Here is a 288,358-nt window from a genome sequence, read left to right as displayed (position 1 = left end):
GGGGCTTTCTAGATTCACCCTTGGTTTGTAAGGGATTTGATCAGCATAAGTTGAATGATTTGGCATGAGGTTTGGGACTATCCAGAAAGAACTTCTAGCATCAAGACTGCATGAGAAAAACTTGGAGAAAGCTATAATTATAAGCGTAAATGTATACCTTAATATGTATGTTTGGTAGCAGAACTTTACTACTTGTACACAATTTGATTTACAGTAACAATATATAGCCGTTGTGTGACTAAAATAATTCTAAATAAAGACTATATTTTGGGGGGGGGGGTTCTTTATATTCCTTTGTATGTACATTTTTGGGACAAAAGGAGGATATGCTGTATCTTTAAAAGTTAGTGTGATAGAAGAAAAACTGGAGTCATTTTTGAATTCAGATGCCAAAAGTTAGTCGAAAACAAGTGTCAGATCTAACCTAATGAAAATTGTGTAGCGTCTTCTCCTAATTATGTTTTGAACAGCTATCACACTACAAAGATGTTAAAGAGTTCAAGGTGTCAAAAGTTGTTGGAATCGTATCCTACTCCACTTGACAAATTTCTATCTTGAACTCAAATAAGTTTTGTGAATACATTTATAACCATGGCACATAACTGCATAGGCAGGCTTTCAATCATTTCAGATTTTTTCAAATAGTATTGACTATATAAATTGAACCACCAAATGACTGTTTACCTGGAAATGTTTAGATTTCCCAAACTTAGGCAACACCTTGTGAAACTACCACTCCCATGATTTTTGTGTCATTGCCCAGGGCAGGGAAAGTGGGCTCAAATTGATTCCTGAGACTTGTAGTTTGGTGAGACACCAGCAAACTTTAGCAGAAAAGGCTAAAGACCTTTTCTGCTAAAAGGTCTTTAGCCTTTTAGCCGAGGATTCCATAGTACTGAGCCATAGTAATTAAAGTGGTGTCAAATTGTAAATCGAATTAAAATCCCAAATGATGTTTTGTTTTCAATGAGATTTACTCCTGAATAACTCTGCCTCCAGCCTCCCAGTGCAATTACACTTTGGAATTCATGAAATTTGACATTCCTTTAATTGCCATGGCTCAGTGCTATGGAATTTTTCACAAAGTCTTGACCCTTCTCTACCTAAGATTGCTGATTCAGCCCCAAACTACAACTTCCAGGATTCCATTGCATTGAGCCATGGTAAGGGTAAAGGTTTCCCCCTGACATTAAGTCCAGTTGTGTCTGACTCTGGGGGTTCAAAGCCAAAGAGCTGGCGTTGTCCAGAGACACCTCCAAGGTCATGTGGTCAGCATGACTGCATGGAGCGCCGTTACCTTCCAGCCAGAATGGTACCTATCGATCTACTCACATTTGCATGTTTTTGAACTTACAGGTTGGCAGAAGCTGAGGCTAACAGCGGGAGCTCATGCCGCTCCCCAGATTCGAACCTGCGACCTTTCGATCAGCAAGTTCAGCAGCTCAGCACTTCAACCCACTGAGCCACTGGCAGTGCCAAGTGGTATCAAATCTCAGCTATTCTACAGTGTAGATGCACCACAAGAGAAAGTCTGGGCAAATGCATTATTATTCTATTTAGGATATTTTTGTATTGCCCCTCAAGGAGATGAATAAATAATGCCTTCAGGAGGTTGTAGAAACATCTTGCATTAGGATGCTACCTGACTTCAGTTGGGACATCATTCAACATTGTGGGTTCCATAAAAGAGAAGGCCCTCCTCAGCCAGTGAGTAACTATAAGTCACTTGGCCCCTAACCAGCACCCTTTCTTCTTCCAACTCTACTTCAGACGTTCTGAGATCTGCCAGGCACATCTAAATTGTGAAAGTGAAGACGAAGAAGTTCATGAAAGGAGGGAAAGCTTCACATGCTTATTTGCACTGTATCAGGTTCCTGTTCAAGACACAAGTACAGACTTTGAGGCATGAAAAAGCACTGGGATTTGGTCTACCTCTTGATCCACATATGAACTCTTCCTCTGTTACAAACCAAAGTAATACAGTCTTGACTATGCTATTCTCTAATTAGACTGTCAACAGAGCTGTCAGCCATTCTGTGGCCATTTAATCTCAGAAAACTGCTCTGTGTGACCACAGCGCCTTCCTTTCATCAAACAAATCTCAGCTGATGTCATTCTGACACGAACTGGTGTGAGTCAGCCGCCAGCAAACTGCTTAAAAGGCAGAAAACCTGTATAGCTGGTTGTTGCGCTCGCCCTCTTCAGCACTAAGGTTATTACAGACTGAAAAGTGAAGCACTGTGCCTTGTGAAATGGTGCAAATGCCACACATACACACATCGAGATATTCAACCATTTTAGCAAAATGCAAATCTTTTGATTCAGATTACATCTCTATATCTGGCTCCTGCACTTTACCACCTTTTCCTGTCCTATAGATATAGTGTCTTAATTGACATTGGCCTTCTAGCCCTAACTTAGCATCTGTCTCCTGCATTTTTTCCATCTGCCTTGCTCTTGAAACTGTATTGCACAGGCCCTGCCCGCCCAAGTTTAGTATTTGGCTACTATGTCAAGCCATTGTTTGTTTGTTGATGTTATTTTATGTTGCTTTACATTACTGCTTTTATAAATTTTACTGTGCGATATTTCAACCTATGTTTGACCGGGTTTGTCCCCATTTAAGCTGCCCCGAGTCCTTTCAGGGAGATGATGGCAGGATACAAAAATAAAGTTGTTGTTGTTGTTGTTGTTGTTATATAATAACTTCATTTTTGTATCCCGTTTTGGAGCCTTTTTATCTGAGTAGCAGAATATAAATGCCTAAAACAATGGATATTTGCTCCATATTTCATTGCACAGGCGGCATGGCATTGTCTTGTTCATTTGTTTATTTATTTCCAACACTTACATTGAAACTTCAATAACTTTAAAATGGTTGATGAAGACCTTGCAACAATTAAAATATTATCTATGCCTTGGCTCAGTCATTAGTCAAAATGGAAGGTATAATTTAAAAAATCAGAAAAAGGCAAGGACTTTGGAGGGCAGCAATGAAAGAATTAGGCAATATTATGAAATGTGTGTGTGTATATGTGTGTGTGTGTGTGTGTATATATATATATATATATATATATATATATATATATATATATATATATATGAATACCAAAGTCAGAATCATATATACCATAGTATTTCTGATTTGATGTATGGTTCTAAAAATTGGACAGTGAGGAAAACTGACAGCATAAAGATGAACTCAGGGCCCTTCCACACAGCCAAAAACCCAGGGTATCAAACAGAAGAACACACACTTTCAAGCCAGGAACAGAACTTTGTCATTATTGACACTTTTTAGAGCCTGGCTGCTTGGCCATCTGTCCAGACAGATATTGTTGTGTAGGTTTAGTACAGCTGGGCTGGAGGTTTAGCACAGTTGGTAAATCACCAGCAACTATAAGATCTGTCAACTGAAAAGTTGCAAGTTCGAAGCCCCGAGTCAGCATGAGCTGCCGACTGTCAGTCTTGCTCATTGTTTACCTAAGCAGTTGAAAACAGCTTTAGCTGTAATTAGAGAAATTAGGTACTGTTAAAAGCGAGGGAGGTGTTTTACGATGCCATAAAGAAAGAAGATCAGAAAATGCTGGACAACCAAAAGGAAGGAGGAAGCCCTGATGGCTCTTCATCATAGGGAATGGAGCAACAGCACCCCCTGTGGCTGGATTCACCTTCCTTGGCACCAAAACCAGCTGGACACCGAGTCGAAACAACACACTTCCTTTCTGTTCTGTTTGTTTGTGTATTGTTTATACAAAGCGGCATTGAATGTTTGCTGTTTATGTGTGCTGTGATCCACTCTGAGTCCCCTTCGGGTTGAGAAGGGCAGAATATAAATCTATTATTATTATTATTATTATTATTATTATTATTATTATTATTATTATTATTTGTGGCATCAAACAACGGGGCGCTTTTCCTGGGTTTATACATGGCTGTTCCTGATTGCTCTTCTTGGGGAAAAATATACAACATTGACTAAGGGACCACTTTGTCCTGACTAGAGAAAATGTGCCCTCCACATGTTTTATAAAGTTTTCTGGGACACAAACAAAGTTTTCGTGTTCTACTCAAGTGTCACCTTCTTTTTGAAAACTGATCCGTCGTGAATCAACATCTAAAACCCGGGAACAACCGGAACCTAGATAAAAAAAAATCCTGTGATTTCCTCTTACATAGACATATAGACATTCGAAGATGCGGATATTTGGCTCCTGTTTGTCGCAGAACCACCTGGGATAAAGGTACTGTCTGGACAGGCCCTGAATCCACACTGTCATATATCCCAGTTCAAAGTAGATAATGTGGGATTTTATTCAGGTGTGTGGAAGGGGCCCCATTTGAAATGTGGTTCTAGAAGTGAGTTTGCAAATACTATAGACTGCCAAGAAGACGAATGAATCGGTCCTAGAAAAATCAGACTTGAGGTCTCATTAGAACCTAAGAAAACACTGAAGTTATCATATTTTGAATGCATCATGAAACACTGGAAAAGGAAATAATGCTTGATAAAATGGGAGGCAGTAGAGAAGGAGGGAGACTACATCAGATCGATTTATTAAAAGAAGCTGCAGCCTTAGATTTGCAAGATCTAAGCAGAGCTATTGATGACTAGGACTCATGGATGTCTCATTTATAGGACCATCATAAGTCAATGCTGATTTGGCAGCAAATAAAAGCATTTGTAAACCACTTTTGAGTTCGCAAATGAGCAACTGGTAAATTTAACAGGAAAATCTCTGTATAAACAAAGTTGACATTTTAGTTTTTTTAAAAGTCCCCAAAACCTGAGTCAGCTTAACCAAGGGGTCAATGTTAATTGGTCTTATGAAATGTAATGCTTCTGAGTGTAAGTATACCTTCTTTAGAAAGGAACCATCTTCTCTGGGTAGGTTGATGAAAGACAAGAGATTAGTCCATCCAGGGAGAACCTAAAAATAGATTTCTCATCTCTTGGTGCTTCTTTGGGGGAAAGTGCCAAAGAGCTGCCAGTGCCATTTTCTTACCCACATATTTCTAAAGAGAGAGCAGAGAAGGTATGTGCTTATTTTTAGATTCTCCCAGGAAGGACTAAACAAATGCCTTTCAGCACTCTATTCAGAGAAGAGGGTGGTTGCTTTTGGGGCAAGAGCTTTTGCTTTACCTTTACCTTTTATCAAAAAAAGGAACCATCCCTTTCTCCAAGAAGAGTGATGGAAAGCCTTTTTGAGATAATGTTGGAGTTGATGGGTAGGATGACCGTCCCCTAAAACAGCACTGGCACTTTCCCCTCTCCTCAGAATGGCACTCGACTATCCGCAGATCATATCAAAATCCATAATACTGACAGTAAAATCCATTAAGCAGGCTGGCTGCTGCATTCTTCACTAGTCCAGGCAGCCAAAACCAAGAGAAGACCCAAATACGGTTGGATCTGCATTGCCTTATATCCCAGGAACTGATCCCAGATTATCTGTTTTTATGTGGATTATATGAGTCAACACAGCCAGATAATCTGGGATAAACAGATAATCTAGGGTCAGATCGTGGGACATTAGGCATTGTAGATCCTACCTTGGGACCTCACCACAAAAGCCCATGGACTTGCCATGCATTGTGACAAATCTATGGGGTCACGGAGGAGGGCATGGAGAACCTGTCACTCCATGTCCCACATGGCCTGGCTTACCCTGACCCGCATCCCATGGGGGAAGCACCACTCTCAAGCTTCTTCCACTGCACATAAAGCAACACAAGAAGTTTCCAACAGAATGTGATACATAACAAACATGGCAATGTCGCATGTGTTTTGGAGATGATTTGATACGATAAAATATTTCTTGTATTGTATTGTATTGTATTGTATTGTATTGTATTGTATTGTATTGTATTGTATTATATCATATCTGAATCGGAAAATAACATCTTTTGAATGATTTTCACATTGTTGTATCCTTGCGATGCCACTTTTACAGTTGGTGATTAGAATTAAACATATTTATTTTATCTGCAGCTGATTTCCTGAGCTTCCACAAGAAAATAATTGGGAATTGATTTTGCTATTGGCTAAAATGGTATTAAGTGGTTGGTTGTACTATTGAAGTATCTTGGATTTGAAGATTTTATTAAGTATGAAACAGGAATTATTAGCTGAAGTCGGCAATGGACTAGGAAATGAATGTTTTATCGTTACATATGGGTATGTGCTTCTAATCTGATGGTTTTTAGAATCATCTATCTTCCAGCGAAAAGAAACAATTGTATTGATGACTTTCATTTGGCTAAATCCACATGGTTGCAAAATGCACACAGTATCTTCTCCACCCCATTCCTTAATCACCTACCCAGATGTAAATGTTGTTGGAAAATATTTGACTAGTAGCTATTCTGTAATAAATACAACACCCTGAACATAATAATATCATTCAATGTCTTTACTTTTTTAAAAAGACATTATTGTGACTGTTTCAATACTGCCTGCTTTGAAAGCTAATACAGGGTGCATGGTTGTAAAGCAAATGTGTGTGGCACAGAACAAATAGAGAAAAATTGGAGTAATGTGTAAGGTGAATTGAAAAAGGCTTGGTGAATAGCTTGGAGAAAAAGTACACCAAGGTCTCAGTATTTATTTGTAGAATATTGGTGTGTGCATTAATTTCTGTTGCAGAACTGTTCATTGCACGGTGTAGCCAGTGAATTGTTATTTCCATGGTGTGGCATTATTATTATTATTAATAATAATAATAATAATAATATACCGTCCTATCTCCCCAGAAGGACTCAGGGTGGATTCCAAACATAAAAGGCAAACATTCAATGCCCGAATACAACAACAATACATCCATAGTAACAAAATTTTGCAACCCAGCATATAAACACAAATTATAACTTAACAACTAAAATTAAATAAAAATGCAACCTGTTATAATAATAATAAATAATAAAGCTTTATTTATACCCTACTCCATCTCCCTCAAGGGGACTTGGTATGGCTTACATGAGGCCATGCCCATCAATACAATACAAGCAATAACACAAACACAATAAAACAAGCAAAATACATAAAATGCCAAATCAAAATAATAAACAACACAACAATATAAAATCAAGCATTAAAAACACAGGAAAAGCATTAAAAACACAAGTCGCACTTGCAATGTGGGTGGGAGCAAAAGAAGGGCCTCTCTGGAAGATCGAAGGGATCGTGTGGGTTCGTAGATGGAAATACGGTTGCGCAGGTAGAAGGGTCCCAAACCGTTCAGGGTCCCAAACCATTATATCAGACATAAGACAAAACATCAAACAGAAGCATCAATTTCCCAGTTCCTTAGCAGCAAATAAATTGACATCTATTGAGCTGGTGGGGCAAACAGGGCACAGATATGGAAGGTAGCTATTAATCAATGGTATAATGGAAGTATTACAAACTACTACTATTCCTCGTAAGCCAGTGAGCAACGGTACGTCTTCAGCTGTTTCTTGAAACCGGGAAGGTAGGGGGCCATCTTTAATTCCTTAGGAAAGGAGTTCCAGAAGTGGGGGGTGGCCACAGAGTAGGCCCTTTCTCTTGTTCCCACCAGCCATGCTTGGGACAGGAGTGGGATCGAGAGGAGAGCCTCCTCCAATGACCGCAGCATCCAAGTTGGTCAATAGTGGGAGATACAGTTTGTCAAATAGTCTGGACCCGAGCCATTTAGGGCTTTAAAAGTAAGAACCAGCACTTTGTATTTAGCCTGGAAGCAGACCAGTATCCAGTGGAGCTGACGCTGCATGGAAGTGGTTATCTCCCTGAACAGCGCTCCAGTTAGTAACTTGGCTGCCGATCTCTAGACCATTTGAAGCTTCTGAACTATCTTCAAAGGCAGACCCACATAGAGAGTGTTGCAGTAGTCCAAACAGGATGTGACTAAGGTGTGGACTACCACAGCCAAGTCAGGTGTCTCAAGGTATGGACACAGTTTGCGCACAAGTTTGGCATGGCATGCAGAATTTACAAAGATGCCCCACACTGAATCAGATCAGTGGTCCATCCAGCTCAGCAATGTCCACCCAGACTTTCCCAATGTGAGCCCCTCCATATATTTGGCCTACAACTCCCATCAACAAGGATTTGAAGCTATTAGTCATTGAAGGCCAAAACACCTAGAGGGACCTATACTGACTGGTATTAGCTGGCCAAGATTTCAGGAAACATCCTTTCCAGAAGCTACCCAGGAAAGAAAAATCTTACACTTTCTGGAGACAAAACATATCCCTATTAACATTTTATAAATGACAACCATGACACATGTGTACAGACAATATCAGAGTGTGGCCAAGAGGGCAAAAGATATTAATTATGAAGAACAGACAAGATAAGAATGACTGCAACAGTTTGCTTTTGCCTGAGTCTGTTGGAAAGTCAAGATTCCACCAATTTCTCCTTTTCCACAATGGAGTTAATTGGATGTAAACTATTTTGAACTCAGTGTGCAGCAATTGAAGTTAGCTAAGAACAAAGTCAGAAAGTGGGAGGAGTAGAGAGAAATGGATACGTTTTTAAAGCAACTTGAATAAGTGGGAGGACAGGATTTGTCAGGACTTTCCTTGCTAAATGGACAGTTCAAAGAGATGAAAACCTGTGGAGTATCATTGTGTTTAGGATCTCTCCTTCCTGAATTGTGGACAGCTGTATGGGAGCTTAATGGGAGCTCTTGCTACAGTTGGTTCCTCTTTGATTTGGGCTATTTTTACACCTTTTTCTGCAAAGTGTTAGTAACTGGTCTGAACTCAAGAAATTCATGCTTGCAACAATCAATTTCTAGGATGCCTTTAAAAGCATCAAGTGAGTTGTTTTACTGAGACAGAGTGTCCATCCAGAAATCTGCCATGAAGATAAATTGAGGTATATACATCATTAATTTTGTCATTGTTTATATGGAGAACTCTTCAGGAAAAGCACTCATTTTGAATAAATTATTATAAATTGATTACAGGCCTGTTGTTTTGATTTCCATAGATTTCTATGGTACCTGTGAGTTCCAGAAGTTAAATAATTATAAAACTCATTTTCAGGGGAGGAACAGGTAAAGTTCTACACTGTTAATATGGGCAACAGAACAATGTACAATTTTTCATGCTGAATTAAACAGAAGTTTTTGCATTTTCCTCTAATTATAGATGTCATCTCCTGGGAACAAGAAGGATATACATAGTCTTTGTTCTATGAAACTTGTTGAGCTCCACAGATTAATAAGCTTTTCAATCATTTCTGTCATATGTGTAGCTCGAGGGTTAAACTAAAAGCTAGTTATTAGATGAAGTTTTTCAACTAGGGATCCATGAGCTATCATGATGAAAAAATAATAAACTTTTTAAATCTGTAGATACAATCATTCTTATGCAGGAGTTCTCTGAGACCTGAAAACAATTTCAAGGATACTTTCAGGTTGAAAACATTGGAAAAGGCTATACTAGACATTACAACAAGAAAATTGATGATCTATGGCAGCAGTTCTTAAAGTGTGCTCAGTAGAGCCCTTGGGGCTCCACAAAGCATACAAAGGGACTGTGCACTTCCTTCCTCCTCCTCCTCCAACCTTTCCATCCTCTTTCCTGCTCCTCCCCTCCCTCACCACCAAGCCAAACGTTTTTTCCTCTCCCTCTCCTTTCTGCCATTTTTTCCTCACCTCCCTTAGTGCCAAAACCCCCTTTCCCTCATTTTCCAGAACCTTTCCCCCTTGCCTTCCTTGCTTCCAAAACCCTATTTCTCTCCCACTGCTCAGGGGCTGCTTTGATTGTGCTTTTCCTGCATTGCAGAAGGGAGGGGTTGGATTGGATGGCCACAGTGGTTGCTCCTATTATTATTATTATTATTATTATTATTATTATTATTATTATTATTATTATCACTATTTATATCCCACCTTTCTCTACCCCAAAGGGGACTCAAGGCGGCTTTACATATAGGCAACTATTCAATGCCTTTTGACAACATACAGTTAAAATACATTTAAGTTAAAATGTAAAATTAAAATTAATGAACATTAAAACATGTAAAAAACTTTGCATCTACTATAACAATCGTAATCCAGGGCCGTTCCAACAATCATTGCACATATTCCGTCGTTGTTATTGCACTATAGTTAATCTCCAAAGGCTTGATCTCAAAGCCAGTTTTTTACTCTCCTTCTGAAGGCCAGGAATGAGGAAGCTGCTCTAATATCACTGGGGAGGTAGTTCCACAGCCAAGGGGCCACCACTGAGAAGGCCCTGGCCCACATCCCCACCAGTCGCACCTGCAAAGGTGGCAGGACCAAGAGCAGTAGTAGTAGCAGTAATAATAATAATACAAACAGGGTCATCTGTTGGAGGTGCCTTGTTTACTTGTGTTATATTCATTATTTGGTTTATTCATTATGTACTTTTCGCATCAAATAGCTGCCATTTTTGTTGTGAGCCGTCCCGAGTCCCCAGAAGGGAATTGAGATGGGATAGAAATAAAGTTATCATTATTATTCAAATGCTTGTTCAGCCTTAAAAACCCACTACATGTCCTTCGGCAAATCACACACTCTCAGCCTCAGAGAAAGGCAAAGCCATATTTGAAAAAAATATTGTCAAGAAAACCCCATGATAAGTTTACCTTGTTGCTGTTGCTATTGCTGTTGTTGTTGTTGTTGTTGTTGTTGTTGTTGTTGTTGTTGTGTGCCTTGAAGTAATTATGGTGACCCTTAGGACATCCTATCATGTTCAGAGCAGAGTTGGCCTTTGTCTTCCTTTGAGGTAAAGAAGATATGACTTGCCTGAGATCATCCAGTGGGTTTTCAGGGCCAAACAGAGATTTGAATCCTGGTCGAACACTGGAACCTCATGCATAATAATAATAATAATAATAATAATAATACTTTATTTATATTCTGCCCTTTTCACCCCAAAGGGCACTCAGGGCGTATCACAGTACACACACACGGCAAACATTCAATGCCGTTTGTATAGACAGTACACAGACAGACAGAACAGAAGGAGGTGTGTTGTTTCAATGCCATGGACGGTTGGGCTCGAGTCCACAGGGGGTGATGTCGCTCCATCCTCTATGACAAAGAGCTATCAGGACTTCCTCATTCCAGCATTTTCTGATCTTTTTTTCTTTATGGCATTGTAAAACACCTCCCCCCCCCCCCCACTTTTAGAGGTACCTAATTTCTCTAATTACAGCTAAAGCTGTTTTCAAACTGCTTAGGTAAACAGTGAGCAGGGCAGACGGTCGGCTACTCACGCCAACCTGGCACTTTGAACTTGCAACCTTTCAGTTGATAGATCTTATAGTTGTGGATGATTTACCAGCTGTGCTAAACCTCCGGCCCCACAAACAACACAACTTTATAATCTTAATACATTTTGGCGTGTCATCTATATATATAATAAAGAAGAGTGTTTGTATCGGACAGAGGAATTGTGGAGGGCGGAGGGCGGACGGCGGACGGTGTATGTGCCAGCGTTCTGATTGGCCAGCCAGAAAGTTCCAACATTCCGATTGGCTGGGCAGCGGTGCTATTTGCATATGGTCTCTGATTGGCCAGCTTCAAGAGGAGCCCCTGGTGGAGAAAAGAGTTCATGACAGAAACGGAGTCATGAGAAGGAAATTTGCATATGGTCTCTGATTGGCCAGCCTCAATTCCAACATTCCGAGATGAGAAAGAGAGGAAAGGAAAGGCCGGGGGCTGGGTCAGAACACTCCCAATACAGACCGAAATAGGCACACAGAGCCCCCATCACCCACTCTACATCCTACTGCAGTTTGGAGGACTATGAACCATGGATGATGGGACTTGCAGTACCACCACTCACATTCTGAGACCGCTGTTAACCTTATCCAATGACTGATCAGGACCAAATTTCACACAGAGACCTCTCATGACCCACTTTACGTCCTGGTGTGGTTTGGCCGAGATGGACCGTGGATTATGGGACTTGCAGTACCACTGCTCAATTCTTCAGACCACTGCAACCCTCATCCAATTACCGATAAATACCAAACTTGGCACACTGAGTCTCCATGACGCACTCTACATCCAGGTGCAGTTTGAGGGAGGATGCACCATGGATGATGGAACTTGCATTACCTGCACTCCCTTCCTAAGACCATTACAACTGCCAACGATGATGGATCAGCACCACAATTTACACAGAGAGCCTGCATAACTCACTCTACATCCTGGTGCGGTTTGGAAGAATTTGACAATGGATGATGGGACTTGCAGTCACTTCACTCACTTCCTGAGACCACTGAGACCCTCGCCAATGACTCATCAAGACTAAACTTGGCACATGGAGCTTCAATGACCCACTCTACATCCTGGTGCAGTTTGGAGGATGACAGACCATGGATGATGGGACTTCAAGTACCTCCACTATCCAAGACTACTGCAAAACTCATCTAATGACCAATCAAGACCAAAGTTGGCACACAGAGCCCCCATGACCCACTCTACATCCTGCTGCAGTTTTGGAGAAGGGTGGACCATGGATGATGGAACTTCCAGTACCTTCACTCACATTCTGAGACCTCTGCAAACCTCATCCAATGACGGATCAACACCAAACTTGGCACATAGACCTTTCATGACCCACTTTACGTCCTGGTGTTAATTGGAAAACTTTGGAGATGGATGATGGGACTTGCAGTACCGTTGCTCACCTCCTGAGACCACTGAGACCCTCGCCAATGACTAATCAAGACTAAACTTGCCACATGGAGCTCCAATGACCCACTCTACATCCTGGTGCAGTTTGGAGGAGGACAGACCATGGATGATGGGACTTCAAGTACCTCCACTCCCTTCCAAAGATTGCTGCAACCCCCTTCTAATGACCAATCAAGACCACACTTGGCACACAGAGCCCCCATGATCCACTCTACATCCTGCTGCAATTTGAAAGGGGATGGACTTTGGATGATGGGACTTGCAATACCTTCACTCACTTACTGACACCACTGCCACCCTCATCTAATGACTGATAAAGTCCAAACTTGGCACACAAAGCCCCCATGACCCACTCTATATCCTGCTGCTGTTTGTAGGAGGATGGCCCATGGATGATGGGACTTCAAGTACCTTCACTCACTTCCTGAAAATAATGCTGCCATTATCCAAAGACCAATAAAGACCAAACTTGGCATACAGAACCGCCATTACCCACTTTCTCTAATAACCCGGGCAACGCCGGGTCCCCAAGCTAGTTAGAAATAAATCTGACTGTATTTTGCTGTACACTATAAGTGAAGTGTAGGATAAAGGAAAGTAATTTTTGAAGCACCAAATACTACGAGTCTCAAGAGAAATGAGGAAAGTTCCTTCCATCTGCATTCTCTAAGAATATTTCATTTGAAGGATCCTATTGCTTGCATTAATATCTTTAGCAGTAGATAGGTACAACCAATCACATCACCCTCCATACTCTTATGCCATTCAGACCACTAGTATTTTATTAAATAAAAGATTCTTGTACAGATACATTTGCATCCGAATAATGAAGGCGTTTCAGCTCAAAGCTCTTTAAGTTGGATAATGGCTTCTTATTGACAGAAGTGTTCATGTAGTTGCTGATTCTCCTTGGAAAGCAAATGACATTCAGGCTTGTTTTACACAAATCTAAATGAATGCCTAACATTTTCTGTTCGAAATGATGCCACCCTCACTTGCTGGAGAAACAAACAACTGAATCTCAGTTGAGTTTCATGGAACTTGGCAAACATGAAATGTGACTGGCAAGTTCAATAAAGGCATACAACCCGGTGTCTTTAGAATTTGAAATGAAACTTTTGCGCACGAGGAGCATTTGATTGCAAAATTGTATAAATTGTTATCAGAGATAGAAATGGAAGATAAATAAATGAGGGGTTGTATTTATTTATTTGTTTGTTTGTTTGTTTAGTATATTAATATACCACTTTTCTCACCCCTGGGGGCACTCAAGGCGGTTTACAACATATTAATGGCAAAAATTCAATGCCAACATTCGTATGATAAAATAAAATCACAATCACAAAACACTGACATAGAAATATAAATTAAAACCACTAAAACCATTAAACATAGGCATATGCAACATGTAAACTAAGACAAAGCATTACTGGCCAAAAGCCTGGCCCCACAACCACATCTTTGTTTTCTTCCTGAATGCCAGGAGGGAAGGCGCTGATCTAATCTTACTGGGGGAAGAGTTCCAGAGCTGAGGAGCCACCACTGAGAAGGCCCTATCTCTTCTAACAAAGTCATGCCTTTTCTATAAGTAGTGGTTTTCCCAAAAGGTTATGAATCCCATTTCCCAAATTGTTATGGAGATTCAGGTTTTCCAAAAGTTTGTTTTAAAAGTAGGAATAAGTAGATGAGTTTTTGTATCTTGCAAATAAGTGTTATTGACAAAAATACAGAGAATTATTTCCTGCATATAGAGAATTACTTCCTTGGGAACAAGCTTAAGACATTACAAACCAAGTGGCATTAATCTCTTTGCCCAAGAAATCCCAAAACAAAGAATTCAAACACATCTAGTAAAATGTCCTACTCAATTCATAATTTTGCAAGTCCTTTCTGGAGTGAGGCTGACACTAAAGGCAGCCATGCCTAGCTTTTCCTTCTCACATACAGTCAGCAGACAAAGGAAATAAATTCCATTTGTTGTAACATTTCCTCTGAAACCTTGCCTTTCCCATTACTGTTCCTTCTTTAGGACTCACCTCTGCCCTCTTAATTCCTTAAAGGCATTAAGACTTTGACTGGCTAGCCAGGTACACAAGCTCATTTCCGACTGTTATTCCATTGTAGCATTTTAACAACATTTCATACTAATATCTCAATGAGTAAGCATTTGGCCAGTTACTTCTTTGAGATAGCCATTAGTTATTATTGATTATTTGTAACTTCTCACAATGTTCTTGATAGGTGAATTCAGGCACACATTTCATTACGCCGTGGCATGGTGGTCTAATCATTTTTTAACCTTTGTTTTCAAAAAGAAAAGCAAGGAAGGGATCTTATTCCAGTCTTCTGAGACCTTGCTTGTCCTTCGTGTCATCTAAATGTTAAATAGCAGTAGTTCTGAGGTTTTCTCTGCTAGTTCCTTCAGCACCCCAGGGAGCAATCCGTCAGCTCCTGCTGACTTAAGTTCAGCCAAATGCAGTATACTAAATATTCCTCATGTGCTCTTTTCTTACTCTCACCTGCATTTTCTTCTTCATGTGATTTGTGCTGATCTAGTAACAGATTGCTTGGGGTGTTGGTGGAAGGAGTGATGCAAGTATTAAGCAAAACAAACCTCCCTTATCTGAGCCTTTATTTGACAGATGAAATAATATTGTTAGATAGTTTGTCTCGGACTCGTGTTCCTAGGATGCTTGGGAACCATTTATTTTGTTTTAATTTTCACCTTTTTCTTATATGTTACATAAAACTTAAGAGTCAAGCACTTCTGTAATGCTTTTGCCATCTTCATTTGCATATACATTTCATCTTTGGTTTTTGGCACATTTAAAAGTACCGCATGCAGTTTAAGGACAGATCCAGGCAGGCCTTTATCCGAGGAGAATCCACATTTAAAAACACGGATTTTCCTGGGGGCCTGTCCACACCCACCACAGAAAGTGCGCACTTTCTGGGGTAAGTGTCCAGATTTTCTCCTGGGACTAGCCCTGGAGAACATTTGGAGCCCCTGCCCCCCTCCCCCGGAGCCCCCAGACCCTTTGAAAAGTAATGAAAACTCACCCAGCCTCCATTACAGGCTTTGAGCAGCTCTCCCAGAATGTAGAAATGATACATCAGGAGAGTGGGGGGAGGAAAATTATTTTCCTCCCTCCTCTCCCCCCTCCCCTGTTCTCCTGGCATGTCATTTCTACACACCGGGAGAGCTGCTCGAAGCCTATAATGGAGGCTGGGTAAATTTTCATTACTTTTCAAAGTGGTCTGGGGGCTTCGGGGGAGGGGTGGGTATTCCCACAGTTTACTAGGCTTATTTAGCTCGGTGAACTGTGAGAATGGTGTCTTTCAGGAAGGCATGGAATAAACCCACTTTCAAATTAATTCGCTACAAACCAGGGTTTTCCTGGTTTTTAGCAAATTAATTCGGGACTGTCCACAACATTATCTGGACAGTCCCTCCTTTATTGCAGTAGATATTGCAATAAAAGTACTATCTGGACGAGCCCTTAGAATACTGTTGTGTGTGTGTGTATATTCCATATACCCTCCTGACAGCCTAGTTCAGCATATTTGTAAGGATGTTGAAATGCCTTCAATTCCCTTCCAACTTATGGCCACCCTATAGTGCAATTTTCTTGACAAGATTTCCTTTTATTAGTCATTGCCTTCCTCTGAGGCTGAAACAGTGTGACTTTCTCAAGGTCACCCAGTGAGTTTCCATAGCTGAGCAGAGATTCGATTGTAGTCTCCAGACTAGAGATTCCTACAGAGAACATGATTCTGAAGTCAATTTCCAATTAAAGTTAACTACAGAGATCATCTGAAAGAATTACTGGAATTACTTGGAGAGATATTCTCTCAGGTTTAAAAAACAGCAGGGGTTTTTTTTCAATTCATGTTCTTTCCATTTTTGTGGAGGTCCTGCCCCCTAATCCCCGTGAAAGTGGATGGCCTATTGTGGTACAGTTTTGCCTCCCAACCAGAAATATCACAAGGATTTCTATTTGCAAGGTGTTCCACAATCAGAGTCCTGCTACAGACAAAATCCTGTCACATTATTCACAAACCTAGCAGCTTGGCAACGTGGCCATGCAACAGGGCTTCCACTAAATATTTTAAATTCCAGGCAAGCTGACATAAGTGGAGGTGGATGTTCTGGTGCCAATCTTTGAAGGGCTTTATAGCTCAAACCAGCACCTTGAACTGAGATCAGAAACAAACTAGATGCCAGTGTAGTTGGTTCAGGAGCAATGACATATGGTCTCTAAAGTGCATGCCAGACAATAGTTTGGCAAATATTTCATAAGCGGTAGTTCTTCAAAAACTGTAATTCTTGCACACCTGTTCAAGGACCGTGCATAGAAGACTTTTAGCAGCATAATAGTTGAATAGTTGAATCTTCTTTTCCTATAAAATATCCAGTGGGGAAAGTGGCCATTATACAATTGAGTTATATCATTCATCCCATGGCTTGGAAGCTTGATCATAGCTTTAAAGGGAATTGGACCAATGCAGTGAGCATTTGTTAGCTGTAACTACGCACAACCTCCAATAAGAGAAAAACTCTACCTGGATACTGTTCAAGTATAGAGAGGTGCATGATGGATCTTTTGCTCATATGCCCTACTTTTGAGCTTTTTGTAGTTTTCTGGTTGGCCACAATGATAAACAGAACAATGGACTTCATAAGCTTTTTAGACTGGTCCAGAACTTGCAACAGTTACTTTTAAAGTTGTGACTCCGATAATCCTTGATAAGCATGGCCAGTGGTCATCTCCCTCTACGTCCTGCCTCGGAGGCCCTGCTCTTGGTCCCGCCTTCTTCGCAAACATGTTTGACGGGGACGAGAGACAGGGCCTTCTCGGTGGTGGCCCCCCACCACTGGAACACCCTCCCCAGTGAGATTAGATCAGCTCCATCCATCCTCCCCTTCAGGAAGAAGCTTAGATCATGGTTCTGGTGACAGGCATTTGGGGAGCAGGCTTGATAGCAATTGCAATGTTTATGTGAACTGACGATGGACAGGCTCTGACAAAGATGCTGAATTGGATTGGATACGGCAACATGATTATTAATAATGTTTTTAAATGTATTTTAACTTAATGGTTTTATTTAATGTGTAATGTTATGATATATTGCGTATGTATTCTGTATGTGTTGGCATCGAATTGTTGCCGATGTAAGCCGCCCTGAGTCCCCCTTCAGGGATTGAGAAGAATGGGGTACAAATGTTGGGAATAATAAATAAATAAATAAATAAATATGCTGGTTAAAAGAATCTGAGAACTGTTGTCCAAAGAAGTAACTTTTCCAAACTCTAATCAGATCCAGCACAACCTGTTCATAAATTCTTACTGTAAACTTCTGGCCAACATTTTGAAGGGTGGGGCTCCTGATATAGATTAGGGTGTCAAACTAGTTTTCACCAAGGGCCACATTAGCCCTATGGTTGCCTTCAAAGGGCCATTTGTAACTTAAGACTATAAATGCAATTAAGTTGCCTTGGCACTGAAAGCCTCACAGACCACATAAAATGTTGTGGTGGGGCAGATTTGTCCTGTGGGCTTGTGTTTCACATATATTATTATTATTATTATTTATTTATTTATTTATTTATTTACTTTGCTTATATACCGCTGTATCTCAAGCCCGAAGGCGACTGACAGAGGTTCACAAACAGTAAAAACAGTAGAAACAGCAGTGGTTCCATACAACATATAACAATTGACTTAACACATTATCCATAAATTACCAATAAGCAATTACAATGCACAATTATTACAAAAAACAACCGTACCCAATCTTCTCACCATCCAAGCGTAGTCCAGGTTCGTCGTCCATTGTTCCATTCCTATGTTCCATTACCAGATTGCACTAAATTACTCAAACGCCTGCACAAACATCCAGGTCTTCACCTTTTTGCGGAATACCATTAGAGATGGTGCTAGTCTAATGTCCGTAGGAAGGGCGTTCCACAGCCGAGGAGCCACCACCGAGAAGGCCCTATCTCTCGTCCCCGCCAGCCGAGCTTGAGAAGCAGGCGGGATCGAGAGCAGGGTCTCCCCAGAAGATCTCAAAGTCCTGGTGGGTTCATAGGCAGAGATGCAGTCGGATAGGCAGCTTGGGCCGGAACCGTTTAGGGCTTTAAAGGCCAACGCCAGCACTTTGAATTCAGCCCGGTAGCAGATCGGTAGCCAGTGGAGTTGGCGCAACAGGGGGGTTGTATGCTCCCTGCGCTCCGCTCCTGTTAAAATCATGGCTGCCGAGCGTTGGACTAGTTGGAGCTTCCGAGCTGTCTTCAAAGGCAATCCCACATAGAGAGCGTTGCAGTAGTCTAAACGGGATGTAACCAGAGCGTGGACTACCGTGGCCAAGTCAGACTTCCCAAGGTACGGGCGCAGCTGGCGCACAAGCTTTAGCTGTGCAAATGCTCCCCTGGTCACCGCCGAAACCTGGGATTCCAGGCTCAGCGATGAGTCCAGGGTCACACCCAAGCTGCGAACCTGCGTCTTCAGGGGGAGTGCGGCCCCATCCAACACAGGCTGTAACCCTATGCCCTGTTCGGCCTTGCGACTGACCAGGAGTACCTCTGTCTTGTCTGGATTCAATTTCAATTTGTTCGCCCTCATCCAGACCGTCACAGCGGCCAAGCACCGGTTCAGGACCTGGACGGCCTCCTTAGTAGCAGGTGGAAAGGAGTGACAGAGTTGGACATCATCCGCGTACAGATGACACCGTACCCCGAAACTCCGGATGATCTCCCCCAGCGGCTTCATGTAGATGTTAAACAACATGGGAGACAATATTGAGCCCTGAAGAACCCCACAAGACAATGGTTGTGGGGTTGAACAGGTGTCCCCCAACAACACCTTCTGAGATCGACCCTCCAGGAATGACCGGAGCCACTGCAAAACAGTACCTCCAAGACCCATCCCCGCGAGGCGTCCCAGAAGGATACCGTGGTCGACAGTATCGAAGGCCGCTGAGAGGTCCAACAGCACCAACAGGGAGACACTCCCCCTGTCGAGCTCCCGGCGCATATCATCCACTAAGGCGACCAAGGCTGTCTCGGTACCATGTCCCGGCCTAAAGTCAGACTGTGCCGGGTCTAGATAATCCGTGTCTACCAAGAATACCTGGAGTTGTGAGGCCACCACACGTTCCAAGACTTTGCCCAAGAAGGGGAGATTGGAAACTGGCCAATAGTTGTCGAATTTAGTGGGGTCCAGTGATGGTAGAAGATGGATGGTTTGTCAGACGTTGTAGAAGATGGATGGTTTGTCAGACATTGTGTGCACATGTTTACACTGGACAATAACAACAAAAGCACAACACTTCCACTAGCTGCTACTATTTTCATCTTTAATCTGTGTAATCTGTTGCACACCAGGGCTGGGGTAGGCACCTTTGAACTCGTAAACACACCAATGTTTTTTTAACAAGCAAAGCAATTTATTGGAGATTAATATAGCAGTAGTCAAAAAGGTAAAAAGCATTCAAATGAAGAAAAAGTAATGTCCACAAAATCATCAAATGAGCAATGTAAGGAAATCCTATCCAAATCCAAGTCAAGAGACAAATCAGTCCCAAAATCCAATAAACAAATCCATAGGAAGAAAGTCTTTCTTTTCCAAAGGTGGCAAAGGCAAAGGTCCCTTGAAGAAACAGAAGCAAACTTGAATCAAATAATCCAGTAGCTTGAAATCAGGAAAACCAGTTTACAAAAATCTCAGCTTGAACATGAATACAAGGCAAGAATATACATGATTTCTCAGCATGAACAAGATAGCATGAAGCAGGCATGAAAACCAAATGTTGGACTCACTGAAGAGTATAGATTCACAGGCTCTATATTTATTCAGAAAGCCATGGCAAAAGTATTCCATTTCCCTCGGGAAACCTCTCCCTGATCCCTTTTTTCTCTTAATCTTTCAGACTGTCTTCTACCCCCTTCCAGGTGGCGATGTTGATTGATTTGACATCTCCTATCAAAGAGTGTCTGGTCCTCCTTCGGCTTGCCAATTAGTACATTCCTTTTACTATCATTATCTGGCCTTGGCCGTTCAACCATTTCCTCTGCCTCTTTTTCTGTTATCATCGAAGCATCTTTGCCTTGGGAACCAACGATCCCAGAATCCTCTGGTTCACTCTGGCTAACTGTACACTCTTGACCATCATTTCTAAATACAAACCCCTGAGAGTCAGCAGAAACCTGGTCATTTAACTCAGACATTGGAACCTCTGCAGACTCTTGATTATTCTCCTTTGAATCCTGTGACAAAGAGACAATCACAGGCCAAACACCTATATAATCCAAGGAATACAATGGGGCCCTTGGTATTTGCTGGGACCCCAAATGGATACTACAATTTGTGGATGCTCAAATCCCATTGTATACAGTGACATAGCAAAATGATGTGTCTTATACAAAATAGAACTATCCTCCTTCGTTCACTACTACCTTTCCCTGTCTTCTGGGACGGCCTTCCACGTGGTTTCCTGTCCTTTCCCCATCCTTTCCCCACTTCCTCTTCCTCTTCTTCAGTGAGGACTTAGCTAACACCCAACTCCGCCAAAGTCACTTTGGGCTCCATTTCTGCCAAAATAGAGCCCAATGGAGTCCTGCCAGAAGTTGGCCTGCATTTTGTAATGGGCTCTGTGGACTTGGTTCCAGCAACATGGAGAAATGAGTGGAAGACAGAAGAGACTGTGTCTGATAAGGTTCTTAGTTACCAACTCGAACATGATAGGCACCCGATATTTACTTTTTTTTACAGAGGCATCTTTTACTGTGATTGTTTCTAAAACAGGTCAGCATGAGTTCTTTACATGTTATGCATTCCCACTCTTGTGGAAATAACTGAAATGTGGAGTCACATCAACACCATTGAGAGACACATGATTTCATTGAAAAATCAAATTAGTTGTTGAAAGAGAAACTCATCATATCTCAATATCCAAAGTAAAGCGACCCATTCCACTTGGCCGAAATCCAGATGTGATACTTTGACAAGAAGTCTCTTCCTTGTCTAGAAATGCATTACAGTGGGAAAAATCACCTAGCAGCCAAGCAGTAGTCAGTATTCTCTTGGGCACACATTATTATCCAGCCAAGCTTCAGTTCCTCTTCAGTAATTCCCACATTAGTGATTCAGTATCATGTTGTGCTTGTGTAAAATTTCACATCAGTCTTAACAGGATATCTCAAACGTCTCAGCTTCCCCTTACAGTTAAAGTCTTCCAAGTGCTTCAAAACTTTATAAATTGACAGAAAATTCAAATTGATAGCTTAATTATTTTTTTCTAATTCTTTTAGAATTAGATCTGAATTAGAGTAGATATGAGCAACAGTCAGGGGTATTTTGTGCATTGCCTGCATGGCAGGGATTGGACTAGATGGCTCATGTGGTCTCTTCCAACTCTATTATTCTACTTGCCATCCCCTGCCACACAAAACACACAATATCTTCCCATTCCATGCCCAGAACTGATCATATCATCAACTGAGCAGCACTGTTTTGATGCTATATTTTGCAAAATTGAAACCCTTGAAGTCCAAATAGTAAATTAAAAAAGTACAAGCAGTCCTCAAGTTACAAACATCCAACTTACAAATGATATAGTTAAGAATAGGGTTGAGACAACAGGAAGTATGAGACGTCTACCCAGGGGCGGCTCAACCCATTACGCGAAGTAAGCATTACAGTATAGTTGATTTTGCCCAGGGGCACTCTTGAGGCGCTCTTGGGGGAAAACAGACCTTGACATATGCGAATTGTAGTTACTGGGATGTATAGTTCACCTACAATCAAAGAGCATTCTGAACTCCACCACTGATGGAATTAAACCAAATATGGCACTCAGAACTCCCACAACAAACAGAAAATATATTATCAGTGATTGGTTGGGGGGGGGGGGCAATATACTGTTTGCTTACCGTTGAAAATTACCTAGGGCCGCCTCTGCGTCCACCCTAAGGAAGGTAAATTCACTCCTGAAAAACTTGTCAAGGGGAAAACGTGTCTCTGCTGAAGCTTTACCACCAATCTTGTTTCCATAATAAGGCAAATTTTTCAAAATCCAGTTATCATAGGAACAGAAGGTAAGGTGAAATTTTTTGTCTGCACATTTGCATATCAGCATCAGCACACAATAAGAAAAATTAAAAGAAAATTTCCGGCAGATGTCCCGTGTACACCTTGTGGATATCTATAATCTGCTACAAACAAGCCTTTCAGGTCGCCAGGAGACTATTTACCAACACTGAGTGCTTTGTGTTTGGACTTGCTTTCAAGTACCACAGTTTTTTAAACACACTTCTTTGTCCCGCATTATGAGGCTGTCTGGAAGGCCACTCCGATAGGGCATTAAAGCATATAAACATGGATAATATTAATTTTCATTTTATGTTACATCTTTTTATTTACCACTGCTATATAACCAAGTGTGGATTGTTAGAAAGATATATTTATGCTTATTTATTATGTTTCCATTATCTGAAATTGAGTTTTTCAACAGTGATTTTTTTTTTAGGAGTGGCATTTCCAGTGTGACAAATAATATATTTCCAAGCTACATCTCTGTTTTCCTCTGTTATGGTTTCAATTGTAAACTTTTTTTTATTAAAGTACTTATTCCTACAGTAAAACATCCCATATTATTTAAGTGCATGATATAGTCACCACACTCAGCCTTAGTATTTGGCATCTTCTGCTATAACGGCAAAAATTGATCTGGTCTCCTTTTAAAACATCTCAAGAGATAATCAAGTGAGGATGTACTCTGCAGGTTTCTTTCACAGTTCGTACGTAAAGAAGTATTTTGTGTTTCATTGTATTTCTGTTATTGTTGTTGTTCCACTGTTGCTGAAACGAGTCTACACTCAGAAAAACAACGCACACAGCTACAGTTAATATGGAATAAAATTGAAAGGAAAACATAAAAGGTAGACAATACAGTAGGTACTGAACATCATTCTACACTGAATCTGCTCACATATAATGCCAAATCATACAGTATTCTGACAACAAAGAGGCTATTTTTCATTCTTTCTTCCCCTTATGGACTATTTATTATGCATTATGTTTTTATTCTCGCTTGGTTTTATATTTATTTGTTGTAAGCCACCCGAGTCTTTTTGGAGAGGGGGCAGGATATAAATAAAGTTTATTATTGTAATATTATTGAGTTATTGTCGATTTTTCTGGCTATATGGCCATGTTCTAGAAGCATTCTCTCCTAACGTTTCGCCTGCATCGATGACAGGCATCCTCAGAGGTTGTGAGGTGTTCGACAATACATTGTAATATTATTATGTGATTGTTGTTGTTGTTCATTCGTTCAGTCATCTCCGACTCTTCGTGACCTCATGGACCAGCCCACGCCAGAGCTCCCTGTCGGCCGTCACCACCCCCAGCTCCTTCAAGGTCAGTCCAGTCACTTCAAGGATGCCATCCATCCATCTTGCCCTTGGTCGGCCCCTCTTCCTTTTACCTTCCACTTTATTTATTATTATTATTATTATTAATTATTATTATTTATTTATTTATTATTTGATTAGTTAACCATATTTTGCTGCACCATCTACATTTACACAGCATGGTTTGCACATACTATACAAACCAGGTTCAAATCCTCGTTTTTTCATCATTTAGGGGGCATTCTCAAACCAGATTTGGACAGAAAACTATATAGTGGGGTAGATCAAGAATCCTGTCCCTTTTCAAGAATAGCCACGTGCATCTGTACTGATGCAGACTTAACAGACAGCCAACACAGTCATTAGGAGCTTCCCACAGTATGCCCTTGAACATAATCTCAAAAGACAAGGGCTGATCAAAATAAATTCATCACAATTACTCCAGTAATGTTTTTCTATGACTCATACAAAATTACTGATTACAGTCACATACAATAAATGACTTTATGACTATATGCTAACATAGCTAACTTATATAAAATGTGTCCATTTACAGAATTAAAAATCTCCTCCAAGATTTGGACACTCCCCTTATTTTTAAGACATCAGCCCTCTAAAGAAAATTCAGCCCACACACATGATTGATAAGAGTGGGGAAGGTCCTGAAACAGAGCTTCTCCCAACTGTTTCCTTTATGTGGCAACTGAAGACTGGGGTAAAGGCAAGCTAATGCTCCTTTGAGCTCTTCCTTATCCATACAGACTTAATGGGTAGAGGTGAGGATGTTAGTAAGGTAAAGGTTTTCCCCTGACATTAAGTCTAGTCATGTCCAACTTTGGAAGTTGGTACTCATCTCCATTTCTAAGCCAAAGAGCAGGCATTGTCCGTAGACACCTCCAAGGCCATGTGGCCAGCATGACTGCATGGAGTGACGTTACCTTCCCGCTGGAGTGGTACCTATTGATCTACTCACATTTACATGTTTTCAAACTGCAAGGTTGGCAGAAGCTGGGCCTAACAGCAGGAGCTTACGCCACTCCACACATTCGAACCTGTGACCTTTCGGTCAACAAGTTCAGCAGCTCAGTGGTTTAACCCACTTCACCACCGAGGGCTCCAAACACTTCTTTGCGCTCTTCCTTATCAATACAGACTGAATGGGTGGGGGTGGGGATGTTAAGGTGGGCATTTTTGTGTATGCTCATTGTCCAGGTCATTTCTTGCCCTCACATGAGTAGGCATAATGTAAAATATCTATATAAATAAAAATGTAATGTTCGTTTGTGGGATTAACAGAACTCAAAAACCAGTGGGCCAATTGACACCAAATTTGGACAGCATACACCTAACAACCCAATGTATGTCCTTCACTCAAAAAATTGATTTTGTCATTTGGGAGTTATAGTTGCTGGGATTTATAGTTCACCTACAATCAAAGAGCATTCTGAAACCCACCAACGATGGAATTGAACCAAACTTGGCAGACAGAACTCCCACGACCAACAGAAAATACTGGAAGGGTTTGGTGGGCAGTGTCCTTTGGTTTTGGAGTTGTAGTTCACCTACATCCAGAGAGCACTGTGGACTCAAACAATGATGGATCTGGACCAAACTTGGCACAAGCACTCAATATCCCCAAATATGAACACAGATGGAGTTTGGGGGAAATAGACTTTGACATTTGGGAGTTGTAGTTACTGGGATTTATAGTTCACCTACAATTCCAAACCTCACCAACGATGGAATTGGGGCAAACATCCCACACAGAACCCCCATGACCAACAGAAAATACTGTGTTTTCTGTCGGTCTTTGGTGACCCTTCTGAAATCCCCCTGGTGACCCCCCCCCCGTGTCTTGACTTCCCAGGTTGAGAAATGCTGTCTTAAGGCCATCCAGTCCAACTCCCTTCACCAGGGCAAGAAAACGTAATCAAAGACCTCCTGACAAAGGGCCATGCAGCCATTCACACACATACACATATATGTACATGACATATGCAGTATCAAAGATTTGAAAGGGACCACTAAAGAAGGGCAGTTATATGTTGCATGTTCCAGAGTAGACAAATCAGACAATCTCCATATCAACACTGGCAAAGAAACAGCAAGAAATACTGTTTACTCACAAGCATAAAGACATTACATATATTAGAAACCAACACTTTTTCATTACTTTATTTTCCAGATCACCAGACTGGGCCACAGCAACATGTGGCAGGGTACTGCTAGTAATATCATAGATTTGAAAGGGGCCCTTAAAGAAGGACAATGATATGTTGCATGTTCCAGGGTTGGCAAACCAGACACTCTCCACATCAAAACTGACAAAGAAACAGCAAGAAATGCTGTATACCCACAAGCATAAAGAAATTACATACATTAGAAACCAACACTTTCTCATTACTTTGTTTTCCAGATCAACATACTGGGCCACAGCAACGCGTGGCAAGGAACAGCTAGTTCTTTATATTTTTCTCTTGCTTTCTCTATGATTGCATATTAAATCTACACAATCTTCTTTTAATCGTTTAAATGTTTTCATAGTATTGCCCTTCTCAAAGATTTTCATTACTTTTCTTTGTTCTTTTTCATCCCTTCATTTATCAAATACTAATCTTATTAAATGTCTGCTCCCTTTGTGCTAATTGTCACCTCTGTGCCTTCTCTCTCTTGTGTGCATTGTATCACCTCTAAATATTTGTCCAGTCTTGCATTTACCTAATTAAAACAAGTATTAAAATGCATCTTTCTGTCTATATATTTATTGCTATTGTGTGACTTTTTTTGAATAAAATGTATTTTTTTTACATTTAAAATAATTGATTATTTCAGTCTTTTACTCACATACTCTTCCAAGTTTTCACTCATTTTTTTCTTCTTTCACACTCTGTTCACAACACCACAATGCATTGCTCCCTGCAGCCCTTTCCTTTTTTTATTACATCTCTTTATATATTCACTAGTGTTGGTGTCATCTAGGTGCAGTAAGTCATGGTTTCATCCTATGTACTTTCTCCTATACAATACCATACCAAAATATTGTAGTTAAAATACCAGAAAATTTGACAGCCAGAGGCTATAAAAAAATTAAGCAGCAATAAAAATAGCAGCAAAGATGGGGCCAAATCTCCATCACTGATTTTTTGGACTAGAAGTGTGTTACTTTGTGAGACAAGGATGTACCAGTGGTTTCTTTTCACTAAATGGGTGCAGAAAACTGAGAGAATATAACCTCCAGACTGAGAATTAGACAGCATAGATTGTTTATAGTTTATAGTTATTGGGGTTCTTTTATGTTTAGAATGTAATAATATTATTATAGAAAAAGTATTTTAACCTTTTGTTATTAATGATACTGTTTTGTTTTTTGTATCTTTTATATAGGTTTTGTTTTAATATGCCTTACTAAAAATAATCATAAACAAAGAAAACAGCGGGACATGCTTGCAGCATAGGCAGGCAAAACCACATGTTTCCAAGCATCAATGCAACTGGGTAATAATGACATCTCAGACTGGAGTGTATAAACATTAGAAGGTTTGAATGCCGCATTATCAAAGTGTTTTTAGCCTTGTAGGTCTATTGCTACAGTACATATAAGCTAAAGCTAGACGTATGAAAAATATTTTCGTAGTTACATCTAAACTACAAGAATATTTTAATAAAAATAATAATTTTCTGCTAAAACATTTTTTAAAGTTTTAGACAATCATTCTGGTGATGCCACAGCTTTATTCTATTTGTGTACATTGGCTCAAGCATCTTAAAAAGAATCACAGAATAGCAAGGGGTCCGACAAGTCCAATTCCCAGCTCGATACAGGAGATCCAACTAGAATACTCTTAGCAAGTAGCTCATCTAGTTCCCTCTGAAGATGTCCAGAGAAGAAAACCACTTCTCTAGTTAACTGCTTGACAAACTACTTGTGCTTCCAAGAAGTTATTTCTAATTTGAATCTAAATCTACCCTCCTGTAACTTAAGACTTGTTCTACTCTCTGGGGTAGCAAAGAACAAGCCCTACAAAGATTTATAGTGCCATTGTGTCACTCTTCTGTCTTCTCTTCACCTGGCTGAACATGCTTAACTCACCCAAATTTTTCCCTTATGTTTTATTCTTTATTCTTTATGCTGTTATCAAAACCTGGGACAATAAAGGGTCCCACAGGTTGACCACCAAAGGCGATCTTTCCCCTAGAAACACAGTTGTGTTGGATCATGTAAAATCAATTGGTGAGTGTGTTAACTGAAAAATGCAAAACGCAAAGCTGATTGATTGGGCTATGCCCAGGAGCTAGCTGAGCCTGGGAGTTTTGGCCACAGTTACATTGTTGTGGCTCAGCTGGAGCCTCAGGACGAGCAGGAAGAGGGTTATGGGTTTCAGATTCCTGAACATATTCCTATTGTTGATACAAACGATGTTGATGCTGAAGACAAGGAGTTCCAGTTTCCCATGGGAAGGGATGTTATCTTAGAAGATGTTTCTGATCTTAGTAAAACTTCACAGGCGCAGGTGGAGGAGGCGAGCGAGCCTGTGAGCTCTCTGCCTGCTGATTCTCAGGCTGCTGATTCCCAGCTCCAAGATAATGAGGTATTCGACCATGAAGGCTCTGCAGATCTAGGAAGGGAGGATCGCTTGCAATTCAGGGTTTGCTGTAGTACAAGGCTTGCAAACAAGAGAGAAGTTAGAGGTCAAAGGAATGCTTTCATGCTGGGAAAGTATATTTAGTGAGCTGATTGAAGGCAACCTTTTGTCAGTGCAACTTCAGCGAACACCCTGGTAACTTCTTGGGATTGCCTGGGCTTTTGGGCAAGGTTTTCAGCTTCTTGGGACTTTGATTTGGATCTTGGCTTCTTGGGACTCTGTCATGCTGCCATGGAATCTTGTTTGATCAATATGTATGGATTATGCTTCATGTTATTTGCCTTTGGACTTTGGAAACTGTGCCTTTGCATTTAAGACTCTGTTTGGCTATTGAACTTTTGCAACTTTACTTTTGTGTTTAAGACTTTGCCTTTTCTTTAATAAACTACAAAACCTACAGCCTTGGTGTGTGTGGTGTTCTGAGCAAGGTGAATCTATCCTGAGGTGTGACATAAATGTTTAAGTTAGGAACTTGCCAAGATAGTTTTGTATTTTTGCTTTTGGGTGCTGGAAAAAGATCCTTCACGTGGACACCTAAGGACCATTTGAATCTCTCTCAAAGGACATTGTGTGAGTCAATGCAACTGTTCTCATGACTGTATATATGTTTCTCTGCATAACAAAGAGTAAACACTTTATTCTTTACTGATCACCTGTGTGGCATATCTTTTCTCTAGCAAGACAGTGTGTGGATTGGTAAAGACGTGAACTACACATGATTTTCATTCCATCACAAGCTGCACAAGCACTCCTGGGGGAGGGCACAGGGAAAATTGTATTATTACTCTAGGTGGCTGGCAAAATTACCCAATACCCATCTTTACTGACCAACAATGAACCTTCAACCTACAAAGAATTAATCCCTGGCCAGCCTGAAAGGTCACCGAGTCATGCAGCTCCCTACCATCGTTTTTCCTTGGGAACCCATCAAGGTGTTTCGGCACTCATCGTTTCCCCAGTTGGGACACATTGTAAAATCATAGCTGAGAGACTTTAATCATTAAAGCCCATCAGCCCTGTACCTTGCCCACATTCCTTTCTTTAATCACCCAAAGAAGGTGGATACAGAAAACAGCCAAAGCTTTAAACTCAGTAATGACAGTTTATTAAATGTCCTGCCAGACCTGAGAACCAATCAGCTGCAGCAGCAGGAGGTGCACCTCTACCCATCAGTACATGGATTGTAACTTGCACCAATCAGCACTCAGAGTGGCAAAAGTTCATTATTTGAATTGCTGTCAAATATCTATAAATGTCTCTGTATGAATCCACCGCCTTATGCCTGATTTGGGAGCACTTTCTCCTTGACATCCATTTTTAGCTTAAGTGAATAAACCTATGATCCTTGCCTTCATCCTGTTAATATCTGATTTGAAATTCGAAGCCTAGGCACACCAGAAATTCAAACCTATGGTTTAGCAGAGCTATTAATATCTTTGTTGCTCTTCTCTTGAACATGCTCCAATTTTCCTATATCCTTCACATGAAGCACCCATAAATAAAGTCAGAACTCCTCATAATGATCGCATATACCTGTAACAAGCAACAGGAAATGTTTTTGTTCAGGACTGAAGATATTAATTTTTCTTTCCATAATTTTCTGGATTTTCCTGATCACATTATATTACACCATATGTATAGCATACCTCTGTCTATCACTCTACCTACAAAAGTGAGAAAGGTTTGTGTGACTCAGTTTAAAATATTATTATATCTTAATCTAATGATATAATTATAAGGAATGACAACTTGATTAAACAAAAGACAAATACACAAACAAAATTCCCGCTGCCTTATCAACATTTGTTGACCCTGAATTGATTCAAGAGTCAATATCCCTGTGTGAAAAATCTATGTAAATCTTTAGGTTCAGCTCCTGGTCACATATCCCTGAGCAGCATCGACTTCACATTTTTCTTTATTATTTTGGTCAGTCTCTCACATTGGTTTTGAGGGGCCAGTGGCACTTGGGGGCTTGCTGCATGAAAAGGTCACTTAAGCTCTTACCACAATATTTCAATGAGGCTTAGGCATTGACTTTGGTTAGGTCTTTCTAAAACATCAAATTTCTTCTTCAATAGATCTTCTTATTTGTTCAGGATCATTGTTGTGTTGTTGCATGACACACTTACAGTTCAGGTTCAGGTAACAGATGGCCTGATTCTGTCCTCTATAATCTTCTGATATGGTGCAGGATTCATGATTACGTCAATGATATCCAACTGTCCAGTAATACAGGATAAAACCATTATACTGTATTGCCATCTCCATGCTTGACAGTTGGGATCAGGTTCTTCCATTCAAATTCACTGTTCTTTCTTTTTCCTTTTTGCTACATGTACCATTTCTCACTCAGACAAAAAGATGATCTTTTACTCAACTATCCAGAGAACATTGTTCCAGACATTTTGAAGATCATCTATATGAGTTTGAGGTGTGAAGCGATATTTTTTCAAAAGCAGTATTCTCCTAGCTAGTTCCCCACCCCAATATTTCCCAAATCAAATCATTAACACACATATTAGCTGAGATAAGAGTGGGTTGTAGATATTGTTACTGTTACTTTAAGTTTCTTTGTGACTTCTTGAGTAATGTGGCCATTTGTTCTAGGACAGATTTGGTAAAACAACAGCTTGTAGGTATAGTGACTGTGGTCTTGAACTTTTCCAATTATTAGACATATTGATGACCGATTAATGTAACCTCGACTCCTTAGAAATGGTTTTGTAACCCCTTCTAGGTTGATAACCACAATTAACTGCATTTCTGAGATCCTTTGAGATTATCATGATATGCAAATTATCCACACAATGATATGATACAGAGCAAACCCATAAAAATGTTTTATAGGATGTGACCACCATTCCGACCTACCTAATTTCTTAAGCCTTTGGTTCTAATAATACCCTTTAACTGAACTTTACATTCAGGGGTTCATTTACATTTATACCTGTCCTGATTCTTAGGTATCGTATATACTCGAGTATAAGCTGATTTATTCAGCCCCTTTTTTTAAGGTTAAAAAGGCCCCCTAAGCTTATACTCGAGTGAGGATACTGGTAGGAAGGAGTGGGGCTGAAAAGTACCCTTCTTTAAGCCCTACACCTTCCAGCCAAGACCCTTATCTCTTCACACATGAACTCAGCTCCAAAATAAGGAGTTAAGAGGAAACAAGAGGATAGAATAGAAAAAAAATATTCACTTTTATCCAGTCTGTGAGAAAAAAAATCTCTGAGCACCGAAGAAATGACGAAGAAAATCCATGACAGGGCTGCAATTTTCTTTCCGTCATTTACATTGGAATGACTGAGGAGGGAGAGAGGCATGTGCAGACTCCCTGATTGTTTCACCCCACATGCACGCGCATGCATCTCCCTCTCCATCTTGCTGCACAGACTCCCTCCTTGTGGAAGCACGTGCGTACAGTGAGACAAGCAGGGAGGCATGCATTTGGTGAAAGGAAGAGGCCTCCCTCTTCATCTCGCTGAGCAACCTCCTTGTCTCGCCACATGCATGCACACACCACAAGGGAGTTCGTGCAGCGTAACGAAAAGAGAGGTACATATATACGGTACTCGTTATTAGCCTAATTTAACCATCCTTTTCGTTCACATGACACAGAAGTTATTATTAACCCTATCAAATATTTTTCAAAGAACTGTTTTGACTCATAAAGGCTATCATGATAGAACTATGGAATTTCTATAATGTTTGTTAGGGTTGACAAACTTTTTCTCACTACTCTAACTTACAGAACAGAAAGATTTTAAAAACTGTGAGGCTGAGTAGTCTACTGCTTAACCTTTAAAAGCAAACAGTTCAGAAAACACACATTACATTCCTTCGCATGCCAGTGTTACAAATACCAAAGATCAACCATTGAAGTTCAAGTAGCATTACATGTGGGCACATATTTCCTAGCGAAATGCCAGTACAAAAAAAGAAGAAGAAGAAAAAAAGGGAGGGGGTTCCACATGTATTTTCTTGGATAGTGAGAAACATATATAGTAGTGGGCAATTCAATGCCAGTGTGTGTGTTTGACAGACTGGCAATACATTGGCATGTTCCACGGTGATGCAAATACTGACAGTTGGCATTTCCACAAATAAGGTTGGACAGTTTTTTGGTTACTGGTAGAGCTGGAAATTCCCCAAAAATCAGGTTGAACACTGTGACAATTTTCATCAAGGCAGGGTTTTTCCAAGTGTAAGTTTAACCCAAGGTCCCATCCCGCTTCTACTGCAACTACTAAAAAATTCCACTAACTGCAACTGACTGAGTTACTTCAGTGCTGGTTCATTAGCAGCAGCCTTAAGTTGTCACTACCTTTGCTTCTGAGGCAAGTTGCTCATGTACAGGGTGTTTTTGGATATATGCAGAAAGATGGAGTAACAACTAGAACTGTAACAACTGAGAATGAACAAAGAAGCTGCAACTAGATTGAGTCTTGGAGTTGTTTACTTGGAGACAGTCCTCTTTTTTTCTCCACTCACTGACACATTCTCCTTAATTTCAGTTGCAATGAGTATGTTACACAAAGTTTTATGGAGTACGAGCCTAGTCCTCTGACTAGGATTGGAGTGAGACCTAAGCAATGTGGCCTGGTAACACTAACAAGTGCAATTGATCTAGTGAGGTGGCCGCATCTCACCTCCTGTTTCACTACTGCCATTGTTCACTTCTAACTGGCCACAGAGCTCTGTGTTAGCTGCTGGCCATCACAGATACCTCTGCTGACATCAGAATGGCAGGCCATCATGACCAGAATGAATAAGGAGGTGATCCCAAATCCTTCCTGGCCATGTGGGTGTCTTATTCTGATATCAGCAAAGTTGCCTGCATAATCAGGAGGAAGGAGAGCAGATTGCCTCCTCCTTCATGCTTTTTGCTTTTTGCGCGGGAAGTAGCCGTGTGTCACAGGGATAGCCAGACTTCTACATGGGGTCCCATCTACACTGAAAACTGAAAACTGTAATGTGGCTTCAAGATGACTCAAAATGAGGGGAGTCACAAAACACACACTATCAATACATACTGCAGTGTCCATTTAAGGGTATACAGTAAAATGTAAAAGTAAAAGAATCCTCGACATGCGAGTGTGGAGAAGAGCAAACCACTGACCACCTGCTGCAATGCAACCTGAGCCCTGCCACATGCACAATGGAGGACCTTCTTGTAGCAACACCGGAAGCACTCCAAGTGGCCAGATACTGGTCAAAGGACATTTAACCAGCTACCAAACTCACAAGTTGTGTATTTTTCTGTTTGTTTGCTTTGTTCTGTTAGAAATGTAATATAATGGACTGGCTGCTCTGACACGGCAAAAAATAAGTAAAAGGTTGCAGGAAAGTCTGAGTTCATCCAAATGATGTGCTGTGGAAGATGCCAGTGAACCCCAGATCCAGAGCAAAATTGGCTCCACAAAATGCTGAGCGCATTGCAGACACCCACCCCTGCTGAAGTGCATTATAGACTCCAGGAAAGCACCCGAAGTGCATGGCTCTGGGTAGCAGGGGGCTAATTGACCTCCTGGGAAGGGTAATTGATTACTTCACCTTTCCCCACTTTTTTATTTGGGATACCTCCAAAGTGCTTATTTGCATTGACAAGTTGGAAAGTGTCCAGAGGAGGGCGACTAAAATGATAAAGGGTCTGGAGAACAAGCCCTATGAGGAGCAGCTTAAAGAGCTGGGCATGTTTGTCATGAATGACTTCTCAATGATTTTAAAGCATAGCTTATTTTTATTGCAATTTCCAGTGTGAGAAGGTATATCAGATTACAGAAAACATTTAGACAAAGAATGACATTGGACATACAGACATACAGATTCTATGCGACTACACTGGATTTACAATTACATTGGTTAACAAACAAACAAAGGGGAGTTACATTTTCACTTAACATTCACACACATGTACACGCATTCATCCACATGCATCCAAATATTACCATATCCTTTTCTCCCTCCTTGGAGAAGCACCTCTTAAGCCAGACCCTGCTTTCCTGCAGCCTACCAATGCACAGTTCCATAACGCCAAAACTTCAAAACGCTGAAATGCCAAAACTTCTTTCCCTAAGAACAGTGCCAAGGACCAGATCTCTGTTTTCCATACAGCAGAACCTGACTCCCTGCACAAAATCTAAGACTCCAAAAGCACACTTCTTCCTCTTCCCTTGAGAAAGAAGCTGCAAAGTGACCAGACTGCTCCTGTGCAGATCTGCCACTCTCCGAATACACCATCTCTCTCCTTCCCATGGAGCAGAGCAAGGCGGGTGGAACAGACTCCTCGGTCTGCCATGATTTGAGCATTATTAGAATGAGTCTTTTATAGGAATATTCTGTTGATGTAGTCCCAAAGTTGTAAATTAATGATAGACGTCTTCTATCCTGGATTCATCTCACTGTTGATCTTCTTGATTGGTGTTAACAAACACAAGGCTTGTGTTGACTTCCTTCTTAACATAAGGAAGATTGCAAACATTTTCTTTATCACTGTCCCAGTTCTTATCAGGGTTTCTCATTAGCAAGTCCAGCAAGCAGGCCTGGGTCTTTTACTGGTGTTTCCAAATTTATTCCATCCTTCCTTCCATTCCTACACATCATTATTAAATTCATATTTGTCAAATCTGCACATTGAATTTCTTGTGACATGTTTAGCCTGCAGAAGAGAAGGCTGAGAGGAGACATGATAGCTATGCATAAATATGTGAGAGGAAGTCACAGGGAGGAGGGAGCAAGCTTGTTTTCTGCTGCCCTGGAGACTAGGGCATGGAACAATGGCTTCAAACTACAAGAAAGGAGATTCCATCTGAACATTAGGAAGAACTTCCTGACTGTGAGAGCCATTCTGCAGTCAGGAGTGTGTTGGAGGCTCCTTCTTTCATCTTTGAGAATAAAAATGAAGAAGCACAGAATGGGATCCACTTGTGAGAGATAGAATGAAAGGAAGTCTCCACTGGCATACTGTTGAGTTCAAAGGGTCCCTAGAGGTTTTGGAATTATGAAAGAACAACACATGTTTAAAGAAAACGAAGAGTTAATGAACAAACTGTGTGCTATTCTCAACAAGTGTTCACAAGATGTCATGACCCTGACAATAGAAACTTCATCCAAGGCAAATCTTCAGTTAAAATAACCTGTACACAACAGGTAGGCATATTGAAAAATCAAAACAGTAGGCACTTGAATGGGCAACTTGCTTCCTTAGAGACCTTTTGAAAAATCATGATAAAATAAAGTCTTTCAAATATTTTTTAAAAAATCAACTATGCTGCAAATAGAGTGACTAGTCCAGCAGAGTTGATGGTAGAGGAGCGTTGCTTCAGTGCTGGTGGTCTTTGCTTCTTCCAGCAAGCTGACATTTGTCCGCTTGTCTTCTCAAGAGATTTGCAGGATTTTTCAGAGGCAACACTGATGGAATTGTTCCAGGAGTTGAGTGTGACGTCTGTAGACAATCCACATTTCTCAAGCGTATAGCAGGGTTGGGAAGACCATAACTTTATAAACAAGCACCTTGGTATCCCTACAGATGTCCCAGTCCTCAGATGCATTTTTTCCCTCTGGATTCTGTTAGATGCTTTCCAGTGCTGCCTCCTTTTGCTCCATAATAATAATAATAATAATCATCATCATCATCATCGATCATGTCAAATTTCTTTGGGACTTCCGAATTTAGACTGACAGAGTTTTGGAGCACAAAAACAAATCCAACAACCACATCAAAATGATACCAAAGATATTACTACAAATTAGAATGTACTAATATATATTAATGTGCTGTTCGTTTGATTTTTAATTTGACATTTATATTTGTTTTTATGTGTTTAAATATATACATTAGCCAACATTTATGGATCTTTTTCCAAAAAATAAAATAAAATGCAGAACAACTATTGAGCCCTTGAAAACTATGCCTCCCTGTGGATTTTCCCCCTGTGGATTCTGTTGGGTGATTTCTAATATCTGCCTCTTCCAGAGATCCAAGGGCCAGCATAGTGTATTGGTTTGAGTGTTGGACTAAAATGCTGTGAGACCAGGGTTTGAATCTTTACTCGGGGTCACCAACTCACTCTGTGATCTTGGGTAAGTTAAAGACTCTCTCAGTCTCAAGGACAAACCTTATCTGAACAAAGTCTGTGAACAAAAGCCTGTGACAGGTTTGCCTCAAGGTCACCATAAATTGGAAATGTCTTGAAGGCTAACCACAAGTGATTCAAGATTAAGCAGTAAGGATGTTACATCACATAGTCCAATAATGTATTCATTGACCTACAACCAAATGAACAAAAGATGGCAGCGATTTTTTTTACAAAAAGAAAAAAGAAAAGAAAGAAAGTTGGGTGGAGAAACAATAGTATAGATTAAAGTATGATGGTGGCACATTTAAATAGAGATAAGGATGAAACAGCACAAAGATCCATGACATGCTGCACAACCAAAACAAAGGGCATGATTGTTATCAACGATTATTGTTCCAAGCACGGCAGAAACACTGTGTCCATCCATCACTGCTCAAAACATGGAGAGGAGAGGCTCTTAGCTACCCTTTGCTGACCCATTTAGTAGCATTGTGCCACATCATCTGTAATTTCAAATTTATATCCATTAAAATGGCTTTATTTTGAGGAAAAATTCATCTGTTTTTTGTGAAAAGACAGACAGAACTTGATAATTTGCCACTGAATTTCATGTAAAAATAGTCTTATGGGTTTCATGCGGCAGCTGTGTTAAGGGATACTGGAATCTCAAACTGTTCCATAATTTTAAATTGAAGTTTCTTATTCTCATTTCCAATTCACCTATGTCTGGTACCTTGTTGCATTCTTCGAGGAAGAAATCTCCAGTGTATAATTCAGTAAAGAATGTGTAGATGCAGACTTGATTACTCAGGCTGCATCTACACCATCCTTTAATCTAGCATTCACATTAGCCAGATTAGGTACATCCATACAACACACAGAGACCAATGTGCTTTAACCTGGGGCAAGCCAATTAATCCAGCTTGACTCCAGGTTTGTTTGTTTTTTTAAAAAAAACATTAGAAAAGTCTGAATCTTTCAGGAAGATCAGGACTTTTACTGGTATTGAGGCAGTGGGGAGGCTCCTTCCTTGGAAACTTTTAAACAGGGGTGCTTTGATTGTGCTTTTTCTGCATGGCAAAGTGTTGGACTAGATGGCCCATGTGGTCTCTCCCAACTCTTATGATTCTATGACTGCCATCTTGAATTACCATGCACAATCTGAGATCATGTCTGTACAGCCATCTGGCACTCCCTGGGATCAGACTCCCTGGGATCAGACAAGGAGGTGGGATAGTTGTGTCTTCCTGCTTCCCAGTACCCCCCCCCCCCCCCGTAAAAAAAATAAATCTACATCAGTGTAAATTGGCATCATGCCATTAATATTTATTGAATTACTCGGGATTTATGCTTGTAATACTTGGAATATGGTTTACTGATTTGTGTTTATAGTATAATAAGATATGTAAAATGTTATGTTTTTGATGAGGATGTTTTGTGATAATGATGAATTGTGGATTATTTTACACTATGTCTTGTATTTTGCACCTGTTTTTCTATGTTGTACACAACAATGAGTCGCCCCTGGGCTGAGAATTGTGGTATATAAGCGAAGTAAATAATAAATAAAAAATAAAATTAAAAAGACCATGCTTTGTACTTCCTGATTTAGTGTTGTTCTGGTAGCGACAACCCTTGGAAAAGGAAAAGGGTGCTTGCTGCTCCCAGGCTCCATCGCTTCCAGAATGACACTGAATCAGAAAGTGAAGACCCTGCAACAACAGTAAGGCACACTTTTATCTATCTATCTATCTATCTATCTATCTATCTATCTATCTATCTGGAATGGGGGTGCAGAGAGGGCAGGATAGCCAGCCGATGCCCAGTCCAGCTGAACGGCTTTGATGTGGCTGAGCTGTCTAGCTGATCTCCCACTGTGGAGGCAGCTTAGAGGAGCCTGGTGTGAACGCCATGAAGCTTGGAACCAGAATTCTTTATGCCAATTCCTGTCACATTTTGATCAGTAAACTTGATTATTTCATAGCTAACCCACTATCATGGTTATATGCATGAATCTGACTCTAACTCATGGTATCATGGATAAGATCTTTTCAGCAGACATTTACTATTGCCTTTGTCTGAGACTGAAAGTGTGTACCTTACCAAAGGACATTGCGCGGGTTTCACTAACTGAAGAATCTTGCTTTCCAAGGTTCTTATTCAGATCACCACAGTATTTTGGCTCATGAGCAAGACACAAGTACAGAGTAATTCCTGCAAATGACACAGTAATAATAATAATAATAATAATAATAATAATAACAACAACAATAATAACAATAATAATAATCTTTATTTATACCCTGCCACCATCTCCCCCAACGGGGACTCGGGGCGGCTTACATGAGGCCAAGCCCGAACAACAAAATACAATATAATAAGATACAAATTACAATAAAATAAACAACATAGCATTAAAATATAAAACATATAAGCATATAAACAATATACACAAAACATAAAGAGAAGGGAAAAAAACTGTAAACCAAACATAATGACAATGAGCATGTACATAAAATGATTTAAAAACTCAGCGTGAGATAAAGGAGCAGGATTATTTCTAAGGGAGAAATCATAGAGAGACAGGGAAATAATCGGACCTTTGTATAAGGGGGGGGGGGGGGGTTGAGTCCTAGGACAAAAATGTTACAGAGTAATACTAGATTTTAAAAATCATACAACTGTCTGCAGCTCATGGCAAGTCACCTTCTGTTGAGAAGTGTTTTTCAGGGTATAGCATGAAATACAAAAGCACACAAAATGTGTAAATCAAAAGGCAACTTTAAGATACACATGTATATGTGTCTCTTTTCTGCTCTTTTCGGTTATAATCATCTCCAAGACATCTTCCCAACATCAATTCCACATGCCCTGCCTTTATGGGAGGCAATGGTGTCATTATATGCCAAGTGATGGTAAAGTATTTCAACATTTTTCAGTATCTGAAATGATCAAAATATTTCCTTCTAAGCCGGTATACAGGTTGAGTATCCCTTATCCAAAATGCTCGGGTCCAGAAGTGTTTTTGTATTTTGGAAGATGATAATTCGATTTCAGAATATCTGTATATAATGAGATGTCTTGGAAATGAGACCAAAGTCTAGACATAATAATCATTTGTGTGTTTCATATGTACCGTCTACACATAACTAAAAGGAATTGTATCCAAGTATTTTAATAATGTTGTGTATGAAAACATTGTGTGCATTGAACTATCAGAAACCAAAGCTGTCACTATTTCAGCCACCCATGTCTGAGTATTGTAGATTTCAGAATTCCAGATAAGAAATACTCAATCTGCACTGGTCAGGGGAAATAAAACTCAAGGATTAATAATATTTCATCATTGACTTGACCCTACATTTCTTTGATTAGTTCAGCTACAAATGCAATGAGCCTCAGGCAGTTAATACTGTTAAGGTTGCAAGATCTGAACTATCCCTTGTTCTGAGATTTCAAGGCCAAAACCTGCAATCCAGGGACAAGGTGATGTGATATCATGGGGTTGGGTTCTGCTGATATTTCACTATTGATATTATTAGAGGCAGCTCATGATGATAATACATAGCATTCATAATTTTAAAAACCAAGTCTGAAAAATAAAGCAAAATATTTGTACGCACAGTTTTCAATGTTCCGATTCAATATCATTTTGGTGGCATCATTCAGTGCTATGATTCCTCACCCTCACTCCGAGCAGTGGACTAGAGTAGAAAGGCCTTGAGACTCAGGCCCCTTCCACACTGCCATATAATCCAGATTATCAAAGCATATAATCCAGATTATCTGCATTGAACTGGATTATATGAGTCTACACTGATTTTATTGATTTACGATATTTATATTCTACTTTTCTCACCTGCGGGACAGGGGTTGGGATGGACTCAAGGTAGTTTACAAAATACTAATGGCAAGAATTCAATGCTAACATACATGTAGACAGAAAAAATCATAATAACTAAACACTAGCATAAAACTATAAATTAAAATAATTAAAACAATTAAACATGAGACATAAGCAACACAGACATACACTGCCATATAATCAAGTTCAAAGTAGATAATCCAGATTTTATATGGGAGTGTAGAAGGGGCCTCAGAGCCAGCTCCTGAGATCTGAACACTAGATACTATTTAATCTATTATCATTGCTGTTTTATCTTCGCAGTTAGGAGAAGAAGCATTTGTGGGTATTTCTATATCATCTACAGTGGGTCCTTGATTTCTGCTGGGGTTTGGTTCCAGGTCCCCCCATGGATACTAAAATTCATGGATGATCAAATCCCATCATATACAATGCTGTAATAAAATTGTGTCCCTTACACAAATAGCAACTGTATGTAGCTTGACTGGAATGAGAAAGGTGGGACATTTGCTGCCCCACCTCGAGCACAAAATGCCCTGGGCTGGAACTGATACATACATACTCCATTAATTCTTTTCCTTCTCCTTCCCATTCCATGATCTCTTAAGTAGAATAATCAAATCATTAGGATAGAAAACAAAGAGCAACCAATTCCATACCTTTCGTCCACATAGCAAATTATAAGACAAAAGAAGCATGTTTAGACTTCTTTGTAAAACAAATAAAAGTAGATTACTTACAAATTTCTCCATAGTCAAATATATCATCTAACAAAAGAGAAGGATGTATGTGTGTACAAAATCACCGCAGGGTAGAATGGTCCAAGAAAAGAAGGGATATGATAAAACAACAAGTTATCATAAATATATACTGCAATGGTTCTCAACTTGTAGGTCCCCAGATGTTTTGGCCTTCAACTTCCAAAAATCCAAACAGCTGGTAAACTGGCTGGGATTTCTGGGAGTTGTAGGCCAAAACACCTGGGGACCCACAAGTTGAGAACCACTGACCTAAAGCCATTAGAGGGTATATGCAGATGGAGATTACTAACTCTAACATCACACACACACAACTTAGTTGTTAGTCTTCCTGGAAGTTGGGGTTATTGATCTATCATATAATAATAATAAATATAATAAAACTTCATTTATAACTGGCCATCTCTCTCCGGGGGAATTCAGGGCAATTTCCAGAAATAACAACATGGTAAACATTCGATGCTGAAACCCAAATAGGTGATCAAAGCAAAACATAAAATAAAATAAACTTATATCCAGTAGAGATAGCAAGAAATGCCCACTAGATCACCTTGCCAATATTCACCTTTTCTCACTTCTTTCAGGCCCTTGCCAATTTGAAATTCAAACCGATTCAAACAATAAACAATTGTTTATAAATACACCCCCTTATTGATAAGATGGCAGTGTCCTTTTGCAATTACCTTATTTACAGACATCCTAGGGAGAAAACGCAGTTGGTGAGTGCATTTCAAAGCAATTAATTCCTTCCACACCATAGCATAAAAATAGTTATTAGCAAAGCTGGGATGAGACAACTAGCCAAAACCACAAGCAGCTAATAGTATTAGATGCATCTGACAGATTCAAACCCTGCTTGGATTCCTAGTCACCAATGGCTTACTCTGTCTATGATTTCAACATACAAACAAGTCCAGTTTTTGGGGGTGTAGAGATGGTGGAATTGCTTTAAACCCTGCTAAAATCAGAAATACTTTGGGTTTGATATAGACTAAATTAGACAGATTTTGGTCCCACATTAGTATGATATGTTAGACAACTAACTTGTCCAATTGATTTCACTTGGAAACAATATAGAACACATTCTAAGAAAAAATAAAATTCTAAATCCAAATTATGTATGTCGAAGGCTTTCATGGCCAGAATCATTAGGCTGCTGTGAGTTTTTCGGGCTGTATGGCCATGTCTGTTTAAGGACCCTTGTCTGTTTAAGGAAATGTGAATGTTGTAATTAGCAAGCTTGAATTCGCATTTGAGTAGCCATGAAGGTAGCCTGGCCTTTGTTGAATATTATTTGAGAACCACTCTGGCCCACTCTGACAACCATTATTCCAGACTACACAGAGAAGCCATTGAAATCCACAAGCACAAGGACAATCTCAACAGAAAGGAGGAAACAATGAAAATGATCAAAATCTGGTTATCAGCATTTTAAAACACCAGACGGTAAATAATAAATATTACTTAGAAACAGAAGAACTCCAGACAACAAGCAATCAAGGGCCAGTTAACACCTCCCAAACAGAGGATACCTCTAGGCAACAAATACCTGGCTACTTCTAAGCAGATACCTTCACTGATTGACTTTGCAAACTTCATGGTTACTCAAATGCTAATTCAAGCTTGCTGATTACAACATTAACATTTCCTTAAGCAGGCAAGGGTTCTTTCTCCCACCCTGGACATTCCACAGGTATAGATACACTTCACTTGTCTCACTGCCAACAGAACCTCGGAAGATGCCAGCCACAGATGAAGGTGAAACGTTAGAAGAGAATGCCATACAGCCTGAAAAACACACAGCAATCCAATGATTCTGGCCATGAAAGCCTTCAATGGTTTATATTCCATTAAAGAACTGGTGTAGACTTTTCTCAAGTAATAGGACTTTTCAAGTAATTTTACTGTTTCATTAATTTGCCGGGTAACTTTCTTAGGAACATGAGATATGATATAGTAGAGTGATTGGAGATGACTTTGAAGGCACACATCTTGTGATTGTTCTTTGCCTGATATGATCCACGCCTTTCTATATTCCATCTAGAACCGTTTGCAACTTTTTTGAAACTTCTTGTTTACAATAACAGCAAATCCCCAATTATTTGTATCTGCTCTGTCTTGAGTATTATGTGTTAGATAAGTCATCTGTGTTATAAACAGGTTTACAGTATGTAAAAACGTTATATCTGTGTGCTTGATCCCCTCTCCAGGCTGGACCACAGTTCCAACTCCTAGGCTAGGGTCACTCACCTTGACTGTTTTCTCTTTAAGATCCTTACCTTGATCTGGAGCACTTGGACTTCCATATTATCCCTATAGGGACCATTGGATATGTTGATCTGTGGGTTTGTTTTGGCAAGCATGACCAGACTATCAAAACTGTACAGCCAGATACAATTGTAGAAAAGAATAAATGAGTGGACATTTATAAATGCACATTTAAATCACATATTAACCTTGAACTATTTAAGTATTCATAGCTCCACAAAACCCTGTTCAGTTCTTCCATGAGCTGACTGTTCCATCTCTATTGCATCTTACCCCTTATTAGAAACAAGCCTCAGTTTAATATCATTTCTACCCAATAGACAGCATTTATTGAGCTGCAATTGGCTGGCACCAAGCTTGCCCTTCACACTTTGCATATATTTATACATTTTGGTAGGTATTATCCTAAAGAGAATCATGGTTTGTTTGTTTTTCAATCATGTCAGAGGTGAATTGAGAATACTGCAAGTTGCTTCTAGCATGAGAGAATTGGCCATCTGCAAGAATGTTGCCCAGGGGATGCCCGGATGTGTTACCATCCTGTGGGAGGCTTCCCTCATGTCCCTGCATGGGAAGCTGAGGCTGACAAATGGAAGCTCACCCCATCTCGCAGATTTGAACTGCCAACCTTCAGGTCAGCAGTTCAGCCGGCACAAGGGTTTAACCCATTGCACCACTGCAGCTCCCAGAATCATGGTGAAGGCACTGTAATCTGAAAAGCGGATTACAGGAAGAGAGGTGTAACCAGCCATACATGGCCAGAAATGTATTTGCACAACACAGCATGATATCCTAATTCTTGATTGCCACATTCCATGGAGGAAAAATCCCAGGATTTGATAGAACAGAACCATGGCAGTTATGATGCTGTTTTAATTGTTGTGAATGCAGCCTAAAGAATCTCAGGATTAGCATTCACTTTTAAGGAGCTCTAGTGCTGGAGTCCAGGGATCAAATCCCTGCTTGGTTATGGAAGCCCACCTTGGGCAACTCAAACTCCTTCATCCTCATAGGAAGTCATTGGCAAATCTTTTTGGGACAGATCTTTCCAAGAAAACTCTATGATAGGTTTGCCTTGGGCTCTCCATAGGTCAGAAATAACTTGAAGGTACGCCAAAGAACAAAATAGTAAAAGAGATTGAAGCAGAGATCTTCAGCAGAGAATCCAAACCACCTCACCAAACTACAAATTCCAGGATTCCACTGGAGAGATAGTTCAAATGGTACCAAATAGCTATAACTGATAAGTATATCCTAGATCCACTCCCTCATCTCTGCAACCAGTTTTAAAGTCACCTGACACAAAATCCATAGTATCTGTCTGACTTAAATAAAGAGCAACACCCAGACAAGAATCTATCAGGGCCACCTAACACCTCCCAATAAAGGATCCCCCAGGCATCAACCAGCCAGGCTTTGAAGCTGCAAGTCCATTAAATGCTAATCAAGGTGACCAATTGCAATATTCACACTTGCCTCAAGCAGACAAGAGTTCTTTCTCCTGAACTGGAAATTCCACAGATATGTAAACCTCATTTAGCTAGTTTCCAACAGACCTCACAACCTCTGAGGATGCCTGCCATAGATGTGAGTGAAACATCGGGAGATAATGCTTCTGCAACATGGCTATACAGCCCGGAAAACTCACAGCAACCCAGTGATTCTGGCCATGAAAGCCTTCGACAACACATTGACTTTTTTTCTTTTCTGTTTATTTTTTTTGTTGCAGTAAATAAATTAAAGGGAATTTAAAACTGGTAGTGTTAGTAATAACACCAAACTCCAATGGTCCAAATTTTATTGCAAGTGAGATGCAGATGGCAAAAACATTGTGTTCAAAAGCCACATCACATGCCTTGAGGTCTATTAAAAGCATCTTTTAATAGTGTTATATGCTGCAGGAATTTTTAATTTAAAATTAAGCACATCTTTGTGAAAAATCTGCTATAAAGATAGCGTAATAACTCATTTAGAAAGACTTGATGGAATTATATAAAAACATCATGATTCTCCATTATGCTAGGAAATCTCTCTTCCAACCATCCAGGAAAATTTACTTGCTCATAAATAGCTCAGAAAGTAAAAAAAAAAAACTTGTAGGAAGCCAGTATTTCATTGATTCTCAGGCTCACAATTGCATGGCTTGAAGCCAGCATAGTGCCAACAATTTCCTGTTTCTGGACAAGTCTCCTCTTTGTCGAATGCAATGCTTTTATGATTATTTCCCCAATGGACTCACACAAAGAGCTTCCACAGAGAATTATACATTATTATATCCTTTTTCTCAAATCCAATTCTTTTTTGGAGTAAAGGTATATTGCTCCACTTCTGTATCAGTGGGGCAAACTTCAGAACGTGGTGGGCAGACATTGTATCTTCCCCATCTAGGGAATAACTGATTCAAGTCTGCTTAAGAAGTTTACGAAGATGGTTGTTGCATCAGGTACCTAAAGTATATTTGATTTTGAAGAATATTCAGAGACTGGTGGATTTGCCCTAAAATATTGCAATGGTTGCCTGCTTTTGTTCAAAGTTTCAGCCAAACTATTTTTTGCATTTCTCATGTCTTTCCCCAATTATTGACTTATATTACCCAACAGGTAATATTCCATGAATTCCCCCTAAATCTGCTAAATGGCATGGATGGTGCCATTTCTGGTTATATAAAGATACACATTGAAGTAGTGAATTTCTGAAATATATGCTACATTTACCTCTATACATTGATATATCCTTTTTCTCAAATCCAATTCTTTTTTTCTTTTTTTGGAGTAGAGGTATATGGTTTTACCTCTGTCTAATGGTATTATCACATTATGCTGTTGTACCATCATAGTGATATATTAGTATCGCTTTTGCTTCTGTTGTACTCTAGCACTGAAGCATCTTTTCACCCAGCACCACACCAGAGTCCAATAATACTATCTAGAAATGTTTATTAAGAAAAGCAGATACAAAGTGGGGAGGGAAGCATTTCCAAAAGGGTCAGTAGAATAGAAAATGCAAAATAGCAGCAATCCAAAAATAGGAAATGCAAAATAGCAGTAATCCAAAAATGGCAAAGTACATAAAGTCAAGAGAAACAGACTCCACAGCAGATTATTGAAACATAAACCAGATTATCCTTAAACTAGAAAACAGGTGCTTTTTCCTAGCAAACCCTTACATGGACAACGACATGAACCAGAACAGGAAACTTAAATCATGAACTTGAGAGCAACGACAGAAATACCATCCTTTTGCAATGTTGTCTCCTCTGAGAGGCTTGAATCCAAATTACTTAATTTAAGCCTGTCTAGGCACCCATGACATCATGCTGAACACACCTGGACTTCAAGGCCTTCCCATGATTCCTGTGAAAATGTCTACTTTGTCTATGTTTCACTCCCTCCGTTCTCAGGCCTAATCCAAGGTCTCAGGAAAACTCATCATCAGCCCAAGGACTTTCACTTTCCCCTATCGCCTGGGAACCAACATTAGAATTCAAAACATCATGACCTTAACAGCCTGCAATTCTCTCTGATCTGATGTTTGCAATTCTCTTCGATCACATAGAGACTCCTCATTTTGAAACCCATCATCTTCATCCTCTGACAAATCCTTGGATGCTTGCTGTGTTACATTGTTGCTTTCCAAGCATTGTTGTGTTGTAGGGGTCACTTAATATATGTTTTTTCCCCATACTGGATATAACCCCCTTTTCTTACCATAATTCAGGAATCAGTTTGAGTGTGGATGTCTCATAGCACCTTCTTCCATGAACAATCAATTAGTGGATGCAATGAGATCACGTTATCCCTCCCTCAATGATTCCCAAGTAAATCTCTGGCAGGGAAGCTTCCAGCGGTCAGGTGGGACAGATGCCTTTTCTAGTATGTTTAGACTCTTCTTAACATCCACTTCTTATTTCTGCAGGGTGTTTGCTATTATATTTTCATAACCTAATAGCACCTCCTACTGTCATACCGTATTGCTGCCTACAGCTATTACATACAGCTACATTAAAAAAATAGATGAACCATGCATAATTTGAGGAGTAGGGTGCAAGGGTCTGTAATGATGTCATTAATACAGACCAAAATTGCACAAAAAAACCTGTAAATGACAGTCTTAGGGTCCTTCCAGACAGCCATATAATCCAGAATATCAAGGCAGAATAACCTGCAATATCTGCTTTGATCTGGTTTATCTGAGTACACACTGCCATATATTCCAGTTAAAAGCAGAAAACATGGGATTTTATTCAGCTGTGTGAAAGGGGCCTTAGATCACAAACATTATTAGGCTATGATAGAGAGTGTCAACAATCAGCCATCTTCTGAGACGGACTGGAGGGAATTTCAAATGGAATAATACAGCATAACGGAGTGCTGTGATAATTCCATAAGCTCCATATCTACTTACATACCACCTGCCTACCTAACACAAAAATATCTAATTTCATCTTGGTTTTTGAGCTGTTCCTCAATAAGAGCTATATGCTTATATCTTTAAAAGTGTCAATTTTGGAGGAGAATGGGTGCGGAAAGTCTTCAAACAAACATTCTTCAGAAATTTCAGACTGATCTCAAGCACAAAAAATATCCAGCTCAAAGAACCATTTTTGCAATGATAATAGGCTGTGAAAATGGAATGATAATGAAAGTAGTCTGGTACCCGAGGACATGGCATTTGTTACATGGCAAGTGCTCTTATTACATAAATACATTACATAAACACATGTATAATACATGAGAGAATAGTCTGGCTGAGATGGGATGATGTCACCTCAAAGAAAGACGAGGATTTCAGGTATTCTACAAAGTGGCAGAAGCACGGATCTCAAATTTTAACATTACCGTCGCTTTTGGCAGCCTGCTCTCACAGCCATTAGATGAAGCAAAGCTGTTGTGGAAAGTAAAAAAGAAAATGCCAAGGTCTTTCAGCAGCCACTTGGATTACAACAGAATTTTGGAGAGAGAGAGAGAGAGAGCATCAGGAGCGGAAAAGAGGAAAAATGAGAGCAGTGAAAAGGGAATCCATTAAGAGAGTGAAAGTGTGGGCAATTTCTCTATTCTTAAAAAAGGGGAGGGGGTTAGAAGTCAATTTTAATGATTTTATCCAGAATAGCATTGCAAACACACACTGTAGAATGTTAACAATCTCAGCCCCTGTTACCATCAAGGTTGGTGAACTCATTAAAAAGGAGATCTTTAATAAGCTGAGGGCAATGAGTGCATATAAGTGTCTATAAATAGAACTTTGCCAGGGATTACCCCATAAGCCAATGATGACAATCATGTAGCAAAAAATATCATCAGTTATTTCCCACAAACCTAGTTACAGATATCTAGAAAATGAATACTTACAAGCAGTCCATTATTTGGGTTGCTGTGAGTTTTCCGGACTGTATGGCCATGTTCCAGAAGCATTCTCTCCTGATGCTTTGCTCACATCTATGGCAGGCATCTTCAGAGGTTGAGGGGTCTTTTGGAAACTTAGTAAGTGAGGTTTATATATCTGTGGAACATCCAGAGTGGGAGAAAGAACTCTTGTCTGCTAGAGGCACGTGTGAATGTTGCCATTTTCCCCACCATGGACATTCCACAGATATATAAACCTCAGTTACTTAGTTTCCAACAGACCCCTCAGCCTGTGAGGATGCCTGCCAAAGATGTGGGTGAAACATCAGGAGATAATGCTTCTGGAACATGGCCATACAGCCCGGAAAACTCACAGCAACCCAGTGATTCCAGCTATGAAAGTCTTCGACAACTCCATCAATTATCTGCAATAAACTTTTTGTATTGTCAAAGGCTTTCATGGCTGGAATCACTGGGTTGTTGTAGTTTTTTTCGGGCTATATGGCCATTTTCTAGAGGAGAAAATGCCTCTAGAACAGGGGTCCTCAAACTAAGGCCTGGGGGCCAGATACGGCCCTCCAAGGTCATTTACCTGGCCCTCGCTCAAGGTCAACCTAAGTCTGAAACTACTTGAAAGCACACAACAACAATAACAACAATCCAATCTCATCAGTCAAAAGCAGGCCCACACTTCCCACTGAAATATTAATAAGTTTATGTTTGTTAAAATTGTTCTTCATTTTAATTATTGTATTCTAAAGTGTTTTTGCACTACAAATAAGATATGTGCAGTGTGCATAGGAATTCATTCATGCTTCTTTCAAATTATAATCCGACCCTCCAACAGTTTGAGGGACTGTGACCTGGCCCTCTGTTTACAAAGTTTGAGGACCCCTGATCTAGAACATGGCCATATAGCCCGAAAAAACCTACAACAACCCAATAAACCTTTTCTGAAATATATATTCAGAGATTGGTGTGTTGGCCATACAGCAAAAACAAACACACACACATACAAAGTTCACAATACTTCATTAAGCAAACCCAACAATGCATAATATGTTATACAACCATTACATCAGGAAAAGTTACTTAAAAAGAAACAAGAGAATAGAACTGACAGCAAGGACCACCATCATTTTTAGATCATCTTAAGTAAGCATTTTGGTCTTGAAGAATGGCAGTAAAGGTTTTCATAGAACTATAGAGAGTTGGAAGAGACCACATGGGCCATCTAGTCTAACTCCCTGCCATGCAGAAAAAGTACAATCAAACCCCCCCCCCCCTGACAGATGGCCCCCCAGCCTCTGTTTAAAAGCCTTCAAGGAAGGAGCTTTCACCACACCCTGTAGTATAGAGTTCCACTGTTGAACACCTCTCACAGTCAGGAAGGTCTCCTAATGTTCCAGTGGAATCTCTTTTCCTGTAATTTGATTCTGTGGGTAATGAAGAAAGATGCAGTAAAAGCCAGTAAATGGAATTTTCATCTCCATTACGAGCACCAAGTAACTCCCTTTGAGGTCTAGATCCAGCCAAGCCCTCTTTATTCCCCTGCTTCGTTTTTTCTGTGCAGTTTCTTTCTTGGTTTTCTTTTCAGTATTATATGTCAATGTAGTTTGGAGGTTATTTGCATTAATACCTATATTTGTTCTATAAAGTAAAAATTGTGTGTGTGTTTAATATTTTTTAAAATAAAGAGACCGACCTCTCTGATTTTTGTTATAAGCACTTGTAAGCTCTCTATAAACCTCTGTATAGTAGTGATTTGGAAACATGAGCAGAAGGATGCTGTTACCTTCATGTCCTAGCTGCGAGCTTTCCAGAGATATCTAGTTGGCAATTGAGGAAAGACAAAACGGCACTAGATGTACCTTCTAGTCTGACTCAGCACTATTCTTCTTATCAGATCCTGGGAGAGATGACTCATCCGTCTCTCCTTCTCCCTCTCTCCCCCTTTTCCTCTCTTTCCTTGCCTCTAATTCTGAGTTTCTGTACTTCCTCTTTGGGCCCTTCCACACAGCCATATAACACAGAATATCAAGTCAGATAATCCACAACATCTGCTTTGAGCTGGATTATCTGAGTCCACACTGAAATATAATTCAGTTCAGTGTGGATTTTCTACAGCTGTGTGGAAGTGGCCTTTCTTGTAGACATGCAAAATTTCAGGCACATGTGCAAAACTCAAGGCCCACAGGCTAAAGCTGGCTGGCCGGGTCATTTTATGTGGACCTCCAGATGTTGGACTACAACTCTTGTGTTCCTCATCGTTAGACTCCGCGACTACGGCTGATGGGAGTTGTGACACAATAACATCTGGAGGGCTGAAGTTTGTTCTGTTCCGTGCAGTTTGAATTTAGATACAAGGCTAGCAACTATGATGTCTGACTTTAAAGTGTCCTTTAACATTTCCTAAACCTCAGGGCTACAAGTGCTGTTGGGTTGCAATTCCCCTTATCCACACTCCACAGTCCACACTGATCTTAACTGATTAAATGGGCCAAAACTAACAAAATGAAGTTCAACACTGACAAATGCAAGATACTCCACTTAGGCAGAAAAAAATGAAATGCAAAGAATGGGGGACGCCTGGCTCGAGGGCAGTACATGTGAAAAAGATCTTGGGGTCCTTGTGGACAACAAGTTAAACATGAGCCAACAATGTGATGCAGCAGCAAAAAAAGCCAATGGGATTTTGGCCTGCATCAATAGGAGTCTAGTGCCTAGATCCAGGGCACTACCCCTCTATTTTGCTTTGGTTAGACCACAGCTGGAATATTGTGTCCTATTCTAGGCGCCACAATTGAAGAGAGTTATTGACAAGCTGGAATGTGTCCAGAGGAGGGTGACTAAAATGATCAAGAGTCTGGAGAACAAGCCCTATGAGGAGCAGCTTAAAGAGCTGGGCATGTTTAGCCTGAAGAAGAGAAAGCTGAAAGGAGACATGATTGCCATGTATAAATATGTGTGGGGAAGTCACAGGGAGGAGGGAGCAAGCTTGTTTTCTGCTTCCCTGGAGACTAGGACACGGAACAATGGCTTCAAAGTACAAGAAAGGAGATTCCATCTGAACATTAGGAAAAACTTCCTGACTGTGAGAGCTGTTCAGCAGTGGAACTCTCTGCCCTGGAGTGTGGTGGAGGCTCCTTCTTTGGAAGCTTTTAAACAGAGGCTGGATGGCCATCTGTCCGGGGTGCCGTGAATGCAATTTTCCTGCTTCTTGGCAGGGGGTTGGACTAGATGGCCCATGAGGTCTCTTCTAACTCTATTATTCTGTGATTCTATGATAATCAACAGTGATGGGAGTTAACATTCAATAACATCTGGGGACCTGAAATTAAAAGCTAAAAAGCACCACTATTTTTAAAAAAATGTAGTTGGCCTTCTGTATCCACAGATTTTCCATCCATAGATTCAATGCCCTGTTGAAGGCAAGCATAAGGCTGATGTGGCCCACAGTAAAAATAAGTTTGACACCCCTGCTCTAGGGATAGACTGTTCTAACTACTTGAGCAGCAATAACTCACAGGAGGATGCAACCTTGCATAACTTATTATATGTTCAACATTTTTTTTCATATCAGGAGCAACTTGAGAAACTGCAAGTCGCTTCTGGTGTGAGAGCATTGGCTATCTGCAAGGACGTTGCCCAGGGGACACCTGGATGTTTTGATATTTTACCATCCTTATGGAAGGCTTCTCTCATGTTTCTGCATGGGGAGCTGGAGCTGACAGAGGGATCTCATCCACGCTCTCCCCGGATTCAAACCTCTGACCTGTCAGTCCTCAGTCCTGCTGGCACAAGGTTTTAACTCATTTTGCCACCGGGAGCTCCTATTGATATCGAGCTCTTTTTGGGGGTTCTCCCTGCGAGGGGAGTCCCTAAGGACCGCGAATGGGGTCCTGACCTTGGCGAGCGGCCAGCGGATGCCAATTCAAAAAGACGCACAAACGTTGAAAATCAATCTCGCCAGAGGCTGAAGGGGAAATCTGCGACCGAGGCGTTTATTTAGCGATTCAGCTGAAAAGGATGCATTAAAGGGATGAGTCCACAATAAGCATGCAGTACAGTGAATTTCAGGCATATTTATACAGAAGAAACAAAGAAATCCCGGTTTGAATCTCCCGCCCGCCTCCTGTCAGTTCCCTCTGTCCTGATTGGCCGGCTCCAGAACAGCTGGGAGGGGGCTTGGCCGCTGGTCCCGCCTTCCCTCCAATCGCCGGCCGCTGTCGCCTCCAGGGGGCCAATCAGAGCCCTCGGAGCGCCTCCGGAGATCGTCCAATCAGCGGCCAGGAGGCGGGACGTATCTTGACAGCGCAGAGGGGCGGATTTGCCTGGAGGTGTCCGCCAGCTGATTGAACACCCTTTGTTCTTCGCACGGCAGGGAGGCGGAAGGGGAGACAAGGGATTTCCTGGGTTCCGATAAAAGATGTGTATAGGAAAATAAGGGTGGCTATGGGTGGTGTCTGGATCTTAACCCTGTGGCGAAGGGAGTCCTTTGTCACAGGGGAGCGTACACAAAACACCATGATTGATTTAATCAGTCTGTTTTTCCGGGCCTTTTGGCTGACAGATTTCTGGCTTTTGTTCGTCTGACTCTGAAAACAAAGCCATAGATCTGCCAGTATTTGTCCATGCAATGTAAATATGAATGGAGTCTCTTCCAAGGAAATTGGATTTCCTTAACTGTAATCCCAGGTCACATACTCTTTTATAGGGTAAAGTTCAAGAGGGGAATGGCAAAGAAAGGGGGTTGAGGGTACATCTCATTTCATTTCATTACATATTATATACTTCATGCACATATTCTTTATAGATTCTTATAACTCATAGATTTCATATAAAAGATCCCCGTCCCATCCCCATATAGTTTATTAGAAAAACACAGCAATTTGATAAGGGCAACCAGCAGAGTTCTTGAGGTTTGATCCTTGCAACAAGAGCATGCACACACAGGCGGGGAGCTCCTTCTCCCCAAGCGGCTTGGTTTTGAGTTCATGGGGGAAGCCCGTGATGCCAGGGCACCAAGTCAATCAGAGAGGGCAGAAAGGTCCGCAAAAGAATCTGCAAATAGTGGAGAGTGGGGCAATGTCCTTTGGGGAACTGCATTTCCCTGATCAGGGGCCAGGGTCCAGTGCACAAGCCAGAGAATTCACAGAGAGGAAACAGGAACCCAGTTATGTCCCATCTGGGTCAGGAAGCAGCAGAATCCATTGTCCGGCCCTTGGTGAACTACAAATACTTGGGGGGGGGGGGAAAGATGCTCTGCATCACTATGCTCAACAACAATGGAAGAGAAACCAAGTCTTGGAGCCCCAGTCTAAACACCAACAGAAGGGAGCTCATGAGGGAACTCCCTTCCTTATCTGACTGCAGCAAACAATGATGGAAGATGCTTCTAGACGAGTTGTGCTACCAAGGAAAAGATGCTTAGATATCCAGCTTTCCTTTCCTTAACTGATTTTCTGTGGTGGGGAAGCACAGACGGCTAACCAATAGAAGATTACAAACATTTCCAGATGGAGGCCTCCCTCATGCCAGCAATTAGGACGCACTATGCAATCTACCCTTTTCATTTTTAGTACATTTTCTGTGATAAGTAAAAAGAACATGCAATGGAAAGATAAGGGGAAGTTAAGAGCAGATAATGACATTATCCAAATTACCCCCAAAGTCAATGAATGAGGCAGGTAGATTGTGTGACGAAGGGGTATTCTGATACCACTTTCCATGTGGACCCCAAGGAAAATTAGGTAAACAGGACAGGGAAGGAACAAAACAACCACCACAATAAAAAGCCATTTGGCAGCGAATCTGGCCAAGCTTTGCTATGGAACAAGAGGCGATGATAAGGCAGTAGAATAGCCACATGTCCTGCTTTAGAGAAAACAATCCTTTGTTTACAAGAGTCATCTGTTTGAAAGCTTCCTGGTGCAGGATTAGTTTAAAGACAAAGAATGTGACCAATTCTGGGCAACTAAAATGATCTGGAGACTAGGCATAGATAGAGCCGCGTTGGATAACTCGTTGCTCATAATAATTTTGTTAAAATTACCTTTTTGAAGAGATTTTGAAACATTTTTAAAAATCGGAAGTCCCTTTGCCCTTCCGAAGCTTTTTCCACCATTTTTGTTACGACTCAGAAAGTGAGTCGGAAATGATTCAGCATATTTTCAGCCCTCTAGCCTGCTGGGAGGCTGGGAGGCTCCTTGCCTCCCAACCAATCAGGGGAGAAGTTTTGGGGAGGGGAGGGGTTTCAGCACTAGCAGCCATTACTGTATATAAAGACAAGCACATGGTTCAGAGGCTCATTCGGAGCCGGGAATGGAAGGGAGAAGGGAAAGAGAAAGACAAAGGGGAGGGAGGTTGTGTTGAAGGGAGGTTGGAAGAAGAGGACGGTGAGCAAACAAGCAAGCAGGGAAGAAGGGCTGGGAGAAGGGCTGTTGCCTGCCGTGCCTGGCTGGCTAGCTGGCTAGCTGGGCAGCCTGCCTTGCCGTTTGTGTGTTGTTGCTGTTGGCTTTGCAACAGGTTGGGGATATCGCAAGGGTAGTGTGTGGGTGAGTGGTGTGTGTGGAAGGAGCAACACGGAGGAACCAAAGCACTCACTTTAACATTTTTAAAAGCCAACATTGTAACTGATCTCTCTGGCCTCAGTGTTTTTTTAGGTTGTGTTGCACATTGCCTCAAAAGAACTAAATCTCTCATCAATTCAGGCCACTCTTCGAACACAAACTCTTCTTCCTAAAGTAGTGAAATCAGCTATTGTTATAGGAGCCCCCGGTGGCGCAGTGGGTTAAAGCACTGTGCCGACAGGACTGAAGACCGGCAGGTTGCAGGTTGCAGGTTTGAATCCGGGGAGAGGCAGATGAGCTCCTTCTATTAGCTCCAGCTCCTCATGCAGGGACATGAGAGAAGCCTCCCACAAGGATGATAAAACATCAAAAATCATCCAGGCGTCCCCTGGGCAACGTCCTTGCAGACGGCCAATTCTCTCACAACAGGAGCGGTTGTTCGTGACACGACAAAAAAAAAAGAAAAAGCTATTGTTATTTTCTTTGTTTGCTGTGAGTTGCCTAAGAAGTCACTACAAATCCCATACTTTCAAGCCCATATTTCCCTAATTTGTGAAATCAGTTTAGAAGGCCCCAAAAGCTCCCAGGGCTGGGCTTACTGTGAGTTGCCTAAGAAGACACTACAAATCCCATACTTTCAAGAGATTCGGAAATTTTGGAAATTTCAGAAAGTTCTGAATTTTTTCATAAAAATTAAGAATGCAATTCCGAATTGAACCACCAGCGCCCCTTACATCCAAACAAGTTTTGAACCATTTTTTAAATCAACCAACCTACTGGAGACCATGCCCTATAAGGAGCAGCTTAAAGAGATGGATATGTTTAGCCTACAGAAGAGAAGGCTGAAAGGAGACATAAGAACCATGTTTATTTGAAAGGATTTCATAAGGTGTTTTTTTTTTTCCTGCAGCCCTGGAAACTAGGATTCAGAGCAATGGGCTCAAATTACAAGAAAGGAAATTCCACCTGAACATTAAGAAGAACCTCCTGATTGTAATAGCTGTTCAACCGTGGAACTCTCTGCCCTGGAGTGTTGAGGAGGCTCCTTCTTTGGGGGGTTTTAAACAGAAGCTGGATGTCCATATGTTGGGAGTGCTTTGATTGTGCTTTTGCTGCAAGGCAGGAATCTAGACTGGATGGCCCGTGTGGTTTCTTCCCACTCAATGATTCTAATAATGAGAAGGGAGAATGAGGCCCCTGTAGGTATTCCTTGGCATTTAGTATCTGGATTATGAGAGACGCATGCAGACAGACAGGACAAACTGGTCGCTCTTCCCCATGGTAGAAGGATACAGTGCATTTCTCTTCAATTACAATGACTAGTTTTTATTAGCATTCAAGTTAGCATATGCAAATATTATGCAACTGTGTCATGTAGGGGGCAAAGCTGTTTTAAATTATTGAAATGTCATTCAATTGTTAAATGTCTCATGGATTATTTAAATTATTTTTACATTTTGAATTATTTATATTGATTTAAGAAATGTTTTGATATCGGGCATGATAGAAATATTTTAATTTATTAACTAATTTAATATTTTTAGTTTAATTAAATTAATGAATTAAGTCAGGTTAGTTCTGTATGAACAAATCGGGCTTTAGCAAAGAACCATAAACAATTCAAAGTAATCCCATATTCAGGTATAATTAAAATGAAATCATTACATTGGTAATAGAAAGGTACATTGTCTAAGATTTTATCTTGTCACTAGACAGGTTATAAGTTTCTCTTTTTTTCCAGGGCTAACTTAATATGCATGACCTTTCAATGATAAAAGTGTTAGCTTTTGAGGAAATAACAATTTGAATTTGAACAATAAGAATTTTGAATTCTGAAATCTTAAGTACAAGTGGCAAAACTCCTTCATCTCTCTAGACACCACCTATCTATGTTGGATAAGGATTATAAAACCCTTTGATGGTCATTTGTTGTCTCTGAAGTCTTAGGACTTTTCTGTCACACTAGCCTGTTATCTCACAGCAATAGTGTTTTTTAAGCAAATGAACACATACTGAGATCACTTTCACACCTTCTGTTCAATAGAGCTATGGTGCTCCTCAGTGAAGCACATTTCCTTCCATTGATCTTCAATGCTGCCTCCCTTGACTCTGCCTTCCTACCATTGTCTGTTCTACATACATAGTGTGTTCCTGCCATTATTTTATTCTTCTTATGCTGCAGTTTCAATGCTTCTTGCAAGTGAAGCACACAGAAGGATTTCAGAATGCTGCCCCCATGGAAAACACTATTGTGTAATTATGGTGAGATATATATATATAATTGAATGTCTTCCTCTCCTATTTTAAAGTTATGCAAACATAATCTGGTCACTGCTTTTGTTTTCTAGCTATCCAGTGCCAACCCTACTTTTGTACTTTCTCCCATAATTTTCATCAGTCATCCAAGCCTTTGCTATTTTCTGTTAATAGTATGATATCATCAGCATATCTGAAATTACTAATCTTTTTTCCTCTAGTATTCATGTCTTCTAACCTCAGGGCCTCATCTTCCAACACTGTTTTAACTTCATTCCAGATGAATTCATCCAATTTCATTGAAACCCTATGGTTTCATGGCTTACTAATGCCACCTTCTTTCGAGTTATAACAAGGGTTAAAGTGCCATTGCTCTTGTCTTTAGGAGGTCTTCCACCAGTGCCACATCCCACTACTACTGCCATTCAATACTTTCCTTTCTGGGCCTTCTCCACTGCCTTCACCATTGAAACTCTGGAGCCCCAGGTGGCGCAGTGGGTTAAACCCCTGTGCCAGCAGGACTGAAGACCGACAGGTCACAGGTTCAAATCCGGGGAGAGCGTGGATGAGCTCCCTCTATCAGCTCCAGCTCCTCATGTGGGAACATGAGAGAAGCCTCCCACAAGGATGGTAGCACATCAAAACATCCGGGCGTCCCCTGGGCAACGTCCTTGCAGACGGCCAATTCTCTCACACCAAGAGTAACTTGCAGTTTCTCAAGTTGCTCCTGACACGACAAAAAAAACCAATTGAAATGATCACTTCCTGTCTGCAGTTGCCGACATTAATCATCAAAGAAGATGGGTTTTTGTTTGCATGGTGTTTCTACTTACAACATTATATTTTATGTGACCCTGCAAAGAGTTTATCCCCCTGACAGAGTGTACTATACTGACAATTTTAATCTTAATTTCTCTAGCAACACAAGTATTCAGTCAAGTCTTAGGGCACAAGAATATTCATTGGAACTAAGGGCGCTTCCAGACAACATCATAATCTGTGTCAAAGAAGAGGGACAAAACAACCCAGGACCTGACAGCAAGTCCAAACACAGAGATGGCAGTACTGGTAAGTGGTCACCTTCCTTTGCAGCAGATTTTAGAAATCCACAAGAGAGATGAGAGACATCCAGTAGAAATTTATTTATTTAAAATTGGCACTCCAAGATGTACTGGACCTCATATGCACTGATTCAGATATCTAAATGTACCCACAAGCAGATTTATCTCTTCCCATCCTACTGTAAATTCTAGCTTTGTTTGCTTTCATAAGCATCAGAACAAATGAATGGTTGCAGGGAGTCCTCATTGTAATTGCTTTCCAATTGTGCTTCTATTTAGCCACTGGTGTGCCCTTGCTCCATTTGTTTACTGCCCTCATCAGCTGTTTTGGGATTTTAAAATGTGGATGTGTGCTGGAGCAATCCACACCAGCATATAGGAATGGTCACATGTTTTTCTTGACTGCAGAGATATACAGTCATGTGAATATGCACATTTTGGCCAAAATTGGGTTTTAAGCTCACCCTTTTAACATGTATTTTTCAGATGCTAATCCAAATCAGCACACATTTTTGTTAAACATCATTTAGCCACCACCCTTTTATTCCAGTTTCTTCTGCATTTTAGGGCCTATGTAGAAGAGCCCTGAATCCCTTTGGAGAGATGGAGGTGAGGTGTTAAAATAAAGTTGTTGTTGTTGTTTCGCATAGGTGAAATGTCAGGAGAGAATGCTTCTAAGAACATGGCCATATAGCCTAAAAAACCTACAACAACCCAGTGATTCCAGCCATGAAAACCTTCGACAATAAAGTGATAATTGTATTGCACCAAAATCACTATAAAATTATTTCCCCCTCTCAGCTTTAGCAAACATGCAATCGACTGACACTTTTAGGCAGTTAGGGAATCTCAAAATAGCTTGAGGGAGATCAATCATACTGGAGTCATAATTTAGCTGTAAAAGAAAATCACATCATGCATGCCGTACCAGGCAAGCCGCTTTAGAAAGACAACATGAGATTAGAGACACTATTCCAAAGGAGAAGCTGCCACCCGATAAATTGTCATTTTAATTTATGGCTACAATAGCACAGGCTGCATGAACTCTATATGATTCAATAACATTCGATTGTTTCTGGTAGATGTACAGAGCAAACCTGCATCCGCATCCCAGTGTTAAATGCATCTAAATATGGCAATCATTTATTTTCCTCCGATTTCAAATGTCATCTTTTTAGACTGTGCTTAACAATATCCCTGTCACTACTGTCACAGTAAACCACTGTTATTAATTTGGGATTATATGGTTTTTGAAAGCAGATAATCTTGAAGCATGGGTATAAAACATGGTTTTGGTTCCCTTAAGAATTCCTGGGAATTGATCTTCTATTTTTATCAACTGTTCTATGATTAAGTTAGCTGAGCTAGAGAATTTGTTTCATGGGGAGAAGGATGAATGATGGTGTAACCAACTGGCCAATGTTAACATCCACATTTGCCAGCCGGAAGGGGTTAGGATGGGGTAGGCACTAGGGCTGGTCAATTCGTTTCGTTAATTCGTAATTCGTTAAAAAATTCGTTAATTTTTGAATTACGAAACGATTACAAAACTTATTTTTAAACCTGGAAGTGTTTTTAAATATCGAAACGGCAGGCGCCAAAAATTTTTGTATTTCCGTCCATTTCGGAAATACGTAAGATGGCCGCCTGGCTTGCTGGGAGCTCTCCTCTCTCGGCGCCGGCTGAGCAAGCGAGAGGGCGAGCGAGCGAGAGGGCGAGCGGCGAGCGAGAGGGCGAGGGCGAGCGGCGAGCGAGAGGGCGAGCGGCGAGCGAGAGGGCGAGGGTGAGCGGCGAGCGAGAGGGCGAGTGAGAGGGCGAGCGGCGAGCGAGAGGGCGAGGGTGAGCGGCGAGCGAGAGGGCGAGGGTGAGCGGCGAGCGAGAGGGCGAGTGAGAGGGCGAGCGGCGAGCGAGAGGGCGAGTGAGAGGGTGAGCGGCGAGCGATCGGGCGAGCGGCGAGCGAGCGGCGAGCGAGAGGGCCCGCCAGAGTGAGTGCCTGCCTTCCCTCAATAATAATTTCTCCTCCCTATTCTACTAAATTAATAATTAAATTTAAAAAATATTTTAAAAATATTGAAAAAAAAAGGGCGCCATCTTTACAAAATGTTTTGTAAATATTTACAAAATTTCGTAAATACCGAACTTTTTTTTGGAAAATTTTGTAATTATTTTAAATATCGAAACAAAAAAACCCCAATTACAAATCGATTTTAGAAACAAATTTTTGCGTTGTTACCCAGGCCTAGTAGGCACATATCTCTGCTATTTAAAAAGGAGCCCCATCAATGGAGGCACACATGTAAACTACAGGACTGGTGTACCTGTTGAAAGCTCTGAAGCTGCAGATCTTTCACCAGGAACATTTCTGCTGGTGGAAGACCCAGAAATAGGAGGTTCTAGTATTGAGTTGAAGACAGCCCTTGAGTTTTCTTAATAGGAGTCTAGTGGCTAGATTCAGGGAAGTCATGCTATCCTTCTGTTCTGCCTTGGTCAGACCACACCTGAAATACTGTGTCCGATTCTGGGCACTGTAATTGAAAGGAGATGTTGACAAGCTGCAATGTGTCCAGAGTAGGGCGACTGAAATGATCAAGGGTCTGGAGAACAAGCCCTATGAGGAGCAGCTTAAACAACAACAATAATAATAATTTAGTAAAAATACAATGCAGAGCAGAAGAGAAAACTGGCAAAAGAAGGCTCTCGATAGACAGTTCCTGGGAAAAACTGAGAGCAAAATAGACAAAGAAAAAACATGGATGTGGCTCACAAATGTAACTTTGAAAAAGGAAACGGAGGGCTTGATTCTGACAGAACAAGAACAAGCCATTGAAACAAATGCCATCAAAGCCAAAACTGAAAAGTCAACGACAGATCCCAAGTGTAGATTTTGCAAGGAAGCAGGTGAAATGATAGATCACATCCTCAGCTGCTGCAAAAAGATCACACAGACAGACTACAAACTGAGGTATAACACCATTGTTCAGATTATTCATTGGAACTTGTGCCACAAATACCATCTGCCTGCGACAAAGAACTGGTGGGATCACAAGCTTGAAAAAGTTATAGAAAATGAACATGTCAAACTACTCTGGGACTTCCAAATTCAGACTGACAGAGTTTTGGAGCACAATACTCCTGACCTCATGATCGTGTTAAAAAAACCAAGTGGATTGTTGATATTGCAATCCCAGGCGACAGCAGGATTGAAGAGAAACAAGTGGAAAAACTGAGGATTTAAAGATGAAACTGCAAAGACTCTGGCAAGCCAGTAAAGGTGGTCCCAGTGGTGATTGCCACACTGGGTGCATTGCCTAAAGACCTTGGCCTGCACTTAAACATAATCGGTGCTGACAAAATTACCATCTGTCAGGTGCAAAAGGCCACCCTACTGGGATCTGCCTGCATTATTCGTCCTAGACACTTGGGAAGTATACGATGTGTGATCCAATAAAACAACTGGCATAGTGATCTTGTTTTCTGTGTATTAATCTTTTTTTGTATCGAATAACTACAACAACAACAACAACAACAGCTTTATTTTTACACCCCGCCTCCATCTCTCCAAAGAGGCTCAGGGCAGCTTACATGGGGAAAAGCCCAAACATCATAATAAAATAAAATAGCACATTAAAATATATAACGGCAGCATAAAACAAAATAAAACAACAACGTTATAACACAGTATAAAAGCAAAAAATCAACCAACAATTTGCGAGTTCTATGATAACCATCAGTTTCTGGGTAAGGGTGGGAGAAGTGGTGCAAGGACAATTGTGACAATGGGGCTGATGGATAAAGTGCATCGATCATATGACAACCATGGAAATAGAGAGCAGTATGAGAAGAGAGCTTTATGAATTTAAGTGCAGAACAATAATAAAGTGCATGGACAAGATTTTGGATCCTAGTTGGGGCCAAGCTATCTAGGGGGTTGTCTAGTCAAAGGCACAATGGAACAACCATGTCTTTAAAGCTTTGTGGAAGATGGACAGGGTGGATGCTAGCCAATCTCCTTGGGGAGGGAATTCCAGAACCAGGGGTCCACTACCGAGAAGGCCCTCTCATCCCCACCAACCATGCCTGAGATGGGGTTGGAAGCGAGAAAAGAGCCTCTCCAGGTGATCTTAGAGATCGTGTTGGTACATACGGGAAGATGTGGTCATGAAGATAGGCAGGTCCTGCACCGTTTAGGGCTTTATAGGTAATAATCTATAAAGAATTGGGCATGTTTCACCTGCAGAAGAGAAGGCTAAGAGAAGACATGATGACCATGTATAAATATGTGAGGGGAAGTCATAGGAAGGAGGGAGCAAGCTTGTTTTCTGCTGCCCTGGAAACTAGGACGTGGAACAGTGGCTTCAAACTACAAGAAAGGAGATTCCACCTGAACATGAGGAAGAACTTCCTAACTGTGAGAGCTGTTCAGCAGTGGAACTCTGTGCCCCGGAGTGTGGTGGAGGCTCCTTCTTTGGAGGTTTTTAAACAGAGGCTGGATGTCTATCTGTTGTGGGTGCTTAGAATGTGATTTCCTTGCTTCTTGACAGGGGGTTGGACTGGATGTCCCACAAGATCTCTTCCAACTCTATGATTCTATGATTCTAGATCTAAGCTTGACAAATTCCAGAATTACGGCTTTTTGGGGAAAGTTACTTTTAAGATTATTGTATATAATCACACTATGGAAACCCACATAACTGAATGGCAGTTGGATGATGCTCTGGAACCCACAGCATTATCCCACAACTACTTATTAAAGGATGATGGCAACATTTCATGTTATTCAATCATGTTGAAAGTAATTCACCAATTTCTTCTCTTGTCTGTGGATGGATGTACGCTGTAGAATTAATGCAGTTTAAGTGTCATGGTTCAATGCCATGGAATCATGGGAGCTGTAGTTTTACAAGGTCTTTCGTCTTCTCTGCCAAAGAGTGCTGTTGCCTCACCAAACTACAACTTAATGATTACATAGCACAGAGCCATGGCAGTTAAAGTGGTGTCAAATGTCAAATGGCATTGATTCTAGGGTAGATGCACCCTATGTCAGCTTGGAGCTAGCATGAGCATATTTTTTTCCCAGTGAAATTAAAATACAGATTTTCCTGGCTCATTCTTACCCACCTCAATTAGAATTGTTCTGTCCAATCTGTTTTCCTAAGGCTGCCGTTTCCTCTAATAAACTTCTTACAGTCATTAAAAACTATTACATAAAACTTATCCTATGAAAGAAAATTGGAGGAGACCTTTGTACCTCTGCCAGCCTTATGACTGATTGGGAGAAAGCAATGTAATTGCCTTTCTAAATTGTAGGTTTGTCTCAGAAATCAAGGCATGTTTTATTTTCTTGTCTTATTGGCAGGAGCAATCCCGTCTGAGGCACTTGCTCAAAGGTCAATGGCCAAATTAGTTCTTTATCAGTAGTCCAGACAGACTAAATCACAAATGTTTCTCACATCATCGAGTGGTCTTCAACATTTTTCCTGGCACGTTCAGATTCGTAAGCTATCTTTCCAAAGAGTTCCTATGAGGTTGCAATTTTAAGAATCTAGCTGCTTGAGAATTTTAGGAAGAAAATATACAAAACCTTTTTGCTACATTGAAAATATAGGGGGAAATTACCACATTTTCCTCCTCAGAAATCTCTCTGTGAATCAGCCTTAAGTAAAGTGAAGCTTGTCCTACAAATAAATTGTAGTGATAGAAATATTTTTAGTAAAATTAACTGTGTAGGTGTGTTTGTGCATCACTGCATCCTAGCATCAAACCACAATATAAGCAGCATGTGATGGTACATTCAGCCCATATACTGTACATACAATAACATAAAAAAATCAAACACAGAGAAGAAGACAGAGAAATCTATAAGAAATTAATTCAGGAATACTTAAACTTTAATGATACGGAAGAAATGAACCCACAAATTGTGTGGGATGCACTGAAAGCAGTATTAAGAGGCCACTTGATTCAGCAAGGGGCAAAGAAAAACAAGGAGAGAAATAAAAAAATGAGAGACATTGTGGAAAAAATAGAGACAAAGGAAACTGAATTGAAGAAAAAACCGGATAAGAAAACTTTGATTAAAGAATTAAAAAGGTTAAAGCAAGAAAGAGACGAGTTAGATCTTGAATACCAAGCTAGACAATTAAAATTTTTGAAACAACAGTCATTTGAGAACGCTAACAGATCAGGGAAATGGCTCGCAAGGCAAGTAAGGAAGAAGAAACAAAATAAACAAATTACAAAAATAAAGATTGGAGACAAGGTGTTAACGACGGATAAGGAAATAATTGAGGAGTTTAAGAAATTCTATGGACAGCTTTATGCTAAGGAAAATATTGACAAAGAAGAGATTATGAAATATATAGGTAAAAGGAAATTTCAAAAGGTTACAGATGAAATTAGAGAGAAGTTGAATAAAGAAATTACGGTCGAAGAGATTGAACAGGCAATAAGTAAAATGGATGCCGATAAGGCACCAGGACCAGATGGATACTCAGCAGGTTTTTATAAGGTATTTAAGCAATCTTTAATACCTATTATGAAAAAAGTCTTAAATGAGGCAATGTCTTTTCAAAAAATCCCAGATACATGGAATGAGGCGGAAGTGGTTTTGATTCATAAAGAAGGCACTCCGGAGACAGAGATTAAAAATTATAGGCCTATCTCCCTGTTGAATGTGGATTACAAGATTTTTGCAAATATTTTGGCAACAAGGCTTAAAGAATTTCTAAATGATTGGATTGGGGAGGAACAAGCAGGATTCCTCCCGAAGAGATCGATGAAAGATAACGTTCATACAGTTATAGACTTATTGGAGTACTACGAATCGAATCATCAAAAAGAACTTGCTATGTTATTCATTGATGCAGAAAAAGCTTTCGACAATTTAAACTGGGACTTCTTCAAAATACTGATCCAAGAATTGGACATGGGAACAAATTTTAACAATGCAATTAATGCAATATACAACTCACAAAAAGGAAAGCTAAGGATCAATGGACAATTGACGGAAGAATTTTTTATAACTAAAGGTACCAGACAAGGATGCCCCCTATCTCCGCTTATTTTCATAATGGCTTTAGAACCATTGATGAGAGAAATAAAGGAGGACGAAAAAATCAAGGGAGCAAAAGTCGGAAAATATGAATATAAAATAAGAGCTTTCGCTGATGACTTGTTAGGCATTGTAGAAGATCCTGTCAAGAATGCCCAATATTGGTTAAAAAAACTCAATGAATACGGAAAGGTAGCAGGTCTCAAACTGAATAAAGGAAAATCAAAAATTATAACAAAGAATGTGAGGGAGCTGAAACAACTAAAAATACAAGAAGCTACAGGTTTGGAGATAGTAAAGAAGATAAAATACCTGGGAATTTGGATTACTGCAAAAAATAACCAATTGTTGAAGAATAACTACAAAATGATTTGGATGAAGATCCAAAAGGATCTCCAAAAATGGAGATATGTAAAGCTTTCCCTACTGGGTAGAATCTCCCTGATTAAAATGAATATATTGCCTAGAATGCTATTTTTATTTCAGAATATACCGATTGTTAGAAATCAATCTCTTTTCAAAAAATGGAATAAAGAACTGTCAAAATTTGTATGGGCCGGGAAAAGACCAAGAATAAAATATTTGAACTTAATAGACAGTAAGACAAGAGGAGGCCTGGACTTCCCGGACTTAAAAACTTACCACGAAGCTTGTGCTCTTCTTTGGATTAAGGAATGGATGTTACTTGATAAAGAACAATGTCTTAATTTAGAGGGCTTTGACTTGCGAGTTGGATGGCACGCATATGTCTGGTATAACAGAGAATCTAAAGAAAAGAACTTTGGTAATCATTTTGTAAGATCATCTTTACTGCGTGTATGGCAGAAATACAAAGATTATTTCTATAAAAAAACACCCTTGTGGGTATCCCCAATGGAAGCTCATCAAAGGAGACTTCTGGGTTGGAGAGAATGGCCTACTTACAGAGATATATTAACTAAGGGAACACAGGAGATCAAATCTTTTGAACAATTAAAACAAAAGTATAAAAGCCTCACTTGGCTACACTATCTTCAACTGAAAGACTATCATAAACAAGATAAAAAAACAGACTTTGAACTAGAAGAAACTTTTTGGGATAAAATATTAAATATGAAAAAGAAAATAATAACAGCTTTGTATAGAAAATTATTGTCCTGGGCAACAGAAACGGAGCAAGTTAAGAATTGTATGATTAGGTGGGCGGAGAATATAAGAAGACCTATCCACCTTAGAGAGTGGGAACAAATGTGGAACAGGAAATTAAAATATACATATGCGATAGATTTGAAAGAAAACTGGATAAAGATGTTCCACAGATGGTATACCACACCTGAAAAATTGGCCCATATTATGGAAATATGTCAAATAAGTGTTGGAAGGGATGCCAGCAAATAGGCTCCTTCTACCACATGTGGTGGACTTGCAAGGAATCTACGAAATACTGGTCTCAAATACATGGGGAGGTACAAAAAATATTGAAGAAATCTTTTAAAAAGAAACCTGAATACTACCTATTAGGTTTTACTGACCAAGAGCTACAGCTTAATGACAATGAAGATAGGCTGTTTACTTATATAACAACTGCAGCAAGAATAACTTTTGCTAGTGTCTGGAAACAGGAAATAATCCCAGAAACTGACTCATGGTTGGAGAAGGTAAGAGAAATAAGAGATATGGACACTTTGACTTTTTATCTGAAAAAGAATACGGGCAAGATGATAAAGAGGACCGATTGGGCCCTCTTCTGTGAATATGATAAAAGAAGAAGAGAACAAGAGGAACTGGAGATTGTAAAAGAGAAATAATGGACTAAAAAACCGAAGTGTGAAATGGAAGTCAATTTTAATTAGTAGGATTTGTTTAGTTTAGGGTTTTGTTGTGTGTTTTTCTATTGTTAGGGTTTTTTCTTCTTCTTCTTTCTCTCTCTCTTTTCCTATTTTTCTGAACTTTTCTTTAAAATATTGTTCCCACTCTTTCGATGTATATGTTAGAAAACTAATAAAATATTTTATAAAAAAAAATCAAACATTTCAGCAGTTTGATGTGAAATCAAAATTTGGGATTCAGGTTTTTTGTGATCAATCAAACCATGATGACAACATATCTTTAAACCAAGATGTATTGCTCTTTGAACGAAGCAGGTAGAAGTGGGCTGCAAGCACTAATACAGGGGGCATTCAGTAAAGATTTCCCCTGACCCACTTCCTGTGAACTGAGAGCAATGAAACTTGGCATGGTTATTAGTCCTTCTCTACATAGGTGGCACCTAAGGACACACACTTCTCCCATCTTTTTAAGCAATTGTAAACACCTCGCTTGTAGAAGTCGACAGGTTGCTCCAAAAGCCATATTGTGACTTTGAAAATCAGAGTCTCATCATCTGAAAAATGCTTGCTTTTCAAAAAATAACTTCATTGTTGGAAAGAAGGGGAAGTCCAATGGTGCGAAGTTGGGTGAATTTCAAAGCAACAGGAGCATGCTTCCATTTGGGTAAAATGAAAGCTGTGAACTGGTGCATTGTCTTGCAGACGGCATACACCTTTGGTAAGCATGGCATGTCTCTGGGTTTTGATGGTGCCCGCAATTTCCGCAGCAATGAAGCATAGTATGCGCCAGTGATCATGGCACCCTTTGCTGGAAATCCATCTACTACTAAGTGCTGGTCCTAAAATGCTATGAGCATGACCTTTCCTGCCAAGAGTTCGGCACGTGCCTTGTTTGGGGGTGGTGAGTCATGATGCTTCCATTGCATCAACTGGACTTTGGTCTCAGGATCATAGTGATGGATCCAGCTTTCATCCTGTGTGATCAGTCTGTTTAAAAAGTTCTCCTGGTTTCCATGGCACATTGTCAATAGAGCCTGAAAGCATTCAACTCATTCCTGCTTCTGGAAAGGTGTGAGCAGCCGGGTGACCCAGAGAGTGGATACCTTAAGCATGTGAAGATGGTCTTGGGTGATATTTTCCACAGACTCCGCACTAATCTTGACATTTTGGGCTAGGTGGCAAATGGTTACACAAAGATTTTCCAAAATGGCGACCTCTGCTTGCTGGATGGTGTGTTTATCAATAGTAGAGTAGGGTTGCCCTGGAATTGCAGCTGTTTCCACTGAATTTTGACCACATTTGAATTGACGATGCCAGTTCCTGACTACATCATATGATGGGGATCATCACCATAAATCTCTTCAATCTCATTAAATGTCTCCTTTGGTGTGCAGCCTTTCAAGTAAAGGAACTTGATGACTGCTCTGTGTTCCACTGGGTCCATTATCAAACCTCACACCATTTCAGCACCTGTAAAATCAAGACCGTTATCAGTTCCGAGTTGTAAATTGGCACCTAACCTATAGAGACTTATATCACAGGGCTCAGTTTCAGCATCCTATGGTAAATAGAAGTGGAACAAACGCAAATTCACTACAAGTCGTAGTACATAAATCACAAAGGTAAATGTTTTTTTGCAGCTTATATTATACAATATTAAACTGATAACCAACTTATATAATGCAGCATTGAGTGATATAGAAAGAACAAAAAACTGTTATTTATACAGTGATTTTACATCAGTCACAAAAGTAGAGTCTTTCTTGCTGTAAAGCAGACTTCTCTTAAGGGCATAAGATCCCTTACTTTCTCTAAAGATACTACTGAGTGGAGCTTCCAGTCCCTTGTAAGAGGATATCCACGTAGAGAATTTCCAGACCGGTTTCGACTGTCTAACATCTTCCTTGGGTGGAGAAATGTGAAAAGAACAATAAAGTGGACATCAAGTTCTCCAAAATAACAATTCTTCCTCAGGTGGATAAGGATACAATGAAGAAGTGGTTCTAAAGGGAATATATACAGGTGGCTAGCATATGTCCCAAAAGGGATAAATATTTCCATATATTGCTAACATGTAAGGCATACAAAACAAAATAGGCATCAATGGCTACATCAGGTTCTCCTAAACAGTGCTCTGCAATGGTTTGATTCTGTAGCAAGCACATGGCAAGCAGGTAGAAACTAGTATATAAAATGAAGCAATTAAAGGGGCCCAGAACAGATAGAGGTGGGGATAAAAGTTTTAAAGAGCTATACACTATGGTTTACAGGAAAAATTGGTATGAAATGGGGTCATTTAGACCGTTGGGATGTACAGTTTTAAGGGTAAAAATCCAAAAGAATTCACGCTGTAATAATTTAGTACTCAAATCCAAACTAGAGGGGGATGTGACAACCTCTAAAACCAGCACCCAGTGGGATTCTGCATTATGATTTAAATCAGCAAAATGTTTATAAAAAATGGAATCAGCGAAGTGATTTCTAATTTTGCTCTTGTGCTTGATGATCCATTGTTTGACTTGTCTGCTTGTTTGGCTGATATACAGAAGAGAACACAGGCAAAAAATAATATAGACCACGCCTTTGGTAGTACAAGTGGCAAAATGTTGTAACTGGTAAAGAGCTTTGGTGTCAGGATTCTGAAATACCTTTGTCTGGATGAATTGTGGACGTATCAAAAAGTGAAGGCATGCAAAATTTCCTACTAAGTTTGGTTTGACTTTAGTGGTTTGAGAATGGTAGTCTATGTCTGAATGTACCAGCATGTCTCTGATGTTCTGTGTTCTTTTATGTGTGATCATAGGGGGTCTCTCGCACCCAGGTATGTCACTTATGAGTTGCCAATATTTTTTCACGGTTTTAATAACATACTTGGACAAATTAGTTAGTGCTAGGGGCCATACGAATCTGTTATCACTAAAGGTTGGTTTATCTTCTAATAAAGTGGTTCGAGAGACTCTGAATGCCTTGGTACCAGCTGTCGGGACCCAGACGCCTTTAAAGAGCCAGACACAGGGATAAAACCCAAACAAAGTTTATTAAGGCAACAAAAAGGACTTAGGGACACTTACTTCAGTGTCCCTGGTCAAAACTGAAAGTCTCTAGCAAATTGCAGTGTAAAAACTTAACTTGGCAAATAACCCGGATTAAACCAGCATATAATCTGGGATAAACAAAAGATTGGGCAAAATGCCCCAAAATCACAGAGTTCAAAGAATGCAAGCAAACAAAGTGTAGAAAAGCAAAGCCGTAATCCAAAAACAGTCCAAAGTCGAAGGAAGTCCAGTAGAAGTTGTTAGAGTCCAAAAAGCAGCGGTGGCGTCCAAGCAATCCGAAGTCAAGAGAAGGGAAGTCAGCACTTACGATATTCCAAGCCAGTCGATACACAGAGGATACAGCAACCTGTAGTTCCAGGACCCAACAAGAGAAACGGCAGCGACAAAGACCCAGGCACGAATCCAACACTTTGCCTTCTGCAAAGTTCAATTACTCCAGTGCCCACATTTATTTTACAACTCATTATCTGTTGATGAACTGTCCCCGCCCTCTCCTCATCACTGTCAGCTGCTTTAGCCTCTACACTGAGCGCCAACACCCATCCTGCCAACTTTTCCATCTCTTATCAAGACTTAGGTCTCCCCATGTATCACCAGTTTGCCAATCCCCAGAAAACCCCTTAAAAGTATCACTGGACATAGGTTGCATACACACATCTCTGACTTCTTGCACACGAGTCCAATCCAACCCATCCTCCTCCTCGTCACTACTCCCAGACCCATTACTTCCTGTAAAGCCCATTAAATCCTCTTCAGTAGGAGCAGTATGTCACAGATCCGTTTCCTCTGTTACTCCTCGTCTGACTCTTGCTTGCGAGTAGTCCTTTTTACACCTCTACTCCCATTCTCTTTCTTTGTTGCTCCTCATCCAAACACTGGGCACCTCTCTTCCCTCCTCTGCTACTCCCACCATCAGTTATAACGTTACCAGGATACTCTACTGCAACACTAGCCTTGTTAGGAAGATGTTCTGGATAAATAGAAGTGGGCCAGGGGAAATCTTTAATGAACACCCCTTGTACATAACCCATTTCTGTTGCTGTTAAAACCAAGATTTGGGCGGCTTAATGTAGGGGTGGAAATTTTGCAGAGAGCACAGCCAAAAGTGAGTAAATTCATTCAACAACACGTGAAAAACCTATGAGCCCACACCTGTCATAAACCAACACATAAATCCCATGTGCTATAAGCTGCATTTCAGTGACCCCCCTCCCCTCTGCTTTGTCCACTTTTTTCAATGGAAAAATAGGATTTTTCATGTTAAATGATGTGGAGGTGGACTGCAACCTATTAAACTATTTCTGGAAAGTTGAGTCATTTTTGTTCCTTTGGCCTGAAGAAGGTGGTCTGGGCTCTAGAGAGGTCAAAACAGACCTGAAGGCCTCAAGTATCTCCTAGACCTACTTTCCCCACCACTGCCTTAGGACAGATTCATTTGTAATTTATTTTAAACTAAAAGCGAGATTGGCTGCCAATGCTACAAGGTCAGCATGACAAAGATACTCTTGCTCTCCTCTGAACTTGAAATTAATTAATTGGCGATTGCTTCACTCTTTTTCAAGGACGTATCTGATAGCAAGGGAAGAAGTGCTGGGAATGAGTGAATGACTGAGAATCTGAACATATGGTTGACTGCTCAGTCTGTGTTCCTCTTCCCATTGCTGAAATTCTGTTATGCTTTCTGCCCTTGAAGGTCATGATTCAATTGTTAATTCTCAGTACACTGTGGTTGTTAATAAAATGAAATGAAATTAAAATTAGCTCTTAGTTTGGGAGAATCTCTCACAAGATTGCGGGCAAAGTTTGCACTGGACAAAAACAGAGAAACCCAATTGGTGAAAATATAGTAAACAACAAAAATGTAACAGCACAAGGGAAGCCAATCTTTTGGCAAGACAGATCTAACATATGATTTTAATAAATTCTAGAAAGTAGTCATGTAAGTCAGTTGCAAGAAGAACAAAATATCACCTTGTAGATTACAGTTCAGTTTCAGCCAACTATTCTTCGGTGAATTGCACTACAGATATCCACGCCATAACTCATGACTAAGAAATAACCAGCAGCTTATTATAATTATTATAATTACATATAAAAACATAGGAAAGCACTCTGGGCCAAACCAGAGAACACATAATTTGGCATATAGGAAAATAGCACCCCTATCATACTGAACTCCTCCTGGTCAAAATCACAATTAGTATCATTATCATTGCATTCATTTATATCTCATTTTTTCCACAACTCATTTTTCAGAGTGGCTTACAACAGTTAAAACAGAATAAGAAAAAATTCACAACAAACAACATTTAAAAATGTAATTAAACTATCAAGAATCAAACCTGTTAGAAATAAACCTTTTAAAGGAAAATAACAACTACAGTAGAGTCTCACTTATCCAACATAAACTGGCCAGCAGAACGTTGGATAAGCAAAAATGTTGGATAATAAGGAGGGATTAAGGAAAAGCCTATTAAACGTCAAATTACGTTATGATTTTAAAATTAAGCACCAAAACATCATGTTTTATAACAAATTGACAGAAAAAGCAGTTCAATGTATGGTAACGTTATGTAGTAATTACTGTATTTATGAATTTAGCACCAAAACATCTAAATGTTTTGAAACAGCTTTGGATCAGGCAGGAAGCAGACTGTGTTGGATAATACAGAACGTTGGATGAGTGAAGGTTGGATAAGTGAGACTCTACTGTAACATAATACAAAGCTGCTGTTCTCCCTGAGGGAAGCTGCCATCAGCACCAATACATGAATTTTGCAAAATCCTCCTTTTTTTCCATCTCAGTTCCCCAAATACTATTTATCACAGAAAAGAGAAGAACACATGCAGTTTCTCGCTACATGCTTAACATATTATTTGACAAATCCTACTACTCAGTGTCAAACTAGATTACACATTTATTATGTGTTTAGAAGAGACACACCCTTAGTGGTAAACTGTGTTTCCAGTAGCATGTCATTGGTATTAACTGTGTATCGGAATCATAGAATCAGAGTTGGAAGGGATCCCAAAGGCCATCCAGTCCAACCTCCTGCCACGCAGGAACACACAACCAAAGCACCCCTGACAAATGGCCACCCAACTCTGCTTTAAAACCTCCAGAGAAGAAGACTCCACCACGTTCAAAAGCAGCATATTTCATTGCCAAACAGCTCCTACTGTCAGGAAGGTCAGGAAGGTTTCAGTGGAATCTCTTTTCCTGAAATTTGAATCCACTGCTCTGTGTCCTGGTCTCCAGAGTAGCAGAAAACAAACTTGACCCCTCATCAATGTGACATCCTTTCAGATATTTAAACATAGCTATCATGTCCCTTCTCAGGCTTCTTTTATCCATGCAAAACTCACCTTCTCAGGATATGTTCCTACCTGTCAATACCTTTTTGAATTGTGTTGTCCAGAACTGGACACTGTATTCCAGTTGAGGTCTGGCCAAGGCGGAATAGAATGGGATCATTACTTCCCTTGATCTAATAGACACTATGCTCCTATTGACGCAGCCTAATTTCGCATTGGATTATTTAGCTGCCGCATCACACTGTCAACTCATGTTTAGCTTGTAATCTATTAAGACTCCTAAATACCTTTCACACACATTGTTCTCAAGCCAGGTGTCATCAATCCTGTATCTGTGCATTTCATTTTTATTGCCTCAGTTTTGTACTGTAAATTTCTCTTTGTTGAAATTCATTTTCTTAGTTTTGTCCCAGCTCTCTAATCCGCTAAGGCCATTTTAGATTCTGATCCTGTCCTATAGGGTATTAGCTATCCCTCCCAATTTGGTGTCAGCTGCAAATCTGATAAGCACGCCTTCCATTGTTCAAATCATTGGTATAGATGTTGAGTAGCACTGGGAGCAGGACTGAATCCCTTGGTAACCCACTTGTCACTTCTCTTGACGATTCTTTTTTTGTCATGTCAGGAGCAACTTGAGAAACTGCAAGTCGCTTCTGGTGTGAGAGAATTGGCCGTCTGCAAGGACGTTGCCCAGGGTGACACCCAGATGATTTGATGTTTTTATCATCCTTGTGGGAGGCTTCTCTCATGTCCCCGCATGAGGAGCTGGAGTTGATAGAGGGAGCTCATCTGCCTCTCCCCGGATTTGAACCTGCGACCTGTCGGTCTTCAGTCCTGCCGGCACAGGGGTTTAACCCACTGCGCCACTGGGGGCTCCCTCTTGAGGATGAAGAGGAACCTTTGGGTTTGGCCAGTTAAGGTAAAAGTAAAGGTTTTCCTCTGACGTTAAGTCCAGTTGTGTCCACCTCTGAGGATTGGTGCTCATCTCCATTTCTAAACCAAAGAGCCAGCATTGTCCATAGTCAGCCAGCTAACCAATTCCCAATCTACCTAACATTTCCATTTTCTAGTCTATATTTTACTAGCTTCTTTGTGAGAATATCATGGGGTGCCTTGCCAAAGCCTTACTGAAATCAAGTTATACTATATCCACAGCATTCCCTTCATCTACCAAGCTTGTATATCTATAAAAAAAAGAGAGAGAAGGTTCATTTGGCATGATTTGTACTTGAAAAACCCATGTTGATCTTTTGTATGGCATTCCATTCTAAGCACTTACAGATTGTCTCTTTAATGATCTTCTCCAGAATGTTTCCTGGTATAGATGTCAGGCCACCCCCACCCTCACACACTTTTTTTATATGGGACAACATTTGCCTTCTTCCAGTCTGTTGGAATGTCTCCTGTTCTTCAAGAACTCTCAAAGATGATTGCCAGTAGTTCTGAAATTACTTCTGCCAGTTCCCTTAATAATGTTAGGTGTAGTTCATCTGGCCCTGGAGACTTGAATTCATTTAGATTAGCCAAATATTCCTGAATTGTCTCTTTACCTATTCTGTGCTTCATTTGCCCTACTGCATCCTCTGCTCCATCCTCCCCAAGTTGAGCACTGTTAAACTTTTGGGAGAAGACTGAGGGCCTTTCCAGATAGGCCAAAAACCTGATAGAAATCCTCCCAATTTGATCCCAGCTGCCACCTTCCCCCCCCCCCCCCAATTTATCTTTAAAAACTTACCAAAAAGGCCTGCAAATGGAGGCAGTCCTCTTCTACAAAGGGACATGACAGAAGCTTTGGAGAGGGGAGAAGGGATTGAGTCATTCTGCCTTTACTCCATCCCCTGCTAGCTAGGTGAGGAGGATATTCCTCCTCCTCTCTCCAAAACTCCCATCACATCATATAGAATGACCGTAGATTGTCTGCAAGGCATAGAGTCATATCAAGGGATTGCTGGAGATACATTAATTAAATCACCAATCAATCAAATGCAAAAATTAAATCACAAATGTGGAGATCTGACTATACATCAAGGGCTGAACAACAAGGGCCCCAAATTCACCAAAAACAATGTTCAAGAAAACAAAGAGACTGCCTTGAAGAAAATACTAGAAGCTAACCAAGAGAACTGAGGAAAAGCTTTTCAACGTACTAGACTGGATGGGTGCCTATATAGTGAGGCTTTGGCTTTCTCCATGTTTTTCTTTGTTCTGAAGTAGCCAATTAGCCAACATTCAAGGCCAGTCTAGCAGGAACTGGGTGGAGTCATTCAGAAGCTGAGCTCTAGGCAAAGCAAAATCCTGCCTTGGCATAAACCAGTGCAATTTTTCATACGACTAAGGATAAGAGCTGGCACCTTCATCCAGACACCCTGGTATTTCTTGTTCAAATGACAGGTGTCTGTGCTCAGTACTTTTCTCTTCCTCCAATTTGGAAAATAGTTGGCAACAAAAAATGAGGGCATATTTGAATAAAGTCAAAGCCAATTCACTTTATAATGTCTATCTTTCTTTTCAAAATCCTTTAAAGAAGAAAGATGGTCTGGTTGAGGATATAGGGTGCACCTACACTGCAAAATCAATGCAGTTTAATACCACCTTAACAACAATATTATGCTATGGAATCCTGAATTTTGTACTCTGGTGAAGTTAAAGACCTAGTAAAACTATAGTTCCTATGATGCCATAGCATGTGTCATGGCAGTTAAACTGCTTTAATTCTAAAGTGCAGATACACTCATAGCCTGCTTTGGTTGCTTGTTTACAGGGGGAGCATGTTCATGTTAGTTCAACCAAAACACCTTGGGCATTTTTAATATTTATGACTGTAGTACAGGCAGTCCCCGAGTTATAAACATCCAACTCCTAGTTAAGAACAGGGGTGAGACAACAGGAAGTGAGAGAAATCTATCCCCAGAAAGGAAACAAAGAGTTAGCATGGGAAAAGGTGTCTCTACTGAAGCTTTCTCACCAATCCTTGTTTCCATTACAAGCCATATTTTTCAAAATCCAGTTATCACAGGGACAGAAAGTGAGGTGACAGCAAAACAAACACCACAGGGATGTTAACTCTTCCCTATGCTATCCAAAACCTGTGTGTATATGTGTCTGTGTGTGATATATATATAGTTCTAGTTACACTTCAAAATGTACCTGTTCAACTTTCATACAAATTCAACTTAAGAGCAAACCTACAGAATCTATCTTGTTCGTAACTTGGAGACTGCCTGTACACTTTGAATATGTGAAACAACAGCATAGTTCAAATGTATCCAATGTTTACTTGTTATAACCTGTAGAAACTTGACTTTTGATAAATTGAACAATTGTCCTTAAACTGAACAATTGTCCTTTAGTTACTATTATAGTCATGTAGGGGTTGGCTTGTCTGGGACTGAATACATGATGATAATAATGCCCACTGGGCTTGTGCCCACATTCATTTTATTGTGCATTGGAAACATTTAGATCCTGCTCATCAGCCAAAAAGCCTCCCTGAACATCTTACAAATAATATGACACTTGCTCGTCTTAAACTTACAATCTAAGCAAGACATGTCACACAAGGGAAAAGGAATGGCAGGGAAGATGAAATCTAGCCGTTCCTGGCATAATTGAAGTACGCTCTTCTTTTCCCCCAGGAGCCAGAGCAATGGTTATTGTTCATCTGTTCATCCCGCAAGGCCTGCTAGCTCGGATGTCTTCTGGTTTTTCCTTGTAAAGTGGAACCCACAAAAGTGTGCTTGTTCAGACTAGCTGGTCTGTAGGGAAATATTGATTTGATTTTACAAGAAAGGACAGATTCCAGGAGGCTTAACTATGAAATTAGTCTTTTTGACCAATTGGCTTGTGACAGGAATAGAAATCATTGAGACTTCTAGCTATTATAGGACTACCATTCCCAGTTTGGGCCACCCTTAATTCTTCCCTCAGCTCCAATGTGAAGCTGCCACAAATAATACTTCTCTATCTGGTGGGAATGTTGAAGAGAGCCGTTTCAGTTGCAGCACAAAGTGGAAGGCCAATCTATCTCCTTCTCAAAAATTTCCAAAATAGAGAAGCCTGTCCCCATAACCAAAATATTTGTTGCCTGGTTTGTTTCTTCTCTTCTGCAGGTTTTTAAAATAACTATTACTGCTCAATTGGTTAATTGAATTCATTTGGTTTTATTGTGTTTTAATGTGCTTGTATGTCCCATGGATGCCATTTTGACTGAAAAGTAACACATGCCTGAATATCTCTCTAGCTGAGATCACTACCATTTGTATTCTGCAGACAACTACCTCTCGGAGAAATACTCTTTAAATTTAAGGTTAGTCGCACGATTGGACTGGCTTAGTTCTTTATTTGATTTTTCCTTATCACATGATATCATGATTCTCTCATTGTTGCCTTGCATTTTCTTTGTTATTGAATCACATCTTTTCATTGATTGCAAAGCCTGTTAATGACTAATATTACTGATGTTCAATTATTGTTTCTTGTGAAATGTTTTCACTCTGCTGTAGCTCAGGACATTTTCCCACCAGTGTTATAGAATGGAGATCAATCGTCCAACCTTGTTGTAGTTCAGCCAGCTGATGATGTGGATGAGGGATTTGGGGATGCAGGGTCTGCAGGGCCTGATGACATATTCAGACTGATGGGATGTTGATTGTGATTCCCCAATTGGGAGAACGGAGGGGTATTTGGAATTAGATGTTGGCTCTCTGTGTTAAAAGGAAACTGCTTTTGAGGCTGACAGGCAGAGAAGGGAGGAGGACATGAGCGCACCCGAAGCAGAGGGGTTGGACAGAGAATCAAGGCTCCTCCTGCGGGGGAAGAATTCCAGGTGCAAGCCATGCCATGGGAAAGGGAAGCCGGGGAAAGAGAGCCAGAGACAGGCTTCTCAAGGCCAATGGAATGCCTTCATGCATTGCTGTCCTTGATTAGGGATAGGAAGGTTTCAGATCAAGCAACGTCGCAAATGGAGTAAGACGCTCCTGCCTTGTTCCTGATCATGTCTTAACTTCAAGCCAATTTCCTAGTCAAGTTTTGCTACCAATCTTGGGGATTTTACCATGTACACAAGCTCATGTTTTGTTCCTTGTTTCTTGGACTAATCAAGCTCATGTTTTGTCCCTGATCTCTTGGATTGGGTTGTGTTTCGTGTAACAGATTAGTGTTTCAGTAATATATTATACTGTTACTTTAGTCTAATGTAGTATAGTTTAGATTAGTTTTAGATATAAAATACCAGTCTCATCTTATCAACATATTTGATATCCAAGGCTTCACTTAGCCATGCTTATTTATTTATTTATTTATCATGTCAGTAGCAACCAGACGATTGTATTACATTTTAAACATTTTTTTAACAAACAGACAGAACAGAGTTTGCAAGCTTGGTAGTTGATGAAATGTCCTTTGACCAGTAGCTGGCCACTTGGAGTGCCTCTGGTGTTGCGGCAAGAAGGTCCTCCATTGTGCATGTGGCGGGGCTCAGGTTGCATTGCAGCAGGTGGTCAGTGGTTTGCTCTTCTCCACACTCGCATGTCTTGGATTCAACTTTGTAGCCCCATTTCTTGAGGTTGGCTCTGCATCTCGTGGTACCAGAGCTCAGTCTGTTCAGCGCCTTCCAAGTCGCCCAGTTTTCTGTGTGCCCAGGGGGGAGTCTCTCATTTGGTATCAGCCATTGATTGAGGTTCTGGATTTGAGCCTGCCACTTTTGGACTCTCGCTTCCTGAGGTGTTCCAGCGAGTGTCTCTGTAGATCTTAGAAAACTATTTCTTGATTGAAGTCATTGACGTGCTGGCTGATACCCAAACAGGGGATGAGCTGGAGATGTCTCTGCCTTGGTCCTTTCACTATTGGCTGCTACTTCCCAGCAAATGTCAGGTGGTGCAATACCAGCTAAGCAGTGTAATTTCTCCAGTGGTGTAGGGAGCAGACACCCCGTGATAATGCGGCATGTCTCATTAAGAGCCACATCCACTGTTTTAGCATGGTGAGATGTGTTCCACACTGGACATGCATACTCAGCAGCAGAGTAGCATAGCGCAAGGGCAGATGTCTTCACTGTATCTGGTTGTGACCCCCAGGTTGTGCCAGTCAGCTTTCGTATGATATTATTTCTAACACCCACTTTTTGCTTGATGTTCAGGCAGTGCTTCTTGTAGGTAAGAACATGGTCCAGACTGACTTCCAGGTATTTGGGTGCACTGCAATGCTCCAGTGGGATTCCTTCCCAGGTGATCCTCGGGATGCTTGTCTGTTCTTGAGATGAAAGGCACATGTCTGTGTTTTAGATGGCTTAGGGATCAGCTGGTTTTCCCTGTAATAGGCAGTAAGAACTTTGGAGAGCTTCTGTTCAACCATCTCAAAGCTCACTGCTTGAGCAGTAATGGCACGATCATCAGCATAGATGAAACTCTCCGTCCCTTCTGGCAATGGCTGGTCATTTGTGTAAATGTTGAACATTGATGGAGCGAGCATGCTCCCCTGAGGCAGGCTGTTCTTCTGTTTCTGCCATCTGCTTCTCTGGCCCTGGAACTCAACAAAAAAAGCTCCTGTTTTGTAGCAGATTTCCTATGAGGCGGGTGAGGTGGTAGTCCTTTTGATATTATACATTTTTCTCAGGAGGAGGCAATGGTTCACAGTATCATAAGCTGCTGACAGGTCTATGAAGACAGCTCCTGTGATCTGCTGCCTTTCAAAGCCATCTTCTATGTGCTGAGTCAGGTTCAGCACTTGCAATGTGCAGCTTTTGCCTTTCTTGAAGCCAGATTGCTGTGGGATCAGACATGGGTCTATTTTTTCTGTACTTCTATGCAAAATAAGTCTCTCCAGAACTTTGTAGAGGTGGCACAACAGGGAGATTGGTCTATAGCTTTTTTGGTCGTTACAGTCTTTGCCTGGCTTCAAGATGGCGATGACTCTTGCTTTCCTCCAGATTTTGGGGATCTGACAGGATGCAGTGCAGTTGTTCATGAGACATGAGAGAAGCCTCCTTGCAGGATTGCAAGACATCCGGGCGTCCCCTGGGCAACATCTTCGTAGACGGCTGATTCTCTCACTCCAGAAGCAACCAGAAGTGAACAACTGCACTTAGCAATGCTGAAATATAGTCACTTCCAGAAGTGTTTGTGAGTCTCTCTAGGTTCTCCAGTATGATTCCATGTTATTCTTCTTGTCAAAGTATAGTCAAAATATAGATTTCCATTATCAATGGAGTAGGTATCCACAGGTGTTATTGGAATGTATCTCCCATGGATATGGGGTTCATACTGCAGATACATGTTACGCATGTATAGTTGGTTCTTTTCTCTTTTTCTTTTCTTGTGCATTTGTTTGCATGTGTCAACATTAATAAATACCAACTTTAAAAAAGATGTTCAGTTCCAATTGCCATTTGCCCTTGGAAGGCGAAGAAGTGTGTTGACACCTAGAGCAGAGCTTTCCAAACATTTCATGTTGCTAATATTTTTTTTAGACATGCATCATTTCACAACACAATAATTCAGTTTACCAGCAAATCGGAGATTTAACCAACCCTTTATAAGAGATACATAAATTGTGGTGGCACAGTGGGTTTAACAGCTGAGCTGCTGAACTTACTGACCGAAAGGTCACCGGTTCAAATCTGGGGAGCGGGGTAAGCTTCCTCTGTTAGCCCCAGCTTCTGCCAACCTAGCAGTTCGAAAACATGCAAATGTGAGTAGATCAATAGATACCACTCCGGTGGGAAGGTAATAGCACTCCATGCAATCATGCCGGTTACATGACCTTGGAGGTATCTATAGACAATGCCGGCTCTTTGGCTTAGAAATGGAGATGAGCACCAACCCCCAGAGTCAGACACAAGTAGACTTAATGTCAGAGGAAAACCTTTACCTTTTACCTTATAAGAGATACATAAATTGTTGTAACAATATATATGAGGATACAACATATCTAATGAAAACCTCTCATTGATATTTTTTTTAAATTCATGATTTGTAAAATAATAACATGCATTTCCAAGATTTTTCTAATTTCCCATTAAGTTCACACAACACGTTTATACACTGCAGCCAACACACTAATGTATTGCAACACACAGTTTGGAAAGCTCTGATCTAAAATATCACAGGTTCCTAATTCTCATCTTAATGTCCAACAGCTTCTCAGTTGTATTTCATGAAAAAAGACCTAGGCTTTTGCAAAGATTTATTTGTTCCCCTAATTCTGAGTGGTATAAACAAGAAAAAAAATCTCTTAATACTTCATTTGAAAATAAGTATAGCAAGATAGAATTGAAAAAAAGCAAACTAAGAACAGGATTTTTTTTATCTTGATAGAAACTTGCCTCAGAGTGACAATTTTACTATTCACATTTCCTTCTGAACAACATTTTTTTTCTCGGTAAAGCAGCTATCATATAATTAAATGGCAAGATAACATGAAGTCTTGAATATCATTTTAAATATGCTCCATATTCAAACAACAACTAACTTGGAAGCTCATACACCTCAGTAATGTGATGAGAACTGTATTGTGTCTGCTCTTTGAACCTGAAATGAAATAAGCACAGCTCTGAAAGTAGAAGATGACATTTGTGTTACAGCTGAGAAAAACACACATAACCCTAGCAGATACTTCGGATAAATCCAATTAGGTGGTCGGTGAAGAAGGAAAGATCTAAATCCAGACTCTCACTCCTCATCCTGAACAAATGAATGGTGTTGTTAAAAGTACATAACTGGAATTACATGGACCGTGCTGGTAGATGCACATGGACTTAGAACTGGACGCTCAGCATGCATTTATGTTTAACTAGGCAGCCCACTTATCCTCTCACTGTTGATTAATGACTATTCTCACCACCCTTTCCATCGCTAGGTTTAGACCAGGCCTGGGCAAACTTCGTCCCTCCAGGTGTTCTGGATTTCAGCTCCCACAATTCCTAACAGTTTGCCCAGGCCTGGTTTAGACTGATGGGAACTGAAGTAGGGTCAATTAAATATAAATGGATTCTAGCCAGACATGAATAACTTTGTAAAGCAGGGGTGGGGATTGTACTGCTTTAGAGCGGCCCTCTGTTGTATCCTTCCCCTTAAGATCTAAGCCAGTGGTTCTCAACCTGTGGATCCCGATGTTTTTGCCTCCAACTCCCAGAAATCCTAACAGCTGGTAAACTGACTAGGATTTCTAGGAGTTGTAGGCCAAAATATCTGGGGACCCACAGGTTGAGAACCACCGATCTAAGCCCTAATGTATGTATTTATTTCTTTTTTAAAATCTGCTGAATACATTATTTTGACTGTTCTCTTGAATGGGATGTCATCACATTAAGCTGGGAAGTGTTTGAAAGAGGAGAGAAGAGGTGTGTCTGACTCCATTTAGTAAAAACAAAAACAAAACCCTGATGTTTTTCCTACCTTTCATCACATTGGTTTACTTTTCCAGTTAACTCTGCTTTTTTGGGAGGCACTAGGCCCCGCCCACCATCCCTCAGTGTTTTTTTTTTTTTCTAAAGAAACCTCAGTTTCTCCCTTTGGGATGCTGCTGAGCAGAGAGGAGGGAGAGAGGAAAACAGAGGGATTAGGTATTTCAGTGCCATTGCTGGAAGGTGGGTAGGAGGACAAATTTACTTGTATGTGTTCTGGGAACAAAGGTGCATATACACTGTATAATACTTTCATAATCATATACAAACAAATTACTAGGGGATACTTACATCATTGCATAATGGCAGTGTGGCTTTGAAGCTGCAAGGCTATTCAAGGCTAATGAAGGTCACCAATTGCATTATTCCCACTTGCCTCTGGTAAGTGGGGGCCCCATCTACACTGCCATATATTCCAGCTTCTGAATCCCAAAGGTTTGGAGACTTGCATTATTGCATAATGATGCATCAGCAATTGAATTGTGCCCGGAAGACAATCGTCAGCTCCACTGGCTGCACAATTCGAAGTGCTGGTTTTAACCTTTAAAGCCCTGAATGGTTCTGGCCCAGATTACTTGTCCAAACGTATCTCCTGCTATGAACCATCACGAAGCTTAAGATCGTCAGGAGAGGCCCTGCTCTCAATCTTGCCACTCTCACAAACATGGTTGGTGAGGACGAGAGACAGGGCCTTCTCAGCAGTGGCCCCCCATCTGTGGAACTCCCTCCCTAAGGACATCAGGTTGGCCCCCTTCCTCCTGTCCTTTAGAAGACAACTGAAGACCTGGCTCTGTAGCCAGGTGTTTGATTAGATGATAATGACAATTGGAAAGGATTTGGGGTTGCATCACTAGATTTCCCAGTTTGATTTTTCTTTTATTAGCATTTTAATATTATCTAGTAAATGAATGTATTGGCTGATGTGTTTGATGTTTTAAGATGATTTTACTGTTTTACTGTTTTATTGTAGTCTTTGATGCATATGTTGTAAGCATCGTTGATGCCTATGTGAGGCCGCTCTGAGTCCCCTTGTGGGGAACAGGGCGGGATAGAAATGTATGAAATAAATAAATAAATAAGGTCTGGAGACTTGCATCATTGCATAATGGCAGCCAGGCTTTGAAGCTGCAAGGCTATTCAATGCTAATCATGATCACCAATTGCTGCATTCTCACTTCCCACAGAGGATTCCTGGCACTGATGGCACTGATGTGGGTGAAGCGTCAGGGGATAATGCTTCAGACATCCCTGAATGGCGCTAAAGTTTAACTGAACTCTGTGGGATTTATAGAAAAAGAAATTGTTTTGGCAAAGACCTAGGAAATGGCAGTGAGGGAACTCTTCCTAACTGAGATGGGTGTTTTAGCTGCTCCCACAACTTCCCCTCGCACATTTTCAACTGGGAGCAACAAATGCTACTTTATTAGAAATCTGGCAAAAAAACAAAAAACAGAGAAATGAGAAAACTCCATTTCTTCACCTCTTCCTGGTGCATTGAAAGACTGAATTGCCCCCTTTAAAGACTGAACCCAAACTAATGTAGACTTGGACCCAAAAACTTGGACCCAAACTAACGTAGTAACCCCAGTGGAGTCCCAAATTTTAAGTGTAGAATTCAGTAGAATTTAACTAACTTGGTGAAGTGGAAAGAGGATAAACACACTCTTGCTCTGCCTGCAAAACAAAATAAAATGAACCGGGTTGGGGGGGGGGGGAAGGCTCTCACATTAGAATGTAACTAGAAATTACATAAGAAATATTAGCTGCCTTGTATCTCATTAGAGAGAAAGCTGAGATATTAATTCAATAAATAAAAAAACCCAAACTCTGGTCGCCAGAAATCTCCCTTCTAGTTGCTACTGAAACTATGGGGTGGGAGAAACCGAAGATGGTCCCTTGGTCATTGATGTATGCCCAATCCTAGCAAAAAACTAAGATTATGTCATGTTAGACAGGGATGCTTTCTTATCTTCTGTAGCAAAATAATGTGCGTCTTGTGTTTCACATGGGTAAAGATAAAGTTTAATCTGAACTTGTTCTAAACGTTTTCAGTGTTAAACTCGTGTCTACTACATTAAAGTATAAATGAATATCACTCATTTTAAGAAACATTGTGAGCCAGGGGAAAAGGATCAGGCAAGGCAGGAAATGCAGGCAGGATTCAAACTGTAGAATATAAGAGGAGAAGCAGGAAGATTTAGATTTGTTTTGTCTAGCCAAGATTATTTTTGTTGCATGCCCTTGAGTCATTTCTGACTTGTAGAGACCCCAAGGTAGAAACAGTATGCTTTCAGCAATCAGTAGAAACAGTACAGTTTAGAAGTCAGTACATTTGGGTTTTTAGGACAAAATTGTTCAGAGCAGAGTTTCCATTGTCTCTGAGGCTGAGAGTGTGTGATTTGCCCAAGACCACCCAGTGGGATTCCATGACCAAAAGGGAATTTGAACCCTGGTCTCCAAAAATCTTAATCCAACACACAAGCTACTATACAAATACAACCAGTGGGCCTTATGAAGTCAATGGACAATTTACTTATCAAAATTTCTGAATCATTCTGTCTGAAAAGTTACTATTAAAAAGGTTATTTTATTGGAAATAGCAACCTTCTTCAAGCCTCAGCTAGTTATTTGTTATGTATATAATTTAGATTACTTACTGTATTTATTTTATTTTATTTATTTATTTGACTTGTATACCGCTACTCCCAATTTGGCTCGGAGCGGTTTACAGCAGTAGATTAAAACAATACAATTAACTTTAAAATACAATAAAAACATTGTGTATGTGTGTATTGAGATGCGGTTTTCCTTAACTCTATGTTGTGGGAGGGGCTGCAGACCATGTGATCAGGGAGTATTCAGGACTCAGACTCTATTTAAAACTTTCATGCAATACAGTATGCTATCAGCAGTGATTGTACTTACAGTGTAGAAAGAGTATGCTTTCAGAAGTCAATACAGTAAAGTCTCACTTATCTGACATAAATGGGCAGTGGAACAGTCAGATAAACAAAATTGTTGGATAATACGGAGGGATTATCTCTTTTTTTAGGGACTGAAAAAAGGGCCTCATTCCCAACCCATCTTTGTCCTCCCTCTTCTCCCCTTTTCCCTTCCTTCCTGGCCTGTCGGACTGGCTCACCACTGGTGGAGGCTTCACACCATCCCTGAAGGGCACCCTTCCTCCTTTCCTCCTCTGCCTCCCTTCCTGGACTGTCCAGTCCAGGTTTTCCTTACAACACGGATGGAGAGCCCCACCAAGAAGATGGATGCCAAAGCGGGCCCTACCCCGGGCCAGGAGCCCCTTCCCCTGGATCCTCGGGAAGCCCTTGGCAGAGATCCTGGTGACCTGATCCCCTTCTGGATCCCTCCTACTTCTTTCTTCCATCCAGGAGTTGTGAGCCATCCTTTTACCAAAGGCGCCCCAAGAAAAAGTATGTGGGGCTCTGTCTCTCTCTTTGGAGAGGGGTTTGCAAGCTTTTGGAAGGGGGTCAACAATTGGGGAGGGGGACAAGAAGAAAAGGAGGGCCCTCCCTCCCAGAACCACCTACTTCATTCCCTTTCCCCTGCACCGTGTTGTCAGCTAAGGGCTACATGCCCTGGTCGGCACAAAGTGAAGGGGACAGGAGAGGCCTGTAAGTATGTACTGATGGAGTTTCAAGGGGTTAAGCTGGCATTATGTGAGTTGTAGTTCACCCATAACCTTATGCATTTTATGTCATTAAATTTTTTGACTTTTTCAGGTAAGGCCTTCCGTGTTCTTTCTTCGAATAAGACGGAATGTTGGATAAGCAAAGGTCGGTTAAATGAGACTACTATAGAAACAGTACAGTTTAGAAGTCTGTAGGAACAGAATTCATCAGAGACTCTATTAGATCTCAGAACAGAGAGGTGCTTTAGACTTTGGACCGTTAAGATTCTAAGAAAGATGCCCTGTGTTATCTACACAGAGAAACTGCTTCAATTCCTATCTGTAACTGGATTGATATGCAAAGCACCTGTATGCTGAATACATGAAGTTTGTGAGTAAACCAACTATTTATTTATTTATTTATTTAGTGTTTTTGTATACTGCCTTTCTCAGCCCGCAGACGACTCAAGGCGGTGTACAGGGCAACAATTCGATGATCACAATACCTAACTATGTTATTTTTAAAGAAGTCTAGTTATTTTGGTCCCTTGAGAGCATGATTTAAACCAAGCTGTTTTAAGGGAGAGTAGATTTTTTTAAATAATACAACACTTTATTTATATTCTGCTTTATCTCCCTGGAGGAACTCAGAGCGCATTACAGTTTACATATATAAGTCAAACATTCAATGCCTTTTAACACAGTGTTCCACAACATACAATACTGAAAGAACACTTCTGAAACTCTGCTATATGTATGTGTGTGTTTGCGCACTGGTATATCTTTGTCCCTAACAGTTCAAAGCAATATCTAGATTTAACAGCTGAGAAACCTCATTGCCTTGCATGAATGCTAGTGAATGTTTCCCACTAAGGAGACGGTTGACTCAAGTGAGTTTTTAACTTTTTTCAGGGAGATTCCAGATTTTCCCTAAATGGTTATAAATGCCATTTTCCAAAAGGTTATGAAGATTTCCATTTCCCAAAAGGTTAGGATTTCTAACAAGGTTATGATTTCTAACAAGGCCTTTCCAAAGACCATAATTTCTCCAAAAGGTTATGGTATCATTTTTCCAAAATATTTTAGTTATATTTCAGGGACCTCCAATGTAGTTAGCAAAAGTTCTAATTATATTTTTGAAGTGACTTTTAATTTTAATGATTGTTTATGTACCATTTAATTATGATTTATGCTGAATTGTGGTTTGTATTATTGTAGCTGTTATGGATTGGCATCGTGTTGGTGCTCAATGTAAGGCATTGAATTTTGCCAGCTATGTGTAAACCGCTTTGAGTCCTTCTAGGGGTGAGAAAAGTGGTATATAAATACTGTAAATAAATGAATAAATAAATTTTACATTTCTTAAAAATTATGTATAGTACTGTAGTTGCTGTAATCCATCTGAAAGCTGTAAGCTGCAACCCTGTTGTACAAAATACTCTTTCACTCACTTCTTTATCATCTCAACTTGTCCTATATTTCCAAGAGAGGCCAAGGTAGCATCATGAGAGACAATATAGTTTGTGAAACATTGTGATATTCCCCCTTTAATGAGGCCACAGCTGCTCACGGTAGAAGTAACCAAGGTATTTAGTTCCAACATAGTAAGACCTGAACCAGCTCCCTTTAAATCACCATCACAATGGAACACAGTTATGCTTTTGTTATAGGAGGGGAAAATACACAATTATATAAGCACATAAAAATTTGTTGTATAGGAGGAGAAACCACACAATTATATTGTTTTTAACCAGTTACTTCCAAATGTTTATCTCTTCATTGCCAATTGCCAGCGGCAATTGCTTTCGTTTAGAAAACCTATTTTCTAGTGATAACATCTAGCATTTAGAAAAGGAAGTGTTAAAATAGTGTTTAAAGATCATTCATTTAACTGACACCCCAGTTCTCAAGGCCAAATGGGCACTGCACAGGAAATACGTTAATAACTACTTCCATCTTTATTTTTTTGCTGAAAAGCAGATGCAGAATTTTCAGCCAACCCAAATGACTCCTTTAGCCCAAGAATGTACCTTAGCAAGGCCCATTTTAAATCAACAATTCATGCATTATGGTTTAAGCAGTCTTTGCTATTCCTCTACCGAACCTGTCAACCTCTAATACTGCTTGTTTTTTGAAAAGAGAAAGAGAGCTCATTCATATATTCCACATATCAGCTAGTTTGGTCTTAGAAGGCACAATGGCATGCCTATTGTTTCACTCAGACAGTCTGGGTTAGATTTAGACTACATTGAAATGTCAAAACTTGCACCCACTGCTGTTATATACTCAGAGAGTTGGCAGATTATAATGACTATGGCTGCGATACTATGCCTGAAATCTTATGTAGGAGTAAATCTAATTTAAGTTGTATTGAATGTATATTTTTTTTGAACTGATGTTTTAACTGGATTATGTGTTTTAGATGATTGTATATGTTGTGTTTTATTATATTGTTCCTTTCTCTACCTTGGAATAATAGAATCAGAGTTGGAAAACACCTCGTGGGCCATCCAGTCCAACCCCCTGCGAAGAAGCAGGAAAATCTCATTCAAAGCACCTCCAACAGATGGCCATCCAGCCTCTGTTTAAAAGCTTCCAAAGAAGGAGCCTCACCACACTCCGGGGCAGCGGGTTCCACTGCTCAACAGCTCTCACAGTCAGGAAGTTCTTCCTAATATTCAGATGGAATCTCCTTTCCTGCAGTTTGAAGCCATTATTCTGCGTCCTAGTCTCCAGGGCAGCAGATTGGAAGATATCCACAGGGAGAGATGAGATGATGATAATAACAATAACAATAACATCAGCAATAGCAATGACAACAATATCTTTCAACCAGTGGTGACCACCATGTTAGTAAGACAGTGTATCCACTATGGAATATATTCCAAACTCTCATTCAATGGGACCATATTGGCAAGCGTCATCCAGGGAACATACTACCCCTCTGTTATGTCAGCTCCACTGGCTGCCGATTATTATTATTATTATTATTATTATTATTATTAACTTTATTTGTACCCCGCTAGCATCTCCCGTAGGACTCGATGCGGCTCACACAGGCCGAAGCCCCAAAACACAATACAACAGAACATAATACAACAGCAATACCAGAAGCAAATCAAAACAGTTAAGCAAAATAAACAATAACAGTAACAATACATCAGGACACTTTAAAACTGGGCCGGCCAGAGCAATGGGTACAGGAATTAAAAGTGCTGAAGTGGCAGGAGGAATGTAGGATTATAAAATAAGTGCGGTGTGCAGCGATCTTAATTCTACTAAAGTGCTTCTAGGACTTGGTAATGGGGATTCCTAATCTGAAAAGGCACATCGGAACAGCCAGGTTTTTAAATTCTTTCTGAAAACTGCCAAAGTAGGGGCCTGTCTGAGATCTTTTGGGAGGGTGTTCCAAAGTCGGGAGGCCGCCACAGAAAAGGCCCTGTCTCGCGTCCCCACCAAGCGCGCTTGCGACGCGGGTGGGATCACGAGCAGGGCCTCTCCTGATGACCGGAGTGAGCGTGTGGGTTCGTAGACGGAGATGCGGTCACGCAGGTAGGGTGGTCCCAAACCGTTCAGGGCTTTGTAGGTGAGCACCTGCACCTTAAATTGGACTCGGAAAATAAATGGCAGCCAGTGGAGCTCCTTAAACAGAGGGGTAGACCTCTCTCTATAATGAGCCCCGGTTAGCATCCTAGCTGCTGCCCGCTGGACCAATTGGAGTTTCCGAGCCATTTTCAAGGGCAGCCCTACATAGAGCACATTGCAGTAATCCAATCTGGAGGTGACCAAGGCATGGACCACCCCGGCCAGATCTGCCTTCGCGAGGTACGGTCGCAGCTGGCGCACAAGTCTCAGTTGTGCAAAGGCCCTCCCGGACACCGCCGACACCTGAGCCTCAAGTGTGAGCGATGAATCCAAGAGGACTCCCAAGCTGCGGACCTGTGGCTTCAGGGGGAGTGTAACCCCGTCCAACACAGGTAGCCAACCTATACCCCGATCCGGTTTGCGATCGACCAGGAGGACCTCTGTCTTGTCAGGATTGATCTTCAGCTTGTTCCTCCTCATCCAGATAGACACAGCGGCCAGGCACTCGTCCAGCACCCGAGAGGCCTCCTTGGAATTAGATGGAAAGGAGTAGTAGAGTTGTGCGTCATCTGCGTAGAGATGGCACCCAACTCCAAAACTCCGGATGACCTCTCCCAGCGGTTTCATGTAGATGTTAAAGAGCATGGGAGATAAAATAGAGCCTTGCGGGACCCCACAGGTCAAAGACCAGGGGTCCGAGCAGGCGTCTCCCAGCTTCACCATCTGGGTTCGTCCCTCCAGGAAGGACTGGAGCCACGACAGAACCGTGCCCCCAAGGCCCATCCCAGAGAGACGACCCAGAAGGATACCATGATCGATGGTATCGAAAGCCGCTGAAATGTCCAAGAGAACCAACAGTCACACTCCCCCTGTCCAGCGCTATGCGGAGGTCATCCACCAAGGCGACCAAGGCTGTCTCGGTGCCGTGACCAGGCCTGAAACCAGACTGTGACTGATCTAGGTAGTTGATATCATCCAAAAAGCCCTGGAGCTGGGAGGCGACCACCCGCTCCAGCACCTTACCCAAAAAAGGGAGGTTGGAGATTGGTCTGTAATTGCTCAGCACCGTGGAGTCAAGGGAAGCCTTTTTGAGGAGTGGGCGAACCACAGCCTGTTTCAGATTAGATGGAAAAATTTCTTGCTCCAACGATGCGTTAACGATCAACACAAACCAATCAACCAGCCCCTCCTTGGCCGATTTAATGAGCCAGGATGGGCACGGGTCTAGAGACGAGGTGGTCGCCCTCACAGCCCCAAGAACCTCTTCCACGGTTTCAGGAAGAACAAGCCTAAAAGAATCCCACAAAATTGGACAAGCAGATACCTCCGTCACCTCTTCTGGCACTGCGATGAAATTGGAGTCGAGCTCAAGGCGTATCTGAGCAACTTTGCCTGCAAAATGGTGTGCGAAATCGCGACACCGAGCTGCTGGGTCGTCAGAGACCTCCTCCGCCACAGGTGGGTGAAGGAGTTCTCCCACAACCCGGAACAGCTCCGATGATCTATTTGCTGCAGACGCTATACGGGTGGTCGTGAATGATTTCCTGGCCACCCGTATAGCCACGGAGTACGCCCTAAGAGAGGCTTTAGCCCGTGCTTGATCAGATACGTCCCGAGATTTCCTCCATTTGCGCTCTAGCCCCCTTCTCGTATGCTTCATCACAGCCAGCTCCCCGGTGAACCAGGGAGATGGCCTGTCACGACGCAACGAGATGGGGAGTTCGGGAGCGATCGTATCTATCACCCTGGACATCTCCCTATTATAGAGAGTCACCAAGGCGTCGATAGAATCGCCAGGCTCCAAGGCAGGAAGAACCCCAAGATTCCTCAGGAATCCATCCGGATCCATCAGTCTCCTAGGGCGGATCATTTTAATCTGTCCTCCACCCCTGCGGAGGTTAAGGGTCGCAGTGAGTCTAAAACTGATCAGATAATGGTCAGACCATGACACCGGAAGGATGTTTTGTTCTTCCACTCTAATCATTTCGCTGTCCGCCACGAAAACGAGGTCAAGTGTGTGTCCAGCCTGATGGGTGGGTCCAGATATTATTTGTGACAGTCCTATGGTCGTCATGAAGGCCATAAAGTCCTGAGCTGCGCCAGACAGGGTGGTTTCAGCGTGGATGTTAAAATCTCCCAGCACCACCAGGCGCTGGGAAACCAAGGCCGAATTAGAGACCACCTCCGCTAACTCAGACAGGGAAGCTGCTGTGTCGCGGGGTGGGCGGTACACCAGCAGGAACCCCACACTGTCACGGCTCCCCACCCTCAGGTGGACACACTCAAAACCAGAAGCTTGCGGAACAGCGCATCTGATCATGGCGATGGATTGCCGAAAGACTATTGCGACCCCTCCTCCCCGCCCCCCCTGTCTGGCCTGCTGATGCACTCCGAAACCTGGTGGACACAGCTGAGTGAGATTTACTCCCCCCAGCTCATCCAACCAGGTCTCAGTAATTCACGCCAGATCCGCCCTCTCATCCAGAATCAGGTCCTGGATGTCCGCGGTCTTACCATTAACGGATCTAGCATTGATCAGCAGGATCCAGTTCTGAGCAGAATTCAAAGTGCTGGTTTTGACCTACAAAACCCTATATGGCTCCGGCCCAGCGTACCTGTCCAAACGCATCTCCTTCTACGTCCCACCTCGGAGTTTAAGTTCTTCTGGGGAGGCCCTGCTCTCAGCCCCACCTCTATCACAAGTGAGATTGGTGGGGACGAGGAGCAGGGCCTTCTCGGTGGTGGCCCCTCGCCTGTGGAATTCGCTTCCCGGGGAAATCGACATCCCTCCTCTCTTTTAGAAGGAAACTAAAAACATGGATATGGGACCAGGCCTTTGGGTAATCCAGCAGACAGACAAAGGACAATGACGACTAGAATTGGATAGGATTTGACAACGCGGAATGAACTTACGGATTCTGAGCTTGGCGAACATTGATCGTTAGATTGGTTTTTATTAATTGTGATGTATAACTGGATTGTTTTAATTGTTTTATAACTGTTGTTGATATATGTTTTATCTTATTATCTGTTTTGCTGGCATCGAATTTTGCCTTTTGTAAGCCGCCCTGAGTCCCCACTTGGGGGTTGAGAAGGGCGGGGTAGAAATGTGCGAAATAAATAAATAAATAAATAAATAAATAAATAAATAAATAATGGGTTCAGTACCTTGGATAGCTCCTTTAAAATTTGGAGCAAACTTCACATGGGATTCCCTGCCCCATTAATGGGGGAGCTGCCAGCTGCCCTATGATATGTAAAGTGCCACAAGCAGTCTAAAGTATGATACAAATGTTAGGCATCAACATGTAATATTAAAGAAAATGCAAAGTAATTTGTCATCAGTTTGTCAAGGGAACCATTTCCCCATTGCCATGGATACAGTGTTCTATTTGTGATCCTCATGTTTTGCCCAACAGGTGAGAGAATTCAACAGCCAAATAAAAAACTGAGAACATTTAATTCTCAGCTTTCCTCTAATTTGAAAATAGTTTCCTCTTGTTACTCTGCTTGTATGCCAACTTCTTTGACTGCCAGTTTCTTTCTAAGTACAATTCAAATGGCTGGTGTCAGCTTCAGAGCTGACTGTTACTGTTGTTATTTTCTCCATCTCTGGGCGCATCCAGATAGCCCTTTAAACCGGGAACATTATTAGAAGACAATTTCCCCCCTGCCCCCCCCCCCCCTTGTGGAATGGGGCCACATATTATAAACATGATCACAACACTACATGGCCTGAATTCTACCTTATAGGACTGGTGTCATCCCCTGCATCTTTGGGCAGCTACTGGGGACATATCAAGGTATACTGCTGGCATCTGTCCTGGTCTTCTCTTTTAGAAAAACAACAACAAACACAGTAGTCCAAGAAATCTCAGATAATTTGGCTTCTTTTTAAATGCCCCATAGTATTGTTCTGTTGGAAAGTCATATTGGTCATATTTGGGAAGCTGCCGCCTGCAGCAAGAATAACCAAGGGATATTTAGTTTGCCAACAAAATGACCTCTTAGGCTGAGAGAGTATAACTTGTCCAAGGTCACCAAATGAGTTTCTGTGGATTTGAACGCTAGAGTCCAGGCATCTTTGCCCAACATTCAAACCACTATACATAGTGGCTCCCTGTGTAACTCAAATGTAAATGTATGTAGTACGCATTTTACTTTTAAGTCACTTCTTCCCCAGAGATGACACAGTCATCCCTACTTCGTTGCTCCTTAGAAATTTTAGATAACAGTTTTCATATACTTAAGGCAGGTATTCTATGAGTTATGGTCTAGGATACCCTTAGGGCAAACAGCTGGGCAATGCTAAAATGTTTATGGGATTGGGGGTGGGGATTTCCATGCATCGTGTAACTGTTTTAATGTTTTCTAACCTTGTTTTTAACTTTTAATTGAAATGTTTATTTAATTGTATATTGTTTTTACAAGGAAACCACTACATGTAAACTTAGAAAGAAATGCACATGCACAGAAACAATTTAAACTAAAAAAAACTGTCCCCCTCATTAATACTCAATCATAAAAATAAAAATCTAATACACATGATTAATAGATATATTTTAAAGGAAACAATAACCAATTGGAACAATTCTATTCTAAGTAAAAAAAAAATTGGGGAGAACATTTATTTCTCAATATCTGTTATTTCCCTGTGGGGCTATCACTTTCCTGCCGTTCAGCTCCAATTCTCTTTCCTGCTTTTACTCCAAGGACTTTCACAATCTCATTCGATGTACTCTAAAAGACAAAACTGGGAGGTGGGTGTTCTAAAATGGGGAAAAGCCATATTGACAACACATTCAAAAGAACAACGACTCTTATTTATTATATGAAAACAGAAACAATCTAGCCCTTCTGAACAAGGCTGATCTTAAAATATTGTTAAAAATGGCTGAGAAACATAACTTCTGTGCAAATGGCTATTTGTATTGGGAGGCAAAAGAACTGGACTTTACCAGCAATTATGTCTCTTTCTTGGTTTTAATTATTATAGTCATGGTACACTTGCTCCAGAATACCATACTCTTCGACACAAGGATGAACAATGTTGGCTGTTTTGGTCTTGATAAAGAAAAAAAAGGGGGGGGGGATAGTAGTAGTAATAGTAGTAGTAGTAGTAGTAGTAGGGCTGATTCTTGAAGCCCAAGAACAGGCAATTAGAGCAAATGCCATCAGAATTGAAAAGTTGATGACAGATCCCAAGTGTAGACTCTGCAAGCAAGGAGACAAAACGATAGATCACATCCTCAACTGCTACAAGAAGATTGCACAGACAGACTACAAGCAGAGGCATAATACCGTTGCTCAGATGACCCATTGGAACTTGTGCCACAAATGCCATCCGCCTGTGACAAAGAACTGGTGGGATCACAAGCCTGAAATATTTACAGTAAATGAACACATCAAACTACTCTGGGACTTCCAAATTAAGACTGACAGAGTTTTGGAGCATAATACTCCTGACCAAAGTATGGATTGTTGATATTGCAATCCCAGGCGACAGCAGGATTGAAGAGAAACAACTGGAAAAGCTGACAAGATTGAACTGTAAAGACTCTGGCACAAGCCAGTAAAGGTGGTCCCAGTGGTGATTGCCACACTGGGTGCAGTGCCTAAAGACCTTGGCCTGCACTTAAACACAATGGGCTTTTCCCCATGTAAGCTGCCCCGAGTCCCTTTGGAAAGATGGAGGCGTGGTGTAAAAATAAAGTTGTTGTTGTTGTTCAAAACAAAAAAGATTAGTACACAGCAAACAAGATCACTATGCCGGTTGTTTTATTGGATCACACATAGTACACTTCCCAAGTGTCTAGGACGAATAATGCATGCAGATCCCAGTAGGGTGGCCTTTTGCAGCTGACAGATGGTAATTTTTTCCGCACCGATTGTGTTTAAGTGCAGGCCAAGGTCTTTAGGCACTGCACCCAGTAGCAATAGAAATTCTTGGAAGAAAATAGATAAAAGTTAGTTTTTTTATTGAGAGAAATTTATTTCTATACAACAACAATCCTACTCTAATCATGTAGAAAAAAAGTTTGCATTAGATCCATTTTCATTATATTCATGTGTACTTATTTAGATATCTCTTGTTAAAATACTATGGGATACATTTACATGTCTGTACAATTTCTTAATAGTACAGTTAATAGTATTTTTAATTGTCATTTGTATGTACTGGAGTATATTTGGAAAAGTTAAAACTGCACTCAGTTTCCTTCACAAAAATACCATCAATTTAATAGCAATCAAAGCAGTTCCATTTCTAAGAACCCCCCCCCCCCCCCGCCATATCAACAGGATATGTTCCCGAATTTACCAAAATTAACAGGAAACTGTGGGTAATCAAAATCTTTTTAAATAAATAGCTTCCTCTGGAAGTTATACCGTCTCTAGTGAGATCTTCCTAAGAACTCTATAGTATCTTTTGGCAGAAGCAAACTGAGAATCACCTGGAGAATCTAGAAAATATCTGGAGAGGACATATTTTGTTTGATGCAGGTAGTTGAAACCACAAGTTGTGCTATATAGACTAGAATCCTTTATGGCCACTATGTAATATGTGGCACTGTTACTATTGTGCACAGTGCCACATATTACATAGTGGATTCTGACCAGACTCCCCGCACCCGCACAACTCTACTTAACAGTAAGCAGCTACTGAGATCAATAAAATCTATCCCTATTGATCAAGAAGTAACTGCGTAATGTTTCCCTTCCTGAACAATCTCTGTTGACTGTATCTATCAGGAACTATAGAAAGCATTTTAATATGTATTATTCTACATTCTTGCAAAAATTATGGCTGGAATCCTGTTGGGGATTTGTGCCTTCATGAATGGACTGACCTGTACAGGAATTATAATTGGGGCATTCCACAACGTCCATATCCAATAAAGGGCTTCTGCTACATTCCTACATAATGGAGTCAGAAAAGTGAGCGATGTGTAATGGGACTGACACACAATGGCTAGGCAGTACCAATGTGCATCAAGAAATTCCAGTGTTTATGGAAACATTCTTGTGCATCAGAACATTCTTGTACTCTTTCCCATTTCATATATTTGCAGTCCACCAATCGGGTTTCTGAGAGCCCTTCCACACTGCCCCTTCATCCCAGGATATGATCCCAAATTATCTGTTTATCCCAGGTTATCTGGCAGTATGGCCTCATATATTCCAGTTTAAAGCAGATAATCTGGGATCAGATGGTGGGATAAAGTGCAGTGTCAAAGGGCCCTAAATGACTGTGCTATATAATAAAGTACGGTATTGTATACTTTAAGTTATATATGGTTTTTATATGGATTTTTATCATGTCATGTTAAATGTTTTAATGGTATTTGTGACTGTTGTGGCATCAAATTGATGCCAATTTGTAAGCTACCTTGAGTTGCCTTCGGGCTGAGAAAGGTGGGATAGAAATACTATAAATAATATATTTATTTATTTATTTACTGTGTTTGTATACCGCCTTTCTCAGTCTATCGGCGACTCAAGGCGTTTTCCAACAAAACAGTATACACAATATCATAAAACAATTTAAAAACATTACAATTACATAAACCACAACAGCAATAAAAACAACATCATTGGCGTTACCTTATTGTCAAGCATTGTCCAATTCCATCGTCAATCGTCCATTTCCTACATCATTTATCCATATCCATTACTCCGTGTTTGCGAACGCTTGCTCAAACAGCCATGGTTTGACTTGCTTCCGAAATGTTAGGAGGGAAGGAGCAGATCTCTAGGGAGGGTGTTCCACAGCCGGGGGGCCACTGCTGAGAAGGCCCTGTCTCTCGTCCCCGCCAAACGTACCTGAGACGAAGGCGGGACTGAGAGCAGAGCCTCTCCGGACAATCTCAAGGTTCTAGATGGTTCATAAGGGGAGATACGTTCGGACAGGTAAGTTGGGCCAGAACCGTTTAGGGCTTTAAAGGTTAATGTAATATAATACAATACAATACAATACAATACAATACAATACAATACAATATAGACTGTGACAGAGGATTCTGACTGCCTTTTCTAAAATATTGAAAATTGATTAGATTGCCAACAAAATAACCTCTTAGGCTGAGAGAGTATGACTTGTCCAACATCACCAAATGAGTTTTTGTGGATTTGAACCCTAGAGACCAGGCATCTTAGCCCAACATTCAAACCACTATATATAAGGGTTCCCTGTAAAACTTACTCAAATGTAAATGTATGTCGTATGCATTTTACTTTTAAGTCACTTCTTCCACAGAGATGGCATACTATCCTCTAGTTTGTTGCTCCTTAGATATTTTAGATAACATTCGATAACATTAGATAATATTTTAGATATCACGGCAAACAGTTAGGCAATGCTAAATCCCTTTGGTGCTTAACACTAATGCCTAAACTAATAAATTGACAAATTAGCAGAGTGACCTTTAATAGCTTGATGCATAATAGTTTGTCCCATCTGTATGAGTACTGTCAAATAAATTACCTAACCTTTCTAGATAACTGAGAATGTATATTTGAGGCTTCTTGAAAAGTGGCATTGGTACCAGATCCCATCTGATATTAAAAGCTAAGAAGAGTCAGCCCTGGTTGGGAAACCACCACAAATAATTGTTACTGTAGGTTCATTTCAAAGGAAGATGCTGGCAAAACCACCTTTAAATATCCATTGCCTAAGGAAATGCAATGAAATTCTTGGGGCGAACGTAATAATAAGTGACTGGTGTGGGCTGGTCTATGAAGTCATGAAGAGTCGGAAATGACTGAACAAATAAACAACAACAAAGGCACATATACATATACATCCAGCCTTATCTGAGAACACTGCAAAGAAGACGGGACCAGCTGACTTTCCTACTTATGGTCATAGTGTAATAATGTAGTCTTACCCTAAATTAAATTTTCTTTGAAGAAATATAATTCTCATTAATGACAAAAGTCCTGGAGCATAAGTCCCTAAATATTTGTGAACAAAATGAGGGCACTAAGAAAATCCAACAAATGCTACGTTCAACAAAGGACAAGAGGGATCCTCTCACTTCTGCAGGAGTCTACCGTATACCATGCAGCTGTGGACAAGGCTACATAGGGACCACCAAACGCAGCATTGCCCAAACACGAATCAAGGAACATGACAGGCACTGCAGACTACTTCAGCCAGAGAAGGCTGCCATAGCAGAGCACCTGATGAACCAACCTGGACACAGCATATTATTTGAGAACACAGAAATGCTGGGCCACTCTAACAACTACCATGTCAGGCTACACATGGAATTCTTTGAAATCCACAAGCATGTGGACAATTTCAACAGAAAGGAAAAACAATGAAAATGAACAAAATCTGGCTACCAGTATTAGAAAACTCTAAAATTATATCAGCCAATAAAGAACAAAACTCAAACACAGGGGAACTTCAGACAAGAAACAATCAGGAACAGATAATTGCCTCTCAACAAAGGATTCCCCCAGGCAGTAACAAGTTAACCTAAAAACTGTCAGGCCATCAAGTGCTAATCAAGGTGGCCAATTGAAACATTCACACCTAGTCCAACCCTAGACTTTCCACAGATATATAAACCCAATTTTCCTAGTTTCCAACAGACCTCACAACCTCTGAGGATGCCCACCACAGATGCAGGAGAAACGTCAGGAGAGAATGCTTCTAGAACATGGCCATACAGCCCGAAAAATCTACAACAACCCAAAATGAGGGCAGAAAACACCAAGATGAAACAGATACCTTCCACAGTATAAAAGAGCACTCACCCTGTGGGAAATGTCAGAAGGCTGGTAGGGGCTGTTTTCATATATACCTAGTTTCAGTTGGTAGTTCTAGAAGGATAATTATTATGATATTTAAACAGTAATGTAGATGGAAAGCCACCAGATCCCATCTGATCTTGGAAGCTAAGTAGGAGCAAGCCTGGTTAGTACTTGGATGTTGTGCAGGAACATACAGTCAAGGCACTTCTGACAGATGGCCATCCAGCCTCTGTTTAGAAACCTCCAAAGAAGGAGACTCCAACACACTTCAAATTAGTAGAGTTCACTGTCAAAAAGCTCTTACTATCAGAAAGTTCTTCCTAATATTCTGGTGGAATCTAAATTTGCTGTTCTACATTGTCTTCATTTGTTTGTGTCCATGGCTAAGTGGGGATTTGAAACCTGGTCTCCAGAGTTGTAATCCAACACTCAAACCACTACACCACACTTTCAGAAGAAGGATCTGACAAAATCACTTCTGGGTATTCTTTGCCTAACAAAACCCTCTGAAATCTGTGGGTTGCCAGAAGTTGACAAGCAAGTTAAAGGCAGATACACACACTGTAGAGAAGCATATACATTTAGATTCAGAACAGTTGCCTTCAGATGCAATGTATAGGCTTTTCCCTGCTTTTGAAAAGTGTTTCTAAAAATTTCCATAGTGACAGCATGTGTTGAACACAGTGTTCCACTGTACTAGCCTGTTCTTGTCTAAGATTAAAAACTACCATTATTTAATTTGTCAATGTCATGAAGATGGCAACCAGGTAGAAACATTGCATTGTCCTCCATTTTAGCAAATTGATAATTTTAAATCTGATCCATCTGAAGTGAAAATATTTCTATGTAGAATCAGTGATAGATATTATTCCCTCCTTTATAATATTCTTCTTATATAGATTTCAAACAACATGTGTTTATGTATGCATTTTTATCACCTCTACAGCTTACTGTGAATAGTTTGCCTGGGATTTTGTAGACAAAATCTCCTGGATAACAGACTTGAATGCTATCAATGTGTAAAGCTTTTGTCCCTTTTTGTTCTGTGATAGGAGATAATTCTCAATTTGTCCTTGGTGTCCTTGATCATTTATTATTTTTGTAAAAAAGTAAAGAAGGACTTCCTGAATGTGTAGATGAGAGTTCCACCATATCCAAAGGAAGCAGTTGTAGGAGGAAGGTTAATTCACAGTACACATATTAAACACTATATAAATGACATGACACCACTCTAAGGAATCCTGGGGGTTGTAATTTGGTAAGTGATTAGAGCTCTCTGGCTGAGAATACTAAATGAGACCTTCAGTCCTAGGATTCCAAGGGATGTTGCCATGGAAATTAAGGTGGGATACAGAACTATAATTGGGGTGTACGAATGGGTCTCCAATTTCTAGTATACCATTTCTGAGCAAGATAATCCCATGTGATGGTCTTCCAGTTATAGGGGATCCTGGATTAAATGAATTATCAGAATCTATTTCAAGGTTATTTCAAGTACGACTATGTGACAGACAGCTTTGTCTTGATTAATAACTTGCACTGGTAACGAGACAGGGGAACTGTGACCCTGTTGCTTCTGCTGGACCTATTGTAGTTTTCAATATTGGCCATGATATCCTTTTGGGCTGCCTAGTTGGGATTGGATTCATAATCACCATTTCTTCCACTGCCAAGGGACTTCTGTTTGATCCCTTCACTGTCAACTTGTTGGATTCCTCAGGGCTGAGTTCTTTTGCCCATGCTATTTAATCAAGATTTGAAGTCATTAGAAGCAAATGTCCTCATATTGTTAGCATACAGTTGACATCCCACTTTGTCACACTATTCCACTTCAGTCCCAGGAACCAATGAGGATGAACAAACTGGTCGCATCTTCCCCTATGAATCTGCACGGGCTTTAAGATCTGCTGGGGAGGCCTTTCTCTTGCTCCTGCCTCCATCACAAGCACAGTTGGTGGGGATGAGGAAGAGGACCTTCTTGGTGGTGTCCCCCCCGGCTCTGGAACTCTCTACTTAGGGATATTAAATTAGTGCCCACCCTGTCCACCTTCCATAAAGACAAGAAAACTGGGGTGTTTCAACATGCCTTTGATTAATCAGTTCATCTATTGACTGCCGCCCGCCCCCCCCCCCCGCCAGCCCTAACTCATTGTCTGATCTTGTAGCACTTTATTACCCGCCCTGCCCTTACAGCTGTATTACACTAGCCCTTGCCCCACCCTCCTAGATCTGAACATGCCCACTGTTCTTGACTACTGATTGATGGATATTGTTGTTCTTATGTTTTTATGATGTCTGTTGTTCAGTTTTATTGTTTTAATTATTGAAATGCAATGTATTTTAATTGTGCTATATTTTATTCTGGTTTATTCTCTACGTGGGGCTGCCCTTGAAGATGGCCCGGAAGCTTCAGCTAGTCCAGCGCGCGGCAGCCATGTTACTAACTGGAGCGGGACGCAGGGAGCACACAACGCCCTTGTTGTTCCAGCTCCACTGGCTGCTGATCTGCTACCGGGCCCAATTTAAGGTGCTGGTGTTATCCTACAAAGCCCTAAACGGTTCCGGCCCAAAATACCTTTCGGACCGCATCTCGGCCTATGAGCCCACGAGGACCTTGAGATCGTCTGGGGAGGCCCTTCTCTCGATCCCGCCTGCTTCACAGGCACGTCTGGCGGGGACAAGAGAGAGGGCCTTCTCGGTGGTGGCCCCCCAGCTGTGGAACACCCTCCCTGTTGACATCAGACAGGCGCCCTCCCTTATGTCCTTCCGTAAGAGCCTGAAGACATGGCTATTCGAGAAGGCATTTAACTGAGTGCTACAGTAACTGGAATGACAACTGGAACGGTATATGGACTACGAGATTGGTTATGATTCCACGATAAGGCGGAGCGGATTATTTTTAGTATAATTAGATGATTGTGCATTAGTGATATGTTGGTTTTTTGTCGTCTTGGCTTTATTGTAAATTGTCTTTTATATGTTGTACACTGCCGTGAGTCGCCCTAGGGCTGAGAACGGCGGTTAATAAATGCAGCAAATAAATAAATAAATAAATTTTGTTGGGCTTGGTCCCCATGTAAGCCTCCCCAAGTCCCTGTGGGGAGATGGTGGCAGGATATAAGAATAAAGTTATTAGTATTAGTATTTTTATTAAACCGAAACTTAATCCAGACAAAGTTGTGTTATTAGACTGCCAAAACACCCTATTATCTCATACAAAACTAATGTTTTGAGATCTTCTGGAGAGGCCAACAACCTTGCAAGTATTTCTGGTGGGAACACAGTCAAGGACCTTCATGGTGGCTGCTACATGCGCTGGAACTGCCTTCCCAAAGAGGTTAGACTTGCATCCTCTTTACTATCTTTCCCAACATTTTTTTATTCCAGTGATAATTGAATTTTAGGAAGAAATGGGCCTTGTATTGTAAAATTCCCATTCCTACAGTGTAACGCACGATTTTTCTTTGGTTTGGTTTGTTCTTTTAATTTTTTACTTTTAATATTTTATGGTTTTCCATTGTATTTAATTACTTTTCAACTTTTTATGTCATTATTTTTTTATCTATGTTTGGTTTTAATTGTTGTAAACCACCTTGAGTTTCAAGGTGGGGAAAGCTTATATCCTTCTGGAACTAACAATTGAAATTAGGTATATATAAAAATATGGATCCTGCCCTACCACCCTCCTGACATTTGGCCACAGGGTAAGTGCTCTTTAATACCATGGAAGGTATCTGTTTCATCCTAGTATTTCCTGCCCTCATTTTGCTCACAGACATATCCATTTGTTAGCTTTGATCTACTGAACTGCACATATTCAAAACTGCTTTATCATGGGTGATAAAACACGTAACCCAGCTCTTGTATTCAAATTGTTAATTTATTCTACATTGCTCTAGACTCTAAGGGAGGTCATATAAAATTGGCATCTCTGTTCCTCCTACCATCCTCCCCTTTAAGGTACAGTGCAAGCTTTGTGTCTCGAAAAATGATCTCATTTGCCTGCTGTATAATGACAACCACCACCACACTTCTTTCTTAGTCAGGCTGGGCAGAGATAAATGATTCCTTCAGGCATCACCCAGCAATGAAACCAGTTACTCTTAGACTAAACAGAAAGCCACTGAACACAAAACAGTGGCCATTTTAAACAACTGTTGATTTTCTTGGTTTCTTCCTTTCCACTGAAATTGTCCATGTGCTTCTGGATTTCAATGGCTTCTCTGTGTAGTCTGACATAGTGGTTGTCAAAGTGGTCCAGAATTTCTGTGCTCTCAAATAATATTCTGTGTCCCAGTTGGTTTATTATGTGTTCTGCTCTTGCTGATTTTTTGAGCTGAATTAGTCTGCAGTGCCTTTTGTGTTCTTTGATTCTAGAGCAGTGTTTCTCAACCTTCCTAATGCCACAACCCCTAAATACAGTTCCTCATGTTGTGGTGACCTCCAACCATAACATTATTTTCATTGCTACTTCATAACTATAATTTTGCTACTGTTATGAATTCTAATGTAAATATCTGATATGCAGGATGTATTTTCATGCGCTGGACCAAATTTGGCACAAATACCCAATACACCCAAATCTGAATATTGGTGGGGTTGGGGGGAGATTGATTTTATCATTTAGGAGTTGTAGTTGCTGGGATATATTAGAGTTCACCTATAATCAAAGAGCATTCTGAACTCTGCCAACGATGGAATTGAACCCAACGTGGCACACAGAACTCCCATGACCAACAGAAAATACTGGAAGGGTTTGGTGGGCATTGACCTTGAGTTTTGGAGTTGTAGTTCACCCACATCCAGACATTGTGGACTCAAACAATGATGGATCTGGATCAAACTTAGCATGAATACTCAGTATGCCCAGATGTGAACACTGGTGGAGATTGGGGGAAATAGACTTTGACATTTGGGAGTTGTAGTTGCTGGAATTTATAGTTCACCTACAATCAAAGAGCAATCTGAACCCCACCAACAATAGAATTGGCCAAACTTTCCACACAGAACTTCCATGACCAACAGAAAATATTGTGTTTTCTGATGGCCTTTGGCGACCCCTCTGACACCCCCTCACCACCACCCCAGGGATCCTGACCCCCAGGTTGAGAACCACTGTTCTAGAGAAAGAAACTGGGAAATCATATAAAAGGGTGAAATAGTAAGATGTTCCTGCCAATATTGAAGACTATGGCCCACTGAACAATCTCTTGCCTAAGAATGCCCTGTGAAATTTGTCAACAGGCAACTTGGAGGCACATACATACAAGCCGATTGCTTCATGACCAATGAAAGTCAGTTAATGCTTCTAGAACCTGGCGAGCAGGTTTACAGTGTGAAAAAGTAGTCATGATGGCCATGTGTAGTAATGATGGCCATGACTACAACTCCCAGAATCCATCAGTTAATATGGTTAGTGTCTGTGTAGGCTCCAGAACTGTGATGGTTATAGTCTGAACATTTACTTTTCCAAACTCTGGGCAAGTTATATCCTCTTGTAGAGGCCACAAAACATAGCGACAAGAAGGATGAGAAGACAGTCTGGATGGATTTTTTTTTTGGTGAAATACACAGACATAATTTCTTGGGGGCCCATCAGGACAACATTGCTTCCATTGCAAAATGATAGTTGAATGATGCCCAAGGACCTCCAGCCATTGCATCAAAACTGAGATTGTAAATGGGGATGCAGCCTGAAAGAAACAAACCAAGTGAGTAATTTGCAGCACCACTATTGGGCAGAATCTTGACCAGTGTGCTGCATTTTTTAAAATAGTCACCCATAGTTGAGGCCTGTCAGGGCAACATTGCTTCCATTGCAAAATAGTAGTTGGATGATGCCCAAGGACCTGGGCAGCCTGGAATACAGCCTGAAAGAAACAAACCAGGTGAGTCATTTGCGATGCCACTATTGGGCAGAATCTTGACCAGTGTGCTGCATTTTTTAAAATAGTCACCCATAGTTGAGAAATTATCAAGTTTTTTCAGAATTGGCTGGCCAAAGGCTGCTTGTAAGGGAGTTGTTGCATTATTTTTGAAGGACCGGTATTTAAAAGGAATGTGCTTGTTTGCTTTTTTACTAGGCAACTGAGTCTTTAAGACAAAATGTCCTACTGTTCCACAAGTAGGGGAGCATAAAATAAGAGGAAGTTAACAATAACTGTTGAGCAGTTGAGCTCAGCATTTTATAACCACATGTATTTTCCCTCTTCCAACAGTATTTTGCAAATCCATTTGGGAAAACTATTGTAATGAAGTCTTCAGGCAGCAGATGAACAGGAGAGAAATATAATCAAGGCAAAGCCATTCTTTCTCTCCTGAAGAAATATAAGTATTACATAAAGTGAATCACACTGATACCGAGTATATAATTTGAATACTGGAGTATAGGAAAGGGATTATAAATGGCATCCCATGGTTAATACAGCAGTCATATTCTACCATTTAATAATATAATTGAGGGCTAATAGGAAGCCACCTTTTACTTATTTCTGTTAATCATCTTCCAAATAACCTACTTGGAGTATTGATTATGTAGCCACTTTATTTTATTTATCATAGGGTTGGTTGAAGTTCATTACATGAAATACATAGTAGATTTAAATGAAGCTTCCTTTCATTTCAAAACCTCCCAAGAAACTAGCCAATGGAGACTAATGGAAGAGCTCCGACAGCTAGATCAGATGTTGGGATTTAAAACATATTTGAAGATATAACTCTTCCGGCAGGCCTACCCAGCCAGTATTGATCACAATTTTAAAACTTGCATCTTATTTTAATCTTTGTTCTGTGTATTTTAATATGTATTTTGTTGAGACATGTTCTAATATGTGTATTTTACAACCATGAGAAGAAGTGGTTAAGAAAAATTATTATTATTATTATTATTATTATTATTTTGCCCACTGAGGCAGGTGGGATGGAGGCGGAGGTCACTACAACCAAAGCCAAGATGTTAGCAGAGGCAGTGCCAGCTACATTGAACTTGTTTATATACATGGCCATCATGTCTCCTCTCAGAAGAGAAGGCTGAAAGGAGGCATGATAGCCATGTATAAATATGTGACGGGAAGTCATACGGAGGAGGGAGCAAACTTGTTTTCTGCTGCCTTGGAGACTAGAACGCAGAACAATCGTTTCAAACAACAGGAAAGGAGATTCCACCTGAACATTCCTGACTGTGAGAGCTGTTCAGCAGTGGAACTCTCTGCCCCGGAGTGTGGTGACACCTCCTTCTTTGGAGGCTTTTAAACAGAGGCTGGATGACCATCTGTTGGGGATGCTTTGAATGCAATTTTCCTGCTTCTTGGGAGGGGGTTGGACTGGATGATCTGCCCACTTCTGAGTCTGTTCAGGGATTTCCAAGTTTCCCATTCTTGGTTTGCCCCTGAAGGCAGATCCTCGTGGGGGGCCATCTAGTTGGGGGTTTCTGGTTTAGCTGCCCAGAGGGATGCCCTTGCTGTTGCTGGGGGAACATTAAGAGTAGTGGTGGTTCTCATGAAGCTTTTCCTTGATTTGAGTCTACTGGGAGGAGGCTGATAGCCATGTAGTGGATGGCTTTCACAGTGTTCAACCTTATTTGTCTCACAGCTGACAGCAACTTCCCATTGCACATTGGGCGGGGGCAATGCCAGCTAGCTTATAGAGACTATTCTACAGAGACACTCACTGGAACACCCCAGCAAGCGAGAGTCCAAAAGTGGCAGGCTCAAACCCAGAACCTCAATCAATGGCTGATACCAAATGAGAGACTCCCCCCTGGGCACACAGAAAACTGGGCGACTTGGAAGGCGCTGAACAGACTGCGCTCTGGCACCACGAGATGCAGAGCAAATCTTAAGAAATAGGGCTACAAAGTGGAATCCACGACATGCGAGTGTGGAGAAGAGCAAACCACTGACCACCTGCTGCAATGCAACCTTAGCCCTGCTACATGCACAATGGAGGACCTCCTTGCGGCAACACCAGAGGCACTCCAAGTGGCCAGATACTGGTCAAAGGACATTTAATCAACTACCAAGCTTGCAAACTTTGTGTTTTGTCTGTCTGTTTGTTTTGTTGAAAATGTAATACAAATGTCTGGTTGCTCCTGACATGATAAATAATATCGAGTCTATCAACAAGTGTAGGTTTGAGACATCCTGTGATTATTCTACATGTTTCGTTCAGTGCTATATTCACCTGCTTCATGTGAGCAGACTTGTGCCAAACATGGCAGGCATACTCAGCAGTTGAGTAAGACAAGGCCAGGACTGATGTTCTTATTAATTTTGCATCTGCACCCCATGCGCTACCAGTAAGTTTCTACAGGGTGTCATTGTATGCAGTAGCTGGAGAGATCTTTCAAGGCATTAGTAAGTTGATTTTCGACTGTTTCAAAAGTCTTTGTTGTTAGGCCAAAGTCATCAGCATATATAAAGCTCTTTGTGAGTGGTGGCTGTGGCTGATCGTTAGTAAAGATGTTAAACAAGGTCAGTGCAAGAATACTGCTTTGAGGTAAACCATTATTTTGCCTCCTCTATCTACTTTTCCTGCCTTGAAACTCCACATAGAAGCAGGGGTTTTCTAGGAATATCTGTCCCGATTAATATGGTAGACTTTATGCAGCATTTTTTTATGTTGCGCCATGTCGTAGGCTGCCATAAGGTCCACAAAAGCTGTTCCTGCAATACAATCTTTCTCATAGCCTTCCTCAATATACTCAGTCAGATTAAGAATTTGAGCTGTGAAACTTGCTTTTTGTGCAATAAGCTGGAGTTCGATAACAAGTCCTAACTGATTTAAAAGCACCCTCTCATATACTTTATTTAGATGACATAAGAGAGAGCTTGGTCAGCATTGACATTGGAGGCATCTGTACCAGGTTTTAAAATGGCAATGAATTTAGTTTTCCTCCATAGTCTGGGAATATGTTTGTGTGCCAAGCACTGATCATAAAATTTCAAAAGCCAGTTTTCAGCTTTGGGCCCCAAGTGTTTGATTTTCTCCATCATTAAGTCATCTAGGCCCGGCGATTTACAGTTTTACATCACTTAATAGCTTCTCTGAGTTCTTTCAGGTTTAGGGGAGATGACAACTGGTGGGTTTCAAGTTCTGGTGCCTTGTAAAAATGGGAGTGATGGACTAGATCATCATTGGGATCCCTTTCAATTCTGTGATTTTAAGATTCTGTGAATCTGGTGGCACCTCAAGGATGAACATACATACCTACATATGTTTTGTTGATTAGCCCATTGGCTGCATCAAAACATTTAAGAAACATTTAACACATTTAACGTACAGCATACAACCCGCATTACAATCAAAGTTAAAATAAGCAAGCTGTCAACAAGTGGTAAAGATACTGATCCAGATCAAATATCAGCATCATCCCTACAATTTACACCAATTGATTCCAAATATGCAGTTCTCGAATGAGTTGCTTTAAATAGAAAAAAAGGCCTTTTTGTATGTTATTTTAGCATTCTCTTCAAGGATGAACACATTTTACAGTGAATAACCTTTGCTGGGCTCATCAGACACATGGAGTGTAAACAAAAGCCATTCATGAAGTGGGCTGTGTCAATCTTTTTGATGTCACTACACTGCTGTTTTTGCCCCAATAGGCTGACAAAGTGACTTCCACCCCTATCTCCCCACACAACTTCCCCTGGAAAGTATGCCAACTATTCCAGTCACATGAGAAGGGGGTGTGAAGGCTGTCCTGCTTGAAGGCTTCCCAGAACCAATTGGTTAGCCACTGTCAAAACAAGGCGCTTGACTAACTAGGACATTGATATGATCCAACCCAGCTATTATGCTTCTATTAATCTTTTAAAATCTGTAAGATTGTATTCGGCCTGGAGCTGAAAATATATAAAGGTCTAAAGAATAGTTGCACCAATAAATCTTTTAAGTGGAGTAATGTGGAGTCACTGATAACTTTCGTGAAGTTGCCATAAGTCCATAGACAACTTGAAGCCATACATTAACTGAAGTATTAATAGTAACTGAAAAGTCAAGTTGACATTAAGACAATGTAATAAACACCCTAGCCAGTGTAGTGTAGTGGTGAGAAAGTTGGGAGATGAGGGTTCAAATTCCTGCTCAGTCATGTAAACCCACTGAGTAACTGAGGGCCAGTTACAGAAACTCAGCTTCAGAGACCCCCTCTGAACAAATCTTGCCAAGAAACCCCTATAATAATGTTAAATGAATTCAGCTCCTCAAGAACTGTAAGTTTGGAAGCCCAATATGTCAAGCTCGCCAAAGGACTGAATAAGACACAGGCAGAATGAAGGCAAAGAAGAGAAGCTTTATCTTCCTTTGGTGAAAAGAGGGTGTCTGTGTTCCAAAGACTGATATATATGTAATTGTGAACATACAGATTTATTTTTGGCAATTTGACAGCTATTCAAAACAAATGACTTTGCCATGTTGACTGTTGATTAGTCCAAAGTGGTGGTAGCTAGGATTCATTTTCTGATAGGTCCAGGATCTCTGTCCATCATCACCACTGAATGGCTTCATTGTGGTGGAAAATATAATATACTGTCATCACAGTTTCTTTGAAGGCTTGTATTTGTTTATTGATCTGCCGAGAAGAATGGTGTGAGTGGACAGGAATGCAACTGGGCAAGAGATAATGGGTTGAAATGGTTCTGTTTCTACCAGGACAATTGGTGCCAGCTAGACATACAAAGAAGTGCCCAGGGTTTTGGGATGTACAACTGAGACCCCAGGGACGGGGTCTGATCCAGTAATTGGAATGAGGAAACATTTCCATGAATAAAATCAGATAATGATAAGAAACACCCCGTAGTGTTTCCTAAACCTATAATGTGTCCTGTGTGTATCTCAAGGCATTGTGAAAGGATTGTGGTAACTAAATGTTTGGGCCTTCCCTGAAGTGTGGCAACATTTAGGTGAGTTCATTGAAGAGTTGCCTGATACTAAGGAAAAGATCATTGCAGTCTCCCTCATTGGGATCCAGTTTTGGGCTCAGGTTTTCTACAATAATAAGCTCACCTTAAAGTCATCGTAAGTCAGAAATGGGTTGAAAGCCCACAACAATTAAAACCTCTGAATAAACCTTTGAGTGGTATTTTTTAGGGTAGTCATCAAAATGTTGTCCTTGTTTTTAACTACCATGGAAAATGTGGAGGTAGTCTATTGAATACCTTGGAATTTTTTTGAATATCCTGGAAAAGACACAGCTAGTAAACTATAGCTTTGAGCAGAAATAATCCTTGCAGTTCCATTTCGGTTGTTGGCCTTGCTTGTATATAAATATGTGCTGCTATATTAAGCTCACCAGTCTTGATCTGTACAAATTACTCTATCAGTAGTATCTTTATCAATAGTACTAATACTTAAAAAGAATTTCACGTAATGCTGAACTCAAATAATTTATAGCTCTGTTCTTACCATGCTTGATTTGAAGCTTTATTATTTCATGAACCTTCCTCTAGAATGCATGTACATTTGGAGCGGATAGGTTTCCAATCTGATGTGTCAATAGAGTTGTATTTATCATCCAGTCCTGCAGACTCCTGAAAAGAAAGAAAGCTAAATTAAATTTGTCAGAGCCTCATTTCCATAAAACTGTTCTCTACATAGCAGCACTTTATATAAAGATGAAATGAATGTGCACATTGAATCTCAAAATCAAAACACAAACCAATAGAAAGTTTCCCTCTCTCAGTCTGGATGCTAGTGTTCTGCGAGGAAATGTTAAACTAAGCACAAAGAAGCAACCTCTGCATTTGTTCTCAAAACCAGCACAATTAGGTTTGGATAGGTTAGCTAGGATGTGGTGTTTTTGCCTTCCAAAGGGACTTCCGCCACGTTTCCGTGAGGCTGTAGTCCCCTATAGTTTCGACTCGCCTTGCACGTCTGATTTCAGGGATACAGAAGTGAGTCGGAACTATAATGAAGTGTTTTTAATGCAACTAAGCCTGCTGGGAGGCAAAGCCTAAGCTGGTTGCCTTCCTGCCAATCAGGGGTTGCATTTGGGGGGGGGGGGGCAGGGGTTTACAGCATTAGGCAGCCATTGCTGTATACACCCAAGCACATGGCTGGAAGGCTCATTGGCAGCCAGGGAAAGGAGAGGGGAGGTTGGACCGTTGTTGCTGCTGCTGCTTGTTGCTGTTGGATGTGGGGTGGAAGAAAGGCTTTGGAGCCAGAGGAAAGGAGTTTTGGAAAATGGAAGAAGGCAAGGGAGAAGGGAAGATTTTGAGAGAGGAAGGGTTTGGAGCCAGAGAAAAGAGCGAAAGAAGGAAAAGTTTGTTTGGGAGGCAGGGAGAGGGTGGAATTAATAAAGTTATTTCTGGAAACTTCTTTTTTGCTCACCACTAAAGCTTTGCTATTTTTTATCAGGGTCTCTCTCTTTTTTCTGGGGTCTATATTCTGAACATGCCCTAACAGTCCTGTTCCAAAGAAGAAGGAAAAGAATAGGGAGGGAGGGGGTGAAATTAATAAAGTCATTTCTGGAAACTTCTTTTTTGCTCACATATCCTAACATGTTGAAATTTGGTCTGCTAACAGAGGAGGGGGTGTTTTAACTGTCATATGTTCTGCAGTTGGTGGTGGTGATGGAAGGGTTAATGTGTATATTCTAGAGGGTTTGGTAATCTAAGTGGGAGTTCATGGGTGAAAGCAATTGGGGGTAGAGGTGTGCAGATGTGTTGCAGCTGGGTGTTACTGGATTTAAGGAGCTAACCTTGAGACTGATCTTTGGGAGAAAAGTATTTGTTGTATTTTGGTGGTGGATGCTGTTGGTTTTTTCCCCCAGGTTTCTGTAGTTGCTGAGGAAGCATCTTGCAATGTACACAACCAAATACACAGCCAAATCTGTCTGGACAGATGGTCAGGCATCCAGGCTGTAAAAAGTGTCAATAATGACAAAGTTCTGTTCCTGGCTTGAAAGTATATGTTCCTGTTTGATTATGCAGTACTGACTTGGGCCGAAGTAGTCCTACCCCATAAACTTTGTTTGTGTGGCAGATACTTCATGAAATGTGTGGAGGGCACAGTTTCTCTGGCCAGGACAAAGAACTGAACTTTTACAGTGATTTGTTGCAGTGATTCTCTGCATATCCTCATCTTGAGGTTTTCTTAAAAAACCGCTGAAGTTTCCAGCAGAAGTCCCATGGCGGCTATCTTGGGGACCTCTAAATCTCACAACAAAGCATCAAGTCTGGACAACGGTGCGAAATCCCAGGACCAATAGGTCTGTATGTTGACCTCTTCTGAAGTCCTGGGATTTTTTTGCCCCTGCTTAAAACCTGTGATTTAGTGCTGTCTGAAAGCACCCTTAGAGGATTGCATTTTTAATTGGCTACTGTTGTAGTCTTTACATTATTTTAATTGGTATGTTTTCTTATCTTAAAATTACATCATCCTATTGGAACTTAACACTTGCATATTACATTTCTGTATTATGGAACCTCTTCAATTTCAGGATTTGAGTTCTGTTAGACAACTGTTCTAAAATCTTATGACATTAGATTATCCCAGCCTGCTCATTTAATATATTCATTTTAAGTTATAAGTTGTTGTAGAAACCATTGTATCATATCATGGTACTTTATTTATTTTAACTAAACATAATTCAATTTGTCTCCTGTTGCAGAAAATAAATGGTGAATAATGGTTTCATTTCTATTTTTAAAAAACAAAAACAAAACCCTAAACAGATAATTTCCCTTTGTCTTTCTAGGCAAAGATTTCAGTGGCACATTTAGTTTTGCCTTTGTTCTGTTCTCTATATTTTATAGCAGGCACTTATTCCCATCACGTTTTATGTGACATCAGAATAACAAAATTTGTTTCATTACTAGATTTATTTTACTCATATAATACTTCATTGCCATTTTCATGAGCCTGTTTATTTTTATATGAATCAGGAATAATTTCAAAATCAGAATATATCTCATATTGTTTTCCTATATTAATGTATGGAAGAATGTACTAATGCCTCTGCCATAGCTCCTAAAGTATGCAGTACCAATGTGTTACTTCAGAAAATCATACTATCTTTTAGTCATTCATTAATTTCTTGAACATATTTGTGTACACTTTTAACTTCTTAAAACATAAAGTCTTTAAAACTAAAACAAGAAATGAAAGGCCATATTACATTATGAGGTGCTTTTAAAGAAATACTATTCCACAGCAATTAAGAGAGTCTGTTGAATTTACCATGAAAAACTATAATCCCACACATGGCCAGCTATAGTTAGATGGATACCAGTTTTGAATCTCTTCCAGACAATGTGTTCAAGAGCTGGGAATGAAATGGAGCCAAGGAGGTGCCTACATAATACAATAATTACTGAAACTATGGGTTTACCCACATTACATAGTAATAGTAGTCTGAATGAACTTTAACAGACATGGTTCCTTTCTATTGAATTCTGAGATTCGTCGTTTGGAGAGTGAGTTAAGAGTTTTCTGCTCTAAATTGTAGCTAAAGGAGAGTGTGATAGGGAACTCTAAGGGTACTTCCAAACAGCAATTTAATGTGGGTGAAAATGGGTTAAAGTAAGCAGAGAGGCCTCATGGCAGCCCAGTAAGTTTTTTTTTAAAAAAATTAAGGGCTTGGGGGGTGCCTTTCTTGGTCCTCCAGCTTTTGGAAGCCCAAAGAATCAAGATGGGCTATGGGCACTGATCCCGGGACTGTGAAAGCAATCCCATAGGTCAGTCCCCACAGAGCTCATACCATTAGACCCGGGCCTTTCAGGAAATCCTAAGACTAATGGTGTATCTAATTAATTTGGGACAAAGAAGAGTTTGCTTTCTTTCTCTTGAATTAATTCTCTTTTACTGGAGGCATTGTTTGGATGCCTCTGGTAAAAGTCCGACAGGGCCCGCATTTTGGGCCCTGTCTGGAAGTGCCCTAAGGCTCCATCTACAGTGCCATTGTAATGTAGATTGAACTGGATTATATGGCAGTGTAGACTTATATAATCTAGTTCCACATAGTTTAATCTATGAGTTTACACTTAACATATAATGCAGCTCAACACTATGCAGCTACACAGTGTAGAGAGCTATGCAGTGTAGATGCACCCTATGCTTTATCCACTATTCTCTTTTTAGCAGTTCTATGCAAAGGAAATGAATATGACATTTATTCAGCCACATTTTAATTGGTGGATTTTGGCACCCGTAGTCTAAAAAAGTAACATTTCCACATTATGGATCTGGTACACATCTTAAAATTCTCGAGTATATAAAAGGGACTAAGAAAGATAAAAGCTCTAATAAGTAACTGAATGAGAGAAAGTAGAAGAAATCGTGCATAAAGAGAAAAAGCGAACAGAAGGGCAGCGAGAAGAAATAAAGAGATATGGACACATATACGAAGAGCATAGACGAGAAATGAAAAGGGAAAAGAACTGGGAAAATCCCAAAGCTATTAAGGACAAATGGAAAAAAGAATATACCAGAAATGTTAACTAAAAAGTAATTCTAAATACCATGTTAGAGAGAGGGGGAGGTCTATTATAGTGACTTGCACTATTGTAAATGTATTTGTTTGTCTGTTTGATGGTTCGTTTGTCTATTTGGTTCGTGATTTTATCTTTGTATTTATAAAACTAATAAAAACTATTTTAAAACAAAATTCACAAGTACTGAAATCTGGTCTAGAGCTGATGTCATCCTTTCTAATACTTTTCGTAAATACAGCTTGACTTGATATAACAATGGAGGTGTAGAAGTTTTTGGACTGAAACGGTTATCTGCTCTCACCGCTGGCTAAGCTAGCTGTACAAATATATGTAGAGGGCCTCAGAATGTCATCTCCTAACTTATATCTTCACATGCTGGACCAATTCAAATACACAAACTATATTGAAACTCTATTTTCTATTAAAATTATAAAAGTAAATTCTGGGATGATAAAAAAATCAAGTTTTAATTCCCTGTGTAACAGGATTTAAATTGCAACAAGAATTGAAAACTGGATGCTACACAAGTATGGAAATGGTGGATGAGTCAGTTCTAAAACTAAACCAAATCCAGGCTGAACCACAGCATTATAAGTCAGTTCTCATCAGGGCCGTAGCCAGAAAAAAATTTCGGGGAGGGTTGAACATTTGGGGGGGGGGGGGGAGTTTTGAAAATTTTGGGGGGGGGGTTAAAATTTCGGGGGGGGGGGGAGTTGAAACCTGCCTCTTAGGTCACGCTGAAGCAAAGAGCACAGCGGGGGGGGGGGGCAGAACAGCCTTCAATAGCCTGCAGCTCCACCCCTGTCAACCACCTCCACCAAGTCTGTCCTCCTTAGTGAGAGCATTCAACACCCCCCCCCCAACATGGTTGCTTTGCTACATCGGCTATTGCTGCAAGTAATGACAGTGTGAATAAATTGTCAATATTTGCTTGAGATAGTGCTTGCAGGGAGGGACTCTTAATTTTTTGCGTCTCATAGACTTAGCATGGGGATAAGCCAATGCCAGAAGGGACAGAAAGTTTCATCTATGCTGATGATCGTGCCATTACTGCTCAAGCAGGGAGCTTTGAGATGGTTAAACACAAGCTCTCCGAAGCTCTAGGTGCTCTAACTGCCTATTACAGGGAAAACCAACTGATCCCCAACCCATCCAAAACACAGACATGTGCCTTCCATGTCAAAAAACAGACAAGCATCCCGAGCTCTGAGGATCACCTGGGAAGGAATCCCACTGGAGCATTGCAGCACACCCAAGTACATGGGAGTCACTCTGGACCGTGCTCTTACCTACAAGAAGCACTGCCTGAACATCAAGCAAAAAGTGGGTGCTAGAAACAACATCATACGAAAGCTGACTGGCACAACCTGGCGATCACAACCAGATATAGTGAAGACATCTGCCCTTGCACTGTGCTACTCTGCTGCTGAGTACGCATGCCCAGTGTGGAACACATCTCACCACACTAAAACAGTGGATGTGGCCCTTAATGAGACATGCCCCATTATCATGGGGTGTCTGCACCCTAAACCACTGGAGAAATTACACTGCTTAGCCGGTATTGCACCACCTGACATCCGCTGGGAAGTAGCAGCCAATAGTGAAAGGACCAAGGCAGAGACATCTCCAGCTCATCCCTTGTTTGGGTGTCAGCCAGCACGTCAACGACTTAAATCTAGAAATAGTTTTCTAAGATCTACAGAGACACTCGCTGGAACACCTCAGCAAGCGAGAGTCCAAACCTGGCAGGCCCAAACCCAGCACCTCAATTCATGGGTGATACCAGATGAGAGACTCCCCCCTGGGCACACAGAAAACTGGGTGACTTGGAAGGCGCTGAATAGACTGCGCTCTGGCACCACGAGATGCAGAGCCAACCTTCAGAAATGGGGCTACAAAGTGGAGTCCACGACATGCGAGTGCGGAGAAGAGCAAACCACTGCCCACCTGCTGCAATGCAACCTGAGCCCTGCCACATGCACAATGGAGGACCTCCTTGTGGCAACACCAGAGGCACTCCAAGTGGCCAGCTACTGGTCAAAGGACATTTAATCAACTACCAAGCTTGCAAACTCTGTCTTTTGTATGTATGTATGTTTGTTTGTTTGTTCTGTAAAAAATGTAACACAACTGTTCGGTTCCCTGGCACGATAAATAAATAACGCTATGGAATTCTGGTAAGTTGTAGTGTGGTGCATGCTGAACATCTTGCAAAACTACAACTCCCATAATGCTCAGTTTAAAGGGATGTCAAGCTGCAGCAATTCTATAAGTCTATGGGCACCCTTAGAAAGGCATATATAAAGGGAACGCTCGTGATTCAATATATATATATATTGAATCACGAGCGTTCCCTTTATATATGCCTTTCTAAGGGTGCCCCTAGACAATAAATATATTGAATCACGAGCGTTCCCTTTAAGAGACAGGCTCTCCTTGGCCGGCTCTGCCTTCTTCGCCTGCTCCTGTCAATCAGGCTGGGAAGGGGCGCAAGGCCGAAGGCGATTGGCTAGCTGGAGGAACGCCCCTCCCCGCGCTGCTTCAGAGAAAAGAGAGAGGGGAAAAGAGAGGCGGAGATGGCAGCAGCAGCAGAGGCGCACCGGGTGCTGGTCTATGGAGGGCGGGGAAGTTAACCAGTTAACCAAATTCATTAGTAAACCAGTTAAAATTAATGAGTAAACCAGGTTTATTTTTTTTAACCTGAAAAATTTCGGGGGGGGGTTTAAACCCCTAACCCCCCCCCCTCGCTACGGGCCTGGTTCTCATTCTATATATGACTGTCAGTAGGGGCCACACATCTTTCAATAGCATAGCCTCCTCTTTAGGGAAAATCGTGACAGTCCCATTATAAGGAAGAAGCAAGACTGTTGAAGCCACTGACACAATCATCTTTTTTATTCCCCACCCAGTCCCTAACTCTCCAATCACCCTGACCTCCCATAAATTCATGTTCTGAGTGGAAATTGCCTCAAAATATAGCCGTTTCCTTGTTATTGAACTCCTAATCCCCAAGTCACATCAAATACTCCAAAGCATTAAAAAAAGCAGGACTTCTGTTCATTTCTAGGAGCTTTTCTCAGCCTATTTTCAGGTGAAAATGTAGCAGTGAGGGCTGCTGAAAGGACTCCTGACTTGCCATTTGCACCTTTATAGACAACGCAATGGAAACTTGTTGAGTGTTATACAGATTACATGTCATATTTGCTACTGTGAAACCAAATGTTCACAGGAGAACTTTAATATTATTGTATCATTTACTCCATGCTTTAAAAACAGAGCTCTTGCATGTAGAGCTATTACATATATTTCATATAGTGGTATCTATCTATTGTCTACCTTGTTTATTTTCCTACAAAATTCTCTATCTAACTTTGAAACGCTCAAGACAAACGTAACCAATAGGATTTTCCTAGATCACATTTCTCCGAGTTGTGTTTTTTATGTTAATGTGTTTTCTGTAAGATTGTTATTAATATCCTCAAGTAAAATACGACTTAAGTTTTTATCATTCCTATTATTTCTTATGATACTTCTTTTTTATACACAACATAAATGTTGGCTATATTCTAATATCCTGAGTTTCTTCTTCCAAGAGACATAGCATATGTTGAACAGTGCCAGTTAGTTTCATTATGACCAATGTGATGCAGTTGACTTGAATGTGGAGAAACTAAATTTAAATTCTTCCTTGGCTATTACATTCATTTTATGATCTTGGATATGTACCTCTTAAGATTTAACCCCTCATAGAATTGCTATGGGGATAAAATGTTGCTTTTATATCACCGGGGAAAGGTTTACATGCAGAACTAGGTTAGAGGTGTGAAGACATCTGCAAATGATCCTGAACAGCATCCACTTGACCATGAGGACCTTCCTATTTTTAGTTTCTCTCTCTGCACTGAATGCCTACTCTTAAACTCACCGACTTTCAGGAGCAGGCTTTCAGAGAGAACTAGGAGCTTCCATGCAAAGAGGTATGTAGACTAAGGCCAAGTATTACCCTTTGCATATCTCATGTCAAATTTATCTCACTCTTTCTTCAAAGACTTTAAGATGATTCACATACCATCATCCTTCCTGTTTACCACATTATTGTCAATAAGCAACTTGCAATGTTTTCACAGTGTGCAAAGAATATTCAAGTGCAAGCCTCCATTTTCTAACAAAGTCTTAATTATTTCCTCCTCTAATGCCGTTGGACAGCTAGACCATTTGGATGTAGCCTACATTTTTTCTTCTCCAGTCTTTTATAAATAGTGTTTTTCCCCTTCCATGATTTTGCTATTATTAATCTTGCAGTTACAAAACTGGATTGGCAAATTTTTATGTATTCTTTATTGATTTTTGCCCCAAATAAACCTAAAAGGTACATTTCAGGGTTTTTCTTAACCTTTTTAGTAATTATTTTGTTTGTTTCCTTGATTACCGTTTCCTAGAAAGGTTGTACCAGCCTCTACAGGTCCACCAAGCATGGAAGAATTTTACATCTCCAGCATTCCCCTCAATGGGATTTCTCTATTTTGCTTATTCCCTTGGGAGTTAATATAACATCTAGAGAACATTTGATACATGATTTCTCTAATGGACCTAGCTATCGAAAATTTAAAACCTTTTAAATAAATAGCAATCAATTTTTCCAAATCAATATTTTTTCCTAACTTTTTAGCCCAAGAAATAATAGCTATTTTTATTCGATTGTCTTCCGAGTTGTATTTGAAAATGTATTTGTATAATCTGGAAATTAATCCTTTATTCCTCTTCTCCAAAATGTTCTCCAGTTCTGTTTTTCTTTGGGGAAATCATACCTTATTATATTTCATAAATATGTCATGTAGTTGGAAGTAATGAAACCAGCCATTTATCCCTAATTCTTATCTCCCTTTTAGTTTCCATTGCCCTTATTCTTTGCTTAGGTCCTACTTATAGCTTCTCTTTTCCTCATTAAATGCTGGATTTAGCACTGCTTCCAGAGATTGAAGCTATAGAGGTATTTGCTGCTCCATCCCCGCCTTGTATCTCTTCCAAATTGTAAGAAGCCTGCCTCTTATAATGTGTTTATTAAAATATTTACTGACTTTTTCTTTTTTCATACCATAAGTACACATGCCATCCAAATCTTAAGTTGTATCCTTCTAAGTTAAGTAAAGCACTGTTTTGCAGTGTTATTCATGCCTGTCAGCTTGCTCTGATCAGTGAATTTAAAAATGTTCTCTTTACTTCTCAGGTTACTAAATATGTGTATTCATTCATTATTTTGTTGAAATAAATATTTTGAGGCAATATAGTAAAGTAAAGCACATTTTTCTATTCTGATCTATTCCTTTATTCAGCTAAAGCCTATCACTTCATAGTAATACATAAGATCTTGGAGCGTTAAGCCTCTCTGTTTTTAGCATCTATTAAGTTCCTTCATGCAAAGATTTTCACTCACTTCATTACTTGTAGATTTTGAAATAATCTAGTGGTGCAGTGGATTAAATCACTGAGATGTTGAACTTGCTGATCAAAAGGTTGGTGGTTCGAATCTGGGGAGCGGGGTGAGTTCCTGCTGTTAGGTCCTGCTTCTGCCAACCTAGCAGTTCGAAAACATGCAAATGTGAGTAGATCAATAGGTACCACATTGGTGGGAAGGTAACTGTTCTCCATGTAGTTATACAGGCCACAAGACCTTGGAGGAATCTACAGACAATGCCGGCTCTTTGGCTTAGAAATGGAGATGAGCACCAACCCCCAGAGTTGGACACAATTAGACTTAATGTCAAGGGAAACTTTTACCTTTACCTTTAAAATAACATTTTTCGTAAGATCATAATTTTTATCACAGCTATCTTCATGTAATTTTTTTTCTAGGATTGATTTTAATCTTATTGCCAAAAATTTTGGAAATAATTTGTGATCACAATTTAGTAGCGAAATTATCCTAAAGTTTTTTACCTGCTTCATGTCTCTGTTTAAGGATGAGAACTATGGTAACCTCTGACCACGAATCTGGGTTTCTCCTTTCTGAAACACTTGGTTCATTACTGAAGAAGAGTTGAAGCCAGTTATTCTTTATATGTTTTATAATATATAGCAGACAACCTGTCTGGGCCAGGAGTTTTATTTATTTTAGCCTTATCAATTGCTCTACCTAACTCTGGCTTCATTTCCTCTAAAAGTTTTGTGAGGTTCAATTCCTCCAAAAATTGAACTGTCTTCTCAGAGTTTGTCTGAGTATCTTTCTATAAATTTCTATAATATTCCTCAAATATCTTATACACTACATCTCTGTAATGGTTTCTCCTTTATCTTTTTTTTATCATTAGTTGCTGCTTCTTACACTCCTTCAGTTGCAAAATTAACAGTTTCCCTTGTTTATTTGGAATTTGAAAAAAAATGTGTCTGTTGTACATCATTTTCCTTTCCAGCTCATTTGAAATTATCGATTCATATTGTTGTTTTAAATTGGCCAACTCTTTGTCTTCTTTTTATTATCTAATTTGTTGTTCTCTAATTCTTTTTCTTTGTCTCTTAGTTAGGATCTCTAATTGTATTTTGTTTTTAATTTTGAACCAAATATAATTGTGTTGAATCAATAGGCCTCTTATAACCACTTTCCCTGCATCCCAAACAATCCTTTTGTCTATGTCATCCTATAGGTTTTCTTTTAAATAATGTTGTATTCCCATGTGAGGTACCATACACTTTTAATGTTTCTAGAATAAAAATCTACAGATAATAATATTTTTCCACCACCATTGTACATAATCTCCTCATGGAATCCACGGCACCCTTCATGAAAACATGGGCTTTCAGGGAACCCAGTTTGAGAATTGCTGTTCTGGACTAACATGGCTAAGTCTTTGGATAATTGTACAGTAATCCTTTGAAAAGGGCAAGACCAGAGATTGGAATGTTCTATTTAACTGTCTTTGGGAGAGCCGTAAGATACCCTTTGGACTGAATGGCCTATGTGGTCTCTTCCAACTCTGTGATTCTATGAGTAAGTTGGTATATTCTTGTGGAACTATATGGTAATAACATTTGCATTTACAACATTGTTCTCTTTCTTAGCACCTTCCCAGTTTTTCTTTCAGAAGCAAGCAATGGGTGGAGTTGTATTGGTAAATGGGGTGGCCAACAAGAAATAGGGACAAGAAGAGGATGCCTGCAGTGCACTCATCTGGATATGGTTGACAGGGGGTAAAGACTGAACTGGTGCCACTGTAATTTATAATGCATCCTTCCTGTTTTGTATTTCTTTTTTGAACGTTACTCATTCTTTTCCATTACTGTGTAGGTGAGTAAAAAATAGGGTTTTCCCCAATTTATGACGTTTTCCTCCCTCTCAAGTACAAAACAGGATAAATGGGTAGGAAACATGGATATGATTTTTTTGCCAGCATTTTGTTAATATTTTTACTGCAATTAAGTAACATAAATGTAAATGCCAAGTTAGAACTGGCAGAACAAACATAAGTGTTCCCTTTTTAATGTACATATAATTGATGTAAGTGGTTTCTTCAAATGTAAATCTAAGAAAGTGGCATTTCCCCACTAGTTTTCATATCTGTCGAGTAGGTTGATAGAGTGTGATGGGGTCAAACTCACCTCTTAAGCTTTATAGCTAAATAGGAAATCAACTTGGATCTCTTCCCATTTGTAGTTCATAGTTTAAAATGTGTTTTTTTTCCCTTAAGCGTTTTCAATAACTATTCAGTAGAAGTAAGACATAGAAGAAAGAAAGGAGAAAAAAAGAATTCTGTAATTTTGTGCGTGCACATATATCAGCTACCTTCTCTTGTGTTGAAATGTATATACAAGTTATAGTATACTTATCTGGAATTCTGAAATTGTCCACATGAGTAGCTGAAATTGAGACAGACACGTTTGCTTCTGATGGTTCAATGGACACAGATTTTGATTCATGCACACTAGTATTAAATATATTTTATTAAGAACTACTGTTGTCAAGCCATGATCTCTCTCTCTCTCACACACACACACACACAGAGAGAGAGAGAGAGAGAGAGAGAGAGAGAGAAGGTTCATAGTTCACCAAGGGTTTCATAATAAATATGATTTTTCCCCTTTTTAAACCCTTTCTGAACTTTTGCAAGTTCAAGGCATCGGAGGAGCGGACCAGCAGCAGCCTTACCCTGTTTCCAAGATTTTATTGTTCAAATCTTTTAATAAAGTGTATTTATTTTTACAACTTTCTGTATCACTTTTACTGTATCTTTCAATTGTGCACCTATTTCCTATATATAAAATGTATAAAATGCAGCAAGATATAGCTCAAAGACAGCCAACTCTCTGTGACTCCACCAAGATAATCTTTCAGAACAGGAAGGTTGAACAAATCTTTCTGGCAGTTTTCCAAGCCAGATAATCATTGGATCCATTGTTTATATATATGCCAAGATAGTTGACTATCCGTGCCAGTCCAGATTAGCCCAAGACTGTTTGCATAAGTATATGTTTCACCCGAGGCTGAGACATTGCTACCTGCAGAAACAGAGGTTTACAGTATGTATATTAATTAACTTGTTTATTGACAGCCAAGCCCTTGGTTGCTCAAAATCATCACCTTTCTTCCTGGAACCTTACACCTTTGTTTCGTGAAACTCTCATTTTTGTTCAACATAGAACTGGACAGTTTTCAGGCTCATTAACATTTCATTGACATTGTATCTCCAGATTGCACCTCCTCTTGGGGAGGTGTCACACCACTTGCTTGGTTCTCCACATGACCAATTCTCAGCCATCTTTTCCTTGCCAAAAGGAATCCCCGCCTAGAGGCAGAAATGCCAGCAGAGCTCCCAGCTAATCAGGGTGCGGATCCTGACCATCCCTTCTTTGAGCCAATCAGATGCAGGAGCAAAAAGTTTGACTAGCTGTCAAGCTGTATGAAATGTCAGGCTTTTCTCTGTATGTTTATGCTTGTACATTTTGAAGTATCCTGCTTGTACTTGATCCCTTTTGGTCAAATTGAATTAAACCTCTGCGGCTTGTCTTCAACCAGGTGGGTTCTTGTTTTGTCATGACCCATTTAGTTTAGCACATGCTCGCCGGGCATGGATCCTCTTATCAACAGTCCTAGCTATCCACTACACTACCTTCAACTATCATTTCGCTGGGCACTCAGTGGGAGAGAGACAGTTAACTAGATACAGCAATATTATGTTTTTTGCAATATCCATGTAACAATTATTAATTACATACATGATTACATACAAAGAAGTCTGAAGGGAAATTAAAATTTTGTAAGCCACTCTGAGTGTTTTTGTAGTTGAGGAGTGAGATAAAAATTTTCTATTTTTTAAAAAATAAAATAACCTTCAGGCTATGAATTACATGTTTAGACCTGTGTCCATAAATTCATAAATTCATAATGTTAAAATACTGTACTAAAATTATTCAATATGCTAATATTGTAAGGTTTGTTTGTTTGTTTGTTTTTGGAATATAGCCCTTCTGCAAAAAAAGTCCAATGTCATTGAAACGCAGAAATAATTCCTTAGATGGGATGGCTTGTTAGAACACCAAGACTTCAGCTTCTGTAAAGCTGATTGGGCACATAAATCATACCTGTTTGATGAAAAAGAAGAGAGGCATTCATTAGTTTTGCTTGCTCAGGATTACATAATATTCTCTCTGCCACATCATCTAGAAACCCATGCTCTCTGACTCCCACACAACTATTCTGAGTCTCATATAATCACTCTTTCTCTACAAAGACACATGAGACACACCTTGCAGATGTACAGACACATAATTTTCTCTTCAATGATGGCACAACACAGTGTATTTGTTATTATTGTTGTTCTTAAACACAGGGTGCATCTACACTGTAGGATTAATGCAGTTTGACACCAGTTTAACTGTGATTGCTCAGTGTTTTGGAATCCTGTAATTTGTAATTTGAGGGGAGGACATTAGGGCTCTTTGGCAGAGAAAATAAAATCTACCCCTCCCTGAATTCCATAGCATTGAGCCATGGCAGTTAGTGCTATCAGACTCCATTAATTCTACAATGTAGATGCACCCGTAGAGACAGGGAAAGATGCCATCTCACCAGAGCTAGGTTTATTGATTTTCTCCCCATGAAAGACGCAAGACCAATGTGTAGAACTAATGAAAGCAAATAAATAAAAACTAAAAATAACTGTATTTGGTGGTATGATATTCATGGATGTGAGAATTAATTTGGTACTTGAACTTTTCTTTTTTTCGTTCAGATGAAAAGTAGAGAAAACTTTTTGCGTGTTGTGTCCTTTGAATATGATCAACACCATTTCACAGAAGAATTAGCTACACCTGAAAAAAAACCTTACCTACTTCTATTCTGGTACTGTAAGCACACACAATATACAATCATTTTACCAGTAGATCAGGACTCTCACTATTGGAAATGAAAGATAAAGTGTTTCTCTCTGGGAAAGCAGGATCACCACTATTTCCTTCTCTGCTAAGCACCTTCCTGGTAGAGCCCACTTGCAAGGCTGCTTGCTCTGTAGTCAAAATCCACAGAGACTTGAGTTAACATGAAGCAAAAGAGTCCTCAAGCAGGATATTGTTCAAAAATTATATCTATAAACATGAAAACAGGAACACAAGAAAGGCAAAACCTCCAAGACAATGAAATCAAAAATAGGAATCAAACCAAGAATCTTTTTTTTAATTTAGATTTTTATTAAGGTTTCATTTACAATACATAAATTCGGATAGTTATTTTATATAACTACAACCCCCACATATATGTCTATTTCTTCCCCCTATTTTCCTAATGCATTTTACCTCCCCCCCCCCAACTAAGAATCTTGAAATACAGGAACCAGGAACTAGAAATGGGGAGCTGTTTCCCCTTTTTATAATGTTGTTCCCATTAAAGGCCTGAGAGCTCAGAAACCACTTAAAAGTTCTCAATCCCACCCATGACATCACTTCACAAACACCTGCTTTTTCTCTCCTTATCTCTAAGCCTCTGAGAAAAAATCATTTTTGTGGAAATAAACCACTCTTAGCAAACATTTCTTCAAGGTTTTTGTGTTGTTTCAAAAACCCATCAAAGCTATTTAACCAGAGATGGCAAAGAACTGTGCATGTTACACTTCAGGGGAAATAACATTTTCCAAACTTGAAAGATTATTCACATTCTCTAGACTAAGATAACAGTGCAAGATGTCTCAGTCTGCACTCCTATGAATACTATGCTGGGAGTAAATGTGAGCAAACACAGTAGGACCCTACTTTCATGTGAACGTTCATAGAACTGGGCTGCCAGGACTGTTATATTTATGTTTTAAAATATTCAGTTTGAAACAAATAGAAATGCTGCTTTAAAAAATAGAGGCATTTGGCAATGTGGATCTGGTTGTATGGAAAAGTACACAAAAGTGTTGAGCATGCAAGGTTTTAAAACCTTTTGTTTTTGAATTATTGATTCCAAGTCACTTTATAATAGGCCCTGACGGGAGATAATGTTTCAAAAATAAGATACATTGCGAATCCATTCTCATGAAGCTGAGCAGCAATAATGGACAAGTGCTTTTGTACAAGTGCAAGGAATGTAGAACACATTTAAGAAGAAAGAGCAGTTGTTGGAAACAATTAATGATGATTAAAAAGAAACTAAAATCCTTTCAAACAGTCAAAATGGCAAGACATGATTCTTCTGCATGGCATATGGGCTCCTGGAATCTTTGGACAGCTGGCAGGATTCCAATACATCTGCAGGGCTTAAGTGCTAATGTTTGTCCTAAGTCTTCCATTTCACTCTCCACGATATCCTGATCTACAATTGCTCTGGGGCACTATAAGAAGTGAAAGGCGTGGCTAAAATCCAGCAAAGCTCAATCAGGTAGCTCTTGGAATGTATTTCTTCTAGACAGGCAATATGTTGGGAGGTTCTGGTATTTATTACTATAGGTCTTGGTTTGTTTTGTTTTAAAATATCCAATCAACAGTTCTGTTGCCCAATTTGTTAGCAATCCCCAACACCAGATTCATTTTATTCCCATCCTCAAGTGCATTTGTTTTTTATCCTGAAATGTATCAGATTATTTTTCCTTCCCATTTCCTAATTTCTTTTTTTTTTTAGAGTAAAGGGTTATTTAGTCCAACCCTCTGATGCTATGGCATTACTGAGAAGTACTCATCCAATCCTAGGTTAAAAACCTCCAATGAAGTATAGCCTAGCTTCATCCAGGACAGTTCTGCCAGGGCGCTTCCAGGCAGCACCAAATCATGGGTTTTAGTTAGAGGCAAAAAAAAAAAAAATAATAATCCTGGGACTTCAGAAGAGGTGTTGGGACCTGTTGGTCCCAGGATTTCTACTTCCATCATCCACACTTGCTGATTCATTGAGGGATTGAGAGGCTCCCAATATGGCCGCTGCAGGACTTCCACCAGAAATTTTGGATAGTTTTTTTTTAAAAAAAACAAAACCTTAAGATGTGAAGATGTGAATAATTGTACAAGTTCAGTTTCTAGGTTATATAAACTGCAGGGCCATCTGTGCTGACAGGGTGTTGTTCCTGGGTTACATGTCTGTTCTTGATCGCTCTTATTGTGAAAAGATGTACAATGTTGACTAGGGGGCCACAACTTTGTCCTGGCCAGAGAAAATGTGCCCTCCACATGTTTCATGAAGTTTCTGGCACATAAACAAAGTTTTCGCCTTCTACTCAACTATCACGTTCTTTGTAGGAACCGACTAATCAGGAACAAACATCTAAAACCTGGGAACAGACCTAGATAAAAAAAAATCCTGTGATTTCCACTTGTAAGGACATACATTTGAAGTTGTAGAATTTTGGCTAAGAACCGGGATATTCCTACACCTGAAAATCTTGCATTTTTTGCCACTTATAGCACTTCCTCCTGCACTTTGAGGAAACAGCACCCTCCTGTTTGCTGCGGAAGCTCCTGGGAGAAAGGTACTGTCTGGATGGGACCCCAGAGACATTGCTGCACTCAATGATGGCATAAAAACTTCCTTGTTATGCATGAGCCTTTAGTCTCACTAAAACTGAAATTTCAAGTTAGCCATCTTAGGACCCTTTTACACTACCATATAAAATCCAGATTCTCTGCTTTGAACCGGATTATATGACAGTGCAAACTCATCTAATCCAGTTCAAAGCAGATAATGTGGATTATCTGTTTTGATAATCTGGATTATATGACAGTGTAGAAGGGACCTCAGAGGAAGGCAAAGTTAAATTCTCTCTAAAAGAAATTTTATCAAGAAAACCCTGTCATAGAGTTGCTTTGGGTCCCCATAAATTAAAAACAACTTGAAAATGCACAACAATAAAATATGCTATTGGCTCTTGTATTTCTGATTCCTTTTATAGTTATCTAAAAATCCTTGGAATTTGCTCTTTAAAAAAATCCCAATACCCAGATATTACAGCGAGCAAGATACCAGGGTTTGGATCCCCACTCAGCCATGAAAACCCACTGGGTGAGCTCAGGCAAGTCACAACACTTTCAGCCTTAGAGAAAAGCAGTGGCAAACTGAATAAATCTATCTTTAAAATCCTAGAAGAGAGCCCCTATAAGTCAGAATCAATTTAGAGGCATATAAAAACAACACAGACACACACTAGGTTGACATTTTCACAGATATATCAACCACAAACCCTGGACCCTTTGGTCAGCTGCTGCCAAGACACATCTCATCAAATATATGCAAAGTTGGGATTTTCACTTGTAGCCATAATATGCGTCACTTGGTTTATTTAACTATTTACACTTAGTGTTTATTTATACTTGTTTTAATTGAATATTCAATTACTATTTTAAAACCCATTATCTTAATCTAAAGCTTGATCTTTCTGAAACTTTTTATCATCGCTGTTCTCACTACCCTGCATAATTTATTCTATCAGCAAATTTGGACATTTCTTTGTACATCTCTAATTCCAGCCATACCAGTCCCAGTTTTCATGTATGAAACATTGGATGGTATGCAATATTTATATCAGCTGGTAGCCAAGAAAAAACAAATCGACACCGCTCCCTTTGTTGTTGTTTATTCAGTCAGTCACTTCCAACTCTTCATGACCTCATGGACCAGCCCACAGCAGAGCTCCCTGTCAGCTGTTGTCACTCCCAGCTCCTTCATACTGTCAATATAGTAGAAACAAATTACTAAATTATTGGGTGAATGGAAGAAACCATCCTCTTACTCTGTCACATCAACAATCCAGGGATTTAAGCCAAGAGAACAACATTACTTTCTATATCCCTTCCTGACAGGCCTTTAATTCAAACCCTACAAAAGCAAATTAACGCTCCAGCAAAAGAGAATCAATGCTGAGTAAATCAGGTTTCCCTGGTTTACTCCGCATCAATTAAATACCTGATTAGCTCTGTATCACAATGAAATATGAGGGTCTAATGAGGTATTGGGCCTGTATGGACTGACTCTTGAGATGCATCACGTGTTTCCCGGAGGTCAATTTACTCAGCCATCTTGCACTTTTGGGCTCCTGGAGCCCAAAGCTGCGAGAGGGCACCCACCCTCTCCCCCCAAGTCCCAAATTTCCCCCTAAAATGTATTGAAAAGGGTCCCTGACAGCCATTAATTATCTTGTCATGTCCTGAGTGGAGGAAATGACATGTGAGAAGATGGGGAAGTGGGCAGAGGGATTTTCCTCCTCACCCTTCCCATCTCCTCAGGTGTCATTTCCATCACTCCGGAGGATGCAAGGAGAGGCTTAATGGCTACCAGAGATGCTTTTCAATAAGTTTTAGGGGGGAAATTTGGGGTTTCATGCTTTTCCTATTTCAGTCAGGATAGCATGTAGCCACCCCCACAGAGAAAGCTTGGGTTTTGGGTTGGGGGTGAGGATGAGAAAGTGAGCAGAAGTAGGGTATTTTAACCCATTTCCACTCATGTTTTAGTATTGTGTAGAAGGACCCCCAGAGACTAGCCTGCTGGACTCCAAAACTGTGGCCCTGACTTTCAACTCTATAAAAACCACTGGATGGAAGGTGGTTCACTAAAATCAAAAGGTAGAACTCATGCATTCCCTCTTACAAACTGGGAGGTAAGAGTTCTTGCTTTTATGTTGTACTTCCCCACCATAACCCCTGTCTATATCCGTACTTTTAGACATAAAATACACCTGGGATCTTTTCATTCCCATTGTTGACTGAACAGCCATAAAGAGGCCAAGCAATGAGTGTGATCTGGCTTTCAAAATCCATATCAGAAAGGACATTTTTTTTGGCAGTTCTATTCATTAAGAAGATAGCATTTCAGGTGCTCTGGGATCATTAATGTGTTCTGAGCACGGTCTGTTTTCTAATATTTCTGAACTCATCTATGAGATTGCAACAAGCTTCAAAAACATATTGTCAAATAAAAGAAATTGTGTTTCCTAATTACTGTAATTTGGAGAGATGAAGAATGAAGACATCTATTGCTACCATTATGGTAAACACTCAGGACTCAAAAATGAAGCTCTTCTAGTTATTCATAAAGTTATATAGTGCAATGTTTCAGCACATCCTTCATATGCAACAGATTCTGGAGGACTACGAAAGACTCCTTTCTGAAATCCTGAAGAGCCTGTGCCAATTACAATGAGTACAATAGTAATCATAATTTGCTTTGCTGTGGTTTTGTGAAGCAGGGATATTTTATCCAAATAATGGCAACAGATGCTTCTTCGTATATAATAGAGACAAAAAGCTCATGGGAAGAGGATTCCAATATTAGAAACCAAATAGAATACCTCTGTTGTGCCACCTAGAAAATAAACCTTGGAGCTGATGTTCCAAGACTACCAACCATTGCAAACTTTACTTACTTAGGCGATCCCTCGTTTTCTGAGGATGATTGTCTTCCAGTGTTCTTGTGGGCCCATATGTGGCTGTGGAGCCCTATTCTTGCTTTGCATCTTCTTCCGCAGTGAGGGCATTGGTTTCCAGGTGGAAGGCGGTCTCTGTCGGGGTTGGCTTGATGCGCCTTCCTCTTGGCATGCTTCTCCCTTTCGCCCTCCATTTGTGCCTCTTCAAATTCTGCAGCACTGCTGGTCACAGCTGACCTCCAGCTAGAGCGGTCAAGGGCGAGGGTTTCCCAGTTCTCAGTGTCTATGCCAGAGTTTTTAAGGTTGGCTTTGAGGCCATCTTTAAATCTTTTTTCCTGTCCTCCAACATTCCGTTTTCCATTCTTGAGTTTGGAATAGAGCAACTGCTTTGGGAGACGGTGGTCGGGCATCTGGACAACATGGCCGGTCCAGTGGAGTTGATGGCGGAGGACCATTTCTTCAATGTTGGTGGTCTTTGCTTCTTCCAGCACACTGACGTTTGTCCGTCTGTCTTCCCAAGAGATTTGCAGGATTTTCCGGGATTTGTAGGATTTTCCGGAGGCAGCGCTGGTGGAATCGTTCCAGGAGTTGCATGTGACGTCTGTAGACAGTCCATTGCAAAAGGATACATTAGAATACATATGCTTTAAAGTCACCTGTTGACTTATGACAGTCCCATTAATTTGAGCAAGTTACACATGAGCCAACAATGTCATGTGGTGGCTAAAAAAGCCAATGGGATTTTGGCCTGCATCAATAGGAGTCTAGTGCCTAGATCCAGAGAAGTCATGCTACCCCTCTATTGTATTCCGCCCTGGTCAGACCACACCTGGAATCACACTGTGTCCAATTCTGGGCACCACAATTGAAAGGAGATGTTGACAAGCTGGAATGTGTCCAGAGGAGGGCGACTACAATGATCAAGGGTGTGGAGAACAAGCCCTATGAGGAGCAGCTTAAAGACCTGGGCATGTTTAGCCTTCAGAAAAGAAGGCTGAGTGGAGACATCATGAGGGCCAGGGATCAAGAGGTGAGGAGAAGTCATAGGGAGGAGAGAGCAAGCTTGTTTTCTGCTGCCCTGGAGACCAGGACACAGAACTATGACTTCAAACTGCAGGAAAGGAGATTCCACCTGAACATGAGGAAGAACTTCCTCATTGTGAGAGCTGCTTAGAGTGTGGTGGAGGCTCCTTCTTAGGAGGCTTTTAAGCAGAGGCTGGATAACCACCTGTCAGGGTGCTTTGAATCTGCGTTTCCTGCTTCTTGGCAGGGGGTTAGACTGGGTGGCCTTCAAGGTCTCTTCCAACTCTAGGATTCTAGGAGGAAGAATAGAGGAAGGAGGAGAGGGAGAGGAAGAAAAGAAGAGGAAAAATGACTAGGAGGAGGAGAAGGGGAAAAAGAAGGAAGAAAAAGGAGCAGAGGAAGAAAAAGGAAGAGGCGAAGGAGAGGAAGTTACCCAGGTTTGCGTGGGCTGGGCAGAAGAGCAGGGTTTCTTTCCTTCCTTCCTTCCTTCCTTCCTTCCTTCCTTCCTTCCTTCCTTCCTTCCTTCCCTCTCCAGCCACTGTCCGGCCACTTCCCTCTTCCCTCCTCTCCCTCCTCCTCCTCCTCTTTGACTGGGCTGGGATCATGGTAGCTGCGGGGGCCAGGAGCCTCCTTGAGACAACAAGGACACACTTGAGAGAGGGCGAGAAGGAGGAACGTATGCCTCACCACTGGGATGCGCTGAGTGATAAGTGCCTAGCTTCCCCTCCTCACCAGCCTCTTCCTTTTTCTTCCTCTCCTCCTTTTTCTTCCTACTTCCCCCTCTTCTTCCTCCTCCTTTCTTTTTCTTCCTCTTCTCCTTCCTCTATTCCTTCTGCTCTTTTTTCTTTCTTCCTTTTCTTCTCATCTTCCTTATTCTCCTCCTCCTCCTTTTTCTTACTTTGTTTCCCCCCATCTGGCTCAGGGAGGCTCCTGGCCCTCGCTGCCAAATTATTGCAGTGAAGAGGACCTCCTTCTCCTGGCTCCGGTGAGTGGCCGGACAGCAAGGAGGCAGGTGAAGATTGGGAGTTGGACATTTCTCCCTCAGCACATCTGCTGGTGGCAAAGCATGAGCTCCCCCTCTTCGCCCTCGCCCTCCCTCAAGTGCGGCCTTGTTGCCTCAGGGAGGCACCCGCTTCCATTTAGCCACATTGAAGAGCATCACAAATGGCAATGGCTCCCCCTCAGCAACGCCCGTCTCCCTCGCTCCTTCACCTGAACATAAACTGAAAGGGGCTTTTTCAGCCCTTAAAAAGGGCTGAGAAACCCGGCTTATATTCAAGTATATAGGGTAGATAGATTTCCCTTGCTTTCCATAAAGGCCCAGAACCCCCTGACAGGTCATGGGTTTACCTGAGGTGTCCAATATTATTTATTTATTTCCTATATTTATAGCCTGCCCTTCTCACCCCCGAGGGGGGACTCAGGGCAGCCTCACAAAAGCACCATGTGGTGCCAACATCATAAAACAATCAGCAGTACATTAAAATATTAAAACAGCAATTAAAGCAATTGATTGACACACTTCTATTAAAATCAGAATCCAAAATCCAGTCCAGATCAGTTCTTTACCATAAGTTGCTAAGACTTCTTCCACTTGCTGATCGAACGCTTGGTCCCATAACCAGGTCTTGATTTTTCTTCTAAAAGACAGGAGGGAGGTGGCGGATTAAGCCTCAGGAAAACCCAGATTAATAAAACATCTCAACAGATCCAAAATTTACTGAAAGCTCCAGATCTTTTGAGGTGCTGGACCTGTGGGGATTGACTCACAGGTCAATCCCCACAGGTCCCCACAGTGATCCTGGAGCCCGAAGGAGTGGGAGGGGCTCCCCTCACAGACTCCTCCCCACATTTATTCCCTAAATTTACCTGAGGGGCCTCAGTGCATACTCAGGCCCCTCCATCGAAAGCTTCTAGTGCATCAAAATGACTCCCATGTTGAGACTGAAGTGACAAACGACGCTTCCACTCCAGTTGGAGGAGAAGCCTCCACAGGACGATCCTCTGCATTGTGTGATGGGCAGCATGCCTGTCCATCTTTCAGATGGAGTGGAAGCATCGTACAATACTTCCAGAAGTAAGTATGATGAGATCCTAAGTCATGTCTGGAAGGGCCCTTAGGTTGGATCTACACTGTTCTATAGCCCAGGATCAGTTCCCAGATTATCTGATTTAATCTGGATTATGTGTCTCCACTACCATATAATCTGGGATAAGAAGATAATCTGGGATCAGATCCTAGGATATAGGGCAGTACAGAAGGGGCCTTTAGCTGGATCTACACCACCATGTATCCCAGGATCTGACCCCAGATTATCTGCTTATCTCAGATTATCTGGCATTGTAGACTCATATAATCCAGTTCAAAGAAGATAATCTGAAATTAGATCTGGAGATGTAAGGAAGTGTAGATCCAGCCTGAAGTGTAACCTGCAACAGCTGGTAGTAGTATTTGGCTGTCTCCCATCCAAGTATTAACCATGGTGGTAACCCTTATTGGTTTCTAAGATCTGATGCCTTTGAGGTATTTAGGACTATGTGATAGTACATCCAGATTTTTATGAGTTTGAAGCAATCAGCTTTCTGCAACTAATTGCTTCTGAATGATATTTGCAGCCACATATTAGAAGATCACCATATGGAAACAGAACACATTGAAAACTATATATTAAAAACTAAGCAATGCCATTCTTGGTGCTTGTCATAATCTTGTCATTCTTTTGTTTGTTCTCTGTAATACTGAATGATGAGATGTGCTCCACAGCTGGTGATACTTGGGAAGAGGGATTTTTTTCATTCACAGCTTGGGGTAATATGTGGGAGGAAAACCGAGCTTGGAGTTGCCATGGTCATTTCTGTGAGACACCTGCTAAGAGGGAGAAGGAGGGGTAAGGCCCAGAAAGACAGCATGTTATGAATTGTTGGTGAATGGGCTGAAAGCCCATGGAAATATTTGAACTGCTTTGTGTTTTAGCGTAACTGAAAGTTTTCAGTCTGGACAACAACTAGGTATTGTAATCAACTCTGTTTTCTGAATAAAGCTGTCGGAATCTGCTGAAAGCTTATGTTTGTGGACCGGAGTTTGATAGTACGCTGTAGTGCTTTGCTTAGTGTAGCAGTACAAAGAGACATCATAGGAAAGAACTTGCTGAATAATCTCAAACTCTGGCTCTGCAGGAGCTACATGGAAGAATAATGCTTGCTTTACAGATACCCCAGGAGCTGTTGTCCATATAGCACTAAGGCTGGATCTACACTGCCATGCATTTAGTTTCTGAATCCAGATTATCTGCTTTGAACTGGATTAAATGGCAATGCAAACTCATAATCCAATTCAAAGCACATAATGTGGATTATCTGCTTTGATAATCTGGATTATATGGCAGTTTTTTAAAAAAGCCTAAATTATGGCTTTGTTGTTGTTGTTGTTGTTGTTGTTGTTTTGAACTTCCCAGAATTCCTGTTTGTAATATATTTGCAGTTGTGGTTCAAAAAACGTTTCTCTTTCAATTTTTTTCAAAGACATAGTTACTATGCATTTCATTAACCATATTGTGTGAGTTATGGGATGTGTGTTTGATTCCTTTATTTCATATATTTGGACACTTACTGTATGAAAGGGGTAGGCAACCTTCGGCTCCAAAAATGTTTTGATCACCTAGTCATTGAGAGATGATAGTATACTAAAAGATTAAATGGCATTCTGTGATCCTGGCGGCCAATCCCCATTGCCACACCAGTTCTTTGGGTTCTAAGAACCCAAAGGAATGGGGGGCACCCCCAGCATCCCAGTTCCTCATTTTGCCCCCCAAACCTATTGGAGGGGCCTTGCTGCATGCACAGGCCCCTCAAACAGCTTCTGATTTGTCAAAATGGCATATTGAGAGGTTGTGGGGGGAAGACGGACTCCCCGCAACCTCCCTACGCATCATTTGGATGAATCAGAAGCTGTTTTTGAGGGGGCCTGTACATGCAGCCTGGTCCCTCCAATAGGTTTGGGGGGCAAAACCGGGAACTGGGGTGGTGGGGATGCCATCCCATTCTTTCGGGTTCTTAGAGCCCAAAGAACTGGGGTAGCAATGGGGATTGGCTCCCAGGATCACAGAATGCAGTCCCAGAAATCAATCTCCACAGGTCCACACCTGGAAAGATCTGGACCTTACATTAAAGTCCAGATCTTTCCAGGTGTCAAATTAATCCTGAGTAACCTGGGAAATCCCAGTTTACTCTGGACAGGCATGTAGTAGGGGGGGGGGAGCCTTGAGGGGCTTCACCCCCCTCCCCCCCCAAATTCTCATGGTGGTTCGCGAGAAGGTCTTACTGGTACATTATTTAAACTGTTACATTTATTCATATCATTATCTGATCACCATGCTCAATATATCCCAAAATAATGGGGGTATTGGGGTAATGATACAAAAGGTTTGCTAGGGTAGACCCTCTTTCACTCAGACTCAGCCCCCTCCCCCCCCCCCCCCGAATCAAAATCCTGGCTACGGGCCTGACTCCGGATTAACTTGAGTTTACCTGAGGCCTCAAGTAAGCCCTTGACCCATCACAGTCAAGGCATGTCTGGAAGGGCCCTTAGTCTTTTATGCCACTTTGTCCAAGAAGGGAGGATTCGTGAGGCTCTTTCCTCAGGATGGCTGACATTCACATGTGAGAATGAGTTTCAGGGCTCTTCCTCTAATATATAGGTGATCATCTCTTTTTCCATTCATTCATTTACTGCATTTATATACTGCTTTTCTCACTCCTGAGGGGACACAAAGTGGTTTCCAACATAATAATGGCAAAATTCAATGCTGAACCACGATGTGAAAACCAAAACATAATATCTAGACAATAACATATAACTATAAATTAATGGCGCTCCATGCAGTCATGCCAGCCACATGACCTTGGAGGTGTCTACGGACAACACCGGTTCTTCGGCTTAGAAATGGAGAAGAGCACCAACCCCCAGAGTTGGACATGATTGGACTTAATGTCAAGGGAAAGCCTTTACCTTTACCTTATAAATTAAAACCATTAAGCATATTAAAACATCAAGCCTGAATGAACATTTATACATTAAGACAAAGAATTAAAACATCCTGATATAAACATTTTCTATCTAAGATTTCTTCACTGAAAAAAAGTCTACCTTTTTAACTTACAAGAGCATACTGAGGTTTTCTCTTTTGTTTTCTACTGCAAGCTCATGTTGCATTGAATTCTGCTAAATACAGATATAGTTCCTATGCAGTATAGCATGTTTCTTAACCCAAGGCTATGAGGAAAATTCTGATTTCTTGAGTTTTGCAAAAAATTTTATGTTTTGCTTTTGCAAAGGGGGAGGTCCTCCCTGGGAAGGGTGTTCCAGAGTCGAGGAGCAATAACTGAGAGGCCCCATCAAGGAACTGTCCTATTAAGTGTCCTCCTGCATCACGCACATGTGCTCATTTTTCAGTTGGGTGGGCAAGGGAAGCTGCTGGGAATCTGTTCCACATTTACAATATGGGATTGTTGTGAATTAAAACAGTTTTATGTCATAAGAGGAGCAACACTTATTTAAGAAAATTTCAGAACATTACAAATTGAATATTCCTTATCTGAAATATTTGGGATCCAAAGTGTCCTATATTTCAGACTTTTTTGGATTTTGGGGCCTCCACGTTTGCTGTTTTGACTTTTGCGGATTTGAGTAAAAATGTTATTTCTGTGTTTCTATCCAGTCATGCTAGATGACCTTTAGATTTCAAAAGAGCACAATTTTCTAAAATCGCTAGGTCCCGAAATGCATTTTTAAAATAATCTTTATTGAGAATTTTCCTTAAAATCAATTGAAATCTTTAAAAGGAAAAGAATAGAAAGGAAAAGAAAGGAATAATTAAAAAAAAGTGGAAAAAATAAAAGAAAAATAGAATATTTTGACTCCCGGGTATCTTTTCCGAAGTTTTCTCGTTTTCCTATGTTTTCTCTCTTTCTTCTTTCTTCTCCCACCCTCTTTTTTCTCTTTCAGTCCTGGCATATATTATTTCCTCCTCATATCAATATTTTCATTTTATTTCTTTTTAAGTATTCTGTGACTTGGTTCCAATTAGTTTATTTCCTAGGATTTTCTTTGTTTTTGGAGATCAGGAATGTGAGAAAAAACTAAAATACACTTATGCGGCATATCTGCAAGAAAATTGGATAAAGGTGGCATACAGTTGGCACTTAACTCCACGGAAACTTGGGAAATATTATAAAAACACCAACACTTTCTGCTGGAAGTGTGGAGAAATAGAAGGATCATACTTCCACATGTGGTGGACGTGCAGCAGTGCAAAAAAAATTGGAAAAAATACAAAAAATATTCAAGAAATATTCGAGATAAAGATATCATTAAATCCAGAAACCTTCTTACTGAACAAAAATAGACAAAATAAAGATAAACTATTATTTCTACTAACCACCGCAACAAGGATATGCTATGCAAGACTATGGAAAAGGAAAGAGATACCGGAAGAGAAAGATTGGATGATAAAAAAAATTCAAGATATAAGAAATATGGATAGACTCACATCCCAAAATGCATTTTTTATGGCCAGTTTTTCTAATGCTTGTTTATTCTGGGAAACTCTGACCTGAGTATAAATATTCTGACTAAGAGTATATCAGTTGCATAGACCCAAGTGGTTTTGAGGGAACAACTTTTCACTGTTTGGTCCCCTGGGCTCCTTTGAAATAGGAAAGACAATTAAGGACCCATCTACATTTGCATTTTATCTCAGAACTGTAAAATTCACATGGTGCACTTATCAACCTACTGTCCTAATGTTGGATCTTTTTTCAATACTGTTTCCCCTTGAATTACTCTTATGGCTTTCCCCCCACTGATCACACGTTCTTTCCACTACCAGTCATTCCTAGTTCCAACCTAGTAGTGTTATAATTCATACTGATGGGAGTGGTTTTAAAGCTACATAACCTGTTTTGCGTCTTCCCCCTCACATCCATATCTTTCACCTCCTCCCTTTCCTGATTCCTCTCTACCAAAGATTTGGTTCAGATTTGCAAGCAGAAAATCATTGTAGGATTTATAAAGATTTTTTAAAGCGAAATAAAAATAAAAAATAAAAATGCAGATGTGAATCACCTAAGGAAAAAGGGACCTAAAACATTAATGTGACATTCTCATCGCACCCATCAGTGGTGTTTTCCTCATTCTTTCTCAAATAGATTTTGGTGGGATTTATGGGTAGGAATGTTATATCTTTTTTTTAAAAAAAAATAGCAGGGCCCCTTCAAGGCCATATATCTGCAAAACCACAGGGTTTATTTTTAAACCATTCCTTCACACCAGCAAAGCTTAACACTCAATTAAGGTCGGGGGGGGGGCTTGAGGGGCTTCAGTCCCCCCTCGAAATTCTCAGGATGGTCTGCGAGAAGGCCTTCCTGGTACATTATTTAAACTGTTATGTTTATTCATATCATGATCTGATCACCATGCTCAATATATCCCATATGCATGGGGTTATTGTGGTAATGATACAAAAGGTTTGCTAGGATAGATTCTGAGCCACACCGCCCCAATCAAACTCAGCCCCCCTGAATCAAACTCAACCCCCCCCCCCGAAACAAACTCAGCCTCCCCAAAGCAAACTCAGCCTCCCGAATCAAACTTATCCCCCCTTAATCAAACTCACCCCCCCAAATCAAACTCAGCCCCCCCAATCAAACTCAACCTCCCTGAATCAAACTCAACCCCCCTGAATCAAACTCAGCCCCCCTGAATCAAACTCAACCCCCCCGAATCAAACTCAGCCTCCCCCCCATGAATCAAACTCAACCCCCCTCCCGAATCAAACTTATCCCCCCTTAATCAAACTCAGCCCCCCCAAATCAAACTCAGCCCCCCCAAATCAAACTCAACCTCCCTGAATCAAACTCAACCCCCCTGAATCAAACTCAGCCCCCCCCCGAATCAAACTCAGCCCCTCCGAATCAAACTCGGCCCCCCGAAGCAAACTCAGCCCCCCTGAATCAAACTCAGCCCCCTGAATCAAACTCAGGCCCCCTGAATCAAACTCAGCCCCCCAAAGCAAACTCAGCCCCCCTGAATCAAATTCAGCCCCCCCCCTCGATTCAAACTCCCCCCCCCCCCATGAATCAAACTCAACCCCCCTCCCGAATCAAAATCCTAGCTACGGGCCTGATTAAGGTAAAGGTAAAGGTTTTCCCCTGTTATTAAGGCCAGTCGTATCCGACTCTGGAGGCTGGTGCTCATCTCCATTTCTAAGTTGTTGTCCGTAGGTTAACATGTGGCCAGCAAGGCCATGTGGCCAGCATGACTGCATGACCCCGCTGGAGTGGTACCTATTGATCAACTCACATTTTCATGTTTTTGAACTGCTAGGTTGGCAGAAGCTGGGGCTAATAGCGGGAGCTCATGCCGCTCCCCGGATTCAAACCTGCAACCTTTCGGTCAGCAAGTTTAGCAGCTCAGCGCTTTAACCCACTGTGCCACCAGGGGCTCCCAGTAACACTCAGTCACTGGACTATTTTTTTAAGCAACCAGAAACTGCTGCATAACCTCCCACTTGCGAATTGAGGTGCAGATGCTGTGCAATAGACAAAGGTGTGCCTTTGTAACACTTTCTGTTTTGAAAATAAAATGCCATATTAGTAGCATCTCATAGACATAAGGGGTTCAAATGAAGAGCCTACTAAAATCAAGATTAAAGTATGACCCTGTTATCTACTGATTCAGTATCCATTATTCCACTTACCCATGCTCTTTACCCTCCCAGAAGGGTTCGTGGACTTCTGTAGGTCTTACAATGCAATTCTATGGTATGCTTCCAGTCCAGGTAGAATCAAAATATATAGTTGGCTATTATTTAGTTTCAGGTATCCACAGTCTATATGTGTCATGGAACGCCTCCCTTGAGGCTGTGGATAGTGAAGGTGTCATATTAAACTAGTCTTTAACATCACATGATTACTTGTTTACTCTTCAAATAACCTAGTGATGTAAGTAAGGTTGGGTTCAGAGTGTTAATAATATACCTGAATTTCTATCTAAGTATAATTGGAAATAAATATAGGGTTGATGTTTCTTTCTAAGTCCAGATTGGTTTATTATCCGTATTTGATTGGATCTAAAAGTATATCCATGGATATCAGTGAGACTGAGTTAGTAATGACTAATGTAAATCCTGCTGATTTTGAAGGATCTGTTCAAAATGTGACTTGATGTAGCATAGGATATTGTTTTATGTTATGATGTATTTTTTAAAAAACAGAAACATTAAATGCTATCAAGCTGGCCCATTCCCACTTGCCTCAAGCAGACAAGAGTTTTTTCTCCCACCCTGGACATTCCACTGATATATAAACCTCACTTGCCTAGTTTCCACAGACCTTACAACCTCTGAGGATGCCTGCCATAGATGTGGGTGAAACATCAGGAGAGAATGCTTCTGGAACATGGCCATACAGCCCGGAAAACCCACAGCAACCCACTAAGCATATTTCTTTTTAAAAGAGAACATTACAAAATTAGATATTTAGATGTTCTTCAATGTACCCACATTTTTTAAAAATAAGGCATTGATAGCTTTCATATCTTTCTCTATCATATGGGGCTGCATTTTCAGAAAGATTATAGGTATATGTTGTGTTACTAGTATGAAAGTATATAAGAGAATCCCATAGTACCTTTGAGATTTAAAAAAGAAATTAATGAAGAAGAGTGGGAAAATGTCTTCATTAGTAGTATTTTTTCATTCCAATTCATGAGCAAATAAACATATACTAGAGGAAGGAGTTCAGTTGGAATTATGTCTTTCTTCCACTTTCATATGTTTACTTGTTCATCTTGATTTGTGTGTAAAACCTGCCGCCCACTTTTGTCTCTTTACTCTTTACTACGACCATGGATACTGAACTAGGCACTCCATCACCATAAGCACATTTTGCATTTGTAACATCTTGACTCACACTTAGCAGCATATATCTTTGCCTAAGAGGCTTCACTCCATTCATCTGAAAAAGTGGACTGGAGTACATTGAAGGTTGTAGTAGAAATCACTTTTTCTCAGTTTCACAGCTGCTATAAGTCATGGCTATTAAGGCTATGATTTTGAACATTACTATCTGACTTTTTTAAAAACACATTATATTAGATAATTTAATGGTAAATGGTAGTAGATGACAAAAAGAAGGTGGGAGTGCTCAACACGTAGGCTGGATCTACACTGCCTTATATTCCAGAATCCGATCCCAGATTATTTGCTTTGAATTGGATTATATGAGTCTGCACTACCAGATAATATGGGATAAGAAGATAATCTGGGATCAGAAAAACATCTATTTCTGTTTTATTGACTATTCTAAAGCCTTTGACTGTGTGGATCATAATAAATTGTGGCAAGTCCTTGGTGGTATGAGCATACCAAGCCACCTTGTCTGTCTCCTGAGGAATCTGTATAAGGACCAAGTAGCAACAGTCAGAACTGGCCCATGGAACAACAGACTGGTTCAAGACTGGGAAAGGCGTACAAAAGGGTTGTATACTCTCACCCAACCTATTCAACTTGTATGCAAAAGACATCATGCGATGCAAGGCTGGGGTAAAAAATTCTGGAAGAAACATTACAACCTTAGATATGCAGATGATACCACTTTGATGGCCGAAAGTGAGGAGGAGCTGAGGAACTTTCTAACCAAGGTGAAAGAAGAAAGTGCAAAAGCTGGGTTGCAGTTAAAGATTTTTAAAAAACCAAGATTCTAGCAACTGGACTGATTGATAACTGGCAAATAGAGGGAGGAAAACATGGATGTAGTGACAGACTTTGTATTTCTAGGTGCAAAGATTACTGCAGACGCAGACTGCAGCCAGGAAATTAGAAGACGCTTACTTCTTGGGAGGAGAGCAATGTCCAATCTCAATAAAATAGTGAAGAGTAGAGACATCACACTGGCAACAATGATCCGCATAGTCAAAGCAATGGTAATCTCTGTAATAACCTACAGATGTGAGAGCTGGACCATAGGGAAGGCTGAGCGAAGGAAGATAGATGCTTTTGAACTGTAGTGCTGGAGGAAAGTTCTGAGAGTGCCTTGGACTGCGAGAAGATCCAACCAGTCCATACTTCAGGAAATAAAGCCCGACTGCTCATTGGTGAGAAGGATAGTAGAGGCAAAGATGAAGTACTTTGGCCATATCATGAGAAGAAAGGAAAGCTTAGAGAAGACAATGGTGCTGGGGAAAATGGAAGGAAAAAGGAAGAGGGGCCGACCAAGGGCAAGATGGATGGATAGTATCCTTGAAGTGACTGGCTTGACTCTGAAGGAGCTGGGGGAGGTGACAGCTGACAGGAAGCTCTGGCGTGGAATGGTCCATGAGGTCATGAAGAGTCGGAAGCGACTGAACGAATGAACAACAACAACAAATATTCAGCCTTACTTGGCCTTAGGTTGGATATAATTATATAATCCAGTTCAAATCAGACAATCTGGAATCAGGTTCTGGGAGGTGTGTGTCCAACCTTACTTTTCTCCAAAAAGTACAATAGTTTTTAACTTGGTACAAGCAGAACAAATAACTGGTCCAGAATAGGTAGACAGGTCACACAGGAATACCTAGCTACCTGAAATTTATTTATTTATTTAAAACATTTCTGTTCCTCCCTTCTTGCCCTGAAGGGAACTCAGGGCAGATCACAACATATGTATGGCAAACATTCAATGCTGGAACATAAAATAAACTATAAATATACATAAATATCCGGGGGGAAAGTCAAGACGTGGCTTTTTGAACAAGTGTTTGCAAATGCAGAATGACTGACGTAGGAAAATGGAACGACTAGATAATGAGTCCGGACGTTTTTAACAAGCAGACACTATGAATGTATATTTTATTGATTGTTTAGGTTTTATTATATGTTATGTTTTTAATTGTATTAATGACATTGTAAGCATTGAATTTTGCCCTGTTAACCGCCTTGTGTCTTCCACAGGCTGAGAAAGGCTGTATACAAATGCAGCAAACAAACAAACACTAAAATCAATTACCTCCACTTTAAAATCAATTGTTTAAAACCATCTCAGATCAGCCATACCGGATCCGGTCAGCAGGGTAAAGTTTCCTATTGTTGCCTTATTGCACTTTCCCAAAAGTTTAGTGCCACAGCCAAGTTTTTTACCATCTTTCTGAAGGGCAGGAGGGAGGGGTCTGATCTAATCTAGCCAGAGAGGGAGTTCCATACCCAAGGGGCAATAACTGAGAAGGCCCTCTCTCTTGCCCCCACCAGGCCATGGAAATAAATAGCTCCAGGTCCCACCTTGGCCACCGGGCAGGACCATGTTTGCACTTTACCCACTCCCCGGGCCTCAGTCTACTTTGTTATACTAGCCCTCTTGTAGTCGTTGAGGCCCACTCTGGAATTCTGGCCATTGGAAGCTGAACTAGCCCGATGGCAATTAGTATTGAACTGGTCGTTAATTTTAAGTATGTACAACTGTTATATAGTATTATGTCTATGTTTTATAGTGATTATTTTGTATATTTTGTGTTAGTAATTGCAATACTTTACCTATGCTGAAAACTGCGCGGAGTCCCCTTGGGCAGATAGAGCGGTATACAAATAAAAGTTTATTAAGTGACATGAGAATCTTCTGTAAATATCTGAAGGGATATCATGTAAAAGATGTAACAAGCTTGATCTCTGCTGTTCTAAAAACTATGAAAACTAATAACAAAAAAAAATTCCACCTAAATACAGGAAGGACTTCCTGGCGTCAATGCCTATTCAACAGTAGAATAGACTGCTTCTCCTTTTTGCAGGAATATTATAGCTTGTATCCCTGCATGATAGGAAGCTGGATTAGACAGTCTTTGTGGTTAGTTTAGTCTCTATGACTCTCAGATTAGGATGGAAGTTTATAATATGTCTTTATATATGAACATATATGATCCTGAACCATTTCTGTAAATGAGGAAAGTAGTTGTGATGAGACAAGTTTAAGAGGCCAAACCACAATGGGTGAAATAGTTCTTCCATCCTGCTGTGCTTCTGATTTTGTTCAAATTTTAAGGCAGCTTTTTATTAAAGGAACATGAATTAGAGGAGACAATTGTGCACCTAAGTGTCACAGAAGATTGCTTTAAATACTACATACCCAACATATCAAGGAACTGTTCACATGTGATCTACAGTAAAATATATGAGGCAACTTTATTACGCTATCACTCATTCACTAACCCTTCTGAGACTCACTTGGACATTTCATATCAGCAACTTCAAAATCAATCAGCCTGTCAGATAAATTTTTCTTCTTTCATGTAATGGTATATTATTTTCCCTCCCACATCATTTCTTGAAGGTTTAGCAGTTTTTCTTGAAATTCTTTGATGCGCAAACCGAAAGATAATTTTCACTGCAAATATTTTTTATTAATAGATCAAGAGGGTCTTTGATTTTTACTGCTAGTTGTCTAAAGTTCAAGTGTAGTGTCATATTCTTTTTTTCTTGTACATTTTGCACAAATAGACTCAAAGCCAATTTTAATCCATGCATGCTTATTCAACAGCACACTACTCAAAGAAACTTAATCCAACATGTAGAAGTGTAGCATTCTGGGATTACAGAAATATTAGGAACATTAACCAATTCAATAAGTTTCAGTTGCTTAACAATTTATCTTTTAACTAAAATATTAAATATACATAGATTTGCGCATTATTCCCTCCCTCCAAAAAACTAATCTTGGTGTCTCTTTGAGATACTATGCAATGCAATATAAATGTTTAATATGCCAGAAAGGTCCAATAAGAGCATGATAAAGAGCAAAGTAATAAGAATGAAAGCCCAGATGTAGTACCTTTCATATCTTATTTTATGTTCTATTTTTCATGTTCTATTACTACATCAGGCAAAATGACGTCACAATAATATGTGGTCTTAAATTGCAGATTCTAATGAATAAAATTATGTCTCCCACAGCCACAGATCCAACAAAGACACAATCCACACCAAATGGACCGTGGTCCACACAGATAATTACATTGTGAATACTTGGTCCTCATCATTTACTACGGTCACTACCATTGTCCTCTTCTGTCACCATTGTACCAGAGCCTATTGGCACACAAAAGATCTGTCAGAAGACTCCATACCAAGTCCCCCTAAATCTGAAAAAGAGTACAAGATGTAGTTCATTTTAACCACTATCTTTGAGATTCTGAAGTTTTGGAGAGATTTTCACTTTGGGTCGAATTCTACTTGGCTATCTATAATTTCTCTTGCTGCAAGTTCTTCTTGTTGTTATGTGCCTTCAAGTTGTTTTTTACTAATAATAATAATAATAATAATAATAGGAGCCCCCGGTGGCGCAGTGGGTTAAACCCCTTTGCCGGCAGGACAGGTCGCAGGTTCGAATCTGGGGAGAGGCGGGTGAGCTCTCTCTATCAGCTCCAGCTCCTCATGCAGGGACATGAGAGAAGCCTCCCACAAGGATGATAAAACATCAAAACATCCGGGCATCCCCTGGGCAACATCCTTGCAGACAGCCAATTCTCTCACACCAGAAGCGACTTGCAGTTTCTCAGGTCGCTCCTGACATGACAATAATAATAATAATAATAATAATAATAATAATAATAATAATAACTTTATTTTTATACCCTGCCAACCATCTCCCCTAGGGGACTTGGGCGGGTTACAATGGACAAGCCCAAGATTACAATTAAAACACACAAGTAACACTTTAACCAATTAAAATATCAGATAAAACAAATACAACACAATAGAAAGCAATATAAAAACAATATGGCTGGAAGAAACATAGCTGAGGTACAGATTCAATGAGTGTAATACATTTTTACAGGAGCACAGGAAAGTGCCACAAGACACTAAACTGGGCAGGAAATACTGTCATAACACATGTTGAGGTAGATCATATGCCGGTGTAAAGTGCGGGCCGGTGTAAAGTGCAGAACTTCAAGTAGGGACAGGAAAGCTACTGGTGATCTGCTTAATCAAAAGCACACCGGAAAATCCAGGTTTTTAGTTGACTCCGAAAGGAGGACAAGGTGGGAGCCTGTCTAATCATGGCCCTAAGTGTTGGAAAAACCAACTTTCTACAAGCCTCCTGGGCCCCCTGACAGCACAGTGGGTTAAACCGCTGAGCTGCTGAGCTTACTGACTGAAAGGTTGGTGGTTCAAATCCGGGAAGCAGGGTGAGTTTCCGCTGTTAGTCCTAGCTTCTGCCGACCTAGCAGTTCAAAAACATGCAAATGTGAGTAGGTACCGTTTCGGTGGGAAGGTTACAGCACTCCATACAGTCATGCTGACCACATGACCTAGGAGGTGTCTATGAACAATGCCGGCTCTTTGGCTTAGAAATGGAGATGAGCGACATCCCTCATAGTTGGATACAACTAGACTTAATGTCAAGGGAAACCTTTACCTTTACCTTACAAGCCTCCTGTACTAGTTATTTGTCATGTATATAATTGAGATTGCTTATTATATTGTATGTATATATTGGTATGTAGTTTTTCCCTTAGAGCAGGGGTCCTCAAACTTTTTAAACAGAGGGCCAGGTCACCGTCCCTCAAACTGATGGAGGGCCGGATTATAATTTGAAAAAAACATGAATTAATTCCTATGCACACTGCACATATCTTATTGGTAGTGCAATTTTTTTTAAAATGATACAATAATTAAAATGAGTTTAAGATATATAAGTTTAAGATATATAAACTTATTAGTATTTCAGTGGGAAGTGTGGGCCTGCTTTTGACTGATGAGATAGGATTGTTGTTGTTGTGTGCTTTCAAGTCGTTTCAGACTTAGGTTGACCCTGAGCGAGGGCCGGGTAAATGACCTTGGAGGGCCATATCCAGCCCCCTGCCTTAGAGGTTGTGGGAGTACAGGCCATGTGACCCAGATCTTAGAATGTTCAGAGTGAGACTCCATTTTAGAATGCGTTTGAATCAGAAGTCAGTTGGAGTCAGTTAAGTCAGTTAGAAGTCAGTGGAGGTTGGAGTCCGTTTGAATTAGAAGTCAGTTGAGTCGGTAGATGTCAGTTTAAGCAGGAGTATAGTCAGTATGCTGCAGTGAGATGTTCAGTTAATAGTGTTTCTCAACCTAAGGGTTGAGACTCCGGGGGGGGGGGTCGCAAGGGGGTGTCAGAGTGAGGGAGACAAAAGGGGTCTACAAGAGGAGTCGCCAAAAACCATTAGAAAACACAGTATTTTCTGTTGGTCATGGGGGTTCTGTGTGGAAAGGTTGGCCCAGTTCTATTATTGGTGGGGTTCAGAATGCTCTTTGATTGTAAGTGAAGCATAAGTCCCAGAAACTACAACTTCCAAATGTCAAGTCTATTTTCCCCAAACTCCACCACTGTTCATATTTGGGCATACTGAGTATTTATGCCAAGTTTGGTCCAGATCCATCATATGTTTGAGTCCACAGTGCTCTCTGGATGTAGGTGAACTACAAGTCAAGGTCAATGCCCACCAAACCCTTCCTGTGTTTTCTGTTGGTCATGGGAGTTGTGTGTGCCAAGTTTGGCTCAATTCCATCGTTGGTGGAGTTCAGAATGCTCTTTGATTGTAGGTTAACTATAAATCCCAGCAACTACAACTCCCAAATAACAAAATCAATCCCCCCATTTTGATTTGGGCATATCAGGTATTTTTTTTCCAAATTTGGCCCAGTGAATGAAAATACATCTTGCATATTGGATATTAACATTATGATTCATAACAGTAGCAAAATTACAGTTATGAAGTAGCAACGAAAATAATGTTGTGGTTGGGAATCACCACAACATGAAGAACTGTATTAGGGGGTCGCGGCATTAGGAAGGTTGAAAACCACTGAGTATTAATATGAGTCTAATTGCAGCAGATGTATAGTTTACAAATTCTGAAGTTTTGGAAAGATTTTCACTTTGACCCAAATTGTACATAGCTGTTTATAATTTCTCTTGCTGCAAGTTGTTCTTCTTGTTGTGTGCCTTCAAGTTGTTTTTGACTAATCATGGCCCTAAGATTATTATCATAGGGTTTTCTGGGGCTGAAGATGTGTGATTTGTAAAGGCCATCCAATGGGTTTCCATGACAGAGCAGGGAATCAAACTCTGGTTTCTAGGGTTGTAGTCCAACAATCAAGCACCTGTTTTTGTGAATAGATTCATAAATCTAGCAGTGACGTGAAGCATATATCATGACACACTTGTCACTGAATAAACTAATACATTTTCCTGCTGTTAGTATTTTTTGATGGCTAGACACTACACTGTTAAATGTACCTCGCTCTTTGACCAAGTAAGAATAAAATACATTTCTTGTCCTTGGACAATCCAAAAGATGATATGGGAAAATAAGAGGAGAAGAGATAAAAGATGATGGTAGATGCAATGGTATACAGGGGGAGGAAATGTGTTCAGTTTGGTTATATGCGTTTTGGCTTTGTCTCAGGCCAATAAGGATTAATGATCAAGAGAATACACTAAGTCTTTAAAGAAATGACAGGTTTCTTTTAAAATGAATAGTCAAAATATTGACTGATAGACTCAGTCAAAATTGGCTCTCATTAGGCAGGCAAATGTAATTAAGCCAATCTGTCTTAATTACAAAGTTTGCATCTCTCTGCTTCAATGCCTTGGATCTTGGCTGGTCCAGTCAGTATGAGATGTCAGGGAAACTGGCCATGTTTACTGCTTCACTTACAGCCAATGATAAGTAAAATGGTAATATTTCCAGCTCAACTCACCATATATCAAATTGTCAATTCTCTCTTAAGCAACATTTTAAATGCACATTACGAGAAACTGGTTCATTAGGTTCTTGTGGGTTTTTTCGGGCTATAGAGGCATTTCTCCTGACGTTTCGCCTGTATCTATGGCAAGCATCCTCAGAGGTAGTGAGGTCTGTTGGAATTAGGACAATGGGTTTATATATCTGTGGAATGGCTGGGGTGGGGCATAGAGCTTTTCTCTGCTGGAGCTAGGTGTGAATGTTTCAACTGGCCACCTTCATTAGCATTTGAAGGCCTGGCTGAGCCTGGGAAAATCTCTTGCTGAGAGGTGTTAAGATGTGCCTGGTTGTTTCCTCTCTGCTGTTTTGCTGTTGTAATTTTAGAGATTTTTAAAACTGGTTCATTCTACTTAAAATACTGGTGATAAACATACAAGTTGGTGAAATGGATATAAGGCCCACTAGTATTATAGTGAAACTTGGCTTAATATAGTACATGTTACTTACAGAATGAACTGGTGTGAATTGGTTTTCTCTCACTTTTGGTAACAAAACCCAGCACCATCATTTTTAACTGTTTTGAGAAAAATAAAGTAAAGGTGTTCTCAAATAACAAATATCATTTGTCTTCAATTATAAAATGTTCTTAGGATATTCACTGTTTCAGTGTCAGGGCATGCTTATGTTTTTTAAGTAAAATGTTGAGAACTTTTTTTTCCAACAAATAATATAATTTTCTTACTTTCTTGATAGTAGGCAAATTTAAAAATATTTATGCAGCAAAAGCATTTCAGTTTTTTAAAGTCACATTTGAAACCAGGGTTGTGAACATCTAGCTACCAGTAAACTTCTAAGAGTTGGTATTAGCAAATTACATAGATATCTTCTTAGGCAGACCCCTTCCACACTGCTCCTATATTCCAGGATTTGACCCCAGATTATCGGTTTGTGTCAGGTTATCTGGCAGTGAAGACTCATACAATCCAGTTTAAAGCAGATAATCTGGGACCAGATACTGGAATATAGGGCAGTGTGGAAGGGACCTCAGTCATGGTTATCTGGGGATCACCAGTCACTGTAACAGCCAATGTATTGTAGGAGTTTAAGTGTTGGACTAAGGGCCCTTCCACAAAGCCCTATATCCCAGAATATCAAGGCAGAAAATCCCACATTATCTGAGTGTGGACTCAGATAACCCAATTCAAAGCAGATATTGTAGGATTTTCTGCCTTGATATTTTGGGTTATAGGGCTGATTGGAAGGGCTCTAGGACTCTGGAGACCGGGGTTTGAATCCCCATCTAGTCATGAAGACCTACCAGATGACTTGGTCAAGGTACTCTCAGGGTCCTTCCATACAGCCCTATAACCCAGAATATCAAGGCAGAAAATCCCAGCACATTATCTGCTTTGACCTGAGTTATCTGACTCCACACTGCATATATTCCAGTTCAAAGCACATAATGTGGGATTTTGTGCCTTGATATTCTGGGTTATATGGCTGTGTGGAAGGGCCCATAGCCTCAGAGGAAAGTAAAGGAAAGATTTTCAAAAATCTTGCTAAGAAAACCCTGTGCTTTAGGGTGGTCATAAGATGGAAATTACTTAAGGACACACAACAACAATAAAGAATAATTGACTAGGGGGCCTTCCACACAGCCATATAACAGAGGGCCCTTCCACACAGCCATATAATCCAGAATATCAAGGCAGAAAATCTCACAATATCTGCTTTGAACTAGGTTATCTGAGTCCACACGGTCACATTTCAGTTCAAACCAGATAATTTGGGATTTTATTCAGCTGTGTGGAAGGGGGCCCAGAATATCAAGGCAGAAAATCCCACAATATCTGCTTTGAACTGAGTTATCTGAGTCCACACTGCTATATATTCCAATTCAAAGCAGAAAATGTGGGATTTTATTCAACTGTGTGAAAGGGGCCTAGATCACAAGTAGTACTTCTGTAGTGTAACACTTTAGATGAAGAAAGTGATGATAACATAAAGTGTTCACAAGTATGGTATTAAGAGATGGCAGAAAACTGGGAGAGAGCTAGCAAGTTGATTGGATAGTGCACAACAATGAATACAATCAAAATCTGGAAATATAAAATGTGATACGCTGCAGAGAAATGATAACAAACTTTATGTAACTTTGGCTATGTAGTCTTGCAAGTCACCGGGAATTTTTGTTTCCAATAGGTTATACAGAGATGTTCTAGTTTTAGTAAATATAAAGATTGTGCTATGAGAACACTGCTAGTGGACTTGATCACAACATGGAACTCTACTTGTATAATGCTAGATATTTTCATGCTACATATATTGTTGATCTAATTTACGTTCCTTGTTGAGAAACCTCTCCTGAACTTTTCTTTATTAGAGTGGAACTTGATTGAGAATGCCATTAGAGCACTAGTTTTGATAAAATAATTGATATTTCATAATGCTAATGTGTTGAATAGTTTGAATATTTCTGACAGTCATCCAGGATATACTTCAGTGTTTAAAGCAACATAGGTAACTTAAGAGAGGATGAGCACATGAAACCTCAAAAAAAGAAAAGAAAGCATCTGCTTTTGATATCATTGTTGAATGCTCAATCTGAGTGTATCTCATAATCTCAAGACATTTCGTACAAAAGACAATATTGGTCAACCAAACTGTTTTACCAAGAAAGAATATATATATATATATATATATATATATATATATATATATATATATATCCCTTTTTGGGCAAAGGTTTTTTTTTTCTCTAACCATAATTTATAACCCAGAAATAGTCAATGAAACTTCTGAAATGTCTGCATCTTCTACAAGAGTCATAGCTAAGACTGACCATGCAAAATGAAACTGAATATACAATAATGAGCAAAATTACGACTTTGGTGATTCACCTGTTAGGAAACAAATTCACTACTTCCCAGTCTGACATAAACCAAAAAAAAAAAAAACCCCTACTTTGTAATCCATCCATTTAAATCTCTTCTGAGAACATATTCAGTGCTGCAGAAATTGGTGTCAATAAGCTTTGCCCATCCATGGATTCTGCAAATGTAAACAACCTACAGTACTTTGTTTTAAAATCCTAGCTGCAGAAGAAGTGAAGTAATCCTGAGATGCATTTTGTCTTGTTCGATGTTCCCATACTCTACAAATCTGAAAATCAGTTCTTTGTATTTTCTTTCCAGGTAAACATACTTTCATTTTTTTGTAAATTGACTTCCTTCTTAAAATCCTGATTTTAGGTGTATGAGAAATTATGATACATTAACTTTATATTGTCTGAGTATTTTTGAATGTATGTCAAACATCACTTGATGCTGCTGTCCATAGTTGACTGGGTCTTGATTCTGTAACTATATTTTGCCCTGAGAGGAAGCCACACTTTAGAGGAAATATTTAATTAATTTTATTCTGCTGGATCTGAAGACATTTTCTAGGAAGCCATTCATGAATTTTCCTGCTGTTGTATGAATTTCTTCTTGCTCAAATTGTCTGCTAGCATTTTGTTTCTGTGACAATAAATCCCTACATAGCCAATTGATATTTTGATAAATTGATAAAATAACTCAGGAATTTAGTAAAACAAAATTGGTAAATAGGCAAAGGTGAAAGAAGAAAACGCAAAAGCTGGGTTGCAGTTAGACATAAAAAAAACCAAGATTATGGCAACAAGAATGATTGACAACTGGGATATACAGGGGGGAAACGTAGAGGCAGTGACAGACTTTGTATTTCTAGGTGCAAAGATTACTGCAGACGCAGACTGCAGCCAGGAAATCAGGAGATGCTTACTTCTTGGGAAGAGAGCAATGACCAATCTTGATAAAATAGTGAAGAGTAGAGACATCACACTGGCAACAAAGATCCGCATAGTTAAAGCAATGGTATTCTCCATAGTCACCTACGGATGTGAGAGCTGGACCATAGGGAAGGCTGAGCGAAGGAAGACAGATGCTTTTGAACTGTGGTGTTGGAGGAAAGTTTTGAGAGTGTCTTGGACAGCAAGAACATCCAACCAGTCCATACGTCAGGAAATAAAGCCTGACTGGTCATTGGAGGGAAGGATATTAGAGACAAAGCTGAAGTATTTTGACCACATCATGAGGAGACAGGAAAGCTTAGAGAAGATAATTATGCTGGGGAAAATTGAAGGAAAAAGGAAGAGGGGCCGACCAAGGGCAAGATGGATGGATGGGATCCTTGAAGTGACTGGATTGACCTTGAAGGAGCTGGGGGTGGTGACGGCAGACAGGGAGCTCTGGCGTAAGCTGGTCCATGAGGTCACGAAGAGTTGGAAACGACTGAACGAATGAACAACAACAACAAATAGGCAAAGATGTGGACAGACGGAAACTAAGGATGAATGGGTCATAAAATAAATGGGAGTGGATGGACAGTGGAAGAGATCAGGAAGCACAATAAAATAGAAATAGGTGAAAGCAATAAAGGTAAAGATGAATGAGAAGACTAATCGGGAAAACTAAAAAAGGTGTTGAGTAGGGAATACTTCTAAGGTTACTAATAATGGAAATGCTAGATTGATGAACTGATAGAGATAATTGGATATGTAGAAGTTTAATGGAGGGAAAAGGAGTACAGGATGAAATATAAAAATTTTGGGAGATTGCAAATGGATGGGAATGACAGTCTGAATGTGCAAAATCCAAGTAGCCAGGGAGACCATATGGATGGTCAAGGCAAAGGGACAGGATAGTAAATGAAGCATGTAAACAACTGTTGATGCATTGATGGAGAGAATAAAGATAGTGAAATAGAACCTGTGAGAGATAAAACCATGAAATGTGAGAAAGCTAGGCAAATGAGAAATTTGAAATGGAAAAAAGGACAGGCAAATAAACAGATGGAAAGGATGAACTTATGCTGGTCACCATTTGCCAGAGATGGATTAGGATGGATCCAAGCTGGATCGGAGGAATTGAAAGGCAGGTTTAAAAGGAGAGGCTGAGCAAGAGGAAACATGGAGATGAGATATGAGTGTTAAATGATAGTGAAATGGACAAAGACCAGGCAGGAGAGGATGAGGAAGAAGAGGAGACATGGAGATGAGATATAAGTGTTAAATGATGGTGAAATGGATGAAGACCAGGCAGGAGAAAATGAGGAAGAAGCGGAGACATGGAGATGAGAAATGATGGTGAAATAGATGAAGACCAGGCTGGAGAAGATGGGGGGAAAGAGGATACATAGAGGTGTTAATGATGGTGAAGTGGATGGAGATCAGGAGGGAGAGGATGAGGAAGAAGAAGAAACATGGAGATTAGAAATGAATGTTAAATGATGGCAAAATGGATGAAGACAAGGAAGGAAAGGATGGAGAAGAAGAGGAGAAATGGAGATGAGAAATGATGGTGAAATGGATGAAGACCAGGCAGGAGAAGATGGGGAAGATTATACATAGAGGTGTTAACAATGGTGAAGTTGATGGAAACCAGGAGGGAGAGGATGAGGAAGAAGAAGAGACATGGAGATGCAAAATTAGTGTTAAATAATGGTGAAATATATGACGACCTGGAATGAAAGGATCGGGAAGAAGGGGAGAAATGGAGATGAGAAATGATGGTGAAATGGATAGAGACTAGGAAGGAGAGGATGATGAAGAAGGGGAGAAATGGAGATGAGAAAAGATGGTAAAACGGATGAAGACCAGGAAGAAGATGAGGAAGAGACATGGAGATGAGAAATTAGTATTAATTAATGGTGGAATGGAGGAAGAAGAGGAGACATGGAGATGGGAAATGTTGATGAAATGGATGAAGACCAGGAAGGAGAAGATGAGGAAGAAGAGACATGGAAATGAGAAATGATGGTAAAATGAATGAAGACCAGGAAGAAGATAAGGAAAAAGAGACACAGAGATGAGAAATTAGTGTTAATTAATGGTGGAATGGAGGAAAAAGAGGAGACATGGAAATGGGAAATGTTGATGAAATGGATGAAGACCAGGCAGGAGAAGATGAGGAAGAAGAGGCGACATGGAGATGAAAAATTAGTGTTAATTAATGGAGGAAGAAGAGGAGACATGGAGATGGGAAATGTTGATGAAATGGATTAAGACCAGGAAGGAGAAGATGAGGAAGAAGAGATGACATGGAGATGAAAAATTAGTGTTAATTAATGGAGGAAGATGAGGAGACATGGAGATGGGAAATGTTGATGAAATGGATGAAGACCAGGCAGGAGAAGAAGAGGCGACATGGAGATGAGAAATTAGTGTTAATTAATGGAGGAGGAAGAGGAGACATGGAGATGGGGAATGTTGATGAAATGGATGAAAACCAGGCAGGAGAAAATGAGGAAGAAGAGGCGACATGGAGATAAGAAATTAGTGTTAATTAATGGTGGAATGGAAGAAGAAGAGGAGACATGGAGATGGGAAATGTTGATGAAATGGATGAAAACCAGGAAGGAGAAGAAGACCAGGAAGGAGAACATGGAGATAGACCAAGAAGAGGTGACATGGAGATAAGAAATTAGTGTTAATTAATGGTGGAATGGAAGAAGAAAAAGAGACATGGAGATGGGAAATGTTGATGAAATGGATGAAGACCAGGCAGGAGAAGATGAGGAAGAAGAGGAGATGAGAAATGCTGGTGAAATGGTGAAGGACATCAAGTTGGGCCACCAATGGAAGAAGAAGGTTAGCCAATGGGGACTTGAAGGAATGGTGGCCAAGCATGCCTGGGAGGTGGGTCCAGTTGCCCCTTGAGAAGAAGTTTGGGAAGCCCCATTTTCCTTGGCCAATGGGGGCCCAGCCCTTCCTTCCAACATGGCTGCCAGGCTCCACCACTTCCTCCCACGAGGCGCAGGGTGGCCTCGCCCCCCCCTCCTCCTGGCGCCCCTCCTCCCTATTTCCTTGGTGGCTCCTCCCCTTTTTCCCCTCCCGGCGGCCATTGGCCCAATCGCGGCCGCCCCCTCGCGCCGCCGCTCAGCTGAGGAGACAATGGGCGATCAAAGGAGGGGAGGGGGAGGAGGAAGAGGAGGAGGAGGAAGAAGAAGAGGAGGAGGGTGGCGGTGCTGCTAGAGCCGTGGGGCGCGAGCTCGGCGCTCGATTGGCCAGCCTAGAAGGAAGGAGGGAAGGAAGGAAGGAGCCAGGCACCGAGGAGGAGGAGGAGGAGAGGGATCGTCGCCTCTTCCTCCCTTTCCAGCGAGAGTGAGTGCGAGTGTGAGTGCGGGAGGGAGCTGAGGGAGCCCCACTGCGCAGCTTGTTCTGCGCACGAGCACCACCACCACAAGGAGCAGCAGCCGAGGCAGCACCAGAGGGAGAAGGACGGCGAGGAAGAGGAGAGCGGCACCTCGGGCTGAAGAGGAGGAGGAGGAGGAGCGCCGTGGCGAGCGAGGAGTGGGAGCCGAGGCCCCACCTCCCTCCCTCCCTCTTCCCCTCAAGTGAGACAAAAGTCTCTCCAAACCCGCGCCCAACTCCTCCACCTTGGGAGGCATGGCTTCCGAGGAACTCTATGAGGTAACAGCCTTGCCGCCTGCTTTCGGGCCCCTCTCTCTCCCTTCCCCCTCCCTTCCCCCTCTCCCTCGGCCTAGGTGCGTGTGCTGCTTGTGTGCTTCCAAATTACGCCCCTCTCTGGGCGCCCTCCCCCAGTTTGCTCTCTCTCTCTCTCTTTCTTTCAGGGAGGAGGACGGAAATAGGACTGGAGGAGGAGGAGGAGGCGGCGGCAAAGTGCTGCCCGTTGGCTTCCTCTGCCACTCTTCTTCTTCTAATCCAACTCCACAGCCAGCCAGCCCAAGCCTTCCTCTCCTCCTCCTCCTCCTCTTCTGGTCTCGCCACGAGGAGAAGGTGGTGGCCAAGCCAAGAGGCGCTGACAGCCCTCGCTCTCGCACTCTTCTTTCTTTTCTTTTTTTTGCACACCAAAGTCGGTTGTGTGCACAAAATAAGGGGCGTGTGTGCGTGCCAAAGCAAGCCCTGTCCTCTACTGGGAGGGCAAGAAGGACAGCTCTCTCTATTTCTCCCCCCTCCCCCCAATCCCCACTCTTGTTGGATCTCCATTTCTGACCCCCTTCTAGAGTGGATGCAAAACACAACACCCAACTGAGGCGCCTCCACATCCTAAGTTTTGGATTGGTGTTTTGTCCCTCTTCCCCCAAAGTGTACTTGAGACGTCAACGTCATTGCTTTCCCCTCCTCCGCTCTTGAGAAATGGCTGAACTACTGAGTGGCATCCATTGGGGTCTTCTCTCTCTCTGGCTGAGAAGGAGGTGACTCTTTCTTTGATTTCCGGTCTTCTGTGGGCAGTTTCCTATCCCTCATGCCTTCAGGAGCACGTTGGGATTCCTCTTGGATGTAACTTCCTGGTTTGGAGATTTCACCAAGGGATGGAAGAGCCATGAGAAGCATGCTTGGCCATAGTTTTCTTGACCTTTCTGCAAGTACAGTAGTACAACCCCTGTATCCACAACAACCACTAATCCTATGTTTTGATAATACTTGTATTGGTAGAATGCCATAGAACAGCACTCAAGGATCTAGAGCAGTGGTTCTCAACCTCTGAAGTTCTCACAAACTCTGAGGACGCCAGGAGAGCAAGCTTATGAAACATGGCCATGCTCCCCCCCCCCCATCTGCTCTTGAGAAATGGCTGAACCACTGAGTGGCATCCATTGGGGTCTTCTCTCTCTCTGGCTGAGAAGGAGGTGACTTCTTTCTTTGATTTCCGGTCTACTGTGGCCAGTTTCCTATCCCTCATGCCTTCAGGAGCACGTTGGGATTCCTCTTGGATGTAACTTCCTGGTTTGGAGATTTCACCAAGGGATGGAAGAGCCATGAGAAGCATGCTTAGCCATAATTTTCTTGACCCTTGTTCAAGTACAGTGCAACCCCTGTATCCACAGGGGATGCCTTCCAAGACCCACATGGATACTCAAAATCATGAACAACCACTGATCCTATGTTTTGATAATACTTGCATTGGAAGAATGCCATAGAACAGCACTCAAGGATCTAGAGCAGTGGTTCTCAACCTCTGGGGTTCTCACAAACTCCGAGGATACCTGCCATAGACGTCAGGAGAAAAAGCTTCTGAAACATGGCCATGCTTCCCCCCCCCCCTTCACTCTTGACAAATGTCTGAACCACTGAGTGGCATCCATTGGGGTCTTCTCCCTCTCTGGCTGAGAAGAAGGTGACTCCTCTTTCTTTGATTTCCGGACTTCTGTGGGCAGTTTCCTATCCTTCATGCCTTCAGGAGCACGTTGGGATTTCTTTTGGATGTAACTTCCTGGTTTGGAGATGTCACCAAGGGATGGAAGAGCCATGAGAAGCATGCTTAGCCATAGTTTTCTTGACCTTTCTGCAAGTACAGTGCAACCCCTGTATCCACAGGGGATGCCTTCCAAGACCCACATGGATACTCAAAATCACGAACAACCACTGATCCTATGTTTTGATAATACTTGCATTGGAAGAATTCCATAGAACAGCACTCAAGGATCTAGAGCAGTGGTTCTCAACCTCTGAGGTTCTCACAACCTCTGAGGATGCCTGCCATAGACGTCAGGAGAGAAAGCTTCTGAAACATGGCCATACAGCCCTGAAAACCCACAGCCACCCGGTTCTGAACATGTTGGTCCTCAGATGTTTTGGGCCTTCAACTCCCAGAAATCCTAACAGTAGTAAACTGGCTGGGATCTCTGGGAGTTGTAGGCCAAACCACTGAGAACCACTGATCTAGAGGGGTCCACAAACACTTCTGGGGGATTATTTTGTTTGTTTGTTTTGAGGCATGCGTAAGTGAAGCCATGGATGTTGAAGCCATGGATAAGGAGGTTATACTGTACACATTTCAATAGGTGTCCACTGTACATCTGTGTTGTCTTAGATTGCTGAACCTGGAATCGTAGAACCATTGAAGTATCTTGAACAAAGCCTATAAAGCTTGGCCTATAATATTGAACACAGTGTGGGTGATCCCTGTTAAACACCATGGGCCTTCCTTTTGAATAAACATGTGTCAGATTGTACTTTTAGCACATTGCCAGTACAACTAGAACAACTTCTTACAATTTGAGAACATACCTTTTTCATCCATCTGAAGAGAACATGTACTATGAATGCTTTGAGCGAGTTAGCTGCTGTAAAGTTTTGGGCAACAGTTTTCAATTATAAGGGTGATGGGTCATGGTTAGTGGTTGTGAAGAGTTGGCTGCCTTCAGTGTATAAGATAAACTAAATCTTGCTGGAGCCCTCATAGTAAGAAATAGTTCTGTGACCAGGTTCAATAGATGTACTTAGGCCTTCATTATTTCATACTGTTCCTAAGCCAAATAAGTTAGAATGCTATTGGGCAAGTTTCAGATTTGAAGAGTCACAACTCTGCCATCCAAAAGGCAATCTCTATGGTTTTGAGTTACCTGTTGAGGGTGATGACCAAGTTGTCTTTGATTTAGCTAGATGTGATCAAGGTGCATGGTGCTCATTGTTAGCATTCATTCCTTATACTGGTATGTGGCGGCTTAACTATGCTGGATTGATTGGGAAAAGTCATTGGCTGGGGAAAGTATTTAAAGTTGTAAATATAGACAAAGTGCTATAAATTATGCCATTTAGCTATAATTTGGATTTTGACTTTGAAATGTTAACTTCAGTAGCAGTCCTAAGCATACTTAAATCCTACAGAGCTTAGTGGGGCTTCTAAATAGGTGTGCATAGGATTGTAAATGGTTTTGAGTGAAGCTTGTTGACCAAGCACGTGATTTATGTTATATCTTAGTATGGAAACTTTATTTTCAAAAGCATTTCAACTCTTATTTGAAAGCACCCTGTAAAATGTATTCATATTATATATTTTATTGCTATTGATAAATATTCACTCTTGAAATATTCTGATATAATATGTGTGATCAGTAATGTTAAAGTTGATTGATAATCTTCATGCCAAGTTTCATGTGGAAGAGAACTGGGTTTGATTCTGGTTATAAAGAGTTGGATAGAAATATTTAACTGGAATATTAAGTGCTGACTTGGTACTGAATTATGAAATGATTAATTGATAATTACTAATATACAGTATTAAATGAATTAGGGACTCTCATGCTCCTTTCTTTGGGTATTGGTTGGCTTTATCCATGAGAGTTGGAAGTGTTAGTACTGCCTTGAGTCTACATAATTTTTTTTTAAAAGAAAGGTTTATGGGTTTTAATTACATTTTATGGAAGTATAAGATAAAGATAAAGGTTTTTCCTGACATTAAGTCTACTCATGTCTGACTCTGGGGGTTGGTGCTCATCTCCATTTCTAAACCAAAGAGCCGGAGTTGCCCGTAGACACCTCCAAGGTCATGTGGCTGGCATGACTGCATGGAGCACTGTTACCTATTGATCTACTTACATTTGCATGTTTTCGAACTGCTAGGAGCACTGTTACCTTCCTGCAGAAGTATAAGGAAACCATAAAAAGGAATACAAATTTCAATTATTGGATGTTGTTGGAAATCACATGTACACTTTCTTGTTTGGGAATAGAACCAGGAACTGGCAAATTGAAAGCTTTCGGTTCAAAGAAAATTTAATTTTTTATTGACATGTGGATTATACAATCCTTGTAATAATTTTTTTATTGAATGCTGTGGATCATTTTAGAGGCAATTCTTCATAACTCAAAAGCAACTCAACCAGCGCTTGTTTCCATATTGGATGAAAATTTGCTTTGAGGAGCTGTGGATCAAATGTATCACCTTTTCTGGATGTAGTTCTCTTTGGGTTAATTCAATTATTCAAAGGATTGAAGAAAGAAATGTCATTCCAGGAATATTACAGTTGCTACAGCCTAATGGCATTCTGGAAATTTTTTAAAAAACCCATTAATTCGTTTGAAGAACTGGATGAACCTAAAGTCAATAAGTACAACTCCACCCTCCTCCACTTCTGAAAATATGGACTTCTGCTCTATATTAATGGCATCACTATTTTTTTCTAGTATGGAGTCCCGTGCACCTTTAAGCAGCATCTGTAATTATTTTAACTTGGAGTTAAATATCCTGCATCCATTGTTTGCATTCTGCAGTGCTTGCTGAATTTGTTTTTGTGGTGGGAAAGAAAGAAAGAAAAGCAACAGGAAGAAGAATTGTTCCAAATGACCACCTACTTCTGCATGAAACTACTGAATTGTTAAAGATATTCAAAGACCTTTCAGCTGAGGCTTTGTGAATTAAAGAGCAGTACCTCAGGATAATACTTTTTTCTGTGGCAATGTCATTGGTAAGGAACCTTTTCCTCAGAGAAGTCCATCTGATCTTATGGACTTCCATGTGACTGGTAAAAAAAAGTCTTTTTGCCTCCATTAGATTATTAGATTTTCTTTTGCTGTTCTTATTTTCAGTAGAGATTTGATTCTGTTTAAATGTTTTTCTATTTTTTTTAATATTGTGTTTATCATTATGATAGGTGTTATGGTTTGTGTGTCCATTTGGAATCTACCTTTAGGATTTTCTTATACAGGTTGTGCAAAAACACTATAAATAGGAGGTTATTGACTAACTGCTTCATTTATAAGATAGTTAGGTGGAAAACTTGAATTAGTTTTACTCTTAACAGCAGTGGTTAACTTAGACACATACACACATATTCTTGTGCTGTATTGTCTATTGGGGTCGCAGCAACTTATTATTTGAAATAGACAAGATAAACTGTGCATTCAACCTCTCACATTGACTGTGAATGTTGACCACTAAATGACAGTCAGAGTTAAAAGATTTATTACAGCAGTTCAAAATCATAGGCTTTGGTGACTATCTTGGGAAAGAGAATAACCAGTGCTATTTAGATTTGACACGTGGATGGAGTAATCAAGATAATGTCACAAACTGAGAATTATGAGATGTACAGGAAGGAGAGAAATCTCTAGTAGGTCCCAATGAATTTCAAACTACTGTAGAGGTATTAGCAGTATGATTTGCAGACAAATGATTTCAATCTGGTTAATCAAATGACATTTAGCTATTTAGTGTGAAGTTCTTTCATCATGAAAAAGTGTGGTGGACTGTTTATTGCAGTCATAAGAATGCGAAGCAACTAGTACAAAGTAAGCCTATTATCTAATGTGATGAAAAGGCAAATATTGTTTCTTTTATTTATATCTTGCATTTCTCATGGAACGGAAAGTAAGTGCCTAAAAAGAAAATCAAATGTACAGATTTGTGACTTCTGAAGATTTTTGAGCTCTAAAGGAAGGTGTAGAGCTAACCCATGAATTATTAAAATGGTTGAAAACTTTATAATCTGATAATCAGTTTGTATTTTATCCAGCCATTGTATTTGCTGCATATATATTTTATCTTTAAAGTTTGGGAATGTCTATTAGAGATGCATTAGGAGGTGGAAGCTAATTGCAATTCTTTGGTCGATGGCCCAATGTGTCTGGAGATGCACAAATGTCCTTTGATGGTTGTGATTTCAGTGCACACAAAACTCAAAATGTTAATTGGTCCTGAAGTAAAGCAAGTTTTTAAGAATGCTTATCCAGAAGTGTATGAAGGAATAGAATATAAAGATTTAACGTGCTGGATTAGACTCTGGTCCACCTGTTGTAATTTCCCAGAAGTGGCAAGTCACGTGCTTTTGGAAGCAGAATGTATTGTGTGTTACTTGTTCTCATTCTCTGGTAATCAGGGGCATAGGGGCATTGAATCTAGCGGTTCTGTATTGTAGCTGTCATAATTCAAAGGTTGATGAAATCGCCCCGTAAGAATTGTCTAATTTTTAAGTATCCAAACTAGAATTCTTTGAGCACAGCAATCATAATCCAAGTTGGGGTGTCTTGTGTCAAAGAGGTGAATAAACTTTCAATAAACATGTTACAGTACATAGATATTAGTGGAGAATGCTTTCAGTGGAAGAGCTGAAGAATTTGTGTTTCTAAATAAAAACAATAATAATTACTGTTTTAAAAAACAGTAATAATGTGCATATTAATGTATATTTAATTTAAAATGTAAAATATTTCAGGTTTAGGTTTTTACTCTCAAATTATCATGTGGAGATTGTAAGGTTAGCATATTTGGGAAGATAATTTGTTGAAATTACAGTAGTGTTTATAGAATATGCTAGGATGAGCTTTTAGCCATGACTTTAAAATATTTGAAAATATATACATTTTATGAAAAATTAAATTTCATTGTAGTGAAATTACACACTTTATGTGCATGCCTTGGTGTTCTGTCGCCGCTGGAGCTGAAATTAAATGCTTCTTAGAGCCGAAAGAATTCAACAGCGAGAGTACGCTCGCATCGCTGCCCTAGCAAAGGAAAAACCACGCTGGCGCGGAGAAAGAGGCGGAGAGAGAGGCAGAGTCTTCGACGTCATCGGACGTGCTGGCACAGTTTGCTATCGTGAGATGCTAGTTTGCGGCAGCTCTAAGAGAGGATGCAAGGCTTGCGTCCAGCAGGAAGCCCGGGGGCCCGAGAAAGAACCTTTAGAGGAATTTTTCTATTAAACAGGCTTTAGGAGACAAGCTCAAATACAACAGTCTTTATTAATGAACAAGCAGGAATTGTAAGATTTCTAAATAATCTATTGCCTCTTGCAGTCTTGTTTACAGGAAACAGGCACTATCTTCAAGAAACTTTGTTTAACAGAAAAAAATCCCCTTTAAAGCTCCTCCCAGGCTGCTGTGAACTTAAACCTGACTGGTTTGAGTCTGCTACTGGCTGAACTGCGTCTCAGAACCAAACAAACGTACCAGCAGGCTTGAAATCACTTAGCTAAAGATGAAGAGCTGTTATTCCCTCCGGAGGTCCTCAGAGCTGTAAATCTGTTCCCTGGAACCCTTTGGGAATCTGTAGAGGCCTTTAATCTGTTCTTCCCCAGGAAGTCTTAAAAGACAACGCCTTTGCACAGGAGGAACGTCTGTACGCATCCTCTGCCTTGGCTTCCCTTGCTGTGACTAACTGAAAAATGGCCCCTTCCCTCCAAAAAGCAAAAAGGAGGTGGGACCAGGGATCCTAACTATAATTGGCAGGTGGCTTGCCCTATGAATGCAGCCAAAGGAAGCCACCTATCTGCAAAGTCCCTGCAACTTAAGACTATGAACAAAAACAAAACACAAAATTGGAGCCCCTGGAACACCCGTTCCAGAACATTTGGGCTTAAACATGTCCTTCCATTTCTGGTTAACTGTGTTACTCATATACGCTTTACTGATACAGTACTGTGTTGTATTGAAACCTTCTTTTGATAGAAAAATTTATAGTTGAACTATAAACCTTATTTGACACATAAGCCTACTAATTCTGTCAGATGTACCCTTCTAAGACATATATTGATAAAAATGTATTTACTTGAGTATAATGTGCCATCGAATATAATGCACATTTCCATTTTGAAGGAGCGCATTACAAAAAAAAATGTTGCCGAATGTAATATGCCCAATTTATTTGACTTATATCTGGAAGCCACACCTTTTTGCCAGCCTCACACAGTTCCCAACTCATTCAAACAAAGGGCCTTCTAAACTGTGTGTTTGTGTGTGTGTGTGTGTGGGGGGGGGGGGGTTGAAGGCCTTGTTAATTAGGCTAGTTGAGAGAGGGCTGTTCCCTGTTATCTCACATACTTTTTGCTTATGCCACCCTGAGGAACACAAGTGGCTTGCAGAGAAGTAGGCAGTGGAATTGCTGACAGCAAACTGCGCCTCTCCCTTGCTGGGTTGAGGGAGGCAAGGAGGGAGTGGGGAGGGGGGCTGCTGACTGAGTGACTGACACGATGGGAGAGGGAGGAGGAAGTGGCGGGAGCAGTGGTTTCAAGGCATCCGCATCCCTCAGGATTGTGGCAGCGAAAAGCAAGATTGAGAGAGAGAGAGCAGGAAGTGGGGGTGTTTTGTGCATTATCCTAATGTGCCATCACGTCTAATGCACACCCCAATTTTGGCGATGTAATTCAGCCTGAAAAGGTGAACATTACATTCAATTAAATAAATAGTATTTGATGGGGGTAGATATGATAGTGTCTCAAGTTTTTAAATTTTTTTATTCAACTAAAACTTTATAGTTGTAACAGCAGGATACTGGACAAATACAAAAACTTATATTAACAGTACAGTTGATCTTTTAAATCCACAGGGTTTTTTAAAACTTAAGACAACCCATTTTGATAAGACAAATATTGACATAAGTGTTTAAAATAAAAGTCACCTTAAAAATGAGTTGTTAGTTACCAGTACAGTAACACACATTTGCAGCTAAATTATATCATCAATGAGCACTCCATGTATAACTTTCACATTTCACAATCATATGTATAGGACAGATAGTTTACATGTAGCACATTTTTGCCATTTTTCTTCGTTTGTGTCAGCACCTGAAATGATATGTACACCTATTCTTATTCCTATTTCTACTGTCAAGAATATATCAGTTCTGTGACTGCCTCTTGACAGGTATGGGTATATCTCTAGACTCAACTAAGTTGTCAATGAATTATATCAGACATCTTTAGTGATGTTTGTAGCATTGTAGATTATTTCCCACTGTATCAATATCTGTACAATACACATGGAGTAATGATTTTGGAGATGGTTGTGACTCTGGAGTGCAAGGTTCTGATTCCTACATGACAGTGGAAGTCCACTGGGTGACTATGGACAAGGCATACTCTCTCAATTTCAATGGATAGAAGCGGCAAATCTCCTTTTGAACAAATCTTGTCAAGAAAACACAGTAATAAGGTCACTTTAGGAACATCACAAGTTGCAGATGGTTTGAAGGCATGCAACAGCAAGGGGCAGTCACCAGTACATTTGAACAAGAATGCAATTCACAATTTCTTTTCATATTTACTGTAAACCGTTCATAGAAATGAGCTGTTAAAATTTGATAATACATACATTTGACAGCGTATCTTGCGACTGGTTATAGATGTCTATACAACTTTTGGATTGTTATGCATTGAAGAAAGGAGAATCACAGTTACTTCTTTGGTAGCTAATTAACAAGTGTTTAATCTTTTGGAAAACAAAATTCTGCTGTTGATCCATTTAGATTTTAGGCAAAGCGTATTGAAGGAATTTTTGAGTTGTTAATGTTTTTCCAACATGTCAAACAGAATCAGATTTTTCTGAACTTAGCCAATTCTCTGGCTGCTTTCAAAAAATGGTCATGACATACCATACATGCTCATATATACATCAATCTCATGTATAAGTTCGGGGTCAGGTTTGGCATCAAGACCATGGATTTTTATGTGATCCATGGCTAAATTGAGGATCATTTTGTGGAGAGGGGAAGTGCCAGTGCTGTCTCAGGAGACAAACAGTCCTTACCCACTACCACCATTTCCCCACTCTGATGTTCAAAAAGGCTCGAAGTAACATTGTGGTAGAGACAGGTGCTTCTTTTAGGTTCTCCCAGGAGAGACTAGGCACTTGCATTTCTATTCAGAAAAGAGGATAGTTCCATTAAAAAAAGTTAAATACTTTACTTACATTGGCCTATGGTTTTGGGGATCAATCTTTTGAATAAGATTTCTAGACTTATACATAAATATATACAGGAGATTCTGGCCATTCTCACAAATGACAGTGTCATAAGCACACCATTTAGAATTTCAACACAGACCAACCCTTATTTTATACTTTGTCTTGGATGTCATTGTTTTATTGAGGATCTTCCACTGAATTGTACTAATTCTTCAATTTTACTATCCCATTACTGTATGGAAGTCTTGTAGCCGGGATCAAAAGGGTCCTCCAAACCAAATTAATAGATTTTATGCAATATTATGATTTTATTTATTTATTTAAAACATTTAAATTTGCCCTTCTCTAGGGGGACTCAGGGCAGAGCACAGCATATACACGGCAAACATTCAATGCCGGGACACAAATTCATATACAATACATAAACAACAAAAAACATTTATCAAAATGTTAAAATACACCATTTAAAACCGTCCATCCACATCAAATCTAATTGGCCTGGTCATCTTTCCTATTGCCGCTTTATTGCCCTGTCCCAAAAGCTTGGTCCCACAGCCAAGTTTTTACCAGCCTTCTAAAGGACAGGAGGGAGGGGGCTGACCCGATCTCACCAGGAAGAGAGTTCCATAGCCTGAGAGCAATCACTGAGAAGGCCCTGTCTCTCGTCCCCACCAATCGTGCCTGTGACAATGGCGGGACGAAAAGCGGGGCCTCCCCGGAGGATCTTTTTTATATTATTGAGTTTTTCAGATAACATTAAAAAAGGGGGAACATATATTAGGTATAGGAAAGTAGGAAAATAAATAGTAGAGATTGTAGAGATAAAAAGTAGAAAGAAAAAAGGGGGAGGGGTAGAAACACACACCTCCCTGAAAAATTTGGGGTTGGGGTTAGGATAGGGTGTTTGGTTGACTTCCATCTTCTTCACCTCAAATAGATCCTCTGTCTTTAATCTTTTGTTTCTCCTGATATTAGGCAAGTTTCTTTCTATAGTCTCTCTTAAGCGCAATTCTTGTTTATCTTTATCTTGTGTCTATTATCAATTTAAGGTTTTCTTGTATCATAAAATTCTTTATTGGTGTCCAATCTGTCTTGGACATTCTAATATTCTGCTTTATGCTCATCCGTTGTGTTAGTTTGTCCATATTCATGATATCTAAGATTTTCATTAACTAGTCTTCTTGAGATGGTATTTCTTTCATTCTTCATAGTCCAGCATAGTTAATTCTGGCCGCCATCACTAGATAATTAAAGAGTTTGTCCTTGTTTAGATTTATTTCAAAGTCTATTATTCCTAAAAGAAAATATTCTGGTTTTAATTCCAACTTTATGTCCCAATATTTTTTCATGAATATTTTTCCAGCATAATTTGGCCCTTTTACAAGTCCACCACATGTGATAGAAGGAGCCCGTTTGCTCTTCACATCTCCAACATTTGTCATTAGTGTTTGGGTAACATTTAGCCAGTTTCTGAGGAGTGATGTACCATATGTACATCATTTTTAACCAATTTTCTTTTAAATCAAATGCATATGTGTATTTCATTTTTTATTCCAAATTTTCTCCCAATGTTCTAATTGTATTTCATGTCCAATATTTGCTGCCCACTTAACCATACAACCTTTAATTAACTCTGTTTCTGTAGCCCATTCTAATAATTTCTTATATATTTTTGTTATTGTCTTATTTTCTGAAGTGAATATCATGTCCCAAAAAGTTACTTTGTCCATGTATCCTCTTTTCTTTATCTTTCACATAATATTCTCTAATTTGTCTATATTGGAACCAAGATATTCCTTTATCTAAAGTCCCTAGTTCCTCTTGTGTTTTCATTATGTACTCCTTATCTTGTTTTTTCAATATGTCTTTATATGTTAACCAGTTTTCTTGTGCAGTCTCTCTTCTTTGGTCTACTTCTTGTGGGGATATCCATTTTGGTGTTTTAGTGTAAAATCTTTCTTTATACTTTCCCCAGATTTTTATGAGTGCAGATCTGATGAAGTGATTTCCAAAGTTTTTCTCTGTTTTTTTCTTGTTGTACCACAAATAGGCATGCCATCCCACTCTTAGGTCAAATCCTTCTAGGTTTAATATTTTACTTTTCTTAAGGGAGGCCCAATCTTTTACCCAAGTCAAGCCTGCTGCTTCATAGTAGATTCTTAAATCTGGTAGTCCAAATCTTTTCTTGTCATCCGTCAGATTCATCAGCTTGATTCTTGATTTCTCCCCCATCCAAATAAATTTTGTCAAGTCTTTGTTCCATATTTTGAAGATATAATAATTTCTGATTATCGGCAAATTGTGGAATAAATATAGCATTTTAGGTAAGATATTCATCGTTATAGCCGCAATTCTTCCTAGTAAGGATAGGTTTAAATATCTCCAATTTTCTAAGTCTTTTTTTTATCTCTTTCCATTTGGTTTCATACTTGTTTTTCAGAAGTTGTGAATTCTTGGGAGTCAAAGTAATGCCTAAATATTTGACTGTTTTTGTGATTTGAATTCCAGTTTTTTCTTGAAGTTCAGCTTTATACTTTTTTTGAATGTTTTTCATTAAAATCTTTGTTTTTAATTTATTTATTTTTATATTTTTATTTTTAATCCCGATACTTTACTATATTCTTTGATTGTCTCTAACCAGTCTTCTATATTTTCCCTTGGATTTTCCACTATACAGACCATGTTATCTGCAAATGCTTTTATCTTATAGGTATCCTTCTTTATTTTTACCCGTTAGTTTGTTGTTTTCTCTTATATTGTTTAATAATATCTCCAGAGTCATAATAAAAAGTAGTGGCGATAAGGGACAACTTTGTCTTGTTCCTTTTTGCATTCTAATTTTCTTATATTCTTGTCCATTTATATGTATTGCTTAGTATAGATAGCTTGTATTGCATTAATGAAGTGGTACCCAGCGTCCATTTCTTTTAGTGAAAGTATAATAAAGTTCCAATTTACACTGTCAAAAGCTTTTTCAGCATCTATAAACATCAATGCTATCTTTGTGATTATTCGCTTCATAGTATTCCAGTATTTAAATACCGTGCTATCATTATCTTTGATGTTTCTTTGAGGTAAGAAACCTGTTTGATCTTCTTTTATCCAGTCTTTAAGATACACTTTTAGTCTTTCCGCCAGGATATTTGTGAATATTTTATAATCCAAGTTCAGTAGAGAAATGTGTTGATAGTTTTTAACATCTTCCAGATCTGTGTTCTCTTGTTATATTAGCTTGTTTCCACGTATCTGGTATTTTCTTTTGTGTTTGAGCATAATTCATTATTCTTTTCAAATAAGGTCTCCCTGGAGGATCTTATTCTCCGTGATGGTTCATAGGGGGAGATGCGTTCGGACAGGTAATTTGGGCTGTTCAGGGCTTTATAGGCCAAAGCCAGCACTTTGAATTGTGCCCGGTAGCAAACTGGCAGCCAGAGGAGCTGGCATAACATGGGAGTTGTGTGCTTCCTGTATGCCGCCCCAGTTATTAATCTGGCTGCCTCTTTTTGGACTATTTGAAGCTTCCGAGCAGTCTTCAAAGGCAACCCCACGTAGAGTGCGTTGCAGTAATCTATCCTAGATGTAACGAGAGCGTGGACCACTGTGGCCAAGTCTGACTTCCCAAGGTACGGGCACAGCTGGCGCACAAGTTTTAACTCAGCGAACGCTCCCCTGGCCACCGCTGCAACCTGGAATTCCAGGCTCAGTGATGAATCCAGGAGAACTCCCAAGCTGCGAACCTGTGCCTTCAAGGGAAGTGTAACCCCATCCAGCACAGGTTGCGACCCTATACCCTATTCAGCCTTGCGACTGACCAGGAGGACCTCTGTCTTGTCTGGAATATGGAGGAATCTTGTTTCGTGGGTCATAAGGAAGATTCTAATGGATTAAGGAAGTTTAGAACAGTACGTTTATAAGTAGCTTTAGAAAACTTGTGGGATACTATTGATCCTTGCTGTTGTTTGTGTTGATGTTATAAATAGTAATGAGAATACCCAAAATAATGTGTTTTTTGTTTTCTAGCCATTCTGTCTCATGGAAGGAGTAAAACATTCTGGTTTAATCATCTGTAGACATGACAAGTGACTGAAAGTGTTAAACAATATTTAGCAGTGTCACTTTGGGCACATAAAACCTTCTATGCATGGATTTTTAGCTGATCACGTCTTAAGTAAATATAAAATTGTAATAATTTTCCCCACTAAATGCAGCTCTCCCTCTCCCCCCAAACAGACACACAAACCTTATGACAATTTATATCTTTCTTCATCATTATGCTTATAGACAGTCTGAAATGTGGAGTTGTGAAAACAGATGCAAATATCATATAATTTTGCCCTCACTGCTGCAGGGATTCATTTAATGTTGCCTGTGGTGGCAGGGCTAAAGACAACTGTTCATCTGATACGTTGTGGAAACTACTGCTAAGTGCACAGGTTTCTTCCACATAAAATATATGTTCAGCCAGTTTAGTCAAGTCCATGTGCTGCTTTGATGTCTGGGATTGTAAATATTGAAAGGGGCAGGCATTATTGCATACAAATGGAGAGGTCTGAAACTTTATGAGGGTTTATGCTTGTATCATATATAATGTATTTTTGTTGTTTAAGAAATGTTATGATATGTCATTTTGTATTTCTTTTTAGTTCTCTTCTTTGTGTGTGAATTTTTTAAACGTTACATTTATTAACATTTTCATAGTAATAGCAAACCTCTTCAACACTTTTCCAAAATTGTCCTTGAAATAAAATAACAAGTAAAAAATAAAAATATTATTTTAGAGCAATATCAGAATAATTTATGAGTCATTTTGTCTGTGTACTAATTCCATTAATATATCCATGAAAGTTGATTTAAGTTGAACAAAAATTTGCTGTACTAGTAGCCAGATTCCAGTATCTTACCGTAAGAAGCATTACTGTTGCTAATAGGTCAACAGCAAGACACTAGTTTATAGTTATGAATAGCCATTATATAATTAAGTAATGCTAACTGGGTTCAACTCCTGTCTGACCTTGTTTGTTCAACCAAGTTTAATGTGTATATACTTTTATTTCAGGACAAATCAACAAAATATGAGTATCTTTTCTCATCCAAGACTTCATTGTGGATGAATGAAGACAAAGTGATAATATAAGACATAAAATTCTAGACCTTGATAACAAACATGTCACCAGATCTGGATTATATCCATCTAAGAATTTTAAAAAGAAGCTATATGTGAAATATGTAAAATTTTGCAGTATGAGTTGTAAGAAGTTACTCGAACTAGATTTTTTTTTTTTTAAGTTGGATCCAGGGAGAACCATGTGGTTATACAATAAGAACATGACATGTGAGAAGCATAGACTAGGGGTGGGGTCCTCAATTTTTTTCAGTCACAGCACCTTTGAAATATGAAATTCAAGGCAGAGCACTAAATTTCATCTTGCAAATACCTACTGTATTTAATAAATAAAATGACAGTAATAGTGATGAAGCAAGGTAGTTTCTCAATTTAAGCATGCAAAATATTAAGTTTTATCATTCAAAACTTTTTATTTTCTCAACCAATTTCACATTATAGACAGAACTACACTCACAAAAGAAAAAAAGGAAAAAAGTGACAAAATTTTGCTGATTCATAATTTGTTACATACAACAGGCTTTGTAAAAAAAAAAAGGAATTCAATGAGAAGAATGAGCCTGTTTCAATTTGCACAATGAGACTGTATTTCGTGGAATTTTGGACAGTTGCAACCAAATATCATGTTCTGCATTGAGATGTGGTCTGTATTTTATTTACTAGAAATGGATGCAGAGAATCCTGTTTCGCATAAATAAGTGATTGGCCAGGATAGAAGAATAAGTTTAGCTTTATCTGATAATATTTTAAACTCATCTTTTAGCGTACATCAATAATCTGAGACTGATTGATTTGTTTCAAACTTGGCTTTTGTCTCAGAATCTGATGTCAGATCAAGCAACCATTCATATTACGGTAATGTCAGAGAGGTTGGTTACTTGGATATAAAATATGGATTTAAACCCAAACAATTTCTTTAATGTCTTCTTGCAATCCTTTTGGAAAATAATCGTTCAAAGTATCAAGCAAAAGCATAACAGGTAAACTTAACACTCGTTTAGGATATCTGCAGGAATGTCTGAATTGAGTACTTCTTTAAATCCTTTTGTTATTGGAAAAATATCCAGTCTTCTGTTTTTAAATGACTTGTACCCAAAACTTTAGTTTCTTTTAAAATCCTTCCACTTTTATCATTAACATCAAAAACAGTTAATCAATTTCCTTGAATTCACAGACATAAATCAGTAACTTTTAAAAAATATTGGCTAAATATTCCAATTTTATTAGCCATCAGTTGTCACCCAACTCCCAAAGTGATGTCATTATCAGTCAGGAAGATTCTGACTTCATTCTTCAATTCAAAGATGTTCGTTGAACTTTTACCACAGGAGAACCACCTTCACTATATTGAGACCTCCCATTTAAATTATTATTGTTATTATTATTAATTGTAATTGTTACAATCCTTATCTTTTTATGGAGCACAGTTTGAGAAACTCTGCACTGGGGGGACCTAAACATTGTAAAATGAAATTAAATGTATAAACAGCAGTATTTAAGATGACTGAGCAAATATGAACAGGCATGAAACATTTTTATTCTGATAATTACACAGTGCTTTACTCAGTAAATGAAAAAGTAAGAAGAAATGGGGTTACATTAAATAGTGAGGAGAGATGTAGGAAAAATACTGTCAAGATACACTGGAAAGTCTGATTAAATAATATAAGTAAGTATTCATGGAAAAATCTATCAATATAATCAAGGTCCAAGTTTATCCTTCAGCATAAAAGTAGAAAAGGAAAATATTGTTCGATTCCTTGCTTGAGTCCAAGAGGAAATGGATGACACACCAAAATGGGATATGCTCATGATCATACATTATAGGAATGTAGACATAGAAGATAGAGTCAACCATATATTGTTGGAGAATTTGATGCAGGATCAGGAAATAAAGTGGGAAAGTGACTATTTGAATTTTATGAAGTCAAAATGTTTGTTACAAATATATTCTTCAGGCAATTAAACAGGTGACTGTATACGTGGACATCACTAGATGGCCAACATAGAAATCAAATAGACCACATACAGAAGTTAAATAGACTACATACATGGATGAAGAATCTCTATTTTCTCAAGAAAGTCCAGGAGCGGTTAATAGATTTGAGCCAAAATATTTCTGTGCCAAAACAAGATCGCACTGTCAGGGAAGGCTGGAAAACAGCACTATCTTCAGACATAAAGAAAGCAATTCCACATTTGATGAGATACGCCATTTCACACAGTTAAGGGGATGCAAGAAGAAAAAGCATAAGATGATTTAAAGAGTCACAATTCTGAACATAATTGTTCAATTACTTATTTGTGGGAACAGAAAAAAACAAGAGAAGAAGACAACAGAAAGCGGTCAGAATAAATATCTTGCCAAAAATGTTATGCCTATTTCAAAACCTCCCAGTAATCAGGAATTACCAGATCTTCAGAGAATGGAATAAAGACTTATCAAAATTTGTCTGGCAGGAAAAGAAGCCAAGAATTAAATTCTTTAATTTAGTAGACGACAAAAAGAGGGGAGGTTTCAGCATGCCAGACTAAAAGCTATACTATGAAGCTTGTGGATTAACTTGGATCAAAGAATTGACTATTCTTGATAAACCAAAAGTTTTGACACTTGAATTATTTGATTTAAGAGGGTGGCACTCTTATATATGGTATGGAAAAAGAAGAGTAGAGAAAAAATTTGGAAAACATTTTATAAGATCAGTTTTCATTTTTAAAAATGGGAAAGCTATAGGAATAGATGTTATTCTAAGACTCCACTATGGATATCGCCATTGGAGGCGGGACAGAGATGAGGACTAGGATGGGAAAGATGACCTACATATAACAAAAGTACTTTAAAAAGAAAAAGAGAAATAAATAAATAAAAATTGAGAATTTAAAATTGTCTCCTGGTTTCATAGACAGTTAAAAATATTATAATATTTTTTATTATTTATTTCGGTCATTTCTACCCCACCCTTCTCAACCCCTAGGGGGGACTCAGGGCGGCTTATATCCGGCACAATTCAATGCCAACAGTTACAATAAAATGCAATAACAATAACACAATAGATTAAAAACAAACAATACAGTACAGTACAATACAATACAATAAGGACAAAAAAGTGGGATTTGCAGAAACAGATTATTTCTGGGATAAAAAAAATGATGATGGAAAAGAATGTAATCACAAAAATTTATTTTAAAAAGTGTTAGAATGGGTGACAAAAACATAGAAGGTCAAGGGATGCATGGTAAAATGGGTGGCAAATTTAGGCCATACTATAACATTTGAAGAATCGGGAAAATTTTGGAATCAAAGGATAAAGTATACCTATGCACACGAGTTAAAGGAAAACTGATACAAAATGATGTACTACTGGTATATAACTCCTAAAAAACTTGCCAAGTGCTATAAAAATTTATCAAATAAATGTTGGAAATGTGAGTCACAAACAGGTACATTTTTCCACATGTAGTGGACTTGTGGAGTCTCAAGGAAATTCTGGAAAAAAGTACACGTGAAATTCCATGAAATGTTGGAAATAAAATTGCAGATGAAACCAGGATATTTTTATTGGAAATGCTTGTTATGGAAAAAGAGAAAAATAAAGAAGTACTCTTCAGTCACTTAGTAACTGCAGCAAGAATAGTGTACACAAAATTTTGGAGAACGAAAGAGACTATCTCAATGGATAACAAAAAGTCAAGGAAACCCAAAGAAACAAACGGATTGGCTACCTATAAAAGAATATTTGAAGAAATTAAAGATGAAGATAATAATATAGAGGAAGGATATAGAAAGAAGGAATAATTGACCAATAGAACAATTTCGAGAGATGGAGGAAGAAGGAGAGAAGAACTTTTTAATAAAACAAAAAGACAATAATCTTGCCACCATGAAGTGGATCAGAAGTCAAAATTACAATTCCTTACTCCTCACCCCCTTTTTTACTTTCTTCTTTTCTTTTTCTCTTTTTCTCTTCTTTTAGTCTCTCTAGCTTCCCACATGCCACAATTGTGGAATTATGTATGTTATTAATTATTTATTTTTTTAAAAAGAAGACAACAGAAAGTTAGAACAAGAGACCTTGTACAAGATCTGAGAAGTCAAAGGGAGAGGAGATTCCATGTAACCAACAAGACAACATACTGTTTGATCAAGGGAAAAAAATAAAACTATGATAGAAACAAAACAATGAAGAAATCCATAAAAGAGATGAAAAGGTGATACATTCCTTCAATAAATAATCTTTTGTTGACAAAATTATAATTTTAGAAAAGAAAGTAGAAGCTATTCTCACAACATTTGGGACATATAAATCACCAGGAACAAATGACATATCAGTATAACTGTTTAAAAGTGTAGATACCGAAAAATTCAAATTCCCATTAAAATCTGCCAATAGATATAGAAAATAACAGTGGCACATAGACTGGAAACATTTACTGTATTTTCCAATCCCCAAGAAAAGGAACAGCAGGGATTACAGCATCCCATCATATTGTTGCATCAACCCCCAATGCTAGTACGTAAAGTGATGCTAAACCTTTACAGTAAAAAAAAATCTATTGTATGTGGAGTGAGAAATGCTAGATATCCAAGCTAGTTTAGGAAAATGAAGAGGCTCTAGGAATCATATTGCAAACATACATTGTATTATGGAGAGTATCAAATAATTTTAGAAGAAAATAATCTTTCCCCCCTAGATTATAGCCTTTGACTGCAGATCATGAAAAACAATGAATTGCTCTAAAAGTAATAGACATACCACAACATTTGTTTATCCCCATTGTCATGATAGAATTTGGAAAAAACATAATGATTTCCAATTGGCAAGGAAACCAGGCAATCTTACATTTTATCATCCTATTAAATTAATATATACACTGAACATATATGAAAATTGGATTAGACCTAGAGGACAGAATAATAAAAATTGAAAATTGAAGAAATAAATGTCCGCAGTTTAGGATATGCAGATGATACCATGCTACTAACAGAAATTAGCAACAAAAAAATGGAATTATTGAAGAAAGTCAAGGAAGAAAGTGCAAAAGTTAAACATCCAAAAAACCCTGAAAATAATAATCACACAATTCATGTGATTTTAAAACGGACAGTAAAAACATTGAAATAATGAAATATTTCCTGTATCTTGGTTCACTCATAATCTGGTTTACTTAGACCAAGATCAGACATCTATGAAGAAATTAGATAAAATTCTCAAGTGTAAAGATATGCCATGTATTTATATGTTTGTTTATTATACAGATTGAGCAACTCTTATCCAAACACTTGAAAAATCCCAAATTGTTCCCATGGGATTGATGCCTTTGCTTTCAACCGGCTCAGTGTACACAAATTGTGTTTCATGAACAAAAATATTTAAACTATTTTATAAAATTACCTTCAGGCTATCTATATTATATATGAAACATGAATTAATGCCATATTCAGGCTTGGGTCACATCTCCATAATTCCTCATATTGTCCATAAATACAAATACAAGTACTATATATACTCAAAGATAAGCTGAGTTTTTCAGCCTTTTTTTAAAACTGAAAAGCCTCCATCTGCTTATAATGGGATCAAGGCCGGGCAGCAGAGCCTGAAGGCCATTGCTTGCTCTTATCTCCCTTAACAGTGTGTTTTCTTTTCCAGTCAAAAGGAGGAGAAGGATGGAAAGGAGATATATTTCATGTCCCCATTGTTTGTATGACTCTTTCAAACATGCCCAATTTACTGGCTTTTTTGTGTATCTAAATGTATTATTTTTTAATGTACATTTTTGTTCCCTTGGAAGTGTTGATTGGCCTTTGCAAGCCCTATAAATCTATAAATATGTTTCTATATATGCATGTTTCTCCTGAAGTCTATGCAAACCATATATCCATTAATCTTATAAAAGTATTTTCCCCCTGAAATATTTGTTAATCTCCCCTACAAATATATAGGAATTTCCCCCTGCAAGCCTTTGTAATCCCTATGTACCTATATGTCTGTATCTATCTATATACATTAATTTTATATATGATTTTCCCCTCATGTTTGTATGTCTTCGCATATCCTACAGTATATACATATAGATATCTAGAGATTTCCATGTACCTGTATATATTTTTTATATATGAATTTATACCTGTATTATTTTTATATATGAATTTTCCCCTCACATGTTTGCAAGTCTCTGCAAATATTATATAGATATAGAGATCAATAAATCTATAGAGGTATCTATATGTGTGTGTGTGAGTGAGTGTATAATTTCATTATTTATTTATTTATTTACTATATTTATACCCTGCCCCCCCCCCCCGAATATATATGAATTTTCCCCTCACATGTTTTCAAGCCTTCGCAAATCCTATATAGAGATGTCTAGACAGATATATATGAATATAGATATATAGGGCTTGCAAATATTACAGGGGGAAATGCACACACAAATATATATCACACAAATATATATATAGACATGTCTAGATAGATATGAATATAGATTTATTTATTTTATCTACAGTATTTATAATTCCGCCTTTCTCACTCCTGGGCGGACTCAAAGCGGTTTAGATACATAGGGCTTGCAAACATTGCAGGGGAAATGCACATATAGAGAAAGGATTTGCAAACGTTTCAGGGGGAAATGCATATGTGAAATTAGTATATATAATTATAGATCTATATCTAGTTCTGCATTGTTTATATAGGCATTTGTTTGCCTGTTACTATGTTGGAAGCCATCCTGAGTCCCCATGGGAAGATAGGGCAGGATACAAATGATTTTTTTATTGTTGTTGTTGTTATGCTATTGTTGATACCATGTTGTTTTTGTTGATTCTACTTTTCCATTTACAGAGGTAGTTGATTGTTTTTCTTTGAAATACGGTAAATATTCAAAAACATTTAACCTACTGATGCCTCAGTGTAATTTTATTGGTATCTATAGCTATCAATGTTCATAATCAGGTGTGGCCTCCCCCCCCCCCCCCGTTATGTTTAGAGCGATTTTGTTTGCAGTCTGTGTGAATGGTGGAATGTTCCAAAGTAAAACATTGACCTGTAGACCCACAAAATTTGTATACCGTAATCTGTCTGTAGGCACTGCACCTCCATAAGAAAGCACCCTTTCATTAGTGTTTTTGTATTGATTTCTTGTCTTAATGTATAGTCCTTTTTTAGTGGGGTTTCTTTTAATTCAATTAAATAATGGGGCTTACTTGTTAAGGGAAAGATGATGGAGGTAACTTTTTATTCAGCCAGTGATTGTCAAAACTCTATAATGCTTTTAACATTTTAATTTTTAAAGGGTTGCTTTAGGCAGTAGGCTAAAATTCTCTGTTTGCGTTGATTGATGAAATATCTATTTTCCCAATAATTGTAAGATTTACCTACAGCCTGAATAAGAGATTGTGGAGCAAGAATTGTAATAGAGTACTGTTTTGGTGACTATTTTAATTCATTATAAAACATTCTGAAGTACATTTATTTTTATGTGTCAAAATTCCTTTTCAAAAGTATTCTAACTTGCATTTATGAAAGAGAAGGATGTGATGCACTTCATAATGCCAGTGTGTAGGATTTTAAGATCAGACTATCATGCAACATGACTTGCATCCCTTACTTGTTGTGTACTTGATACTATCAATTGGTTTTGTTCTGAACTCAAAGAGAAGCTTTCAAAATTCTATTATGTGTTGTATTGTACATTCATATATGTTAAAACTAGCTGTAATTGGTTTCTATTATTGCAATATGTTTAGGTGTTGCACATGTAAATGGCTCTCAATCTAGTTCCTAGGTTGGTGTAATTGCTGTTGATGACACAAAGGCTGTGTAGCTCTCTAAGCTATTGATATGCCACTATCTATTCTTAAGGGGGAAGGTGCTTGATGCTATTCATGCCTGAGGAACCAATGGTGCTGCTGTCAAAAAAAAGAAGATTAATACGGATGTATTCCTATAAGAATGCTACAGGCTAAGTTAAATTTACCCCTTTTTAACTCTACCCTGGAATAAAAAGTCAGCTCCAAACCAAGTATTTGACAGGGATGCAGGGTCAAACTATAGTTGACAATACATTTTTTTTAAAAAATTGGGCTGAACTCCTTTCCCACAGACTATTATGTTCCAGGAGTAAATGCTCCTATAAGAATTGTCATTGGGATCTTCCCTACAGTCAAAATTCTACTTTCCCTTCAAAACAACTCCTGTTACCTAAGTGGGAGAGTTGGCTTGGTTCCTGAAAATGTATTTAGTATATCTTTGGCCCTTAAATACTTCAGGTGGTTCCAAAAAGTGACATTGTCCGAATTTTGCGACTGTCCCAAGCCACCTGAAACATCTGTTGAAGGTGTACAATACAATTTTAGCACATCATTACTTGTGATAATGATTTGTGTTTTCCCATACTTTGCACATAAGGTGAAATGGTCATCTTGAAGCAAGGGATGGGTGTATTGCTAAAGTTTTGAGGGTGTCTTCAGGGAGAAAAAAGCCTAAAAAGCATGCCTCTCCCCCAAACAGCTTATAATAACTCACTAGTATGGAATGCGAACAATGTTAGTGAAGGAAGAAAGACAACAGTGTCAAAAAGAGGAACAGAATTGAGTAACTGGAGCAGGATTTTTTTCTCTCATGTATATATGCACACACCTACATTTTTGTATACATAAATGAAAGAATCATCTTATTGTCTGGACTAGTAATACTGTGGTTCACAAAAATCTGTTTAGTTGCTAGGCATAGAATAAATGGCTGTCTCAGGTTAACTTGGATTAATCTGACGTAAACTGGGATTTCCCAATTTACTCTGGATTAATAAAACACCAGGACAGATCTGGATCTTACTGCAAGGTTCAAATCTTATCAAATCTCATGTCACTCCCCAAATCCCAAAAAGAAAACGGACTGGACATCCCTGAAATGTTTTTTGAAAAACAAAAATTTGAAAATAATAGTAGAAGAAGCTATTATATGAAACACACGGAACGATTGAATTCAAACTTTAAAAGGACTAGCACTATATAAATAACTCTTTTTTACCTTTACCTTAGATAATAATTCTTTGAGGCGAAGATAGGAAGTACCAAATTTTTGTTTCACTCTTGCTCTATTTTAGTTTTTTTCTTTTTTTTCTTTTCTTTTTTTCTTCTTCTCTTCTTTTTTTAGAAATTAGTTTTTTCTTTATTTCCCACTTTTCCATACCCATGAAGTGTTCCCCCTCTTTTATTGTATCACTACAGATTTCTTTTTCTTCAGAATAAAAATTATAATTAAAAACAGAATCTTTTAGGTGTTGGGCCTCTGGGGATTGACTCCTGGAATTGCGGATCGTCCCAATCAATTCCCATTACCATTCCAGTTCTTTGGATTCTAAAAGCCTGAAGGAACGGGATGACACCACCATCCCCCCACCCCCACCCGTGTCAGAAGCCTTCTCTGAGGGGTCTGAAGATGCATTCAGGAACCTCTGCTAAGTTATGGGAGGAGAAATAGGGGGCTGGGGGCTGTCTAGATGCCCTCCTGGTCAACCTCTGGTTGACCCTGGAGGGCATGTAGCCACCACCTCAGCAAAATCCTGGGGGTTTGGGGCTAGTGTGGGGCTCAAACCTGAGACAAACCGGGATAAAAAAAAATCCCATTTCCTCTCTGCATTTTAGCCTGTTTAGCTCAGGGGAACTGGCAATTAACTTTTTCCATTATGCCAAAGACTGTCTCCATGTTTGCGGGTACTGCTTACAGTTCGTTGCGTCTTTTTTCAAGAAAACCCATTAGGGACTAGCACCCGGTTAGAGAACAGCTCCAGTTTAGGGACTACCATTTCAGTAGTAATACGCTCATTACTACTTTCCTTAATTATACAGTGTATTTACATAATAGATCAGGGGAGTCAAGCTCATTTTGATCAAGAGCCACATCAGCCTTATGGTTGCTTTTTTATAATGTGCTTGGTGTTCTAGCTTTTATCCAATTTGAGTCCCCAGATGTTATTGAATGACAACTCCCATCTCTTTTAATTATCTGCCATGTGGACAAAATTTTATTGGACCGCAATTTTAGATTGAGTTGGATAACTGATAGTCCAGTATCTGGGGGGCCACATAAAATGACATGGCTGGCCGGATTTGCCTTGAAGGCCTTGAGTTTGACACACATATCTATATAAATAAAAACGTAATGTTCGTTTGTGAGATTAGCATAACTCAAAAACCACTGAGCGAATTGACACCAAATTTGGACACAAGACACCTCTCAGGCCAACGAGTGACCATCACTCATAAAAATATTGAAAAAAATAGCGTAAGGGACTTGAAAAGCAAAAATAAAAAATGCATTACAATGCATGTGCATAAGCACACAAATACACACAAACACACATATACACAAATATATATACACACAAGACACATATACACAGACTGGGCCACAGCAACGCGTGGCAGGGGACAGCTAGTGTTAGATAAATTAAAAACATTTACTTTAAAACATAGTAAGCTCATTTTTAAGAGTAATGACCTTTTATCACTCAACTAAAGGACTGTTTTGTAACTTTTGAAGAGAGAAAATAATCTACTTTGATGATAGTTAACTTGATTGTTCAGTCAATTGCAAAAGCAAAAATTTTGACCAAAAGTAATACCATATATTCCGGCATATAAGACGACTGGGCGTATAAGACGACCCAAACTTTTCCAGTTAAAATATAGAGTTTGGGATATACTCGCTGTATAAGACTATCCCTCTTCCAACGCACACCAAATAAAAATTTAAAAGCACCACATTTGATTTCAATATGGTAATTTTCCTATTACTTTACTTCCTTCTGTGCCTCTCAGATCTCGCACCTGCACCACTTCACTGCAGTCTTCAGGAGCGAGATCTGAGAGGCAGAGGAGGAGGTGCGGTAATAGGATACAAGGGTGGGCCAGACAAATAAAAGAGTTGTGTTTTTCTGGGCTCAGAGCCACTCTTTTTTTTCCATACTCCGCCCTTCACTTACATCTCCCCTTCACCTCACCATCGGGACCGCACTATGTCCACGAATCCTGATGAATGGATTTTCTCCTATCATATTTGTACACCGTCGCCCTTAATGCTTTCATACAGTCGGCACTGCCAATTTTGAGTTCCCCCCACAATATGCAGCATCCACAGATTCTCCAATCCGGATTGGAAGTTTCAGCACCCATTCTATAAGACGACTCCCGGCGTATAAGACTACTCCTGCATATAAGACGACCCCTGACTTTTGAGAATATTTTCTTGGGTTAAAAAGTAGTCTTATATGCCAGAATATACAGTACTTTCTATAGAACATCAAGCTGCTGTATTTGAGTAGCTATTTAAGTAGATCCTTCTAGAACTGCAAAGTAGCAGTTTGCTTGAAGGGATGTTAACATTTTGTGATTAAATGTTTGGTGAAGACACATGAGAGAGAGCTTTCTTGGTGGCTGCTCCTAGACTAAGGAACTCCCTTCTGAAGGGGTTTTATTTAGCCCCATCTTTGTTCTTTTTGCCAATAGACAAAGATTTTATTATGTAAACAGGCCTACAAATAAGTAAAGCTTTGATCCTTATCCAGACAGAATCATACAGGATGATACATTGATGTTTTATTTCATTTTTACTTTTCAGCACTTGTTGGCATATAATATGGGATGTTTTAGGTATTTTTATTTAAGTCTCAACTGATGCTGTGGGGATAAACAGAATTTAAACATGGTAATGATAATGATGGTGGTAATGATAATATCGATTATTATTATTATTTACCCAGCTCTCTCTACGGATTGAAAAAGAGCCCAACAACAAATTGCACAACATATGGTATAACACTAGTTAAAAGAACAGATAAAACCAATACATTTGAAAATCCATCAATAAATACTTTTAAAACCATAATTTAAATATAATCTGAATAGGACTGTTGGGGAAAAAATCAGTCTTTACTACTGATTTAGACTCAGACAGCATACCAATCTGTCAAATCTCCTGTAATGGATCATTCCACAATTTGGGATGACCAAAGAAAATGTTCTTTTGGTAGCAGCCTCACTGAAGCAGCAGTCTCCCAGAGGACCAGAATATACAGGGCAGATTGCATAGGGGAATTATCATATAAATTACCTTGACCCAAATTATGTAGTATTTTTAATGTAACAACCAGCACTTTGTCCAGAAACTAATTAGCAGCTGGTGGAGTGGTTTTATATTGGTGTAATATGGTCACTGCTAGATGTACCAATAATCAATCTGGCTGCCATGTTGTGAACAAATTGATGTTTCTGAACTAGGTACAGAGGTAACCCAGTGAACAGTGCATTGTAGAATTCCAACCTGGAAGTTACCAACATGTGCACTACCATCTTTGAACTCCCACCATGAAATATAGAGACCAGACACGGGAAAAAAATGATCTTAAGGACCATTTCCTGACCTATTTATTTATAGCTTCTGGAACAACCTGTTAATGAAAACCATTAAGGGGAATTAACATGTCCAGACTTAACTCTGGTGTTATTAGCCACTTAGAACTTTCCTTGGTCTGGGTGACACTCTTTTTGACCACCCCCCAGGACATACAAACAGCAAGATCCCGAAGAACAACAAAATTCCTTTGCCTGAACTACTTGGCGATGATCACTGGAAGGCCAGCCTGTGGGTGCTCCTTCACAAACTTCACAGTTTTTCAAGAGTGAGAACCCTCATTCCAGCCCTAAGAGTAGCCCTTTATTTCAGACTCCCCCTCCATTCCCCAAAACATGTAGGATCTGTTATGGGAGTCAACCCTTTACCCCCCCTAAAAGGCAGGGGGTACCATGGTGCCTGCTGGGACTTTCAGCTCTTCAGTGCCACCAAAAGAGGGAGGTGTCCACTTAGTCCCTTTTTCCTGCCAGGCTGACTAACAAGCACTCTTATCTCCTTTTTAAGTCATAAACAAACAGCACACACCCCTCTTCCAAGAAGTGTACTCCATCAACCCTACACAACTCTGGGTGTCTAAACACAATCTCCGTGTGAAGAATCACCAATCCCCCAGTTTGTCTCATGGCAAATATCAGTTCCTGGTTGACCTTTTATCAGGTCAAATTAAGCTTTTGGGGATTACAAACCTAACCCTTTCACCACAAAAGCAGTGCCAGAAGCAAGATTGTGGAAGAGATTGGCTCAAAATAACCTGCCAGTCCATCCCTATCATGTGATTTGGGCCAGTGAAACCAGCTGGTCCCAGCCAGGTTTGATCTCCTTTATGGGGGTCTTCAAATACTCACCTGTGCCTTAAGCTTTGTCTGCCGACTGCAGGTGGGGCTTATGTCCTCCAGTTCAAGAAAGAGGTCTAACAGCAAAGGCTGATAACACTATGTAACAAAATTTGGGGGGAAAAATCTGTTCCTGGTTTGAATGAGTTATTTCCTGTTTTATTTTTCGGCACTTACTCCAGAAACTTTTTTTTGTGGCTGCTACAAACTACGTTGAATTAGTTGAGACTGTGAGATATTCACTGAAAAACTATAGCAAAATGTGCTTAGGATGTCTTGCAAAAACAAAGTTGTGGCAGTTTAATAAACTTTTTCCATGATTTTAAGATAAAACCAATTAATAAGATAGAACCAATTAGGAAATGACATTTATAACCCAGGAACAAAAATAGTGTTACATAGTGTAATGACCATTCCTCACAGTTACATATATCTGGGTTGACATTTGGCAGAAAGAATCCGAGAGCACCCAAAGTTGTGAACACAGACTTTCGGTGGAGTGCAGCCCCATCTAGCTGAAATGCTTCCAAATCCATAGTAGGATCCTTGGCAATAAGCACTTGTGTATTGTCTGGATTCAGTTTCAGTGTGTCTTTTCTTATCCAACCCAAACAGTCGCCATGCTTGTGGCCATTGGTAATTTTTTACCATTTAGTTTGCTGTAATTACCCAGGTACCCCATACCTCCATCTAGGACTGTATGAATGTTATGACCAAGTCTAATTATTTTTCAGTTACATTATATTTAAACAGATATTTTGTGAGCGGTCTTACTTTATGTTTTACATTAGGCTTCCAAATGCAGTCATTAACGTGTGTTGGGCCATAGGCGTCTATGCTAACAAGTATGTTGCCGTGTATTTAATATATGTAATAGGAAAAAAGCTGTGGAAAGAGAACTTGTTTAAATTAATTTTGAGTTTTATTTATGGCCCCTTTTTCCTTTTCTACCATTTATGGAATGTGTTAATACTGCAAAACAATATATGGAAGAGTTGAATATTGTAATCTCCAAAATTACCATTGTGTTTCATTCAAATACAGACCAAAATGTTTATATGTTTTCTATTCTTATACCACAGTTGTGTGTGAGAGACCACATAAATTAGCCCACCTTATTTTATTCTAAATTCAGGAACATTGAATAGAATGTTAATGAAGAAATCTTAGCTGGATATAAACTTCAAAGTTGAGATAGCATGGAAATTTGCTGTTACCCAAAGGGATTTGTATAATGTTCATTTGGAAAACAGCACACCAATCTTCCATTGACTCCTGAACACTTCTTCTCCAGAATAGCATGATACATTATGAATGTAAGCCAGAAAGAAATAGTCTCCTGTGGAATTAAAAAAGGACTTTGTGGTGCAGCAGAATATATAACAAATCCTCAGTAAAAGAAGGTAAAAGATCTAATCATTCCGTTTGATTCTATGGATTAAAGGATTTATGTCAGCAAAATTTCCATTAGAAAATCATATTGCATTGTTCTTTCCTATGTCAGTTCTAGCACACATAATCGTGATAGGCAAGATGTGTCAAAGCTTCTTCCAGCTTGATCATCATATGTGGGTATTAGTTGAGGCCTGTTGGGCATGTATGGTATGGAAAGATAGGTGTGCTTGCATGAATGTTTTGGGTCCATAGACTCCATATGTCTGTATCAATGAAAGAAAGTTCAAGAGTTCAGAATGTCTAGCAATCTTCCATTGAAATTTTAAGATTAGAATTGAACCTATAAACTACGTACATTCCACCTTTTTTATCCTTGGCTTCTGTATGCTGTTTTATCCAATTGACAGAATTTTATTATCCATTGGGGGGAGGGGCTTGGAACCAGTCCCCAGCAGATACCAAGGGCCCACTATATTAATCACTTCAGTGAAATGTCCCAAGTATCTTAGAGCTTGAATGGGTATGGGAATTCATTAACACAATTTGTTGTTCATTGAATTTAATTATATTTTGAGAAAAGTGTGTTTACAGCTTTTTGATTAAGCAAACTTGAAATGAAAAAAAGACATATGCATAGTATCAATAAGAAATAATTGAACATCCAGAAAAAGTAAGAATTCACATACAATTCACCTCATGACTACAAATTTATTAAATAAAAATAAAGATTAAAAAATTATGGACATGTGAAGGGGAGTCCCAACTCTTGCATAGTGTTAGTGAATTCCTCTGTTGTAGAATGTTTCTATGTTATGTTTTTGTATATTATCCAAGGCAACCGTAAACAGCTGAGTGAAGCAACATAAGGGGGAGATGGAGGCAAAGAAAACAGACAACTGATTTTTTTTTTTGGAGTGTACTCTAAATTGGTTATTATTTGAAGGCACAAAACATCTATGGAAATTATAGCACTGATCTGTGACTCCTAAACATAGTTGTGTCATGGTTAGTAGGTATAGTACAGGGTTAGTCAAAATGAATAGGCCAATAAGAAAATTAATTGTACCCGAATTGGCCTATTCATTTTGACTAACCCTGTATTTGAAATCTTGTCTTAAGAATCTCTACTTGGGTCACATGGGGATAAACATTTCCCCAGGCTACTGAAACAAATAGATATTACAGCTAAAATGTATTCTAAACATTTAATCATATAAATATAAATATTGGACTGGGAGACTAGGCTTTGAATCTCTGCTCAATCCTGAAAACCAACTGGGTGATCTTGAGCACGTAACATTCTCTCAGCTTCGAACAATCTGTAATAGGTGTGTCTGAGGTGGAGGACACTATAAATATGAATTAATGTAAAGACATGCCACAACTACATCTATTTTTACTATTTATTTCTACCCTGCTTTATTTCCCCTGAAGGGAACTCAACACCCTCTTTAAGTCTTTCAATATATCTGAATAAGTTCTGAAGTCAAACTAAAGAAATACAAGGAAATACATCAAATTCCTTGTTTATTTGTGTTTTTTATAATGTCTTTTAGTAGTTCATTTGATAACTGCGTTTATCTTTCAGGAATTCACAGTATTCTGCAGATTTTGTATAATTTCACATTGTACAATATTTCTCTTCTATCTGGTTTAAAACTGCTCTATTTTCAGCTTTCTCTGCTATTTGAGATTGGATTTAAAAGCCTGAATGTCTGAGCATGAGGTATAGAAATTTGTCTAAGCATTCAGAAAAACTCCCTTTTTTCTCAAAGAGTTTTTCTCTTCCTAAGTGGACCAAAATTAGAATGGTTAACCAAATATTTAAAATAAGATGCTTTGTATTGCTGTTCTGACATGCTCCTCCCTTCCCATTATGGCACAGCATACTTATAATGATTGTCTAGTTGAACGTTCAGTGTCTTTATGTATTTTGAAAAGTTGCTGTATGAGATTTTGTCAAGCAGATCTGATCTACAAGTGGAAAGGCATTTGTAGAACACAGTTTCTGACTCAGAAAATTTCGAAATATAGTGACATGTGGAGACAGTAGGGAAATACATCTCAATTCAGTCAGACTGTCAGGTCTGAATTCAGTTTTTGGTTCCAAGTTGTTGGTTCCATCAAATGAAAATGACATAAATGCTCTACCATGCTCCTGTTGATTCAGCAGGTTTATTTTAGTTGGGGCTAACAAAGATATTTATGCCTAAACTTGGCTTTTATAGGGTAGGGGTTAAATGATGAGAAGCAATAACTTTTTAAAATGACAGCTTAGAAAAATAAGATCATGCTGCAAAACTGGAATTCAATGTGTGCTTTCTGTCTTCTTTTCTCAGCTTTTACATATGAATACCTTGACATCTAGGAGGCTAATTTTATAATACATACTATGCTTGTTTGATTTACTATAATGTTGATTTTGGTTCTTTTCTCAACTGCAATCCTTTGTCTGCAAAACTTTAAGAGATTCTAGATTTCTTAATGTTCAATAGCTTGTAGTACCTTTTGTAAATTCAGTGCGTAAATTTGAATACATTGTAAGAATAAACTACACTTTTCAATTTTGATCTACCCAAGCACAATGATTTTATGCACAAGCCAAGATATACCTTTGTTTCTAAAGTAACAAAAAGATGTTAGGTATGTAAAGAATATTCACAATATATGTGTTCTATTTTATTGTTTCACCTGAAAATTTTGCCTGTGATATAGATAAAACAGGTTTTTCAGTGGATTTCTGAAAATTTGACATCTTTATTTCAAAGTAGAAGGGGAAGAAAGTGTAGAAAACCATTTTGTTTTGCAGAGAATCATCCATTTTCTGTTTCTTAAAATTAAAGTACAACATATATTATTTGGTTCAATTATAATTCTACAAAGTGCTTTCTTTATTTCCTTTTTCTGGAAGGAAAATCCCTTGCCAAGCAGGCAAAAAGCAAGCAATCAATGTGCTGCCATATTACAAATATTTTGGAGTCAGTTGATAATTCTACCAACACCAACCTGTTCCTTTCATTTGCCATATTAGAAATATTATTATTAGAATGTTATTCAAAAAAGCTTTTTAAAATTCCCCAAAAATCAGTGGATGAGCAAAACGTTCTGAAACTTGGGGGGGGGTGTCTTACAGTCGTAAATGTGTCCTAAAAGTGTAGCAAGTTTCATGCTGATAGCTGTTTAAAATGATGGCAAAATGAGCCCCAGAAATGTTTGCATTGGCGTGAATGGGCAGAATAACAAAACGAAATAATAACGACATTTCAGAATTTTGGATTAGAAACAAAATGGACCCCTTATAAACTTTTAGAAACATGAAATGGGAGCCATCTGAATTTTGTGTTTTGAAATTAAATAGATTTTTGGCATTTTGCACCTCTGTAGTATCCACGTTCCTTAACATCCCCCCCCCCAAAAAGGGTACCAGAATCAATGAATGCTTGCATCACATTATATACATTGTTGTTGTATAATGGATTCCCATACATAAAATGTCAAAACCAAGGTTTGCTTTTTATATATTTTTTAAATTAAGTTGTGGATGGTTGAATCCATGAATGCAGAATGTGTGGATAGGAAATGCTAACTGTGTAATCATTTTCCTGTTAAAGTAAGTGAGTAATTCAGAAAAAGAGTTGCAGTTAAAATGCCTTGGGACTATGTAGGTTTTGAATGTGTGAACTATAATAGATGGTAGCTGCTGTGTGTGTGCATGTGTGGAAGCACATTAAAAAAATCAAAAAAAGTATCAAAATTTTCTCTGGCTTCTAGCGGCAAGCATGTAAAAATGTTTCCCTTCATCAAACACAAAACATTTTTTTTTGCAAACTGTTGTATGCATCCATAACCAGTTGCAAAACTGCTCAGTGAATCAATTAACAGTCACTTTAAACTGAAAGGAATCTCTTTTCTTAGTGCCATTATTATTCAACATTTTATCAATTACTCCTTATCAAGTTTGCAAATGATACCAAACTGAAAGGATGTCTAACAAACAATTCAGAATGATCTATGAACCTAGAAAATTGGGGAGAAATTCATAAAATGAAATTGTATATAAACAAATGTAAAATTCTACATTTATACCACAGAAACCAAATTCACAGGTACAGGAAATGAAATATGTTGCTCAGCAGTACTACATGCAAAAAGAATCCTAGGATTATTGTTTATCGTAAATTGAACATGAGTCAGTAGTGTGATCCTGCAGCAAAAATGGAAAGTGCTATTTTAAATTTACGTTAATAGAAGTACAATTTCCCAGTTGAGGGGAGTAATAGTCTCACTACATCCTGTGTCTTGTCTTAATTACTGCATTCATTTTTTTTTCAGCTGAACTGAAATAAGGGTGTAGAGTTCACAATATTTGGGATGTAAACAAAGCTTGTAATTTATAAAATAATTAATAAAATATTATTCCAAACTGATTAAAAGAAAACTAAACTAAAAAGAGGAAGCTGGTGGTCAAAATAAATAATTTAGAGGAAAAGTAAAAGAAACATTTTGAAAAATTGATTCAAGAAAATATTAAGCTATTCCAACAACCATTCTCATTCTTTACAGTTCACAAAACGAATGCCAAGCAGGGGGATTTTGAATTCTTATACATTGAGAGAGGAAAGGCTAAGAAAAGTGTGACAAAGATCAGGAAAAGAGATCAGTTTGTAATGAATGCTTTGAAAATATTAAGAGCTTATGGGGAATATTACAGATGGGTTGCTGTGAGTTTTCCAGGCTGTATGGCCATGTTCCAGAGACAATATCTCCTGACATTTCACCCACATATGTGACCTCCCAATCTCGAAATACCTGCCATAGCTGTGGGCGAAACATCAGGAGATAATGCCCCTGAAACACAGCCATACAGCCTGGAAAACTCACAGCAACCCAGTGATTCAGGCCATGAATGCCTTCAGCAACACAGTATTACAGATATTTATATGCATGGGGCAATGAGAATATTTTAGATATCACAAACTACTTGAAAGTAATTTTAAAAATTAAATCTGATGAATTACCAAGTCCAAATGGACTGTTTGCTCCATACAGTATTATAAGAAATCTGAATATGAGCTACTTCAACCTTTAAAAATGGTGTGTGATGCCTTAATAGAAAAAGTGGATGTCATATTTTTGTAAGAATGCATGTGTTACAATGATTCACAAAGAAAATGTACATTAGATATTGAGAGAATTATTGACCTATCACACTATTAAATAATGATTATGAGATATTTACTACCACCATAACAAGCAGACTGAGAAAGCGTATTTCTTAAGATACCCATGAAATTTTGAGACTTTTAGCTTATAAATTAAAATACATTATATTTAAAGCATACAAAAGATCAGTATTATAAATTAAGTTGTCCACAGCATTTTAAAAGAATGTAAAATGCTAGAATTGAAAATATTTGTTATCTCTAGGATTAATAAGGGAGCAACATAAATCCTTCTGTCATAATTCTTATTAAAATGTCCCCAAGAAAAGTAAAAGCTGGAAATTTCATTCACTGTATCAGTGACACATTGATTTTTCTCATTATGTAGGAATTGGGGGTTTTTTCGTGTCAGGAGTGACTTTAGAAACTGCAAATTGCTTCTGGTGTGAGAGAATTGGCTGTCTGCAAGGACATTGCTAGGGGACGCCTGGATGTTTTGATGTTTTACCATCATGTCCCTACATAGGGAGCTGGAGCTGACAGAGGAAACTCATCTGCGCTCTCCCCGGTTTCGAACCTGCAACTTGTCGGTCTTCAGTCCTACTGGCACAGGAATTTAACCCACTGTGCCACTGGGGGCTCTGTAGGAATTTGTTATCTATAGGTTGTTGTTTAAGAAATCTTACATTATTCAATTACTTCAGCACTGCAACGCAGAATTTTGATGAACAAGTGTGCCGTACTCTTGTCCCTGAGATAATTGTTTACTCTTCTGTGATAACTTTTAATAGAACAAGTGGCTGGCTAAGAATCTAGCATAGGCCATGAAAAGACAGCACTTCCGCATTTGTGATTTGACATATTCATTCAGTTAATCAGAATAAAGCTTGTAAAGCTGCCACATTCTTTGAGACAGTCTTGTAAAGCATGCCAAGTGTGGCTTTCAGTGGAGCCCTGCCCATGTGAACTATCTTCTGTCTACTATTGTTTTGACAATTAAATTTGATAAATTCTTTAGTTGCCACTCACTACTGCTTTAGTAGTAAAAAGAGAGAGAGCTGATATTTTATCACTGAACTTTAACACTTGAACAGTACTTACCTCAATGGCAATGGCAGTTTTATTTCATCTGCCAGATCACAGGGATTCACTATTTAAACAAGAATGTATTTTTAAGCATCTACAAATTGGCTCTTGTGTTCTCTGTCATTGCAGGTTGTCCTTTTCAGAATATTTATTTCCTTAAAACATGGATGCTTCTCCTGGCCTCTTCTCTAACATGCCAACAAAATAGGAAGTCTTGGGGTATTTCAGAGGTTAGAAACTTTTTTCTATGTGGGGATATACATCCCACAGAAGTAAGCATGTCAACAGGTGTAAATCTGAATGCAAGTGAAGTGCACACAACTTTTCCCAACATTTACTAATCTATCCACACAATTATATTTTGGTTCTTGTAATATATATGCATACACTTGTACACAGTATATGTTCTAATGCAAAGGTTGGGTATCTCTTATCCAGAAATACAAAACGTGCCAGAATCATCCACATGGGTGATTGAGATTGTGACACACTTACTTCCTGATGGTTCAGTGTACACAAACTTGGTTTCTTGCACATTTTTAAAAATTACTTTCAGGCTACATGTATATGAAACATAAACTAGCTTTGTATTTATATTTAGATCCCTCTTCAAGATAGCTATATCTATATACTTATACTTATGCACACACATATATACCTACAGATATTCCAAAATATTTTTAAAAATCCAAAACTTTCTGGTCCCAGACATTTCAGATAAGAAATTCTCAACTTGTATCTGAATACACAGAATGAGACTTTGTTCCAGATAAATGTGCAGATCTCTTACACTATGTGGAGAATTCCACATGTAAGATTTATTGTATAGAGAAAGAGAGAGAGCTACACTCAGGGAGCATAAAGGCAGTACCAGCCACAAAGTGAAAAGGGTAGCCCAGCAAAAGATGAAATCTGGCACCACTCAACATGGTCTAGCGCTCATTGGTTCTTTTGTACTTTGGGCTGAGGCCACCAGCTCGCATTCTCTTCCACTGCTTCTTTTCCAGTGGGAACCATCTAGTTTTTCACCATAGCCACTTTCTTATAGTTCCAAAACAAGATTTTTGACACAACTGCTGCACAGAACAAATGCATCAGCAACACCTCCAAGATCTGGACATTGAAATGCAGACTGAATGTTACCACCCCTGTACCATCAAGTATGCCTTAACATTTTGACTTGAGGAAAGGAACACATTAATAGAGAACTTGAAGGACACCATATATTTTCTGTAGAATGCTTTTCATACATTCAGAATTTAGGAACAAAAATATACAGATACAGAAGGCAGGTGGGAGACATACTGCTTATTTGAGTCTGGCATGGTAGAGTAAGAAAATGCCTCTACCTTTTTTCTGATAAAAGATGGTCAAATCCTTCACCTCAACATTTTCCTCCCTGTACTTCATACCCTGGAGGATCCAGCCTTGATGATCTCTCAGAAGACCTTCGCTCCATCCTTAGGGCAGTCACAAACCTTCCACATCAAAATCCTACACCTACAGACTTACCAGCTTCTACTGTTTCCTGGCCTCCAGAGGCGCTTCTTTGGCCACAGCCTCTGTTCCGGATGTCCTGGGTTTCTCCTCACCCTTTCTAAGAAGGGCCTTGTGATTTCCTCAATAAAAACTTACCTGGCTGCCTTTTCCTGGTCTTTCCAGCAGAAACCCCTCCCTCCTCTCTAAATAAATACCTTCTTCCAGGGCTACAACAACCTGCAAGGTCTCCCACACCTGGGCAGAACCTGGAACTAGTGTTCTCAAAGATCTGCGGACTCACCCCCCCCCCCCTTTGAGCCCTTGGCCACGACCGACCTGCAACTCCTACCATGGAAGGTCACATTCCTAGTAGCTATAATGCCAGAAATTCATTCTGTTTTCATTCAAGTTTTCGGGGGGGGGGGGATCTCTGTTCTGTTTTGGGGGGGCATCTCTGTTCTGTTTTCAGGAAGGTTCCGGGAGATTGGGGGGGCATTCTGATTTGTAATTCGGGATCCAGAGTTCTATTCTATTTTGAGAATAATCTTCTGCTGGATGTCTGCTATTTCACTCATCCCTACCACAAACACATCTGGGGGGAAATATTTTGGAGCAAGGGTAAGTGAAACCTTGTGCATCCAGACTATGGATAAGGGGGCTGTACTGTATGTTAATTTGATGTAGTAATAAAAGGCTATCTAGTAGCGAAATAATGTGATAAACTCCTGTCTTCCATTGCAGAAGACTGTATTTTCTGATTTTTTTTCTTTTTAACTCACCAACATTTCCTTTGTTCTATGGGGGAACAAAATTATGTATAGTAGCTGAATGTGGTTGAGAAGAGAGTGAAAATAAAAGTGGTTAGCACTGCTACTAACATTTCATCATATTAATTTAGAATCATAGAATAATAAGAGTTGAAAGAGACCACGTGGGTCAAACATGCCAGATCTATGTGTTACATTTTTTAAACTGTTTCATTCAATTTAATTTTTAAATTTTCTTCAGTCCCAGTCTTGGGGAAAAAGCAGAGGAGGTTGATGTGAGACCCTCTGGGATTAATTCTTATGTGCATTTTTTCAGCTAAGGAGATGATTATATGAGGTTTAAGAACATCAGGATGCAGTTTTAGAGGTACAAGTTCACAATCTTTCTCAAAATGTTGGGAACTATTGACTTAAGGTACAGTACATAAATTGTCTAGTCTATATCTTATTGATTTAAGCAAAACATTTCTAATATGTTGGAAATCGAAAATAGTATGATGTGATGTCAATTATCATGGACTTTTTGGTACACTTTCTCCTAGTTTGCAAGATTGTTAATTATTTGTTTGAAAGTGCAGCAGTTATTAATCATGGAGAATTCAAATTTTGTGTTTGTCATTTTAAGACATACATTATGTTAAGATCTTTTTACCTCAGTTGTATTTTGACTTAAAATGATTTGGTTGCTGTGGAGTTAATATATTTTAAAATTATTGTTGGAATGTCAAATATTTTAAAATATTAATGTAGTCTCATTAGACTCAAAAATATAAGCATCTAAGGAAACAATTTTGTACAATATTTCTTTTTTGCAACTCCACACATTCCTTTGTAATCAGATATGCAGTTGTTTCCAACCAGTTCTAATTCTAATTTCAAAACAGAAAGTGATTCCTTAAGAATTACTCTCTTGTTGAATTATATTTCAGTTTGTAGAGCTAAAATTAAAATCACAATTATGAATTTGTATGCTTTAGAGGAGTACATTGGTAACGAGACTTGAACCCTTATTTGACAGTTCAGACAACAGCTGAATTCACTAATTTGAAAACTGATGTATTTGATTCAGGTCTTTCATTCAGAATTCTAAGTTTCCATGCTTTCTATGACTATGATTTGAAATCACAGGAGAACCAAGAGATACCTCCCAAAGTGCTTAATGGATGACAGTTTTATTATAACTTATTACTATATAATTTGTTTCTTATAATAACATCAATAAGTGTGTCCACTTTTTCCTGTGGATGCTATTCAGTGCTCTCTGGTGTTTGTCTCTTACCGTTTGAAATCAGCTGTAACCTTTCCTCCCATATAACTGGTTTGTTTGACATTTGCAGCCATAGAATAATTCTAAAAAGAAGCTAGATCTGCTAGAGACAAATCTATACATCCTCCATTCACTTTCCTCTTTCCTCCTCCTGCTGTTTGTTTATTTGAACTGCTCTGCATGCTATTTTAGGCTGTTGTAGATTAAGTCCAAAGAACAAAATACAGAAAACAGCAGTGAAAACAAGTAAAGCAGTGACTGGAATATATCAGTTAAGACTAGAAAGAAATATTCAACAAACTAAGTTGTATGAGCAGCATGGAAGAGCCCCATGGAAGATAGAAGCTGATATAAGAAAAGTACACATTGTGGACTCAAAGTTGATCTCATACTCATGCAAAATCACAATTCTTGATAGCCAGTTGTCTGTATAAACCCACAACTAGGACACACATGCAATAGTTAATTGTATTTATCGTAGGTGAAATAATTCATCAGTGTTCGAGGCCCTTTTGCTCTGTACTGCTAACTGCTTCAAATTAAGCTGTTAGATATTTAGTCTTACGAGTTCCTTGGGACACTGTGCCAATGATGATATGAAATCCGTATGTAATACTTTAAAAAGATATCTTAATTTGGTTAGCTAGGCATCATTTAAATTAAGTATCTGTGTAAGAGTTAATATACTTAAGATGACTATTTTATCACATTGTGTATTTCTTAGGTGTATTTTCAGAAAATTATTATTGCATTCAGAAAAATCGTATGGTGATCTTCATTCAAAGGATGCAATCACCATTTTCAGAAAGTGGATTTAGTATCTCAAGCTTGAGTTTGTAAATTATCAGGTGTATCTCTCACCTCAAATTAGTTACAACCTAATTCAAACACTCCTTAAGTAATCTTCGTTTCAACTAATTTGGAATCTCTTTTTGGATGAACTACTTTAAGTTCTAGTCATTTAAGGAAGAAAGGGACAATACTTCCCATGGTTTCTGTTGCCAGGATGGCTTATAATGTCATACTGTCATAGGCTTTAAAATGACCATTTGTGAAGAAAGAAGTTTCACTAAACTTTACTAAACAACAGTTAATGAAGAGATTAAAGTCAATTTCCAACTTAAGCAGGGACAGCATTTTTAAAAATAAACACACACCACTGTATCAGTTAATTTGTTCACCATCATTGGTGATAATGGCTTTATAGAGTAACTTTATTGTCATTGTACATTGTAAAATAAAAATTTCCCCAGCACACATCATAAAAACAACACATCCAACCTTCCACACTCCAAACACCACCACAAAGCCCATAATGGCAAGCAAACTGTTTGTGAAGTAAACTTTAGGAATTATTACTGATAGTACCCTTTACGTTTCAATTTAATCTCATCTCATTGTTTACTGGTGGGTTAGTAATGTGTTTCAAGTTTACCTACGGTAGAAGCTGAATTTGCAACCATGCAGAAATGCAGAGCTGGGAGAAAGAAATGTGTTGAATTTTGCTTGCGGTGTTCCACTGATAGGAACTTGTGGCTTACTCTAATCCCAGTAAAGGAACTGTATTAGTGTGTATATTTTCCTCATATCTGCTCGTTTCCATAATTCCTGGGGTTATGTTGCTCATCACCCAGAGCTTGCATATGTAACAGCAGCAGCATGATCACTTTTCATGCACTGGAGAAAATGGACATTGTCCATGAAAAAAGTGTAGTGTGATAAATTTGTTACTGTTTAAAACAAGAGTCTTGGTTGATTTGCTGAAATAGATTTAACATTGGTAGCCCTTCAAAAATTGTAATTGGAGTAGTATGATTCCAGAAGCAGATGTCAGAATTTTGATAGTGGCCACCTATTCTCTCATTGTAATAGGTTATTCTTTGTCTTGGATTTGTAGTACTTGTGTACACACACCGTACAGGAATTTCTAAGACAAACTGCTTTCAAGACTGAATACATTTTTCCTTTTCTGTGTATGCATAAGAATTAAGTGTAAAACCTTGATTTCATGCACAAGAGCTAAATATAGAGAAGTCCTTGATGGGAGACTTTCTTTTGAAAGTGAGACTTGAATCTTTTGAGTATTTCTCAAAATCATATACTTTAGGATAAAAGATTTATTTCATTGATGGCTTCTCACAGGACTTTTAAAGTAATGAAAGTCTTTCAGCAAAATACCAAAAAAATAAAATAAACAGTTAATCAGTTCTTGTGGGTTTTTTCGGGCTATATGGCCATGTTCTAGAGGCATTTCTCCTGACGTTTCGCCTGCATCTATGGCAAGCATCCTCAGGGGTGAGGTCTGCTGGAGCTGGGAAAAAAGAACATGGCCATATAGCCCGAAAAAACCCACAAGAACTGAGTGATTCCAGCCATGAAAGCCTTCGACAATACATTAAACAGTTAATGTCTCTTAGTTCAAGGAAAGTGGATAATCATAGACAAAGGTATCCTGAAATTGAAAATAAGTTTGCTGAATTTAAGTTTGATGAATGGGAAAACAACTTATTTGTGTAGAAGTTGCCTTAAATCATCTTAAGTTATTTTATCTCTTTTTTTTTGCATTTTATTGGTGTTTGTTATTATCGAGCTTATGTGTTTGTTTATATAATTATATGATTTAATTTTTAACTTTATTTTTTGTTTAGGAATTTATGAGTTTACAATGTTTTTACCTTATGTGTCTGTTTATCACTAAGACATTGGATGTTTGCCTTTTTTGCCTGGAATCTCCCTGAGTCCCCCTGAGGAGATAGGGCAGCATATAAATATTATTATTATTATTATTATTATTATTATAGACACAAATGTGGAGCTTGGCTCCTTTATCTTGTACTAGGAAATCTCAGCATTAGTGCTATGACTAACTGACTTAGGACTTCCTTGTCTACATGAATCTGTTCCAAGTAGTCTGACTTAATTCATTTGGCCAGGCACCTTCTACACTTGATTTTCCATGTTGAATGGAATGCTTGTGATTCTAGAGCAGGGGTCCTCAAACTAAGGTCCGGGGACCGAATACGGCCCTCCAAGGTCAATTACCCGGCCCTCGCTCAGGGTCAACCTTAATGACTTGAAAGCTCAACAACAAAAACAACAATCTTATTTCATCAGCCAAAAGCAGGCCCACACTTCCCATTGAAATACTAACAAGTTTATATTTCTTAAAATTGTTCTTCGTTTTAATTATTGTATGGTTTTAAGTGGAGGGTTTTGAACTTCAAATAAGATATGTGCAGTATTCATAGGAATTCATTCATGTTTTTTTCAAATTATAATCCGGCCCTCCAACAGTTGGAGGGACTGTGACCTCGCCCTCTGTTTAAAAAGCCGCACCGAGTCCCTTGGGGAGATGGTAGTGGGGTACAAATAAAGTTTAATTAAAAGTCTGAGGACCCCTTTTCTAGAGTTTAGGACATTTGTTCCTGCTGATGAAAGCAGATAATTGAGAAACAAATTAAGAGAAGGAGTGATCTAGATGGTTTTCTAACAGTTACTGTGGAATTTCTTGCTGCCTTAGCAGAGGATACTATTAAAGCTCTTATTGACCTCTGGAGAGGTGAAATGACATGCTTATTCCTGATAACTCCTTTCCGCTATGCAAAACAAAAGAAGTTATATTGGTTTTCTAGGGAGCTGATGGTGATGCACCAGGTGGTATGGTGACTAGAACAACATTGATATAAAATTGGACAAAATTTATCTAAACATCTACTTTGTGGCAATGAAAGTGGTGAAGGAATTATTTATCTCTATCATCATTATATCTAAGCAGAGTAATCTAAAGGAGCTTTTTTGGATGGTCAGAGATTTGTTAAATTTTGTTTCTAGACATTGATTATGGATCACTTGGTCATTCTTTTCTAAATGCTAGTATAAATATACATAAATAATGAGATATCTCAGGAATGGATGACTTCTCAAAATGAAAAATGGAATTGAATAATAGAATTTTTCGTGAGGTTGATTTTGAGGTTAAATGTTGATTTATATAAATGTATAAAAATATACATTATCCCTTTCATCAGAGTATCCAAAATGTCACAGCCTGAAAAGTTTGGAAAGCTCTGTCTTATACACACCTTTTAGTTTTCCTTCTCAGTCACATTACTTTTTTCAGATTCATAATGCTATTTATTTACATTTTGTCCACTCTAGTGTTAAGTATGCAACCACATCTTGGATTGATAAGCATGTTCCTACAGTTTTTGCAGTGTTACTAGACCAAAGTAATAGCACTGTGATCTTAACTAGCATAAGACTTTTAAAAAGATGCTTTATGATTCTGGGAAATTTTGTTTCAGAAAGTGAATATTTGCCATTTTGTTAATGTTGGTTGGTGCTCATGATGACTCATTGGAAGAAAATCTGTTTCTGTGAGACTTGTGCAGGAAAGTTCCTAAAGTGTTGCTGCATTAATGGTTGTTGAAATATCTAGTAAAGCATTGCAGTTGTTCAAATATCTGTCGCAATTTCACATCAAGAGCAAACATTTTAAATACATAAAATGCAAAGCAGTAAAGGTGTTACTTCTCTTAGAACTGGCTTTGAAACAAAGAAAGCAGAACATCTGATTTAAAGAAATCCCATATATCATATATATCATATATAGTGCTTTCTATTTCTAATAACTTTATAGTTAGCAATTATGTGGAATAAATATTTTCTACATAAGGTCAGTTGGAGAGAGAAAGTGCATGTGCCAATACAAGCATTATTTGAATATAATAATGTATGCATAAGTGTAGGAAAAGAAAGATATTATATGAATATTTAGGAAGCAGTGTGATGGAACCTTTAATTGGAATGGATTTATGTGTAGGATTTTCTGTTAAAATTGTGAAATATTATTTTGTTTATCTGCTACTCATGTACTGTCTCTCTCTCTCTCTCTTATCATAGAATATTTAGTGCTATGTATTATAAGTTTGCTCCAGTGGACCCTTCCCCAACCAGTTGCCCTTCAAATCTGGTGGATTACAGCTCTCATAATTCCCCATCACAGATTTGTAGATATATTATGAGAAATTATGGAAGTATTTAGCTCAGAACCCTTACACAGTTCTGTTTTTTTTAATCAAAAATATAAATGCCTCATTGTATGTATTAGCTGGTAGATATATAATTTTATCTTAGTCTGAAATATATTTTAGCTAAAGATTTTTTAAGGTAGTAGATTTTTCACAAAACAGCTATTTCATTCAATTTAATGCATCACAGTTATTCAAGATAAGATAATGCTATTGAGTACTTGTTGTAATTTTTGAAAAGTAGGTTTTGCTTAAAGGGTAATTAAGTTGATTCAGTCTGTGATTATAGTATTTTTTTTCTTTTTCATTACTATGCAAATAGGTTGCTCACTTTCAGTATTTTCGTACTTATGAGAGTGAAAAATTTAAAATTTCAGATTCTTTGATCTCTGCTACAGGGATATTTAGTTAATTCAATGAATTGCCAGCATTTCAAGACCATGATAGCTATTAAATACCGTAAGCAAAATTACCATTGACTACTGCATTACACTTAGTACCTCCTCTACATTTTACATACCTTTTAAAACTAGTGCAAACACATTATCATGATCTACTTTTTTTTTCTTTCAACAGGTAGAGAGGATTGTTGATAAAAGGAAAAACAAGAAAGGGAAAACGGAATATTTAGTGCGATGGAAAGGCTACGAGAGTGAAGATGACACATGGGAGCCAGAACAACACCTTGTGAATTGTGTGGAATATATACATGAATTTAATAGGCATCACAATGAAAAGCAAAAAGAAAGTACGTTGACAAGGACAAATAGGACATCTCCAAATAATGCAAGAAAACAAATTTCTAGATCGACTAATAGTTCTTTTTCAAAGACCTCCAAGACCTTAGTTATTGGAAAGGACCATGAAGCAAAAAACCAGTTGTTTACTCCCCAGAAATTTAGGAAAAACAACACTCCTCTTTCTGGTAGAAAAAATATGGACCTTTCAAAGTCAGGTATTAAAATTCTTGTGCCCAAAAGTCCTATTAAGAGTCGGACAGCAGTGGATGGCTTTCAGAACGAAAGTTCTGATAAATTGGACCGCATTGAGCAGGATCAGGAAGATTCTGTGGCGCCTGAAGTGGCAGCAGAGAAACCTGTTGGGGCTTTATTAGGACCTGGGGAAGAGCGTGCTCGGATGGGGAGCAGGCCAAGAATGCACTCATTAGTGCCACAGTTGCCTGTGCCAGTAACAGCTACCATTGCATCTGCACTAACCTTAAATGGGAAAGGTAAGTGTGTGCATGTTTAGTAACTTTCTGTAGTGAATTGCTTCAATAATTATTCAGGACAAAGTTGTTTAGTAAAAATAATATATTTTGATGATACATGCAATATCTCTAGTTGTATGTTTGACAAAGGTGTATAACCACATCATTAGTCACCTTCCTCTCTAAGATCTGCTGCAGTTGCTCTTTTCAAAATGAAGTCATATCTGTGCCTTGGCTTGAGTTTTACTATTTGCTCATTAGATTATTGCTTTGTTTTGCTTACATTTTCTGAAATTGGGACAAAAGAAATTCTGCTTCATAGATGTTGGGATCTAATATAATTCTGTGGCAGGATCTGCTTCTGTTAGCAGAAGTAAGAAAGGCCCAGTCCCACCTCTTGGAATCCATAGAAGTTACACCAGGAAAATGGAAAACACCTCAAAGCAGGTTTTCAATTAGGGGAGAGGGGAAGATTACAGTTCTCTCAAATTACGTAATAGATATTCACTAGTGTGATGTTAACTGTAGGGCAGAATTCGCAAATATTTTTCCAAGGATTTCTAGTCAATCCCCACTGTTCATTTTCAGACTTACACATCTGTTGCCATATATTATTCTTCAGAAAATTTGAGAACTCTTCTGTTGTACTTGCCTTCTGTTGTTATACTGACATTGTGATAGCTATATAATTTTTTTCTATTAAATCTGTGGGCTTTATTTTAGTTCTCATTTATCTTGGTCTGTTTTAAAATATCTTTATAAAGAGCAAACATTGTGGAATATATACTAAGGAGTAGTTTCATGCATTTGTATAGGATCGCTATACGTTTCTAATTCTCATGGCCCTGTTTTTGTTTTCAAGCTCCGCTTCTGAAAACAGTGCCTTTCTGAATGAGATTTTTGTCCCACACCTGAAAAAAATCATTTTTTTTGTCCAATTGGCGGCAATGGGCAGGCGATCCTATACAAATGGTTCCCTTCCCCATAGTTTTAGGGCTGCTGCTGTTTCCACTACAATTGGGAAACCTACCTTGCGCCTCTGCTGCTGAGGGCTGGCAGCTTGCCAGTTGCCAGGGCTTGCCCTCCACCGCTCAGCAACCATGCAGGCCCAGAAAGGCCCTAACGGGCCCACATCCTTTGAGCCTACGTGTGTGGGCCTGCAGCTGAGCACCAAGTAAGGAGCGCTGCTTACCGGTTGCGTGGCAGGCCTGTGCACGTAGGCTGGCCAGGGCCTTTCTGGGCCTGCATGGTTGCCAAGTGGTAGAGGGCAAGGTGCCAGCCCCGCACCAAGGATTTCTGATGAAGTGACCTCAGCACAATCCCTCTTCTCTCTATAACTGTGATGCCGAAAAGCAGGCTTGAAGCCAGTACCCGCTCCCACTTGCCTTTCGTATCGAGTTTATTTTCATTCCAGAAGGGGGGCTTTTGCATTGTGCCATCCAAATGGATGGAACGAAACAGAAACACACATTAAATGGATGATACAGATACTGGGCCCATGACTGCTAACGAGCACTGCTCATTGAACCTCCAATGTACAAGAGAGATTAGCCATGTGACAGTTCAGGGTAGTCTTGCATTGCTCCTCTATGATGGTTACAGCACTATGTCCCCAATGAATTGATAAGCTGAAGCTAAAGCTGCAATCCTGAATACACTTAATAAGAGTAAGTTCCATTGCATACAATGGAGTTTATATGTGGATAAGATGCATACGATGGTGCTGTGTTTTTTTTAATTAGTGAAGCAATTTATATAAAATAAAGCTTGCCGATTCACCCAAACACCCTCCAAGACCGCCTAACACAACCTTATCCTGTGTTTAAAAATGTTGGGCTCACCCGCACTTTGTGGCATTGTAAATAGTTGGGCTGGTTTTGATTCCAAACATGCTGCTTTACTAAGAGGCATAAAGGGGATAGGATAGTAGGATTCAGCACCACTAGACAATGCAGACTCTTTCCAGCTGCTGGGCTTGCTCACTGTTGTGCGGCGCGGCTGAGCCAGCTTGGTGGCTGACTCTGCAGACTCCCCCAGGTCACCTCCAGGGTATGTACTCAGGGTGGATGGGCTCTCAGAGTATAATTTAAATTCTAGTTTCACAGTATTGGATGTAATGAAAATGTGCTGCATATTGTAAGTAAATTATACTTAAAAGCCAGCCGACCCTGCATACATGTTAGAAAAAACTTTCTATTATAACTCAAGTTTCAAATACTTAGGACTACTGTAAAGGAGGAGATCTGTAGGAGGATGTCCTTCTTTAGATGCAGAAATAATTTCTTAATTTTTAAATATTTACTGATTTAGTAATTTCCATGAATTTAATACTTCGCATAGAACTTCACCATACTTAAGTGATCAAAGCATTTTACAGATATTGTGTAAATTAGGTGAGTATTAATCCTAAATCTCTGAGGCTGAGAGAGATTTGTTTCAACTTCCATATCATGGAGTACAATAGTTATTGTCCCTTTAATTCTTCACTTTTTCTGGTTCTCCCCTCTTATTCTTAGCCTCTGCATTTTTCAGCTTTTCTGTATTGTAGTATGTTGAATCCTGCTTTTATATATACAAATACATTTTATGGACATCCGTTGAAATTAATGGAAGTTATGATGTGATACATCGTTACATATTAACATCTTCAAGTGTTCCATGATATCTATTTTGAAGACTTGCTCTCTAGCTTTTTCAAAATAGCAAATTATTATTATTATTATTATTATTTAAAAAACCCAAATTTGCCATCTATTGTTTAATTTGATGTAGGGCTAAATACTTTATGTACCTAATTTTAAAAAATACTTTAAAAATGCTTTTATATATCTTTGTGCGTACACACACACACACTTTTGTAATCCCTTACAAAATCATGGATAATATTTTAACACGTAAGTCTTCTGATTCAGATTTTCCTTGTTTAATGAAGTTTCCCTTCAGCATAATGTTGAGAGAAAGACAAAACTAGAAATCTGTAGCTTGCGATGACTCCAAACAATCTTATTTTGGAGTTTCTTTTTTATGCTCCAGGGACCACTCTTGCAGGCAAAAATAGCAAAGAGCTTTGTACAAATGCTTCCTGACATCATAGGTCTAGTGCCCAAAGAAATATTGCTTGAAGGACACTAGGAAGTCAACCTTTCAGGATGTTTAGCAGTTTATAGCCTCTGCTTTCAACTATTCATTCTGTTTTTAAGGGGAGGCCTTGCAATGTTTAATTCACATGATTTTTCACTTAGTATTATTTTTCATTGTCATAAATGGAAGTAAATCAGTACAGCTGCTTTCTGCCTGGTACCTAGTACCAGCATCCGCTACGCAGTTTACTGCATATACAAGTATGGGAAAGTGGGACTGAGAACTGGATTCCTTACTTGTACTTTCTGTTATCTGGTGTTTGAAGTGAGAGATTCCTCTTTCTGTTATGCATTACTCTCTGATTCAGCTATACATCACAGTCCCATGGTTTGGCTTTCTGGTAAACTCAACTTTTAGTTCCCAATCACAATCACAATTTTTGGTTGTAGCTAGTGCTGCTACACACATCTGTTACTAAACTGGGGATGACCCCCATTATTAAGAGACAAATACAGAAAAAGTAGTATATAGTAGCAGATGGTATGAATTAAATAATGATAACTTAATTATTGGTCAAAAATTTAAATTATAAATGACACTTTTTTTGATGAATAGTATTTTAAGTCCTTAATTGTTAAAGCAGCTCCTTCTCTTGGACCCTGTAACTGGTTTTGTGGATTCATTTTCCTAACATATATTTGCATACGCAGCAGTTTTGAGTTAATGATTTGATAGCAGAACAATAATAGACTAATTATGTTTTGTCCTTCTGCTACTGAGTGTTATTGTCAGTTTGTGAAATAGGGATATTATCTCTTTAGAGGGCATAAGTGATTTAAATATTACATATTAATATACGTAATGTATGTCTCCCTACCTATTGGATTCACAGTCTGCTTCTCCTCAATCATGTTGGCTCTTGTGTAATTTAATAAACTGAAGCAAAAATTCGACTTTGCTTAGAAACTTTCTGTTTTAACATTTTCTTAATTATCACAATGTATTATGCTGCATTAGTCTGTGGTGGCTCTGGTTTTCTTTTGAAAAGTGAAGAACACCATTCACTGACATCAGGAAACTATTTCAGCACCCTTAATGTGAACATATCATCACAGAAGTGATCATCAGGAGAAGCTTGTACAGAACATTTTTTAAAACACTTGCTTTCTAAAAATATGAGGCAAATAAATAATGTGTCATAAAGGAGGATTGCACAAACACTAGAATGTATTCTCCCAATAGAAAAACTGGGAGCTGTGCCCCCCCCCCCTTAGCATAAGGAAGAGGATAAATGCCTAAAGCAGAGATATTCTGTATCTGTTTGAATGAACTAAAATGGGTAAAAAGAAGGCTTAAAATAACAATGTAGGTGAGAAAGCATTCAATCACACGCCTTAATGTAATGTTAACTAGAATACAAGAAGTTATAAAATTCATCTTATTAGATAAGAAACCCAATTATTGTTTAAAACTTACTTTTTTAAAATAAGCAATTTGATTTATGGGAAATTGACCGAGAAAGCTAGACTAAATAGCAATACTTTTCCCATTTAATCTAAAAACGATAATTATGTGACAAAATTTATGGATGTTTTCCAGTAGTACTTCTCAGAAAATCTGTGTAGAGAAGATATAATTGTTTGCGGTATAGATTGGACAAATATTCCGAATCTCCCTGGAACAGAAGGCCATTCTGAATACTCTTTAAAGAGTCCAAAATAGCATACAAATATTAGTAACTGTTTCAGAGAGCATTGTCTCTATAGGGAGACATGCATCGACACACATACACCCCAGTTTGTATGCATGTTCTTATCATATTCAAGATCCTGTACATCAGGAGAGTAGCTTTAACTTAATGTTTAGTGAAATCCTAGGTACATAAACAAGGGCTATAGGAAGTGGCTACTGAATGTATCTCTGTGGTCATTGGTATCAGAATAAGTTTCTGAGTAAGCAGCCGGTCAGTGGCTGGAGCTGCTGGATATCTTTGTCATTACTAGTAAGAAATAGTCGATAAATAGCAGTGAGTGTTTGCAGGATAGTCTTTTTAGTAAGCCAGAATTAAGTGAGGAAAGGAGAGAGACTGAGCAGGTGATGCATCCTTAGAATCAAATTACAGTGTGCAAAGGAAGGTAACACTGAAACAGTGAATGAAAAGTGTCTAAGGCAGCAAAGAGGTGTGCTTCATCAACCCCCTCTCTATGCTTTCCCTTGATTTATCCTGTTGTAGACGTTTCTGTGTCAGTGTTCTGTCTCTATTTGCTTTGTCATGTGTGTGGCTTAAGGCCTCCTGCTCTTTGAGTCCAGGCATAGCTTTCCAATTCAAGTCTTTAGAAGCATGTTTATCCTTCTTTTAAAATCTTGCTACCTTCAGGGTCCTCCCCTGTAGCACCAGGCTGTGGCCTTATATTGGACTCCTGGCACCTCTTCCTTTGGCACAGAGGTCAACAGTCAACCACGTTCGTAACTGAGGCCAGGGATCTGAGAACAGGCGGGGTGGTGCTTCTGGTGACTTCTACTCTTAGTCCTTCAAAAGTAATAAATTACCCAGCAAAATGTCTAGGTAGGTTGATGGGAGAAGCTGTAAAGGTTTTTTTTTCCTTCTCCTTTTCAACCCTTTGAAAGGGGGTTATAAAAGTTTTTTTAAAGAAAAGTGCAGATTTGCAGCATGAATAAAGGGAAGACTCATCGTGTACTAGTATAAGATTTGAATATTTGCTATAAAATTCTGGCATCACTTCTGTCTTCCAAATGAATGACTTCTTTTCAATATATTAATCCTGATGAGATTGGATTTATTCAAGGACAGCAGCTGTCAAATATATGTAATTCATACTGTAGATGAAGATATAAAGAAGCAGACTTATACAGCTTTGATATTTGAAGAATGGATAAAATATTGATTAGATAGAGTATTCATTGGCTGCTTTAGAGTTTAGGGAATAATTCATTTAGCAGATACAAGTAATATGAGATATATGTTGCCAGATTGTTTTGTCTACTTTCTTCCTCCTTTGTGGCTATTGAAATGAGATACTACTCAATTTGAGGAGGTGTCTGTTGCTTAAGAAAAAAAGGTAAAATTATTTCCATATATATGTGAAGTTTTTGACTCGATTTCCAGTATTTTGTGTAGTATTCATCTCAATCAATAAAATTAATAATGCCTATAATCAAAGAAGTAAAATTATTAGGGGTGTGCGATCAACAAAAAAAAGTTTCAATACTCATTTCTAAATTAGGGAGGCAGCAAATAGTTTCTGAAGTGTTTCTAAAATATCGTAAGGGGCCCATATCATAATTATTACGATGTAACAAAAAAAATGTTACTTTTTCATGTAGTTGCAAAAGCGGGGAAACTTCTGGGGCCCCTTTCTCCCTCATTTTAGAGCTATCGGGCTACAATTGTAGAATACATTTACCACTGTAAACCCCCCCCCCCCCAAGTTTCAGAGTTTGGGAATGTTTAATTTTTTTAAAGAAGAACGTTTTTTTTTAAAAAAAACACAATAAGCTGTCTCCTTGAAATTCTCCATAATGACACAGCATAAAACCAGGATGCCATTTCCCCCAAGTTTCAGAAAGATTTGCAGATCTAGTGATGTTTGGAGAATTTTTAGTTTTGTCAAAACTTTTTTTTTTAAAAAGCCACAATGACTATCCCTTTGAATATAATGTATCTTAGCTGCTATGGCTGGCTGAGTTGGGGTGATGTGGGGTGGGGGTGGTTGGCTGTTGTCCCAGTCACTCCAGCACATATAGTAGCAGATGCAATCGCTGAGAAGAGTTTTCCACCCACAGAATGATTTTGGAAAAAATTAAAAAATAAAAGCTTCTCTTCCCAGCAGTTGTTCCTTAGCGGAATCAATAATAAATTAAATCATACAAGTAAAATACAATAAATATAGATGACTCCCAACAGTCTGGATTCCTCCCAATAGCAGTCAATCACTCCGTCCTTCTAGCCTTTCTCAATGTAATCTAGCCTACTGCGTGCCTAGCCTGCTGCTCTGCTCGCTTGCTTGCTTGCCTTTTCCAGCTTACAATGGAGGGAGTCTCATGGCGCTCCTTAATTTAAAAGGGAATGGCCATGGCTCCTCCTCCTCCTCCCTCAGCCCTGATAGTCTGAGAGGCATAGGAAGCTTAGCTTTGCCTCCCGGTACAGTTTGCTTGCTCTGGTAATTAAAGCTGTTCCACGGAGACCGTTATGGCACTTACACAACTTACGAAAAAGTACTGGGTGAGAGCTGTGACTCTTAAGTTTTTTTGGAGTAAGCGCTTCCCACATTTCTTAATATCGCGTTATATGTATGAATCTTACGAAATAGATCCAACATATGATGCTGATACAATTTTTTGCACAGCCCTAGTGTGTATTTATCATTTTTCACATGAAAAATAAAAAAAATAAAAAATTTAAAGGCCAGCATGTTGCGTCCCAGCCATGGGACACCTTTTCACCCAGATACCTTGCAAGGATGAGAGAATCCACTAAGTAAAGTTTATTAAGACAAATATAAATGATAAGAAAAAGCACAATCAAAAATCCACGAGACAAATCCAGAAACTCCAAAGTTGCTGAGTACAGGTGACAATCAGGTTCATGAATGAAACCACAGGAATTCAAAAACTTGGGACTTCACTTTGAGAGAATACAGTAAAACAAGGCAAAAGCCATAAATTTGATCAAAGTTATATCCAGATCTTGAGAACAAAACAGAGAATAAACCAGACCAAAAATCATGAAGACATGAACAGAAATTACAATCCATAAAGTTGAAATTTAACAAAGAAAACATGGGTTATTGTATATTTTTTGGGTTGTATGGCCATATTCTAGAAGCAGTCTCTCCTAACATTTCACCTACATCTGTGGCAAGCATCCTCAGGTTGTGAGGTTTGTTGGAAACTGGAAAATTGGGTTGATATTACATTATCTTTGTGGTAGCCTTTAGGCAGCAAATTCCTGTTACGTTCTGGAGCATTTGAAATAAACATTGTCTTCACAGGCTGAGACCTCTCAGCCACAAAAGAGGAACAATGGACTCAATAGTAAATTCACTACTGAGTACATTTTAGGCCATAGGTTGTATTTGAAAACGTATGAGTAAACCACGCCAACGAGTATAATGGGGAGAGGCTGACCCGGCGATCATCAGTACACTGTTCCTTCATGGTGCGCTTACTGCAGACTTGCTGTTTCGCCATTTTCTCTGAGCGGCCCCCGAGGTTTTCCCTGCGCGGCCCTTGAGGCAAGCCCGGCTCCCCCACATCCATTCTCCTCCTCCTTGCCTTCCCTCCCTCCCTCCTTGCCTTCCTTCCGCCACCATGGTGCCAGAGGGGGCTTTTTCCCAGCAGCCCCCTCGACAGCGGGAGAAGTTCCAGTGGGGTGGCCAGCCAATGGGAGGCAGACCCTGCTCTCCCTTGATTGGCTGGGCTGGCCACCCTCGGGAGCTCTGAGCAGCCTTCAAAAGGGCTGTGAAAAGCCATACGAGGCAGCGTGCCTTCCCTGTGTCTGGCACTGGTTTCTCCAGCGGTGGCTGGAAGCGGGTTGGTTTAGGCCTTTGGCCCAATTTTTGGCTGTATACATTTTTTGCCTGTATAAATATTACAATTAATATAGCATCTGTACTTCATGGATTTTCACTTATTGCGGGTGATCCTGGAATGGAACACCCGTGATAAGTGAGGGAACACTGTATATTAATCACTTCATCCCAAATTCCTGGGGAACCTACCAAGATGCTTGGTTTTCAGTACCAACACTTAGAAGTCATTTAACAAATTGAAAAAGAATGAAATTCACTCCCATTTCCAGGTGAAATCCTGGATAAGAGATCTCACTTTCCAAAGCCTAAATGGAAACCTCATGAGCTGAATCCAGAACCAGAGCAGTTTGCTGACTGCTATTGTGACAGTTAGTGGGGCAAGGGGGGGGGGGGTTGAAATTTGTCCGACTTTTCAAATTCAGTTACTTATTTAAAATATCTTGTAATGTATAAAGTACCTAAGATTTCATGTTAAAAGTAACACTTTGACAAAATTGAAGAAAATTACACTTTAACAAAATTAACAAAAATAAGTGTAAATGTAGTAAGCATTAGGCATAGTATGATTACAGTTTTACCAGGGCAGACATTAAAAGAACAGGGCTATATAAATTTTGAATCAACAAGGTATCTGACTTGAGCTATCTTCACAAAAGTAAATTGTGTCTCTCTATATTGGAGCATATTATCCTCTTATCCAAATAAATACTTTTTGTATGTAGGTACAGTTATCTTTGTGCTGTTGATACAGAATTGCGTCCTTATATCAAAAACTTTGTATATTGGTACAAGTAGGAAAATGGAAAGAATATCAAAAAAAGAGCAAGGGAATTAAAAGAAAATTACAAAGAATTGCAAAGTTACACAACTATCTCTGGAAAATGCAGTCATGTCTGTCTGTATCTAATATTAAGTTAGACTATTAAAGTCAGTTAAAATCTCTTTGAAATGAAACAAGCATGTACTATGTCACCTCTCATCTATTTTCAAAACACCAGATTCTCTTGGGGTTACATTTTTTCTATTTTCTTCTTTGATAAAAATGTATAAGATTATACAATAAATATTAATAGGACAATCCTTATTCAGTGCTACTTTATATCAATATTACTTTGATTTAATAAGGCTATTAGGATAATTATGAAATTTAATACTTTTAAAAACAATAGTAGCATGAACATAAGAATTGCTTTTTCTTATAAAAATTATATCCAATTTATGTAGTGTTGCTATGATAAGAATAACATAAAGACTGCCATTTGTCATGTCAAATAATTATCTCGACATCTTACTCTTGTCTACATTGGCTGGCGGCAGCTCTGCAGGGTTTCAGCCAGGAGTATTTCTCAGCCTTGCTTGGAATACTTCGAGATTAAATCAGAGACATTTTTACGTATAAAGCAGGCATGCCACTTCTTAGCTGTGTGTGTGTTCTGAGTCTTCATTTAGACAGTGTTACTAAAAAAGTGTATTTCAGAAGACACAGCACAGCACCATTTGAACAAGTTGTATCCTGCCTACATAGTTGCTGGGTTGGCTTTTTAAAGCTTTTTATTCTTGTGACATAGTGTACTGTAAGTTTTTCTCCCAGTTTCCTAAATTAGATTTGATCTCCACTTGAAACAAATATTATATAGGGGAAGTAGGAATCTACGAGATCAGCCTAACGACTTTTTCCTTGGTGTAACTTTTACTCTGTAATTACTCTGTAATTCAAGACCATCCAGAAAGGATGCCCCCAGTGACTGCTGTATTAAACAAAAATCTGTTCTTTTGGAAGGGCTGCACAGAGTGAACTGCACAGTTCCAAAACCATTGGAACTGCATAGTTCCAAAAGCATTGAAAGATTTTATTAATATTATTGTCCAGAATTGTATCTTCATTTGATTTTTTTTAACTACCAGAGTTCATTGTACTTATATATTTTGAGCAATATTGTGCAGGATGTGATTTCTCTTTAGAGTAAAACAGACGGAGGCCACACGAATGGACTGTTCTATATATGAAGTGGAGAACCCAGAAAATAACTTTATTCCTAAATTTGTTTGCCACTCACGGTTCATGTTTCATTAGCATACTTGTTCTTTTTAATGTACAGTAGTTTTTGCGTTTCGATATTTAAAAGAATTCTGAAATTTTTCTTTTAAAAAGTTCGATATTTACAAAATTTCGTAAATGTTAAAAAAATTACGAAACATTAACGAAACAAATACGAAACAATAACGAATCGATTCGTTAATGGCGGACGCAACCGCGCAATACGCTAAAAAACCTCCAAATGGGGCAGGGGGAACTTCTGAAGCTTCCCTCTCCCTCTGTTTTGACTGTTGGTGTGATATTATAATTTTTTTTCACTAATTAAACAAAAAACAACTATAAAACTTGCCCCAGACATGCGGAAATAATAACGAAACGACCTCAAACCGATAACTAAACGAATACGTAACAAATCCGAAGCATTTACGAAACGAATTTAAAAATTCGTTTCGTTTTTAAGTTGCTCCAGAATAGTTCGTTATCGCTTCGTTATCAAAAAAATAACAAATTTTTAACGAATTACGAATTAACGAAACGAAACCGCCCAGCCCTATTGGATAAGTAAAAATGTTGGATAATAAGGAGGGATTAAAGAAAAGCCTATTAAACGTCAAATACTTATGATTTTACAAATTAAGCAGCAAAACATCATGTTTTGCAACAAATCAACAGAAAAAGCAGTTTAATACATGGTAACATTCTATAGTAATTGCTGTATGTATGAATTTATCACCAAAACATTGCAATGTATTGAAACAGCTGGGATCTGGGCGGGAGGCAGACATCAATAGATAATACAGAACGTTGGATGAGCGAAGGTTGGATAAGCGAGACTCTATTGTACTATGATTCTCTGTTTTTTGATGCATTGAAATGCTATTTTTATATTAAACACATCAGCTAAAGTTTTTAATTCATATTTTATTCTCCATTCTTTCCATGAAAATTTTCTCACAATTTCAGTTATTATTATTTAAGAAATTTATATAATGTTGCTGCAATGTTAATCTTTTTTTGTTTTAAAAAATGTTCAATTTTTGAAAGTATATTTGCCCATTTTAACTTGTGGCGCTTAAATGCACTATATTTTGTGTGATGCAGTTGATATAAAGGAATGTATAGCTTGAAAAGCAGTTTGAATTATTCCTACAAAATTTTTATTATTTCCATAAATCTTGAAAAAATGTCTTTATAATTATAATTCAGCTCATGATGTTATAAAACAGTTAATTGTTCTCAGCTTTTGAAACGTGTTATTATGTATGTAAAATAAGACCTTTCCTATCTTAGCAAATAAATTCCTGTAAGTGCCATTATTTATTTATTTTATATGCCACTTTTCTCCACCCCAAAGGTGACTCAAGGCAGCTTACAGATAGACAACAATGTACAACAATGTACAATTAAAGTAAACATTTAAATTAAATTAAGATCAAAATTAAGTTACATTAAGACATTTTAAAAACATAACAGTCACTATAAAACCACTCTCTCCGCAAATATAATCCAGGTCATTTCAGTAGTCATTGCACATTAGATAATACTAGCTGACATTCAAATTGAAATAACAAAGCAAGGACTATAAACACATGTTTAATACAATTTTACCCTTAACTTTTGCTTTGTTTACATTAAACATGAAGTGTAACTTACTATTTATGCTGACCTAGCATAAGAGGTTGCTGGCCCTAGCAGGTGAAATAACCATTTAAAAATACCTGGCGTTCTCGTCTTCAAAGCATTTCTCATTCCCCACCTGGGAATCTCGCTGTGTCTTAGCCTTTTAAAATCAGAAGGGATGTCTGGCATCCCTTCCAGTGTAATGTTCAGCACACATTGTTCAGCATTGGATAAAAGTAACATGAAGATTGTGTATGTGTTGCCTTTTGGAATACTGATTGTTGTCCAAATTAATATCTTTAATAGGTCAACTTAATTAATTTAACAAGTCATGTAATTTAATTTCTGAAACAGTATTTTCTTCTTCTGTACCACATAGCTAATCTGCATTTTGTTGTTTTACACCAACTTCTAGAGTTAAGCAAAACCAGCTGAGTCAACTTAGATACTCCACAGTTCTGTTTTTAATCATCTGGGTTACGTTCTAATGAGAAATCACTGGGTATTAGTGTAATTCAGTGTACTTCATAAATTCTTCATATTACACGGTACATGAACTAGCAAGGTTAACACAAGTGATATTGAGTCTGATTTTCTATTTCTTTGTCTACTAGAAAACACTCCCTTCCATATCCAAAAGAAATGGTTATGTATCCAAGTAAAATTACTGCTTAAGATGCATACTGAATATACTCATGTATTACTCTAGAACTTTTAGTCAAAACATCAATCTCAAAAGCCAGCATTGACATATCCACAAGTCAGTGCAAGTATGTACCTTAACTCTTATCAGAAAAGGAAACATCTCCTTCTCTGAGTAGCGAAAGGCAAGAGCCCACCCTGGAAGAACCTAAAAGAAACACCTATCATCTCTACTCTTTTTGCTGGAGAACCGCTTCTGGACTTTTGGAATGCTTGTGCAAGAATATGAGAAGGGCTAAGTGCAGCATGTCCTCTGAGGCAGCACAGGTACTACCTATCTCTGCAAAATGCCCACAGCTTATCCTCGAGTCATGTCAAAATCCACAATTTTGACACACACACGTGTTCTCACTTTATACATGAGGTTGAGTTCTTCATAAGTAAATACTGTGTATAAATCTCCACTGCTGTATTTGCATATAATCTTTGTAAAGCTTTGTTCATGGCAATGATCAAAGCAGTCATTATGTAACTATGGGCCTACAAAGGGGGGGGGGACCCTATTGACTAGAAGCAAAATCCAAGAAAGTGGTTCTGCGTAGAGCTGTATTTCCATCAGTCATCATAATCGGCAATCACTCTTGTCAGAGTATGATTATATTCCAAGTATAATGTTTTGGCTGTGAGTCCTTAGGTGACTGTAGAGACCCATTCTTGATCAGTATGTTCTTCCACAGTGAGAACATCAGTTTCCAGGTGGAAGGCTTGGCTAGATGCACCCTCCTATTGACACGTTTTTCGCTTTCACCCTCCATTCATGCCTTTTCAAATTCCACAGCACTATTGGGTCACAGATGACCTCCAGTTAGAGTGCTCAAGGGCCAGGGCTTCCAGTTCTCGGTGACTATGCCACAGTTTTTAAGGTTGGCTTTAAGCCCATCTTTAAATTTCTTTTCCTGTCCACCAACATTCCGTTTTCCATTCTTGATTTGGGAGTATAGTAACTGCTTTGGGAGGGGGTGATCAGGCATTCAGACAACATGTCCAGTCCAACAAAGTTGATGGCGGAGGATTGTCGCTGGTGGGCTTTGCTTCTTCCAGCACGCTAACATTTGTCAGCCTGTCTTCCCAAGGTATTTGCAGGATTATTCAGAGGCAACACTGATGGAATCGTTCCAGGAGTTGAGTGTGATGTTTCGCAGGCTTATAACAGTTGGGAAGACAGTAGCTTTATAACAAACATTTTGCTCTCCTCGTGAATGTCCTGATCCTCAAACACTCTTTCCTTCATTCAGAAAATGCTGCACTTGGAGAGCTCAAACAGTGTTGTATTTCAGTGTCAATGTTGACTTTTGTTGAGAGGTGGGTGCCAAGGTAGCAGGAAAATGTTCAATATTTTCTAACCTTACACCATTAAGCTGTATTTCTAGCATTTCAGAGCAATTGACTGGTGCCTGCTGAAAGAGCACTTTGGTTTTCTCAATGTTCAGTTAGTGGCCAAGCATTTCGTATGCTTCTGCAGTTATGTTAAGCATGGCTTGTGGGTCTTCTTCTGATTGAGCACAGATTACATTATCATCAGCATATTGGAGTTCTGTAAAAGATGCTGTGACCTTGGTTTTGGCTTTCAATTTGCTGAGGTTAAGTAGCTTGCCATCTGTCCAATAGATAATTTCCATGCCGGCAGGAAACTTCCCATCAACAAGGTGCAGTATCATAGCGATGAAGATAGAGAATAAGGCCAGGGTAATAACACATCCCTGTTTGACACCAGATTTCACCTTAGATGGGTCATTTTGGGAGCAACTACTGTCCAAGGCTGTTGCCATCATGGAGAAACCACAGGATGTTCACAAATTTGTCAGGGCATCTGATTTTTGGAGGATGGTCCGGAGAGCACAGCGATTCATTGTGCAAGCTCAATGAATGCCACATACAGAGGTCGATTTTGTTCCTTGCATTTTTCTTTGAGCTGTCATGCAGTGAAGATTATATCCACTGTTCCTCTGGAGGGGCGGAAGCCATTCTGGGATTCTGGAGGTTGTACGTAATGGGCAGTTTACCAGGATTCTTGCAAACATTAGAAAGGGAGATACCTCGATAGTTTCCACAGTCTGTTCTTTACCTCTTTTTGAAAAGGGTGATGATAGTGGCATCTTTGAAGTCTGCTGGGATTTGCTCGGTCTCTATTCTATCAGAAGAACCAGAAGGGTAGTGATTTCCCCTTCCCTGGCTACCACTATACCCCAAAACTATTCCTCAGAACCAGTTATCAAGTGGTAGTAAGGACTGGCTGCAAGGCCATATGCAGGGTTGTGTCTGCAATGTTGGTGGTCAAGCACTAGAATTAGTTATAGGTCTACATTTATCTTATTATTAAAATAGTTTCTTCAGAATGTTCCTAAAGCATAAAATAATGTAATAAATTCATCATGATATGTATATCTCTGAAAAGGATCAGCTCCTATGGCTACGTATTGAACTTTTTTGGGAGTACAGTATTACTGGCAGGTCTTCTCGTGGTCAATGACAGCCTTTTCATTTTTTTTCCTTGTTATGTTTTAGCAGGAAAACAATGCATTCTCTACTTGAAAATGTTTTTGCATTTCTTTATACTTGAGATGTCAGAAGCCTTTTAAATGATAATGATAATAGTAATAATAATAGTGTGGATTTCTGGCATTGTGTATTTCTGCTGCTTCTGTGATTGTTCATTTGTATTTTGATTCTGTAGCCCACTTGTTGATGGATGCCCAGAATCAGTAGCATCCACCGTGGTCCTTTTCATCTTGGGCGTCGACCGAGCCAGTATAGACTTCGATTTGGTTTGTTTCTCCATAGTGCTAATGAGTTAGGCGCTCTTAGTTCCACTCCTCAGCTGAGACCTCTCTGACTTGGTTGGACCTGCTGGTAGTTACACTACTGCTAGCACAGCTCTCAGCATCCTCAGGGCAGTTGAGCCCCCCACCACGACAAGGTGACACCCATCGAGGGGTGCATTGCACAGCCCTAGACGCCTGGGAAGTGTTCGACTTGTGATTTTGTGATACGTAATCCAGCATATAGATCCCGTTGCTGTGACATACTGTGTTTTTGTGTCAGTAGAGTAATAATAATAAAAACTGTATTTATATTCCACCCTATCTCTCTGTAGGGACTCAGGGCAGATTCCAAACATAAAAGGTAAAACATTCAATGCCCGAACACAACAACAATACACCCATAATAACAAAAATTGACAACCCAACATATAAAAACAAATTTTCCCTCTCTCCCATTCTAATTCATACAGTTTTAATGTTATCATAGGTCCTCTGTACATATGGTGAAAAAAGTACTATTTGATAGAAATCTTTCCATGGTCATTGTCATGGTACATTATTTTCCTACTTGCTTTGTGAATTAGGTCACTTGACTCATTCATCACCAGGAAACCTGCAATTTTGCATACCACTCTGTCTCTAACTCAAATTCACAAAGAACATATGTATTGTATATATAATCCAGTTTTACCTGTTTAGCTGTCATGTCTTCTAATTAGACCTGGGAGTTTTAATTTCGTGATGAGAGTTTGGATGATCAGTAATACAAAAATGTAATTGTCTGTTCATTCAAACCCCAGGGGTCTTGGATAATGGGAAAAAAACCATGCCTTTTAGATTAGTTTTAAACAGGATTATACTGGTAGGATAGCAAATGCTCTCTAAAGAAAAGGTTGACAAACATTTTAAGCTTATTGCAGTGTAGTTCTATAGCTGAGATGCATATAAGGTTAACTGGGAAATTCTCCCTATTACATATTGTCTGTCCCCTATTCTATATATAGCTCTGTTCATTAGCTTTTAAAATGTACTTATGTAGCTGGCTTAATATTGTTCAGGTTTGCAGGCAGGCTAAAGAAGTAGCAAGATCAGGTGTTAATTTGAGGAATGGGGCCATGGTGGAATCCATCAGAGAAACAGGGGTAACCAGTGATTAAATTCCTTGGTAAACTCTATGTCAGGGGCTCCAGTGTATGGAGCTGCTACTTTAAAGATGTGTGTTTGATGGTCTGTCTAGAGTGTGTGAATCAACCATAAGACAAATCGCTTTAAGTGATGGTTTGCAAAGTTGTGTCATGACCACTTTTTCTGAGCCATCAACTCTGCGTAGTCTTGAAAAGTATTTTCATGTTTTTTATCCATGTGAATATCCACAAAAATGGGTGCAGCAATTAGCTAATTTGAGTTTGAAATGCTGTTCTAAACCTTTGTCTTTAGGTCACAACAAACCTTGTGAAAAATTGTTAATGTTTTAACTTTCATATGGCCAAATTACTTTTAAAAATTAATTACTGTTAGTTTTATGAGATCAGAACCAGAGCTTAAAGGAACACTTAACTGGTTGAGTTTTTCAATAACACATGAGAGATTTGAATATACTACATGACTCTCAGCTAAGAAAAATACACCTGGAGCAGAGTCACCTAATTTATGCATTGATAGCCTGAAAAAGAAAGGAAATAGAGGCACAGCAGAATCTATAGATGAAACATTATTTATGATACTAGGAACAGAAGGATATTTTTAACCCAGAAAAATGCAATAGGAGTGTCAAATGAAACTTAATTTTAAGAGCAAACATGGTTATGATGACATTTCAAATATTGTATTTTATTTAGGATCTATGTTTACTAATTTCATTATTATTATTATTATTATTATTATTTCTGGTATTTCTATGCCGTCTCTTCTCTACCCCCGAAGGGGGACTCAGGACGGCTTACATTTTGGCAGTGATTCGATGCCGCTACATATAAACAATTACAATAATACAACTATTAAAATACATAATGCATACTAATATAGACAGTCTATATTAGTATAGGATATTATATGGATTTTTTGGCATGGTGAGAGCTAATAATACTACAGATATAATGGTTTGAGTACAAGAAAGCATTCTTCTAGTTGTGTTAGTCTAGTGGTAGCTCTTTCATGCTACTGGGAAACTACGGGCCATGTACATGGACACAATATCTCAGGGTTGGTCTGAAGTATCAAACTCTGGATCAGTCCCAGGATAGTTTTTACCTCAGACCACTGTAAAGGCAGGAAGGAGGCCAATCGTTTAACAGTGCCAAACCTTGTTCAGCATTACTGAACAGCCACCCTTACTTTACACGACCTAGCCATCCTGCTGCTGTAACCCCAGCTTCAAAAGAGTTGGAGGTTCTCTGTTGGTAACAGGCGTGCCGTCAGCCAAGGCACAGAAGCAACAGCTGGCTGCTCTGGTGCATCAGCTGATGTGATGCCTGTAATCGAGGGAGATCTACCAACCATTTCAAAGCTAGGTGTTGCAGCAGTGTGATGGACTGATGGAAAGGTAGGTTCCATCCCATGATGGTCATGTAAGCAGTTATGGTCAGTTCCATCACAGAACCAGTCCAACTGTTTACATGAGCCTGAAGTCACGGTTTGCTATGGATTCTTGACAAAACTCCAGAGTAACCTGCAACTTTTGTTAATGCAGTTCAAGGCCTCATGAACCACCAAATCAGCTACATGTGTCATGTAGCCTCCATATAGCTGATCCCCTCTCCCATTGGAATTAGGTGTTCAGGAAGATTAGGAGTCCTTTTTTTCAGCCATGAGCCCTTTTTGAAATTTCTTGTGGAAGAAATGTTTATATATTATATTATATATATTGTGTATGTGTGTGTGTATAGTGATTTTAATTTATAGTTACATGTTTGTGTTTAGTTATTACAATTTCTTTCTTTCTATATGTATATGTATTAAATTTTGCCATTAATATGTTGTAAACCACCTTGAGTCCCGTCCCCCTCGGCATGAGAAAGGGTGGTATATAAATATAGTACATAAATAAGAAAATATCAGGTATGGACAAACTTTTTGACACATTGTGTTTTAAAATTTGACAGACGGGCTAAACCCGTATTTGTGTAAACTAATTGAAAAAAACATGAACAAATTCTTGTGCACTCTGCACATATCTCTTTTGTAGTGCAAAAAGAAGCAAAGAAAGAAAGAACAATGCAATATTTAAAATGAAGAACAATTTTTACTAACATAAACTTAACAGTATTTCAGTGGACGACTCCAGGAACCCAGAGCCCACTTAGAGAACCTCTGATGTAGACAAATCTCTTTTCTGAAGCTTACAAGACCATTTGGGAAAGGTTATTCAAAGAAACTGAAAGGTCAGATGGAATGTCATCTAGTTGGCGAGATGATTAACCCACACTGTAGTTATAAATTATTTTTAATTGACATCAAATTTGCTTTTCCAGTAAAAAAAATCCACTATTTTTGGAGACCTCCAATCATAGAAGAAAATTTTTTATTTAAAAACTAATGTGAAAATCCATAGGGTTGGTTCTCCAGTATAGCACTCAAAACTTTATTATGAAAAAGGTAGTTTACAATAATTTTATAAAATTCATATTTCTAAAGCCATAGAACAGAGCTTTCCAAAATGTATGTTGCAGCACACTAGTGTGTTGGCTGTAGACCAGAGGTACGTTGCATGAAAAATACTCCCTCTGCCCCACAAACAAAGACTTCCTGGCAGAGTCAGAGAGAGCATATTAGCTCCTCCTAGAAGAGGAGGAAGAGGTGGTGCTAATGGGAGCAACAACAGCGGCAGCCACTCTTGTGCTGCCGAGACCAAGCCTGAGACTCTGCCATTCTCCTCCTCCTTGTTGTCTCTGCTCACCCCCTGATGGAAGCAGCCCAGATAGGTGTTGTGGATATCTTGGAAAGCGAGAATGAGGAGACGCAGATTGAAGGCTCAGCAGTTGAGCTGGAGGCTAGCAGAACCCATGAAAGTAGCTCCTACTTCTCAGTCTGCAGAAGAAGTGCAAGCAAGTTTCTTTGAGCAGGTTGAGGAAGAGCTAACTGTTCCAGCTTTTGTGAACCTGAAAAGGGGGAGGTCTCTGTTGTGCGAGTCTTTCAGCTTCACTGAGAAACAAGCCAGCAACAGGTAACACCTGAGAATTTAGGATTCTAACAAATTCAAGTTGGCACCTTGTTGGTGGTTGCAACGTCATCTAGACGCTACGACCTCGTACTCTTGCTAACTTCTATTCCTGAAATCTGGACTTTGGCTTATTGGCTCTGATTTAACCTTGTAAGAATAATATTTTTTTAAAAAAAACTTTATTTGTACCCCGCCACAATCTCCCAAGGGGACTCGGGGCGGCTAACATGAGGCCAAGCCCAAAATTACAGTACAGCAAAATAAAATACAAAGAAGCAGAAAATACCATCAAAATAAATACATAAAATAACAAAATAAAATAACATGATAGAGAAACAGAACACAGTGGGCAGGCCAAATGCACTAGGATAAAGTTGATAAAACCCTGGATGAGATAAGTAGTGGAAGAATGTTTGAGGGAGGAGCTCAAAAGGAATGAACAATGGGGTTAGACCTTGAACTCTGGACCCTCTGGTATTTGGCTTACGGAATAGACACTAGGCTTCTCTGTTGTGTTATCCTACTATTGCTTTGCCTCTTGGTTGGACTATGGGATTAACCTTAGATGGTTGATTAATTCTCTGCTGCTATTTAGAGGTCGAGGCTTCTGACAACAGTGGCCTTGCCACAACTGGGGGGAGGGGGGAGGAGAGGAGGAGAACGAGGTGGAGGAAGAAGAGAACCTCAAAGGGCATCTAGTTCAACTCCTTTCAGCCAGATAGGAACATTCAAAGCCCTCCCAACAGACAGCAATTGAGCTTTTGTTAAACAACCCTCAGAGAGGAGACTCCACTGAAACCTAGGCATTCTTTACTACTCTAGAGTTGGAAGAGAGCCACAAAGGGTATCTAATCAAACTTAATTCAACCATGCAGGAAAACAGAACCAAAGCCCCTCTGCATGGCCATCTAGCCACTGTATAAAGCTCTCCAAAGGGATTTCATCACTACAGAAGTGGAGTGCTGATGTTGTTCAAATGTAGGTACAGGTTATAACTTTTGTAATTTGCACAATTATTTGATTCAGTTGCAGTAATTACTACTAAAATAAATACATTTCTAGTTAAAAGAAAATCTGTTGACAGTGATGTTTGTAATGAACCACATTGTGTAGAAGGAACTACATAATAATCAAGTGTAGTTCATCAGAAATGAAAAGGAAAAAAATCCACACCTCATTTATACAGTGAAGATTATATGAAACACACACACACACAAACTTAGATATCCTGCACTTCCTGGGTTAATGATTTTGTAAGGATAAACATTAGAAGCAGTCAGTTTGGTTTTTGATTTTATGAATGTCCCCATTAGAAAATAGGTAGGAATTGACCTATGAACATTCTAGGTCAATTCTCTCCAAACCCTGGCAGGATTTAAAGTTGGTCATGTTGGCTATGTGTGCCAAGTGTGATCGAGATGTGGGTGTGGGTGGACTTCAATTGCTATTCTCTTCTGTCATTCCCTCTCCCCGAACCCCCCCCCCCCACCAGTATTTAAAGTTGGTCGTGCTGTGTATGTGTGCCAAGTTTGGTCAAGGTCCATAGTTAGTTGGGTTCAGAGTGCTCTCTACATTCGAATAAACTGAAATTCCTAGCAAACAATGTCAATTTCCCACAAATCCCATCAGTATTCAAAGTTAGTCATGTTGGATCTGTGTGCCATGTTTGGTCCAGATCCATCATCGATTGGGTTCAGAGTGCTCTCTGGATATGTGTGAAATATACCTCCCAACATCCAAAGGCAATTCTCTCCAAACCCCTCCAGTACTCAAAGTTGGTCATATTGGGTATGTGTGCCAGGTTTGGTCCAAATTCATTGTCAGTGGAAGTCGCAGGACTCACTGGAAGTGAGAATCTCCTACCCACAAACATAGATACATATATAAAAACGTATTTTCACTTTTGAGAGAGAGAGAAAATATACAGGGTGTCCATAAAGTCTCTTTACCATTAAAATGGTAAAGAGACTTTATGGACACCCTATGTATTTTATGAAACTCTTTTAAGGGGTTGGTTTATCTTCCAGTTTGCTAGTAAAACTTAATTGCCATGAAAGGTTTGGAAGGCTCTGCCATAGAGTATTTGACAAGCAAATCATGTTTGCATATTAGTACATTAAGTGCACAAAGTCAAGACAATACTGGAATAGCTAGCCTAGAATCCAGCTTCTTATATATCATTTCCAAGGACCTGTTTGTCTGGTTCACTGGTTCTCACAATGCCCTGGACTTTGAACTCATAGTGTCTTTAATAATTGGTCATGTTGGTTGGAGTTTCTGGGGTGTGAAGGTCAAAACATCTGGAGGACTAAAGGTTAAGATTCACTGAACTCGTTTTTCCCATAATCACAGATGGTACCGCAGTTGAAAGATACATTCCTGCCAACAACCCACTAAAAACTGATATAAACTGCTAAGCAATTGATTGTTATTGTGTGTTAATAAAATTAGAAGTGGAGATAGAACAAATAGTTATATCTTTTTAATGGGGATAAATAATATTTTATTAAGAATGAACTATTTGTAAAAACATTATTTTTGTAAAATAATAGGATTGTACAATTGGAGTGGAATCCAAGCAGTATCTACTCCCCTGCAAAATCCAGTGCAGAATTTACCATCTTCGCAGGTGTATCCTTCCTTCCTTCTTCTTATTTGAAATCTATATGCTCAAGCCGTAGAAAACAACCTGGTTCCATCTTTTGTGGAAGCTGTTCCCTAAATTTAGTATCATATGTCTGTTTACAAACCCGTAAAATGAAATTACAATATGAATAAAACAGTGACATCAACAATTCAAAACTTTTGAAGATTTTTTTTAAAAAGGAAGTTGTGCTCAGTAGGGCTTGCATTGGCTTCAACAGATGTTTCACCTAAACAGTTCTAGGCACTGATGTTTTGTAGCAGGTGGCCAGTATGAAAAGCCTTGCAGTGCTGCTAAATTTGACCCAGGTTGCTACAGAGTTAAGAGGAAGCAACTGATATTCCCACTGTGGCAAAATAATATATATATATGTGTGTGTATGTATATATATATATATGTATGTATGTATGTGTGTGTGTGTGTGTGTGTGTGTGTGTGTATGTATGTATATATATATATATATATATATATATATATATATATATATATATATATATATATATAATGATTCTTTGTTAGCCATATTGCCTGCATTAAATATTTGACTCTGTCAGGCAGTACGCTGTTGACTCCTCTGTTTAAAGGTTTTTAAATTTTTATTAGATAGTTAGTGTGGTGATGATTTTTGAGTGTTTGACTAATTTTTTTTTATCTAAAGTTATTATTCTAAATGGTATTGACAATGTAGAGCAAGCCTGTAAAAGATATGGCCCTGGCCGCCTGACAATTTTGGGCAGCCTGAAGAAGCAGTCATAGGAGCTGTAGTTTTGCAAGGTCTTCCACCATCTCCAGCAATGATAGTTGGTGCCTCACCAAACTGCAACTTCCATAGCATTGAAACATGGCCTGACTGACTCTTTTTCTCTCTCCAGCACTTCCTTTCAGTGCTTTGAAAACACTGGCTGCTTCATTTCCCATGATCCAGGTTGGATATTCAGACACCGAGATTTGATCCTGAGCGCCCCCCCCCCTCCCCCGGTCTGTTCTTGCAAGCTCTTTGCATTTTGTCAGTCCTAAGAGAAGGGGGGCTGGGTGATCAGGAGAAGGAAAAAACAGGGCTCTTCGGTTCCCTCCATCGTGAGAGAATTGATCACCTGTCCCTAAAGGCTTCATCCAATCCAAAGGTAGCTCCCTAAAAGCACTCTGGCTCAAAAGTCAAAGGTGCCAATGGGGAAAGCCAAGAGGTGGGGCTTGAAGGGAGAAAGTTGGTGTGAGTGATTGAGAGTGTGTGTGTACGTGTGTGTCTTCAGGTCACCTGTTGACTTATGGCTGCCCCATGAATGTTATATGATGCATCTACAATGCAGAATCAATGTAATTTGCCACCACTTTAACTGCTCTGGCAAATAATAGTATGGAGAGGCACCAGCTCGGAATAAACTTTTATTTATTTATTTCAAACATTTGGACCCCGCCCTTCTCAACCCCTGGGGGGGGGGGGACTCAGGGCAGCTTACATCCGGCACAATTCGATGCCACTACATATAAATAATACATACAGTAATTACATATATTACATATAAATGATAAATTACCTTAATTTTTTTAAAATTTTAAATAATAAATAAATAAATAAATAAAATTATAGAACTACAATTTCCATTATTCCAAAGCATTGAGTTAAATTGATGTCACTTTGCCTTATTTTTACAGAGTAAATGCACCATAAGGTTTTCTTAGGCACAGAATACTCAGATAGTTTTGCTAGTTCCTTCCTCTGAAATAGAGCCTCGAAATTTTTGGTCTCCCATCCAAGTACTAACCAGGCCTGACCCTGCTTAGCTTCAATGATCAAATAAGCCTTTATTTAGGGTGCATTTTCACTGTAAGATTTATACAATTAGACATGACTTAAACAGTCATGGTTCAATGCTGTGGAATCCTGGAAGCTATAGTTTGGTGAGGCACTAGCTCACAAGTGCAAAGGCAAAGGTGGCTTTTCTGGCAGCCATAGAAAACACAGAGAGAGCATTGCACTTGTGCCTGCAAAAGGGATGTCAAGGGCTCCGTGAACAGGTTTCCCAAGAGCAAGGTATACCCCCTGACCCCACTTCTGGGCCTTTATATTTAGGATATATTAATTGACCCATTAGTACTGCCATGTTGTGCTGGCCTGATGTAGAGAAATCGGTCTTTGAATTTATGAAATTCTCTTAAATTGAGCTAAAGCAGAAGCCATCTAACTCAATAATGTCTATCTCATAAGGTAGCATTTACCTGTCCTTCTACCTGACATTCTTCTGCTTGAAGATGTGAAGATTCAACCTGAGGGCTTGTGCATGTAAGGCATATCCACTTTCCCTTGAGTTGTAGTACCTTCTTGTATTATAGTGCTTTTAAAAAACACTGTAAAAAGTCTAATCCTTAGTGACTTAGCACAGCTCTGCCATCTAAGACATGCATTTATGTCACCTGTTTAATGCCTACACAGATACTAATACTGCCTGCTTACATTATTATTTACTATGACATTTTTCTCAGGCTGTGCAGTTCATAGGTAGAATATAAATAGTAACATCAATTGGACAAATTGATTCCTAATACCAAGCACCTAAAAAATCACAAAAGAGAGTCAAGGATCTGTTAGGTTTATTCACAAGCCAGTCTCCTTTTTGAGGTCTGCAGCCTGTCTGCATTATCTACTTGAATTTTGCCAGTAAAGTAGACACATTATATACGAACAGCAACCTTTTTCTAATTCTCAGTACAAATTGATATTGCATTCTTTTACAAAGTCAAGGATTTTTTTCCTAGTCTTTGTTAATTCCAGCTGTTAGTGCTCCAAGACACAATCAAGAGTCTGTCTACATAACCTGCTGATTTCTAAAGAATTGTCAGTTATTATTGCATAGTAGTTGCTCCTTTTGTTTGCTCAGGCCAATGCAAATCACACACCAAGTGATCTATTGCCTCTAGATTCTTAAAGTATTTATTAACTTAGGAGATAATGAGAGAGTGCTTACATAGATATAACTCTTCTTGTTTCCCCTAAGTGGTAGCTTTTCTTTAACAACAAAGGATATAAGAATTAGATTTCTTAGCATTATTCAGTACTGTATGAATACTTTACGTTTCCACTGAATTCTGTCTTTTTCTCATCTAAAGAGTTCTATGTTATCACTTGTGTGCCATAATACCAGGTATTTCTTGGCTTTATGTTTTGAGGTGCTGCAAAATTAATGGCGGAGTCTCTGGTGGTGCAGCGGGTTAAAATGCTGAGCTGCTAAACTAAGGTCAGCTGTTTGAATCTGGGGAGTGGTGTGAGCTCCCTCTGTTAGCTCTATCTTCTGCCAACCTAGCAGTTCGAAAACATACAAATGTGAGTAGCTCAATAGGTACCACTTCTGTGGGAAGGTAACAGCTCTCCATGCAGTCATGCCAGCCACATGACTCTGGAGGCATCTACAGACATCGCCGGCTCTTCAGCTTAGAAATGGAGATGAGCACCACCCCTCAGAGTTGAACACTACTAGACTTAAAGTCAAGGGGAAACTAAATTGCAACATTGGTGAGATAACCAAATATCTCACATACCACTATATCCTGTCTACCTTTTTATATTATCCTTCAAGATACTGCTATGAATATTTAGTTCTCTTACTTTTCTTCTGCTTCACATGTGTCTCAGCAAAGATCACTGCAACATCTCAGGATTACATGGCCATAGGGACAAGTATCTTGTGACAACATAATTTTGGGTTGGGTCAATGAAGCTAAAGTGGTCAGGAATTAAGTGCTTAAAAATCATCAAGAGCAGCTTCTTGATACAAAGTGGAAGCCTATTAAAATACTGTCTATCAACCTCAAGGAAAATGGCAGGATATATATATATATATATTTGTCCCATTTCTTTCTACTGCTGACATGTGCTTGTTTGACTTCATAGTATCAAGTCAACAGAGCAGTATGAAGCCAGAGTGGAAGACCCAAGTCTCTGATATAGAGTAACCTGACCCTGATGAAGTCTTTGAAGCTTCAAGGCTGAGCAATGAGGCTACAAGTGTGAGATCCACTGGGAACCTTCACTGGATTTGAAATCCCATTTAAAATTGAGTTAATCAGTGAGCAGTTAACAGCTTAGCAAATCCTATAAGTGCTATCCATCTCAAGTAAAGTTTTCCTAGCAACAGATCTGTTTGGGACTTTTGTTGGTCTTGAATTATGTGAAATGAATTTGCATAATCTGATAAAACAAATAGACAAACCTTTCCATGCTATTGAATGGAAAAGCCAAGTTACAAAAGAGCTTGACATAATAGTATCTGTCACTGTCAAGTTATAATACAAACCAAGGCCTTCTAACTCTATTGGTTACCCACATGATTTCTTTTGAGTTGAGAAATATAAAATCCAGCTACGCAAATATAATTGGACTTCTTAATGTTGTGAGACCTTTCTCTTTTCTTTCCTTTTATCTAGAAATCATCTCATCATCATGATGACACTTTATTTTAAGCTTCTTGAAAACTGCATTTGCACACATCTGACAGCTCAAAAGCATATTTTAATGTACGGGTGTATTTAAATTGGCTTGACAGCTGCTATACTTTTTGTCAATGTTATAGAGCAATAAACCTTCCCCTGACTGTTTAAAATACTTATGATATCATGGCATCTCATTTATTTCTATGTGCATCACAATAATGAATAGTGTTCTCAGACACTGTGAAACTTTGAATACAGGTTTCTCTGTTCTCTTAACTTAGTAGAATCTGATCCCACAACTTCACTTAAGAAAAACTGATGAGGAAATTTGTGGGTGAGATTATTTGTTTCCCACCTAGCCCAATTCCAAAACATTTCTTGGTCTCTCCCCAGGCATAATTTCTCTAACATGGGCCCACCTGCCAAGCTCAAGTGGAAAGGTTCCCAGCTTTCTTGCAATTTGCAAGATTTTGGGGTAATATTTGTTTTCTTACTTCCTCTTAAAAGATTTTCACATTATTTCTCTTTTAGGAAAGCCATACAATTATTTCCTGGCTGAAATGCCTTCAAAAACAAAGTGAAACCATCTTTATACATCCTGAGTTTTTCTCTTTTATACAGTACTAGCTTGGGGACCCGGCGTTGCCCGGGTTATTAGAGAAAGTGGGTAATGGCGGTTCTGTATGCCAAGTTTGGTCTTTATTGGTCTTTGGATAATGGCAGCATTATTTTCAGGAAGTGAGTGAAGGTACTTCAAAGTCCCATCATCCATGGGCCATCCTCCTACAAACAGCAGCAGGATATAGAGTGGGTCATGGGGGCTCTGTGTGCCAAGTTTGGTCTTTATCAGTCATTAGATGAGGGTGGCAGTGGTGTCAGTAAGTGAGTGAAGGTACTGCAAGTCCCATCATCCAAAGTCCATCCCCTTTCAAACTGCAGCAGGATGTAGAGTGGATCATGGGGGCTCTGTGTGCCAAGTGTGGTCTTGATTGGTCATTAGAAGAGGGTTGCAGCAATCTTTGGAAGGGAGTGGAGGTACTTGAAGTCCCATCATCCATGGTCTGTCCTCCTCCAAACTGCAGCAGGATGTAGAGTGGGTCATTGGAGCTCCATGTGCCAAATTTAGTCTTGATTAGTCATTGGCGAGGGTCTCAGTGGTCTCAGGAAGTGAGCAAAGGTACTGCAAGTCCCATCATCCATCCCCAAATTTTTCCAAACAACACCAGGTCGTACAGTGGGTCATGAGAGGTCTCTGTGCGAAGTTTGGTCCTGATCAGTCATTGGATAAGGTTAACAGTGGTCTCAGAATGTGAGTGGTGGTACTGCAAGTCCCATCATCCATGGTTCATCCTCCTCCAAACTGCAGTAGGATGTAGAGTGGGTGATGGGGGCTCTGTGTGCCTATTTCGATCTGTATTGGGAGTGTTCTGACCCAACCCCCTTTTGGCCTTTCCTTTCCTCTCTTTCTCATCTCAGAATGTTGGATTTGAGGCTGGCCAATCAGAGACCATATGCAAATTTCCTTCTGTCATGCCCCGTTTCTGCCATGAACCCTCTTCTCCACCAGGGGCTCCTATTGAAGCTGGCCAATCAGAGACCATATGCAAATAGCATCACAGCGGCAGCCAATCAGAACGCTGGCACATACACCTTCCGCCCTCTGTCCGCCCTCTGTCCTATACAAACAAACACTCTTCTTTATTATATATACAGATAAGTTTGAAAGATCAATCATGCTACCCTTTCCTGCCATTTGTTATTTCTTTTGCCCCCATTAAACATTATGGGCCAAAGAGGTGGAAGCAAAGGCATGCAAACTTCACTATATAGACGCCGAGCATTTTGAGCACAGTGCCAGATGAAGCCTCCCGCAGCCTCGATATGTCTGGATTTTATATGTCTGGAGTAGAGCTGTAAGGACATGCCAGCTTTGCTGTGCAGTTTTGGCTGGCCAAAGCTCCTGTCCAATATAGAATCAGAGCTTGCCTCAGTCTTCTCCATTCACTCTGATCTTGTCAAAGAAAGCTGATAAATGACTTCTAGATGCTCTAAAGCAAAGCTTTCCAAACTTTCATGTAAACGAGATTTGGAAATGTCCAGAAAACCTCCAGAGAAGGGGACTCCACTGAACTCTGAGTCTATAGTTTAGTAAAGTTGGAAGATATCCCCAAAGGGCACCTAGTACAATCCCCTTCAACCAGGCAGGAATGCACAATCAACACATCCCTGGATAGCCAGCCTAAGTTCAAAAACCTCCAGAGAGGTTTAATCACTACAGAAGTGAAGTGTTAGTGCTGTTCAAGTGTAGGTACTTTTATAACTTAATTTGCACAATTTTTCAATTGAGTTGCAATAATTACCACTACAATTGATAAGGTTCTAATTAAGAAAAGAAAATCTGTTGACAATGATGTTTGTGATTAACTACATGAAGTAGCTATAGAGGAAACTACACAATAATCAAGGGTAGTACATAAGAAGTGTAAAGGAAGAATTTCCAAACCTCGTTTATACAGTAAAGATTATATACACTTACATGAAACTCTTATAAGGAGTTGGCTTAATTTCCAGTTTGCTGGTAAAACTGAATTACCGTATTGCATAAGGATGCATGTCTAAAAAGCGTGTCACCAACATGAAAAGTTTGGTAGGCTCAGTAGACTAGGCATGGGCACACTTTAGCCCTCCAGGTGTTTTGAACTTCAACAGCCAGTGGGCTGTTAGGAATTGTGGGAGTTGAAGTCCAAAATGCCTGGAGTGTCAGAGTTTGCCCATACCTGCAGCTGGAGGAAAAACCATATTGGGTTACCTCCAAAATTCAAACTCTATGGTTCTATTAAAGCCCTGGGCAGGCTCAGTATACCTGGTTGTATGAATTTACAGATGATCAGACAAAGAAACACATTTACAGGTATACCAGCATGTCCTTTTTTGTCCTTGTATGTTTTTGTTGCCACCTTATGCCTTGTGCAAGTGAGTATGTACTAACCTGAAAACTATTTTTAAAAAAACTCTCAAAACTATATAGCAAACAGCTGTCTGTGCTGCTGCTGTGTCTTTATCAGAAAAATAGTTTCCCTCCTTTTCCTTGCTCTTTTAATATTTATCTAAGTGAGTGTGCTGCAAACCTTAAAAGTTGGCATATAACTTTGTGTGTCTTTACTTAGCCCTAGTAAGACATTGAAGGTGGTTTGTTGTAGTTTGGTGTTTTTTAAGGACTGACACAGCTGTGATACAGAGATAATTAAAATTATCTTCATTAAGTATTTGAGGAAGACTTGATTACGGGATGGGAATTTTGTTTGTAAATTACAGATTTGTAAAATTGGAAAACACTATTTGCCCAATTTGTGATTAAAAGTCAATGTGGAAAAATAGTGAAGGAAAAGAAACTAGAAAAAAAATCAGTATCTGTAATGACTCTTCTCATTGAGTCAGAAAAACAGCTGATGTAATTTGATGACAGTGCATAATACTCAGTTTGGAGGACAAGAATCGGTTTTCCATGGACTTGTTTGTTATTACTCAGAACAGAGAACAGAAAAAAAAGACTGCATCTGCTTTTTCTTATAACATTCAATTGAGGAAGAATTTTATTTTTACTGGGTATAATTTTCACTAGAAAATGCTCCTGTTACAGTGCTTTACTTTCACACATATACCCCTTTTGACATAACCATGTTTTGCCGTGTTACAATCTGGAATTGAGATAATGTACTTTGCATTGTTAGCACTCGAATACCACAAGGTAGTTCAACAGTGTCATTACAATAAATGTAATATTGTGGTAGAAATGTAAATAAAAATGAGTTGGTGCTAGTTGATGGCATACATGTTGCATCAGTAAAACACTGGGACCACTACAACACATCATCTACCAGCTAAAAGCAGTTCTGGAGTATAACACAACCCTCTTACAACCTCTGGGAAGCAGACCTTTTTCAGCTTTCAAACAGTCTCCAAATCTTAAACTACTCACAATAGGATAGATCACTGTTTCTTAAACAAAGGGTCCTGACTCCAGATGCTCCTTTGCTCAGTGTTGGGGTCCCAAAAAAAATGGCAAGGGTGAAAGTTTTCTGAAGGACTCCTAGTGGCTGTTTTAGCCCCCCCTCTTGTTTTGATAAATGAGGGGCGGGGAGTATGACAAAATTATCATCTGTCAGCTGCTAAAGGCCATCCTACTCTGATCTGTATGCATTATTCGCCAATACATCACACAGTCCTAGACACTTGGGAAGTGTCTGACATGTGATCAAATATAAGAGCCATCATAGTGATCTTGTTTGCTGTGTAATAATCTTGTTATGTATTTGTTAATTATTATTATTATAATTATCATTATAACAACAACTACTACTTTTTTTGTACCCTGCCTCCATCTCCCCGAAGGGACTTGGGGCGGCTTACATATGACACAATGTACCTAAAACAATGCATAAGAAATAGGCTTGGTTGATCCAGTTCGTTAATTTCTTAATTCATTATTAATTCGTTATTTTAATACCTTTAGAAGCGATATCGATGCGTTTTGGCAACCCGGAAGTGTTTTTGCCATATCGAAGCCCCTCTCTCATCTTCCTTACGACTTCCACCAGTGAATCGTAAATGCTGGGGGCGTGGCCTTTAGGAACAGCTGTTGACCACCTTGCAAAGCCGCCGATGCAAAGAGGAAGGAGGTGCGGGAGGCCAAGCACAGCGTTCCTCGCTCGGAGGTCGCTGGGGGCGAGGCCTCCGAGGAGCGCTGTGCTTGGCCACGCCCACCTCTCCCTTGGACAGCTTGCCAGGGAGGAGAAAGAAAGGTGAGAGATTTAAAAACCACTCACCTTTCTTTCTCTTCCCTGGCAAGCTGTCCAAGGGAGAGGTGGGAGTGGCCAAGCACAGCGCTCCTCGCTCGGAGGTCGCTGGGGGCTGTGCTTGGCCACGCCCACCACTACTTTCTGCCGCAAGTGAATGAAGGGAAACTGCGAGATTTTAATGGTTCTGGAGGGAGAGAAGGGCATCTTCCATTAACAAAACAGAGGAAACAATTCGAATTTCCTGGTAATTTCGACAATACAAGGTATAACCAATAACATATAAAACAAAGTTTAATCTCCAAACATCACCCAATAACCTTTGATTAAAACATAGCCAACTGCAGGGAATAAGAAGGTGCAAATTTTAGCTAATGAACGAAGGCATGGGGTGAAAGTGCTGTGCTTGGCTGTTTGGTTGTGCACTTGGCTGTTTGGTTGTGCATTTAAGTAATCAGATCTAATTTGCCAAATAGTCACTGTTGAATGTTTTATGTTGAATGTTTTTATATTGTGTAAATGCTATTTTAGACTGTAAGTCGCTGGAGCACCTTGGTGGAGAGCGACTAATTAAGAAATAAAGTGAAGTACTGTGGCATTAATTGCAGACCAAAGGGACTAGACATTCTCAAAGGCTTGTCGAAACATCCAAGTCTTCAATTCCTTCCACCAGGAGGATAGTGTGTGGGCCTGCCTAATCTCCCAAGGGACAGCATTCCAAAGTTGGAGGGCCACCACCAAGAAGGCCCTCTTCCTAGTTCCCACCAACCGTGTTTGTGACGGTGGCGGCACCATAAGGAGGGCCTCCCCAGCAGTTCTTAATGCTCGTGCAGGAACATAGGACAAGATGCGGTCATGGAGATAGGCAGGGCCCGAGCTGTTTAGGGCTTTGTAGGTGATGACCTGCACTTTGGATTGGGACTGGAAACTTATTGGCAGCCAGTGGAGCTGTTTTAATAGAGGCGTCATCCACTCCCTATAATTAGCTCAGATTAGCAACCTGGCAGGAAATCTTTGCACAAGTTGTAGTTTCTGGACCATCTTCAACGCCAGCCCCATATATTGGCAAATATATATTGGCAAATGTCTACATCCTATTTGTCAATCCTCTCCTGAAACAAACCCAATAAGCATACTTCTGGGCTTTTCTTAATCATCTTAGTATTCATTTTGTTGGTTGCTATAGTCACCTTTCCCCAAAAATTTTTAACCACCATACAGGTTCACCAAACATGGAAGAAGTTGCCTTTCTGCTTTTTCATCTCCAACATTCCCCACTTTGGGATTTATCAATTTTAGCTATTAATTCAGGAGTTATATAACTTCTATAGAACATTTTATACATGTTTTTTTCTGATAGAACCCACTATTGAAAATTTAAATTCTTTTTTCCAGAAGTATATCCAATTATTCAAATCTATATTTTCCCCTAAGTATCTGGACCAGGAAATCATTACTGTTTTTATTCAATTGTCTTCTAGGTTATCCTCTAGAACATACTTATATAAACTGAGAATCAATCCTTTGTTTTCTTTCTCCAAAATATTTACTAACTCCGATTTCTTTTCAGCAAACCCAATTTTATTGTCTTTCCTAAATATATCCTGTAATCAATTATAGGTATTTACACAAATTTGTTGTGCAGTGTTTACAGTTTTTTACTTCATAAAAAAGAAAATTAGCCTGTTTAGCAAGCCTTGTAAATGCTGGTTTGTTATCAATCAGTGTTTGATTTTTATACCTATTTTATATGCCTATATAGCTGGAGTCATGTTAAAAGTTTCTTGGGCCTAAAGAGGTCACGAGTGGAAAAGTTTAAAAAGTCCTGGGATGAATAATAACCTGGATGGTAACACGGGGCCAAAACCCTGCCACAAATCAGATACCCAACCCCACATCTACTTTGAGAGCAATATTAGTGGGTCCAATAACATAATCAGAGGTACATTTACTTGCTCTTCCTCCAATGACATATGCCCCTTTGCACTGTACATTGGACAGATGGGATAGTCTCTATGCAAGAGAAGAAGTAATGAACATAAATCTGACATTTCAGTTTTCCTGGACATACAGTACAGATTGCATTCCTTCAACAAGGAATTTACAATGGAAAACTAGAATGAAAAACTGCTGCATTAAATTATTTGTGTAAGTATAGTCTCCTACAAAATCTGAGGTCTTTAAGAAACAGCTATATTTAATCTGAAATAATGTGATATGGAATTACACCTGAGTGGACATAAGTCTTTTAGAAGCAGAGGATCACACCAGAATGTCTTTAGGTGTATTGTAGCAAAGAGGTGAATACTTGCAACCAATAAGTGTCAGAGTTTAGTATTTAGTGGCCATTAAGTAGGAACAACCCCAAATCGATCAATTTCAGTTCCGGAATGTAACAAAAGAAAATATGGCAAACTCAAAAGGTGTAAATAGTTCTGCCAATGACCGTAACTTACCAGCGCCCAGATGGTATATTGTTTGGGGAGCAAAGGGTTTGTGAAATCTACTTGCCAGCTAGGAACTAAAGATAGTGTTGAAAGTGCAAAGCAGAAATTCAGATTAAAAAGACTACCCAAATGTAAGATGCCAGTGGCCACTGTCCTCAATTTGGCTAAATTGACGAGCAGATACAGCCCTTTGCCTTCCTCAAATTTGTTTCTGATTATGAGGAAAGTTCTTGAGTTATTCAGAAATAGGAGAGCTTGATATTCCATAATAATTTGATAGTGGAGGCGGGGTAAACTAGAAGAAATAGCAAGGTGATCAGAGCTGTTGTATTTCTAGGGCGCTGTGGTAAGATTTTACATCATGATTCATGGCATGCTATTTGAGAGAATGTGAATATTGGATCTTATGTGCTGCATGTGTTCTTTAACTAAACGTTCTAGGAACACTAGATTGAGAACCAAGATTTACATGATCCCAATTTATTTTATTTATCGTGTCAGGAGCGACCAGACAGTTGTATTACATTTTTAACAAAACAAACAAACAGACAAAACACAAAGTTTGCAAGCTTGGTAGTTGATTAAACGTCCTTTGACCAGTATCTGGCCACTTGGAGTGCCTCTGGTGTTGCCACAAGAAGGTCCTCCATTGTGCATGTAGCAGGGCTCAGGTTGCATTGCAGCAGATGGTTAGTGGTTTTCTCTTCTCCACACTCGCATGTTGTGGATTTCACTTTGTAGCCCCATTTCTTAAGATTGGCTCTGCACCTCGTGGTGCCAGAGAGCAGTCTGTTCAGCGCCTTCCAAGTCGCCCAGTTTTCTTTGTGCCCAGGGGGAGTCTCTCATTTGGTATCAGCCATTGATTGAGGCTCTGGGTTTGAGCCTGCCACTTTTGGACTCTCGTTTGCTGGGGTGTTCCAGCGAGTGTGTCTGTAGATCTTAGAAAACTATTTCTAAAATGATCCCAATTATAGACACTTGTAGACCATGGATATAACTGCTTCATCTTGGAATATATACTGTTGTTCTTACTTTGCTTACGATGAAACTTAAATATATTCTGTGTAGAACAAAAGTATTAACATTCATTTTTCTAAAGCAGTCATTCTCACACTTTGTTTTTTGAGACGTTTTGAACTCTAACTCCCAGAGTCCCTGATCATTGCCCTAAGATCTTGTATTATAGTCCAAAATGTCACTATGCTAATACTTGAATACATAAATAGCATATTTGTTGTATTTTTATCTAACCTTGCAAAATAAATGTCTCAAGATGAAAAACATTGATTTGAGTTAATACTTCCCAGTTTTGGAACAGATTGTACATCTTCTGAAGGTTTAGGCATGTCTGTACCAGAAAAATATGACTAGCCTGTCTTTTAGTAGGATGATTGTATTTCTTGACTGTTTGTGCCCTTGAAACAGCCATGGCATAAAGAAGTGCACAGTAAAGAGGGCAGTGAAGGAAATAAAAGAGTGTGAGCAGAAGGAAGCAAAAAGGTACATAGAATATTGAAGGTTCAGAAGTGGGAGAGGAGGAAGCTCGGTGGAAAGAAAGAGAAATTCAGTCCAACAGGCAAGATAAGGAGATCACGTGAAAAGCGAGAGAGAGGGAGAGGAAAGCAAGGAAATATGCCAGTTGGCATTCTGTGACTTGTGTATTAAATATCTGAACTGGGGAAGCAAAATGGATGGATGTGACAGCACTTTTCAACTAATGTCATCTTGTGCTTTCTTTTTGTTACTTTCAGTAATGTTATTCTGTGTATTACCAATGTGTGCTTTTCTCTGTTCAAATTTAAATGCTTGTTGTCTTTAAGCAAAATAGCATTAATGCTTAAACACTAAAACTGGTCAGATTTTTTAAAAAAACACACAGTTACAAAGCAGTCGTAACTACTCCTTGCCTCCCTACTCTTACTTTCACAAAGTCTGCAAATTCCCTCCATTCCTCAGCAGGAAAAAACAAGAATTGCTTTATTAAGGATGGCAGTCGCTTGAGCCTAGAAGTATTATCCCAAGGGTTATGGCAACAGGAGGGGCACAGAGATCATATCGGCTTGTGTAGTTTCTGTCCTGTTCCTTCCAAAGAATTTAAGAATGTTGTCAAGAGCCTGTGTGTATTTATTCAAAAATTAAACTTACTCAATTTTTGCTTGGCCCTTTTAGTAACATTTAATCCAAACAGGAAAGTCTTGCCATTCGTCTGTAAAATTATTTCACTTAAAATTCGACAGCCTTCTGGCATAAAATAGTTCTACAAGTGTGAGGCTGTTTCTGAAGCTCTCAGGGCTTTGAATAAGACGCAGTCAAGAGGTTGCTGCTGTTTGATCTTTAAAAGTGATCAGAGAACAAAGCATAATAAATTTTGGGTGCCTTGTTTGACATATTTAGTACCCAAGGTGATGGTGGGTTTTTATAGGTCAATCTCAAAGCTTTAAATTAGTTTCATAATGCATTGGGATTAATGCTGCCAGGATGAAAGCTGCAAGAGGCTCCTATATTTGTAATGATGGCATACAAGAGAGAAGTTAAGCAAATGCTGCTTGTTCTCTGGTTGCATGACGAGTCACACTTTCTTAAATTCAATTATTTATACACTCATTAGAGGTATAGGTGCAATTTCCAGTTTTCAACTTGGGAACCCCAATTGAAATCGTAATGTAGATACTGAAGGATTGGTATAAATGTTTCTAATAGTTTATCAAAGCAACTTTTAATAAATTCTCAGTTTATGAACAGAGATTGTCTGTAATCCACAGGTTGTTCAATACCCAAAATAACTTTGCTGGATGCCATTTTGCCAAGAAAAGGCTTTTTGCTACTGCTTGAACTGCAGCATAGTCTTACAAAAATACATTTGCTGGAAGCAGTTAGTTTAGTGTCATATCAGTGCCACCTGTACTTATTATAGCTTCCCTCCTGATTCATCCTGGTCCTATGTAGACCAAAAAATCTCTATCAATGAAGTAAAAGATCAAGAAACTATTGTGTTAGTGGTCAGAGTCAGCCTTCTGTTCCCTGCATGCATCAACAGGCTAGTTGTAGAAGCCAGTGGTAAAGCTCATCAGAGTTTCCTCCATAAACCAATCTATTCCCTATCATTCCATATACCAAGACATAATTCATAACTGAATATCTGGTTATAGTTAATGATCCAGTGTGTACTTAACAAAATATATAGGCTATATTGTTATAGAATATTCTGCATACAGGGCAGCTGTACGATGTGGAGATTCACCGAAGCTTTTTCCCCTCTAGAATGCCAGAGACTTGCACCATATTTATGCCCATTTATTACAACTGGTTTATTCTTTCCTGAAAACTCATCATGGATTGGCACCCAATATGTCTTGGACTGGCACAGGCCCAAGGCCTTCCACATTTGAATAGCACTGTTTTAGATCTTAACTTGTAATAATAATAACAATAATAATAACAATAATGATGATGATAATAATAATAATAAATTTCATTACTTACCCGCTTGTCCCCATGGCTCAAGGCGGGTCACAGCACAGTCAAAAACACACAAATACTATTTAAAAAGGATGGTATCCATTAAAAAAAGACCGTGATCAACCTCAGACACTATTATTATCTGCAAGTTGTTATTATTTATTTATTTATTTATTTATACCCCGCTTTATCTTCCCTGAAGGTGACTCAAAGCAGCTTGACATTTAAAATAAACAAATATATAAATAGTAAAACAGAATTAAATATAAACAGTAATAAAAGTTTTACCACCATAAAAGTTTTAAAACCATTCAAACATATGTGAATTGATCTTAAAAACTGTCATCTTTAAAAGCCTGCCTGAATAGAAAGGTTTTAGCCTGCCGCCAGAAGGACAGCGGGGACAGGACCATTCTGGCTTCCCTGGGAAGAAGGGAGTTCCAGAGTTGAGGGGCAGCCACCGAGAAGGGCCTCTCATGCAGATCTCAGGACCCGAGCAAGGGAATGCGGTTGGCCAAATACCCTGGACCTGGACCGTCTAGGGCTTTAAACGTCTTAACCAGCATTTTGAATTGTGCCCGGAAACAGACTTGCAGCCAGTGGAGCTGCTTCAACAGGGGGGTTGTCTGCTCACTGTAGCCAGCCCCAATTAGCAATCTGACTGCAACCCCACGTAGAGCAAGCTACAGTAATCCAGATGGGATGTAACTAAGTCATGGACCACCATGACAGGATCTGACCTCTCAAGGAACGGGCGCAGTTGGTGCCCAAGTTTTAATTGTGCAAAGGCCCTCCTGCGTACTGCAGATACCTAAGCCTCAAGGCTCATTGTCAAGTCCAAGATGACCCTCAAACTGCGAACATGTGCCTTCAGGGGGAGTGCAACCAAATTCCAGCACAGCCTGGATTCTTATTCCAGTTTACCAGGAGTGCCTCTGTCTTGTCTGGATTAAGTTTCAAATTTGTTTGCCCTCATCCAGTCCTTTACTGATAACAGGCACCAGTTTAGGGCCTGGGCAGCATTTTTGGCTTTAGGTGGAAATTAGTAGTAGAGATGGGTATCATCTGTATATAGGTGGCACCACACTCCAAAATCCGCATGATAGGGTGGTCAGTTAGAATCCTTCATCTGTCACACGGACCCAGAAGGAGCACAAGTTCTAGATTGGGCTAATTAAGCAATGGGTTGGTTCAAAAAGTGATCTATCTTCATAGATATAACACAATGTGACCAATCACACATATCTATTGACACATTAATTACGTGTAATAAGAACTATTTGGACAGGCATTGCCTAAGCATTTGGTTGTTCTACAGTTAATTCACGTGTAAAGAGTATTTACCACAAGGGAAGCAACCACATTTCATGTTTTCATCAGTATGGAGGATATGAGAAAAAACACATCTATCCAGAGTTGGATTTATAGAAGGGGATGGGAATCATTTTTGCAATAATCATGATGGGAGGGTTGTAAACTGGCATGTTTTTGACCGCTGTATTACCAAGACACTCAGAGCACTTGGGCAACATAGTGACAAAATAAGAAGTCATTACCAGATTTAACATCTCAAAACTTGCAAAAGAAGAAGTGGAATTATCACTGACCCTTCCTAGGGGTTTCCCACAGAACTGTAAAGATGGATTTGTAAAGGGATTCTCGTGACTATTTTGGTTGGCACTGAAAGAAAAAGATAAAAGGCACTGTTAGTCTCCTGTCTGATCCAACTCATATGGTAGAAACCAGGCTTGACTGGTAAATATTTAGTAATTGGTTTGTTAATTAATTCCATTTAGTAGTAGCCATATAGTGCTATATCACTGTATTTTGCAGATAAGAAATTATGGCCCTTCATTTTTCTCAGCAGAACTGATATTTTTTAACCTGAAGTATTGCTACATTTAAGTAAAACATCTTGTAAGTAGACAGATGTTAGAAGCTCTGCAACTTGAAAGTATGGCGCTTTTAGAATTCATTTAATGGAACTTTTAAAATTCTTCTTCATGATCTCTGTGCCTCATACAACTAGGCCTTGTGCCCGCGTAGATCTATCAATGAAATGTTCCTGATCTGAGTAGCTTTTAGCAGTAACCTCACCCCTGCAGGCACAAGCAAAAACAATGCCAAAAGCGACTCCCTCCGTTCTTTTTTTCCATCATACAATTCACTTCAAATACTAGTGTTGGGCAGTTTTGATCTCTTCTTCTCTTTTCCAGTTTGAACAAAGAAATGCTGTTGTTTTACTTGTATAGGAATTGTCCTTTATAGTCTTTACCCTTTCTCCAGTTTTCTTCTCCAACCTGAGTTGGTGAATGAACCTTTTTGTATGGCCTCCAGAGTCATACAAAAGTTGAACCTTGTGTGGAGAAAAGTTTTCTCAGAGGGCCACATGCAGTACTTGTTCTGCCTTGGCAAGGATCACTCTGCAAATTCATGTTCCATTTGCGAGATCAGATTATAAATGCTCATGCATTTGTATGTTTATGTTTAAATTTGTTTTTTAATAAGCTGACCATTAAAACCGAATTGCTACAATGCTACAGCAAAAGATTTGAGGCTTTTCCTTCAATTAGTGCTCTGAATGAAAGTGCGCAGCTGCCAAAGTGACAGGTGTAGAACAAGAATAATATCTATAAAGAAAATTCCAAAGTGGATGAATAATGCGAGATCAACTTTCCAAATGCAGGTGAACTTGTACATTTTCAAGCCCTCCTCACCATTAACCATACTGTCTAGGGCTGATAGGACTGGCAGTTCAGCAACATTTGGAGAACCATATGAATCTCATGTTTATTTTCAGTTGTGGCTGTGTGGAATCATGATGTGGATTCTATATATACAAATGCTATCTCTTATGTTCAGAGCTCTTGGGTCTGATGTTTTTTCTGTTTTAATTACTGAAAAATTTGATAAGCTGGGGTGTTTGTCAATGGTTCATAGTTTTTTTTCCCTTTGATTTGCGTTTCCTTTTGCTTGGGTGGATGAGGCATGGTCTTTAAATGTGTGTGTAGGCCTATATAGTTTTTTTTTTACTCAGATACTAAGGCTGTCAACCAGATTGTATATAATCATAGAGTTGGAAGAGAACTTGTGGGCTATCCAGTCCAACCCCCTGCCAAGAAGCAGGAAAATCACATTGAAATCACCCCTGATAGATGGCCCTCTAGCCTCTGCTTAAAAGCCTCCAAAGAAAGAGCCTCCACCACACTCTGAGGCAGAGAGTTCCAGTGCTGAACAGCTCTCACAGTCAGGAAGTTCTTCAAATATTCAAATAGAATTTCCTTTCCTGTGCACACGTCACCTGTCAATTTATAGCAGCCCCATGACTTTTATAGGGCTTTCTTAGGCAAGGAATACTCTGTGGTGATTTTACCAGTTTACTCCTCTGAAATATAGCTTAGAGCATTTCACAGTTGCACTAAATGATATAAATTGAATAACATGACCTGCAGGTGGTAATCTGTACATGTTGTGTATAAATAACTAGCTAGTTATTTAGTTAATAGGAAAACTTAAGGAATCCTGGCAGGCTTTGTTCTTTTATCTTTCTCCGTTCCTCTCTAGTCCGTTGCTGTTTGTATTATAATGTTATAACTGTCATGAGACAGTTGCTATTCTGTCTGTTCAACCACAAGAATCACATGTGATGCACTCTGTTGTTATTGTTTGCCATCAGTTCAACTTTGACTTATGGCAACAGTATGAATGAAAGACCTCCATGATCCCTGCTCTCCAGCTGCCCGGTCCAGGTCTTTCAAACTCAGGGCTATAGCCTTCTTGAGCAGTCTTCCTGTTTTCCCACTAACTTTTACTTTATCTCTGTATTGGTTTTAATACTCTTGTGAGTTGCCTTGAGTTTTGATATAAATAAGTAAGTAAATATCCCTGCACTACATAATGGAAGTTATTTAAACAGACAGAGCTGTTAGCTAACTCGAACTTTGTTTTTTATTCTTCTGTGAAACTGCCTTTTCACAACCAGCAATTTCCAGAGTAGTGTATAAATTACAATAAAAAGAGAAACTAGCAAATGCCATCTGTTAACCCAACATTTTTCATTTGCCCATAGATCTTTTAATGTTTCAAGCGGCAGAAAACAGACCTCCAAAATGCTTCCTTATGGGAGATATTTTACCTTATGGATAAAAATAAAGCTTGAATGATACACCTTATAGAAGTTCGTTTGGATGTTGCTAGGATAAAAGTGCATAAAGATCATTCTTTTGGACAAAGTACTTTGAATTCCAAAATGGAAATGTACAGATCAGTCTTTGTATTGTCGAGATCTGCAACAGTAAGCTTCTATTGTCTTCGGGTGCAAGTTAGCTTCACTTCCAAATTAACTTGCAAATGTCCCAAAATGCCAAATAAAGCTATAGAATTTAATTTATCAATTTAAAAAAACCTTTCAAACACATATCTCCAGCCTCCCCAATAATTGCAGGGATTTTTTAAAATAACACTTTATTTAAAAATGCATTATGGGTTCATCAAACTAGAGAGAAAAATCCACTTAAAATCTGGTTTCTGCCTCCTGCAGAATTCTGGTGTTTGTTTTGGGAGAAGCTTTTAACAGTCTCACTAAGCCAGATTTTAAGTGGATTTTTTCACTAGTGTGATGAAATTGTTTGTCTAACATAGTTAATGTAAAAATAGTACAGTGCAGGTATAATCTTGTAAGCAGCTTTTTTTCTCCCAAATGGAAGGTAGTACTTCTTCTGTGATGATTCTTGCTATAGCATATTTGAATATAATATGGCAACAAAAGACATCTGGCACTGTAATTGGTTATTATTGACTGTGTTGGCTATGGCTGGTAGAGGTTGCAGTCCAACATTATCTGGGCCAAAGGTTACTCACTTCTTCTCCTATGACCATTTTTATTGATGAGCAGTTGGCCCACCTCCATTAAAGGGCTAACATTTGCTGGAGTGTACCTTTTTTTTGGGCTGCACCTGAACAGAAACTTAGCACTATGATTGCAAGATGATGGAATCTGCACATCATTCGAATGGTCAAGCAGGTAATAATCATATGAGCCCAGCACATATGGTGTATCCATAGAATCATATAATAATAGAATAATATAGTTGGAAGAGACCACATGGGCCATCTAGCCTAGGCATGGGCAAACCTTTTCACATTGGGGCCACATTGTGTTTTCAAATTGGACAGATGGGCCAGGAGGGAAGGGGCACATGTTCGATGGGGGAAGGGGATAGATAGTGGTGTTTGGTGCCGGGGGGGGGGAGAGAAGTCATGCGTTTGACCCCCATTTTAACTCAAGACTATGGAATCCTAGGAGTTGTCATTTTTCAAGGTCTTTAGCCTTCTCTGCCAAAGTGCAGGTGTCTGACACGTGGCTGCCCAGAGTCCTCTCTGCAGGAGGACACAGCGGTCTTGCTGAGAGGAGGCTCTGACACATGGCTGCCCAGAGTTCCGGGGCTGGAGGAAAGAGCCCAGTGGGTAATATCCGGGCAACGGGACACAGTTTGTTCATGCCTGATCTAGTCCAACCCCCTTCCATTCAGTTAAAAACTGCAACAGGAAATACGGACTGCTGTCTTTAAAGTGGCATGAAGGTTGTTTACTATACTACTCTAAAGTAGAAGACAAGAGAAGTGTGGGCACTTTCTTGAACTGATAAAACTGACAATTTTTTAAAAGAGGTGATGGAAGAATCTTATAGCCATCACTATACTAGCGATTTGTGATTGTGTAAACAGTGTGTAACCATTTCCTCCAGTACTTTTTTTTTCAGATGAAAAATTCCCCACAGTTGCTGTTTTTCTGTGTGATGGTAAATTATAAAATATGTTTCCCATGTGCATGAGACCAGAATATACTGTTTCATTTATCCACACCCAACAAAACATGCCCTCACAAGGCATTTTCAAGGTCCTCTGTATGTGACTCTGTTCTACTCATTCAGTTTTTATTCTGCATGCATTTTTTTCTTATTGTTTTCCTCCTTTTGTGTATAAATGCATTTTCAAAAACAGATTCTCAAAATGTTATGTTCTTTCCCGATATTTTGACTTCCCAACAATACTGAAATTGTCTGCTTACTTTGAAAGTCCTTTTCTAAAAATACAGTCTACATATTTGTATCATTTATCCTTTCAACAGCTCTGCTAAGTTTATGATAATTCAGGCTTTTAGTCGGTCAGGGCTACCTAGATAACAATTGATGTAGTTTTTGTAACCTTTTGAAAGATGTGAATTGTTCAACTGGCTTTTACAGTTTTAGACCTTTTCTCCTAAAAACATTTTTATTACACTCAATTTTGGACAATTGCTCTTACCTTTATACGGTAATCAATTAATAAATAATAAAGCTTTATTTATATTTTGCCCCCTCTCCCCGAGGGAACTCAAGGTGGCTTACAACAGAGAAAACACAATATAAAATGTAAACACACGATCACATCATAAAATTAAATCTAAAGAACAATAACAACAAATCTTAATACATAGAGAACGAATTAGAATGAATGCTGTCTTGATGTTCTCTGCAGAGAATTGGGAGCAGCAAATCTCCCCTACCTCTGTTTTGGTTTCATTCCCATAGCCAGATTCCTTGAAAGGTCCTTTGATTTGCTAATTTTGAAAATGTTCATGTTTGCTATTTTAGGTCTTTAAGGTACTGATCATCAGATTGCAACTAGGCATAACAAGAAATTCAAGGAGTGCAAATGTTAACCTTATGTTGCATTATAAAATTCTTCTTTGTAATATGTGTTTATGGAAATAACCTGGACTAGAGGCTAGAAGAGAAGAAATGGATGACGCATCATGAAAGCTGATAGAATCATGTTGCAGTTTTTCGTAACCATCTGTTATTGGGGAGACCCAAGGGAACTCATCTAGGATTGACAGTATCTACCTATGACTATGTTCATAAATGATTTTGCCTCCTGTTCCCTGTAACTATAATGCAGATTGCATTTGTGAGAAGGGAAATAAAGTAGTGGTATGTTCAGACTAATATATTCCTTTCTATCAGAGGTAATAGTTGTATGTAGTGGGTTTTTAATTGTATCCCAAGTAATTATAGTATGTGTTTTAGAGAGAATGAAGAGTAAAGAAAACAAATTAATCTTGTTATTATGAGACTAGATATAAAGGATTAACAGAATTAGCAGATATTTCATCCAAAAATGTATAAATAATTGGCAAAACTCCATAGTTGTGTCAGCTAGACTCATATAGCATATTGTACACAATCATGATTTTAAAACTGGCCATAGAAATAAAATGAAAAATGTCTAGATGACCAATGGCTATCTAAATATTGATAGTCTTGTAGGTCATCCGATTGGTTACCTGCCCTCTCTCCATGAAAACCTATCTTCTTACTGGGGTGTTTGTGTGGTTTTCGGGCTGTATGGCTGTGCTCTAGAAGCATTTTTTTCCTGACGTTTCGTCAGTATCTGTGTCTAGTATCTTCAGAGGATCAGCAGTATCTTCTTACTGCTTGATTGGTCCCTGTAGAAGCTTAAAATTAAGGAGGTTTGTGAGAGGTAGTAAAACTAGAGGAGGTTTTGATTGCTGCTTTTAGTGACATTGATTATTTCTAGTTCAGTGTCATTTTGCAGCCCAAATCCTCTGTATAAGATGTACTGTTCACCACAAATATGTGACCCTTTTCTTCCATCTGATATATATTGTTTAGAATGCTTTGTTTATTCTGCCATTACAAGACACTTCTGCTTCTGTGTTGTTGTTTTTGTTGTTTTTTTTCCATTAAAATTCAACATAGGTATAATGGATATTTAAATCATACCAGTGCTATCCTACTTTTATAATTATGTACACAGTGATCATGTAAGAGCTGTGAAACCTAAAGTTTTCATGGCTGACGATTAGAAGGTTTTGATGTATACCTTGAAATCTTGTTTTTGCAGAGCATGGATAAAGCCAGGTTAAGTGCCGTGTAGTCCAGTATGAGAAAATCAATATGTATATAGACATGGAAGAGCCAACATGGTGTGATATAATGGTTTACAGTTGGATTATCACTCTGGAGATCAAGACTCAAATTCCCATTCAACCATAGAAACCTACTGTATTTTGTGGCATATAAGACTACTTTTTAACCCAGGAAAATCTCCTCAAATGTCGGGGTTGTCTTATACACCAGGTGTCGTCTTATAGGGCAGGTACTGACACTTCCAAGCTGGACTGGTGAATCTGCAGTTGCCACATATGGTGGGGGGGGGGGGAGCTCAATGGCCGCGGCCTCATCCCCGCCATATGCGGTGACCATATGAAAGACGGCACTATACAAGTATGGTAGAAGAAAATCCACTCACCAGGATTCATGGAAATAACTGGCTTAACATGGTCTTGATGACGAGGTGAGGGGGCGCCTCACCAGGAAGGTGTAAGTGAAGAGTGGAGCAAGCTGCAGGCGTCCGGGACACCCGGGGTATGGAAAAAATAGAGTTGTGCTGTGCCCAGAAAAACATGCCTCTTTCACCCTATTACTGTACCTCCTCCTCTGCCTCTGAGATCTCACTCCTGAGGACTGCAGTTAAGCGGCGCAGGCGCACATGTGTTAGATCTGAGAGGCAGAGGAGGAGGTATGTCAGTAGGAAAATAACCATATTGAAATCAAATCTGATGTTTTTTTAAAAAAATTATTTGTTGTGCATTGGAAGAGAGGTAGTCTTATACGGTAGTATATCCCAAACTCTGTATTTTAACTGGAAAAGTTGGGGGTCGTCTTATATGTTCAGTCGTCTTATATGCCGGAAAATACCATACTTCGTGCCCTTGGGCATATCACACACACAGCCTCAGAGGAAATCAAAAGCAGAGCCCCTTTGAACAAATCTTGTCAAGAAACTCTTGTTGGAAATCACTTGAAGACATACAACAACTGTATATTTCAGAGCATTTGCTTTGCATTCCCAATATTGTCTTTTATCTGTTTTAGCATGTCTATATATTCTTTCTAATTTATTGCCAGTATATTATGTTTTTCCCCTCCATGCAGTGCACGCACACCACATTTCATATTTATCTGATTATACTTCTATGGAATTAATTTGAAATTGTTTGTGATATTTTTGAAATAACTATTTTAATTGCCATGTAAAATTTAGCTTGGCATTTTTGTTCCTGATAGGAACTGCCAGCATCCATAATATTCTGTATTTGTTACACATGGTGTAATATGTTTTTCAAATATACAGTTATTACTAATGTTCAGCACTATCTTGATCATTAAGTTTGATTTCTATAAGTCATTTGTCCTTTTCTTGATTTTCTCCCAACTTTCGATCAGTAGGGAAAATCTGCCATAGAGTAGTAGGTTCTTTTAAAAGTTCTCAAAAACAGATTGTGTGATCTTCTTGTCTATCTGTATTAATGGAAATCATTTTTAAATTTACTTCATATAAATAAAATCTGAAATCCTTTCCAAATGTGGTGTATATATGGTAGCACTATGCATAAATATTAACAGGTTATGTGTTTCTTCTCTCCCTGCATTTTTAGAGAAAATTCATATTAAAGCATGCAGTCTTCTTGGCTTCTTGACATCATTCTTGATTAATTTGAAATTCATCAGGTGGTGATGCTGTTGTTTTCAATTGTCTGACCTTACAATTTTGTGTGTTCTTTCTGCTATGGATAGTTATTATTGTCCCTATGCATTACTTATGTGACAGTTCATCTTTTCCCTGAACAGTTGATTATGATTATAAGTAGATAGTGTGAATAGTATAGATAATATATATTCAGCTGCTAGGTTCTAAAATAATTTTGTAGTACTTCAAGAAGCCAACATACACATTTTTTTCTCACTTAATTTAGCTATAATTGATTGTCAGAAGATTAACATCTTTGAGAAAGACACTAAACTATACTTTTTATATAGCTTTACCATGTAAAATATGACTTATTTGGCACTGTCTGTTCCCACTTAAATCGACTAAGAAGAACAAACCTTTTTTAAATTTGGGAACCATGCTCAAAACCTTCTAATTTCCATTAATTCAGAGATGTCTGCTTGACTTCGGTAAAGAGGAACAGAGGATATCATTTAGGAATTTAATGCAGGACAATACAACAGACGCCTTTAAGCAAGAATGGCAACCAGTTGTGACATGCCTGAGAGAAAATTGGAGTAGACTATCAGTTATAATGTTTGAAGAGTAGTGTCCATATATGTTATCTAGTTTGATAAATAACAGAGGTAATGTAGTATAGGATAAGATAGCGGGTAACTTAGCAGTCTTAACTCTTATATGTATTAAATATTGCTATTTTTTCTTCAAAATAGATGTTCAGGAATATGCTGCCTTTCCAAAGTTCAGTTGTTCACTTTACTAATGGCATCTTCCTGAAAATCTTATTGAATGGTAACCTATTTGGATTTTCTGAGGTTTTGGTAATTCAATCAATTATTCCTGCACTTAAAAAGGTAAAGAGCTGCAGTTGTAAATTAGGATCTGCCATTAAGCAAAATAGTAGGATCTAATGACTATGCCTCAAGACAAGCTGTGGTCGTGGGGTGACATTTCATAGGGAACAAATAGCTTAATGCCCCACTACATATCTACTCACAACAACTTGAACAATCTTCCAAGGACATGCAATACAATAGTTTGTAGCAGGATTGCGCTAGAGCACTGTGCTCAAAAGGCTAGATCCAGTGTGTTCTTCCATGTGTGAAAATTCATTTTTGTTCACCAGGGAAGTGTTCTGTGCTGTTAAATACTGAAAGTCGTGTTTTTATTAAACAGTTGACATGTATGGGCAGTTTCAGTATATGCGTTCATTGTACATTGGCTAATTGTCATGTATTATATTTTAACATATAGCTTGACATATCACCATAATAAAGTACTACCCAATATCTTGCCTTCTTTGGGGAAAGTAGATGGTTGACTAGTTTAGTGATTAGGGAGGCAACATTGTGTGCACTTGGAAATTTGTGGAGGTGGGAGGACATGATAAGAGAAATATTGAGATAAATTTGAGCTCATGTATATATCACCACTGCAGCCTTGTTATCTCCGTTGCCTGACAGCAACACTTAAATAAAAATGCTTAAAATCATAGAGTAGGAAGAGATCACAAGGGCCATCCAGTCCAACGTCCTGTCATTCAGCAATATACCATTAAAGCACTGGCAGGTAGCTATCCAGCCTGTATTTAAAACCCTCCAAAGGAGGAAACTCCACCACACTCCAAGGAAGCATATTCCAATGTCAAGTTTTTCCTAGGGTTTCAGTGGAATCTCTTTCTCTGTCATTTGAATACATTGCTGCATGACCATCTCTGGAGCAACAGAAAAAAAGCTTGGCCCATCTTCAATATGGCATATTTTCCAATGTTTAATCATGGCTATCATGTCAACTCTTAACCTTTGCTTCTACCAGCTAAACATAAGAATCTGTCTAAGTCACTTCTCATAGATCATGGCTTCTAGATCTCTTACCATTTCCTTCTCTGGACACATTCCAGCCTGTTAATATCCATCCTGAATTGTGGTGTCTAGACCTGAACAGATTCCAGATGAGGTCTGACCAAAACACAATAGAATAATACTATTACTACCTGCAAGCTAAACATTATGATCCTATTGATACAGCCTAGAATTGCATTAGCTTTTTAGCTGCTACATCACACGGAGCTCATGTTCAGCTTATGGTCTATTAAGGCTTCTAGATTCCTTTCACATGTACAGTTGTCAAGCCAGGGGCCACCCATTCTGTATCTCTGTATTTTTCCTGCCTAAGTGTGGCCCCTTATATTTCTCCCTGTTGAAATATTGTGTTGGTTTTGCTCCAGTGTTGTAATGTGTTAAAGTCATTTTGGATTCTGATTCTGCAGTTTTAGCTCCTAATTTGGTGTCATCTGCAAATTTGGTAGCATGTTGTTTATTCATTCATCCAAGTCATTGATAAAAACGTTGAATAGCACTGGGTCCAGGACCGAACTTTGTGACACCGCACTGGTCACATATCTCCAAGATGAAGAGACAACATTGGTAAGCACCCTTTTGGTTCAGTCAGTCGACCAATTGTAAATCCATTTAACAGTGGCATTGTCTAGCTCAGGAGTTCTCAAACTTTTTTCGTCATGGAGCATCATTGAAATGTGAAATTCAAGACTGAGCACTAAATTTCATCTAGCAGATACATGCTCTATTTGATAAATAAAATTATAATAATACTGACGAACCAAGATAGTTTCTGGTTTGTTGGAAAGCAGAGATATTCACTGAGAAAGGGACTCATTTGAGACAATGTGTCTAGCCTCTGTGTCTGTGCAGCAGCGGGTCGTATTGTCTGTATGCATTGTGTATCCTTCTGATATTTTGGTTCCCAGGAGAAGACTGGCGAACTAAAGAGTCTTTTCTTTGTTTTGTGTGAAAGGTGCTAAATATGGTAGATTCTCTACTCTATTCGATACTTTTCTAGATGCCACTCATGGGTGAAAAAAATCACTATACAGGCATTGTCGAAGGCTTTCATGGCCGAAATCACTAGTTGCTGTAAGTTTTTCGGGCTATATGGCCATATTCTAGAGGCATTCTCTCCTGACATTTCGCCTGCATCTATGGCAAGCATCCTCAGAGGTAGTGAGGTCTGTTGGAACTAGGAAAATGGGTTTATATATCTTTGGAATGACCAGGGTGGGACAAAGGACTCCTGTCTGTTGGAGCTAGGTGTGAATGTTTCAACTGACCACCTTGATTAACATTTGATGGCCTGACAGTGCCTGAGGCAATATTTTGTTGAGAAGTGATTAGATGTCCTTGATGGTTTCCCCTCTGTTGTTTTGCTGTTGTAATTCTAGAGTTTTTTAATACTAGTAGCCAGATTTTGTTCATTTTCATGGTTTCCTCCTTTCTGTTGAAATTGTGCACATGCTTGTGGATTTCAATGGTCCAGCATTTCTGTGTTCTCAGATAATATGCTGTGTCCAGGTTGGTTCATCAGGTGCTCTGCTATGGCTGACTTCTCTGGTTGAAGTAGTCTGCAATGCCTTTCATGTTCCTTGATACGTGTTTGGCGCTGCGTTTGGTGGTCCCTATGTAGACTTGTCCACAGCTGCATGGTATATGGTAGACTCCTGCAGATGTGAAAGGATCCCTCTTGTCCTCTGCTGAACAACTCATAGTTAAGAATGGGGGTGAGACAACAAGAAGTGATAGAAAACTACCCCTTAGAAGGAACATTCACTCCTAAACGAGTTGTCGCGGTGAAAAAATGTCTCAACTGAAGCTTTAGCAGCAACCCTTATTTCCACAACAAGCCAAAGTTTTCAATATCCAAATCTTCTGAACAGGGGCACAGACAGCAAAACATACACCAAAGGGGTGTTAACCCTTCCCTTTGCTATCCAAAGCTAATATAGATCGATATATTGCTGAAGTTACAATTAAAAATGTACCTGTTCTGACTTACAAACAAATTCACCTTAAGAACAAACCAACAGAACCTGTCCTGTTCAAAACTTGGGCACTGCCTGTAATTGGTTCCTCTTTTTTCCCTTTTTGAAGATGAGAACAAAAGTTTTCCTCCTATAGTGTTTTAGGACTTTTGTTCTCCAGGAATTCTCAAAGAGTATTGCCAATGATTCTGAGATAACTTCTGCCAGTTCTTTTAATATCCTTGGATGTAGTTCATCTGGCCCTAGAGAACTGAATTCGTTTACAACAGCCCAGTATTCCCCTAATACCTCTTTAACTATCCTGAACTACATTTCCCCTACTGTATCATCTGCTTCATTTTCACCAGGTTGAACACTTTTTTCCTTCTAGGAGAAAACTAAAACAAAGGAGTTATTGAATAGTTCTGCCTTCTCTTTATAGTGAGGTGATATGCCTGTATTTTTAGACACCTGTGCAAAGCCAACTTTATTATACTGAATTTTAGTACTATGCCACAAATAATTCCTCCTAGATTTTCTCTAAAGTTTATTTCTGACATGAACAGACTAGTAAATGTTGGGCTGTGAACAATAACATTTTGAATGGAATAGAACTGTTTATATGGTTCCCCTGAAGTTGAAAGAAACTTCAGGGGAACCATATAAAAGGCCTTAATATTATAGAATCATGAGTTAGCCATCAAGTCCAACCCCCTGCCATTAAAGAAAAGCACAATCAAAGTAAGGAACACATTTATTCGGGAGTGTTCCTTTAAGGACCACATTAATTCAGGAGCCTATAAAGAGGATAAAAACCAATCAAGGGTTTGGCTTAGATTTTTAGGAGATACCTTGTGTGTTTTCTGCTTAACTAGGGCAGCCCTGCCAAATATCTCCTGATTTTCCTATCTGGGCTTAATTTCCCTGTATAAAATCACATAGTGTTTCAGAAGGCATATCCCTGAAATTTTGAGAAGGTTTAAGGCACTTTAATGTGTGGAAACAGCCAGCCAAAAATCTTATTTGTATGAATAAAATTTTTCTGCCCTTCGCTGGATCTTATTCAATGCTAATAAAAAGTTGTGAAAAACGGAGGACATGATAAAAGCACATCAAAAATATAGGAATATAATTTAATTGAAAGTTCTTATAAAATATTATACTTAAACTGCTATGCCTGAGTCTTTTACACATAGCAGACATATCTTGTTGAAGAACATGGTATATATAATAAAAGAAATAACCCAAGAACCAAGATTCTTTTTTTGTAGGCGCGGTGAATCACACAGTTGGATTATTTGCGCCTGTGCAGTCTCAAACAAAAGCTTTTCCCAAGCTCCAATTTCAAATTTTGGCGGTAACCCCACCTGCTCCTCCCCAAGGCATAAAAGGCGCCCTGGCCAGCAGCTCCTTGTATCCTTTTTTTTCGCCCTGCAGCAGCTAACCTGAAGCTTCTCTCTTCATCTTTGTGCTCTGCATGGTTTTTCTCTTACTGTCACAATGTCTACCATGCAGTTTAAAAGCATTGTCAAGCTTTTACAACTCAGGCCAGGAAGAACATAGAAGCTAGACTCCACTTTATGCTCTATCAACAGGCCCTTGTCCCTTCAACATCCACTATGCCCTTAGTAGCCCCATCGCAGACATCCGCTGTCTCAAAAACTTCAAAGTCCTTGAAGACCCCAAAACCGAAGACAGGCTCCTCAAAGCAGTTGGCGCCTTTCATGGTGGTGTCAACATTGGGCTTCATAGCCAGCACATGTTCACTTTCAAGTGCTCCCACAAGGAGACTAAAAGGGCAAAGGTCAACAGACTGGAAAATGGGAACTCGCCACCAGTTCCCCCAACACCAGGCAAGACCATCAAGGCAGAACTCCACTAAGAAAAGGATATTTTAACAGTCACCTTTTCCCAGAGCTGAACACACCACCTCCTTTGCGTCCCGTCCCATCATTCCTGACCACCACTTCCACTGACTGAACTCCTGCACGCCTCTCCTAAGTCGATTGCAGAACTATTGGATAGTGAGCTACAGGAGCCCTTCCTGCCACGACCAGAGACACCTTCACAGGAGAACAAGGGCCACCTGCCTAGTGAAGGCAGTGCCGACTTCAGCATCAAAGCAGCAGCCTAAACCCAGATCTCTACCTCCTCAGAGTCTTGGGAAGACCTTGGGATCTGCCTACAAACCTCCACAGACAGTGCCAGCTTTACAGACTGAGGAGTTCCAGCAGTCCGAGGACCAATAGGAACCGGAGGCTTCCGAATCAGATGATTCAGGATCCATCCTCGGTTCAGTTTTCCTGGAAGCAGAGACCTACTGCATTGATCCATCATCCCCCACCAACAATTTTTGATCTTTCTCCAGACAGATGGTGGGGGTGGCCAAGGATCTCAGTATGGAGGTGAAACAGGTCTCAGTCAGCTATTCTGTTTTCAAAAAGGAGCCCCTCCATTGACCATGCTCATTTCCTCCCCTACCTGCTGGAGGTCCTTCAGGTGTCCTAGAAGAACCCCTCCTCAATCCCACCAGCCTCAAAGAAAAGTCAACCTCACTTGCCCATCATCAGACCCAGATGGAGAAGCATGCAGCCAACATAGCAGGGTGTCATCAATCACATCGGATGTTGAGCAACTAGAATCTTGTTTGATGTTGTAGGTGGCATTATTTGGACCTGTAATATTGCTCCAGAGAATCTGTGTTTGTGTTAGGGTCTGCATGAATTCTTTATAGATGTATTTTGGCCCTGTTGGTAGGGAGACTTTGGAATACAAAGATTTTGGTCTGATTCAGCAGAACTTTGCTTAAAGTCATAAACTACAATCCAAGCAAACAGAATGGTTCTCCTCACAGAAGATCTTTTTATCCAGTTTTGGAAGATCCTCCCTTGTTCCTCCTCATTGCTCACCCCCATTCATCAGGGTTCTCTAACTGAATTCACGGAGCTGGAAGGGCTGCTGTGGGAAGGAGGGCAAAGCTAATCTACTCCTATCTGCCCAGTTGCATGCACGTAAATCTGGATTCCAAACATAATGTACAATTTGAAAGTATTGACCTCTGGGAGGAAAGAAATAACTCTAAAATGAATATAGTTTCTTGAATTATAAATATCATTTGAAGACTATCTATCTACTTCCACTGGAAATGTTTCATTCAGACAGATGTATTGTTCCAAATAGATATATTTTATATGGGAAACGAGTCAGAAGCATTTCTCTGTATACAAGAAGCTGCAGTTACCAATCAAAAAGGGCAAACTTGACCTTTCCAGTTTCAGAACTCATCATGCATTCATGGTTGGGCAAGCATAACACTAGACTGGGGAGATATTGGAGGTAGAATGTCCTGAATAGGCAGAATTGGAAAGGCATCAAATACTGCAACTGCTAAAGGGTGGCCCTAAGTTGTAATTATCTCCAGAATTCCCTATAAATGCTGGTGCTGCCAAGATTGGAAGAAGAAACTGGAGAAATTTGGAATTAACTCTGGCTTTTGTCTTGTAGTAACATGGACACTTCACATTGGAGCTGAGCCAGTAGTACAGAACGCAGGGATAAATCTTGGAATTCAGACTATAGTGTAGCTTTTTATAAAGAAAGACTGCTCTGATGACCTTATGCCAAAATTAAACGTACCTGACATATTATTGTTATATGGCTTCAAGTTGTTTCTCACTTATGGTAAGGTAAAGGTTTTCCCCTGACATTAAGTCCAATCGTGTCCGACCCAGGGAGTTGGTGCTCATCTCAATTTCTAAGCCGAAGAGCCTGTGTTGTCCGTAGATGCTTCCAAGGTCATGTGGTTGGCATGACTGCATGGAGCGCTGTTACCTTCCCGCTGGGAGTGGTACCTATTGATATACTCACGTTTGCATGTTTTCGAACTGCTGAATTGGCAGAAGCTGGGGCTAACCGTAGGAGTTCCCATTGCTCTCCGGATTCGAACCTGTGACCTTTTGGGGTCAGCAAGTTCAGCAGCTCAGCACTTTAACCCACTGCGCCACCAGGGGCTCCTGGTAACTCTAAGGAAAACTTATGGTAACTCTAAGGAACATCTTTGGGTATAACATGGTTTTGTGGGCAATATTTGTTTATAGAGGGGTGGCCTTTGCCTTCTTCTGAAGCTGAAAGAGTTCGACTTGCTCAAGGTCAGTTTGTGATTTTCCATGGTCAAACTGAGATTTGAACTCTGCTCTCCAAAATCTTGGTACAGCGGTCAAATTATTATGCCATGCTCATGCTTTCTACAGCTTTAAACATTACCTTAAGGTTATGTTCAGTCCAGATTTCCATGCAGCATCAGATTTTGTGCTTAAGATTTTTCTGTGTGCAATTCACTGTAGAACTATTTGCCACTGGAATGCAACAAAGGAAACAAACCATAGATTATGAATTTTACAGGCAGATGTAGCAGCCAAATGGATCATTTTATTTTATATAATCTGTTTTAAAAGGCATTTTGCTAATCTGTTTTGCATATGCACAGAAACTTTCCCATGTCTTTTACTATAATAGAATTTCTGCTTTAAGTAACTTAATACAAAATAACTTGAATTACAGCTCTTTCATATTTTTAACTTCCATTTATTTCATGGGAATTAGCAAACATTTCAATATATCTTGCTAACATAACAGTTTGAATGACCAAAAGGAGTGGATTACTCATATTCTGCATTTGTGGATAACAATTTTATTAATAACTTTGAGTTTCAGTACATTGCATACATTTAACAAAAAGTAAAATTCAACTAAGCTTTTGAAATTCACATTGATGAATCCTATGGCATCGGTTAACTTCCAAGTTGAGAAAGTCTCATGAGGAATTGTGGAAAGAATTACATCCAATTGAAACTGTTAACCTTTTGGAAATCAGTAGGACTAACTTCCATGAAAGTGCCCATAGGGTTGTGTTGCCTGTGTTTTTGATATGCAGTGACACCCTTACTGCTATGAGTCACGATTAAATATGTATTGGGAGTTTTTTAAATTGAGTCTTTCTTTTATTTATCACATTTTATGAAAACAGATCAGTTTTTTTTTAAGTTTATTGATCTCAAGTACAGTAGATACACAAGTTGAGGGTAGATTTTTGTGCCAAAAACTCGGTGTCAAGGGTCATTCTGCAAAAATGAGAATACACCAATACATGAAGGAGGCTATCCACCAGGCTACCACCTCTGCTATTTCCCTATTCAGATATTTTAAGAAGTAAGAAGTGACATCATTTTGGAGTTGGGGGCTGGGGGGGAGGGGTAGTGCTACTTTTAGATTCTCCTGGCATGTTCTTGCCTTTTGCCACTCTACTCAAAAAGAAGATGGTTCCCTTTTTATGTGAGTTAAGGTGCAGTATGCACATTGACCCATAGATAAGGTTTTTCAATTGATTTTTTGGTTAAAAATTTAAGATGTAGGCATGAGTATATAGAGTAACAAAAATCCCCCTTTATCTAGAGTTATTTCCTTACCTTGAGATCATAAAGCACTTTTCTGTATACATTTTAGCACTAACAGTTTCAGTATGAAACACTTAAAAACTGGGAAATCTTGAATATCATTCTTCTGGCAAATCCTCTAGTACAGTGATTCTCAACCTGGGGTCCCCAGATATTTTTGGCTTTCAACTCCCAGAAATCCTAACAAATGGTAAACTGGCTGGGATTTCTGGGAGTTGCAGTTCAAAAACATCTGGGGATCCCAGGTTGAGAACCACTGCTCTAGTAATAGTGTTAAACATCATTGATTAATTTGTAATTGAATATAAATCTATCTATATATAATCTTTCTGACAAAGCTAATTATATTTACTGCTTTATTTTTATATATGTATATATAAAACAATTTTCCAGTTAATTTCATTTAGACAATCTTTCTTCCTCTCTATACTTTGATGCAATAACCATAAAACATACCAGTCACTGTTTTTAGTTCTATCCAATAGAATTCAGAATTTCCACTCGTTTTATATTTTTTCTTTGTATTCATCCAGAATGGAGCTGTAAAATGTTTGTTTTTCCTCAGATGCTACTTCTCTTTCAGAATTAAAAATCTTGTTGTGTTCATTTGGTGATTAGTTGTGAATGCAGACATGCAGTTATTCTGGTTTCCAGCCCAAGGATCTGTATAAGCTTATAAAATCTTCCTCTGAACATCTCCAAGGATCTTAGAATTAGGGAATTCTGCAGGCTCCTCTTTCAGTAGAGGAACTTAATAATAACCTTCAAAAAAATTTTTACTATTCATTGTTATGATGACCCTATGAATTTGAGATTTCCAAGATTTGTACAGCCCTTACTGGGTCATACAGACTTAAGACTATGGCTTCTTGGATTGATTTTAGCTTCTCTTAATGCAATCTATTTCTTTTTCTTTTATCTATTACCTCCCACTTTACCTAATATAATTGTATTTTTAATGAGGCATCTTTTGATATGCCCACCAAGAGATTTAGATAGAGAAAAAGACTTCTTTGTATTTGATAATAATGCAAGAAACTGCTTTGTCAAAAATGTTCAAAAGAGTAGGAATGAATTTTCAAGCTGCACAGATTTTTCTCCAGATATAGTATTCAAGAAATACTAACAAAATAGAATATCTTATCATGCCTAGAGTAATGATACAATTAAGCATCTGTAATATATGAGGAACAGGAAGGTTTAGCTGGAGATCCTCCCTACATATGTTGTAAAAGGCAAAAAAGCTGTATAAGATTAACTATCTAATTTTCTACAGGACATTCGTACCTTTCTAAAACATTTCAGTCATACATAGTAAAATTTTATATACGATTAATTTATTGGTGGAGGTGCTCAGAGGAAGATTATATAAGCTTATGCCTTTGTGGACAGATAGATATAAAAGTGATAAAATAAACATTTTCCTTCTTTTACATATTATACTTTGTTGTAGTAGTATGGAATACTTCAGAATGGATCACAAAGATAACACAGCCCAACCCACCCCAAAAATTTGTGTTTTGTTTTTTAGACCTGTTTCTGAGGTTACTTGGGGGAGTGTCGATTCAAAAAATTGCATTGGATAAACCACAGCAGCTCTAGTTTTTTAGATATGGTTGAATTTATAATGGAAAGTTTGTATCATAAATGAGTGCTTTTTGGTATGGAAGAAGTAAATTTTCATGTGGTGCACTTTTCTTTTGATGTTTAATATGTTTTCTTCATGCTTAAAATATATTAATTTAAACACGACATTAAAATATCCTGATTTTTTATGGGTGAGCAGAGTGAAGAGTGGTATATGCCATATGTTCTGTATCTTAAAAATGAGAGCTGATACGGAAAAACTGGAATCATTTTTGAAATCAGCAGGTGAAGTGTGCCCAGAAACAAGTTTAATATTTGAGGCACCAAAATGAGTGTTAGCCAGTATAATCTCCTCTGACGTTCCTCCCCATACCCTTCCAAGCTCAGTCCAGTTTTACATCCAGATCCCCATAACCATCCCTATTCCAAGTTTGACCCCAACAACTGAATTTTGGGATTTTTGTTATTGTTTTTGTGGTTCTCATGATATTTGAAATTGGCAAGTTTCTCATGGTAATTAGGATATTAAGTGCTAAACTAATAAAGCTGATATCAAAACAACTTTGAAACTTTCCACAGGTACATCAACCCTTATAGAAGCTTTGGCAACGAATGGTACCAACATACAGGCATCTGTAACGGGAGTAACAGCCAACAAACGAAAATTTATTGATGAACGGAGGGACCAGCCTTTTGACAAAAGGCTACGATTCAGTGTGAGGCAAACAGAAAGTGCTTATCGATACAGAGACATTGTTGTAAGGAAACAAGATGGCTTCACACATATTTTATTGTCAACGAAATCATCGGAGAACAATTCATTAAATCCTGAGGTTAGAACCATTTGCTTACTTCTGATTGAGGAGGGGGTGTTTGCTGTAGCTGACGTTATGAATTATTTATATAGTACTATCAGTCTGTGAAGGCAATTTACATTGGTCCATTAGCAAAAAGACAGATCCTATTGGCTCTTTCAATCTAAATTTAAAGCAGCTTAGACAAATACTTCTTAAACCACAATGCCCAGAATGCTATAGCCATGTTGAGTAGGCTTATGAGGGGTGGAACTGTAGTCCAAAGAGTACCTTTTCCAAGCTCTCACTTGAAGGTGGAATATAAGCAGAGATGAATTTGAGTAATGCATCTAATGCTGACAATGTTTGAGGAGGGACTTGAATGAATTCTGACACATGGAATCCCATAAATTTCCAGGAAAGATGTTTTAGCAGTAAAGAAGAATGAATGGTGGCAGGATTTGGAAACTTCAGAAAACTGGGAAACATTAAAGTGACTGAAAATGCTAGAATTGCAGTAGTGAAAGTCATGGGTTAAAGGAACACGGGAAACGTCGTTTTTAGATTTGTTATTATTTTGTTTTTCTCTTCATAAGACTTCTAAATTAATGTTTAAAAAATAGAAAAAGGGCAAAAAGTTGTACAAATCTACATGTTAGTATTACAAATTACGTTAAAACCAAGCCCTAAATTCAGTTGATAGTCCTGGGTAGGCTCATTGAATCAATAAAATTTACATAAATTAATCTACCAAGTTCTTATTAATTTAATAGTTCATCTGTGATTGGGACTAACCTGAAAATATTTTAGATATTTTAACTAATGAATTTAAAATTAGCGCAAAGGGAGATTTGATGTTTCAAATCGAAGCCATTTTAATTTATTGCTGTTTTATATCTTGAATTTTTCTCCTATGTTTGAATAGTTAATAAAATATCATATTTGCTAATAATTGAGACATTATTTTCAATAATCTCATGAATCCATCAAACCTATACAGATTTACCTAGTAGTCAATTCAGATGGCTTCCTTCTGAGTAGATGTGCAAAGATTTGTAATGTTTTCAGGATGTTTTCTGTATTGTTTTATGTTATTTCCTTTCTGTATGAAAAAGGGAACTTTGAAATTAACCTTATCCTAAATTTAGATTTTTCTGTATTGGTTGCATATGCCACCTGCTGTTCAAAGCACAGAAATGCTGCGTAAATGCAAAATCCTAGAATACAATGTTTTGCAATGTTGTGTTTTCATGTGTTTAATATGTCTTAATTCCAGGTAATGAAAGAAGTCCAAAGTGCACTGAGCACAGCAGCAGCTGATGACAGTAAGGTTGTACTCCTCAGTGCAGTTGGCAGTGTTTTTTGCTGTGGCCTTGACTTCATTTATTTTATTCGACGCTTGACAGATGACAGAAAAAGGGAAAGCACAAAGATGGCAGATGCTATTAGGTTTGTTCATTTATTTTTGTAATTTTGCCTAGTGAAATGTGAGCTCAGAAAAACCATATCCTCCATGCAATAAGTACCATAATTGAATTCAGCTATGATATAAAATCTAATAATTCTGCTCACATTTGGAGTAATGATATTACATTAAATTGTCAATAGAGAAATGTTGTTCATTTTGAAAACCATTACAGTTTATCAAAATAAAATTGGAAGCAAGATTGTCAGTAGGCAAGATCTATAGACTGATTATTTTAACCCCCCCCCCCCCAAAAAAACCCCTTTCTTTCTGGGTTTCATCTTTTATGACAACAAAATTGTATGTTGTTACAAAATGCATTGTGCTTTGCTCCATTTGTATTCTCCGTTCCTTCTCAAGGGAGGGAATTTGAAGCTTTGTTTTGTGAAGACCAGGGTTCATCACAATCTCTAAAACTAAAACTAAGTTTGGGAGGGGAGGGAATTGGTTGCTTATAATTAATGTGTATTTATGTGCAGTATAAACTATATTTGTCATTGTAAATTTAGTGCTTTATGAACCAACATCTATTTTCCTCTGAACAAATTGTATCATGACTTATTCTACATTTGCATACATTTTTTTCTCCAAAGTTCTATAAATTAAAAGCAATAATTCTCATATCCACTTTGGTTTTTTTAGTGGATGAATTTGATGAACCAATGAACGAAGTTCAATATTTTGCCAGGAGAGGCCACCCACTCCCTGTAGACAGCTTCACAACAGCACTTATAAGATTATAACAATATTTCCCTATTGAGAAATGAGCAAACTTTTCTGAAGCATGCAGACATTAGTTGGCTTCAGATTCTGAAATAAGTTATCATGGGATTTCTTCCTTCATAATGAACTGTAGAAAACTTAGAAGATTTGCTGAAATGCAAAGACTACAGTAGTCCACCCGTTAACCTCAGAGGATGCATTCCAAAACCTCCAGTAGATGCTTGAAAGTTCAGATAGTACTAAATCATTCTCATATATATACACACACACACACACATACATACATACATACATACATACATACACACACTGTATGTTTTTTCCCTGTGTGTGTGTATTTGTGGGTCATCTATGCAGGGAACTGGACAGGAGGAATGTGTCCCTGTTGGTTCTCTTGGACCGCTCAGCGGACTTCTATACCATAGACCATGGTATCCTTCTGGGGCGCCTCGCGGGAATGGGACTTGGAGGCCCTGTTTTACAGTGTGTCCAGTCCTTCTTGGAGGATTGCTCCCAGAAGGAGTTGCCTCGCAGCCTTTGTCCTGTGGGGTTTTGCAGGGCTCAGTATTGTCCCCCATGTTGTTTAACATTGCAAGTAGTCCAATGGGCGGCAGCCAGATTGCTTACCGGAGCAGTGTACAGGAAGCATACAATCCCCTGTTATGTCAGCTCCACTGACTGCCAGTCTGCTACCGAGTACAGTTGTCTGATACTGACACGATAAATAAATAATAAATACCGAGTACAATTCAAAGTGTTGGCTATAAAGCTCTAAATGGTTCTAGCCCAGCTTACCTGTCCAAACTTATCTCCACCTATGAACCAGCTCAGATGCTAAGATCTGCCAGGGAGGCCCTGCTCTCTGCCCCGCATCCTTCGCAGACACTACTGTGGGGATAAGAGACAGGGCCTTCTCAGTGGTGGCCCCTTGGCTATGGATCTCCCTCCCCAGTTAGATCAGCTCCCTCCCACCTGGTTTTTTGAAAGAAAGTTAAAACCTGGCTGTGGAACCAGGTGATTGGGGAGTAGCACAACCACAGTGCAATATACATCCCCAGTACCAATATAAACAAAGCAGCTTAAATTTTGACTACAATGTTTTAATATGTTTTTAACAGTTTTAATCGTATTTATATGTTTATTTGATTGTATAGTTTAATGTATGTTTTTGCTTTTTTGTCTCAATGTGGCATTGAATAATTGCCAAAATTGGAAGCCGCTCTGAGTCCCCTTCAGGGTGAAATAGAGCAGGGTAGAAATACAGTAACTAAATAAATATTTATATATATTAGGCATGGTAAGAGATGAATAACAATAACTAACAAGAAAACGGTAACTGAAACTGTGGAAAGTGAAACCACGGATAGGGGAGGGTAGTTGCTGTTTACAAATTATACTTCACTTTTCTGGGAAGCCCTCTAGGATCAGCAGTTGATTTTTTTGTGGGTTGCATCAATCTGTGGAACACCATTTTGAATAACATTATTTTGAAAAACACTGATTTTAATGAATGATTGATTTTAGAAGTATAACTAACGCCATCATGTTTTTTGTTTTTATCTTTTGGCGATGATTACTCTTTGTTTGCTTCCAAAATCAATGAATGAATTGTTTATTGTACCAGCCATAGGCCATGACATAATACACAACCTTTAAAAGTACAATAAGCACTTTCCAATATAAACAGTAAAACTTATTCCATATCCTGGCTCTTTAAAATTATAGTAGCAGTGACATGAGAACAATCACGAATGTATCATCCCAAACTATCTCCATTTCCATTTCTAGCCTCTACTGTGGATTTCACTAATTTAGCTCGGATTTTCTCAGCCTTTTGGCTAAGATCAAGTATAGTATCTGCTTCCAAAATCAAGTGTTGACCAGGGAGAGGGAGGGTCAAGGTGTAAGATTTCTTTGGCCATTCTGCTGCAGCATCAAGCAGGCTAATAGGCAAAATTTGGATAAAACCCTTTAAAACATACACTGTATAGTATATATAAAGGGTTTTATCCAAATTTTGCCTTTTAGCCTGCTTGATGCTGCAGCAGAATTGCACAATTTTGCAAAGATTGAGATTATCCCTCTAACAAACAAATACTTTCAGACTATTAGCTACACAGATGGAAATTTTGAAATCTTTTGAAAATCTAAACCTTTGATTAGTTTTTCTTAGAGTTTTGTCCTTTAATTCAAACTTCTCAGGATCGTTCCCTGTAATTCATGGATCAAAATAAAATGGCAGAAATCAGTGCAGCAATGAAGAGCAGTGCTTTGTATATAATGGAATACTATTACATTTTAAGATTATGTACATCCCTGTCTCTTGCTTTCTTGGCATTATCCGTACTGCCGCCTACTGATGCATTGACTTAATAGAACGGCAACTGGGAGAGATTCCCCTTGCTCTGTCCTCCAAAATATGCTCAACAGATTTTAGGGGAATCTCCAGAGCAAAATCAGAGGCAAAGTTCCACTACACAAAGAGAACTCTGCTTTCACAGTGTTTGCTTTTTCCCTGTGTTATAAAGTGATTCTGTCCAGTAATTCAATTCTTTACTTAATAGAAATATGAGAAAAATAATCACACCATATATTTCAAGAAAAGCTGTAGGACAGTGGTTCTCAACCTGTGGGTCCCCAGGTGTTTTGGCCTACAACCCCCAAAATTCCCAGCCAGTTTACTAGCTATTTGGATTTCTGGAAGTTGAAGGCCAAAACATCTGGGGACCCACAGGTTGAGAACCACTGCGTCAGAATTATCAAGGGCCATGAAACATTCGGGGAAAGGAGAGGTCTTAATGAATTGATTTTAAAAGTGTGGATGAAGAGGCACACACCCCTCCAAGAATCTATTATTCAATAATACACAACAAAAATAATTTAACAGTTGGGAATAAAATACTGTTTTAGAAGAAATTTGTCATGTGGCATGAGTTAACTACTGTAAATAGTTGATGTCTCCACAAAGACATACTTTTTTATTTTAGAACCATGTTTACAGTCTAAAACAGTTGTGTATTCCATTTAATCACCTGACCCCTTACTCTATTCCCCCCAGAAACTAAGTTATATTCTGAGTCATATAAGTATAACCTTCTTTTATTCTTTGGATAAGAAAATGTGATTGTGCATAGTAATGTCTTAGGTAAGCCTAGGCAAGTATTTCGTTACTCTGCTGTCAGAGCAGATCTGCTTTTGAGGTGGATGTGCTTATTGCTTCTAAAATGTGAGGTGTCATTGGCTATTTATTTTATTTCAGGAACTTTGTTAATACTTTCATTCAGTTTAAGAAGCCCATCATTGTAGCAGTAAATGGTCCAGCCATTGGTCTCGGAGCATCAATATTACCTCTCTGCGATGTGATTTGGGCTAATGAGAAGGCTTGGTTTCAGACGCCATATACAACATTTGGGCAAAGTCCTGATGGATGTTCATCCCTCACATTCCCAAGAATAATGGGCCTGGCATCTGTAAGTAATCTGTGGAAGAATTCTATGTCATAGCTATTCATAATGTTGGTTCTTTTGGTGCTCCCTCTTTCATCATAAATATGTGTTGTGACCTAAGCATAACTTGCCCCCTAGAATGTTTTGTAAATAGAATATCAACAATGATACCCTTCTTATTACATTGTATGTCTATATCTGTCTGGAAGTAGCTTGCCAATTTCATTACATTCCTCCAGATTGTTAGTGTTCAAGTGCCGTGTCTGAAATAAACAGGTATATAATTTTTAAAAAGTATTCTACCTTCAAAAACTGCGGCATTTCAACCGATCCATCCCAGGAAAACCTTTTTTTCTACTGTCCCAATATATAAAACTTCAGTTCTTCTGCTGGATTGTTCCAGAATTTTGGCAGAAACCCCAAGCTCTTCGGGGTGCAAATATCTCTGGCTCCTGATCACTCATTGTCTGTTGCTAACAATGGCTGCAATCCAGTATGCAGTTCAGTGTGCATAAATACCGTTGATTCCTTTGGGACTAAAGGGCCTGTGCTTTGGATTACAGCTGTTGAGTTTAACGCAGAACGTTGGGCTTGATCCTATAGAAGAAGGAAATTGGGCTTTTGTTTTTAGTGATTCTGTATGAATAACAAATTCTTTGTGTGTGTGTGTGAGAGAGAGAGAGAGATGTGTGTGTGTGTGTGAGAGAGAGAGAGAGAGAGAGATGGGCAGGGAGAGAGTACACATATAAGAAATATTGTATTTAAGATGTGAACACTTAATAGTCTGTATTTCTTCTGCATGCCATATGTGTATATTCCTGCCTTTCGTTTGATATACATCTCTATACAATATGAAACCAAAATTGCACTCATATAATTTATTTGTCGTGTCAGAACAACCAGTCAAATTATATTACATTTCTAAAGGAACAAAGCAAACAAGCAGATTACAAAATTTGTGAGTATGAGAGTTGATGAAATGTCCTTTGACCAGTAACCGGCCACTTGGAGTGCTTCTGGTGTTGCTGCAAGAAGGTCCTCCCTTGTGCATGTGGCAGGGCTCAGGGTGCATTGCAGCAGGTGGTCAGTGGTTTGCTTCTCTCCACACTCACATGTTGAGGATTCCACTTTGTAGCCCCATTTCTGAAGGTTGGCTCTGCATCTCGTGGTGCCAGAGCGCAGTCTGTTCAGTGCCTTCCAGGTCGCCCAGTCCTCTGTGTGCCCAGGGGGGAGTCTCTCATTGGGTATCAGCCATTGGTTGAGGTTCTGGGTTTGAGCCTGCCACTTTTGGACTCTCGCTTGCTGAGGTGTTCCAGTGAGTGTCTCTGTAGATCTTAGAAAACTATTTCTAGATTTAAGTCGTTGACATGCTGGCTGATACCCAAACAGGGGATGAGCTGGAGCTGTCTCTGCCTTGGTCCTTTCACTATTGGCTGCTACTTCCCGGCGGATGTCAGGTGGTGCAATACCGGCTAGACAGTGTAGTTTTTCCAGTGGTGTAGGGCGCAGGCACCCCGTGATAATGTGGCATGTCTCATCAAGAGCCACATCCACTGCTTTAGTGTGGTGAGATGTGTTCCACACTGGGCATGCATACTCAGTAGCAGAGTAGCACAGCGCAAGGGCAGATGTCTTCACTGTGTCTTCAGAAGAAGAAACTCATATAATAATAATTATTAATAATAAATAGTAAAAAAAATATTTATAGACTCCCTGTCAAGACCCAGACCAGGCAGCAAAACAAACGGCACCGTAGGTGTCAACACTCCCCTATCTCTCCAAGGGCACTCAGGGTGGTTTCCAACACATATGGCAAGCATTCAATGCCAACAAAGAAACATATCAACAAATTATATCAAAACGAGATACATCAAACAATATAAAACAGACTAACTGTAAACTTAATGCCAAATAATAATATACCAAAAAAATCAAACTAACAATCCTAGCAGACAAAACCGCATCATATAAATGTACACAAAATAAAACACTTAAAACAGCTGGACCAGTATTAAGAGATAGGATGGTTTTCAACAACTGATAGGCCGATGTCAATTCCAGTATAGATAAAATTTAATGTATCTAAACTTAGAGAATCTAATTCAGCATTTTCCCCATACATAAAACATGTGTCTTTGCTTAATAAGTACAGAATATTGTACTCTTATCCCTACCACTACATAAGACCTACGTAACATAGCCTAAAATAGTAATCCCTTCCTTCTGTGTGTTGTTTTGACTAAAATAATGTGTTTTCATTCTTGCTTTCTGAATTGTTCTTCTCTTATACAGAGTAGTGTTCATATTGTACACTTGGTGAATTATGGCCTCTTTGGAACACATTAATATACTTTTAACATATGTTAAATGGAGAACTGTAATCTCAGGAGAAACACCAGTAACTCTTACTGTCATCTTTTCTTTGTCATGTTGCTTTTATGAGAATGGAATACAGCAGTCCTTTTAAAATATTTTTGTTCACTGTTTTCAACATTTCTTGCAAAAGAATGCACTCAAGTAACAAAATAAATCTTAGTAACAAATCTATAATTTCAAAGAGGGATCTAACATCTCTCTGTGCATGTGTGTGTGTGAAGCATAGGCTCAATTCAGTTGTAACATTACTGTCTTAATAAGCCATAATTATTAAATCTGAAACAGTTAGCCTTTGACTCTTCTCTTAATTATCTTTAGTGTTTCAGTCCTAGTTTGCTTAAACTACAAACAAACAAAAAACAACTGTGGTTTAATGTCAGTTTGCAAACCACGATGAAACTGTGGTGTACAGTCATGTTTGCAAAACAAACTGAAATTCCAAAACCAACTAATGTAATGCTATGCCTGCTCTATATCACAGTATTTATATTATAATCAAAAATAAAAAGGAAATGTAGCAGTGGTCATATTTGCTACCATCATGTCCCATACACATTGTTTTGTGTTCAATTTTTTAGTCTAGCCTACAGGTAACTTTAAAATTAAACTTTCTCAGAATAATTATAAATATTTATGGAGTTTCCCTATATAGTTGTCTAAACTGGATCTCCCAGCTTCCTGCACTGCTCCTTCTCTCAAGCTTTACTTAAGAGATTATTTAAGAGAAGTACGACTCCATTCACATCAGACTATTTTCCCAGTCCCAATTTAGATTGTTTCCCTAATCAACAGAACCACCATCTTCTCAGGGATGAATCTAAATATCTTGGTATCCAGTTCACCACTGCAACAACTCAGAACATTCAGAGCCTTCTTGACATTGTTTTAAAAAGAAAAAAGGAAGTTGGTATCACATATCAGCATAGTGATGAGACTTGACACCAACAGTTGAGATGACTTCTCTCAGATGCTTTATGGAGAATTTAAAGAGCAACTCTGATAGATTGTTGTGAAGCCTCAAAGGTAAATGAAAATAGATCTGAGATGTCTCCTATCATCTGAAAATGTTCATTCAAACGTACGCAAAATACCCCAAAAGAATATCCCCACATCCAAAGAATGTGTTGTGAAAGGCGGCTGAGAGTTGCAGCAAAGTCAACAGGTTGTAACTTTCCAGCTCCTGGTATGGGTCTTCTACAAAGATCCCCAAAGTTATTTCCATTTCCAGTCCAACACGGAACCCAGATTGGAAAGAATCCAAATTAGTTTCATTCACAAAAACCTAGCTCAGCAATGTACACTTTGAGTATTATATATTCATGAATTTAGATTTCCTTTTTATACTTGAAATAAGCCACATGCCAATATATAATTTGTCCTTTTCCCCCCATTCATAATGCATTGGTTTCAGGTAAGTCAGTGTCTTTTCTGCCTAGTTATATTCTAATGTAAGTTTCTATCTGAATACTAATACTTTATTTTCCTTTGTAAGATGCCTATATTTCTGTTTATATATTTTTGAATTTAATAGGCTTTTTTGGCATGACCCTGGGCTCATTCTCTGCAGACTTTTAAAACATGGCCTGCTTAAGTCATAGAAGTATGACACATGAATATCTCAGAGGCATGCTTTATGCCCTCAAGCTTGTTGGCTTAATATTCTGTTGAGTCTCTTTTCTTAGATGGTTCTTAACTTTTTATTCCATTGTGCAGTGAGCTCTAACTATCCATGGGCTCTGGATTTGTCAATTCAACCATCCTTGGATCAAAAATACTTTATATATATATATATATATATATATATATATATATATATATACACACACACACACACACACACACACACACACACACACACACACATATACATACAAATCAAATGTGGAAAAAAGAGTATTCAAGAAATAACGCTCATAAGCAATGCAGGACATCTAATTTCTCTCTTGCCACTTCCCAGTGACCTTGCAAGAGACCGATGGTGGAAGCTGTTCCCACCTGCCCATTTCAGCTTGGCAATCAATTCCTTCTCTTTCTTTCTTGCTCTCTGGCCCATGTACATAAAAGAAAGCCAGGAGTTATATAGGGCTTTCTCCTAGTGGACAGCAAGGCTGAGCTGTAAATATTTTGAATTACTGCTGTAATTATCATGTTTTGCCGGTTCCCTGGGATACTTTGATTCCTTCCATAAACTTTCCTGGAAACATTTCATATGTATAATGTAAAAGAGGGACAAATAACAAAATGCTTGAGCTCAAAAATCTTTTATTTCATTAGTCCTAATGAAAAGTTAAGAGATTGAGACAAACAACTATTCCATTGTGATGAGTTGAGGAAAACTGTGAGCATGTTACATACCAAATCTGTTAAAATTGGAAATGCAGATGAACTTGGCATTTGTGGCTCTTGCATGTAGAACAACTGTCCTACTACTGTCTGATCTTTGCAAACTATGCTGCTTGATTGGGAAGAAAGTGGAAGAGGTACTCAAAAATTCTGATTAGGAATTCTCCGTCCCTGATTCACTGGCTGGTTTTTGTAGCCTATCACTTTAGTGATTTAGTATCCTCTTGGCTGAAGCAACCACATCACTCTTTATTAATGTTTTAACAAACAGAGTGTTTGAAGGCTGAATGGATACATGTTGATGTTGAAGGGTATAAATGAGAGAAAAGAGATGCATGTTGTTGTTTGTTTTTTGTTTTTTGTTGTGTCGGGAGCAACTTGAGAAACTGCAAGTCGCTTCTGCATGTTGGTGGCAAAACATAATTGAACAGTCTGTATTATAGGATGAAATTCCCTCCTCAAGAAACCTGACAGCTTCAAGATGTATTGGATTTCCACCATCCCTACACAAAAATTATACTTTGGGATTAAGTCAACAGGCAGTTTGAGGGCATGCATACATGTTGAATATCTGGCCAAAAAAAATCAATTTTTAAGTAGCAAAAAAGCATTTATTAAAAAGTCAGCCCCTAAGGTTCAATAGTAACAACCTCTGTAGAATTCTTTATAAAATCTCATTGTCTTCCCCCCCCCCCCAAAAAAATAACATTATATGCAAGGAGTTTGCGTTAATTCAGATTATCACATCTCTGATTTTCTACTGTTTAAACATTAAAAAAAAATTAATCATAGTCTTCCAAATTCTAATATTTATGAGGACTAACTACAACATTCCACTAGTATTGGATGGTCCAAAAACTAGTAACTGAGGAGCTGTAAAGCCAAAATTTTAGCTAGATGTGTTAAATCATGGGTTCTAAGGTTAAACTTTGTCTCAAGTGGGAGAATGAAGCTTGCTGTGTCTGATTGATGTGCAGGTGTCAAATGAAATCTTACAATACCTCCCAAGTGAAAAATAAAATGGTGGGCCTCCATTGTTGCTATTTCTGGAAATGAAAAACTAAATGCAAAGTCTGTGACAAAAAACATAATCAGGTAGTGAATGTAATTTGTGGAATAATGAAAAAGTTTGCAGCCATTGCAGGTATGATGATGAAAAGTCAATTGAAAGATCTGTATTTATATCTTCCATATTCCTGAAATAAAAAGTCAAATTTGCTGGGTTAATAATTTGAAATCTAGTCACTGTACCCCCCCCCCAAAGATATTATCATCATTATCATCTATCACAGTAGTATTTATCCACAAAGTTTGCTTCCTAGTAAAGGTTAAATTTCACATAAAATATGAGATGCATGTGTCGTGAGCAGAGCCATTGTACTTGTACTTATCTTTAATTAACTCGACTTAAATACCAACATTGTAGTTAATGTGTTTGTCCAGGCTCTTTATTTCTGTTGAACTAATGCTATATGTAGTTCTGCAGATTGCTTCTGACAGAAAATTTTATAGTCTTAAAAGGATTTTTAATTATAAAAAGTAAAACGGATGTCATTTAAGTAGCACTTCTGTCTAATCAGCTAACATTCGTAAAAGTGGACAGTTTTGTTAGCAATGATCCCTCTGTCAGTAATTCTACAGAACATAAACCTGGGCTACCAAACAGCAAGAAATTCACCAAAAAATTCCCACTTGTTGTACATGGATGATCTAAAGTTTTACGGAAAATCAGAAACAGAAATCCAGTCACTAACCAACACAGTCAGAATCTTCAGCACTGACATCAGTATGGAATTCGGCCTAGACAAATGTGCCACAGTGACATTAAAGAAAGGGAAAATTACTCACAATTGTTTCTTTAATTTTTATTTTTATTTCCCCTTCCTGCTTTACTTTTTAATCTCTTCTTCTTGATAGTTAAATATAGTCATTTCTGATTTATTCCTATTGATTTGTAGACCTGTTATTAATCCAAACTCTGTTAGATAGTCCTCAGTTTTCCCCATTGTTTTATTGAATTTTCTATTGCTAAAAGGGCATCATCTGCAAACATGATGATGCCCCTTTAGCAATGTAATGCAACCTGAGCCCAGCCACATGCACCATGGAGGACCTTCTTGCAGCAACACCAGAAGCACCCCAAGTGGCCAGATACTGGTCAAAGGAAATTTAATCAACTACCAAACTCACACATTTTGTATTTTCTGTTTGTTTGCTTTGTTATGTTAGAAATGTAATATAATTGACTGGCTGCCCTGACACGAGAAATAAATAAATCTGCAAACAGATTTATTTTACGTTTTTCCTTATTCCTATTCTATTTATACTACTCTCTTCTCTTATTATAGTAGCTAATAATTCCATTATTATTTCAAATAGAATTGAGGAAAGGAGACATCCCTGCCTTGTGCTCGGGTTTTCCTATAACCTGTGAAAAATATTTCTTTTTCTGCTAAATTAAGGGCACATAAACAATATCAAACTAAAATACATCTTTTAGTTTTTAGCTTCTATTACATAAAAAAATAGAAATACCAATAATGGCACATTTGTGAGTCATTTTGTGATGTGGCTCAAAGCCACACTATTATTAACCAGGCTCCTGAGAATCAGAGAAGTGGGAAATGACTTCCAAACCCACCTATCTTTTTGGTTTTTTGTTTGCAACTTTACCATTCAAGATTTGGGTCACTCTAATTCTTTGCTGTAGGCTCTCCACTTTTGCAGGGGTTAGGGACACAGGGCCCCTATGAAAGTGGGGAAACCACAAATTCAAATTAAAAAACAGCCTTTTAACCTGAGAGAACACCTCAGTGGGAATACCAGAGTTTTCCAAGTGACTCAATGTAAACGTCCACCTGAAGGACCCTCAAGAATCCAAGAGCTCTCATATTAATCATATCTGAAAAATTCACTGGCCAACACACATTTTGGTGCCTCAAACATTAGCCCTATCTCTGTGTATATTTGACCTAACTGATTCCAAAAATGGCATCAGTTTTCTTCTATCAGCATTATGTTTTGAGATACAGAACATATGTCATCTACCAGTCGCCATTAAACATATCTAAGAAACTAGAATTGAAGCAGTGCAACATCTTATGCAGTTTTCTGAATCAGGGCCCCCAAATAACCCCAGGAACAGGCCTGAAATGCAAGACATCAAGAAAAAATATTTTATTTTATTGGGCTGTGGATCAGATCCGCAAGACTTGCAAATGTGGAAGGCTGTTGGATAGTGTCTCAAGCTGCAAATTCATACGATTTAGCCAAGAACTTCCTATTTTTTTCAGAAATTTAGTTCTAATGTTGAAAGATTGCGTATTGTTTACTTGGCAATCTCTGAAGGATATTGAGCTTCTCTTACATTTGTGCACTGTCTGTCTCTGCCCCCACCGGCCGTTAGCAATTTGCCCTTATTTTGAAGTGGTCCTGGTTGTTTGGCTTCCACATAGCCCCCAGCTGCCACTGCCTTCATTAATCTGATGTCATAAATAGTCTCAAAAATATTGGGTTGGAGCTGCTTGGTACTTGACGGTGTGGTAGGTTTGAAGTGGTGGAATTACATTCTCAGGTCCATGAGCAAATGAAGAAAGTTAATTCTTTTCACCCGCACCAGTATTCTTGATTATACCTTCGTGGTACAGGTTAACTTCAGTGGCCTTTGAAGCTTTTAGTGGAAGCAGAGACAACACCCTGTTCATTTTTATGCAGTAATTATGAGCTTTGATGTGCTTTACAGGGAAATTTGGTACTTGAACGCATGCAGCTCAGTGCTTGGCTGCATCTTAATGAGCAGCAGACTGCATGGAATGTGCTGAGGAAACATGGTAGTGTTGGATCATTTAAATAAGAGTCGTTACTAAAATGAATCCAAGTGGAAATAATTTCTGTTGCGCTTCAGCAAGCTAGATAGCTTTCAGATTAAACAAGGACTACAAGAATGGATGTATGCAGTAGACTACCTCATCTTTTTGCATTCTTCCTTAAGAAAGTGTGTGGTAAACTATAATAATCATTTGTCTCCAGTTCCAAAAAGATCATGCTGAGTTGAATGAGCTGTCTGTGGTGATCAAGCGTAAATCTCTGTTGTTAAAAATTGAATGTATTTTTGTTGCAATTTTTTATCCCATTGTGGCCTAAATAGTTTTAGCTACTCTCTACTGATATGAGGAATTCCCTCACTAACTTCGAAGCTAAAATATGCAGAGCTTTTCTAATTAAACAAATGGAATTGCTAGGAAAAATTCAAGCCAATTAAAATTCAATCCTCATTTCATTTACAGGATCTTCCATGTACATGATCTGTTCACAAGAAAGTGTATTTTAAAAGCTGGGATTTATTTATCATTAAGTGTGTTTCCTTTTTTTGTGAGAAACTATTTCTGGCTGCATCATTTGATATGCGCCTCTTTTGCAAAGCTTCTTAATATCAAACCATGCTATCTCTCTTCATACTTATAGCTTGTTGCAAACTTTAATTGGTTGCTCATTCTGCAAAAAAACAATTTGAATTGATGAAGGATATGAGGGCGTATTTGTTTGTTTTGATCTTTTTAATAATAGGGAGCAAAGAAGAAAATACTAAGATCATTTTTCCTTATTATAATAATAACTGTTCTTTTTCTTTATTTTCTCTCATTTCCTTCATTATCTGATTCTTATGGAAGATTTGGCAGTATGTGTATTTTAAAAAAACAGTTAAAGAGCTTAATTGTGATCAGTTCTTGCACGTATTAGTTTGATATTATGTGACTTGCCTAATTTCTGGGTAGAATATTTACGGTATGTGTTGCTTCTGTACACAGCTGCAGTTAATACCATCTTTTAGCCATAGTTTGGTACCCAATAAATTGCATATACCCTGTTCATTTTATGCAGTTCTGAAGCAACCTCTGAATTATTCCATTTACTATTTTAGAAAATGGTAGTAGAGTGGGGAAAATGCTCTTTTTTCTTTAAAAGTGACAATTAAAGTGTATGCACTCTACGTCCTGTTTGTTGTAGATTCGGACTCCTAAAGGCCTTCTTGTAGTGTGGATCCACTTTCAAAGTGGAAATGTTGGGGTGGGGGATCTCTGTCATCGAATTTAAGGGCATACACAACAGTTGGATCTGGGGCAAATGGCTCCTGAATCCATGGATTGTCCATTCGTGTATTACCCACCAATCTTGGTGGTCCCATTATATATTCTGGCTGGACAGAAGTATGAAGGGAGCCATTTGTCAGCTTGTTTCTTTGAACGTTTTGTTTTGGTTACCCTGTATACACATGTATGAGTCTAGAAATTTTAGTCAAAAACCTTCTTAAAATCTTGGGTTCATATATCCATGGTCACTGTGACTAATACCGTAATACTTATCAAAAATCCTTCTCTGAGTAGAGTGGCGAAAGGCAAGAAATTCGTCCATCCTGGGAGAACCAAAAAGAAATGGCAGACATCTTCACAACCTCTGAGGATGCCTGCCATAGATGTGGGCGAAACATCAGGAGAGAATGCTTCTGGAACATGGCCATACAGCCCGGAAAATTCACAGCAACCCAACCTAAAAGAACTTCAACTTATTCACTGATTATATCAAAACCCATATTTTTGGCCCTCATACTTGTCCTCGATGTATACATGAGGTTTCCTTATTCATGCATATGTATGGTACATTAAAACAGTACTCTGATAGTTGCTGCAATTGTCAGGAATCCTGGAAGCTGAAGTCCAAATCATCTGGAGGGCCACAGGTCTAGATTCTTCTTCGTTTTGTGGGAGTGATTGGAGGGTGGGAGGACAGTGTATCTAGTATAATCAGCTTTGTCAGGATGTCCTTTCCCTTGGCCTCTGCTGCCACATCCTGACACAACTGGTATTCCACCCCCAGCCCAGAGGGGCACTATGTAGAAGGCCATGGGGGATGTCTAAAAAGATGTCTATTTCTTCTATGGACTCTTAAAATGCTGTTCCAAGTCTACAACTCTACAGAAAAAAGAGGAAAACAAAGCAATAGTAGATATATCACTTAATTGTTCCAGCTAGGTTTTTAAAGATACTACCATTGTGTTTGTTTGTTTTTTTAAAAACATTCTATTTTTTTCTCCTTTTCAGGCAAATGAAATGTTGTTCAGTGGAAGGAAGCTTACTGCCCAAGAAGCCTGTGCAAAAGGCCTGGTATCTCAAGTGTTCTGGCCGGGTACATTCACACAAGAAGTTATGGTTCGAATTAAGGAACTTGTCGCATGTAATTCAGTTGTAAGTTGCTTTTATCGTATTTCACCCAAGGCTGAACAAGCAAGAACTCTTTGTAATCACTAAGGATTACTTCACACTGTGGATGTTTTCAGTACACAAATGATGCTGGGGGAATCATGCATGGGGAAATTACAGGGTCCATTAGACTATGTATGGATACAGGCAGTCAGTTTTAATAATAATTCCAGCACTTGTCACAATCACCACAAGTGGAAAAATTGCTCACAGTTATCTATGCACTTCCTTCTTCATGTTTCCTTTAAGTTTACATGATACGTTAATGCTTTTCCCTTTGCCTGACTGTATGAACATGCCCCATTAATAGTATTCTGGTATCCAACAAGGAGACACTAGCATTTTATAGTTCTTTTCGTACTGAGCTACAACTCTGGAGACCAGAGTTCGAATCCCCGATCTCCCATGAAACCCACTGGGTGACCATAGGCAAATTACATTTTCTCAGCCTCAGAGGACGGCAATGGCAAACCTCTTCTGAATCATCCTTGCAAGGAAAACCTGTCATAATTCAAGAACAACTTGGAAGTCAAACAACAACAAAAATAGGGACAGTCCATGTTTGAAATACAGCTCATTATCAGCTTTTTAATGTGTTTAAGGAACTTTTTGGTATAAAAATAGAAAAAGAGGACTTCCAAAGTTTACATTAACTTCTATAAGTGAAAGCATCAGTATGCACAGAGTGTACTAGAAAAAATTGTTTTATATCAGCAATGGAAAAAGTGTTGCTCATGAGTTCCACGTGGACCTAACTCCCATTTTTATGCTTCCCTCCAAAACTCAATTTTAAAAAAAAACCTTTGATTTCATTAATGCTTTTAAAATTACTTTCTGAAGTGGCATTGCCCAAACTTCTTAAAACTTCAGGTTTTCATCCAAAAGATGGAAATCGTTTTGAGTGATTTCAGAGATCTTGTGTTCTCTGTTATTGATGATGATGATTTTGTGGGATGCTCTTGATAACTGAGCAACGCTTTCAAAGCTATAATATTATTTCTTTGTGTTTTCTTGGCTAAGAATACCAGAAGATACTCTTCACATTAAAAAGTATCTAATATAATATAAGACTTTAATCCAACATAAGGCCACATTTAAATAATAAAAAGTATATCTGCTTGTAATCTTCCTAGCAGTGTAATGGTTGAGTTCCATATTCGTAGACTAAAATCACAAATGTACATTGTAAAGTAATCATGGGTTGTAGCATCATAAAATCTTTATGACCAATATTTTGTGATCTATGTGTTCATTTCAGGGGGAAAACTTAAAAGCTAGTCATTTATAATTAAAGAAAATGGTCATGGTCATAGGGCTTTTATGCAGGTGTTAATGTATTGTTTTGTGTAGATATCTGTTTTAAGAGAGGTAAGTATGCTTTGGGTTTTCTGGAAAATTTTCAATTAGAGACTACCAGAAAAAAAATCACTGTCCTAAAATCAGTGGCTATGTATTTGTATTTATTTGAATGCATATTTAATAAATACAACTTTTAAAAGCATCAAGTTAATGATGTGTTGTATTCAAAAAGCTTTTCCATTAGCCCAAAGTAATTAAACTTAGTTAGAATTGCTAGATGGGAGGTAGAATGTTTTAAAAGGTTTGTGTGGTTTGATTTATAACTTGTAGTCAAACAAATTCAGAATTTATCTATATAAATAAAAATGTAATGTTCGTTTGTGGGATTAACAGAACTCAAAAACCACTGGACAAATTGACACCAAATTTGGACACAAGACACATAACAATCCAATGTATGTCCTTCACTCAAAAAATTGATTTTGTCATTTGGGAGTTGTAGTTGCTGGGATTTATAGTTCCCCTACAATCAAAGAACATTCTGAACCCCACCAACGATGGAATTGAACCAAACTTGGCACACAGTTTTCCCATGACCAACAGAAAATACTGGAAGGGTTTGGTGGGCAGTGTCCTTTGGTTTTGGAGTTGTAGTTCACCTCAAACAATGATGGATCTGGACCAAATTCTACACGAATACTCAATATGCCCAAATGTGAACACTGGTGGAGTTTGGGAAAAATAGAATCTTGACATTTGGGAGTTGTAGTTGCTGGGATTTATAGTTCACCTACAATCACAGAGCATTCTGAATCCCACCAACGATAGAATTGGGCCAAACCTCCCACACAGAACCCCCATGTGGGCCATAGCAATGCGTGGCAGGGGACGGCTAGTTTCGAATATATTCTTACAATGGGAAACATTATTTCCTGGAAGATTTGTACATCAGTAGTAATCCTTTTATAATCTCATTCTTTAATTTTTGTTAGTTTGTTTTTAAAAGGAAGGTGCAAAGTTGTGCATGCTAATTTGCAACTTTAATCTCAGTTTGAACTAGTGGTGTTGCCCTTTCATTCGCAGTGTCACTTGCATTGTGTTCATTTATTGTGTATTTTTATCCAGCAATTCACTTCTGAACCTGGATTTTTTTTTTCCTGCATTACCTTTATGACATCTCTGATCTTCTGGTGCCTGTTATCTGCACTGGGAAGTTAAATAGTGAAAAAGAAAAAGACATTTACTTGCTGAAGTAAAGGAGGAACTTTGCTGGCAATGTTTTGCCTTTTCTCTTTGTTTCTTAGAGTTGTGTGAATTCTCTTGTATCTTTGGGTCCCTGAAGGAGAGGAGGCAAGGCTCTGGCCCATTAGCTCTAGTCTCCTCCACAAAGTCTGCCTCTGTGAGGAGTTGGTATTAAGGCATAAAGTGTCCAGATTTATGGCCTGTCCAATGTAAACAAGCAGTGATTCTGTTGCTGCCTACAATTTTGTTCCGAGTAATTTTTTATTCAAGAAAAAGACAAAATAGAGTACACAAATGATATGTAAAACTACCAAAAACTACACATCTATGTAGTACCCACTACTACTAAACTACAACTACATTACTATCAAATTTAGGGGCAGTAGAGACCCAGGCAGTGGCTGCAGAAGGAACTATGATCACTGTATGCATTTGAGGGCCTGTGTTTTGCCAACCCCGCTATAAAGCAATTTAACAAACTCTCCTGAAGTACAAGATGTTTCCAAAACATGGACCTGATTTTGAAATCACTGTATCTCTGCCATTGCCAATTGCCCATGAATGAACCCCTTACCACTTGAAAGTATGGAGCATTATTGCCGCTAAATGCCTCTCCCAGAGCACAAACAGCCCCTGTGCTCAGTCATTTATAAGATGGCAACCCTGCAACATGACCTATTGAGATATTTTCCATTTGAGAGGTTTATTGACCAAAGAACGAAACTTGCCTACTACCTGTGACCCTGGTTTGCTTCCAGTGTTGGCAGTGATACGTGTCCAATTTGCAGTAATTATGGCATATGTCTGGTTATGTCCCATATCCAGTTCATGTGTTTACTCTTCTCTTTTATTTTATCTAGGTACTTGAAGAATCCAAAGGTTTAGTTCGTGGTATTATGAAGGTGGACTTGGAACAAGCAAATGATAGGGAGTGTGAAGTTTTAAAGAAAATTTGGGGATCTGCCCAAGGAATGGACTCCATGTTAAAATACTTGCAGAGGAAGATTGATGAATTTTGAAGCAATGCGCATTGACACTGGAATTGTATCTACTTGGACGTCTGGGTTTTGTTGATGCCCTAAACGAATTTAAATATCAAAAATGAAATCTGCCCAACGCTCATGAAGCGTGGGACTAAAAGTTGGAAAAACATGGTTTTATTGTCAAGGGTTTTTTAAAAGAAGTACTGTATGTTACGCATTGAACAAATTTCCTTTCTCCATATATAGATATAAATATATATATTTCTTTATATACACAAACTAAAATATATATATAATGGAGTGCACTACCAAACTTTTTGTCTTCTACTTTGTTATCATTGGCTAGTACTGTATCTGAAGAAAATGATGAATAAAATGAGGCATTGCATTATTTTGTATGTGGCAGGAAGGTCCTGAAGCAATGAGATATTTTTTCACTAGAGTACAGAATTAAAACGGGTATTGGCCAGCCCTTGCTTTCACTGCCCAAAAGAAGTCAGTTAAGAAGAGGCATTGCCTTGTTTTCCGAGGAAGGTTAGAAATACCTCAAGGACAGATGCATTCTAAAAAATCAATTATTTTTTAAATACGAAACCCTGCAAAAATGGTGTGTATATTCTCTCCCCCTCCCATCCCCAACCCCAAAAATGAGTGTGCTCAGGATTTATGCTATTAAAAAAAACACTCAGTCCTTCTTGTTTTGGGGAGCATGCCCATTTCTTACCCAGAAAGCATGAAGTTGAGAAGAAGAAGAAGAAAAGCTTCATTTTGCAGTATTAGTGAATCACTGAAATACCATATATTCTATGGGTATCTTAAATTATAGCTTAGTCTTAGTAGGTTTTATACAAAAATTAGTTTTTTTCGGATTATTTTAACGAAATAATTGCTTCTGTTGCTGGGTGAGAAAACTATACTATATAAGGTTGTTTTTTCTGTTTTTTCGTTCTTTTGTTTGTTGGTTTAATTAATGGATTACACCAAAAATGTGTATTATGTTCAATTTTTTTTTAGCTTCACTTAGAATATATTTTATTTAATAAGTTAAAATTCTTTTGGCACACTATTAAATATTCTTTTTTTTTTAAAAAAACTACCTTATAGTAAATGTTTAATATCTTTTTTGTCAATGCTTTTTAATGTTAATTATATGGCCCTGGTCCAGAGATCTTTCCATGCAGCAGCAGGCAAAATTGCATTCTGCAATGGATGGAGGACTCAAGCGTAAAATACACAATTAGTGCCGTTTTCCTGATTGCCAGTTGGAGAATGGGTGTGTGAAAGTAGAAATACCACCCCAGACGCTTGACCAGTCGTGCTTGATGCAGGAGTAGCTACCACACACGCAAACACCAAGTGCCAGAAGCATTTTTTCCTCTCCCCCACATCCTTCCCAAACAGACACACAAACACAGTGCCCTTTTGTGTGCATGAAACTGTATCCAGAGGAGCAATTTGCCCATGAGAGCCTGTCCTCCCATGTGCGGGTAGCCATTTCTGGATCAGGGAGTGTCACATCCAGTATGGTGTACAAGGGTGCCCTGTGAAAACAGACTTACTTTGCATTCCTTTTGGGAGTGTTATGAAGATTCCTGACTCCAGATATCTTTCAGTAACTTGGGTATCTGCGCTTGCAATCTTACTGAATGTATGAAGAATTGTTGGGGAGGGGGAAATCAGACCTTATTTTTGTACAGTTTGGAACTTTATACTTCGAGCTTGACCACCTCATCCTAAACGGAGGGATGTACAGTGTGTAAATCTGCTTTTACCTTGGATTGGTACAGTATTTTTGCATCTGTGGGACCTACTTTTTGTTGTTCTTAGTAGTTTGAACTATATATAAACTGTACAATCTGTAAAGTTTTTATAGAATAAATATTCAGTTGTGAACTGGTTAAAATAAAACTAATATTTCTTAACACCTCTTAAAAGTGCTGTGATGTGTGCTCATCTTTCTCCTTCCCGTATTTATCCCCCTGTTCCTGTAAAATAGCTCATTCTGGCTTTTCTAGAGTTTTAAATTTTCTGTTTTTTAAAGTGTGTGTTTGTGAATGGATGGTCTGACGGACGGACAAAAAAACGCAAAAAAACGGGGATGAGAGCATAGAACATGAATACAAAACAGGAATACACTTTGCTATAAACTTACCATTTTTTCCCAAAAATACATTTTTTCTTGGAGTCAATGTCCATAAAATATACGGTCATACGTGGTTTTTAATAATTTAATATTCACTGCCTATTTTCTTGACAGACTGTACTTCTTAATTTTCAGATTTGCAGATACAACAAATGAGAGAGGCTGTATGAAAGGTCAACAGATTAACCCTTCACTCTGCTCAATTTGTTAGTTCCTTCCCTGTAGATATAACAGGATTAGCGCTTTCATTTGGTGTCAAGTGGAAAGTTCAGTCTCTGCTGGAAAGTGTATTTGTATTATCTCTTGGACCCAAGGCCAAAAAAGGCACATGGGTCTATTCTGCTTCCAGATGATTAATGTTTTCACACAGTTACAACAGCAATTATATTTTCTTTGTTCAGAGTCTAGGTCATTTTTTTTGTTCTCCATGTTTAAGGAAATTAGAAGGCAGCTCACTTAAGCATTTGAAGAATAAAGTTGTATTTAAATGTGACAGGGATTTACATAAAATGACCTAGTATTATAATAATAGAGCCCCCGGTGGCAAAATGGGTTAAAGCCTTGTGTCAGCAGGACTGAAGACCGACAGGTGGGTAGTTTGAATCCGGGAAGAGCTTGAATGAGCTCCCTCTGTCAGCTCCAGCTCCCTATGTGGGGACATGAGAGAAGCCTCCCACAAGGATAGTAAAGCATCAAAAACAGCGGGGCATCCCCTGGGTAACGTCCTTGCTGACGGCCAATTCTCTCACACAAAAGCAACTTGCTGTTTCTCAAGTCTCTCTTGAGACGAAAAGAGTTATAATATGTTCAAAGTATGAAAACCTCATTTTTATTATATAATATATTATATTATGTGCAGACCATGTAATAATTTTTATCTTCTACCCACCTCTCCTCACAGTTTGAGGCGGGTTACGACACATATATATCATAATATATCAAAATGCATATATTTAAACATATTTCTATAACATACAAATTGAAATGCCGACAGTCCCCAAGTTACAAACAAGATAGATTCTTTAGGATTTGTTCTTAAGTTGAATTTGTATGTAACTCAGAACAGGTACAATTTTTAAAGGGTAATGCCAACCTAGAGAGAGAGGGCAACCTTTGGATAGCACAGGAAAGAGTTAACACCCCTGTGACATTTGTTTTGCTGTCTGTGCCCTGGTTCAGAAGATTGCACCTCACTTTTTGTCTGAGTGATAATTTGATTTTTGAAATATTTGGCTTGTTGTGGAAACAAGGATTGGTGATAAACCTTCCGTTTGGACACCTTTTCCCCCATGATAATAACACTTCCAGGAGGGAATTTCCCTTCCTAGTGGTAGATTTCTCCCAATTCCTGTTGTCTCACCCCCGTTCTTAGCTATGAGTTGTTTGTAATTTGGATGTTTGTAAGTTGGGGACTGCCTGTACATGGAACAAATATTAAAATACAATAGACATAGAATGTGAATTTAAGTTTCATAATTAAATATTAGGTAGGCCTGCAGGAAGAGTTAGGTCTTCACTTATGTCTTTAATTCTGACGGCTGATTTAACTGTCGGAGCTCTTCCAGCAGGTCATTCCATAGTCTTGGGGCAGCTGATGGAAAGGTCCTCTGGGTAACAATTGCCAGTTGGGTTCTGGCAGGCTGGAGACACCCCAGTGTCCTAAAGGGTAGATTGTATGGGAGAAGTTGATTCTGTAGGTAACCTGGACCCAAACCATGTAGGTCAAATCCCACACTTTGTACTTTGCCTGGAAACCGATTGGCAACAGGTGGAGTGACTTTAATATGAGTGTAATATGCTTTTGGCAGGTTATTCCACCATCCAGTTATACAAATGGCCAGAATCCTAATTAATTTTGGAACCCCTTCTTTTAGTTTTTTAAAGATTAAATTCTCTTCAGAGCTTATTTTACGATTCGAATAATCTACCCTCTTACAACAAAAACCTACAACAACCCAATCTACCCTCTTGTCTTGGTAGATGAGAAGGTGAAGAGCCTTACATATTAGCCTATACAATAGAATCTCCATATCCATGAGATCAGCACCCACAGTTTCATTTATCCACACTGGACAAAATATCTAGCCATTTTCAAGCATCTAGAATGCAATTCAGTGGTATTTTGGGACCAGAAGTCATTCATTTCAATAGGATTCTCTTTTATCCACTGTTTTCCATATCCATGTGAAATCCATGGAATGCATTTCTGTGGATAAGGGAGTTGTACTGTATATCCTTGTTGAGTTTGAACATGTATAGATTTGGGTAAAAAGGTGTTCAAAATGCTTTAGTCTATTATTCACCCCACTCTTGCTTATTAACTATTTCATTGACTGGACTGGTAATGGTTGTGGTTCACACCACAAAGGTATTTTTAATTTCTATTGTTGGAATAGATTGGTATCTCGAAGCATCAGTAGATGAATTTAAAACTCTTTGTCTTAGAAATGGAGATGAGCATCACACTCCAGAGTCGGACATGACTGGACTTAATGTCAGGGGAAAACCTTTACCTTTACCTATGTTGTAAAGCGCCTTGAGTCCCCCTGGGACTGACTTCTCTCTGATTTTCTTTTACATCATGATTGTTTTATTGACTGTTAAGATAATAGAATGAGATTTGATAGACTTGCTTAAAAGGCACATGTCTAAATTTCAGAAATGAGTGACAGCTTGAATTCCTTGGAGATTGCCAATGGAAATGTTTAAATGAAAAGGACGTTCTAGTACAGTGGATCTCAACCTGTGGGTCCCCAAGTATTTTAGCCTACAACTCCCACACACACCCCCACTCACAAGTTCACAGAACAGGCCAATGAGTGTCACGTTGTAAGCATAGTGTGAGAAGAGCAAATTGTTTTCGTCAAAGTCACACATGCATATTTAAGTGAGATGTGATCCTTGGAACTTTTTACTCGGAAGGCGCATTTGCTGCTATAACTCTACCCTCATCAGCATCATAACACATCTTCCGTATACCATATTGAGACAGGAAAAGACCTTCAGACCTTCTGACAGGAAAATAGAGGGCTTCTTGAAGGAAGAGAAAATGAAGAACTGTTTCTTTATTTCTCCCTGACAGTAGTAATTGCCAGTTTTAAGACTTGCCTGGCGACAAGCCCAGGAAAGCAAAAACCACGATGTCAACTCAGCTGACAAGCATATTACGATTTCCATGTTTGGGAGCTAAGAAGCCACCTGAAGAAATCAACAGTGATTTGTAAACAAGGCATTTCGATTTGTTTTTCTATATTTTCAAATGACAAAGGTTTAAGCAAATTACTCTAACTGTTGAATGAAAATCCCATTGTTTAAAGGAAATATAAGGAGAGGCCTAACTGAGTTCGATCAGGCTATCTGTGAATCATGGCGAGCCCAGTGATTTTTGATAGGGCATGACAACCGAGTACTGCCATTGTAGCTATACCAGG

At 39.2% G+C, this 288,358-nt stretch overlaps 1 protein-coding gene across 1 annotated transcript; it reads left to right on the top strand.

The window, feature by feature from the left end:
* Nucleotides 1–157,454: 157,454 nt before the first annotated feature.
* CDYL (chromodomain Y like) lies at nt 157,455–284,718 on the top strand. The gene is made up of 7 exons (XM_060774766.2): nt 157,455–158,024; nt 203,106–203,760; nt 262,436–262,689; nt 263,927–264,099; nt 268,098–268,308; nt 279,102–279,245; nt 282,662–284,718. The coding sequence occupies exons 1-7, from the start codon at nt 158,001–158,003 to the stop codon at nt 282,818–282,820; spliced, it is 1,620 nt and encodes a 539-aa protein (XP_060630749.1). The 5' UTR covers nt 157,455–158,000; the 3' UTR covers nt 282,821–284,718.
* The last annotated feature ends 3,640 nt before the right edge of the window (nt 284,719–288,358 follow it).

Source organism: Anolis sagrei, chromosome 4 (genome assembly GCF_037176765.1).
Source record: "Anolis sagrei isolate rAnoSag1 chromosome 4, rAnoSag1.mat, whole genome shotgun sequence".
NCBI lineage: Eukaryota > Metazoa > Chordata > Lepidosauria > Squamata > Dactyloidae > Anolis > Anolis sagrei.
This window is presented reverse-complemented; position numbering and strand designations above follow the sequence as displayed.

Coding starts and splice junctions, on each gene's coding strand:
- CDYL (XM_060774766.2), top strand. CDS start 158,001: ATGGCTTCCGAGGAACTCTATGAG. Junction 203,761..262,435: donor ACTAACCTTAAATGGGAAAG/GTAAGTGTGTGC, acceptor AACTTTCCACAG/GTACATCAACCCTTATAGAA. Junction 262,690..263,926: donor ACAATTCATTAAATCCTGAG/GTTAGAACCATT, acceptor TCTTAATTCCAG/GTAATGAAAGAAGTCCAAAG.